The 288,358-nt window shown below is 35.4% G+C and overlaps 1 protein-coding gene across 7 annotated transcripts; it reads right to left on the reverse strand.

Moving 5' to 3' along the window:
• Positions 1-22,583: 22,583 nt before the first annotated feature.
• On the reverse strand, positions 22,584-231,164 carry TBC1D32 (TBC1 domain family member 32). Of its 7 annotated transcripts, none has more exons than XM_034990457.1 (34): positions 230,714-230,907; positions 221,299-221,460; positions 210,333-210,510; positions 199,276-199,344; positions 197,091-197,216; positions 195,471-195,549; positions 195,263-195,366; positions 195,110-195,171; positions 194,374-194,518; positions 191,833-191,892; positions 188,785-188,875; positions 185,690-185,830; positions 182,949-183,041; positions 180,624-180,766; positions 176,807-176,934; positions 168,686-168,887; positions 168,023-168,105; positions 159,855-159,993; positions 156,352-156,439; positions 154,023-154,141; positions 145,987-146,103; positions 134,596-134,684; positions 101,574-101,696; positions 100,430-100,538; positions 99,603-99,696; positions 84,060-84,185; positions 78,496-78,579; positions 64,400-64,469; positions 62,574-62,689; positions 61,669-61,823; positions 54,108-54,248; positions 44,875-45,063; positions 32,079-32,213; positions 22,584-23,129 (listed from the first exon to the last, which is right to left on the reverse strand). In XM_034990457.1, the coding sequence occupies exons 1-33, from the start codon at positions 230,866-230,868 to the stop codon at positions 32,094-32,096; spliced, it is 3,900 nt and encodes a 1,299-aa protein (XP_034846348.1). In that variant the 5' UTR covers positions 230,869-230,907; the 3' UTR covers positions 22,584-23,129; positions 32,079-32,093. The 7 variants fall into 7 exon arrangements, with proteins under 7 accessions (XP_034846348.1, XP_034846347.1, XP_034846346.1 ...); XM_034990456.1 differs by lacking the exon at positions 22,584-23,129 and adding an exon at positions 231,053-231,164 and having other exon boundaries at positions 30,442-32,213; positions 230,714-230,871; XM_034990455.1 differs by lacking the exon at positions 22,584-23,129 and adding an exon at positions 231,048-231,164 and having other exon boundaries at positions 30,442-32,213; positions 230,714-230,871.
• Between the last annotated feature and the right edge of the window lie 57,194 nt (positions 231,165-288,358).

Below are 288,358 nucleotides of genomic sequence, written 5' to 3' on the forward strand. Positions count from 1 at the left end.
TACATCAAAACGCTACATTAGTTATAGATCACATTCTTTGAACTGGAAAGTAAGCAAAAAGAGGACAGAAGGTTTTTTGAACTGGAAATTTTTTTTTTCTTTTTTTGAGAGAGAAAGAGAGAAAGTGGGGAGGAGCAGAGGAAGTCTTAAGCAGACTGTACTGAGCATGGAGCCCAATTGGGGCTCAATCTCCTGAACTGAGATCACGACCTGAGCCGAAACCAAGAGTCAGACAGATAACTGACTGTGCCACCCAGGTGCCCCTTGAACTGGAAATTTTTAAATATTAAATAATTGGCTGGAAGTAGACCTGGGATGAAGACAGCTTAGGTGGATTCAAACTGGGGGAAGGAAGGTATCACTGAAGTAGATATTACTGAGGTATACTATGAATTGAACTATATCCCCCAAATTTCATATGTTGAAGCCCTAACCACCCCCATGTGACTATATTTGAGATGGGGCCATTAAGGAGGTGACTAGGTTAAATGAGATCCTAAGAATGGAGCCCTGATGTAATAAAACTTGTGGCCTTATAACAAGAGGAAGAAACACCATAGTTCTCTCATCTATGAGCCAGGAAAAGGGCTCTCATTGGAACCTGACCATTATGGCAACCTGATCTAAGACTTCCAGCTTCCAGAACTGTGAGAAAATAAATTTCTTTTGTTCGAAGCCACCCAGTCTACGGCATTTTGTTATGGCAGACTGAGCTTACTAATACAGGTGACTTCATACGTTTTTTTAGGACTTAATTAGATTGAGTATCAAACCCTTAGTAAATGTGGAGAAAAATAAAAATATGTATATCATTTGTCTGATTCACACGTTAGTCTACAAGCAACCTCAAGGCAGGAGTTCTATTCACTTAGGTACATCCCAGCATCTAGATTACTCCTCTATCTGAGCTAGTAATAACTGCTGAAAGAAGGGAGAAAGGGAGGAAAGAGGAGTGAGGAAACCAAAATCTTTCACTGATATAGAAACTAATACCATCTAGTAGAATATCTAAAATAACCCAGAGAAAGAAACCTTTCAGAGAGAATAAGTGGAACATATCAATTAGTGGAATGGAACCTGCCAAAATGGAGAAAATGTCCAGAATCACTGGGTTAAACAGGGTCAGCAGTACACAAAAGGCTGGTTTGTTTTTTTGCCTATGCTTTAGCCCAATCATTCTCAAAACTTTCTTCCTACTCATTATTCCCTAATAATTATTCAGTGCTGGTAGAATCACCTGTTGTGACCAGTCTGCGGTGCATGGCCTCCTGCTAATCCCCACCTTGCTTTCCAACCTCCAACAGCTCTTTCCTCTCCTGACTTTTCAGTGTTACTCCACAGACTTCCCTGAACTCACTGTTCAATTCTTAAATGTTAATCCACATCTAGTTTTGGACACTTAAATGCAAAGAGTGTAAATAAATGTGTGTCTCACACAAATCATTTTAAAAGAGGCTAAAACTTTTAAAAGGCCAACTATATCATTAAGAAGAAAAAGGTCATTTATTGTGTATTTAAGAATTCAAAAGTGAGTGCAAAGCAGGAAGTGAAAGATAAGCAGAAAGAGAAATTCCAGTCCAAGATCTTTCAGTATAACATTTTACTTTGTCTTTGTGATTGTAAGCACTCATTTATAGTAAGTAGATTTTTTAGTGAACTTACTCTAGACCAAATTTTCACGTGGCCTTTTTACTGTAATCAAATATCAAGGTGGGAAGACAGACCAGGCCAACTCCTAACGCCCCTGCCTTCAGCTCCTTTGATTCTGTAACTCTGGGCCAGATTGCCTACAGGGTTTCACTGGGGGGAACAAATTGAACTAAAAGTTCAGCTTCCTTTACATTGAATATTACTTTGTAGTGATTTGCTATTTAATCTTAGGTATAACTTGATCAGTCATTACTCCAGTTTCCCCCAAAGAGAGTTACTTTTTATTGAGATGGGACTAGATTTCCAAATTTACTTTTAATATAGATATATATTTCCTATGGGATCTCTTCTTGGATCTATGTGGTAGTAAAACCTATTGGATTGTGGATTATGTATGAAAGATATATATTTATTTCTGAATATGACCCAATTCGAAATATGTGGTAAGAGTTGAGCCCTACATTGCAAAATAAACTAGAATTTTTCAGTGTCCTAACTATAAGCCACATAACAACTCTGTGATACAGATAAACCCTGAAAGAAAATAGGACTGAATTATGTATGATGAGCTGTGAAAACATTACTTTTCAGCTAAAAGGCAACCCTGAGTTTTGGGTTAAAATAGGTGACATCTATCTTATATCCTCTATGATTATCTGCAGACATGGGAGAGCAGAACTATTCTGACTACAACTTATCCTCAAAACCAACTTCAAATACAACTGGACAACAAAGGCCATAAATATTGATTGATTGGTCTGAATGAAAAGGTATGCAATTGGCTCAAAAGGAAAATAATTTCTCTTGAACAATTGTACTAGATAAAACTATAAAGTAATTTTTAATTTCCACAAAACACACACTGAAATAAATATCTTTACTTAGCAAGTTAAATGTTGCACCAATTCATATGTAACATTTAGAATTTTCTGAAGCTTACAGAGCATAAAACAATGTATAGTGTTACCTGATAGCCGGAATAATGATTATTTCAAAGTTTAGTCTCTGACAGAAATATCTTAACATGCAACCCACTCAAGTGCTGCTTCAGATTTATAATTATTTTTGTTTTTGAGAATTTTGAAAATAAGACTGTCATGAATTTGTGTTTACATCCCTAATGCAGCTAGATTTTAGCTAGAAAAAAAATTTCTGGGCTCTGATGACTCTATGAGAGTTTAGTCTGGCTCTGTAGCACTGTCATGTTAATTTTACAATGGATCCTTTGTAAATTTGTGATCCCAGACTTCATGTTTACCCTGGCTTCATTTGGACTTCTTACTGCACTCAGGTAGCTTTGGGGCACTCTAGCATTTCTCTGAAACTTACATGGCAATGCAAACTCATACCACATCCTCACTTCTCACCCTGTATTCCCTGACAACCTGTGAATAATGAGTGAGTCTTCACTGGGTGATTGCTTTGTGAAGAAAAATGAATAATTTACCTAATAATCATGGTCATCTATCAGACTGCATTTTTTCCTAATAAGTGATTTTGCTATGTTTGCTTAAAACTTATGCTGAATTTTTCATGAGTTGGATGAGTGCTTTTCCAGCATCTGTTTATAATGTCAACTAACATTTTTTTTTTTTTTTATGAAATGAAACCTTGGAAGATGAGAACAGAAAAAGGGGGTGTTTAAAAAGATATATTACCTTTCAGAATGGGGGCCCTCTGTGCCTGAATTATAAAGTCTCCAGAGATTTCAGAGTGATTTAACTATTTTCAAATCTTCGGTTCAAATGATCACATGCTGCTCAGCATATTACGTGTCATTTGCACACTTCTTAAAGACCAATTTGTACTTGATGTTTTGAAAGACGGGAATCATGGGAGGTGAGTACTTACATTCAAGTATTCTTGATGAGTAATATCTAAAGGTCTGAGCACTAAAATCTCCCATTTAAAAGCTAGCTTTAAACCTTACCAAAGCAGCTAGTATGTCTCTTTGAGAATATTAAAGGCATAGGGTTTCCTGGGTGGCTCAGTTGGTTAAGCATCTGCCTTTGACTCAGGTCATGATTCCGGGGCCCTGAGATCAAGCCCCGCTGCGTTGAGCCCCCACACTGAGTCCCCGAATTGAGCCCCCCAATTGAGCCCCTGCATTGAGCCCCCGCATCAGGCTCCGTGCTCAGTGGGGAGCCTGCTTCTCTCTCTCCTTCTGCCCTCCCCCCACCATGCTCTCTCTCACAATCTCTCTCTCTCAAGTAAATTTTTCCACCAACAATGGAACAGTGAAAATGATAATTTAAGGATAAGGCTGTGGCAAGGCTTAGTCCAAAATGAATTGGATTTCGAAAAGCTGTGGGTCAAACAGTACAAATAATAATGGTCACAACTTAAAATTAAACTCTTACTTCTAGTAAAAATTTTACAGTTTAGCTTAGAAGATGAAAATATATGAAATTTGTATAGTGTTTTATAATTTAATTTATATAATTTAGTAAACAATGATACATTATCTTATCTGCTCCTCCCTCCTGGGATTTGGATATTAATATTGTATTTTATTTATTCTACGTATTTGAAGGATAGCAAAGATACAGGAAAGTGCATAAAGAACTCTCACCCTAAGTGTACAGCATGATTTTTTTTTTACATGTATATGGACCTGAGTAATCACACCCAACTCAAGATATAAAACATTTCCAGAATCCCATAAGTTTTCCACTATTATTTATTATCACTGATTAGTTTTGTCTGTTCTCATACTTCATACAGATAGAACCATAAAATAAATACGTGTTTGTGCCTGACTACTTTCTGTCAATATAGTATCTATAAATTTCATCTATATTGTATCATATACCAGAGTTGGTTATTTTTTATTGCTGCATAGCATTTCATTGTATGAATATACCAATATTTATCCATTCTCCTATTGATATTGTTGCTATTATTAATAAAACCGTGAACATTTTGCATAATACTTTTGTTAACACGCACTCATTTGTCTTTTGTATGTAACCGGGAGTGGAATTGTTTGGCCATAGGTTCTATATATATGAAGAAGATGTTGAACAGTTTTCCAAAGTGGTAATACAACTTTATACTGCTATCAGCAACATATGTTCCATATGCTTGCCAACACTTCATATTATCAGTCTTTTTAATTTTAACCATCAGGTGGATATGTAGTAGTATTTCATTGTGGAGTACTCATTTTAAAAAATGAGAAAACTAAATTCAGAGCAATTACATCGCTTAACTATAATTACATATATAGTATTAGCTATGACCCCTAATCTTGGGTGTCCTGATTCTATATTCATTGTTTTGTTTTTTCTATTAAACAATGCTAGTGTTCTTCCTTCCTTCCTCCTTTTTCTTTGGTCTTAACTTTGTATTTTTGTTATGAAAAATTTCAAACAGAGAAAAGCAGAGAGAAGCATATAAAATTTAGATTTAACAATTGTTTACACTTTGCTATATTCATGTATTTTTTGCTAAAAACTTAAAAATAAATTACATACATCATGACATTTTACCCCTAAATATTTCATTATGTACTTCTAAAATATAAGGATATTTTCTTATATAAAAGGAGTTTTATCTCAACTCAATTAACAATAAGCCCCTGATATTATCTAACAACTAGTCCTCAAATTTATCCAATTAATATGTTTTTTTTTTAAAGATTTTATTTATTTATTTGAGAGAGAGAATGAGAGAGAGCACATGAGAGGGGGGAGGGTCAGAGGGAGAAGCAGACTCCCTGCCGAGCAGGGAGCCCGATGCGGGACTCGATCCCGGGACTCCAGGATCATGACCTGAGCCGAAGGCAGTCGCTTAACCAACTGAGCCACCCAGGCGCCCTCCAATTGATATGTTTTATAGCTGTTTTGTTCAAAATAAAAATCAATCACGACCATGCATTCACTTGCTATGATTCTGTGATATTTCTAAGAATTCAAGTGCAAGTTTCAATATTATTATTATTACTTGGCAAAGTGTAATATTAAGCCTATAAAAAGGTTTTTCTCTTCATACTGAAATCAAGTATTATAGAACATGGCATAGCTAAACATTGTCTTATGTATTTATTTAACATTTATTAAAACTCTACGATGTGTTCAGACACTGGGTACACTGTAAACGAGTGGATACTACACCAAGATATCAAATATTGTTTCTTAAAAACAAATACCCCAGTGGTGCTCAAATAAAAGAATATGAAAAATGCAATTGATATGGAGAAAAGAATTAATAAAGAAGAGATCTTGGTCTTTGTTCTTCAAAGAATTACTATTAACTATGCAGCTTTTTTCTCACATACAATTTCCATTCTCAGTAGGAATTGATTAACCTTTTATTGCTACTATTATTACTAATGGGTGGAATACCAGATGAAAGGAGTCTGTATTCATTCTGAATAAAAAATCAAATGAAGCACACACACCGTTCTCACTGCAAAACTGTATTAGATTTTTCTTGTTGCTCCAATTAAAATTTGAGTTTAAATATTCATGGCATATCTAAAGCAAGTATGTACAATAAAAGTTTATTGTATTTTTTGGTATCTATTTTCTATAAAAGCGTGAGCCACTAAATACACCAGAAAGAACCACCTTGATACTCATAAAATAGCAGAGGGCTGACCAGCTAATTTAAGACTGCTGCCACTTCTTACCCCCATTAGTCTTAAAACTATTGACTACCATGTAGTATTGCTCAGTTACTTCTAGATTATTTATATTTGCACAACTCTTACCTTAAAAAGGAAAAAAAAAAATCGGAGGGGGAGTTCCTACCTGCTGGATAGTTTTCTTCTGCATTTAGAAGAGAAAAATAAAAATTTCTTCTTAAGGAATTGATTATGGACCTCTTGACTTTCTCTTAATTACGTATCTGCAAGTTATCTCTGTAAAGTATTGCCAATTTTAGTTTCCTCAATATTTGCTCTTTTCTAGAGTTTGTTCCAGGAGCAGTACAAGGTCCACCTTGCCAACAGGAGGAAGTGAGTGCTCAGCTGAGGGTCGTGAGGAGAGCAGGCCTTGACTTTCCTACAGCTAGTTCAGTACTTGATATGAATACAGGGAATGCCAGTCAGACCCAGGCTGGAAGTTACTCCAAGAGCTGAAGAAAAATCCAAAGAGCAATTGTTTTGCTTCTAAGAGTCACTGATTCTTCACTGGTCTTCAACATGTTGGTGAGAATTTGTGATTTGTTTCTTAGTTTGGGGAGGTGGGGGAAGGTTGTCAGGATATAACCTTTAGTGGAAATAAAGTCTGTACAAAACCAAATGTTTCTTACTAAGACTTCTGCAGCATAACTTAAATCCAAACAGTTAAAAAAAAAAATCATTCAAAACACACTTCAGAAATCAATAGTTCTTTGAAGGCACAGTAACACTTAAATATGTTTGACTGAGACGCATAAATTTGGTTGGCTGGGAAGCTAATTACACTTTCAACTTGCTCTAACAGAATTTCAAAAAACAGCTAAAAAATACGTCCGCTGAAATCAACATTGGGACAACTGTTAGAATAGAATCTTCAGGTAACGAGGAATCCAGGCAAGTCTGCTATTTGTCCTTTTGCCCATTTTGAGGGGTGTGGAATTTTACCGGCAGCAGCAACTGTTGCCCAGATGACAGTCCCATTCTTCCTCTGCAGGAACCACAAAGTGAAACTGAGGATGAGGAGAACCTGCACAGAGAGCCTTTCCACCACCTTTCCGCCAAGCCCACTTCGCGGGGCGGTGAGGGACTCCAGGACGCCTGCGCGGTACCCAGCAGCCGTTGCGCCCACACTTCAGACACCGGTCGTCCCACACTTCCGGCGTCCCGCAGTGCGGCTTTCGGAGGGCTGTACACCCGCTCCGGATAGGAAGCACTTGGTCTTGGTTTTTGAGCCCTTCCCAGCCTATCGGTGTCATCTTTATTTCTTCTGGAACTCAAACAAGCAAGGCAAGCACTCATCGAACACCTGGGGAGATCCCACTGCCTTCTCCCTGGCTTTGTGACTCCCCTGCGCGGTCTTCTATCTTCCCTCTCCCTTTTACCGGAACTGTAAGTTATGTTGGGAGAAAAAGAAAGCGTACTCTCCCAAAAGGTTGTGAATAGCTGAACCAGAGGTTTGACGCATATAGAGGATCTATTTTTCCTTTCTCCAGAGTGGCAATATTTTTACTTACAAAGTTATTGTTAATGTTCTGGTTGAATTATGGAATGTGTGCCAAAGCAAGGCTTTCGGTTCCTGCCAGAATTTTAAAAATGAACACAATGCTGGATCCTTTCGGAAAATCAACTATAGAGGAAAACAGGTATCTAGAAATAGGGGTGGGGGTGAGGTGTGGAATCCATGAAAACTCTTGCGAGAGAAAGTGAATTCAACTATATAGAGTAGCCCGAAGTAGTTTGGCTGGTGGCACAGTAAGAAAATAGAGGGGCGCCTGGGGTGGCTCAGTTGGTTAAACGTGTGCCCTCAGCTCAGGTCATGATCCTAGGATCCTGGGATTGAGTCCCGCTTTGGGCGGGGCTGGTCCTTGCTCAGCGGGGAGCCTGCTTCTCCCTCTGCCTCTAGCTCCCCTGCTTGTGCTCTCTGTCGAATAAATAAATAAAATCTTAAGAAAAAAAAAAGGAAAATAGAGAAACATCTTTTAAACTTTAGTTTGTCTGTCCCTGCTCTCAGTTTGGAATCATGCCTACATTCTCACTATAGAAAGCAGGGAAAATGATCATATATTAATGAAGCTGTCCATGAGAATAATATGAAGGATGTGCAAAAATTCTACTTGCTTAAAATGTTGACTAAAATAACCGTTGGAATTGACAGTCTGAGCACTAAATCCTCTGCCCCTCCATCTGTGAACTCCTGGTGCTCTTAGATTACAAACTAGAAGGACAACCTCCCCCCAGTATTTAAAAAAAAAACCCTCATCTAATGAGAAGCTTATTGGAAAAATAAATGGCAAAGATTATGCATTGTCTTGGGGGACATAGTGCTTCTGTCCTAAGGTTTCTCACTTCCTTTATCCTTGATTTCACTAGGGGGGAAACACATTACAGTCTGGCCCTTGTAATTCCCCAATACATTTCATCATATACAGAAGCTAGTATCTCCAGATAGATAGGAGTACACGGGCCAAAATTGTACTGAGTACAATTATCTCAAATATTACAATCTGAAAAACATACACTATCTGAAATACAACTAGTAGAACAGATGGACTAAGTGTCTTATATCAACTTCCTCAGAAAGAGAACCTGAGATGAAGATTCTTGTGAACAGTTGGGGAAGTAACAAGGGCAAAGTACTATCGGTATTGTAGCTTCAGTCTGATCCTCTAAAAGTTACCACACCTGGGCATTCTCCTGACTCCAGCCAAAGTAGCAGGAACTTTTTTTTTTTAAGATTTATTTATTTTAGAGAGAGAGTGGGCGGAGGGGCAGAGGGAGAGGAAGAGAATCATAAGCAGACTCCCCACTGAGCCTGAGGTGGGGCTCCATCTCCAAACCTCAAGATCAGGACCCTGAGGTCACAACCTGAGCCAAAACCAAGAGTCTGATACTTAACTGATTGCGCCACCTAGGTGCCCCAGTAGCAGGAATTTTTATACTCCTATTGTTTATAGGGAAGGTGAGGGAAGAGGCAATTTGCAGGTCTTCTGGCTCTCCATAGGCAATGGACTTCAGTATTTAATAGCCATTCTCTATAAAAGAGCTGCTGGTGCTGGCTGTTGGGGAAAAAACCCCACCAAATACTAAGGGATCTGAGTGGAGCCCTGACATTAGCAACTTAAATCTACCTCTTGTGCCATTCAGATTCATTTGCATCTCACATTAAGTTTACTCCATCCTGTTATGGATTAAATTATTTTTCAGAGTCCAACCACATAGTAATTTGAATAGGGCAAGATAAAGAATTGTTAATTATAGGGGATTAGGATAACAAAGGATTGCTAATAGGAAGCAAAGTGAATTCTAAATAACCTAAATAACATTCTAAATAACATAGGAATGCCAAAAAATGCCAAGGCTGAAAAACAGCCCTAAAGAAAAAAACTACTTAATATAAAGTCATGAGCATTTGGGAGAGGATATGGAAAAAATAGGTATATTGAGAAAATGTTAAAGTTCTTATATAAAAGAAATATAAATATTAACATCCAAATAGGCAAGAAAGTAGAAAAACATAGGAAGAATGGGATAAATTAAAAAAAGATTTAAAATGTGCAAATATATAATCATTGTCAATTGACACTGATTTAAAATTAAAAAGCTCAGGCTGTCAGTCTGTAATTTTTAAAAATCTGGCTACATGCTCTCCACAAAGGATACCACAAAGGATACAAAGGTTGAAAGTTAAAGAATGGAAAGTATCTGGAACAAAGGAACCAAATGATGTCGCTCAACTAACATCACACAAAACAACTTTAAACCAAAACTTCGTAAGAGTCTCTACATAATACTTTTTAGAAGACTTAATTCACCAAGAAGCTACAAAACTGTTCTAAATATGCAGGCAGAAAATAAAATACCCTCAAAATATATAAAGCAAAAATTGAATTGTAGGAAGAAATTAACAAATCCACCATCATGGGAAGTTAAAATCACCATTTTAACATAGCTCTAAATGCTTTGTCATAAGATGACACATAAGAAAATTAAAAATACATTTGTAAACAAGTATAATTTTATATATACACAAGTGCAGATCACATTCTTGAATGACAGTTGAAGAAGTAACAAAAAGATGAGTTTTTAAAAATCTACATATCTGGAAGATTATAAAAACTTTTAAAGAACTCAGTAATCAGACTATCATAATGTAAATTTTAAAATCCATAGAAGTAAATAATGAAATACTAACATACCAAATCTTTAAAAATACAATGACAGATGACCAGCAAGGAAAAATTTTAGCTCTAAATGTACATTTTAAATAAATTCTTAAAATTGATAAGTAAAATCCTTCACTTAGAATTTAATAAAATAAAAATAGAATAAATCCAATAAAATAGAAGGAAATGATATAGTTAAGAGCATATTTAAAAAAAAAGCAACTGAGGGCGCCTGGGTGGCTCAGTTGGTTGAGCGACTGCCTTTGGCTCAGGTCATGATCCTGGAGTCCCAGGATCGAGTCCCGCATCAGGCTCCCTGCTCGGCAGGGAGTCTGCTTCTCCCTCTGACCCTCCCCTCTCTCATGCTCTCTCTCTCTCATTCTCTCTCTCAAATAAATAAATAAAATCTTTAAAATAAATAAATAGCAACTGAAAAGAAAACACAGTGGGGATGATCAACAAAATCAAAAGTTGGTTCTTTGAGAAGAGTAATACACTAGCCAAACATCCGTTAAAATCTCATGAAAAGAAAGAAGAGAGAGAAGGCACAGGTAAATAGCATTTTAATGTAAAATGGGACATGACTATGATTTTTTTTAAAGACTAACTAATATAGTTAAATAATTTTAAATGGATATATTTCTTAAAAATGTTACTTACAAACTTAAAAAAGACATAATAGAAAGTCGGGCTAGTTCTATAAACATTTTTTTAGTTAAAGGCAATCATTAAAAATTTTCCCACAAAGAAAATGCCTGAGTTTTAGAGGAAATTCCACCAAATTTTCAGGGAAAAACCATTTCAATTTTGTACACACTTAAAAAAAAAAAAAAACAGATAAAAATAGACACCGTTTCACTTAATTAATCCAGAAAAATCTTAATACAAAATTGAGAAAGCACATTATAAGAAAGAAAAAATCCCAGCCAATCTTTCACATAAACATAAATGCAAAATCACAAATAATATATTGGCGAACCAAGTTTAGATATTTATTGAAAGAATAATATGTTATATCCAAGTAGGATTTATTCCACAAATTCAAAAATGGTTTAATATTCAAAAATAAATCAATGTAATTCACCAGATTTACAGAATTAGGGAGGAAAAAAAATCACAGATTCATATCAGTTGGTGAAGAAGAACTTGATAAAATCAAAAATACATTTCTGATTTTTAAAAAATTACAAACTAGGGGAAAGATCACTATGAAAAAATATATCTATAAAATTCTATATTTTACTAAATAGTGAAAGGTTAAAAGATTTCCTTTTATGATTTGAGGCAAGACAAGGACCTCCACTGTTGGATGTTTTATTCAGCATTATACTAGATGCTTTAGCAAATTTTAGTAGATGTCCTAGCTAGAGAGTAAGAATAAATAAAAAGTGTGAAGATTGGAAAGTTAAAAGTGAAATTTCAGGGGCACCTGGGTGGCTCCATCGTTAAGTATCTGCCTTTGGCTCAGGTCATGATCCCAGGGTCCTGGGATCAAGCCCTGCATTGGGCTCCCTCTCACACTCCCCCTGCTTGTGTTCCCTCTCTCGCTGTCTCTCTCTGTCAAATAAATAAAATCTTTAAAAAGAAAAAAAAGCAAAATTTCAGTTCTAATCATATCAAAGGTGATTGTATATAAAGGAAATCCAAAAGAGTACACAAATAAATTATTAGAACAGACTGCTGGATAGGTGATTGCTTTGCACAAATAATTTGCATTTCTACATACCAGCAACAAACAGAAAATTAAATTAAAACATTTCAGGTAACATGAAAATATTAAATACCTACAAATATATTAAAAGTTGTGTGAAACCCTGATACAGAAAACAAAGCCACTGAGATTTATTTTTAAAAATAAATCTTAAAGAAATGGACTGATTGGAAGGCTCAATATTATAAGATGTCTGTTCTTTCCAAATTTATCCATTCAATGCATGCCAAACAGAGCTTTATCAATTTTCATTTTAGGCCTGGCACAGGAATTAATAAGCTGATCGTGGAATTTGTATCTAAATGCAAAGAACTAAAAATAGCCCAGAAAACCTTGAACAAAGTGAGCTAAAATGACTTGCTATATATCAAGCTTATTAAAATGTAATAATTACCTCCATATGATATCAATATAAGAATGAACAAATATACAAGAGGAATCAAATAGGGATCCCAGAAACAGACCTCAAACAGACATAGCACTTGATAATTGATAAAAATGTCACATTAGAGCACAATACTTTCTATATGTCAATAATAACATAAGCAACCCAACTGTAAACAAAAAGGGCAAGAGACTTTAACACATAACTTACAAACGATAATATCCAAACAGCCAGTAAATCTATGAAAAGGTTTCCAACCTTAATAGTAACCAGAGAAATACAAATTAAAACCACAATATACCATTTCTAGTTTGGGGATAAAATGAAATACATTCCACCCTATCTCCCTCAATGAATACAGCTATAAAACCTTGGCAGAATGCATGCAACAGCTGTTAGAAGACAGACAATTAAATATCAGAGGAGGATTGCAGAAGACCAAAATTAAAAGTGCCACGGAATTGTCATTGAGTTTGGCATTTTGTTCTTCCAGTATTCCCTGACTTGAACTCAAAGCTCTGATGACCCCAAAAATGGCCCAAAGTCAGAGAATCCCTCTAGTTCTGGCTCCAGGAGCTGGAAAGAGAACTTTTTTTTTTTTTTTTTTTAAGATTTTATTTATTTGAGAGAGAGAAAGCACAAGCAGGGGGAGTGGCAGAGGAAAGGGAGAAGCTCCCTACTGAGTGTGGAGCCCAAAGCTGGGCTTGGTCCTAGGACCCTGGGATCATGACCGGAGCTGAAGGCAGATGCTTAACCAACTGAGCCACCCAGGTGCCCCTGGAAAGGGAACTTCTAATGGTCACAGAGAGACCAGCACTTTGTTTATATCAGGTTTTTTTTTCCTCTTTTATCTGTCCATTATCTGTGATCCTAGCCCCCCAGCACTTCCATGGTGATAGTGGTGGTGGTGGCAATGACTGTTAAGGAGAACCCACAGGAAACAAAGTTTGATAGTGGGAAACTTCTTCTCCAGTTGGTGAAGCTAGGGTTTTAAGAAGGTGAGGCCAACCTGCATTGCTTTTTCTCTCTATCACTTGGCCCTAAATATGAGCACAGTTGTGAAATTATGCAGCAGAGGGGGTAATTAAACCCCAGACTCCTAGTGAAAGGACCATTTAAAAAGAGTACTTGACCACCTATAGGTAGGTGTAGTAGCAATGTAGTAGCAATGTAGTAAAATGAATGACAGAATTGCAAAAGGATGGGAGGAACTAGAAATAAACAGTTGTAAACTTATATTGTAAGCTTTTTATACTTAGGTGAAGCAGTGTGATATAATTGGAAGGTAGGTTGTGATTAAAGATAAAATGTATTATATATATATATATATAACTTGTTACTATATATAACATAACTATGTAACTATTGTCATGTTACATATAGTTACAGTAACTATAGTTACATAATCACATGTGCATATATAACTACGTATATATAGATATAGATAAATTGATATAATAATATGGCAATAGTGGAGATAAAGTGAAGCCTGAAAAATACTCAACCAAAAGTAAACAGAAAAACAGGTAAATTAAACAACAGAAGTAAGAAATAGAAAAAAATAGAACAATGGTAGGTTTCCATCTAATTATATCAATAATTACATTAAACATAAAAGATTTAAACACCAATTGGAAGGAAGATTTGATAAAAAGCAAACCTTGACTACATGCTGTCTACAAGAAACCTACTTTAAATACAAAAACATAGATAGGTTAAAAGGATAAAATAAGATATACCATGCAAACAGGTATCAAAAGAGAGCCGGTATATCTATATTAATAAAAGACAAGGTAGACTTGAGAACAAAGAATGTTACCAGGGATAAAGTTGGGATATTACATACACATTATTGGGCTGATTTACCCAGAAGACTTAAAAGTCTTAAATGTGTATGCATCTAACAACAGAGCTTCAAAATGCATGAAGCAAAACCTAATAGAATTAGAAGCAGAAATAAGCAATCTACAAATACAGTTGTATTTTATCACTCTATCTTAGTTACAGGACAAGTAGACAGAAAATCAGTTAGTATATTAATAAAATTAGTTTGACCTAAACAGGGCTGTGAATCAACTTAATTAATATTTATAGTATACTCCACTAGCATCAGAATATAGTCATAAAGTATATATGAAAAATCACCAAGTAGTCCATACACTAGGCCTTAAAAGGGCTTAACAGATTTTATTTTATTTATTTATTTAAAGATTTTATTTATTTATTTGACAGAGAGTGACACAGCGTGAGAGGGAACACAAGCAGGGGAGTGAGAGAGGGAAAGCAAGCTTCCCACAGAGCAGGGAGCCCAATGCGGGGCTCGATCCCAGGACCCTGGGATCATGACCTGAGCCGAAGGCAGACACTTAACGACTGAGCCATCCAGGCGCCCCAGGGCTTAACAGATTTTAAATGATTAATATCATATAAAAGGTATTCTCTGATCATATAGATTTAAACTAGAAATTAATAACCATAATATATCTGGAAAATCTCCAAATATTTGGAAATTAAATAACGCACTTCTAATTAACTCAAGGGTCAAAGAGGAAGTCAAAAGGAAATTAGAAAATACTAATTGTATTTCTTCAGCTGAGTGATGGTTACACAGAGTTTCACTTTGTGAAAATTCACAAGCTCTACATTTTAGTTTGTGTACCTGTCTGTATATATATTTCTTTCAACAAAATAAAATTTAAAATGGAATGGAAAAATTCCTAGAAAAGTATAATTTAGCACAACAGAGTCAAGAAGAAATTAAAAGGGAAGTTGGAGCAAGACTGCAGCTACAGTAGGCAGTAGGCAGCCTACTTGGGTAAATTCCCCAAACTCCTACAAAATCAAAGTAATTAGGATAGCAGAGAAAAAAATCCACAGACAAAAGCTACAATAAACTAAAAGACAAGTGATCTCCACAGACTCCAAAATTAAGTGGGTATGGACAAACAGCAACAGCAATAGGACATGTGGGGTATCTAAGTGCCCAACAAGAAGCAAAGGTAAAGCAAAAAGACCTGTAAGAATCCCAGAATCTGAAATGTCAGCAGGTATTCACCTCTAAAACAGAGCCCCTACTCAACATAGAAAGCTCAGTAGGCCAATCTGAGAAGAGTAGACAAATTTATGACAGAACTCATGGGTAAGAGTGAGGGGAAACATAAGATTCAGATGATGCTGGGGTGATAACAGGCCATAGGAACTTTTGAAACTAGCCAACACACTCTCTCTTCCAGGATAAAGCCCTAAAAGAGGAGAATTTACTCAGAGAATCTAAGTTGAGCCAGACAGGGACACACTGGCTAAGGAACAGGACAGATGATACAGATAAAAATGGGGAAGGAGAGTAGAGGGGACATAGAAAGGTCGTATTTTGTACACCTCGAAGTAACCTCAGGGAAGGGAACCCTCAAGCTGAAGCTAGCAGTGTCTCCTGGCCCACACTTCCCTCCTAAGAGTTTAGGAAAATCCACCTTACTTATTATATCTTACTTATACTTCACCAACAGAGAAGGGTAGTAGTCAAATCTGAACAGTTACGTAACAAGGTTATATAAACTCTCCCTTTTACGAAGACTAGAAAAATCTTTATTGCACCAAGACCTTTATTAAGTAGTGACAGTTTACTGTGTTACAAGGTCATATATGAGAGACTAAGATGATGTGTTATGTGGACCTCATTTGCATCAATTGTGTTCAAGTTTTGGCAAAAAAAAAATTGTACTAATACAACTACCATAATATACATAAAAGAGAGGTGGAATTTTTGCCTTGTAGTTAAAATGCATCACTGGGTCAGTAAAGTATCTTAAAACATTTAAGGAAACTTTTAGTAATAGCAAAGATGTTTGCACGGTGATGGATGACAACATAAACCTAGATCTATTAAGTTCAGGAGCTTGCATCATTAATGTCAGTAATTATTTCAAGCAGTGACTGCCCAGAGGAAAAGTGGTCTGTGCCACTACAGAAAACAACATAGCAATAGCTTTTGGCCATTGTACAGAATTACGGCGCTACAAAAACTCATTAGTTTGGGCTTTTCTATTCTTCTTTCAAACACCTATGGTGAGTATAATGAAATTGGACTAAATAGCCAAAAGAAAGAAGCACACACTTTTTGCAGGTAGAGGTAGGGTTTAGGCTCTGATCAAATATGAAGACTTGTGACTGTGCTTCCAGCTGGGCCCTAACTGAGTTTCCATATTTTCAGACCCAACTTCTGAAATTTTCAGCTGACGTTTTGCTTTCCTTTTAGATTTTGTTAGTTGGTGCATCTTTATTTTAAAAAATTGTATTTCTTTCTGTCAAATTGTATAAATGAGTCTATCTGGTATGTTTGCAGGCATTTGTGCAACTGCCAAAAAAAAAAAAAATCTGTCAAGGTAGAAGTCTGAGATAATTATATAAACTCAGATGTTAAAAATATTTTCAAAATATTTCATATGCTATTAAAAGTATAGCATCACCAGTAACATGTCAACTAAGAAGGACAGATGACTCTATTAAAAAAATATTAAATCCAATGCTAAAAATTCAGAAATAAAGACTCACTGTGAAGGTTTTGGTAAATTATTAAATTACTCTTTGTAACTGTTTTACTTCTTCCAATTCTAATTTTCCCTTGAGATACTAAAAGGAAAACTTCTTATTTTAAATAAAAAACATAAAAGCAACATCTTTTGTCTTGGACTATCAAAGTAGCCTAATCTAATTTCACCTACACTCATCCTGCCCCTACTCACTTGACTACTTGTCTGTTTTCAGTATATCTTTCTGTCAGATTATCATCCCACCTTCCAAAATCCCATTAAAATAACAGAAAATGGGTAAAAAGATATCGAATCCGTAACAGCTTTGAGGATTGAAATTGACAATATCAAAAAAATAATTTTTGCAAGATGGAAAGAAGGGACTGTATTGACAGATAAGCCAGGGTTGGAGGTAATTCTTGAACAGACACAAAGAGAGATGGATCCAAGGCAAAAGCTATTCCTGGTACAGTATCAGTTATGGAGGGTGAAGGAATTGGGACAGAGAATTGGGACAGAAATCGAAGCTGAGTACTTTCTGAAAACATGGAACATTATATTTAGGAAAAGCTAGGACTCCGGGATTGGGAGTTGTGAGGTAGAGGCATAGTCAGTCTACCTGTTTGGCTCATACATGCACAAAGTAGAATCTGCCAGTGGATGAATTTAAAACATGTTTGTTGAACAAATTAATAAATGAATGCAGAAAGATTACTCTTATTATTTACCAGCCATGAAGAAAATAAATCGACTGAACTGTAATCCTGGAAGCAATTAACTCCAGACCCACAGTTACAGAAATTTCAATTTCACCCACTCCTCAAATAAAACTAGACCGATCAGGAGAAAATCCCCAGCCACAATCTTTTTCAAGGGTTCACACTATCCCAACTCCAAATATCAATTCACTAGTGTTCCTAACCTTCTACTCTGCAGTCTCAGCCATTACTGCAATAGTAGTTTATGACTTCTCTCCTCAGTGTTGTTGCTACCATCCTTCTCCAACTCATCCCCTGGGAGCCATAGCTCCTTCCACCTCAACAGAGAAATTTCTGCCTATGTTAACACTGATTTCAGTCACCTTAGTTAATTGATTTCCCAATGATTAAATTTTGTTCCACCCAAAGTAGCTATATTCTTTTACTAAGTTATGTCACATTCCTCAAGGACCAGGCTGAGGAGGTGTTTGTGTGACATACCCCTTCCTCCCATGTTTAGATTCGCTCAATAAAAATTACCTTGTGTCCTGAGAGGCCACAGATCTTTGAGAGTCTACCGAAACTTGAGCCATGCAGAGCTGCCCTGGGCTTGGCCAAACTCTATTACTCAAGACCTTTAATCCTGATACAAGTATCCCCCACTTTTCAAAAGTTTGCATTTTGCCACTACTCTTCTACAAAAGACCTACATTAGTACCTATTTTCACTAACAGAAAGAAATCTGAAGAGGATTTTTGCCTTTACAAAAAAGGTAAAGAGTGACAATAGCACCCAGTGTTTTGCAGCAAGCAGTTACAGAGGCAGAGCACCCCAAGCAGTGAGAGCGGCACCTCCAAGCGCCTTCCCTGAGAACTGCACTCAGCATCTCAGCATCCAGCCACCAGAGTTTTAACTGTGTGAATATCTGTGCTTTATCTTGATTTTCTTTGGTGCATCTGTTAAGCATCTGTTAGCAAGATGTGTCCTAAGGTGTTAGAAAAGCCTGAGAGGTTATTTTTGGGGTCTGGGAACGTTCAAAATTTTTTCCACATAAATTAGTGGCAATTGCTTCTTTGATCTATGCCATTTTGGCTTTGAACGTTTTCATAGGAACACTCTACTTTTAGATAACAAGGGAAACCTGTATTTGCACATACGGTCGTAGTTTCAGTCGTTCCTTCACTGTCTTTTCAAAGGAAAAGGGAATCTGTTGCGCAAAATACTTCCCTGGCCTAAAAAAAAAAAAAAAAAGAAAAGAAATCCCTGGCCTACTAAAATGACCCAGATTTCCTGAAATGAATGATCCTCTAGAGTAAGTTAAGTAGTCATCATTACCATTGTCTACTCAAGGTGTTTAGTTTTCCAGTTGAGTAGCATAGTAACTACACTATTTTGTTGATCACTAGAACTATTTTAGCATCACAAGTTTTTGTTTTTAAATCTTGGAAAGTAACCATGAATAATATTATGAATATAATATTATTAGACTGGCTTATTCACATGAAGATACCAATCCCCTTTCTTTTTAGTCATACCATATTATTTTGACCTCAAACCCCTCATTGCCTTCCTTTGCCTCATGTATCTTAATTTTTTCATCTGTTCCAAAGGCTAAGATTTGTTGAGCCAAATTGATCTTCTGATAATTCTCAGTGGTTTAACATCGGTCAGTCAAAATAGGTATTTTTATGGTATAAAAACTTGCAAGAGTTTCTGTGATAAATTTGAACCACTTTGACATTTTTTAGCTCCACTGCTAAAGTCTTGCTTTTTTTTCCCATCTTTTTTTTTCCCATACCTCAGTATCCCTGCACCCTCCACAACATTCACACTAACAATCTAGTTTCTATTTCACTATATTTTTCTTGGGGCTCATATAACAATTTATACACACACACACAGGTTTTGTTTAACAAAACAATAGTGTCATACACATATTTTTGTGTATCTTGATTTTTACATTCAAAAATACTTCAAGAAGATCCTTCAGGTTAACTGAGAGAGCTCTAAGTCATGCGCTTTAATGGCACAGTGTGTGGAAGTACTGTGCTTTAATCACCCCTTTTCTTATTGACAGGCATCCACATTATTTCCGGTTTTTCACCATTAGAAACAACGCTACCATAAATATCCTCAAACCACTGTTTTTCATATGGGTGCCTTTATTTCTGTGGGAATCACCTCCAAGGAGACGGATTACTGGGTCGAAAGGTGTACGGACTTTTAATTTTAATAGATCTTGCGCCAGATTACTTTCAAACACTTTGTTTCTCTGCCAACTATACACAAAAGTGTTGCTTTAGAGGTTTTACTTCTTTTAAAATACAAAATTTTAAAATTCTATCCTAATTTCAGATACTGAATACTTTAAAAGGATGAATTATTGCTGATAATTAATATTGCTTTTTGTTAAACACTGTTCAATACAAATTTTATGAATCCAAGCACTATAGTTTCTAATTTCCCAACCTCATCTGCACTAGAAATGTTGCCATCAAATTAAAAACAACAAAGAAACCTAAACAGATGGCCTTTCTTACTATTTTCCTGGGCACTTAATATCCTTAAAACTCAATTTACTGCCAAGGTTACTGTAATGGTTTCAAATCTTGCCTTTGCAGCATTCAAGAAAAGAATTAGCTCTCTTCCCTGTCTGTGCTAAAAACAGTTTTACTGTTGATTAGGGATTTTGTTTAAACTGAAATGAAAGAGAATGGGAATAAGATGAAGCTACATAATATCTCAGTCATAATGGATTCTCAGTATAAGGAATTCTAATAGGCAGCAGTCTTTCACTGTTCATAATCAAAAAGGCAAACTGTTTTTTTTTTTTTAAGATTTTATTTATTTATTTGACAGAGAGAGAGATAGCGAGAGCAGGAAAACAAGCAGGGGGAGTGGGAGAGGGAGAAGCAGGCTTCCCGCCGAGCAGGGAGCCCGATGTGGGACTCGATCCCAGGACCCTGGGATCATGACCTGAGCTGAAGGCAGACGCTTAACGACTGAGCCACGAGGCACCCCAAAGGCAAACTGTTTTAAGACAGTCTTTCTCAATACCTGGATATCATTTTTGAAGTGTCGAATACCCATTAAATGCTGGCTAATTATAATTATAGACCAGATTCAAAAAGAGTTCAGACTTGTTTCAGTGATATATCTGTAGGAAAAAAGTAGGTCAACACTACTGTATTCTCATAAATTATCTTAAAATAATGTTTTCTTATTTACACTGAAAGGTATATGTGTGTTTATATAATACTTTGTTTCCACAGACTACACAATAAATATATCATCTCCATCAGTATTCCACATAACTTATAATTCTCATCAGGAGTCCTTTTAACTGGGGCACCTGGGTGGCTCAGTCGGTTAAGCTTCTGCCTTCAGCTCAGGTCATGATCCCAAGTGTCCTGGGATGGAGCCCCATGTCGGGTTCTTTGCTCATGGAGGAGCCTGCTTCTCCCTCTCCCTCTGCCTGCCACTCCCCCTGCTGTGCTCTCTTTTTTCTGTCAAATAAATAAATGAAATCTTAAAAAAAAAAAAAGTCATTTTAATGAGAAACACAAAGACAATTCATATTTTAGTGCCTAGTATGGCCACTGGTTTAAAATCACATTTAATAAGTTTATTTTGAAAATGCCAGTGGGATATGGGTAGGAGATCACCTGAATTAAGCTTCAGTAACATGGCACAAAATATTAGGAAAAAAGGTTAGACTAGGATGATCCCAAGAAGTTAGTTGGTTAGTGCATTTATTTTAAGCCAGAAGAAATGAGGCCCACAAACATTCAGGTGCTGAGATGACATGGTTTGCTGTTCATGGTATCAAGACTAAAATACACACTATTAACAATTCTGTCCCAGTGTTCTTCCCTGCACTATGTAATATGATTAAATTGGAAGGAGATTAAAGTTAGGTAAAGCTCTAGACTGGAATATAGAACAGGGGTACCTTGGAAGGAGATCAGAAAGGATCAAATCAGTTGATTCCCTAAGGGACTGTGGGCAAATGATGAAGAAGAGGTACATTTCCTAAGCAACAGCTTTGTCCAGGGCCAATGTCCATACAGCATTTAAAAACAGCATTAAACCTATTGTCAAGATCCCCTCACAAAGTAAAAACAGTGCAATTGAAATAAAAATTTAAAATAAAGTAAAAAACAAAAACAAGAAACAGTACGGATGGTGGCCTTTCAAGGTTACATCCTTTGATCTGCTCTCTATGGCTGTGTTTTAACAGTCAAGAGGATTCTGTACAGTGCTTTATTTTCGCTTTGCTCTCATTAAGGACTCATAAACTTAATTACTTAATATTCCTTAAGAAACACAGCTTGAGATAATTACTTCATTAGAAAAATTTAGCAGTATTCATTCTCTCTCGAATAGATTCTTGTTCTAGAATTGCTGAAGGTTTTATTTGTCCTTTTATTCTGAATGCAAACCTCTTCACCTTCATGTGTCTTATAGAATTGCATTTCAAATACTGTTTAAGGAGAAATTAAAAAATCTGCTTAAAGTCATTTTGAAGGATGCTCCTTATTAGCATAAATCACAGCTTAAAAAGTTCTAGAGATGTGCACTATTGGTAAATAACTATGAGGTATATGGTATATGATAAAAGAATAAAGAATAGAAAAATTTGATTTTAAATTGTTTTCAACATAGCATTTCAGTCATGATAGATTAATATATTTATTTCATAAAATTTGCCAAATAAAAAGTGATTACTTAAGGTAGAAATTCTTCAAAGAGAAGTTTTTAAAGAGAATTTGAAATAAATTAGATCTGTAGTTGCCAGAATATTCAAAGATGTTTAAGTTTTACAATTAATTACTATGTTATGTTCCTCTTCTGTTGAAAAATCTTCAGTATTACTCACAACCTACAGGAGAAAGTCTGAATTACCTGGCCAGTCAAGTTTATCTTCCAGTATTTTCCCTTTAACAAAACCTCCACACTAGCTAGAGGGTTTTACACAATCTCCCTCATTGCTTCTTGTACTCTCACTCTGCTCAGGCTATTCTCAATACGTCCTCTACTGCTCCTCCTGCTGCTTTGCCCTATTCCTATTGTTCTGGATGAAAATACTGCTACCCCATGGTCACTTAGCCTGAGGGAATACCTGCTTCCTCTGAATCTTCCTGTCACAATTGCTCTCAGTACTCTTCAGGATGCACTTGTATTCTCATCTTTTCTTGTACAAGTTTTATCACTCTCAGTCATAAGCTCCTTGAGGGTAGAGAGTCTCTTAATCTTAATTTCCTTAATTATTTAATTCAAGATTGATTTCTTCCTCAGGTCACAGTCCAACATGGGTTGACAGGGAAATTTTGCTTTTCACATATTCAAGTATCCAGGCTCCAGGGGCACTAGGAAAGAGAAAAGAAAGCTCAGAGAGAAGGGACACCTGCACTTTATGCCTTGGCTAGCTTACTTAACATCGGTGAAACTGATTAAATACACTGCAATATACTTAGCCCAGGAAGCAGAAACTGATTTTGGAACATTAACCAGTCCCTGCTGTACCCATCATCCATTCTAATAAATACTTTTCTTTTTTTAAAATTTTTTTAAAGATTTTATTTATTTATTTGACAGAGAGAGACACAGCGAGAGAGGGAACACAAGCAGGGGAAGTAGGAGAGGGAGAAGCAGGCTTCCTGCTGAGCAGGGAGCCCGACATGGGGCTCGATCCCAGGACCCTGGAATCATGACCTGAGCCGAAGGCAGATGCTTAACAACTGAGCCACCCAGGCGCCCCTAAATACTTTTCTTAAGCTAAAATAATTTCATGATTATAAGCAAAATATTAATTTGTGAAATTTGCTCTAAGGAAAATTAAAATGCAGGCAGTTATGTTTATATAATATGGAGATCATTTGACCAATAGAAGCATTTTGATTTCCATTATCTAATGATTTCCAATGAAACTGTAGTTAATTATATTTGAGGTTGTAAGAGAAAGGATTTTAGAGATGCTCTAAAAAAGATGAACTTCAGCATTTCAGGTAAAGACTAAATATAAATGTGTTATTCAGTAAAGAACTGACACTTATTCTGATAGCAGATCAAAGCCTAAATCCTGGATTAGATGATCAAATTTTAACAGCTAACATTTTAATAACTGTCTCCCCCAATGTATCTCAAATGCACTCTATTAGCAAACATGACAGTCCAATTATTTCCATGGTGCTTAGCATTTCATGGTGGCCTACTGCCAACAGTAGAATATGGAGTGGGAAACATGCCAAAGAAGTTAACTGATTTTAAAAGCTAAAATACTGCTAGTGGTGAAAACTCAGGGTTTATATTGAGGCTAACTGCCCTGACCCTGTTTAAACTCATCAGATAAGTAGGTGCCAACGTATTTACTTAAATAATAACTCTTGGGGCACCTGGGTGGCTCAGTTGTTAAGCGTCTGCCTTCGGCTTGGGTCATGATCCCAGGATCCTGGGATCGAGCCCCGCATCGGGCTCCCTGCTCGGCGGGAAGCCTGCTTCTCCCTCTCCCACTTCCCCTGCTTGTGTTCCTGCTCTCACTCTCTCTCTCTCTGTCAAATAAATAAATAATTAAAAAAATAATAATAACTCTTAATATTCTGAAAAAAAATGTAGGTAAGTCAATTTTGCTATAAAGAATATGTTAGTAAATTTTTGTCACATAAAACATTTTATTTAACACTGGAGAATATAAAACAATTCAAAAATACATTACTAATCCATTATACATTGATCTGTCTGTATCACAAAATCTAGAGTAAAAAAGAAAATCTAGAGTAAAAAAAAAAATTAACCTTTCAAAACAGGAAGGAAACATGGAGAAACTGAATAAAGTACAAAAATATGTTTAACCTTGGACTGTATAGGACTTTTCTGTCATTTTATAACCGGTAAGGAAAAGATAAAATAGGAAAATATGTTACTCCTGTAAAAGGCTGAATGAAGGAAAAGATTATAACCATACCTAAGAGTGTCTGATCCACAGTAGGAATTTAATAAAGACATACTGGGTGACTAAATGAATAAATAAATAATACAGTTAAAAGAGGTTTGAACTTAAAGTCAGAAGAATTAGGTTCCAGGCTATGCAATCACCAACTAGCCTTATGATAGCAAATACTAATGAAGGCTTGCTAAGGAATCATTAAAAACACATGCATTGCATCATAAGCCTATGAGGTAGGTACTACTACTATGCCCATTTTACCAACAAGTAAACTGAGGTACAGAGGAGTTAAATAACTTGATGACAGAGCCAGGATCTAAATTCAGGCAGTCTGCCTCCTGAGCTCTCAGTTTTATCTACTGCATTATATTTCTCCTCTATATAATCTTGGGACCCCCCTCTTTACTTTCTGAATCATAGCTTAATTTGTGAAATAAAGGTTTTGGATTAGATGTCCTCTAGCGTCTTCTGTATTTCTAAAAAGTTTATCCCAAAGTGTATTGGATTTATACATGTAATTAGTACTCTAAACCAGAGTACTTCCTGTAAAGGGCTAGATAATAAATATTTTACGTTTTGCGGGCCACACATACTGTCACAACTATTCAACTCTGCCATTGTAAAAGAGCAATAGACAATACATAAACAAGCAGTGTTCCAGTAAAACTTTATTTACAGAAAGAGGCTGTAGTTTGTTGGCCTATGTCTAAACCATCATATATAATATAGGAATAGTAAAGACAGGCTTAGCAAGAACAAATTTAGAAATATTCTAAATAGAAATTTAGAACAAATTGTCCTGGGAGAGATCTTGACACATGAGATGATCAAGTCTTCTGCCTTCAGAACTACATCATTTAACACATATGACTGTCTATCTGATTATACAGATTCAAACACCAAATTTATCTGTCCACTTATTATATATAAATAAAAGATAAGCACACATGGTGTATTTCAAAAAGGTATTTCCAAATAATGGTTAGATTCTCAGCTAGGTCACTCAAGCCTATCAGATGCAGGTTATAGCCAAAATAATACCAATATTCAATGAACCACTCACACATGCATACACACACACACACAGAAGGAAAACACACATACATTTTAGTTATAATCGCTGTTAAACAGAATTTAGTAAACTATTATTTTTATTAAAAATACATTCCACAACAAACAAGCAGAAAACGTATTTGTAACAAGAACGTAAGTTGTTTCCTCCCTGTACCTATTAAAGGAATGGAGGGGAAAGTGTGGTCTAAGGTTTCAAACTACGGTCCTTCTGTATTATTGTAATAATTCAAAACTTTGATATTTCATGCAGCAAATAATCTGATATTCTGCTCTGTGTCTGGCATGGGGCTAGAATTTCTGGGAGTTGGGAATTAATAACCTTTGCCTCTGTCCTTCTGAAATATATACTTAATTTTGGGGAGATGACATTCCCAAAGAAAAGTGTTTACTACTGATCCATATTTTGAATAATAATGCTGGCATTAAATAATGAGAGTGAAAAAAACAATTCAAAATAATATAAGAAATAGCATGTGAGACTATATAATTATTTACAAGAGGGTAGCTAAGAAACCTTTTATAATTTAAGAGAAATGAGAATACTTTGGATTAGAGTGACCCAGTAAAGTTTTGGAGTTTATTGGTTATAAGGTTCTTATACTAAAGACAAAGTGGTGTTATATTATTTGAAGGTAGACTGTGGATAACTAAAGATGTGTAACATAAACCTGAAAGTTGCACTAATATAAAGAAAGAAAAACATCTAATAAACCAGTGAAGGGGATAATATGCAATCAACTAAAACAATCCAAAAGAAGGCAGGAAAAAAAAAAGAGGGGGGGAATAAAAACAGTTGAAACAAACAGAAAACAAACAAGATGATAAATGCAAATATAAAATGTAAACCCAAACATATCAATAATTACATGAAATGTAAATGGTCTAAACATCCTAATTAGAAGGCATGATTTGCCAAGACTGGGGAAGGGGTAAAACTAGGCTCAATTTTATGCTGCCTACAATAAAATCACTTTAAACATAAAAATATATAAGGGTAGAGTAAAATAATGGAGAAAGATCACACAAATCCTCAACAACAAAATAAAACCTTGGAATAGCCATATCAATATTAAATTCAGAAGACTATTAAATATTAGATATTAAATTCAGACTTCAGAAGAAAAAATATTACTAGGGATAAACATAGTTATTTCACAAGGATAAAGCAGTTAATTCATCAAAGGTATATAACAATCATAAAATTTATACACCTAATAATTGAGCTTCAAAATGCATGAAGGAAAAACTGATTGAACTGAAAGGAGAAACAGAAAATCCACAATTACAGTTAATTTCAACATTACTCTCACAGTAGCTAAAACAAGTAGCCAGAAAGGCCTGTAAAAATACACAAGACAAACAATACCAAACAACTGATCTGAGATTCACAGACCACTCCACACAAAAACAGCAAAATATATATTTCTTTTACGTTACATGAAAAGCATTTATGGGTAGATAATCTGGGACATAAAACAATTTTTAATAAATTTAAAAGGATTAACATAAAGAATGTTCTAGCCACAATGAAATTAAACTAGAAATCAGTAACAGAAATACAGCTGACCCTTGGAACAACATGGTGTTTAGGGGAGCTGACATTCCCACTCCCCATAGTGGAAGATCCACGTATAACTTCTGACTTGCTCAAAAACGTGACTACCAATAGCCTACTGTTTACTGGAAGCCTTACTGATAACAGTCAATTAATACATATATTTTTGGATATTTTATGTATTATATATTCTTATAATAAACTAAGCTAGACGGAAAAATGTTAAGTCATAAGGAAGAGAAAATACATCTACAGGACTACACTGTAAAAAAAACTATAAATGAACCTGCGCAGTTCAAATCTGTTGTCCAACTGTATACCTGGAAAAATCCCACAATATTTGGAAACTAAATTACACATCTCTAAATAACCCATGTATCAAACAGAAAATCAGAAGGTAAAATATAAAGTATTCCCAACTATATAAAATGTATAAGCAACATATCAAGATTTGTGGATACAACTAAGGCAGTACTTACTGGGAATATCATAGCACTGAACACTCATACTAGACAAGAAGGGTCTTGAATAAATGACTTTAAGAAACTAGAAAAACACGAGCAAATGAAACTGAAACTAAGTAGAAGGAAATAAAATTCTGAGTGGAAATCAATGGAACAGAAAACTGAAAAAGAGAAATTGTTGAAACTAAAAGCTAGTTCTTTGAGAACATTCATAAACTTCTAGCCAGACAGATCAAGAAAAAACAGAAGATACAGATGAACAATACCAAAACTGAGAGCAATGACATCACCACAAATTCTACACATATTAAAAAGGTAACCAAGTAATATTATGAACAGCTCAATTACTATAAATTTGAAAATTTGATAAAATGGAGAAATTCCTTAAAAGAAATTACCAAAGTTCTCTTAAGAATAAATATGTTGAATAGCCATGTATCTATTAGTTAATTTTTTTTTTGTAAAAAATCTTATCACAAAGAAAATTCCAGGCTTCATTGGGAAATTCTACCAAATGTTGAAGGAAAAAATGTACCATTTTATACAAACTTCTAGAAAACAGATAAACACTTCTCATTTTATGAAGCCAGCATTACCATATCAAAATCAGAAAAAGAAAACTATAGATCAATGTCACTTATGAACATAGACATAAAAATCCCTAACAAAATTTTAACAAATCAAATATGACAATATGTAAAAATGATAAAATGTTATGACCAAGTAGAGTTAATCTTAGGAATGCAAGGTTGGTTTAGCATTAGAAATGTTGGGAAGTTACCATATCAACAGACCAAAAAAGGGGGGGAAGTCATGCAAATATTACTTTCACATAAAGTATTCAATAAAATCATTTCCAAACAGAAATTCTATTCCTGAAACTCTCACCAAAATAGGAATGGAAAGGATTTTCCTCAACTTGTTTAAGGCATCCACAAGTAACCTACAGCTAATATAATTGCTAGTGTTGAAGCACTTTCATTATAAGGGATTTGTCAATTTCTCTTTGCAGTATTTATCTTTTGATAATCAGCTTTATTGAGGTGAAACTTAAAATTCACCTATTCTAAGCATACATTTCACAGTACTTTTAAAAATGTAGTCATATAGCCATCACTACAATCATGACATAGATGTCCCCTCTGCCTCTATGCAGAAAATCCCTTTTCTTCACACCCACCCACAGCTTAGGCCCTGGAAACCAGTAACATTTTGTCACTATAGATATACCTTTTCTAGAACATTATGTAAATGGAATCTTCAATATGTATACTTTTGTGTGCATCAGTAGGTGGTACTTTTTAATGCTGAGTTGTATTCCATTTTATGGAATGAACTACATTTGTTTATCCATTCACCAGTTGAGGTTTGCGTTGTTTCCAGTTTTGAACTATGATGAATAAAGCTATATTATTCATGCATGCCTTTGTATGGACATATTTTTTATTTCTTTGGGGGAAATGCCTAAAAGGAATATTGATGAGTCACATAGTGAAGTGTGTGTTTAACCTAATCTGAAAAAGAAAAAAACAAAACAAAAACTAAACTTCCAAAATGGCTGTTGCCGTTTTCATTCCTACAATGAGTCTTATGACATTCACTCCAGCACTTTTCTCTTCAGCATGTTTTTCTTTCTCTACTGCATCATTTCCACTCACATATAAACATGCTTCCATTTTCCATTTTAAAAAAGTCTTTTGACTCCAGGCCTCCTCTAGCTACCACCCATACTCTCTTTCCCTATTCAGCAATGCTCCTAGAAGGATCAGTCTCCAGTCTTTCCTCTCAGCATCATTAACCCTGCTCCAAACAAACTTCACTACTCCATCAAAACTACTCTTATCAAAGCCACCAAATCCAGAGATCAATTCTTGTCATCTTTAAAACTACATTTTCACAGTTTAAAATTATTCATCTCTCATTGTGGATTCTCTGAGTGGCAGTGTTATTTCATTTATCCTATCCTGAATATCAAAAATATTTCATTATATGTGCAACCCTCAAAACATGTCTGTTTAATGAATAACCAAAGAAATTTCTTTAACGTCTTAGAATTGAAAAATCAAACTAGAGCATGCCATAATTTAATAATCATAAATTTGGGTAGAATTCTGTTAAGGTTAATTTCTGAGATTTATTTTACCTTCACAGATTCCTTAGATGCTTATGCATAACTACAGAGATGAAATTTTGAAAACAGATATTCAAAGATTTATATATGAGCACTTAAATTTTTCACAAATTTGTTTATATTGTTTTCATAAAATATAGTTTCTTATAATGAATCTTGTAAAATGTAGGAGGTACCCATTCACAAAGTAGAAATAAAGTCTATCCTAAGGACTTATACTTTATTATTTTTTTTCTTTTTTTTTTTTAAAGATTTTATTTATTTATTCATGAGAGACAGAGAGAGAGAGAGACAGAGGCAGAGGGAGAAGCAGGCTCCCCGCGGAGCAGGGAGCCCGATGCGGGACTCGATCCCAGGACCCTGGGATCATGACCTGAGCCGAAGGCAGACGCTTAACCGACTGAGCCACGCAGGCGAGGACTTATACTTTAAATAATTACAAACAAAACTGAAAGGCAAGGCAGGTTGTATTTATTTCTATTCTAAAGAGTATTCTTAAAATAATAGGGACAAAAATAATTTACAATGCTAGCTACATAAACTACCATATTTTACATTTTATTTCACCGAATTGCTAGCTTATTGTTCATAAGACATTTATTTAACAAATGAAAACAAACACCTTTTGGCTCTAGCTGAATTCACTTTTCCAAAATATAACTGTTATTATCTAGATCTTATTTTAGTTTCCAATCAAAATCATCAATGAATATTATAAAACTAAGTTAAAGTTCCTTCTCCATTTGTAGTTCCAATTACCATGTGAGAGCTTTTAAAAAGGAAATAAAGCTGCAATTTCTTAGTATCAATAACAGTAACTCAGGAACAGAATGGAAAGAAATGAAACCATAAACATGTATTACAGCTTTCCAAAATTAAGTTTGAAAGCAGACAAAGCTTGGTATTTTGAGTAACCTAGGACTCTCTTACTTAACTCCTATCAACCAGAGCTAAAGGGAGCAATATGTCAAATTAACTTGCTCAATTTTCTTTTCTCAAGTTTTTCAGTGCCCTTTATGAACACCATTACTGAGCAGCTACTGTTAGCATTTGCAGCATAAAACCTAATTTTGGAAGGTTGATATTACAATAGCCTAAATATCACAAAACTGAAAACTGTATGGTGCCAGTTGTCTCATGATACTGAAACAAAAAATGAGTTTGTGGATGAGCTGTGTTTTTGGTTTAAAAAAAAAAAGGCTTCAAAATGGTTTTAACGGTTGATTTATATTTAAATGTAAGTAATGCATACAAAATGACTACTACCTATAATTTAGAAAAACTTGTTAAAATTGTTAACTGAAAAATATTTTTGTGTATTATTTTTCATATATTAAATGTGACAGTTATAAGAAAATAGACCTTAGCATATTATATTAATCTCATTGGAGCAAAGCCTTCTATTTAAATAAAACACTGTGTTAGTCATTTAAAATAATTTAGAAATTATTCTCCTTAATGTTTTTAAGTTCAGTACAAATAAAATTTATTGCTAAGAAAAATGCATAATAAATGAAAATCAAATGCTTTTCAGTATGAAATAACCAATCTTTCTTTTAAATGAACCATGTAGAGCCTACATTTCACATGAAAAATTATAAGTTGATGTAGGTATCAAAAGCAATTCCTAGAAAAACAATTATGTCTGAGAACAATAGTTTTCTTAGCATTTGCCATGTTAAATATCATTTATTTCCTCCACATGTAAAATCAGTAAATGTGGCTTTGTCTATTTTCCTTTATATGTGCAGACAAAACATGAAGAAAACAAATGTCTTCCTTGTTTCTATGGACTCTACCTCTGGCTAGTCAAACGATTATTTATAATATTGATACTTCTTTCAAAACTCATTTGGAAAAATAATACTTTAATCTTCTGGTGAAGAAAGAGATGTCGGTTGGGACTAGCTCTTAAACATAAAGAAGTATAAGTAAATTAGATCTGATTCTAAAACAACCTCACAGAACAATGAACTTAACAAAAATGAATTTACTTCATGTCACAAATTGAGATAATTCCTACTTGAATATATATTATTATATTGAAAAAGTCCCAGTATTGATTCACAAAGCATATGTTGTTATAGACACAGAAAACAAACAAGTCCCTCTGTTTCCTTTACAAATAAATAAAACACGACATTTAACTGTGCACTCCACCATCTATGTGCTCTGCACTCTAATGTTCCGCATGTCTCTCAGCACCACTGGTCGGTAGTTTTGTTCCAAAATCTCCATGTATTCAAGGTAATCACTCACTCGAAAACCATGCAGTGCTTCTTCCTGTCAAAAAATACAAACAGAAGTTAATTCACTGGGGTAAAAAAACACAATTCTAAGTTAATGAATTTTAAATAGTTGACTTTTTTTTTCAGCTATAGATGGGGGCTGTAAATGTGTAATTGCTTTTTATCTAGTAGGCTATGTATGTATTTGATAGCAAGAAATCATGTACCTATGAAACAAGGTTGTCTGTTTTTATTTATTTTATTTTTTATTTTTTATTTTTTTAAAGATTTTATTTATTTATTTGAGAGAGAGAGAACGAGAGACCGAGAGCAGGAGAGGGAGGAGGGTCAGAGGGAGGAGAAGCAGACTCCCCGCCAAGCAGGGAGCCCAATGCGGGACTCGATCCTGGGACTCCAGGATCATGACCTGAGCCGAAGGCAGACGCTTAACCATCTGAGCCACCCAGGCGCCCCGGTTGTCTGTTTTTAAAACCAAATATGGTTTACAGCTTAAAAAAAAAAAAAAAAAAAAGACAAACTCTTAGATAATGAAATCTTCCTAATATTTTGGATGAAGTTTCAATTATAGAATGATTGTTCATATTTGTAATTAATAAAGACCCTAAAGCTTATCAAAGGATACTATAATGTTGCAAGAAATATCTGTTCTACAGCTCTGAAGGTTCATAAAACCTTCAATAGTCTGTAACTCATAATGTTGGTACAACACATGTCTATGCTAATTCTGAATTTAATGGTTAGTGTACTAAATGAGGCACTCAAGAATAAATTAAAACAGGAGGAATATTCACTTAAAATCTTGGAGACTTTAAGGGATTTGTACAGCTATTTCTTTTAGCATTTCCAAAGATTAGCTATGCAGTACCTACCCTCCAAAGTAAAACAAAAATTCTAAAGAAAAATCATATCTGATCCAATGTAGTATTATGTCCAGAGTTTTGGAAGCTATTTTAAAAATTGGACAATTCATGCCTTTCTAGAGATTACAGTTTAAAGGTAAAAGTTATTAACAAAAAACAAAAGCAGTTCAAAAAGAAAAGATAATATATTATCCTATACCAGATATTGTGTGAGAGACAGTCTATAGATGAGACACATGAATGTATAACAACTAGAAAAACATTACATGCAATTCTCACTAAGAATGAATGTTTGTAAAGGCCTCCCTCAGATGTCACTGCTCACTTATTTAAGTAATAGTTCACAGCTTGCAAATAAGTTGGGAGAACTTATACTTATTTTGCCATGTATCACCTAAAACATGGGTAACCTGGAGGAATAGTTGGTACATTAAAAAAAATTATTACTGACCTATAAGTCTGATGTTATAGCTAAAAGAACTAAATGATGTATGCATAATATTATAACATTGGCTAGAGCTAATTCCTTCCAACATAAATATTTGAACTTCACTCTTAATTTTAAAAATAATTGTAATGTTATCTATTCTTTTATTTCTTCATTAACTCATTCATTCTTGATTATAAACTGAAGACACAAAGATTAATTTGGCAAGTCCCTGTCCTAAAACATTAACAGCTGAGGTATACATTGTGTCTCCAGTTTTATGTATAAGCAACTCAATCAAAGGGAAGATGTTAATCTTATGAATAGCAGAAAAATACTGGGTCTTCATAAATTTCTCTCCTATCAAAAAATATTTCACTTTGCTTTTGGGGAAAAATAGGATTGAAGTAAGACCATTCTTACTGTTTAAGAATTCACTTTAAACAGTTACCGTCGTGGTCATGGAATATTTATGAATTTATCCATTCTTTTCATTCAAATTATGTATGATTTGGCACTGATCAACTCCTCATTAAAACTATATCTCAGTTGGAGAGAAATTATAGTAATGTGTTATTCTAACCAGATAAAAACCCAATGTCAGAAAAATTGCTTTAGTGCATGTTCATGATTTTTAAAAGAATGCTTATTGTTCATTAACTGAATCACAATAGGAGATTACACCATTTGAACAATAGCTCTAATAATTCTTTTCTGGGAAAAAATATGCAAAATCTATTGAACATCTTTTAATTACTGTCCCACTTAATTTATAAATAAAAACTACTTATGGAGAACGATTGTTATCACTTGTTTTACATATATTTATTCCTTGAGATGTTTTTTGAATTATTGCTTTAATTTTGGACATTAATTTTAAAATAAAGAGAAAATACCCTGATAACTATAATGAAGAGACACCCATAATGCAAACTGGTGCAACCACTCTGGAAAACAGTATGGAGTTCCCTCAAAAAGGTAAAAATAGAACTACCTCAGAACCCAGTAATTGTACTACGAGGTATTTATCCAAAGGATACAAATATAGTTATTTGAAGGGGCACATGAACCCCAATGTTTATAGCAGCACTAACCACAATAGCCAAAATATGAGAAGAGCCCAAATGTCCATCGGCTGATGAATGGATAACGAAGAGGTGGTAATATATACACAATGGAATATTATGCAGCCATCAAAAGAATGAAATCTTGCCATTTACAATGATGTGGATGGAGCTAGAGAGTATTATGCTAAGCAAAATAAGTCAGTCAAAGACAAATACCATATGATTTCACTCATCTGTGGAATTTAAGAAATAAAACAGATGAACATAGGGGGAAAAAAGGGAGGTGAACCATAAAACAGATTCTTAACTATAGAGAACAAACTGAGGGTTGCTGGAGGGAAGGAGTTTGGGGGATGGGTTAAATGGGTGATGGGGATTATGGAGGGCCCTTGTGATAAGCACTGGGTATTGTATGTTAGTAATGAATCACTGAATTCTACTCCTGAGACTAATATTACACTGAATGTTAACCAGAATTTAAATAAAAACTTGAAACAAAAAAAAAATGGCCAATTATGTGTATAAAGGTCATATTTCATAAGAGAAAAATATTCATTTCTAAAAGAATGTTTTTAAATGATGTAGTTCATTATTTAATTTTATAATTTATAACTCTTAATAAAATCTTCAGAATCTCCTATTCTATTTTTTGTCTTCAGAGTGGTATACTTTTCATTTTATCCTAAATGCTCTCTAATGACTTAGTGGATAACTTTACTTAGTAATTATAACCATTTAAACTGCCAGCTTATCATTCAATTTATAACAGACCATTTCCTCAGAATACCGCTTTATCATTTTGTTTATAGACCTCAGTATAAAAATATGAATTCCCTTATTCCTTTTTATTTAAAGTAATCTCTACCCTGAACATGGAGCTTGAATTTATGACCCCGAGATCAAGAATTGCATGCTCCACCGACTGAGCCAGCCAGGCACACCTGAATTCCCTTATCCTTTAAATAAGCAGACATATGTAATTATATAAGGCAACACTATCCCTTTTTTATATAAACAATGCACTATTTCAAGGTTTTTTTAATATGTTACTTATGAAGTGGTTTATATTTTGACTAGAAGTTCATTTTGAGCATATTGCATTTTCTTTTTTGTACCTAAGGGTTTTTCAACCAGTGTGCCTTCAATGATTGGCTCTCTTCATTAATTCTGGGTTTCAAATGTTGAATCATCAAAAAGCATTAAAAATTACTATTCTAGGGCACCTGGGTGGCTCAGTCGGTGAAGCATCTACCTTCAGCTCAGGTCATGATCCCAGGGTTCTGGGATCGAGTCGCTCAGGTTCCCTGCACAGCGGGGAGTCTGCTTCTTCCTCTCCCTCTGCCTCTCCCCTCTGCTCGTGCTCTCTCGCTCACTCTCTCAAATAAAATCTTTTAAAAAATTAAAATAAGAATTACTATTCTAAACCACAGTATTTCATGTGCATTCAATATTACATGATATGACATATACACAGCTTGCCTCTCTCCTTTATATACAGAACCCAGTTTCAAATATATATCCACTGATTTTCTTTTACTATTGAGAACATTTAATTAGAAGGTCCACTGAATTCAGGGTTTTTAAAAGGGTAACCAGACTAGTCAGTGAGAGACAACCTGATATACTAGGAAGGAGTACAAGATTTGGATTCATGCCAAAAATGGGTTCAAACTCCCCTGTATTAGTTACTAGGTGTATGAACCTGGGGAAGTTTACTGACACTCTAAGCCTCAATTTCTCATGTGCAAATGCAGACAATAATGGCATAAGGTTGTACCGTCTAAACTCCTTTTCATGGACTATAAAACCTTATATGATCTGGCTCCTGACTCCTCTCTTACTGTTCTATCTCACCTTGTTCTGACCACAGTGGTCATCTCAACACTTTCTAAGTGGGCTAACCTCATACTTACCTCTAAGATTCTGCTTTTGCCTTTCTTCCTATTTAGAATTTTGCCCTGAAGTCCTTGCATTGCTTTTTGCTTTGCTTCATTCAGATCTCTGCTTACTCTCTCAGAGTAGCCTTTGTTGGACTCTATCTAAATAGCATCTCTTAGTCTGACTCTCTTAAGATGTTTGATTTCCTTATAATAAGATCTATCAATACCCAAAGCATTATATATTTATTCAAGTATTTGTCTACCAGTAGAATGAAAGGTCAGTGTGGGTAGGGACATGGCCTGTCTTGTGACAGAGCTGTGCCTGGGACACAGCTGTTGTACAATAGTTGACTAAGTCAATGAGGGAATTAACAATACCCATAAATCCCTTTGCTCAGTGCCTGGCATTCAATAAGCGCTCCAGGTATTAATGGTTTCACAGTAAAAACATCTTTATTAACTGATGGCCTCTAAAGTGGCTAAGTTACATTTTCTTGATCACGCACAAATCTATAATGTTCAACATCGAAGATTATTGACTCCAGTCTGTTTTTCAACCTCTTGCTAAAAAGGTAAGGGAACAGTTCACTTAAAATATTATAGTCTTATCTTGCAACTTCTCAGGAATATGCCTCTTATAGAAATCAAGCTATACCTATACTTTCAAACATTACTTGTATCAGTTAAAGTTTCCAAAAATAATTTCTAGCAAAAATGTTTTTAGAGCTACTGCAAGCCCTGTAAATTTGGAATTTGAATCAAAGATAAGTCTTTTGGGTTGGTAAATAAATACAAAGTACAAAAAGTTTGAGTGTGCTCGCATTACATGCCTTAGTTTTATGACTTCAGGATCAAGTTTAGGTATTTTCTGCTATATTCTTTCCCAAATTTAATTATTAATGCATTTGAAAGGTGATTTCAAAAAGACATAATAGTTCTTTATAAAGTCTGAAAAAAAGTCACTTTGAGTGGGTTAAATAGGAACAATAATCACCTGGAGACATATAAAAGTTTACCACAAAAGGTGTAGAATTTAATACACACTGAGATAACTTAAAGGATTTACATGAATATCAAATCTCACATAAGAAGCATCAAATTATATAATAAGAGTCACATGAGAGAAGAAGTTTTGTGAACTTAGCTCTGCTCTTTACCTTTGCTAGAGATGATTTTTTGTGTGTTGTGTTTGACCTATCATGAAAAAGGACCTTCTTTCTTGGTCAAAGTGGTAGAAAAACAACCAATCTGTAAGTAATGTTTTTTCTAATATGTTTCTCCTGGGGTGCTTGGTATAATTAGAAATTTCTAAGCCCAATAGCCCCCAAACTTTTAAATCCCTGGTCTTGGCATTCTGGATTCAAGTTTCAAAGGTAACATTTTTACATATTCTAAAGGTTTCAAGCTATTTGAGATTTTATACTAAAACCTGGCAACTCAGGCCTGTCATGAAAATTGTTTTGGTAGGTCTGTGGAGGAGTCTAGATATGTCAGTTTTAATAAGCACACTAATGATCCTCAGTATTAGGGAAGTTTATATAGTGTGTGTAGTTCTGGATAGAGTATGAGGTTCAAAAATATTTAGGAAAGAGTATGTGAAAGATTTTAACACATACCACCTCACACTGATCAGAATGGCTAAAATTAACAACTCAGTAAACAAGAGATGTCAGTGAGGATGCAGAGAAGGGGGAACCCTCTCACACTGTTAGTGGGAATGCAAACTGGTGCAGCTACTCTGGAAAACAGTATGGAGATTCCTCAAAAAGTTAAAAATTCAACTATCCCATGACCCAGCAATTACACTACTAGGTATTTATCCAAAGGACACAAACGTAATGATATCGAAAGGGCACATACACCCCAGTGTTTATAGCAGCAATGTCCACAATAGCCAAAATATGGAAAGAGCCCAGATGTCCATCAATAGATGAATAGATATATAAGATGTAGTATATATATACAATGGAATATTAGCCATCAAACAGAAAGAAATCTTACCATTTGCAATGATGTGGATGGAACTAGAGGGTATTATGCTAAGTGAAGTAAGGCAGAGAAAGACAAATACCATATGATTTCACCCATATGTGGAATTTAAGAAATAAAACAGATGAATATAGGGGAAAGGAAGAAAAAATAAAATAAAATGAAAATAGAGGGAGGCAAACCATAAGAGACTCTTAACTACAGGAAACAAACTGAAGGATGCTGCAGGGGAGGGGGTTTGGGGATGGGGAAATTGGGTGATGGTTATTAAGGAGGGCACTTGATGTAATGAGCACTGGGTTGCACTTATATGCAACTGATGAATCACTAAATTCCATCCCTGAAACTAATAATACAGTATATGTTAACTAAACTGAATTTAAATAAAAAATTTAAAAATAATAATTTATAAAATTATAAAAATAACAAATAATAAATAAATAAATAAATAAATAAATAAATAAATAAATAAATAAAATAATTTATTTTAACTTAGCTGAGAGATACATGGGCATATGTGATGGCTAGGGAGATGATCCAATTCTGGCTGCATAAATGAGGGGATAAACCTTGATCAGATACAATGTAAGAGAATGATCCTGACCTATATCTGAAGTATATGCCAGGTATTACTATGATTTACTAAGATGTCTATGGGGCTAGAGAAGAAAAAATGGGAGCAAAAGTATATAGTCTAGTTATGGACTCGGAAAAAAAGGCCTATTTTGCTTGCTGTGTTCTCTACACATCTTTTTCTTCAATTAATAACAAGAGAAGGATGGGACAGGGATGTAGATATTCAAATAACTCCTAACTTTTTTTTTTTTTTAAAGCACTTGCTATGTGCCAGATAATGTTCTAGAAGTATTTTACAAAAAGATATCACTTAATTCCTCAACAATTCTATGTAATAGGTATTATTTCACAATGAATTATACAGATGAGAAAACTGAGGCACAGAGAGGTTAAGCAAGGTATCCAAGCTTACAGAGTGATAGAGCCAGAATCTGAATACAGGCAAACTCAAGCGATATAAGAACAACGAAAAACACTTATTGCAAACCACAGTTAACATAAAACTGAACGTGTTTTATCTATTCTCTCAGATGATGAATTATTGTTTGTATTATGTATACTTTTGTCTTTTAAAAGCTTAGCAATTCATGTGATGTTTCTCAGTCTGATCTCCATTCCTTACCCCATCAACATGTTCTGGTAACAGCTGCAGGAACAACAACAAAATTCCTCTTGACAATTTACTGATTGGATTGAAATTAATCTGATTTTTTCATAATTATAAATTGATTTTGCCATAACATGCACGATTTAGTTGAAGCATTTTAATTAAGTATTTTGAGCCTTCACAGCCTGATTTTCACTGGAAGGCATTCTTTTCCTAGCCTGGCATTTCAGTGAAGTTTTCCCCAAGTTGAACTCAATTGAATTCACAAACTAAAACCAAGATCACTGCCAACCTGTTATCATGCTAGAGAGAAATGTAATATAGCCAGTTGGCTAAAACAGTGGGTCTTCTGAAGTACTATTAAACTCTTTCTAAACTGGCTTGCTTTCATGAGTGAGTGAGAGTGAGAAACAGAGAGGAAGAGAAAGAGACACTCCACTTAAAACAAACTTTAGACTTTCAAGCTCACTGGTATATTTGAGAGTACTGTACTTATTTTTCTGGGTGATGTTTTTCTTTCTGGTAAGTGTGATGCCCATCATCTGTCACAGATTAAAACGTCCAGGACCCTAAATCCAAGGATTAAGCCCTTCAGCAAACCATCAAAAGTTGTCTTAGCTCAGGACTGATGTATCAATCACCACATGTGGGAATAAAGCACTTATTATACATAATATATAATAATGCTGCTCTATTATCAAACCCACTTATTTGTTGTGTCTACAAAGATATTGTGGAAAACTCAGAAAACACCTTGCTGATATCATCTTATATCCATGCCATTCATTTAATCATTTAGTGGTTTAGTCAAAAGAGGAAAAATAAAGTATTTGGGGTTTGGGAGTGATTTTGTTTTTCAAGTAAACCTGGTTTGACTATTCATGTTCACCACCTGGTCTAAGAAATTCCAAATCATCTTTTTAATATATTGATCATGAAGAATTGCTCAGTGGGCTACCAGAAACGTAGGCAATGAGTCTAGACTCCCAATTACCTAATTTAAAATCTTGAGCCTAAACCCAAATGAATACAAATGGGTTAATACTATCTCTATACTATATGCTTGAGACAGATTATTATTATTCCTAAAGCAATGCTTCTATCATGTCACTCTCTGTCAATAAATGAAGCTTAAACTAGGAAAATTTTAACTGCATATTTTCAATCTTCTGGAACCATCTCATTACCTGAAGTTTCTCAGGAGAATTGATAATAGTTGAAAACATGTTTGCGGTTTTTCTATATTTTGGAAAACTTTCAATTGGGCCTGAGTATTTGAACATATTTACCATAGTCAGATGCTTATTTTATCTATTTTTATATAACGATTCAATGCCCTCCTTTTAAAAAGTTTTGTTATGAAAGAAGTATGGACCCATTCTTCAAAATAAAAACAACAACAAATACACTAAAAAGTAAAAGTCCTCTGTTCTACTTCACCTCTTCAGAAGCAATCATATTTAAATATGTATAGTCAGAAAATAACATGTAATCTATGTAAGAATAATATTATGGTTGTGGTATATAGTTATATGGAGAATTACTAAGGTTTTTTTTTTTTCACCCTTTGTACAAGTCTGAGATTTCTGGATTAGAAAGTATAAAACATAATTTCCCAGGTTTAATCCTTATAACTACAGTTGAACGAGAAATTTTTAAATCCTATAACTATTTCTGACTTGGGTTGTGTTCAACGGAAGGAAAAATGAACATCACTTTATTAGCTAAAGTTTCATTATTGGTTAATATGTGAATAAGTGGAAAAGAGTCTATATATGTTTATATACATGGGAAACAACAGGTCATAACAGGGCTTTATAGAGTAAAGGGGCATGTAAATCCATATTTAAATAAACCACGCTGGAATTTATCTCACAAGAAAAATAACTGCCCACCAAAAGAGATCAGTGAACTTGAGACCTACCTGTTGAAAATAAAACAAAAAAATAAAATGAAGTCCAATATCAGAATGATATTTTTCCTAATCCCTGAGATGAATGCAAATAGAAGGAGTAAGAAGTAAGGTTAGTTCCAGGACAAGTGCTAAAATTAATTCTTTGCCAACATGTTCTTAGTTTGGATTTAAATCAATTCAATTAAAATTTTAGTAATTTAAATAGGACTTGAGTAGTAACCTTTTCCCCCTCATTTAAAAATTCTTTAGTTTTAAACTGATAGCATTATCAAGAAGTAATCAACAAAGAGAAGAAACTGCAATAATCATCAACATTAATTAGATTTAAAGAATTTAGTAATGTTTGTTACTAAATGTGAACAAAAAGGGGCGCCTGGGTGGCTCAGTCGTTAAGCGTCTGCCTTCGGCTCAGGTCATAATCCCAGGGTCCTGGGATCGAGCCCCGCATCGGGCTCTCTGCTCTGCCGGGAGCCTGCTTCTCCCTCTCCCACTCCCCCTGCTTGTGTTCCCTCTCTCTCTGTGTCTCTCTCTGTCAAATAAATAAATAAATTCTTTAAAATAAATAAATAAAAATAAATGTGAACAAAAATAAGTTCATCTTTCCCTTTATATGTATTATTTGTTTATTCTATCAACAAATATTTATTGGGCACCTATTATATGGCAGGTACTGTTCAAGGCATTGAAAATACATTAGTAAACGAGATGGACAAAATCACTATCCTTGTGGAACATAAACATTATACTGAGGAAGATTGACAAAAATATATATTAAAAAATTTCAGCTAGTGACAAACACTCTAAGAGAAACTGAAGTGGGTTAAAGGTTAGAGCATTACAGGTTAGAGGATATTATAAGCTCCTGGGAAAATTTCAGACTCTGAAATTCCTATAATTGACCATGGTAGTGATGAAAGTGTCACTTACTAAAAAGGAACCCACATTTTGTCCTCAACATAATCCCCATTTTTTTAACCATCCCTGTTCTCCAAATTACTTCTTGCAGATAATTGTTTTCTTTTTCTACCTAAGTTTTCCTCTTACATGTACAATCATTGTCTTGGTATATTTTTTTCATTAAAAATGTTCCTAAGGAGTGCCTGGGTGGCTCAGTCGGTTGAGCATCCAACTCTTGATTTCAGCTCAGGTTATGCTCTTGGGACAGTGAGATGGAGCCCTGCGTCAGGCTACCTGCTGGGCATGGAGCCTGCTTAAGATTCTCTCTCCCCCTGCCCCTCAACCCCACCCTGCTGATGCTCATTCTCACTCTCTCTTAAAAAAAAAAAAAAAAAAGTTCCTAAGATAACAATTCTAGTGATATATGTAGACAGTTTGAGACCTTTTGAATTCAGTATTAATGAAATAAAAATTCTTGATAGTTTGGCAATCTTGAATAATCAATGACATTTATAGAACATCATGATTAAAGGGGAAAGAGCTCTGACAAGTATCTAGTGGTAAAGAATAACGATAAAATTAAAACTACAATGAGATACCACCTCACACCAGTCAGAATGGCTGAAATTAATAAGTCAGGAAATGACAGATGTTCACGAAGATGTGGAGAAAGGGGAACCCTCCTACACTGTTGGTGGGAATGCAAGTTGGTGCAGCCACTCTGGAAAACAGAATGGAGGTTCTTCAAAAAGTTGAAAATAGAGCTACCCTATGACCTAGCAATTGCACTACTGGGTATTTACCCCAGAGATATAAATGTAATAATCCGTAGGGGCACCTGTACCCCAATGTTTATAGCAGCAGTGTCCACAATAGCCAAACTATGGAAAAAGCCCAGATGTCCATCACAGATGAATGAATAAAGAAATGTGGTGTATACACACACACACACACACACACACACACACACACACACTGGAATATTATGCATCCATCAAAAAATGAAACCTTGCCATTTGCAATGACGCAGATGGAACTAGAGGGTATGATGCTAAGTGAAATAAGTCAATCAGAGAAAGACAAGTATCATATGATCTCACTGATATGTGGAAATTGAGAAACAAGGCAGAGGATCATAGGGGAAAAGAGGAAAAAATGAAACAAGATGAAACCAGAGAGGGAGATAAACCGTAAGAGACTCTTAATCTCAGGAAATATACTGAAGGTTGCTGGAGTCAAGGTGGGGTGGGAGGCATGGGGTGGCTAGGAGATGGACACTGGGGAGGGTATGTGTTGTGGGGAGTGCTGTGTATTGTGTAAGACTGATGAATCACAGACCTATACCCCTGAAACAAATAATACATTATATGTTAATTTTAAAAAGTAAAAAAAATAATGATAAAATTAATTAACATAGAAATTATTTGCTGATCTAGAGAAAACCTAGCAAAGGACAAATGCTGGTTTTGGTGTATGCATGTGTATGTGTTTCTGTGGGATGGTGAGGGGAGCAGGGGGAGGGAAATATTTGAGGGAATCTCTCAAATTCAAGGAGAGATTTTAACTTAAGACAAATACAGTTGGATTTCCATCAAGAATTGCACATAGGGATGCATTTATATAACTGTATTTCCTAAAGCCCAGAGCTCCAAAACACACTACTGTGAAAGAGAAAGAAAGTTATATTTTGTTTTAAAATATTAACTTACATAATGTAGTGACTTTTTAAAAAGAATGTTATGATAGAATAATCTTTCATGGAAACATTCTATAGATATAGGTGAAAGTTTAAAAAAATATAGAATATGAAGGCACAGGAAATTGCATGAAATATTTTTAAAATGTTTCAAACCTCTGTCCTAACATAGTAGCTTGAGCTTTTAGTGACCAGATAAGATATAAAGAATATATATAGAGAGATACATAGATATAGATAGATAGATAGATAGATAGATAGATAGATAGATAGATAGATAGATATCTTAGATATAGATATAAAATACATCTTGTGGGATAGAACACTGGCTAACAGACATCTTAGCTTCTTCACACTGCAGTCCCACCACTCCCTAGTGTGCCATCTTGAGCAACTTAAGTTGGTGCCTCAGTTTCCTCATCTCTAAAATGAGAATAATAGGGGGCGCCTGGGTGGCTCAGTTGGTTAAGCGACTGCCTTCGGCTCAGGTCATGATCCTGGAGTCCCGGGATCGAGTCCCGCATCGGGCTCCCTGCTCAGCGGGGAACCTGCTTCTCTCTCTGACCATTCCCCTTCTCATGTACTCTCTCTCTCTCTCTCATTCTCGCTCTCAAGTGAATAAATAAATCTTAAAAAAATAAAATAAATAAAATGAGAATAATAGTACCTACCTCTTAAGGTTGTTTTCAGATGATTGTCAAGAAAAGTGTCTGACATATAAACATCCCATCAAAGTTAGCTATGAACTCTTAACCACCATTTTCCCCCTAAAGTTACTTACTTTTAGGAAAACCTGCAGATCTTGAGTCTGAGTGTGCTGCAGAATGTCTTGCTGCAGATGTTTGAATATAGCTATACAGAGATACACTTGATAATCAGGACCAAGGAAAACACAAGTAGCAATATAATGGCAGATTTCTATCCAGTCTAAATAATTCCAAAAACACTGAGTTATCCACTGTAGGCAAATCTAGAAAAAAAAGAAGTTACTTCATTAGAAAGCTTATAAAAACATACTTTAAAAAAAGCAGTAACCACTAACTCACACAAAACTAATGAAGAGCTTGGCATATGATCCAAACAGAAAGACATCCTAGGATGCTTCATCTATTTGCTTAATGCGTGAGAAAATTTTCATGGCCTAGGGACTCAAGACTTAGAGGTAACTGACGGTGTTCACACTGCTCATATACCTATTGCTAAATGCCTTCTTTATTCATACAGTCCTCCTCTTACCCACAACATCAGTCTGCTCTCTACAGATAACAAATGCTAACAGACCATTTTAATTCAGAGATGTTAGTTTCTTCTACCCTACCTATAATCACAGATGTATAATTATGCAGATGACAGATTGCTAAATGTTACATTAATGCAAATGGACTCTTGCTGAATCAGAAAATCATTTAAACCAAACAGGATTATATAACGTAAAAACTGGGAGCTAATGTAGAAAATAAAAGTGAGACTTTTACAAAAAATCATTTATGTTACTCTGAGTAACATTCAGATTGTTCAGATTATAAAAGGAATACATGCCCGTTGTGGGAAAAAAATAGAAAGGGTAAAAAAAAAAAAAAGCATAGTAACAGTGGCACAGTGATTAACACTGTTAACATTTTGGTACATCAATGCTATGGGTGGAATTGTGTCTCTCCACCAAAATATGTCCAAGTTCTAACCAACCCATAGTCCTTGTGCATGTGACAATATTTGGAAACAGGGTTTTTACAGAGGTAATCAAGATAAAATGAGATCACTAGGGTGAGTCCTAACCTAATACGACTGTTATCAAATAAAAAGGGAAAATGTGAACACAGAAACACACACAGAGGGAAGATGAAAAGACACACATGGGGAATGTCATGTGAAGACAGTGGATTGAAAGATGGCATTTACAAGTCAAAACCATCTAAGGCTATCAGAACCTAGGAAAGAGGCATCAAACATGTTCTTTCCCTAGCCTTCAGAGGGAACACAGTCTCGCTAACACTTTCATTCTGGACTGCTGGCCTCCAAAACTGTGAGTCAATAAATTTCTGTTGTTTTAAGCTACCCAGTTCATACTGTTTTGATACTGCAGTCCTAGGAAACTAAGATAATTACTTTCCAGTATTCTAGTTTCCATTTATGATTTACAAATTACCACTGAAGAAATATTTCCTTTGTTGAATCTCTTCTACTTTTATTTTTGGGGGTGGGGAGCAGGGAATGGGAACAGATATAATGGCTTATCTCAGTTTGTCATAGATCTAAAAAACAGATGCACAAATCTTCCTTTTTTGTTCTATGATTTTACCCTTTTAAAGATATATTCTTGAATACTTTCTAAAACTCATTTTTTTAGATCTGATTCAATTTGGGGGAATGCTGATTCTACCGTTAAGTGGCTTGAACATGGTGTATAATTCTGTTTAGGCTACCATAACAAAGTACCACAGACTAGGTGACTTAAATAACAGAAATGTATTTTCTCACAGTTCTGCAGAAGTCCAAGATCAAGGTGTTGGCAGGGTTGGACCTCTCTCCTTGGCTTGTAGATGCCAGTCTTCTATGTTTTCACCTAGTCTTCCTCTGGATATCTGTGCCCAAATTTCTTCTTTTAAGGACCGTAGACAAACTGGATTAGGGTCTACCCTAATGTATCTCATTTTAACTTACTTACCCCTTTAAAGACCCTGTCTCCAAATACAGTCATTCTGAGGGTAGTGGTGGTGAAGATTATATGAATTTTGGGCGTGGGGTGACACAATTCAGCCCATACCAAATGGTATTAATGAATTTTTGTTTTCCATATGTTATTACTTATGTCAACCAGTAACATTTTAATTTCAGCTATTATAGGCATATCTTTTTATCTCATTTTCCACTCATATTTCCTATTATTGATAATGCCAACGACATACCACTAATATTTTCTTCTGGTTTTTAACTGTAATTCCATTCTCAGGTACAAGATTTTGCTTTTATAAATATTATGAGCTCATTCTATAATGCTCAAAATCTAGTCATAGAGCCTATGAGTTAAGTCAGTATTGAATTTTATCTATGAATGCCCAGTGTTATCAACAGGTAGAATATATTTGATTCCCTTTTGTCCCAACTTTAGTCTTAGCACTAACAGGATTCTTCTCCCAGATCTTGACCTGCAGGGTAGCTTGGCATGCAGAGCTCATTACCAAACTTCCATTGCCCACATAATATGGCTCTACAGCACTGGGGAGAAAATATCTTCTACTCTTACTTTACTAGATAGGTTGAAAGCAGTCATTTTTTTAAAAAGTAATACTTTTAATTCCTTTAATGCACTGCTGCCTCTGTTCTTTGCTATAGCTATTAATGCCAAGCAACTTATGGCCATACTCTTTTAATAAAAATGAGTCTCTGGATGAATTAAGGAGAAACAAAAGAAGAGTAGAAATTAGTACAGATGATCCCCACAGCCAGAAAAGGCAGTTCCCATTCTGCTGTCAGTTTTAGGGGTGAGTGACATGTAGACAGAGATGAGGGGTCACAGCATTTGTCCATCTTCTTTTTCAGCAGCCTTACTGTTATAGAGGTTGGACGGTGTGAAACTGCTGATCCTCCACTCATTTTGATCTTGAAACCTCACAACTTTATATGGTTCAAGCAAAGATATCTGAAGTTAAAATATATGTAGGGAGATACTTATCTTTATTGGTTAAAAGAAAGCCACCCCAGGATCTGCAATTAGTTCTTTCTTATACATAGTTATTAATGCAGTTTTCTCGCATTTACATACATTCAAGCATTGTTTTCTATACATTGTCTATTTTTCTTCCATTAAACAGAAATAATGCCTGTCTTTTTCTACATATGGGAAATTTAGGAAAGGAAAATGAGATATAACTGAAAGCACTTTGAACATATATAAAGCACTATATAAATGTTACTCTATAACAAAGTACAGATGTTTATTATTCATTTAATATTTATCAAGCACCTAATAGACAAACAAGCATTATAATTTTTAAGTGAACAAAAGACATTTAGTCCCTGCTTTCATTGAGCTGACACTCAAAGGGGAGATGTACACTTTTTAAATATATGTCCCTCTTCATTTGGCAGAAATTATATCAGCTATTCTGTGTGCAAGATGATTTAGAATCATTAAACAGTAACAGAATTCTAAAATCACATTCCCCTAGAAAGGTTAGCAATGAGTCATAGTATTTAATCCTTAAGCAAATAACTTCTCTATGGAATGCAAAGGTTTGCAAATCAGCTAACAATCTAGATTTCTAAAAGGATAAAGGAAATAGTATGTGTCCAAGCAGAATGATAAACTCATAAAACATATTTTATTATGGAATTTTTCAAATATATATATAAAAGGAAAACAGTACAAGAACCAGACCCACCACAGATTCAAAATTTTGATTGGTAAGGTTCTTCAGCACATTTCCCTCTCTAGGTTCCCCTTCTTTAAACTTTTTAAAAGAAATACATCATAAGTTGCTATAAATTATCTCTGTGTTTGCTTTAAAACACACAGAAAAATCTCAGTTACCAATGGCATCAGTTTTTCTTTTTATCTATCACACAAGACAAAAATAATCTTAGAAAACCAGCACTACCACAAGTAATATGATTACTTAAAACAGTATTTTTGCTGTTCTTTGGCTTTCGACAACATATCACTTGACATAAATTACTGTGTTTTAAAGTGATTCTCATGAGTTTATACTATCAAATGTGTACTGTTAGGTTCATTTGATTCAGTTTGACTTTGTATTCTTAGGGACAGAATTTGTTTATTTTGTTGGTTACATGTATTTATATCACTATCTAAAAAAAATATTTAAATGATTCCAAAGTAAAAATACAAAAGTAAGGTATATTCCTTGACTCTTCAGCTCATTCCTTCCCTATCCCTATAAGCAATCGTTTAAAAAAATGTGGTATATTCTTTCATGTTTTTAATAAAACACATTTCTACATGCATTTGTATGTTCACTCTTTCTTGTATAAATGGTAACATACTAAACACTCTCTTCACCTTTTTATCATTTAACAAAGGATTCTGGATATCACTCCAACTCAATATACAGAGGTATTTTTCATTTTTACAACTGCATGGTATTCCACCACGGATAAACCATAATTTTTCAACGAAGCTCCTATTTATAGACATTTGCGGTTTTTGGTCTTTTGATACTATAATCAGTGTTGTAACAAACATTTGTAGGTATTTTCAAATTTTTGTGAGATAATCTCCTGGATAGATTTCTATACATGAGATTGCTGGGTTAAAGGGTAAATGCACGTAAGATTTTGCTAGACACTGCCAAATTCCCTCTTATAAGTCCAAAGATGCACTGCATCTTCAAAACTAAGAAGCTGAGTTCTTCTATTCATCAAAAAAAATATTAGTAATGAAATGGTTTACAAAGAAAGTGAAACAAACTAATTACATTTGTTCTGATAGTAAAACCAATGTTCTTTAAACCTAATTACTTTTTAAAACATTTACATGGTGTTTTAGGCTTATAAGGAAAGAAAATCACTTGTATGATATACATGAAAATGTACCACAACCTTCCTAGGAAATTCTGCTCTTCAACCACACTTAAGCTACTAAAGGACATTAAGATGCAACACTGAGATAAACGTAATTATTTTATCTGAAGTAAATTATTCTCACTTGTATCAAGATCTAAAAAACGATCTTCAAAAAATTCCATAAGAGTTAAGTAAAAAAAGTTTGGTTAAAACAATTTTTTATGGATATCTGATTAAGTCAGAATAAGTATGAATTAGATGAGCAAGTTTTATGACTCAAAGACAATGTTTTTAACAACTCTTCTGGCCTTACTTTATTTGCTCTCACCATAGAAAGAATATTAGCAAAGAAAGAAAGAAAACTCATTTCAAAATCAAAAGATGTGGATTCAAGTGAAGTCCTTGCTATCAAGGTAACCTCAGTAAGTCAATCACTGACTTCACTAATTCTGAATTTCTACTTCTGTCACATGAAGTAGTCAAAATTTTGAATGAGATAAGCTCTGGAAATACATCTTTACACTGCAAAGAGTTGCTATACATAAGAGTATTTCTGTTGTACTTCTAGGCAAGATACTCTATCACACACCCAAAGAACCTCAAGATAAATCAGGCACACATACCTTTAAGGAACTTTAACCATTAAAGAGATAAAGGACACAGATAACTATTCCACAGGCAAGATATAGATTTCTACTGGAAGTATAGAAACAATACACAAATTCAAATCTACTTGTACTTCATTGAAGAAAAATGTTCCATTTGGACAAACATAAAGGATAAGTAGCTGACACAAAGCTGTGGCACAGGGAGAAAGAAGTACTATTTCAAGTGATAACATCAGCAACATGAGAAGAGGGAAAGCCTGGGGAGATATATATATAGATAGATAGATAGATAGATAGATAGATATGTATAGATATATATAGATATACAGACATTTATGAAGAGGAGCATGAATAAGAAACATTCTGCTTTGCATTTATATAATTCCGCACTTTCAGAAAACACTATGTCACAAAATATGAAATGTAAGAATAGTTTTTTTTTTTTTTAAATCCAGTCTTCATGATGGGAGGAGGAGAAAAAAACACCAAAGGAGAAACAACCATGAGGTTTTTCTAAAGTATATTTAGAGGATTATCCATGTTAGCCCATTTGTGGACACAGTATAGTACAATAATGATATGCAGAATAATGACCCCAAGGAATTATAAGAGATAAATCATTAAAGATATGTGGTACTTCTTAAGCTAGGAAGTTAAATAAAGTACAGTAAGGAAAGTTTTACCAAAGGATAAAATTCATCAAAAAGTTAATTAGAATATGTGATTTTTCTGTTCATTTAAAAAGGAGAACTATATATTTGGAATTTATATTTTCCACTCTCAGTTACTCTTAAACTCTAATCAACATATATTTCTATTTTAATTTTTTTGTATTCTAGTTGAATATATATTTTTACTCTAGAGATATATGTATTTTATTTAGCAACCTACTCACAAATCCTTCATTAATCAACCAATCCCTTAGTGTCTGTAAATACACAACTTCAAAAAGCACTGCTCCTAATTAGATCAAAATGAATAAGCTTTGAAATACAAAATCTGTATCCAAACGATTACTTAAGCACCTACACCTATTCGTTACTTAAAAGTTGTTTCATATTTTATAATTAGCAGTAAAATGGCAAATAATATCAACAAAGCAATGATATATATTTAAGGAAGAAAATGATTAGCTCCCAACGAGAGCCATTAAAAAGGCATTTTTACATTAGATAATTTAAGAAACATAACAACATTACTGCTTGGAAATAAAGCAGTGGGTTTTATTAGATAAATCTGCTACATATATGCAATTTCAAATTGATAAATGCCAAAATAATAAAAAGGTACCAAATTGATACAGTGAGGCCAGAGGTACTACAAGTTTTCCCACAGTTCGTGGTAGTCTATTTTAAATTTAAAGGATATATGTTAGGAACTAATAAATGATTGAAGGCATTAGACAATATATATTATATTAGTCAAGACTAGAATGGCAAAAAGAGCTCTCAGGAACATTTTGTTCCCTAGCTTGGATTTTTAGAAGAGTAGAAAGAATAGATTATTCAGCTTAGTAAACATTTAGGTATCTACTTCCAACCAGAATTAAACATTTTATGATTCAAAATTTCCAAAAATGTTTTAGGCACATGCCAAGTAAGAGCTACAACTGGCCAGGAAAGAATATTTCTTTTCATCACATGCAATTCCTTGTTATTTTTAGACTTAATTAACTTCAGGAAATTTAGAACTCAACAGGCACAGTAACCAGATGCAAGTAAATGTAATTACATGACATAAGGGCTCTTCAAAATAAGTGTAAAGGCACATTACCAAGAACTATATGGCCTAGTTAAGAGGAAAAGATTACCAGGAGGACAAATCCAAGGAAATGCAACCATCGTTTACTATTAAGAAATCTATCAATGGTCACATAAACTAGTCACATAAACCCCAAGATCAAGATAACCTTAACCCTAAAGGAACTTGACAAAATTCAACATTCTTATTTGATTAAAAGAAAGGAAACAAAATTCAATATTTTACATAAAGTAGAAGGATTCTTCCATAGCATGACAGGGAATAATTCTCTTAATGGTGAAATACTAGATGATTTCTTAATAATTGTTCAAGGCTAAAACAAGCAAGCCACTACTTAGAATTATTCTGGAAAAATTACAGAATTTAATTAACAATGAAACAGAAATAAAATACATTACAAAACTGGAAAAAACACAAATCTAGAAAAAAGTGTACAACCTAATGATTACAGAAAATTTAATGCCTTCACGAATTATTAACAGTAACCACAAAGGAAATAAAATTGAAAAAGAGATTTCAAGCTACACTAATTAGAAATATCTGTAATAAGAAAGATATTACACCTATATGGAAAAAATATACAACTTTAGTAAAATATAATACAAAGAAAATAAATGGAAAAACTTACTACATTCCTAGATAGGAAGGCTGAGTCAGTAAGGACATAAACTGTAAATTACTTTGAGAAAAGTGAACATAATAGCATTTTATCCACATCCAAATGCCCAATTTGAAACAGGAAAAATCACTTTAGAGGGCACATAAAGGAATCAATAGAAATAGTTAAATTAGCTTTTTTGGGGGGGAGTTAGGAAGTGTATAATAGGTTGATTCTTACCAGCATTAAGACACAATATAAGGATGTAATAAGAAAAATGTAATAAATAATACAATAGTAAATACATAAAAACACTAACAGCAAATAAGTAAGTAATAAATTACAATAGTAAATAAAATACATAACAGGAATTGAAGAGATTTTGGTAGTAGGGTTCCTTTTAAAAACATACAAATCAATAAGAAACAAGCTAAGACAGGTAGGTAGGCAATTAAGAAGATTCAATTATTAACTAGGCTATGGATTATAGTCAACCTTGCTAATGTTTAAAAATTCACAAAATTTTAAAAAGAGAAAATGCCACCTATTAATTTAGCTATTAGTTTTGAAAAAGCCTAATACCCAGACCTGAAAAACAGATACTTTCTTCATTTCTGTTAGAAGAGTAAGATCAAAGCAACTTGATAATATGTGTCAACAGTCTTAAAAGTGTTCATATCTTTTAGTTAAGTATTTCTACCTTCTGGAACTCTGACCTAAAGATTTAATTCTAAAAACAGAAAAAGGTTTAAGCTCTAAAGTTTTAAGTTGTAGCCTGCTTATAACAGTAAAGAAACAATACACCCCTCCACCAATGAAGGACTGCCTATGCACAGGAGACACTCCTGCATGTGACAAGCACAACTCCAGGCCCTGGAAAAATCATTAATCCTTCCCAGATCCCGAGAGCAGAAATAGAGAGCTGGGCTTTCTTGTTAGGTATCTCAAATGCCAGATGTTCAGTGTTAAGAATTCTTACCCTCAGTTACCTCACTTAATCCTTACATTAGCCTTAGGAAGCAGATATTATCTCCATTAAAAAGCCTACATGTCATAGACTTCCAGAATATCTACGTCCTTGAATAGCTGAAGGTGAACTTGAAATCTGAATGCCAGGAACCTACTATAAAGAAATCTGTATATTGTAACAGACCTAGGGGAAAAAATTCAGTTAGAAAAGTATGAATACTGGGCGCCTGGGTGGCTCAGTTGGTTAAGCGACTGCCTTCGGCTCAGGTCATGATCCTGGAGTCCCGGGATCGAGTCCCACATCGGGCTCCCTGCTCAGCAGGGAGTCTGCCTCTCTCTCTGACCCTCCCCCCTCTCATGCTCTCTATCTCATTCTCTCTCTCAAATAAATAAATAAAATCTTTAAAAAAGAAAAAATAAAGAAAAAGAAAAGTATGAATACTTATAAAATGATCTTACTAATTTAAATGTATTTCCTATATTTGGTGACACTTTAACTTTCTTTAAAGACACTGAGATCTGGGAGTTGAAGAAACGCTATTTCTTCTGGATTACCTGGGATGGTGCAAAACCAGACATGTGAAAAGCTGAAAACACAAGGGGCACCTCCACCTTCAGGAGCATTTCAATGTAGTGAGTGCTGCAAAAATATACTGGATGGATGCCAGATTCTATAGTGTCAGTAGCTAGGTACCTCTGCATAAAAAGAGGAGAAACTGAGAATTAATGAACATGCAACTAATGTAAAATAATCAAACCAACTTTTGCTTTGAGCTGCTATTTCAAAATTAATGTGGTGGCATAACAAGTTACTGCAAACATTATAATTATGTAAGCTAAAAAGTCAGAATGTTATAAACACTGTAGAAAGAATAAATCTCACTTAAGGCAATATTTATACCTTCCAAGACAAAGGAATAAAGTTAATACTGTAATTCAGTGCTTTGTGGAATGAAGGGGATGGCTGTTGCATGAAAGAATAAAAGTATGAGTACACAAGTAATACAGCTTTACATTTCACTACTTGAGTGTATTTCTATATGCTGGCTATCCAGCTGGCTTTGGCCAATGATTCTATCACATTAAAAAGTTTTAGCTTGTCAACTCTTTGGGATATCTGCATAGTCCCCTTTTTCTAAGATAGTATTAACCTAAATCTGAACTTGAGATACTAATAACTGAAATTGGGAACTCCATTGGAAATTTATCACTAAAACTGGGAAAAAATGCATAGTGCATTCCCATCAAAGTTCTTAGACCAGCTATTTTCTATATATTTCTATAATAATTACATATTAATCTTATATAATTTACATATTTTATATTTTACATTTATTTATATATCCATTTATATATGTGTGGATATATATACACACATCTTCCAAACTGGCATTTTTCTGCAATTTCTTCATAAAGTTGGTTATATTTTCAGTTTGGCTCTTAGGTACAATTTATGTCATCATGATCACTCTCTAATACTTCAATGAGTGTCCAATATCTAACCACAACATTTTAAAACAAAGAATAAACTTGGGAGGTATCATTTTATGTCAAGAAAAACTGATAGACTATACCCGATAGACTTATACTAAAAATTTATATTCAAATTAATTCTGAAGATTGGATAATTAAGAAACTTCTTCCAGAAAGGCATTTTATGTTCTTTACTGGGTAACTGTAATAAAGAAAATTAATGCTTTTAAATTAAAACAAATCAACTTATATATAACAATTATATACGAGTTAAAATGAGGATTTCTTTCAAACTTTATTGCTAAAGTGCTTTTAAGGACTTAGGTTTGAGTTATATACTAAAATTTCTGAAACCAGTAAGATGATTTATCAGTGGTTTTTCTGTTTTATCATTTATCATCATAAAGGACAATTTACCATTTCACATTGCATAAATATATATTTATAGGAATATATATGTAGAAATATATATTTTATGACAGGTTCTCAGAGATACCTCAGAGTACACACAAAAAAATTAATTTATATACTGATGACTGGAGACATACTACAGCACATTAAGTGGACATCCTATAGCCAACCTCAGGTGAATATCTAGGACAAAAAATAAAAACTTTCCTTTGAATAGTTAAAAATAATATAAACTTAGGGGCACTGGGGTGGCTCAGTCAGTTAAGTGTCCGACTCTTGATTTCGGCTCAGGTCATGATCACAGGATCATGAGATTGAGCCCAGAATCGGGCTCGGCACTCTACAGGGAATTTGCCTGAGATTCTCTCCCTCCCTCTCCCTCTCCCTCTGCCCAAGTCCCACCTCCCCCCCAACCCACCCCCACACACATGCACACATGCTCGCTCTCTCTCAGGTAAATACATCTTTAAAATATAAATATACAGGGGCGCCTGGGTGGCTCAGTTGGTTAAGCGACTGCCTTCGGCTCAGGTCATGATCCTGGAGTCCCGGGATCGAGTCCCGCATCGGGCTCCCTGCTCGGCAGGGAGTCTGCTTCTCCCTCTGACCCTCCTCCCTCTCATGCTCTCTGTCTCTCCTTCTCTCTGTCTCAAATAAATAAATAAAATCTTTAAAATAAAATAAAATAAAAAATAAAAAAATAAAATATAAATATACACACGTACATAAGGTACATGTATAGATACATATACATTAACATATACCTATTAAAATATATGTATATATACATACATATAAATATATATGTATTCATATATACATATATAAACTGAAAATCTGGATCCTTTATCTTCTTTTACGAAATACACATTTCACTAATGACTATTTGTACAGAATTAATGAGTTTAAAAAACACACAAAAAATCAACTTATACATATATATTAATTTTCAGTGAAAGCCTAGGTAATAATTTTCTGAATATAAGCATAATAGTAGTGTAAGAAATGTATGTATAAGAAATAATTCTTATACACTGTCTTCTATGTTGTATTGAAAACAATATATTTGGAGTAGGTGTGTTTAGAGATGGAGACAAGAGACTAATTACACTCTCAGAAAAAACAAGCTATTATGTAATGGAGTCCCAAAGCTCAGGCAAGAGTTCTACTCTTATAGATTATCCTGTGTTGGAAGAAATTATGCCATACTTTTTTGTAACCAACATAGCTCCCAGCACCAAGCCTTGCATAGAATAGCTACACAACAAATTATTGACTGAATTACAAGAAAAGATGTTAATGATTGTACCTTGTAATCCCAGTACACTCACTTATAATAAAAATTTTATTAATTGGTCTATTAATTGCCACTACATAACTCTAATTTATAGTAAATGGTGTTCATAAAACCAGATCAATAATAACTCTGATCTACCTAAATACAACACAGTCTTCTGAATCATCAAATTATAAAGCCTGTTTGTTATACTTCTAGTGTTTTGATGTATTTTGCTTAGTCACAACTCTCTGAAAAGATGGCAACTTTTAATAACGGTAACTCTAAGTAAAATTCAGAATATAGGATTAAACACAAAACATGTAGGAAAACAGCATGTAATATATCATCTAAGTGACATAAAATAACATACAAACTATGCTAAAACTGTGAAAAAGAATATCGGTAAAACTTTTGGGTTGGGATATACTAGAAAGCATCATAACAGGAAGCAAGGACTTTATAAAATAATACTTTTTAGAGTATTTTACTTTAGAGATTAAAAATGAAAAGATATGCGCCTTAAAAGGCAGACCATAGTAAGCAGTCTTTTGTTTTTTCCCTTCCACTATAGGTAGTTCTGATGAGTCAACTCTATTCCTGACACTAGAAAAATCTAGTTCTATGGAAATTAAATAGAAAGACCCTATGAGAAAGACAAACTCTCCAAACCAATTTAAATGGGCCCAAACCAGTGCAGTCTAGTCCTCCACTCTGGGGATCTGTGTGCAGAGAATGAGCCATGCTGTATGGGCAAGGCTGCAATGAATCTGTGCAGCACTTGCATCCTACAGGAGGTGAACAGAAAACATTTTTTACCTCTGATTCTAAAATTCTAGAAAACCCATCTTTCTTCTCTCCAGGGGAAAAAAAGCACATGGGAAAATGCAATCTTTAAATATGGATTTAAGACTTAAAGTTATACAGAAAAGAAAGGGGTTTTGACACTAGTTCTGTCCTACAAGTGACTGGTCATATGATTTACTACTGCTAATGCCTTGCAAATGGTTATAAGTGTGCCAAGACACATTGACGGCTGTAAAATTTAAATCTAAATGTACATTTGAACAGTATTAAGAATTGTTAACTCTAAACTTCCTGCGTTAACTGTTTTTTATTTTATGAGGAGTAAGAGAGGGATATATCCACACATATTTTTATATATATAAAATATATATAACTCTCCCATGATCTTCCTGTTGAACTACACTAGTTCATTTGACTATGACTTTAGCTTGATTTATCATCAATGGAGTTTTACCTGTATGTGAATGTGAAATAGTTCAGTTTTTATTTAAATTTAATTTGTTCTCCTTTTGCATATGTTTTTAATAACAGAAGGCATATGTGGTTGTTACTTTTATTATAATTATTACTTGAGATTAGGTATTCCCACATGGAAATATTTGATTCTTTGATCTTTCATAATCCGTCATTTTATTAACAGCTTTTAGTTAAAATTAGCCAAACTCTGATTCTTGATGAAATTCCACAAAGAATTAGCATATTATCATTTAGAAAGTTTTTTTTTTAAGATTTTTTTAATTTATTTATTTGAGAGAGAGAGAGAATGAGAGAGAGCACATGAGAGGGGGGAGGGTCAGAGGGAGAAGCAGACCCCCTGCCGAGCAGGGAGCCCAATGCGGGACTCGATTCAGGGACTCCAGGATCATGACCTGAGCCGAAGGCAGTCGCTTAACCAACTGAGCCACCCAGGCGCCCCGAAAGTTTTTTTTTTTAAGAACAAATAATAATGAAAGATAATTTAATACAGTCAATACATTAAAGGATTCTTCTGGTCTCAATGGCTTCAAAGGAAAAATTTTTTCAAATTATTTTTATCTCATATGAGTAGATAGTCATAGTTTATAAAATTTTGAGAACTTCAAAGTAATATTTCATTATTTCCTATATTGCTTATCCAAGGCCAATTTTTTACACCTTTTTGAAGTGGGCATAATTTCTTCCAATACACGATAATTTGCTTACAACATTCTTAAGAATGCAGAGGATCTATTATCTTTTGAATATGTTTTTTAAAGTAATAAAAATTTACATATTTGTATTTAAATATTAATTCACACACTCAACATCTATTTGTTGAATTAATTACTACTGAAAATAGTTTGGGACACACTGATAAACAAAAGAGAAAACCCTGCCTTCCTAGAGCTTATACATTTAAGTGTTTAAATAGATATACAAATTAAGCAGCATATTAAGAATTGACATAGGCTGGGCGCCTGGGTGGCTCAGTTGGTTAAGCGACTGCCTTCGGCTCAGGTCATGATCCTGGAGTCCCTGGATCGAGTCCCGCATTGGGCTCCCTGCTCGGCAGGGAGTCTGCTTCTCCCTCTGACCCTCCCGACCCTCCCCCTTCTCATGTGCTCTCTCTCTCAAATAAATAAATAAAATCTTTAAAAAAAAAAAAAAAAAGAATTGACATAGGCTATGGAAGAAAAGGAACAGGGTAATAAGGTTGAAGAATGCTGGACTGGGGCATAGGTTGAAGCTTTTGTGAGGTTGATTATAATAACGAGATTGAGTTAAAGAAGGTGGACAAGTTTGTACTATTATTAGCTAAAGCCAGAGTATCTCACCATAATTGCAGATTAGCTTATTTTATCAACCTGCACACAAAGTGTCACTGCAATGTTTGAGACCAATGGAACAAACAAAATAGAAAAGGGACCAATTTTTTTAAATAATGTATTAATATTATTACTGAATGCACTAACAAGCGGCATAGAAAAAGCACCAATCCATTAAATGATTAAATCAAAAACATTTATGCCATGGAGTAGTGACTTAGCTAACAGCTCTAAGACAAAATCCCTGAAGAGGAATATTAGCAGAATGTTATTTTACAAAGAAGCACTAAAACAAACTCCTGGTAACAAAATATTCAACTTGGTATATTTGCAGTTGAAAAGAAAAAATGGTACTATGTAAGGCACTGCATAAGTGTTCATTGATGATACAGCTGCACCAACAGAAAGGTATCAAGGCTTTACATCAAGAGTTTGTCCTAAACACCCTGAGTAACACGTCACTCCATTCCATTCACAGATCTATATTCCATATTCAATGATGCTATCAAAATAAATCTAATAAAATCCAAGCTGCTAGAGTCCTGCCTGATTTCAGTTTTATGGAAAGAAAACCTATTAGAGCACAACATTACTGTTATGTTAAAAATAAAATGTGTTTTGAAAAGTTTATATTAGTCACCGTATAGTACATCATTAGTTTTTGATGTAGTGTTCCATGATTCATTGCGTATAACACCCAGTGCTCCATGCAGTATGTGTCCTCCTTAATACTCATCACCAGGCTATCCCACCCCCCCATGCCCCTCCCCTCTGAAGCCCTCAGTTTGTTTCCCATAGTCCACAGTCTCTCATGGTTAGTCTCCCCTTCTGATTTCCACCCCCTTCATTTTTCCCTTCCTTCTCCTAATGTCCTCCATGCTATTCCTTACATTCCACATATAAGTGAAATCATATGATAATTGTCTTTCTCTGCTTGACTAACCCTAACATAGTATAATAAAATAAAATAAAGAATAAAATAAAAAAATAAACATATGGACTGAAACACAGACTTTTCAGACGGGATGAAACAACATGGTCCACCTGTATGCTGTCTTGTATTAGCCTATCTTGTATAGTAGACAGTTTCCCCAAGTTGGAGATCTTAATGGCAGTAAGTAAAACAAAATACAGAAACGTTAGCAAATTGAGGGATGCTCTTACCTCTAAATTCTAAGATCTCATGAAGCTAGTAAAAACCCTTTAAAAAGTCAATTAGAGAAAGACATGTATCATATGATCTCACTGATATGAGGAATTCTTAATCTCAGGAAACAAACTGAGGGTTGCTGGAGTGGTGGGGGGTGGGAGGTATGGGGTGGCTGGGTGATAGACATTGGGGAGGGTATGTGCTATGGTGAGCACTGTGAATTGTGTAAGGCTGTTGAATCACAGACCTGTACCTCTGAAACAAATAATACATTATATGTTAAAAAAAAGAAGAAGATAGTAAGAAGGGAAAAATGAAGGGGGGGAATCGGAGGGGGAGACGAACCATGAGAGACGATGGACTCTGAGAAACTGAGGGTTCTAGAGGGGAGGGGGTGGGGGGATGGGTTAGCCTGGTGATGGGTATTAAAGAGGGCACGTATTGAATGGAGCACTGGGTGTTATAGGCAAACAATGAATTATGGAACACTACATCAAAAACTAATGATGTAATGTATGGTGATTGATATAACATAATAAAAAATTAATAAAATAAAATATACTATAATACTGTAATCAAAACTCATCATAGATTTCCAAACTCATCATAGATTTCCATATTCCATATAGAACATGTTGACAATTTTGACCTAATTCTTTTCTTTTTTTTTTTTAAAGATTTTATTTATTTATTTGAGAGAGAGAGAATGAGAGAGAGCACATGAGAGAGGGGAGGGTCAAAGGGAGAAGCAGACTCCCTGCCAAGCAGGAAGCCGGATGCGGGACTCGATCCAGGGACTCCAGGATCATGACCTGAGCCGAAGGCAGTCGCTTAACCAACTGATCCACCCAGGCGCCTGACCTAATTATTTTCTTACACTATAATTTAACTGATTCTTTCTAACAAAGCAACAATAAAAAAATTCAATAGCTCTTTTTACATATGTATTTTTTATAATTTACTAAATGACAAGTTTAAAATTTAATAATCCAACTATTATCACTAATCTTTCATTCAGTTACCATTAGGTAAGACACCAAGCATTTGGGAAAATGTCAAATCTGTGTCTTCAAAGAGAATCAGACAAAAAGTATTCAGGTAGAAAATGAACGTAATTTATTATGGAGCCCTCTACAAATAAGATCCCAATGAATTTAAATAGGATTTGCCTTAAAATTTAACACACTCATTTAAAGACAGAGTAAAAAGTCTTACAGAAACATGTAGTCTTGGCAACCAAAGGAAAGCAGAGGTCAGAAGCCTCGAGAACTGCTGAAGAAATCTGAGTGTTTTCTCTTTGTCCCCCAACATTATCATGAACAAAGAAGATACAAACCAGTCATGGCCAGCATAAGTCCCCTGCAGGCAGACTGAAAACCACAGTTAAGGAACTTTTGCAATATTTTATCTTAGAAGATGAAATATAAGAACTCCATTAATACTCATTTCCAGGATCCTGATCAGGAAAGAGATATTGATACCTAGTCCTCATTTTATCTTCAACCAATTTACAAGCTAATGTGCTGTTTACTTACATAAGTAAAGGAGGGCAATGGCACTAGTAAATGCAGAAAGAACTATCTGCTTTGTGGCAACATTTATTCAAGTCATTAAAATCATAGTACCACTTCTTTCTCTGGATTAGGTTACCTGCTAAATTACTAACATAATCAAATATTTAAAAATCCATACATTTTTAGAATTCAGTAATGCAAGTGGTTCATATGCTTTTTTCCCTTCAAGTCAAACCTATTTCTGAAAAATAACCAATTCAAGTAAAATAAATGTATGTTCTATTGTTATTCTAGATTTACTCACTCTAGAATACTCTTATTCTAGATATACTAAACCTATTTTTAAAAATTTCTTATATGTATCTGAAAATATAGCCTAATAACTTTACTCAGTTTAAGATTCAATAAGTAAGACTGAATTTAGTAATTACTACACAATTTAATAAAATTCATATTTAAAATACAGAATACTATAAAGGTACATCATAACGAATCAGCAATATAGGTTAAAGTATTATTTTATTAAAAATGTGTTAAGGTACCCTACCAAAGAACTATGAAAAACACATAATGTTCAATTACTGTGAATCCACTCAAAAAGGATACGAAGAGAAGATTTTACGGGAGCTTGCTGCTGTTTCAGGAATCTCTCACAGTGCTTTAAAACCAAGGTAAGATCATTTTCTGCACTGTCTTTTAAGAGGTTGAGAAACTTGCCATATCTACATTAAAAGCCCACAAAACATACAAAATGAAAAACATCAGGCTCTGCATTGCAAATTCACTTTTTAAAATCCATCAAGCATAGTCCTCTTGAGATCCCAAGGTTTTAAGTTTTCTTTTACTTCTAGAACAACTATGCTACACAGAACACTTACAGGGAGAGCTTAACACTCAATATATGTTCCTGATAATTATATTTGGATTAGCAGTAGTTATCTGGTAAATACTCACAACTTTAAAGGAAAATAAAACAGTAATGAGAGAACAAAATGTAGATACTGTAGATAAGAAGAATACAAGCATTTTTTCTTGAACTTAATCTAAAACATGCAATGTTGACAGGTTAGACTGACTGAATGTTAAGTCTAGAAGCAATTTTAGATTTCATCTAGTCCAAAGGTTTTGAAAGGGAGCACTTCCCCTGCTGGGGCCACTTGGGAAATTCATGGGGGCGTTTTTGATTGCATAGTGACTGGGGGCACTAACGGCAGTTGGTGAGTGATGGTCAGGAGGTTAGATGTGGGACAGTCCTGCACAAGCACTTGCAAATGGCTTGCCTGTTATTTGCATGGGTGAAGAAGCTATTCATAATAATTTGAAACCAATTCTGCTTTATATAAGATCATATTTTTTTCTCTATTTTTTATGATACACTGAATGCAACTATGTGTAAATCAGGGAAAGACAGTACTTTCATTGTTTGAAGCCTAAGACTTGTTCTCCATTCTGGAAAGTCACTTTGCCAGTGGCAAAACTCGAGCAGTATTTGAAGCTCCAAGACACCATCAGTCTCTATTGGTGGCTGCCAAAGTCACAATGATTCTATATGGTTGACAGCTATGTCATATACTGTAGTTGGGCACAAACATTTCATTACAAATCACTTTCCATTTACTTCTTACCAATAAGACATTATATTGAATTTTAAAAATATGTGACTAGCTTGCTCATGTTATCTATGGATTCCATTTCAGAATAGAAATTGGACATTACAAAATAAAAAGCAGATACAGCGTCACAAAACAATGAGTGACATGCTTTATGTGACACCGATGGATTAGCCAGAATTACTATCACACTTTTCATTATAATGCTATGAATTTATAAAAATAGTCATTTTAAAAGTTTCCATATGCATCTTTTTTATAATTGATTCTAAAGATTACCCATTGAAGTAGGATGGAACTGTTAAGATCCCCATTTAATAAGCAAGAGAGGAGACTCACTCCTTAATTCAGTCTGCTGTTTAGCTTATTTCTTTTGAAAATTACAATTTGAGACTAAAAATTCAAACTACTATAATTGGTTTATTCATTTTTAACTTCAGTGTCTATCCTTAAGGTACTTTTGTACTCATCACCATAGTTTGACAATTAAAATCTATTATATTTTAGAAAATGGCATGATTGTGCTACCAATGTGCTGATTTTTACAATGCATTTTTTTTTTTTTTTGGAAAAAACCTGTAGTCATAGAGGCTTAAATACACTGTAATTAGCCTCTGAAATGATAATGAACCATAACTGATTTACCAGCAGAGGTAATTTAATCATGTGCCAATATCCCCAAAACAAAATTATTATTTTCTGAATGATAAACTCTGTATTTAAAGTACACAAAATAGTCAGTTGTTAAATACTATTAAGCACATATCAGGAAGATAAACAAATTCTAGAAATGCGCAAGGGAGATATTTCCCTATAATATACCTGACAGTCATTTTAATGCCAAGCTGCTGCACAGATGAAAGACTTTCGTTCTTCACATTTGCATCAGTAGCTAAAAACAAGAGAAAACTGGGTTATAAAAATGTATAAAAGTCTGCATAATAATCACATTTTAATTGAAAATTGATGAAAGTAATATTTTTACATATTTTAATGTGAATTTTGAAAACACTGATGGATTTGTTCTTTTAAGAGCTGTCAGTTATATTTTCAAAGAAATTAACAGGAAACTTTTTATAATAACTTCTCTCCTATAAAAATCATTTAAAAGCATATTAAGTACAAAACAACTAATTGTAGTTTTAAAGCAATCTATTTTTACTTGGGTCCCAGAACACAAAAGCTATTAACCCCAAAATGATCTAGAACATTGTACTTTCATCAAGCAATGCATATATAAGACTTTGAATTACAAATACGTGTAAGTATGGCTGTTCACTTCTTAAAAATTTAAACATGAATGTCAAGAAGGTATAATCAGTGTACTGCTTATAATGTATAACAATATATGAGGGTGGAGTCAATAAGGTTCTTCCAGCAGGAGGATTTTCTTTGTGGAGTAGGAGTTGTGATCTACCAAAAATGAAGAGGCTATATGGTACAGAGGACAACAAGAGTGGTTGAAAATTTGGATTAGGTCTGGAGAACATGGATGATGCAGCTAACAGTGAATGCTCAATAGCATCATTAGATAGCACTGAGGGTTCTAGTTGTAATTTTCAGTTTTGGCTAAAGAAACTGTAGCATGCATGTGCATATACACACATACACACACACACACACACAATATTAAGGGAACTGTCCAAAATCACATATCTAGTGGTAACGAGGACTAAAAGCTGGGTTTCTCATACTCATGCCAGTAGTTTGTTGTTGTTGTTTTTTTTACCTTCTATTACACACTGGTGCATCTCATCCTATCAGTATGATCTACTTAACTTGTGGACTCATTCATTCCTTTTAATACACCCTTTCTGATAAAATAAGTGTGGAGCACCATGCTAGAAGCTATGGGGGATAAAAGATAAATCATACATCATGCCCTAAAAGAACTTTCCATGTAGTGCCAGAGATAAAATTCGTATATAGATAACTCTGATAAAGATGTTTTAAAGGACTAAGTGGAACAAGAATGGTACAGATAAAGTGTTATGTGAATTCAGAAAGAGAGAGAGATTATGAAGAAGTGGCGCTTAAACTGAACCTTAAAATATAGCTAGACTTAAGATCTACAGAGATAAGGAAGAACAACAAATTAAACATCACTGTTATCAAACATCTACTCATTGGACCAGCAATAATTCATCTTTTAGCACTCTTAGAGGTAACGTACCCTGTTTCTTCTAGTCTCATGCCCCAGGAAGCCCTCATAATTCCAGCCAAACCAGACCGGTCTTTTACCTACCTACACTGGTAATTTTCTTTAAAAATAAATAAATTAAGTAAAATAAAATGAAATAAACTTAAGTGCTCAGTTAATTTCTTGACAAGCTATATCTGAGTTTTACTTATTCAGATCAGAACACAAACTTAGCAGTATTGTTACATTTGGCCTATAATGACCAGTTATTTTTTATATATCTTAGAATTCCTCCCTATTTATAAATCTAACTGTACTAATAGATTTACATTCTAGATGTAGAAATTGCTAAGGACAGCTTTGCCCCATTTATATGAGCCAGTATCTTTCTCCTAGACAAAAAAAAAAAAAAAAAGACTTTCCATTACTTTATACCAAAAACATACATGTCACAAATTATTCTCTCATAAAATGGCCAATTTTTAAAACTACTAATCATAATTCATATGTTCATCATAATGTCAAGTTCTTAGTCTTATCAACAGCATTTTTAAAAAGTCAGCCATAATTTAAATAGCTTTACCAATGTCCACTACAACACAATCAGATTAAATTCATTTGGGTAGTGACCAGGAAGTTCTTTCTGTGTCAGTACCTGAACACAATTATGGTGATCCTATATTTTATTATTAATTGTATTTTAGTCTCCCAAGTTTAAATAATGTAAGACTTCAGTGCTGCAGTGTTGGTTACACTGGCTGAGTTTGCAAAATTTAAGTAGTTTCAATAAAATATTTTGGCTTTATATATTTCTAGAGCCATGAAATAGACCTACCTCCTAGCAACTATCATAACAGGGTATTATAAGATTGATTTTTTAATTAGTAATATCATATTTTATTGAGGTATACCTTATATTCAAAGAAATATAAAGATCTTAAATGTACAGCTTAATCAATTTTGACAAATGCATACAAGCTGTATAACCCAGACCCCTCTAAGATATGGAATATTTCCATCATCTAGAAGTTCCCTCATGCTCTCTTCTAGCCAATTCCTGCACATCCTTCTTCCCTAAGCCAGCCACTGTTCTGATCTCTTTCACTGTTAGTTTAGCTTTACCTAGAACATCATATAAATGGAATCACACAATATGTACCTTTTGTGTTTTTTATTTCACTTAACACAATGGTTTGAGATTCATTCCATATTGTAGCATGTATCAATCGTGCTTTTTTTAACGAGTAGTATTCCATTATGTAAATATGTTGAAATCTGTTTATTCAACATATATCCTGAAATTTATTTATTTGGGACATTTGTGTTTCTTTTTTTCAGACTTTGACTTTCATGAATAAAGAGCTCTGAACATTCCTGGGCAAATATCAAAGGCGAGCTATCACTTTACACCTATCAGAATGGCTAAAATAAAAAAGATAAGTAACAAGTGTTAGCGAAAATGTGGAGGAAAAGAAACCCTTGTACACTGTTGGTGGGAATGTAAACTGGTACATCTACTGTGGAAAACAGTACGGAGATTCCTAAAAAATTAAAAATAGAAATACCATATGATCCACTAATTCCACTATCAGGTATTTACCCAAAGAAAATGAAAACAAACACTAATTCAGAAAGATACATGCACCCCTACGTTTATTGTAGCATTATTTACAGTAGCCAAGATATGGAAGCAACGTAAGTGTCCATCCGCAGATGAATGGATAAGGAAGATGCGGTATATATATATATATATATATATATATATATATATACACACACACACACACACACACACACACACACATTGAGTATTATACAGCCATAAAAAAGGATGGGGTAATGCCATTTGTAACAATATGGATGGACCTAGAGGGTATTATGCTAAGTGAAATAGGTCAGACTGAGAAAGACAAATACCATATTATTCCACTCATATATGGGGAAAAAAAAGAACAAACAAAAAGCAGAATCAGACCTATAAATACAGAGAACAAACCAGTGATTGCCAAAGGAGAGTGGGGTGGAGGGTTAGGCAAAATGGGTGAAGGGGTTTCAGTTATGGAATGCATAAGTCATGGGGATAAAAGCCACGTATAAGGATTATAGTCATTGATATTGTAATAGCAACGCATGGGGACAGATGGCAGCTACACTTGTAGTGAACACAGCATAATGTATAAACTTATTGAATCACTATGTTGTACACCTGAAATTAAAGTAACACTGTGTGTCAACTACTCAAAAACAAAACAAAACAAAAAACAGTAAAGTTCTTCAGGCTGAAGAGAAATGATACCAGATGAATACACAGATACATACACACACAACACACATAACACATGTACAAGGGTATAAGAAATTGTAAATGTATGGGTAAATATAAAATAACTTTGCTCTTGTTTCTTAATTTACTTAAAATAATTGACTCAAAGGAAAAACAATGTAAAAATAAAATGCATAGAAAAAACAGCACACAGAAAGGACAAATGGAAATAAACTTTTGTAAGGTTCTTACGTGAAAGACATGGTAATTCATAGTAGACAAAAATATCAAAATCATAGATAAAATTTTAAAACATCAGTAATCATGTAAATGGACTAAAAACACCAATCGATGGCAGAAATTCTCAGACTGAATTAAAAACAAAGCAAGATGCAACCATATGCTATATATCTTTAGATGCCCCTTAAATTAAAAAACATGATATATTAAAGTTGGGAAGACATATTATACCAACACTACTTATAAGAAAGCTGAATGTCTATATTATTATCAGACAAAATACACTCCAGGGCAAGGAATATTATAGATAAATGACTTTTTTTTTTTTAAATGATAGCATGGTCAATTCATCAAGAAGAAAAAGCAATACTAAATATGTATTTACCAAATTGGAAAACTTCACAATATATGAAGCAAAAACTAAAGAATTAAAGGGACAAGTAGATGAATATAAAATAATAAAGGGAGCTCAACACTACTGTATCAGTATTTGGTACCAAAAGCAGACAAAAATTTAGAAATTATCTAGAAAATCTGAATCGCAGGATCAACTAAATTGTCCTTATTGGTTATTTATAGAACACTGCAACCATCAACTCTAAAATATATACCTTTTCACTTGTCAATGGAACATTTACTAAGACAGAACATTTACTAGGCCATAAAAAGTTTCAAAAAAATTGGAAGAAATTAAATTATACAGAGAATAATCTATAAACTCAATAGAATTAAAATAGAAACCAGTAACAAAAAGATATCTGGAAAATCTCCAAATACTTGAAAGTTAAGCAACACACTGCAAATTAATCAAGGTCAAAGTAAGCTAGCAAGCTAAATTAGAAAATATTTTTAATGAAATGATAATTAAGACATTTCTAAACATGCTTTGGGAGGCAACTAAAGCATTGCTTAGGGGAAACTTTATAGCTCTATATACTTTTATTAGAAAAGAATAAAGGTTTAAAGTCAATGATGTAAGCTTCCATCACAGAGGCTAGGAAAAGAAAAGGAAATTAAACCTAAAGTCAGCAGAAAAAAGAAATAAAATATAACAGAAACCAAAAAATACAAAATAAAGAAGCACAGAGGATATCAATAAAACCAAATGTTGGTTCTTTGAAAAGATCAATTATATTGACAAATCTCTACCTGGCTTATAAAGAAAAAAGAGAAAGAGAAAACAAATTATCAGTATCAAGAATAAAAGAGGAAATATCACCATAGATCCAAGAGACCCAAGAAGAAATAAAAATCTGAAGAGTCTTACATTTATTAATGAAGTTGAATTAATATTTAAAAAGCAGACCATGAAGAAAACTCAGACCCAAATGGTGTAACTAGTAAATTCTATCAAATAAGTAAAATAATAACAATCTTGCACACTTAAAAGGACAGCATAACCAGATCCCCAAACAATTCAAAGACATTAAAAGAAAACTAATGACCAATATTGCACATGAATATAAATAGAAAAAATATTTTTAAAATATTAGCCACTCAAATTCAGCAATATATTAAAAGGATGAAGGATCATGATTAAGAAGAATTCATCTCAGAAATGCAAAAATCAATGTAAAACTTTTCCCCTAAGGATAGGAACAAGTAAGTTGTATATTCCTGCTTATATACTCAATTAAGTTTTAACAAAATATAAAAGCAATTCAATGAGCTAAGAAAGCTTTTCAGGCAATTGTTCTGGAACAACTAGATATCAGAGAAAAAAATATGTAAACCCTTACCTCACACCATACACAAAACATAACTCAAAACTTATTATAGACCTTCAGGTAAAAGGCAAAGTATGAAGTATAGAAGACTATCTTTATGGACTCGATGTAGGCAAAGATTTTTCTAAGCAAAACCCTGAAAGTACTGACCATAAAAGAAAAAAAAAATTGACAAACTGGACTTCATCAAAATTGATCTTCTACTCATCAAGAGACACTATCACCCACCCCGTGGAAGAAGTTTTTTTACTTTTTTAAAATTTTATTGTATTATGTTACGTTAGTCACCATACAATACATCATTAGTTTTTGATGTAGTGATCCACGATTCATTGTTTTCATATAACACCCAGTGCTCCATGCAGTACGTGCCCTCCTTAATACCCATCACCGGGCTAACCCATCCCCCCACCTCCCTCCCCTCTAAAACCCTCAGTTTGTTTCTCAGAGTCCATAGTCCATCAAGAGACACTATTAAGAAAATGACTAGACAAGCCACACAACGGAAAAAAATATATGCAGTATAAATTAGACAAGAGATTGTATCCATAATCGTTATATAACCACCACCTATAACTCATAAACTGTCATGAAACCCATACAGAAATGATGGCGGTGAGTGAGAAGCAAAATACTTGCAAAGACATCTCAAAAGAAGTGTTCAACATAATTTGTCATCAGGAAAATGCAAATTAAAACCACATGGAGATACTACTGCACACCCACTAAAATGGCTAAAATTTAAGACTGAAAATACCAAGTGTTGGTAAGAATAAGGAGGAACTGGAACTGTCATACATTGCTGGTGAGAGTGTAAAATCATACAACTATTTTGGAAAATGGTTTGGCAATTTTTCATTAAGTTAAACACACTTCTACTCTCTGATCCATGAATTCCACTTCTCTGTATTTATATAAAGGATTGATTTTTATAAACGATTACCAGAACAATTTTAATTTAGATTAGATGGTAACACTTAAAATTCTAGTACAGATAAAACTGGATTATTAAACATGAGAAATATTTATCTTCATTAATATATAGATCTGTGTGCTTGTAATACTAATGTTCTTCTTCTGGAAAGTATAATACAGCTAAATATCTTAACAGTAGTAGGAGGAATGTGCAGTGGGCTAATGGTGCTAATAATGAGCCTTCCTGATGCCACTGTATTCTATAGATCAGGGTGATTTCTAGGAGAAGATGCTGACCTCTCTATCAATGAAGAATGGAATAGTTAAGGATCAAGGTGAGGGGAGTTTCCCAAAAGGACTATGACACTCATGTTACATGATTCAGGTTCTTAGTTCTTTCCCATGGAAGGAAAGATCGCTCCAGACTGATCTAGCTGTCTGTCTGAGGAGTCCTTTTAACTTTTCTGGGGTTGTACAAATAATTTCCCAGATCTATTCCTTCTCTAAAAGTTTATGTTTCTGTATATTCAGAGTAGAAACTTAATTCTGCACATTTCAACAGATAATAGTTCCCAATAACAGCTGTACATCAAAATTCTCTGAGTTTTTTTAAAAGTAAAGATAAAAAGACTCCACTCCAGACCACTGAATGATATTGCTGAGGGTAAATATCCAGTCATTTGTATTTTTAAAGACCTCTACAGCTTATTTCTTGTGCACGGAACTTCAGATCCACATTTAAAGGAATAAAAGTAAAGTTTATATATAGTTAAAATCAGATAGTAATACTCTACAAATTTCACTTAAAAGAATGTAGTAGTTAAATCTTTAAAAAGGCTTTTAAATGAGAATATATGGGGGTATTAGGAATACCATAACAAACATCAAATATCCACTCAAAAAAACCCCAATATTAAATAGATATAGGTGAGAGTAGTGTGAATAAAACCGCTTTGAAAAAAATAACATTTTCCAAGCAGGAATGCAGAAGTCAGAAAATAGTTTTCTATTTACTAAATATTTTATTAAAAGAGACACTTCAATTTTAAATTTGTTTGATATATGACAACTTGACAAACAAACAGATCTTGGACTACAAAAGTTCAGTGAAATAATCTTTTGTTATACAATCTGAACTAAATACAACTTACGAAGTAGGAACTAAAATCTTCATAAATAAAACAAAATTGATGGGATAAAATAAATAAAATTCAGTGATAAAAATGGATGTCTTCAAGGGACTCTGATGTATCACTGGTAACCAGTGACTTACTGAAATGTGCACATCTCTGTATGAGATACTTTAATATAGGTGCTTAACACTGAGTGAATGAATAGATAAATGAATAAATGAATGAACAAGAAACTGTACTTCATATCAAATGGAACAAGTTGGAGATGGAAATAGATAGGGACTTAAAAATATTTTCTATACATTGAAATTAAGTAACAAATGGACGATACAACTCCCACTCCCTGGAGTCACTGAAAAGTATAACAAGGGGCGCCTGGGTGGCTCAGTTGGTTAAGCGGCTGCCTTCAGTTCAGGTCATGATCCTGGGGTCCTGGGATTGAGCCCCACATCGGGCTCCCTGCTCGGCAGAGAGCCTGCTTCTCCCTCTCCCTCTGTCTGCCACTCTGCCTACTTATGTTCTCTATCTCTGTTAAATAAATAAATACAAAATCTTAAAAAAAAAATAAAAGTATAACAAGTTGGGGCACCTGGGTGGCTCAGTCGTTAAGCGCCTACCTTCAGCTCAGGTCATCATCCCAGGGTCCTGGGATCGAGCCCCGCATCGGGCTCCCTGCTCCGTGGGAAGCCTGCTTCTCCCTCTCCCACTCCCCCTGCTTATGTTCCCTCTCTCACTGTCTCTGTCAAAAAATAAATAAAATCTTAAAAAAAAAAAAAGTATAACAAGTTGCTGATAAAAAGTCAACCAAACAATGATACCTGTAGCATCATACTTACCCTACTTAATGTCTAATTTAATCAAAGCATTAACTATTTGAAGTAACGAATCCATGTAATTGTAAATATAATGGTCTCAGAACAAAATGAGTTGGAAAAATTGACTTAATATTGACTGAAATTGCTCACTCTGGTAATGCAGTCTATTCTATTTTTGGTTTGCAAAGCTAGCACATAGGGCAGTAGAAGAAATGAAATCTATTCTGCCTGGCACTTGGCTAATGGTGTGGAAAAAAAATTAATTTTCAGAAGAGTAAAGAATTTTTCCACTGGAATACACTTCCATGGTTAGAGAAGCAGTTACTGCTTGGCTGTTTACTGATTCTTCTGAAGCCCTGCTATAACTGTTATAAAGTCAAAGAACTCTCACCACCCAAAGAATTCAACCGGTCATATACTGTCTTCTACCTCCTTCCTTTCCCAGAGTCAGTCTGCAGATTCTGTTGCTTCTCTTTTAACATAGGGTTTAACTATCCATTTTATTCAATTCATACAGACATAAAATTCAATTTCTTGTGGCCACGTTACTGTAAGAGTATCAGCCTCCTAATTGGCATAGTCAGCATTATTTGGGAAAAAGGATTTCTTTCCATGTCTTTATGCTATTACCCTTTCCTGCAAGACTCCCCTTCTCCTATTTTTTCTTTTAGCCATACTAGAGCCACTCCTCTTGCTCCATTATCACTTTTTCCTCTTGTCTTTCCTGACAGCACTAGTCAACACTGATCACTCTTTCCATCAAACACCTATGGCACTTAAAACAAAAACCCTCATTTGACAATAACCCAATTCAAATACCATACTTAAAGGCACACTGCTTGAAATAAAGCAGCCAGCTGGAAAATGTCAGTTTTCTTTCTTTATTTTCTCTTACTAATTGTTGCAATTTATTTAATTCATCATTTTAGGTGTGTGCATTATTTCCCCTACTTGGGGATAGGCTAAGTAATTCAGATTATATACTTCCTTGCAATTATTAAGCATACTCACAAACATGCACCATAAATGGAAGGTGGAAAAGAGTGTATTTGCTGAATATCCAAAGAAAGTATAAAAGGTGTTTAACAATATATATTAAGTTTAAAAGTATTTCAATAGTCAAAAGGTGAAACAATGCAAAATTTTCTGATTTCTTTCCAACCTTTCGATTAGCAACATAAAGAGTAAAGGTATAAAATTAAAAATATTTCCTACCTTTAAAGGAGTACTTAATTCATCATTTAAAAAAGGAATTACATTAGGAAAAAAAAAAAAATCCCCAACTCATTCCAGGGAATTGAACCAACAAAAAATTAACATCAGTTAAGATTTGGAAAGATACCTATATAGACTTACAAACTGCAAATGTGCAGAACTTTGTTCATTCCTCTTTCTTTAAGGGGATAAACAGCTAAACTAATTTGATTTTTCCAGATCTGCAAATTTTATAATAGATTGGAATCCTGAGGGAACTAACAACAGATGGATGATTGTGTTATTCTAATCTCAGCTACCTTAGGGTTTAAGCAAGATGTCATTTTTAAAAAGACAATCAATTTCTCATTTTAAGAAACATGAAAAAACATTGAATACATCTATCCAGCATTTTCTTTTTTATATCAAAGCATGGTTTTTATTTATTTAAAGTAAATAGAGTGAAATTTTATAATAGGAAATCATTGTTCCACCCGCCAAAAAAAAAAATAAATGATGAAGGGTGAGGATGTCTTTAGCCATGGGAAGAAAATGATATTAGCAACAAGCTTACCATATCATAACAACATATATTATACAATCAAGAAACAGGAAGCCACCTTATTTTTGGCTGTACTCTGAAACTCCAGTGGATAGCTATTCATTTGGAACCTTTAAAGAATTTAAATTCACATTTGGGGTTTATCTGCCTAGATAATACATTCCAAAGAGCCAACATCTGAGAACTCCCTCATCATAATTTAGAAATTCAACAGAGGGCAGTGAATGTGTACACACTGAGCAATTAGTCTTGTTGAGTATTTAGACGATGTATGTAACATAATGTTAATTTTAGATTATTTACAGAAAATATGATCCAACAGAACAATGTGCCAAGCTGCAGAAATTGAGAGATTATAATGAAACTAGGGAGATACCCACTCTGGCCATGCAAATCTCCATAATTATCACTTTTTATTTCCTCTCATACTCATAGACTTGACCATTAATTCCTGTATCTTTTCACACATATTTTCAGGTTTACTCATAGTGTTACAATTTTCTTCACAAATGCTTTTCTTCAAAACTCTCTTCACAATTCCTGTTGCTTCCTCTGTACCTCAGTTTCCTCATTTTAAAAGTGATGATTATACCTACTGCAAACAGTAGTTTTAGGGTTGAATAATATAACACACATCAAGTTCTTCAGCACACTATTTGGCTCACAAGAGGTGCTCAGTAGGTATCAATTCCCTTCACCTACCTTAATCTCTGTTTAATGCTACCTTATGTTTTCCTCTCATTTCTTTGTTCTCATTTTCTTATGTTCTCTTTTATCCCTTTGCCAAATTTGCATTAAAGGTTGCTGTGTAAATAATTAGGTATATGTTCATATGTGTATTTGTAAATATCAATATATTTAGAATTGTTACACTAATGAATACAGATGCTAATGAAACAGTATATATTTTTAATTCAATAAAGATATATCAAATACTATATTAAAGATACAAAGGAGTTTGAGACCTAATGGAATAATTTAAACTAGCCACATACAATATAATAAATATCAAAATGGTAGTTTAAAGTGAATACAACGAGTGCAGAAGAGGAACATCTACTTAGGAGTAAGAGGGAAGGGAACATTTTAGCTGCAACATTATAGTTAAGTTTTACATTATCATATGGGGAAAGAAAAGCTCATCTAGAAGGAATAGTAGGAACAAAGGTTCAGTGACATGAATGCATAGGAGGCCTTTGATCAGTGGTGGCCAGAAGGATAGGCTGGGTCAGACTGGAAGCATATATTTTTCTTTTTAAGGAAATAGGACATTTAGTGTCTAAATTGAATAAATAATTAAATGATGATTTCTTCAGCAAACAAAGAAGTCATGTTACCCTTTCAAGGAAGAGGAGCAGTATCCCTTGATTTTTTATTTTCATGAGTCTCTGCTACTTCTCTGCTTTCTTCATGATTTCTTTACCAACTCTCATGTCCTGGGGATTCACCTTTGGCAGATTTCAGTTCTGCACTCTAGTTCATCCTTTACACAGTCACTTAAATAATCTTCCTAAAGTACTGATGAGTCAAGTAAAGCTTTTGCTCAGAAATCTTAAAGGGTTTAATCTACTGCCTATTAAAATTAAGACAAACTGGGTGCCTGGGTGGCTCAGATGGTTAAGCGTCTGCCTTCGGCTCAGGTCATGATCCCAGGGTCCTGGGATCGAGTCCCGCATCAGGCTCTCTGCTCCTTGGGAGCCTGCTTCTCCCTCTGCCTCTCTCTCTCTCTCTCTCTCTGTCTCTCATGAATAAATAAATAAAATCTTAAAAAAAAAATAAGACAAACTGATTGATACAGTTTATAAAGCCCTCCTCCTCATTCTTTTAGCTATTCTTTCTTTTATTTGTCAAATATTTCTTAACACTGTCATTCTAGTTGCAGAGGATATGACAGATAAGACGTGAAAACTACCCTACAGGAGTTTACTGTCACATTAAGACATTAAGTTGGAATATGAGAAAGACATGACAGATGCATATTGGCTTTATATTCTAAGCTGATGATTTAGCAATATATAATTCCAACCCACACCTTTCCCCTAAATTCCAGATTCAAATATCCAATGTATAAAAAATATGTCTATTTAAATGTATAACAAGTATTCAAAACCTAACATAAAAGCAAGCTCTTCATCTCCTCTCTCAAACCTATTTCTCCCTCATTCTTCCCCATCTCACTGTATAATAATCTAATCCTTCCCGTGGCTTGGATCAATGACTTGGAGTCTTCTTTGATTCCTTCCTTTCTCTCACATTCCACTGTCGATCTGTTACTCAATTCTGTTGGCTCTATCATCAAAATATACCCAGAATCCAAATACTTCTCACGATCTCCCACTGACATCCTCATCCAAACCACTGCCATTTTTCATCTGGATCTTCTCAACAGCTTCCTACTTCATCTCCCTGTCTTAGCCCTCTGTCCTCCCTTCAGTCTTTGCTCAACACAGGCGCCACAGCAATCTTTCGTAAAAATATAAATCAGAGCCTGTGTTCCTATGTTCAAGACGCTGCAGTGACTTTCAGAAACCCTCTATCATCCTTCCTTCTCTGACTTCAATACCAACAGTGCTTCTCCCATACTCCTGGTCAGCCATACTCGTCTCTTTCCTGGTCACTAGCTGGAATTCTCCTCTCCTGAAAGTACCTACATCTCTTACTCCCCACTTTGCTAGTCCAAACATGATTAATAATGTAACTCCCATCCCCACCTAGCACTCTCCAGCCCTCTTCCCTGCTGTGTAGTTCTCATTTGCTGCCATACTATTTGATATACTAAAGTATTTGTTTATTGTCTGTCTTCCCACCAGAAGGCAAGATTCTTTCCCTCTTTTGTTTACTGCTGTGTCTATATGCTTATAAAAATTCTATTAAATAGTAGAAAACTGTAAGTATGCGTTTAATAAATGAATGTGTCTTTGGGTGGGGGAAGGGAGAAGCTGGCAATGCTGCTAATAGTTTAATGTTCCTGAAAAATAAACAGAAGGCATGGAGAAAAAGACACGATGCCAGAGAGGAAGAAAAGGGAAGGGAAATGTAAGGCTTTGGGTATCAAGGTAAGAAGCTTAGACTTTATGTAATGGTCAATGTTGATCCTTCCAAGGAAGGATCTTCCTTGTACTTCAAGGAATGAGTAGGTCAGATTTGCACTTCAAAGGTCACTCTGAGAGCAGCATAAAGGATACCTTTGAAAAGAAATCAGATTCTAATCAGCGACAACTGGAAAAGATGCTGTTGTAATACCCTAGGCAAGAAGTAATGGGGGCCTGAACAAAGAAGTGATCAATTAAGTAGATAAATTTGAGATCTATTAAGAACATAGAATTAACATAGCTTGGTAATTGAGAAGAAAATATGGACTTAGATCATTATTCAGTTTCTGGTTTAGATGGACAGTAGATGATTGTATTGCCCAGCAAAACACAATGTAGAAAAGGGTATATGTTAATAAGGTATGATGAGGTGAGGGCCTTGCTGGACATTTAGAGTTTGAGGGTTTCTGTAGCACATCCAGGTGATGTTTACCTTTTAACTGCTGGGAATACCACAATGTAGTAGATCTCTGAATAGAAGATGTGAATTTTGAAGTTATCAACATATGAGGTAGGTAAAATAGTACAAACAAATAAGATCCTAGAGGATAGTGGATAGAATCAAAAGAGAGGAAGACACTGCCTTAATGAAAAACAACTTTTGATGGGTAGACTGGAAAAAAAAAGCTCAAAAAAGAGTTAGAAAGTTACAAGAAAACCCAGACACTTGCACAGAAGAGACTGAAAGATATCTATACTGTATATGGCACCAAGTGAGAGATTTTTAAGATGAGAAACCTTGTGCATATTTTTAATCTAATTAGACAGCTCTATGAAATATTATCTATTTTTTAGATAATTAGGTGCTTTTCAAAATTCAAGATGCTTAAAACATACCTGTATATTCCACTGAGGGGAAGTAGCATTCAGATGGGCTTTCGGAGAGATGAAGCACAAATTTTTCAAGCAATTCTAGTAAAGCTGTAATAAACAAGAGAATAATTAGGATATTAAAAAGTCAAGAATAATACGTGATAATGCATCTCTAAAGTCACAGACTAGTAGATAAAAGTCATCTGAACTTCTTCACAGTTACACTCTTAAGGGGGTCCAATTCAAAACACAAAGCACTTTAATAATGTGTTTTGTTAACATAACAATGTTTTTGATGTAAATTAAATTTTAATTGCTTCACTGAGAACCTATTCAATGTAAAACTGGAAAAGAATCATCTGTTATCTTTAGATTCTCTAAGGATTACTTCAGAATTCGCTAAATGATTTCGATACAGAAATAAAATCATCACTCATTAGGCTATAATATCTTATCATCATTATTCACACATGCAGAAAAAAAAATTATCTAAACTCCAAGACCACAATCAAGGCATAACTCCCTTCCCTTTCAAGACCAGGACATATTATGTGTTTTATACACTTTGCAACTTTATATCTGTTTAAGGCAACTGGATCAAAAGTAAGCTTGCCAGCAGTTGCGTGGAGGGAAAGATGCATAGGTAGAACACAGGATTTTTAGGGCGGTGATACTCTTCTCTATGACACAACAATGGTGGGTGAATTTCCCCATTATACATTTGTTAAAATTCACAGAATGTGCAAACACCAAGAGTGAACGCTAATGTAAACTATGGACTTTGGATGATAATGACGTGCCAGTGTAGGTTCGTTGATTGTAACAAGTGTTATCACTCTGATGTGAGGTGTTTATAGTGGGGGAGGTTGTGCATGTGTAAGGCATAGCATGTATATGGGGACTCTCCATACTTTCTGCTCAATTTTGCTGTAAATCTACAATTACTCTAAAAAAGTTTATTAATCAAAAAAAAGTTGGAAAAGATGCCTATCTTTCAGTGAAACAGTAAAGAACTGTATCAAAAAAACAAAAAAGTAAGCTTTTCTCTCTCTGGTTTAGAAGGAACAAATGATTCCTGGACTGGACTGATAATGCCACTGTGTTTGCATTTACCACTGTCAAAATGTATATAATCAGATGAATTATACTTAATATAGAATCCAGAATTGTTTTTTTGGAAATATATCTATAAAGTAAATGATATGCATACACCATATATATATATATAAATATATATATATATATATATATAAATATATATATATAAAACAAGCAAGCTTAAGTCACCTTTTAAAACTGCGTTACATTCAGGATATTGACTCTGACCTGTATTAACTAAATGGACCCTTTTTTCATATCCAAGTGCATTTTAAGCACATAAGTCATAAAGGAAATTAGTGTTCAACATGTGAAAAATGTACAATCAAACAGGAATAACATGTGCTTTCCAACAACTGTAGCTCTGACAAGCTACATATCACAGTTCTTTAATGGCTTAAGATAAAAACAAAACTATTCATATTCTGATTTCAAATTAAAATAAGTATTAAAAAGTATGAGAATATAGTAGTGGAGAGTCGGAAAGGGCAACAGTATTGTCAATTATTTAAACTTATAGTTGTTTAATGGTTCTATCTTTACATGCATAGGGATAAATTCTCTCACTCACAGAAAAATCTTTCAAAGTTTTTACCTATGAATCTATACATAAATAGCCCTTAGGTGAGAGCTTTCAACCTCCATGTGTTTGTTTATGTTAGTTAATATAGAGAGGAAAAAATGAAACAAGACAAAACCAGAGAGGGAGACAAAACATAAGAGACTCTAAATCTTAGGAAACAAACTGAGGGTTGCTGGAGGGAAGGGGGGTGGGAGGGATGGGGTAACTGGGTGATGGACATTGGGGGAGGGTATGTGTTGTAGTGAGCACTGGGTATTATAAAAGACTGATGAATCACAGACCTGTACCCTTGAAACAAGTAATACATTATATGTTAATTAACTGAATTTAAATTAAAAAATTATAGTCTTGAGATTCTTGAGATTACAATTTTTTAAGAATATCTTAACGAATTTTAGAAAATCATTCTGAATCAAATGATAAGAATAAAATGTGAGATACACATTAGTAACAAAGACTATATAAAAAGAATTTTAAGTGGAAATATCCATTTAACATTATAATTATTCTCATTTTAGCACAACCGAATGTTTGCTATGTGCTATGCATTGAAGTAAAGTGCATGAGTTAATGGGAAAGGTCAAAGCATACTGCTAAGCAATTCTTTGAATCCTATGCCCAGAATCAGGTTTAGCCATCAGAGAGATACCTAAACACACTTCAGTGAAATAAAAAAATTCTTTATCACATCTGTGGAGCTAAACACAATATAATTTGAAACTTAAGAGTTACCAGACTAACTGCAGACTTTGCAAAGCACACTATTTTATGGCAAGTACTGATCTTGAAATGCAAAACTATGCCATTAGATCCATACACTGGAGGCTTTTAGATTAACTATTTTTATACTTTGTATGCAAAAATTACATCGCCAAACTATCTGGAGAAGGTTCTGGATTTCTACTGATTCCAATAGACTCATTTTGCCCAGCAACCCTTATAAACAGCACTATGCACTTCCAAATATTTTGAGGGATAGGCTATAATCATGGAATAATACTAAAAACTGATCTACATACGGTAGTTGAACCCATGGCTAAAATCTCATTGGCACATCTAACTAACCAAACAAGTGTAGCTGAACTTGCATAATTACTAGAGTGGCTACTTATCTCAGTATGACCAACCACTTCACTCGTTGTCAATTCACCGAAAATTCCACCATCTATAACTCAAGGAAATTAGTTCATATCATGAAATGCTTAGCTTTAAACACAAATTAACTCTAGAATACTACTGTCCAGAGAGTAAACCATAAAATATTCTTTTCATCTTAAGTGGATCTTTTTATTTCAAATGATAGACCTGGAATTTCTAGAAAGGATTTTAGATTATAAGCCACCTCCTTTTAAACATATTTATTCCATGGGGCTGGACTATGACACAGACTATAAAAACAAAATGTATAAGATATATGTGTATGTGTGTGTGTGTGTGTGTGTGTGTACATACAAAGTACAAAGGGACACGGGTTTATCTCATGAGGAAACACTGAGGACAGACTGTTCAGGGATACTTGGGTATTGACTAATTTCTCCCTTGGCACGGCTATCACAACAGAAGCTGGTTCCAAAACTAAGGCAGCTCAGTGTTTGTAAACATGCAAAATTTCTCCCGGATTCATTCTTTTTTAATTCTTTTTTATCTTGTATCACTGCTAGCATATCATCAGATCATAAGATAATTGCAATAGAGACCCAATTTTTTCCCAATCAATCCATCTTGCGTGGAACCACCAGAGGCTTGTTCCTTGAACACTTGCTTATTCAAGAACTAAATCATGGCTCCCATCTCCCTACCCCATGAAGTTAACACTATACTCATGGGTTTCAGGCACTTTACAATCTTACTGCATCCAACCATATCCATTTTTTATACAAATTATAAGCACAGTCAGACTATTTTTCTCAATCTTCTCAAGTAGTTTATATTCACTTTCCTCTATATTTTTTAAGAAAACTTATTTTGTATAATTATAGAGTCTCAGGAAGTTGCGAGGATAGTACAAAGGTAGAGGACTTCTTTTATCCCTTCATTTAGGATAGGTCTGCTGTTGACAAATTCTTCATCTGAGAATATCTTGATTTTCTATTCCTGGAGACTATTTTCAATGCATAGAGAATTCAGATTAACAGTTCTTTCAGTGCTTGAATGTCATGCCACTTCCTCTGTCCTCTATCTTTTCTGGTGAGAGGTCCATGGTCAACGGTATTGATTTTCCTCTGTAGGTATGATGTTGTTTTTCCTTCTCTGCTTTCAAGATATTTTTGTCTTTAGTTTTTAGAAGTTTGACTATATTGTGTCTTGGTGTGGAATTCTTTGGGTTTCCCTGTTTGTGGTTCTTGAATCCATACTTTTAGATTTGGGTTTCTTGATAAATTTGGAAAGTTTTTAGCTATGTTTCTTCAAATACATTTATAGTCCTAACCTCTTCCCAGGTCTCCAATGACACAAATGTTAGACCTTTTGTTATGGTTCCACAGGTCTCTCGGTCTCTGTTAATTTTTTGTTTTGTTTTGTTTTTCAGTCTATTTCCTCTCTGTTGATACCTTCAAGTCACCAATTCTTCCCTCTGTCCATTTTATTGTTGAACCAATCCATTTAGCTTTTTATTTTGGTTATAGTATTTTGACTCCTAAAATTTCCTTTTGGATTTTATTTCTTTGCTGATACTTTCTAACTTTAAATTTGTTGCATGCGTGAGACAAACACATGTGTATAGGGGAAGAAGGAGGTCTGGCCCTGTTACCACTGAGTGATAGTGAAAATCCTTAACTCTCTAAGTCCCCTCTGATACAATCCTAGCAAGGAGTGGCAAGGGTGTCCCATTACTGCCAGGTTAAGGATGGAAGTCCAGACTGTGCCCAAGTCTTGCTAGCAGGATTTTCTGTGGTGTTTGGCTGGATTAAAGTGGTCACTTTCTATAAAAATGCGTCCTGATAGACTACCCCTTTCCTGGTCCTTTTCGCTAGAGAGTATGTGTTTATTGACCCCACCTTTTTATCCTGCATCTGATAGTGTTCTTAATCATTCATTCTAGGATATATGAGGCAAAAAGAAAATCTAGGGAATTCATCTCTGAGTGGCCAATAGATTATGTCACTATTCTCAGAAAATATACTTTCTCCAACAACAAAATATAAACATTTTTATTTCCCACTTTTAATTTTATAACAGTTAATATGAAAACCATAAAGTATGGCTAATAACGTGGACAATTTTAAATTACAGCTTTCAAAAAAATCTACCATATATTTCCATTAGAACCTTTTTCTTAGACCTTTATTCAAAATAATGCTAATTTAAAAATGATGATTTTTAGAAAACATACACACATATAAATATTTGAATATAGAACAATTTATTTGCTAGTTTAGGAAACAGCTATTCCCTCACAATAAAATTTCAATTTCCTTAAGAGTGACTAAATTTACTTGGCTAGATGTGGCACAGTTTCAAAATATGTGTCAATAAAAAAGTCAATAAGGTTTCCAAAAATATAGCAGTATGGTATAGTGAAAGCTGGTGAAACTGAGCAAAAGGTTACCTGGGTAAAGGCAGATCAGTGTTCCAAACTGCTTACCAAGACCTCTTAGTTTAAAAAAAGTTTAGTAGTTTCTCAGATTTTAATATTTTTTGGCAGTTTTTGTGCTGCCTACAATTTTACTGTCATTAGGAGGCGAGGGTCGGTGGGCCTCTTCCTCCACCTTCTCTCTGGCCCCCAGCTTCCCTGCATTTCAGATTATAATTTTTGTTTTCCAGGATCATAAGTTTCTCAGAAGTCAGTGGACTTCTGGGGTCAGTATTATGTATTCTAGACATGCCAACACTGGTCTTTAGGACACACAGCTTTCATTAATATGATATTCATACCAAAAACACCACAAAAATTAAACAACATACTCACCACTTCCACTGAGTATATCAGGTTTGGCCTTCATCATTTTACAAAATTGTCTTCGGCAGTTTTCTATCCACTCAGTTTGTTTATCAGACATTTTGAAGCATAATAGAAGTTTGCCAAGATCACTGTCTAATAAGAAACACAACATGTTATATTATTATAATGAGATGCTAGAAACACTGAAAAATAAGTATTAATGTTAAATATATAAACAGTTACAAATTCCAGAAATAGTATATAGCTTACAAAAGAAAACATTTTTCCGTAATTACATCTTATGCCATCAATTATACTTATTAAAATCCTATAAAATGAATTTATTAAAAGCTCACAAAATGGATTGATTTATAACCATAATTCTTGAATGTTTTTCTTATATGAACATGATTCATTACTGAGTATTTCAAGCAACAGACATCAAATAACAGATGTGATAGATGTAAGATTTCACTACATAGATTGACATGAACATTGTACTCCTTTCTCATGCAATTCAGACACAATTTGATTCATTTCTTTAAAAGCAAAAAGAGAACATAAGCATAGAAAATTTCTAGTCAATTATTTATTTCTACTTCTTGCAAAAAATTATACCAAAAATGAGTGGTGCTGAAAGAGTATCTATGGCTAAAACATAACTTCTTTCTAAGCAATTTCATGAATACATGGCAACTTCCATCTAATTTTATTTTTCCATTTTACTTTTATTCCCAAGAGACCTTTCCATCTTCCATTTTAATATCATTCCCATGAGATTTTGTATTAGAAAACATCTATAAATAATATATTAAAAAGGATGTAGGTATCCTTAAAAAAAGGATATACAAGTACTTATCCAAACAAACATATATACTATCTTCCCACACACATATAAAGATTCAAGGGGGAGAAAAGAGAAGCAATAATGTTTTCTTATTTTCCAGAAGATCATGGTGAAATAAGTAGTCACATAGACTCATACCTTTTAACACTTTCCTTGAAAGACATTTGGGGATCAAAAAGGAACAAGAGCCTTTTGAAAAATAAAGGGTCAAAGTCCTGACTGCCCCTGCCCAAAGATGTGTCTGGGAACACTAACACTACAAAATATATCTGCCAAAGTTCTCTTTGGGCTGATAAATCCCACCAGGAAGATAACAGTGGTCAATCTAATACTAGAGAGAGTCTCAACCAACTCTTACCTTCTTAAAAAAAATAATATTATTTTTATAATAATAAAGCAAGTCCTTACTCTTACATATTTAAAAAATTAATCTTTCTACCATACCAACTATTTTCATTTTTCCATCCAATCTTTGTAAAAATACATTTAAAAAAATATGTATGGAGTTCCTCCTACTTGGCTATAATAATCAAGCCAAAGTCCCTTGCCCTCATGAAACGCACATGTCATAAAACATATGCTTATATATATATATATATTATTCAGTCAAAGGAGAAAATGATTCTTTTTAATAAAAACTCTCAAAACCTTTAACCTAAACTCAAGAAATACCACAGCTGATAATTTTGTTTAATTATATTACTAATAACAAAGTTATAATGTTAAATGTATCTTAATATGAATTAGGCAAAATACTTGATTCAACAGCATTAAAATAATTTTTATAGTTTCCATTTAGAATATCTACATTACTTCTTTCCCAAGAACAAACTATCTAAAGCCTAATAAGAATCACTAGTGGCATATGATTGCAAAGACAAATGTAGCTTTTCATCTCTGTTTTTCCTCTATATCATCTTTTCTATCCATGTATAACCTGTGTTTTATAACTACTATTATCTCCTTCAAGTAGAAGATGCCCATGTAGCTCTTTTGTAAATTACCTGCTCTTGAAAAGTCCTATATTATCCATTCCCTCTTCCCTCCTGCCCTACACCCTCCTCTTGCCCTCCTATCCTTTCACATTAGCTATTCTGTTTTGCTTTTTATCATCTCATTCTAAGAAAAAGAGCACAAGGTACCACAATTGTAAACAGTGCTGAAGCAGCAGATGTGGTGTGCATGTGAATCTACCAGTTGGTGGAAGGGTTAAAGGGTCCAGTTTACCTGGAAATTGGAATTTAGGCTGAGCTAGAGACAGAGTGACTACAAAGACTCCTAGAGACAACTTGGTAGCCTTTATATATATCTGGTTACATTTTCTCAATCAATGAGAGTGTGAGCTTTTCAATTTGCATTCCTCACAGTTAAAAGTATTTAGTGATTTGATATAATGTTAACTGAAAAATACGTGTATCTGTGATATTTAGGTTTGAGGGGAACAATGATTCTTTTATTTCCCCCTCCAAATCTGGGACTAACAGAGTAGTAGATAGGAGTAGATAAATGGAGTCCAAGAAATCTATGTTAGTACTGAAACAGCTAAAGTAGACACCGTTACTTAGATCTGCTGCCATATGAACTCCCAAATGTCTTCCCTGAATTAAACTAACCTATTCAATCACAGACAATGATAGACAACCAAAGGCCTCTGCGAACTAAAATGTACCAATATAACCTAAAGATAGGCTAACATGAAAGTACACCTTACACAAGTAGGCTAATCCAAGATTTTCTAACCTTCTCCCAAGTTCCCCTACCAAACATTCTTCCTACCTTTGTGCAGAATAAGTGGGCAAAGCCAGAGAAAGGCCAATGGTGTTAGACCAGCAAAGGCCCTTGGACATAGAAAATGAGGCAAGAGGAAATGGAATCACAGGAATGGTACTACAAGAATATAATAACTCTATATTAGTAACTATGCGAGTAGAGCAAATATGAATCTGATGTTTTCCCAAAATTTCTATGTTCATAGTAACACAAAAGAATTAAAACCCAGAGTTTTGCTTCTGGCCATGATGGAGGTACTAGGAATAGACTTGCTGTCCTGCTGTAAACAACCTGAAAACTGAATAAAATATAACAAACAATGGTTTCCAAACATTGGGCAACAGGCAGTACAGGACTGTTTTCCCTGAGAAAAGGGAAACTAACGTGGTGAGCTTTACAACTGGCGTTTTATCTTGAAGGAAATTTCAAGATCACTATGCAGGATGGGGATGCTATGGAGGTCTTGTAGAGTTGAAGAGACAGAAGTCAAATTGCAGAGACTGAGGAGGCTAAAAAAATTTGGGATCATAGTACTAAAGAGGAAGAGCAGAGCAAAGAACTACAGCAATCTGTGTAAGCCTTCGTCAAGCTGATTGCAAAATAATCAGCAATGCAAATGAAGAATGAGACTCTACAAGGTTGGGCAAAAAAACAGTTGGGAGCTTGTTAAATGAACAATTCCCAGAATATACTTAGCGCTGGCTGATGTCCAAGTTCCAGAGTGAAGAGTCCTGTAACTAACCAGGATAGTCCATAAAGGTGCCAGAAAAGTAACACCTTAGTAATAGAGTTAAATTTGCAATAAAGGCAACTCTACACCCAACATAACCAAAAAATGAGAGCCTTGAAGGATCAAACTGATCCATGAATAACTTGACAGCACTCTAAAAAATGTCCATTACTATTTAAAGAAAAACAAAATGAATGAATGTGTGTGAATGAATGATGTGAACGAATGATGTCTGATATTCAATAAAGAAATCACTGACATGAGAAAGGGGAAAAATGTGGCTCACAACCAGTAGATAAATCAACTAATAGATCCAGAAAGGACTAGAGTGATATGATTAGGAAAGATTTTAAAGCAGCTATTTTTAAGTATTTAAAGAAAATGTGAACAAAACCAAATGTTTTGGTACAATTTAACCAAATTATACTTTATCCATACTAGAACCCCATTCAGTAAAAAGAGATAGCAAATGGTACACGTAACAAACTGGATGCATCTCAAAACCATTATGCTGAGAGAAAGAAACCAGGCACAAAGTATCCTATATGATTCTATTTGTATGAACCGCTAGTATAGGAAAAACTAATCTTTGGTAGCTATTCTCAAGCAGACTTTGTTTTGCTCTCCAGAAGTTACTTCAGCAGTCTTTACAGACATTTCTGATTGTCATACCTAGGAGTGGGGAGTACAGAAAGAGTTCTACTGGCATCTAGTGGGTGGAGACCAGGGATGCTGCTAAAAATCCTACAAGGCACAGGACCAGACCCTCTGGCAACAAGCAATTACCCAGCCCAAAATACTAAGTGCTGAGGTTGAGAAATCCTAATCTATAGTGGGGGGGTGGGGGGATCAGTAATTGCCTGAGGCTGGGAATAGAGAGCAGTCGACTGCAAGGGACAAATGGAACTTTTGTGGGGTCATAAAAATGTTATATATTTGATTATGGTGGTGCTTATGTGTGTGCAGACATGCCAAAATTCAAACTCTTCTTAAACTGGATGTATTCTGTTGATATAAAAAATTGATTATACATACATATGTGTGTGTAAATGTGGGGCATAATTGAAAGTGACAGTGAATAAAAGCTTCTAAGCATATTAGTGCCTCTAAAATATGAGCAATTATAGTTCCTAATTTGGTATAAAGTCTATATAAGAACTCAATAAACTTTAATTAAAAGTATGGGCATGTATAAAATGATTCACATGAAAAGAACCCTAGTCACAATTTTATAATAAAGTGTTTTAAAGTATAAATTTTTAAAATCCTCATTGTTATATCTTCTTATGAGGTTCTGGCTCCTTTCTCTGTACAATCCAGTCTCCTGTAATGAAATGAATATTCACTTCTTAGGGTTAAATGAGAAAACAGTTGATCTATTTCACCAGGAAGGATCCAGGTTTATATTCTACACACTGAACACAATTTCTTTCTTAAGTCACATTTTTTATTCATTGTTTTTATATACTTCTTACCCTACAGTATTATTTTTAGAGAAAGTACCATATCATAGTTTAGTTTCAGTGTATTAATTATACATCCAGTTATGAAGTTACCATGTTCATCTACTGTTTTGTTTTCCCAAGAGCGGTTTGGTGTGTCTAGTAAGTATATGCTCTTCTTCTCTTTGCTCCTTCAGACCACTATGATTTACAGACAATGCAAAGTTGGAAGAGAAAGTAAAAAATCTTTTTTAAACTCATTCCTTAATTGAGGAAAATGGAAAAAAAAAGGGGGGGGCATCAAGTTTCATGTTCACCAATTATAGTACATATCTAAACTGAAATTCTTTGTTATGGTGAGCACTATAATCTTTTCATACTTGAGGATACTGTATAATTTTTTTCTCAAAAGATTATTACATAGAAATGCTATATTGATTATAAGATTACTATGGACAATATAAAAGGAACCTCAGTTTCAAAGGGAGGAAAAAATATAAGCTCAATATAAGTGCAGAGAAAACCTGCTATTTACATGGAAAACTTTTAGTACTTCTTTCTTAAATGCAATTGTGAATGCCCACTTTACACAGAATATCGTTAACAGATTCTGCAAAAGAAACAAAATAAATGGAAGATTTCATAAACTAACTAGCAACAGATTTCTAGGTTTAATTTAGATAGTCACCTTTGTCTTATCCTGAACCTTATTTGTGTAATATTTCCTTTCCATTTGTATTTCTGCTTGTCCTCTTCCATGTAGTTTAACACAGTCACTTCAGTTTACTTTTATTATAATAAACAAGGGAAGACTCTGGAGCAGTCTCTGAGAAGCAACTGAAAATATGCCCAAATTCTGTATATTAGTTCTCTGTACATCTCTAAATTTGGGAGTATCTAAATTCAATACACATTTTCATTTTATTTGAACTGCATGGGCTCTTAACACATGACATCTATATTTTACAGTTATTCCTCACTGTGGAATTATATCACTTTTCCTTTTTTAAAATATGTGACAATCGGGGTGCCTGGGTGGCTCAGTCGTTAAGTGCCTGCCTTCGGCTTGGGTCATGATCCTGGGGTCCTGGGATCGAGCCCCGCATCGGGCTCCCTGCTCGGCGGGAAGCCTGTTTCTCCCTCTCCCACTCCCCCTGCTTGTGTCCCCTCTCTTGCTGTGTCTCTTTCTGTCAAATAAATAAAATTTTTAAAAATAATAAAATAAAATAAAATATGTGATAATCATTTACTATAAAAGAAATGAGTCACATTTCAAGAAACGAGGAATTCGTTTTCCCTTATCATCTGCACTTAAACTAACAGGTGATCTGTTTTCCCTGGTTGCTATAGATATGTATGTTTCCAGCATGAAGTAGTAAGTACATGAAAATAAGAAGTTTTATTATTCAAAAGTAAATACTTACTCTGATTTATAAGCTAAGTATCTCAACAGCTGCATCTCAAGATTTACTACATTGAAAAGAAACCATAATCTCATACTTCCAGTCCCCTCAGTTACCAGAATGATGTCAAATAAAAGTCATTTACCTTTACCTGCAGAAAATAAATCTTAATTGCAAGGTTAGAAACAATAAGAAAAAAGAATAAAATGTCTGATTTGAAATAAAGGCCTAAATAAGTAGTTGATAAAAGAGAGAATTCATCACTAAAAATATTTATAGACTGACTATAGGTACAAGACATAGTTCAAAAGCTTTTAAAATCAGAACAAACAATATCCATCATTATGTTGTACTATATTTTATGTAATGCCTTACTATTTTCAAAGTACTCTTACATAGTTTTCCTATGGCATTCTGTTCTTAGTTGACTGGAGAAGGAATGGTTATCCTAAATCTTACATAATCAATCAGACTAGCAATGAAATAATCTGGTCTACTCAACTTGTTAGTTGGATACTTTCCTTCTTTTATTAAAATGTAGTTGCTGTTACAGTTCATCTCATTCTCCCTTTTTTTCCTCTTGAAAAGTTTACTTCTACATATTACGTAGGTAGTATTCCAATTTTGATCTATACTATTAGGATTACATAATGGATTGCTATCCCATTTGTAAATTTAAAAAGACAAAAATAATTCATCAAGGACATGGGCATAGACTTAATGTCTGAAAAGGCAGAAATTATCAAAGTGTCAGCAAGAAGTAGCATCAGTGAATAAAGAATTAAACCCAGTAGGGACACAAAATTTATTAAACAAAATCAATATAGATTAATGAGAATGGTCTTGTTAAAATAAGAACATTGTTCCAATGACAAAATTACAATATTTGTAGTTGAAAAGGCTAAACTGTAATATCTTTTAATGCAAACAATTTAAAATACCAGCATGTCTTGAGAGCTAGGATAAAATATGCAGGCATTAAGAATGTAACTACAAAACCCATCAACTTTATTTCTCATTCACTGCACAATGCCTAACTCCAGAGACAGAGACTATAGTACTCTTGTTCTTCAGTTCCAGCTCTAATTTAGAAACTTTCTATTAATATTTGTTTCTTTCTATTGAACAAAATACATTGCAAAGATTATTTTATAAATATTAGTCTGCAATTACAAAATGTTCAAAATAAATTTATATGATACCTATCAAAAAGCCTTTTCTACCCCCAAACATATTATTAAACATTGCCAATGGTTTGCATTTTTGTTTATGCTTTTATAAAGAACCAAATCTATGCAAATAATATAGATTTAATACAGTGGCTTAGATTCAAGTTTCTCACCTAAGAATGGTCCTAACAGACATTTGATCAGTAAGTGGAACCTAATTTCAACACATATTTTATACTGAATTCATTCAGAGCTGAAAATGTACAAACTAAAAAGTAAATTTTAATTGGAATTCACTTCAATTTTATATGATGTCCTCCCTCCTTTTCTTATTAATTTGAAGAGAGAAAAACTACTTCATGTTGGGGGGGGGATACTACAGTGAGATAGTTATATCTCACATATTATGAACTTTAAAAATGACCTGTTTTCTCATATAGGAATAATGTCATCTAAGAATATCCAATTAAAAATATCTGACTATAAAGAGAAATGACTATAAAGAGAAATCAGACTATAAAGATTTTAACATTATGTGGTACACTCCATTAAAGGGAATGATTATCACCAAGGAACTTACTCTTTTATATAGTATTTGAAAGAGAATGTTTTGCCAGGCAGAAAATCAATTTCCTATCAGATAAGTAAAAATGTAGCAGAGGAAGCAGTAAAGTTAAGATACTGAAACTACAAAAGATTAAATTTGAAGTAATCACAGAATAAAGGCTGTACATTTTTTTGGTTATTTTTTTCAATTGTGGAAAAAATGAGATGTAATGCTAACAGTGTATACCTTTTATTTGCTATAAAAACATAAGGTACCACTTTGTAAATTATAAAATAACTATAATAAAGGTGTCTACTTCATGAATGATATATACAGAAGTCTAGCTCAAGGGGCTTTCTAACTGCAAAGCTATTGATGCTCTAAAAAAATGAGTGAGATAGGGGCGCCTGGGTGGCTCAGTCATTAAGCGTCTGCCTTCGGCTCAGGTCATGATCCCAGGGTCCTGGGACTGAGCCCCGCATTGGGCTCCCTGCTCAGCGGGAAGCTTGCTTCTCCCTGTCCCATTCCCCTTGCTTGTGTTCCCTCTCTCGCTGTGTCTCTCTCTGTCAAATAAATAAAATCTTAAAAAAAAAAAAAAATGAGTGAGATAAGAGATCATTCTAGGTTTGAGTAAAAACTTCTCAATTTACATATTAACCTGAAAGGAATTCCCAACGTCCACTGACAAAGATTTGGAAGATAGTGTTTGATGACAGGAAAAATAGAAAAGAAATTCAATGTTAATTCATCCATTCATTCAATAGACATTTATTGTTGTCTACTACCTAAGGCAGGCAGCATTTTTGTCTCATGGAAGTTACACTCTAGGGCAGCTGATAGTGAACAAATACATAAACTCATAGTAAGGTACAGTGCTAATAGTGGAATCCACAGATAGCAAGCCAGAAGGGAAGAAGTATGTATTAGATAAGGTGGAGATAACTTCTCTGAAGAAGTAACATTCAGATTCAGCATAAAAGGTTAAGAAGGAACTACCTGTGTAAAGAGGAGGAGGTAGTACTCCAGGAAAAGGAAACATCAAGAACAAAGGCCCAGAGGTGTAAACTTAATGTATGTATGTATGTATGAAGTTCCCCAATCATATATCCCATAAGGAATTTATATCTAGAATATATAAAGAACTCTTACAACTCAATAATAAAAAGACAAATAATTTAAAAAATAGGCAAAGGATGTGAATAGTCATTTCTCTAAGAAAGATATATAACATGAAGAGATGCTCAACATTATTAGTCATCAGGGACATGCAAATCAAAACCACAATGAAACTGCACTTCACACCCACTAGGACAGCCAGATCACAACACATGATGATGATGATGATGATGATGTGGAGAAATGAGAATCTCATAATACTGTTAGTGAAAAGGTAAAATGGTGCAGCTGCTTTAGAAAATAGTGAGCCAGTTCCTCAAACTATTAAACATCAAATTACCATATAACTCAGCAATTCTACTTCTAGGTATATATTCTAGAGAAATAAAAACATATATTCACGCAGAAATTTGCACATGAATGTTTACCGCAGCATTATTTCTAATAGCCAAAAGGTGGAAACAATCCAAGTGTCCATCAGCAGATATAAATATACAAACAAACTGTGGTATTTGCACGTAATGGAATGTTATTTAATTATAAAAAGGAATGAAGTACTAATCCATACTACAACGTGAACAAACCTTTGAGATGAACCTTGAAAACATTATGCTAAGGAAAAACGTCAGTCATGAAATACCACATACTACACTATTCCATTCATATGAAAAGTCCAAACTAGAGAAATCTCCAGAGACAGAAAGTAGATTAGTGGTTGCTTAGGGCTGGGTGAGAGAAGTGGGGGAAGAGGGAATACTGGTGGTGAAAACGAGGTGGTGAGATGTTCTAAAGTTGTTTGTGGTGATGGTTGTACATATCTATTAATATACTAAAAAATCACTGAATTGCATGCTTTAAATGGGTGAATTATATAGTACATTAATTACATTTCAATAAAGCTGTTTTTAACAAAACAAAAGAACAAGACCCACAGGGTTATGCAGAGTATGTAGGTCAATCACTATAGAGAGAAAGGCCATGAGATGAAGTCAGGGCAAGGGAGAGAAAAGAATGGGAAAGTGACACATTTGTTTATACAGCTGGCTCCCATTAGCTCTTTACTTATTAGAAAGCCCAAAGGAGGTAAACTCTTTCTTGTTTTGTTTCGTTTTTTGTTTTTTAAGGAAGGGCCTTTGGAAGGATATATGGGTAAAGAGTGACATGGTGGACTTGCAAGGAACATGCAGAAGTTCACTTGCATTAGGAGTCACTAATATATTTGAGGTTTTCAATGAGTAGCCATCCGAATTTCTAAGATCCAAGAAAAACAATGCCACGTGGCCCTGCTGCCAGTGGCCCTGGGAGTCAGTGCTGTGCTTTTACTGCTCAGATGGCCCTGTCAGGAGTATGAGAAACATACAAGCCATGACACAAAAAACTCACTCTCTACTTTGAAGATACCAGACCCAGCTGAGTGAATACAGATCCAAATGGTCTCCTGATAAAGACAGGCATTCCACCGTAATAAGGTATATAGAGTACAGGTGTAATCTAGATTGCTGATTATTTTATAATTCAGCCTGAATAAACATTATAAAAGTAATTTAAAAATAAATTGAATATAGGATGCTAGAAAGGAAGGAACAGCAAATTTCTCACCTTCAGATATCTCTCTAATGCTTCCAATAACCAGAGCATGCTATTTAATCCCTCGCGCCATTTTTATTTCAGTATGAAAGTACTGGATTTCTGTTCCTCTTTAGGGAAGGAAGTCCCATCCTGGACACACCAAAATGGAATGGAGTAGAGCAGACTGGCCGATCAGGGGTATAACAATAACTCCTGGGAGATCTAAGTTTAGCTTAGGAAGACAAAGCAATCTGTTTTGTTTTGTTTATCCCATGATCTGTTTCATACAGAAAAGACATTATGAGTCAATCTCCGGTAGTTCACTTTAACAGCTCCTGAACACACTAACCCGTACTGGCTTTTAACCACAGCACAACTCTCCTTTCTCTCACTCCCCTTTCCTTTTTCTCTGCTGCACAGGTAATAGTAAGTTACTGCACTCACAATCTTCTTCCAATTTATCTAAACTCTAGGATAACAGAAAGGTAATATTCCAAGTTATTTCTACCACATGGAAGAGAATTTTTTCATGTGTGTAAGATTATTTATATATCACACACCTGTGATACATACACACGTGCACATGTGTACATATATACCTGTACATGCTTATATATGTATACACATAATGTACATATATATGTACACAAATAGATAATATTAATCACTAGCTTTTAAAGGGCTTTTACATTTTAGTATGGTGACCCTAAAATGGTGCACAAAGAAAAATAACTGAACCAGATGATGTCTCAAGATTCTTATTTACAGATGAAGATAAATTATTTAATAGCTAACACTAATGCCAATGAGCTAACAAGAGGCAATTTAACAGATGAGGAGATGCTAACTGTAGCAAGGAGGATAAATGTAGAAGCTGGGAGACAAATGAGAGGATGTCACCATGTGCACACAACCAAAGTTGATTTTTTCCCCCCACAACAATGAAATTATATCCCAAAATTTTGCAGCACAAATGACAACTAACATAACACCTATCAGAATCAATGAATCATTATTTTCAAGTAAAAAAAGCAAAATGAAAAGTATAAGAACTCCTACCTTCAAAATAGCTATGTTTTAAAGTATTATAAGCTCAAAGACCGTATATTTAAAATTGTACAATGTTTAGTTTATTGAACTGTATTTAACCAGAAACATACTTTCAATTTAGCTTTATAGGTGTTAGAAATTCATTGGCTCCATTTTTCTCATTGAGTTCACAGAGATATCTCTGTGATGTACATTCTGGATTATCCACTGGTGCCTAGACCATTCTCTCCTGCTTAACAAAACTAGAACCACTATTATTAGGAGGAAGTATTAGGTACTGCTATTAAATTGAGAATAATGTCTTAGTCAAACACTTGTGTTTTAGGGACAAAGAGAAAGACAATAGAAGTTGTTGTCCAATATGGTGGGGAAATGTGGAATTAAAGAGGTTTGAAATGGTACTAAAGTAAAACAGCATTGACAGGAATGAAGCCACAAATGTATTGGGCCTTGTTAGCGATGGGAAGCCATTGGAGGGTTTCAATTAAGGAGTAACGGGATGCAATGAACATTTCAACAGCATTACTCTGGTTGCTGTGTTGAGAACACACTGACTACTTGGCAGATTACTGCAATAATACAGGTGAGACAGGAGGGCTGTCATGCAAGAAAGGGATTTCAGATAAGCAGAGTCAAGAGCATTTGCTGACAGATTAGATGTGGGTATGAAGACAAAGAGAAGTCAAAGAATGCCTTCAAGTTTATTGCCTAAAGAACTGGAAGCAAAAGTTGCCATTTCTGAAATGAGTAACAAAACCAAAGGGACAGATTTTGAGGAAGTATGAGAAGTTTATGTCAGACTTGTTAGATGTGGTGTGCTTATTAACCCTCCTAGCAAAGGTGTCAAGTAGGCAGTTAGATATGAATGCAGAGTTGAGGGGAGAGACAGAGGTTAGAGATATAAATCTGACAGCCATCAGCATACTGGACAGGATTTTAGTCATGAGATGAGATGTTCCCCATGACTAAGTACAGCTAGAAAAACAGGCGACTTAAGAACTGAGCCCCGGGGCACTCCAAAGCTTGGAGGTTAGAGGGAAGTGAAAGATCAAAGGAGACAAAAGAACTTGCCAGAAACACAGGATGAAAATCCCATCATGCATTTTCTAGAAGCCAAGTGAAGAAAGTGTTTCAAAAGAAAGGGAGGGAGTGAACATGTTAAATAACAATGTTAAATCTAGTAGGATGAGGACTGATCTACACAGTAGATCTAATCGCAGTGTAATGGTAAGGGTGAAAGCCTCTTTAGCTTTGTGGGTTCAGGAGAAAATGGAAGGAGTTACTGGAATACCAAGATTAGACAACTCCTTCAAAGAATTTTGCAAGAAAAAGGACAGAAATTTAAAAGTGGGTTCAAAAGAAGATATTTTAAATATGGAAGAATTAACAGCATGTTTGTCGGTTCACAAAGAGCCACAATGGAGACCCATCCACAACACCCCCCAAAAACAGCAATAAAGGAAAAAGGGAGAACTGTTAGAAGCATTAGCTTTGAGAAGAAGATGGAATGTAGCAGCCAGCCTTTCTCAGTAACATTGGCAGTTTATTCATAGTAACAAAAATCCGAAATTAGAATAGATTCAGCTAAGTGAGTTGGTGTTTATCAGGAGCACATGGAAGATTTTTTTCTGTTTCTATTTCCTCAGTAACCTAGAAAACAAAATTACATCATCAGATAGGATGGACTGGGATGGAGTGAAGGTTTGATGAGAGAAGATTTTAAAATGATCATCTAGGAGAATACGGACCTGGGGACACCATGTATGACTGCCCGGCAGTATGATGGGCCCACTTACAGTTAATAACCATTCTGCAGTTATCTTCTGGGCTAGAGAGAGACGCTATTATTATTCCCTTTTCTAAATCACTCACAAGAGTAGAGCAGGAATAAAATTATATTCCTCCGTAAACCAATTCCTAGGAATTGATGTTGTAGCTTTTCTTTTCAGGAAGTGTCCATTTAACCTTATTTTTCTTACTTGTCTGCCTTGTTCTGTTTAAAAAATAAGGGACATTTTTTTAATCAAACTATTTTGAAGAACCAAATAATCAAATATGACAGTCACATAATAAAACTGATAATGAATGAATTTGTTGTTCAAAAAATTAATATTAATTTCCAAGTGAAACTCAGCAAAGACAACAATGCTTTATTACAACAAGGAAAGGATCAGGAAAAGGGTTGGGGTACCAAGAATGGATCATGTCTTAATATATCATTTTATCTCCAATGCCTAGTGAAGCACCTGATAATTAGCACTTGAGAAAAATGTTAAATAAAGGAATGAGGGGGCAAATAAATGATGAAACCTACAACAATAATGACAAAATATAAAGGCATTAAGAAGAATGAAAGTAGGAATAGGAAAGCATGAGAGTAACAGACTGAGAAAGGCTTGGGTTCACTGAAAGATTTGAGTCAGTGGGGTAAAGTGTTCAAAATGGTATTCTCTCAAGAGTTTTTTCTTAAAAAATACTTCCTATCACTCACACATCTCTGAAAGCAATAGATTAGGTTGCACAAGAGGAAAACAAAGGCAAAATTTTTAGTGCATTATAAAGACAAATATTAACTTTAGGGGCACCTGGGTGGCTCAGTCGGTTAAGTGTCTACCTTTGGTTCAGGTCATGATCCTGGGGTCCTGGGATTGAGCCCCACATTGGGAATCCCTGCTCAGCAGGGGGTCTACTTCTCCCTCTCCTTCTGCCCCTTCCCCTGCTCATGCTCTCTCTCTTGCGCTCTCACTTAAACAAATAAAATCTTAAAAATCTTAAAAAAAAAACTTAAAAAGCTCCCTTTCTCTTTCCCTAACCCCTAAGTAGATCGAAATAAAAAACAAAGTACAATTTTTGTTTCTATGCAACTGTGAGAAATATAATGTATATCTCAAACACTGGATAGAAATAAAAACAATATATATCAATTGATGGCTTCTTATAATTGTTTCAAAGCAAGTAAATGTAGGAAAAAGTGAAAGATACATGAAGTCTCACACACAAACATTTTTTCAACAATCACTCCATAATATCTTAACCTATGTTAAATGAATCTTATACCTATTTTTTCCAGCACAACTTCAATAGTATTAAAGAAGATCACACTGATAAAAGATTTAACTTCTCAAATTAGTGAGTAGTTTGATCATATATCTTCATATTTCATCTTAGAATTCTCTAATCTAAGAACGGTTTGAATTTTCATTGCTTTCACAATAAAGTCTTGAGCTACACTGGTCTTACAGCTGACCTTGGCATACCAGTTGTCTTACTTCTGGTCTCTCTTGCCCTCACATACCAAATCTCAGACATCCTGAACTACTCACAGTTCTCTGAATATAATTTGCTCCTTTCAAGCCTCTCTGCTGTTTTCCTTTGTCAAAAATGTTCTTATATTACCCAAAAACACGTATTTCGTGCCTTGCTTTAAACTTTGATTTTCTTTGGAAGGGTGTCCTGCATATATGCCATGCTAGCAGGCTACACATTTGACTAGTTCCTATCACACTGCACTACCATACAATTATCTAATTACTTGTATATAGTCTCCAAAAGTTCATGAACTCGTCTGAACTTTTATTATATTTATATAATTTACATTATATTTATATTTCAAATCTCGAGGACCCAGAACTTATGTATGGCATGCAGATACTAAAAAATATTACTCTGCTGAATAACGTCCTATGTATCTAGAATTCATCAAAAATCATAACTCCTTTTTTTAAAACAAAAAGGTTCTGATAAGAATTATTCAATATCATACAAATAATTTAGTAAGAAATTTACAAAGAAATAGGCATAAATGTAACTATATACACAAGCTGAATAAAAAATAGTATTAATCTCCCATAATACTACTTTATCTTTTTTCAAATTATAACCACAAAAGCACTAAAATAACATGGCAGTTGATGGTAAATATCTTACCTTGTTTTAGATCAGCATTTCTTGTAACTTCTGAAAGATAGCAGTTAGGTAAAGGATATGATGAAAACATTGGCCAAGGATATGGATCATCACCCTAATAAAGAAGACAAATGACTTCAGGAAGTAATATAAAATATTGAATTTTAAGGCTTTCTGAAATACTAATTTAAACTGGCTTTTGTTTCATAGATATTAGAGTTGTAACCTAACTAACCAAAACCTATTTAACAATTACAATTCAATACTCCAAAGGATAATAACTAAAATGAAATGTAATAGAAATGACATTACACAAGCCCTGAAGACAAATATATGGTAACTTGTTCTAGCAACTAGGACTGATAATGGTAGCCTTACTATTTTTTTTTCCATGAAAGAGAAATTATAGTCTTCAAAAGAAACCTGTATTTCCTATATTGAAATAGGAAACAAATTCAAAAAACCAAACTGTTTATCTTGTATTGTCAATCATTTCTATCTCATCTTTCCCAGACTGACAAAGCAAAAATGTACTTAAAAAAAAAAAAAAAGCCCTTCAAGGAAAAGCCAATGTCTATGAATATTGATGAAAGTACTCAATATTGCTAATTAAATACAAAAAAAATCTTCATCTAATAAAAATTAGGTATCATGAAAAACAAAGACATTGAAAGTAAACATCATAGACAGAGAAAAATGACAACTTTTTAATGAAACTATAGCCTACTCTGCAACACAAACTAGCACTTATGACCCCTCTGTCACAAAGAATGCTATTTTCATTTTAAAGTGTTTATTTGTATCCTACAGCTTTTCTATTGACAAATATTCCTCTTTACCCTACTCACCTTCTCCAATACCCTTGGGGGCAAAATACGTTCCATGGGACCACCAATAAAATTTATTCTAACAAGAACATGATTTCTCTCTACCGATAAGCCATCGATTATGAAATCCCTGAAAAATAAACATATCAATTTTGTTATCTTAATTGAATATGATTTAATTCCAGAACCGACAGTGGAATGTAAAGAAAAAAGAAAATTTTCTATAAAAAAGTCTGGAAAATGATTAACAATGTATCACTAAAAAAGGGCTAAATTCACATTATCTTACAGCTTTTTTGTCAGAAAGCAAAGAACTGATGGAGATATAATTGATATAATCAGATAAATATTATGAAATAATATTTTCTTGTCAAATGTTACTGCATTTAAAGAAATGGAATTAAGACCTACATTATTTCCACAATGACTTTTTCACATTTTTAGTAAAGGTTCCCTTAGGTTCTAGACTCAGCACCTTAAATTCAAAATCTAAATGTTGCTTTTGAGCAGGTTCCACACTTCCTGCAGCTGTTAATACCACCCTTCTATATCAAATCTAGAGAACCCAGTAATGTGCCTGGTCTTCTATATTCTTCTAAATCCCAGCTAGAATGGAAGCACAATTTTTTTTTTTTAATTACTGAGATGAAAACAATACCAGATATTGAATATGTATTCAATAAATGTCAGCCAAATTGAAGTAATGACAAGTGTGGTAGAAAAAAATCATCAAGATATTACCATAACCTCATTTTGCAATAAACAGAGCTTATGAATATGAATTAACATAATTAAGAGAATGGAGTAAAGAGTTACTACAAGGGACACGAAATCAAACATTTTGTTTAATGACTCATCTTACACATGCAGCCTGAATTTAAAGGTGATACAACTTCATGGAACTATCAATAAAATCAGGTCAAAAAAAAAAAGCTAAATTAAACAAAAAACTCAGAAAGCAAGCCTTCCCCATGAACATCTATCACAATCTTTCTAATGGTGACATTTATATTTTAATTGCTTTTTATTCTGTTATTCAAATCTGCTGAATTCAGATAGGGGAAAAACATGAAACTATACACACAAAATTACTGTCTTAACAGAGCATCTGTAAAGAAAACTATTGTTAATAATATTGTCTTAACAGTTTTGCCTTTGTTTTTACCTGTGGCTTTCAGAGGTCTCTAAGATATTTTCTTCTTGAGCATTTAGCAACGTTTCAGATACTTGATACTGAGCCTCTAGTAGGAGAAGAGTGTCTAGATCACAGCATACCACACTTAATAACCTATATAAACAGGAACAATAAAAATAGATTTTATAAAATATATTCTAAAAGTTTAGAAACTTTCTTGGTGTCTCAAAGTAATACCTACACATGGAAATACAAATTTTATGAGAAAGATCACAGTTACTTCAAATACATTTGTAATAATTTTGATTAGTAATAGACTTCAAAAGTTTTTCTCTTTGGAATATTATTTAAAGACCATGGGCAATTTCTAATCCAGTTTTTCTAAAAAAATTATCTAAATCTAGGACTAGTAAGTTCTCACAACTAATTTAAAAATTATATAGGGAACATTAGCACATCCATAAAAACTGCAAATTGTCACCACTTTCTATCAACAATTAATTACATAAGGAATGACAGAATCATTTTGCTACCAATCCAGGAAATATTCACTAGGTGAAATGTCAATGGCTGACTTTATAATAGTCAAATAAAGCTGAGAATACCAAAACACACTGATCTCTCTCTAAACATGCATGATTTCCACCTGTCTCTCAACATTGCTAAAAGAAAGATAAGTGGAAATCATGTGGATCTCATTGTGATACAAGAGGACGTACACTGCACAATCTATGAAATATTCTTGCCAAGAAAACTGAACCTGAAACTAACCAACAATTACTATACATTACACTATCAGTTTACAGGAAATACAAAAATCAGAGAAATATATTAAAAAATGACACAAGGAGGAAAGAGTCAACCAAATTAAGAATTTAGAAAATCCCACACATCATTATATATTATTTCTTCTGGGGAAAAAATATGAAAACCAGATAAGGTAACTTACAAATTAAAAGCAAATGTGAAGATTTTGTTCTGACTGTGATTCAAGCAAAAACTGTAAAGTGCATTTTTGAGTCACACAGGAAAATATGGGATAGGTACTAGAGGAGATCAAGAAAATGGTGTTAAGTTAGCTATAACAATGACAAGTGGTAATGCTTTTTTTTTTTTTTTAATAAACAGGTCTTATATGTTAGAGATACATACTGAACTGTTCATAGGTAAAATGGCATATCTGGAATTTGCTTTAAGGTACTTAAGAAAAAATATGTATGGGAGTGAGAGAGAGCTAAAACAAGATTGGAAAATACTGATAATTGATAAAAACAAGGTACATGAACTTTCATTATATTATTGCTCTATTTTTTATATGTTTAAAAATTCTATGATAAAAAAGTATATAAAAAAGATAATGTGAAGGTAACAGCAGGGGCTATGGTAGATTGAGTGGTTAGGGACAATTTCTCTGAAAGGCAGCATTTGAGGAATCAGGAGATCCAAGAAGAAACTAACCTTCTAATCACTCATTTCCTGATTTATCTTAGAGTTATAGTCAAATATGAGCTTAAAGTCATACTTATAAGAACATTTATTGCTGAGTGGTCATAAGAGTAAATAAAAAATTTTAAGTGTCCACTCATAGAATGAAGTTCAAATGTTTGGAGTAGATTTTATAGTGGTATACTATGCAGAAATTAGAACAAAGCAGCTATATATGTTTAGATAAAGAATTATCTCCAAAGTATGTTAAGTGAAAAAGGAGAGGCACAAAGCATTGTATATAGCAGTAGCATTTGAACAAAAATGGAAAAACATTTGAATATACATAAATATATATTTGAGTCTTTTTTGTTTTGTTTTTGGGGTTATTGAAAAAAGATTTATTTATTTTGAGAGAGAGAAAGAGAGCATGTGCACACAAGCAGGAGGAAGGGCAAGGGGAGAGGGAGAAAGAGAGAATCTTAAGTGTGGAGCCTGATGTAGGGCTCGATCCCATGACCCTGAGATGGACCTGAGCCAAAATCAAGAGTCAGACGCTTAACTGACTGAGTCACCTAGGTGCCCCTAAATACATATATGTTTTTACACAGAATCTCTCTCCAAGGACAAAACAACTGGTAAGAATTGTTAGCTTTGGGGATGGGGAGGAGATCTGAGTGACTGGAGAGGAACATACTCCTCACTGAATATCTTATAGTTTTTGAATTTTGGTGCAATTGCATGCTTTACCTATTCAATAGCATCCACAGAGAGAAAAAATGTTTGGCAGATGCCTTTAAGAGTCAAAAATGGCAAGAGGAGTTAAAATCGTGGAGTTGTAGGAAGACGTTATGTTTCCCTCATCCCTTGAACACAGCTAGATAATTATCAAATCATTCTGAACACCCAGGAAATTGACCTGAGGACTGAAAGAACAGACTGCACAACTAGAAGGAGAAAAGAGGCCACATCATGGAAGGTAGGAGGTGTGGTGATGTGATTTGGGGAAGAAAAGAATTGTGGTTGCTGCAGAGAGGAGGGAGCCCTGATCATGGAGAGATGAGAGAGAGAAAAAAAGAGAGAGGCTGAGAGAAAGCACACAGGGGATTACACAAAAACACTTCCTCAAAAACACTGAGTGCAAAAATAAGAGGGGCTGATTATCCCAAGTTTTTATAAACAGTGCAGCTTCTGAAGTCTTAGAAGTCCACACCACTGCCAGGATAAACCTGGGGGGCATAGCAGTGCTCTTGTAGAGAAGGAGGGCAGAGGTCCCGGAGCTGATGGCATGCTCTGAGGATCCCCTGGGTCATGATGGAAGAGTTCCCCTTCTTAGAGTGCATTTGGGAGAGGTGGCACTGTCTATCAGGAGACAAAACAGCCGCAGGTGATATTGAGCTGCCCTGTTCATTACCATATGAGCAGAGATGTCTGCTGAGGGCAGCTCATCTGGATGTGGGCTTTTTGCCACACTTTACCATAAACTCCAAACTCCTGCACTATCATGCAACTGCTTTTCTGGGACAAACTGGTACTAGCCACAGCTCGGTAAGACCCTCCCCCAGAGGATCAGTGCCAGGTCCCGAAAATTTGGAGTTTTAAAACCCAGCCACAAGCCTGTGATAAAACACAAGAGCACTAACTAGGCCACCGGTGGGCAGATGGCTTGGACACAGACAGGGTGAAGGCAGGAATCTCACGGAAGCCAGGGACACCAGAGGGGAGATTGTTTGTTCTTCTGTGAGGGCTTCCTGAACAGTGATGGGTGTGAACTCCTCTGTCCATGAACAAGAGCAGCTTACACCACACCCTGCCCCTGTGCTCTGCAAGTGCCTTTTTAATAAGGCAAGTGTGATAGAGAGCCAGAGCAGCAGCAGGGCCCTCCCCCAGAAGACCAGCACAAACCCTTGCATGCACCAGGTCTACTGATCATAGAGCGCTGCAAAGCTTCAGCTCTAGTGAAATTAGGACCAGGAACAGCTTTCCTAACACACAAAAGACAGACATAGACAAAATGCCAAGATGGAGGAATTCATCCCAAAAGAAAGAACAAGAAGAGGTCATGGGCAGGGAGCCAATCAAAACAGATACAAGCAATATGCCTGAACCAGAATTTAAAACAACAATCATAAGGATACTAGCTGGACTTGAGGAAAAAGCACAGAAGAAACCAGAGAGACCCTTACCACAAAGATAAAAGACCTAAAAACTAGTCAGGCTGAAATAAAAAATGCTATAACCAAGATGCAACAGACTGTATGTAATGAACACAAGGATGGAAGAAGCAGAAGAATGAATAAGTGATATAGAAGATAGAATTATGGAAAATAATGAACCTGAAAAGAAGAGGTAAAGAAAAATATTGGCTCACAAATACAGACTTAGGGAACTCAGTGGCTCCATAAAGCATAATAACATACATCATAGGAGCCCCAGAAGAACAAGAGAAGGAAAAAGGGGCAGAAGGTTTATTTGAGCAAATTATAGCTGAAAACTACCCTATCTGGGGAAAGAAACAGACATCCAAATCAAGGAGGCATAAACAACTCCAACCAAAATCAACAAAAGCCTGCCAACACCAAGATATATCGTAGCAAAATTGCAAAATACATAGATAAGGAAAGAATCCTGAAAGCAGCAAGGGAAAAGAAATCCCTAATCTACAAGGGAAGACAAAGCAGATTAGCAGCAGATCACTCCAGAGAAACCTGGCAAGCCAGAAAAAAGTGGCATGATATATTCAGTTTGCTGAATGGGAAAAATCTGCAGCAAAGAATATTTTATCCAGCAAGGCTGTCATTCAGAATTAAAGGAGAGACAGTTTCCCAGACAAGCAAAAACTAAAGGAGCTCATGAACACAAAACCAGCCCTGCAAGAAATATTGAAGGGAATTCTTTCAGAGGGAAAGAAAAACCGAAAGCAACAAAGGCCAGAAAGGAACAGAGAAAATCTCCAGAAACAATGACTTTACAGGCAATATAATGACACTAAATGCATATCTATCAATAATTACTCTGAATGTAAATGTAATAAATGCTCCCATCAAAAGACACAGCATATCAGAATGGGTTAAAAAAAAAAAATCCATCTGCATGCTGCCTACAAGAGACTCATTTTAGAGCTAAAGACCCCTCCAAATTGAAAGTGAGGGGATGAAGAACTATCCATCACACTAATGGACATCAAAAGAAAGTCAGAGTAGCCATAATTATATCAGACAAACTAGATTTTTAAACCAAAGACTGTAACAAGAGATGAAGAAGGGCACTATATCATAATAAAGGGGTCTATCAAACAAGAAGATCTAACAACTGTAACTATTTACAGCTCCCAACTTGGGAGCACCCAAATATATAAATCAATTAATAACAAACATAAAGAAACTCACAGATAATAATACAGTAATAGTAGGGGACTTTAACACCCCACTTGCAGTAATGGATAGATCATCTAAGCAAAAAATCAACAAGCAAACAACGGCTTTGAATGATACACTGGACCAGATGGACTTAATAGACATATTCAGAACATTTCATCCTCAAGCAACAGAATACACATTTTTTTCCAGTGCACATGGAACATTCTCTAAAATAGATCACATACAGAGTCACAAATTAGGCCTTAACTAGAAAAAAAGATTGAGATCATATAATGCATCTTTTCTGAACACAAGGCTATAAAACTTGAAGTCAACCACAAGAAAAAATTTGGAAAAACCACAAATACATGGAGTTAAAGAACATCCTACCAAAGAATGAATGGATTAACCAGGAAATTAAAGAAGAAATAAAAAATACATGAAAATGAAAACACGATAGTCCAGAACCTTTGGGATACAGCAAAGGCAGACCTAAGAGGGAAGTATATATCAATATAGTTCTACCTCAAGAAGCAAGAAAGTCTCAAATACACAACCTAACATTACACCTAAAGGAGCTAGAAAAGGAACAGCAAATAAAGCCTAAAGCCATCATAAGAAGGGAAATAATGAAGATTAGAACAGGAATAAACAATATAGAAACAAACAAAAAACAGAAGAGAACAATGAAATTAAGAGGTGGTTCTTCAAAAGAAATAATAAAATTGATAAACCTCTAGCCAAACTTATCAAAAAGAAAAGAAAAAAAAAACAAATAGATAAAATCACAAATGAAAGAGGAGAAATCACAACACCAAAGAAATACAATTATTAAGAGAATATTATGAAAAATTACATGTCAAGAAATTGGGCAATCTGGAAGAAATGGACAAATTCCTATAAACATACAAGTTACCAAAACTGAAACAGGAAGAGATAGAAAATTTGAACAGACCCATAACGAGCAAAGAAATTGAATCAGTAATAAAAAATCTACCAACAAACAAAAGTCCATGACCAGGTGGTGCCCCAGGGTAATTTTACCAGACATTTAAATAAGAGTTAACAATGGGGTAACTGGGTGGCTCAGTCAGTTGAGTGTCTGACTCTTGGTTTCAGCTCAGATCATGATCTCAGGGTCGTGAGATCGAGCCCCATGTCGGGCTTTACACTCAGTGGGGAGTCTGCTTGAAATTCTTTCTCTCCCTCTCCCTTTGCCCCTCCTGACTGTGGGTGCACACTCTCTCTAAAATAAATAAATCTTAAAAAAAAAAAAAGAAAGAAAGAAGAGTTAATATCTATTCTTCTCAAACTGTTCCAAAGAGTAGAAATGGAAGGAAAACTTCAAAACTCATTCTATGAGAACAGCATTACCTTGATTCCAAAATCAGATAAAGACCCCACTAAAAAGAATTATAGGCCAATATTCCTGATGAACATGGATGCCAAAATTCTCAACAAGATACTAGCAAATAGAATCTAACAGTACATTAAAAGGATTATTCACCACAACCAAGTGGGATTTATTCCTGGGCTGCAGTGGTGATTCAATATTTGCAAATCAATCAACATGATACACCACAGTAATAAAAGAACCATATGATCCTCTCAACAGATGCAGAAAAATCATCTCACAAGATACACAATTCATTCTTGGTAAAACACTCAACAAAGTCGGTTTAGAGGGAAAATACCTCAACATCATAAAAGCCACATATGAAAGACCCACAGCTATTATCATCCTCAATGGGGAAAAACGGAGAGCTTTTCTTCTACTGTCAGGAAAAAGACAGGGATGTCCATTCTTACCACTGTTATTTAACATACTAGTGGAAGTCTTAGCCTCAGCAATCAGACAAAAAAAGAAATAAAAGGCATCCAAATCAGCAAGGAAGAAGTCAAACTTTCATTAATCACAACATGATACTCTATGTAGAAAACCAAAAAGACTCCACCAAAAAATTGCTAGAACAGATACATGAATTTAACGAAGTTGTAGGATATAAAATCAATGTACAGAAATCTGTTGCATTTCTATCCACCAATAATGAAGCAGAAAGAGAAATCAAGGAATTGATCCCATTTACAATTGCACCAAAACCATAAGATACTTAGGCATGCACCTAACCAAAAAGGTAAAAGATCCGTACTCTGAAAACCATAGAACACTTATGAAAGAAATTGAAGAGGACACAAAGAAATAGAAAAACATTCTATGCTCATGGATTGGAAAAACAAATAGTTAAAATGTCTATACTACCCCCAATCAATCTACACATTTAATGCAATCTCTATCAAAATACAAAGAGCATTTTTCAGAGCTAGAACAATCCTAAAATTTGTATGGAACCACAAAAGATCCCAAATGGCTAAAGCAATCCTGAAAAAGAAAAACAAAGCTGAAGGCATCATAATTCCAGACTTCAAGCTATATTACAAAACTGTGGTCATCAATGGGCGCCTGGGTGGCTCAGTCGTTAAGCGTCTGCCTTGGGCTCAGGTCATGATCCCGGGGTCCTGGGATTGAGCCCCACATCGGGCTCCCTGCTCAGCGGGAAGCCTGCTTCTCCCTTTCCCACTCCCCCTGCTTCTCCTTTTCCCACTCCCCCTGCTTGTGTTCCCTCTCTCGCTGTGTCTCTCTCTGTCAAATAAATAAAACCTTTAAAAAAAAAAAAAGTAAATATACTTAAAAAAAAAAAACTGGTCATCAAGACAGTATGTTACTGCACAAAATCAGACACATAGATCATTGGAACAGAATAGAGAACCCAGAAATGGACCCACAACTATATGATCAACTAATCTTCAACAAAGCAGGAAAGAATATCCAATGGAAAAGAGACAGTCTCTTCAACAAATGGTGTTGGGAAAACTGACTAGCCATATGTCTTACACCATAAACAAAAATAAATTCAAAATGGATGAAAGACCTAAATGTGAAACAGGAAACCATCAAAATTCTAGAGGAGAATAGAGGAAGCAACTCTTTGACCTCAGCCATACCAACTTCTTTCTAAACATGTCTCCAGAGGCAAGGTAAACAAAAGCACAAATGAACTATTGGGGCTTCAGCAAGATAAAAAGCTTCTGCACAGCAAAGGAAACAATGAACAAAACTAAAAGGCAGCCTACAGAATGGTACAAAATATTTGTAAATGATGTATCTGATAAAGGGTTAGTATCCAAAATCTATAAAAACTTACTAAACTCAACACCCCAAAACCAAATAATCCAATTAAGAAATGGGCAGAGGGGCGCCTGGGTGGCTCAGTCATTGGGCATCTGCCTTCGGCTCAGGTCATGATCTCGGGGTCCTGGGATCGAGCCCCGCGTCGGGCTCCCTGCCAGGCAGGAGGCCTGCTTCTCCCTCTCCCACTCCCCCTGCTTGTGTTCCCTCTCTTGCTGTCTCTCTCTCTCTGTCAAATAAATAAATAAAATCTAAAAAAAAAAAAGAAATGGGCAGAAGACTTGAATAGACATTTTTCCAAAAAAGACATATAGATGGCCAACATGAAAAGATGATCAACATCACTCATTGTCAGGGAAATACAAATCAAAACCACCATGAGCTACCACCTCACATGTGTCAGAATGGCTAAAATTGGCAACACAGAAAACAAAAGCTGGTGAAGATGTGGAGAAAGGGGAACCCTCTCACACTATTGGTGGGAATGCAAACTGGTGCAGCCACTCTGGAAAACAGTATGGAGGTTCCTCAAAAAGTTAAAAATAGAACTACCCTACAACCCAGCAATTGCACTACTAGGTATTTACTCAAAGGATACAAAAATACTGATTTGAAGGGGCACAGGCACCCTGATGTTTATAGCATTGTTATCAATAATAGTCAAATTATGGAAAGAGCCCAAATGTCCATCGACTGATGAATGGATAAAGTAGATGTGGTATACATACATAATGGAATATTACTCAGCCATCAAAAAGAATGAAATTTTGCCACTTGCAACAACGTGCATGGAGCTAGAGTGTATTATGTGCTGAGTGAACTACATCAGTCAGAGAAAGACAAATACTATATGATCTCACCCATATGTAGAATATAAGAAACAAAACAGATGAACATAGAGTAAGGAGAAAAAAAAGAGGGAAGCAAATCACAGACTCTTAACTACAGAGAACAAACTGAGGGTTGATGAGGGAAGGTGGGCAGGGGATGGGCCAAACTGATGATGGGTATTAAGGAGCACACTGGTTATGTTGAGTTATATGGGTGTTATATTTAAGTGACGAATCACTAAATTCTACTCCTGGAACCAATAATATACTATATGTTAACAAACTAGGTTTTAAATAAAAATTTGATTAAAAAAGAATCAAAACTCATCTGGCAAAATAACCAAATGCATATAAAACTAAGGGAAAATCTGTCATCAATTTAGAGAAATGGTCCATACTTAGTTTATAAAAATAAAAAGTTTTTGTTAGGTAAAATGCAATGAATCCAAAAGACTCAGAGTTCTACTTTGAAGATTATAGTGTTAATTTGGCATTTCCCCTTTCTCATCCTAGAAATAACTTCAAGGATTGACAGGAGAAGAAAATAGTATAACATAAAAATTTTTAGCCACAAAGTGAGTTGAAGGCAGTCAAGGGCAGCAAAAATAGAACAAATACTGCTATGGGAGGGATAGAAATTGAGAAAAAAATGCCATGGCTGCCCATTACAGGCAAAACATAGCAAAATAACTCCTCCCCCCCCCCCCCCCCGCCAAGAATAAATTCCTGAGTAAAAACAACAAATTTCTCAAAATTTAGGGATATGACATACATGGAAAACTTTATCCTCTGTTTCCAACAGTGGAAAAAGAATACGTAAGAGAGCAGCAGGAGTATCCCTGGTCCTACTATGTTTCTTAGTAGAAGGAGGAAGGTGGAACAAGGAGTCAGAAAAATCAATTATTAACTATTAGTTATAGAGATAATAATTAATAACAAAACCGACTACCTCCATAGTAAGATAGGTGGGGACAGCACAAAAAAGGGACACTCACACACCCAAAACTTAGGCCTATAGAAAAATTCCAGCTAACTGGAAATATGACCCTGCTTTTTCTTCAACATGAGCCTTCTACAAACAGCTAATAATGAAAAAATTCATCTCTCTCCAAAAAGAAATACCATGAGATACATACAAAGGTGCTCCAAGAAAAAGGAGGATAGATATTGCTAGAAAAATAGGAAGGATCAACTAAATAATAAGGCTTTCAGTTATGAAGGTATAGGGAAACCTAGTGACCTTTCTGCTTTCTCTAGGCTACTAATTAGTCAACAGGAAATGAAACTGACCCCCAATGTTCTCTGGTTTATGTTGGAAAGAAGGGGTCTATAGGATATAATTGTACCATGAGATGGTCCAAGGTGAACTGGAGCAACTCTGAGAGCAAATACACGGTAGATCGAATTCTCCTCATTAGAGAATGAGTAAATAGAAACTTTAACAAATGATGTAGAACTTTTAAGATCTTACAAGTACTAGGAATAATGTAAAGCTTAGAAAATTTGGCCCAGCAATAAAGTAAAAGAATAGCAGACTGTGACCAAGTACAGTTAATTCCAGGAAGAAAAGAATAGTTTAATATTAAAACATCTCCTGATGTAATTCATAACATCAATATGTAATAGAAAAGAACCATATAATCATCTGACCAGATGCTTAAAAGCTACTCAAGATTCAACATCCACGCTCTATTCCCTGTCCTCCAAGAAATTTTAAGTAAATTAAAGAAAGGTTACTTCTTTAATTTGATTTAAAAAACAAATTTATCTCAGTGCAAGAGCTAAAAGCATAAATAGGAAATGCATTCCCATTAAGGTCATGAGGAAAGCATAATTGCCTATTATTATTTAACATTTTCTAGAAGTTTAAGCCAAATGCAAAGACAGATGAAAAAAAAAAATCTGAAAGGAAGTAAGGTTCATTATTAGAAGACAATAAAACTGTTTATTTGGAAACCACTCCTCCACGACATAAAATTCAATTTACTTAATTCTAAGAAATACTGGTTGAATATCTACTAAGTCCCAATCACTGTTGGAAGCGCCCAGGATACATCACTGAACACAAAGGCACAAAAATCCCAGTCATTATGGAATGCAAAATACTAGAGGAAGGGAAGACAAAAGAAAGAGTTAAACAAAACACAGCATGGATACAACTAAAGCAGGAAAGTGAATAGAGTTTTAACAAGGGGGTGATAGGGATGGATAACTGTAATTTTAAATAAGGTGGTTAGGAAAGACCTTACGGAGAAGGTGACACACTTCAGTAAAGACCTGTAAGAAATGAAGAAGCAAGCCATGGACCTATCAGAGTGAAAAGTGTTCCTGGCAGAACAAACAGTTTGAACAAAGGACCTAAGGTGAGAGCATTTCTGGCATGTTTGAAGAGTGAGGTGCCCAGTATAACTGAAGAGGAATAAACAAGGGAAAAGTATTAGGAGATGAGGTCAAAGTAATATTAGGGGTCCAGAACACACGGGACTCTCTAAGGCCATTGTAATAACTCCAGATTTTTCTCTGATGACATGAGAAACCACTGGAGTATGGTTTTATCCTGAAAAGAGAAACCTTGTGAGTACAGAATTGACATGATCTGATTTGTTTTTAAATGGGATCACTCTGGCTGCTGTTTACAAAATAGGCTGAAATTAGGCAGGAACCGAAAGAGATACACCAATTTTAAAAAAGCTATAGCAATAAGCTTATAGCAATAAGATCAGATAGTGGCTTAAAAAGGGTTTTGTTAGTAAAGAATCTATTAATCAGAAGAATAGCTCTGTGGTGAACAGACTCTTGGTGGTCCCTACCCTCCTGGTACTCATGATTCCCTTAAGTGTAGGCAGGGGACCTTTGCCTTGCCTCTAATCAGAGAATGTTAAAGGTGAGAGAACAGATATGATTATATGATTATATTACATAAGAGTTTGTGTCCTTCTTTCTGGAATCTCTCTCCTTTGATGGCTTTGAAGAAGTATGCAGCCATGTTGGGGAAAAACACGTAGCAAGGAGTTGCAATTGGTCTCTAGGAGTTGAGGGCAGCCTTCAACAGACAACCTGCAGAGGCCTCTAGCATCTAGGCAGCAAGAAAACAAGACCCTTGGTCCTAAGACCGTGAGGAACTAAATTCCACCAACAATCTGTGTCAGTTTGAAAAGAGAACCTTCCCTAATTGAGCTTCACATGAGACCACAGCCCCAGTTGACACCTTGATTGTAGCCTTACGAGACTATAGACAGAGGACCCAGCTAAAGGTGTACCTCGACAGAAACTGGGATAATAAATGTGTGTTGTTTCTGGGGCGCCTGGGTGTTCTCAGTCGTTAAGTGTCTGCCCTGATCCCAGGGTCCTGGAATAGAGCTCCATGTTGGGCTTTCTGCTCTCAGAAGCCTGCTTCTGCCTCTCCCACCCCCCCTGCTTGTGCTCCCTCTCTCGCTGTCTCTCTTCTCTGTCAAAATAAATAAAATCTTAAAAAAATAAAAATAAAAATAAATAAATAAATAAATGTGTGTTGTTTCAAGCCACAAAGTTTCTGGTAATACATTATAGACAAATAGAAAAAAACTCCAAGACTTATATCTTAGCAACTAAAAGTATGGTGTGCCATTTGGTTGATATGGAGAAAGTAACTAGAAACAAGAGGAAAAAAATTATGTGTGTGTGTGTGTGTGTATGAGATATATGAATATGAGAATTATGAGGGTAACCAGTAACAAAATACAAAAAATAATCTACATATAACATACTAGTAGTAACATACCAGTAAGAACCAATTAAAACATTACCATGGAAAAAGAAATTGTGTTAACAATAGCAAAAATAATAACATAGAAGATACTAATAAGAAATGCATAGGTCCTATATGTAGAGAGCTAAAATACATCACTAAATAATGTAAAAAATGTCACTAGACATAGCACCTATCTGGATTAGAATATTAAATATTATAAAGATGTATATTCGATTCAGTTATGAAGTTAATTTAAATGTACATTATGCAATAATTTAAAATTTAAGCTTTTTATAAGAGTTCAACAAAATACCTCCACTAATAATCTAAAAGAAACATTTTTAAAAGAGAATGATGAAATGAATGAATAATTTGTATATACATTAAATCTCATAGACTATCAGATGTTTACTATGTTCTACATTTGGGAGAGGCACAACATATTTAGTCTCACAACTCTGTGAGAAATTTTGTCACTCTCTCCATTTCCAGATGAGGAAATAGAAGCATAAAGAGGTTAAAAATTTTATCTAAGATTACTCTGGCAATGTGATTCAAGAGTCCATGTTCTTAACCACAACTGATACTGCCACATACTGTAGGACATACAGAGGAATATAACATTAGTCTACAAATATTAAATTCACAAAAGATACAGAAGACCTCTTTGGAAAAAAACATTTTAATGAGAGTAACTAAAGAACACTTAAACGAAACAGATATATATACCATGTTAACAGATTGGAAAACTCAGTATTAAAATGTGACAGTTAACTCAATATTGATCTATAGGTTCATTCCAATGATAATTAAAATCCCAGTGGGCTGGTTTATGTGACAAACTGAATGTAAAACTTATATGAAGGGGTGCCTGGGTGGCTCAGTCAGTTAAGTGTCCAACTCTTGGTTTCAGTTCAGGTCATGATCTCAGGGTTGTAAGATCGAGCCCTGCACTCTGTGCTCAGGGCAGAGTCTGCTTAAGATTCTTTCCCTCCATCCCTGCCCCTCCCCCCACTCGCTCTTGCGCTCTCTCTCTCTCTAAAATAAATAAATAGAATCTTAAAAAAAATTATATGGAAAGAAAAAAAGTAAAAGTAGCCAAGATATTTTTTGAAAAAGAATAAATGGAAAGAATTCCTCTATCAGTTATTGTAATTTATTACAAAGCTATACTAATTAAAACAATGTGATATTTGTACAAGAATGAAAAAAACCCAATTGCCCACAATAGGAAATTCAGAAACAGATACCTGTTTTGCAACACAATGAAAAATTATGCATGTATGTATACAAATAAATATGTAGCTGACATTTCACATGTAATAGAGTTGTTTATAATAGCCCATAGTGAAAAGCAAAAGTGTCCACCACCAGGATAATATATAAACAAAACACAATATATTCATACAATGGATTATGCAGCAATGAAAATAAATTAACTGAAATACATGCAACATTAATCTTAGAAACAATGTTACACAGAAAAGGTCAGACATAATAGAATATACAATCTATGCTACCATTAATATACAGCTCCAAAAAGCAGCAAAATTAAAATATATTGTTTAGGAATACTTGCCTATGTAGAAAAAATATAAGGTAAACCAAAGAAGTAAATTTAGCCATGAAAGTCAGAATAGTGGTTACCATTAGGGGGAATGAAAGGACTCATGATCAAACAAAATGCATAGTGCTAGTAAGTTCTCTTAAACATGTTTACTCGATGGGGATTACGTGGACATTTATTTTACAACAATTTGTTAAGTTATAGGTTTATATTTTATGTAATATTTATATTTTTAAAATTTCCGAAAAAACTTAAGTATTATGCTGGGTGAGTAATGGAAAAAGTCATTACATCCATAAGAAGTATAAACATGAATGTAACAAACAAATACAGAACACTAATAAAAAATGCATATTCTAATAATTATGCAAAAAGATTCTTGTAAGACTCAATAACAACTAATACCATTCACTACTCAATTATGTAATCATCTAATGAACATATCTTAATGGCTCATTAATTATAAGCTAGCAGTCAGACTAAACATGGAAGGAAAGCCTGAGTAAGACAATTTTTTTAGCCTAATGATAATATTAAAGCTAAGTTTACAAAGTGAATAGTGTACATATTATTTTATACCCACTAACCTAGAAAAATGATCAGAAAATCTCAAAATGTAAATATGAGGTGTATAAGCAACAAACTGTTAAGTTTAATTTTTGTTGGTCCCAATCCCAATTTCCAGAAGTTATGAAAAAAATCTCTTCATTTCACATATAAAACAAGATGGTTATATCCAGAAGCATTCCAAAGAAAGTCAGCAATTAGCCAAGGTAAATCCAAATTCACAGGTAAACTGGATAAAAGCTTTAGTGGTATATTTCCAGTTTTTTTTATGAACAGAGAAAAAGTATTAAAAATAATTTAAAGTAATAAGTTTATGTAAAAATATCAACAGTAAGTGCCATGGGCAAATTTCACAACAGTATGTGTATTTATATACATGTCTATCTCTCTCAGGATATGGTTAGAAGAAACAAACCTTCTTAAGTTAGGTATCATTAGGTTACTTTTATTGAAATAAGTTTCTGTACATCAAAAGACAGACAATAGTCAAAGACCTGAGATGTTCTTTATTCCCAATTTCATGTAATTCTAAGCACTATTATCCATGCTACTATAGTCTTATGGCTCCCATAAGCCCAAACAGTCTAGCACCCCAGGGGCTATGAGGTTGCTGTCTGAAGGCAGTGAAGATATAAAAGAGTTTATCCATAGTCAAGCTTTTGGAAGCATGACAAATGACTAAGGTGGGGAGAGATTGAGTGACGCCCCTTTAGTAATTCTGTGAAAGCATCTGGATACCTGTGGTGATATTTAGCCAACTCTATTACCTCATTTGAGCCAAGTTTATTGATGACATCTAATAACCTGACATCCAATAATCCAGGTTTCTCACCTCATCTCAGCCACTGAAGGCTAAATCCCTATCTCTATTAGACATTTAATGCTGCACATAAGCATTATCTCTAGACAAATAATCCACAGAAATCTTATTGCCACAGGGAAGAGAAGATCTAATAAGTGAATTAAATTTTCTGTGAAGAAAAACAGACATCCCTAAAATACATTACTCAAATAAAATAGCCAAAATTTACAAACTCCATTTGGAAAAAAAAAATCAATATAAAATATTCATGGAGAGTCTAGGGATTTTCCCAGTCTTCTCATAACTGTGGAAAATCAACCATGTTTTTATTGTTGATATCAAAATACTCTGAGATACTAAGTACTGACTATGAACCTCAGTGAAGAAACTTTCTGTATACATCAGAAATTGGAAGCACTGTTCAATTTGCCCAATGTCTTGTGTTTCCCTAAGCCTTAGTGTGTGTTCATTATATGTAACAAAAGACGTCAAGATAAAGTTTCTTTACAAGAATGAATTAACAAAACTTCTACAAATGATAAGATAATGCCGATTTGTCCAATGTGAACACCAGAAGCAGTCTGCTTTCACTGACATGGACAGTAGTAATGTAACTGTATCATTTTATCAAAATTTAGTCCAAGACTGCCTTGATTGTCCTACCATCCCTCAGGTCATCATGAAAAATTACTGATATAATGTTAACTGGACTTCCCTCAGTGGGAAGGAAGTAGCTGCTACTCTAGATGTTTTATTAAAACATGGGTGTGCCAGACAGTAAAGATCCATACAAATTGAGAGGTTTGTAAAACAGATGAACATACGGGTGGGGGAGGAAAAAGAGAGAGAGAGAGAGGAAAACAAACCATAAGAGACTCTTTTTTCTTTCTTTTAGGATTTCATTTATTTATTTATTTATTTATTTATTTATTTATTTATTTATTTATTTATTTATGGGGGGGCATGCGTGAGTGGGGAAAGGTGCAGAGGGGTAGGGGGAAAGAGGGAATCTCAAGCAGACTCCATGTTGAGCGCGGGCTCGGGGCCCACCCCGGATTTGACCTGGGTCCTGACCCTGCCACCCTGAGATCATGACCTGAGCTGAAACTAGGAGTCGGATGCTTAACCGACTAAGCCACCTAGGTGCCCCAACCATAAGAGACTCTTAAAGAGAACAAACTGAGGGTTGATGGAGGAAGGTGAGTGGGGGATGGGCTGGATGGGTGATGGGTGTTAAGGAGGGCACTTTATATGATGAGCACTGGGTGTTGCATGTAAGTGATGAATCAATGAATTCTACTCCTGAAACCAATATTGCACTGTATGTTAACTAAATAGAATTTAAATAAAAATTAGAAAAATAAATAAAAAGCTATTAAAAATACAAAACAAATTGAGAGGTTTGCCATCTCCATGAAGTTTAAGTTCTAGTGGCCTAGATCACACAAAATGTGCATAGTGTATTACTAAATCTTATACTATTTACCACCAAGAAAGTAACATAATGCATGATTTTAGCCTCTTTGAATTTGGGAAGCAATATCTACCATATTTGAGTGTGCTGCTCTGAACTACTTATCAAGTAACCCTTACCTATCAACTTTATGTGACCCAAAGGCTAAAATAAGATCTAAAACTCAGGCAGGCTCCAAGTCAGGAAAATCTATCACTTGAGCCTTTAGTCCAACAGATTCAATGTTGGTCAAAGTCTTAGTGGCTGATAAGATACTACATGAAGCTTCTGGCAACGAGCAATACAAGATTTACACAAGGTCTCCTATGATTTCAGGGTAAATCCATGTTCTCTTTGTTAAATAAATATTCTTGTCTGATGAACGTAATCTCCAGCTCCAGCCATCAGGGCTACTTGGTTCATAAGCCCATGTGAGTAAGCCACTAGGGTAGCTATGGAAAGAGGCTGACCCAACAACAAAAGAGATTACTTTACCTCCTTTATAGAAGGAGAGATCCCCTTCAAGGACACTGACATGAGTCAAAAATATCTTAGTCTGGGTATATTCTCAGAGGACCATCTATATACCTCTTCTACCAATCTTCTTAAACCAGTCTTCCAATCTTTTTTTACTCTGAGCCCCTGACCATCCAGGACAGCATTTGGGCATGTTCTATAAGTTTATAAATCAATATCTGAAGTCCTATCTCCTAGACAAAATAAGTAAGTAGACATGCTACTTCAAAATTTTCCCTCTGAAAAGCTATTAAGCTATAGTAGCCCAATTCTAGCAGGTAGTAACATATCATGCAGAAACAGATTTAGTTTTTTCTTCTTCCCTGGTCACCCAGTTAGAGAAACTTCCCAGGAGCCATAGGTAGTCTTGTGAATGTGTGCACCACATGTTCATACAATTTACTTATATTCTCAGGGCCAGTTTAATATTCTTATAAATACTACTTGTACTTGGTGATGGAGTTATATGCATATAAAACTTTGTTTTGGAAAATAACATAATGTCCAATACCTAAAAAAAATACCATATATTGCCTGATGATTCAGAGTATCTTGTAAGATAGCACTTCAATATTGCAAGGTATTGTGTCCCACATGATGCCATACTGAGTTTTCAACATGCCATTCCACCACTATCTAAGATTAGCTATTTCAGGGGTGCCTGGGTGGCTCAGTCGTTAAGCGTCTGCCTTCGGCTCAGGTCATGATCCTGGGGTCCTGGATCGAGCCCTCCATCAGGCTCCCTGCTCCGTGGGAAGCCTGCTTCTCCCTCCCCCACTCCCCCTGCTTGTGATCCCTCTCTCACTGTGTCTCTCTCTGTCAAATAAATAGATAAAATCTTTAAAAATTAAAAAAAAATAAGATTAGCTACTTCAGGGAGGGAAGGTTACATTATAAAACTAGTGAATATTGTGGATGTTAGCTCAATGCTTTTTTTGTTGTTAAATTAGTTCCTTGGTCAGAAGTAGTGTTTATGGATACCATGACCTTCAGTAAGTACAGAGTTGGTGAGATCATCTTTGGTAGAGAATCATGGGGGCCATGGATGTCAAATTTCATATGAGGTGTAAGAAGACATTTAATGTAATTAGTCTGCCACTAGATAGATAGCTGGTTGGTCTCTCCAGATTATGTGCTATATTTTGAGTCCTCTTTTGCAATTTGGGCACTCAGTGGTACCTAGCTAGATCATCTGTGATGAGAGAATTCATGTCGTTCAAATCATGGATAATTCCCTATGTAAGTTTAGCTATTGTGCTAAATTAAGTCATGGCATCTATAAAACAACACTTTTGAACAAGAAACTAACAACAAAAGAAGCATTGAGCAAACATCCACAATATCCACTAGTTTTATAATGTACCCTTCTCTCCCTGAAGTAGCCAATCTTAGATAGTGGTATAATGGCATGTTGAAAACTCAGTATGGCCTCATGTAGGACATAATACCTTGCAATACTGAAGTGCTGTCCTACAAGATACTCTGAACTACCACCAACCAATATATGGTGCTGTTTCAGAACTGTAATATGGGTCTAGGAGCTAAAGGGTAGAAGTAGAGATGATCATTTTCTATGGTTTTCTCACCCTTCAACTCTGTAGGATGCAGCATGGGGGTGGAAGACCATAGTTTTGAGATATTATTCTAAAAAAGAATACTTCTATACTTCTACCACAACATTCCTCTAACCTTTTGAGGCTCCTCAAAACCCTGGAACAATAAGCAAAATAAAGTAACTCTGTAGGCTAGAGGGATTGACCATGATCATAAAAACAAACTAACAAACAAAAAAAAAACCCTACTATTGTGCAATAGAGACACAGGAAAGTCAAGTGTAGTGTCCAGGGAATACTCTGCAGTATCTCCTAATATTGCCATATCTAGCAATAAAAGTTAAGGAAGACTAATGCAGCTTAATACAGATAAGACCACTAAGGACTCAAGAACCACAAGGAAGCTCTGGGTTGCCCTACTAGATTAAAAAACCCTAACCAGCTCAGGCTGCTTAGGTATCAAGGGAAAACAGAATGAAGTAATTGGGTAAAGAAGGTATAAATATCAACTAGAGCCTCATATCCACTTGTAGAAATGAGGACTACAGTAGCTAACCATATTTTCAACCTTGCTCTGGTTTAAGCAAAACTTAGGTATTAACCAACTTCCTTTTCTTGATGTCTTTTACCACCTATTTTACATAGGATGTTGATTTGTAATTTAGTCTATAGGCTAAAGGATATGAGTAAGTGACTGTAAATGAACTAACAAAGAATGAAAATCACCTAGAGATTTATGCTAACATTGAAGAGACTCTAGATCTCCCTGTCAGGGAAGAGAGTAAGGGCACTTTTGTTTGTGAGAGGGAAATTATTTTGTGCTAGTGAAAGAACGTTTATTGCTATCACTGTTGTTTGGAGCTTTAATGCTCTGAGGTTTAAATGACTCAAAATATTTAAAGTGCTTAGCCTCATACCTGGCACACAGTAAGCAATGCTGTAAATATCTGACATTGCTATATTTTATAGGAACATCTTGAGATATATTACTGCTAGATAAACAGGGAAAAGCAAGCAAATGGAAAAAAAGATGTCTTATTAATACTAAGAAAAATAAATTTGGGGAGGAAAGGAATAATAAAGTAAAGGAGAGATAATAAGAATAGGAAAGGAATAATAGAATAATAGCTCTTGAATTGGCAGAGAGTAACAGTTAACCCTTTTCAGCACAATACCCTTTTCTCTCAGCTGCACTAACTGCCTCTGACTCATGATTTCCAGAAGGTAAACCTCCAATGTTCTACCAAAAGAGGGAAAGAATGGGGTAGAAGTAGAAAGAATGTGAGGCATACCTGAATCTTTTAATTTCAACCCTATTATTGAAAGTCTTAGACTTTCTGGGGCGCCTGGGTGGCTCAGTCGTTAAGCGTCTGCCTTTGGCTCAGGTCATGGTCCCGGGGTCCTGGGATCGAGCCCCGCATCGGGCTCCCTGCTCCGCGGGAAGCCTGCTTCTCCCTCTCCCGCTCCCCCTGCTTGTGTTCCCTCTCTGGCTGTCTTTCTGTCAAATAAATAAAATCTTTAAAAAAAAAAAAAAAAGAAAGTCTTAGACTTTCACCTAGTCCTCTACTTCCATCTATATCCACGTCGGTGCCTCTGGTTCCTAGTACTTCTAAAATGTTGTGACACAAAAAGTTGCTTCTGCGCCTCCCCTTGTTACCTTGGGTTTTAGCTTTCCCGGCCTACTCAATCATTTACAACTATCAATTTGTTTTGTAACTCCTCTAGTTATATTATGGAAGGTTCCATCCCTTACCACTCTTGAAAAACTTCCACACCATCCTTTTTTAGTAAGAAAATGTCTCCATCAAAACAAGGAGTAAGTAAACCAAGAAACAGGCAATTGGATCCTAGGTAAAAGAGGATCTAGCTCAGAAGAGAAATAAAAAGCAGTTCCCTGAATGATGAAGGGAAATCCCAGAGGGCTGACACACAGGGCCAAAAGATCCTCCAGTACAAAATGAAACAAAGGGATGTGATACAAGGAAAAAAGCTACTATGTTACCTGATGTCCTTTAGCTTATTGTATGTTTCCACAAACATGAATAGGACATGGTCCCTGCCCTCAAGAATGTAAAAACCTTGAGACTATAAAAACATAATTGGAAAGAATGACTGTAGGGCACCTGGGTGGCTCAGTTGGTTAAGTGACTGCCTTCGGCTCAGGTCATGATCCTGGAGTCCTGGGATCGAGTCCTGCATCAGGCTCCCTGCTCAGCAGAGAGTCTGCTTCTCCCTCTGACCTTCCTCCTTCTCATGCTCTATCTCATTCTCTCTCTCAAATAAAAAAATAAAATCTTTAAAAAAAAAAAAAAAGAATGACTGTAAGGCATCTTGACATTTATGTTGTAAAGCACTACAATCTATGGGTCAGGTATTACATTCTCTGGAACCAGACTATCTGGGTTCAGTACCAGTTTCATTAATTACTAGCTGTGTCACCACAAGCAAATGGCTTAACTTTTCTATGGTCATTTGTAAAAATGGGAGATAAGAGTACCTATTTTAAAGTGCTGTTCTGAAATTAAGTGTTTAAATGTAAAACCAGTATCAGTACCTAGGACATAGTGAGAACTACGTAAGGACTAGGCTATGCCGTAACAGAGGCAGCAGTGTATTTTTTAATGATAGTCGAGGCAAACATTAGTAGATACATAAAAAATGAAGCAAGTGTAAAATCATTTAATTATTAACTTCAGGGAAAAAAAGTACTAGGAAAAATGAAATATAGTTATAGTACACTACTTGGCCCATAAAGAAATAATATTTATATAGACATAAAAATATAAGCTTTTTTTTATTATGTTATGTTAATCACCATACATCATTAATTTTTGATGTAATGTTCCATGATTCATTGTTTGCGTATAACACCCAGTGCTCCATGCAGAACGTGCCCTCTTTAATACCCATCACCAGGCTAATCCATCACCCCACACCCCTCCCCTCTAGAGCCCTCAGTTTGTTTTTCGGAGTCCATAGTCTCTCATGGTTCGTCTCTCCCTCCGATTCCCCCCCCCCCTTCATTCTTCCCCTCCTGCTATCTTCTTCTTTTTTTTTTTAACATATAATGTATTATTTGTTTCCGAGGTACAATATAAGCTTTTAATAGTGACTTCATCAGATTTGTGATAAAACTATAAAGCAGGGAAGGAGGGAAAGCAGAGGACATCTAAATCCTAAGCTTCTAAATCTCTAATGACAAGATAAAATCTAAAGTTTAAAAATCAAAACATAGTATAAACATGTTACTCAAAAATCTGGAGATGAATGCCAGAAAAAAACAATTCAAGGAGTTGAAAGTGACAGCCTCTGAGGACTGGGACTTGGGAGTAGAGAAGGATGGGGAGAGGACTACTCTTCATTCTCAAATGCTTTTCCCATACTATTTGGCTTTTTAAACTATATACCTTTATTACTTTAAAATATTTTATTTAAAGATTCTATTTATCCACTAGAGAGAGAGAGTATGAGCAGTGTGGAGGAGCAGGGAGCCTAATGCGGGACTTGATCCCAAGACCCCAGGATCATGACCTGAGCTGAAGGCAGATGCTTAACCGACTGAGTCACCCAGGCACTCTATACCTTTATTACTTTAATAAAAGTAAATAAAAAATAGTGTTTGGTAGATGTGACATAGACCATGAACTAGTATCTTTTCTAGCTGCTCTGCCAAAAAAGATAAATATAGATTCTGTGCTGGAAGTGGAAAGTAAATTTAAGCCACACAGAATCTGGACCCTTACTCAGTCCTTTACTTTTGCTCAAGTAGATAAAACAAAAACAAATATATTTGTTTTTGAAGCTCTAAACTGTCTTTTTTAAAACGTTCTTTTTACCTTATTAAATTTTATCTCTAATGTAATGAAACTCAATATGATTTAATTTTCCATCATACAGAAAAATGTTTTGGGTAAAGAAGTTATAAAAAAAAAAAAGATCTAAATGCCATTTTGGCATCCCAAATGAGCTTATCTTGCTTATATAAGAAACCTGAAACAAAATTCCTCCTGGGCAAAGGATTTAGGCTTAATAATAGGAAACTTGCATTACTGACCTACAAAAATGGAACTATTCTTAGGGGAGGGAGGAAAAAAAGATCAAAGTATACTCAGAACTTCAAGGCAAAGACTGTTAACCAGGGTCACCAGACTCCTAAGACATGCAAGATTTTGTGCTAAACATTAAGAATCAATTGGTCACCATTCTTAATAGATAACAATGTATTGTGAGGGGCCTGGGTGGCTCAGTCACTTAAGCATCTGACTCTTGATTTCATCTCAGGTCATCATCTCAGGGTTGTGAGACTATTCCTTTCACTTTTTTTTTAATTTTTATTAAATAATTAATTAATTATGTTAATGTTAATCACCATACATTACATCATTAGTTTTTGATGTAGTGATCCATGATTCATTGTTTGTGTATAACACCCAGTGCTCCATTCAGTACGTGCCCTCTTTAATACTTTCACTTGTTTTGGAATGTATCTTGAATATTACAGATTCCCCCAGGAGTCTGCTAATAACCCAAATCAAATCTCACCACACAAATAATTCTCTGTTCTTAATTACTAACATACTTTGTATGTCACTTTCAAATATTACAACATTAATATGTAGGTAATATCCAGGTACCCTGGATGGTTCTGTGAAGTTCAGTCTTAGCTAGGGTACCTAGAATGGTTCTGTGAAGTTCAGTCTTAGCTACCATCTCCACTTGAAGAAATTTGAACCATGTTTTTTGTTTACCTCATGCCTGAAGTCACAAGCCCTTTCTCTTTATCCTGCCCCTTTTTTCTAGAATTTCTTCCTTAAATACATTGAATTAACACATTTCATTTCTACTAACATTCTGAATATTTCCATGTATGCATTATGATAAATTCTGTAAGTTATTCATTAACTCTGTAATCAAATGTATTGGTTAAGATATACACAAACAATACAAAATCCAACACAAAAGATTTCTTTCTGATCACCACATACAAACTAGCTAGCAGAGATGCAATGCCCAATTCCCTGTCGTGATCAAATCCAAGAATGGGACATGGATTACACACATAATAACTGTACCTCCAAATCTGGAGATTAAAGTTTCTGATGCACATACAACCATATCTGGAGAGGAGAAGAGGGGAGTAGAGTCAGTTTGCCAATGAACCTATGTGAGCAGAGGCTGTACAGAGCCTACTCACTTGCTCTAGATACCAAATTCATATCTATTTCAGAAAGTGCTCTGGGATCTCCTGAAGCTAGAGGTTAGTTTGGACTCCTGTAAATACAGAGTATAATTTCTGGATATACTGAGTTTGCTGACCTTGCATGTTATGCACAGCCTAATGTTCAATATATCTGGACATATGATCAAGGGAAAGCTTAAGGATTGATACATAGATACAGGAGTATAGTCAGTAAAGAGGGATAACTGAAGCCACTGCAGAGGAAAAGAGGTAAATGTACTGAAGACATACACTAGAAGAGAATTCTATTGAAAGGGTAAATAGAGGAAGAGGAAAAAGAATCAGCAAAAACAAAGGAGAAAAGAGAATCCAGAAATAAAAAGAACAAAGTCACAGAATCTCCAAGAAAGACCATAGATAGGGGCACCTCAGTGGCTCAGTCCATTAAGCGTCTGACTCGATTTGGGCTTGTGATTTTGGCTTGCTTCAGGATCTCAGGATTGTGGGATCAAGCCCCGTTGTCAGGCTTTGCACTCAGCATTTAGTCTGCTGGAGATTATCCCTCCCCCTCTGCACCTCCCTGCCCACGGGCACTCTCTCTCTCTAAAATAAATAAATAAAATCTTAAAAAGACAGTAGACAGCAGTGCAGCACTTAATAGGAACTCAATAAATACTTTCTGAATGAACAAGTTAATGAAAGGAAAAGGTGTCAATAGTGGGTGGAATATAAAATGGTACAGAGAGGTAAAGTAAAAGGAGTCATGAAAAGAGGGAAGATAGAAATATATTTGAAATGTGCCTAACTTTTTAACATAGCAAGTCCATTTCTAATGATTTGTTGTAAAGATAATTATGGGCATAGAGATATTTATAAAAATGTACAATAATTTTTAAAAAATAACCTACACATCTAAACACAGAAAACTGGGACTCATCCATATACTAGAATATTATTCAATCCTTTAAAATTATGGTATACATTAACATTTATAGGTATGACAGGATGATTTAAAATTAAACTAAAAAGGCAGTGTTAAAACAATAAAACCATTTAAAAAATATATATATCCAGCTAAAACATGAAAAATTTTGGCATGAAGAGGTTAATGGTAAATATCTCTAAGAAGAAGACTAACAACTATTGTTTTGTTTTCATTATTTTCTAATTATTCTATAAAAATGGGAATTCTTTGATTAAATAAGAATTTTGAATACATTACTGATGTCAATTAGTAATAGATCATCTGTTTTCTTCAAATTAAATTAAATACTGTATATGTATTTATGTGCTCAAGTACATGTGTATACAAAATCCAAAATGTGGATGGTTTTGTAGTCAGATTATATCTAATTTCTGATATTGAAAAAGACTGCAAGAGATAATTTTAAAATTGCTTATTACTAATGTTAATCAAATTTAAGTCTAGTTAGCATCTGGGTCACTGGGAATATACAATTTCATGATTTGTTCTGATGGAATATTAACACTTATCTATGTTTGCTAAAATAACTACACTGGTTCTAAACTGAAAATTACTTTTTACTTTTCATCTTAAAGTCATCTTATAGGTCAGACTTTTTACAAAGAAGGTAGTCATAGATAAAACTGTTATACTGTGGGGCACCTAGGTGGCTCAGTCAGTTGAGCGTCTGCCTTCGGCTCAGGTCATGATCCCAGGGTCCTGGGATCAAGCCCTGCATCAGGCTCCCTGATGAAGCGGGGAGCCTACTTCTCCCTCTCACTCTGCCCCTCTCCCGCTACTCCTGTTCTCCCTTGCTCTGCTTTCTCTCTCTCAAATAAATCAATAATCTAAAAAAAAAAAAAAAAAACCTGTTATACTGTGTATATAATTTACTGTTATGGGTGTTCTATGGGTGTTTAAAGGGTGTTCTATAAATAAAGATTTCAGAGTATTTTTTGTTTTTTAAGAAAACTAACAACAGGCCACATGAGAGTTTCAAATAAAGAAGGAGTAAGTTTTAGGAGAACTATACTAACATTTCTTTAACTGTATTAAATTTAATGTGTATATTTAATGAAAAATTACTATATAAGATTTAAGTTGCTAAAAATGTGCAATTCTAGACTCTGTAATTAAAACTTAATTTGTAGTTTCATATAAAGAAAACTATTAATACTGAATGACATAATTCTTTCTCCATGAGATAGTTTTTATATTGAAATAATTTAGGCATGAGCATAACATTCCTCTAACTTAAAGATGGTTAATAATATCTTACTACTAAGCCATGATGAGCAGGATCAAAAGTTTCCAGGAGATGTGACATTAAAAGCAAAGGCAACAAAAGCAAAAATAAACAAGTGGGAGTACATCAAACTCAAAAACTTGCAAAGGAGGGCGCCTGGGTGGCTCAGTTGGTTAAGCGACTGCCTTCGGCTCAGGTCATGATCCTGGGGTCCCGGGATCGAGTCCCGCATCAGGCTCCCTGCTCGGCGGGGAGTCTGCTTCTCCCTCTGACCCTCCTCCCTCTCATGCTCTCTGTCTCTCATTCTCTCTGTCTCAAATAAATAAATAAAATCTTTAAAAAAAAAAAAACTCGCAAAGGAAATCATCAACAAAATGAAAAAACAACCTACTGAATGAGAGAAAATATTTGCAAATTTTATCTCATAAGGGGTTAATAATATTCAAAATATTTAAAGAACTTACACAACTCAACACCAAAAAAATTTTAGAAATCCAATTCAAAAATGGGCAGGGGATCTGAATAGACATTTTTCCAAAGACAACATGCAGATGGCCAATAGCTACATGAATAGATGCTATCAGGGAAATGCAAATCAGAACCACAGTAATATCACCTCACACCTATCAGAATGGCAGTGCTGTTGGTGGGAATGTAAACTGGTGCAGTCACTAGAGAAAACAGTATGGAGGTTCCTCAAAAAATTAAAAATAGAACTGCCACATGATCCAGCAATTCCACTTCTGGGTATTCATCAGAAAACAAAAACACAAAATTTGGAAAGATTTATGCACCCCATGTTCACTGCAGCATTATGTACAATAGCCAAGATATGCAAACAACCTAAATGTCCACCAATGGATGAATGGCTAAAGAAAATGTAGTATATATACTATGGAATACTATTTAGCCATTAAAAAAATGAGGTCTTGCCATTTGCAACAACATGGATGGGCCCCGAGGACATTATACTAAGTGAAATAAGTCAGGCAGAGAAAGAAGTACTGTATGTTCTTACTAACATGTGGAATTCCAAAACAACCAAACTCATAAATACAGAGAATAGACTGGTAATTGCCAGAGGCGGGGAGTGGAGAGTGGGGGAAACGTGTGAAGAGAGTCAAAAACAAAATTCCAGTTAAAAAATAAATCAGTCATGGGGATGTAATGTATAGCATGGTGACCGTAGTTAATACTGCATTGCATATTTGCAAGTTGCTAAGAGAGTAAATCTTAAAAGTTCTCATCACAAGAAAAATAATTCTTAACTATGTGTATGGTGACAGATATAAACTAGACTTCTGTGGTGTCCATTTCACAATATATACAAATATTGAATCATGTTGTAACCTGAAACTGATATATGTCAATTATATATCTTAACTAAGCCTCAACTTTGGAAAAAAAGAAATTATAGAGGATAAGAACCCCAAGGTTCCTTAACTGTTGTCTGTAAAAGGCAATGTTCAAGAAAATAATTTGCACCCAAACTTTTCAATAAATGTACAGCTTTCTTAAATTAAAAAAACCAACAGATTTAGCAAATAAATGTTAACCAGGGGCGCCTGGGTGGCTCAGTTGGTTAAGTGACTGCCTTCGGCTCAGGTCATGATCCCAGGGTCCTGGGATCGAGTCCCACATCAGGCTCCCGGCTCAGCGGCGAGCCTGCTTCTCCCTCTGACCCTCTCCTCTCTCATGCTGTTTCTCTCTCGCTCGCTCTCTAATAAATAAATAAATAAATAAAATCTTTAAATAAATAAATAAATAAATAAAAAATAAATGTTAACCAAATAATCAAAAAGTACCTAGCAATATGGTGAACATGAAAGTCAAAGAAAATGATATCCCCTTAGGAAGTTTAAGTTTTAGTCAGGGTGAGAAATAAATATCAAATTTGTGGGAACGACTATAAAGGCAAAGGACATGCAGGGAAAAGACAAGATCAAAGTGTGCTGTTGTAAGTCACAGAAGAAGTAATTCATAAAGCCAGCTTTGCCTTGAAGGATGAGTCAAATTTTTATAAGATGACAAAAGTGAAAGCAATATTCAAGACAAAAAAAATAGGTATACAGGCAATAATAAACACTGCGCTTCAGAAGAAGTCTAACCTATTCAGCATTAGTTCAGGCTGAGGAAAGGTGGAAAATAATGTATATAGGAAAGGTGTAGGTATATTATGGAGCTGAAAGCCACATAAGGAAGTCTGGAACTGCCAGTTATTTAAAATGCAAAGGTGGGGAGCTTTATAAGGATGTGTTTTTTTCTGCATTAATTACCTCACTTTTTTATTACCTTAGTATCTGATTCCTCATTAGGTAGTAAGGTTAAAGAGAATGAGCACCACATCTTATTTACTCATCATTACATCCCCTACATCTAACACAGAGCATAACAAGCGCTCAATAAATATTGACAGAGTAAATGAAGTAGAGAAGAGTAAACTAACAATTATAAATATTAATCTGCAGTCATATTAAAGAAGTGCTGCATATCTCATGTCACTACACTAAGAAACCTGGATTAGTTTAATCTCCCTCCTGGGTAGAGAAGAAAATAAGATCGAGGACTTAGGTAGGCAGGTTAGGAAATGGCAGAACATCCTTCTAACACAGGTGGACACAGGGAAGGTGGGAGGCCAATGAGAGCAATAACGTCCTCATCTCTCATAGTAGAGAGTCAATCAACATTGTCTAAAAGTGAAATATAATGTTCAAAGCACTTGAAATGTTTTACATAATCTTTTTTTTCTTAAACTTAGAGGAATCTCTGGGGAAATACTAACACCTGGAGTGAAAAAACAGTTATTTGAAATTCAGCCATTTCTTCTGTCTCACTAGTTTTTCTTTTCCATAAAATCCAGTTGGAATTTAAAATTTAAATTAAAATGGTAAATTTAAATATTATGATTCCATTTTTATAAAATAATCTCCATATATCTATTCTTCTGTATGTACATGCACAGAAAGATGTCCAGAATAATTTTCCTCAATGTTAATGTTACTTTCAGATAGGTGCAGGGGATTAAGAGTATATTTACTTGATGAGCACTAAATAAAGAACTGTCGAATCACTGTATCATACACCCGAAACTAATATATAACACGGTATGTTAACTACACTGGAATTAAAAAATTTTTTTTTAAAGATTTGATTTATTTATTTGACAGAGAGAGACAGTGATAGAGGGAACACAAGCAGGGGGAGTGTGAGAGGGAGAAGCAGGCTTCCCGCTGAGCAGAGAGCCCGATGCGGGGCTCGATCCCAGGACCCTGGGATCATGACCTGAGCTGAAGGCAGACACTTAACAACTGAGCCACTCAGGTGCCCCTGGAATTAAAATTTTTAAAAATAATGTTACTTTCAGAGTTAGGAAGAATGTCCCTTATGTATTATAATTAGTCTCCTGTGTTGGTTAATTTCTTTATAATAAAGATAAATCACTGTTTGAAAAACAAAGAAAAAAAGTTAAGATGACTTTCAAGACTGAGCAACTGAATAGTTGGTTGGGCCAGTTAATGAGATGGAAATAGAAGATTGATTTTGTTTTGTTTGTTTTTATGGGAGAAGATCCAAAAGTTCAGTTTTAGACATGTTAAGTTTGTGATGTCCCAGAAAGGTACGAATTGAGATGTCAAGAGAGAGTTGTATATTTGAACCTGGTAACTCCGAATAATGATTTAGGTTAGGGATATAAATTGTGGGGCACCCACGGACATACAGGATACTTAAAAGTAAAGGTGTAGGTGGATGAACTTGGGGTAGAACAAAGAGGAAAAAGTGCAACTGGGACAAAGTCCTTAGTATTCCAAATTCTAAAAATTGCTTAGAAAATGCAAAAGAGAAAAAATAGCAGCTGTGGAAGTGTCACAGAAGCAAAGAGAACTTTCACACAGAAAGAAATGGTCCACTCCATCAAATGCTGATAGTTATAATAAGAAGAGAATTAAAAAGAGAAGAATCTATTACATTCATCAGCAAAGAAGCTACAAGCGACTTGAACAGGATGTGCAATTCTGACAGAGTTAATAGAGTCAATGTCAAATCTAAGTGGGCTGAGAAGTAAAGAGAGGTGAGCAAGTGGGGAGAGTTTGTACAGACTACTTGCTATGGTGAGAGGAAGAGAAACAGGACAGTGACTTCAGAGACAGGAGGTCAAGAGAAATTTCTTTTTGAGTGTGTTTCATTGTAAGATGAAACATGTGAGGGCATGTCTGCACCCAGATACCAAAATTAGAAAAGGATGGGCTAGAAGTGGAAACAAAGAGGATAGGAGGGCTAATCAAAGGAGCAACCTTCTCATATATTAGTCATTTACAAGATTTCTAGGATCTGAACAAATAAAAATTCAGAAATTTACAGAGAATGTGATTCTATTAAAAAGTGAAAATCCATGGGGCGCCTGGGTGGCTCAGTCGGTTAAGCCTCTGCCTTCGGCTCAAGTCATGATCCCGGAGTCCTGGGATCGAGTCCCGGATTGAGCCCAGCATCAGGCTCCCTGCTTAGTGGGAAGCCTGCCTCTCCCTCTCCCACTCCCCCTGCTTGTGTTCCCTCTCTCGCTGTCTCTCTCCTTGTCAAATAAATAAACAAAACCTTTAAAAAAAAAAAAAGTGAAAATCCACATTTCACTAAGCCCTGAATTAGCCTCATCTAAGTGCTGTGGCAAACCTACAGAAACTGTATTAAATTTACCCTTATTCAGAGGGGGAAAAAGTGAATGGAACAAGCAGTGCTAAGTATAGAAAGCAAATACACTCATGAGATGATCTACTGAAGGGAACAGTATAATAAAGGTACAATTAGAAACAAAACCAATGTAGAAAGTAAAGAAAATGATGTAGGTAAGAATCCAAAACACAGAGAACCACAAGATTTATAGAATACAAAGCTACAATATAAATTATCACTATTGGGCCCCAAAGATCAACACTAGACTGAAATTATTAGAAGAAAGTAAAGTATCTAACCTCAAATGTATGACTTAAAAATATAACTGAATATTATGAACATAAACTTTGAAATACAATGAAATAAACATATTGTCAAAGAAAAACTTGTTAAAAAAGCACAAAAAATAAAATGCAAACTTTTCCTCAGAAAATGATTTGGTCTTTTTCTTTCTCTTATTCCTGATGCTGTAAACATAGCAAATTACTTGGCAGCATGTAGAAGACTACTGGGGTACTGAGAGAATGAAGATAAAATTTACTTCCTAGTCAAACACAAAAATCATATAAAGCAAGCAGATATAAACACTTGAAGTACTACTGCTACTACATCTATTATGAATATTTTTATAGTGCTTGCTACATGCCAGGCACTGTTAAGTCATTTTGATTTTTCTTATGTAATTCTCGTAATAGTTCTATGAGGAAAATAATATAATTTTCCTCTGTCTTACAGATGGTACCTGAGATCCCAACTCACACAGCTAGTAAGAGCAAGCAGTCTTGACTCGAAAGTCCATGTTGCTAATCTAACCACCATACCACCATACTACACAACTCTATTACATGTATCATTCATACATATTACATGTATGCATTCCATTTGAAAAAAGCACATGCTATGCAAATTAATGTATTTTATTCCCTGGGGCATTTTACTTCTTGGATGGCTTTTTACATGAATTAAAATCCTATTATTATTTTTTTAACAAGAATACTAGGGGAAAATACTACTATTCTTTATATAAAGAAAAAGACATTCACTCACTGTATCAGTAAAAAGAGGCTAGAATCTATATTCTATAACTACAAAACTCAGAAATATACTTGCTATGCAGAGGCAAGTTCTACTGAATAGATTTTTCCCAGTATTCTTCATCATTGCTTGCTATATGAGGTACCTGATGCTATACATGAGAAGTTAAAATGTAAGGTGAAAATACATTTTGAGATAAAGGACACACCACTCAAAGAACTATAATAGCTACAATTTTTCTACCTTCTTTGAACTAAAAGTCCAAAAATGAAACTCAGCTATTAATGGTAAAAAAACAGTTTGAGTATAAGATCTATAATATATACTACCATCAGAGATTCTAATTTTAGAAAAGTGATTGATTTATTTCTTAGGTAGAGCATTCTCACTGACCCCCTCCCTGTTGGCTGAAAAAGTTACTTTGCTAGTAGAAAGGGGAAAAAAAAAGAATCACAAACCTATTCAGCTGTTTTTAAAAGTGGTAATTTATAGGTAGGAAAACAAATTATAGGTCTATATATGACCAAAAAGGTTTAAACCTTGGGAAAACTGAGATTAAGGAATAATGGTTAACATCGAGGAGCAAAATCTGAGCCTCAAGATAAATCATGCTTTTTCAGGCCTCTTTCAAGTCTCTATTATGGAAGGAGTCCCATCAAATACCAACCCAGGGAAACCCCAGTTGACTCCCAAGTAAACTGAAGAGTATGCAAAATGCCTCTTTTTAAAGAGGCATTTGTAATGTAAATCAAACAAAAGTGGAAGACATTGTACTAATACAGAACCTAAATGTAGACAAAAGCCATTATATAAAAACCTAATAGCTATATTTATTTTGTCTAAAGTTACAACTTACCTTTAAACATGCTTTAAAAATTTGCTCATTTTCAATACTTTTTGAAAGTATATAGAACATATGCTTAATTGTTTCTGCAAGATAGAAAATGTACCTCAGGTAAAATTTAGCACCTTACCTTAGACCAAAGATGTGTGATTGTTCATAGTTGAATAAAGAACGAATCTTAGCTTCTGAATTCAAAATTGTAAGTCTATCTATAATATCCTGAAAAAGAAAGAGTTGGAATGAGACCATTTAAAGAAAAATCAACTCAACAAAGATTTATTTAGATTTATGGTTCTCAAACTTGGCTTTACATTTGATCATCTAGAGAGAGGTTAAAAAAAAAAAAAAAAGATGCTCAAGTCTGACCCTTAGAGATTCTGAATTAATTGGTCTAGGTGTGTCTGGGTATTAAGATTTGTCAAAGTTCCTGATATGAGTCATCTCATGTTTAGCCAAAGTGGAGAATCACTAATTTCTACCCCATTCTGGTACTGCATGAGCAACTTATCTACAAACGTAAAGCATGAACAGTGGATTTAAATAGTTTTATCTAGTAGCTGAGATTTTGTTGATAGTCTCTGCTCATGTAAATCAGTGGTTTCCAACCCTGGTTGAAAATTGGAATTACCTAGAGCTTTAAAAAAAATTATATATACATATAAATATATGAATAATGCCCAGGCTCTACCTCAGACCAATTAAGTCACTATCCTTGGGGGTCAGATTCTGACATTAATACCCTTTTAAAAGACTTCCAAGCTGTTGCAATGTGTAGCCAGACTTAAAAGTCATGATGCAAGTGTAGAGAGAACCTGATGACCCAGGTGCCACCAGCCATCCCAAGCCCTGACCATGTAAGCCAACTATGCGATTTTGAGCACTCTCTAAAAGTATTTTTTTATAATGCCCTGCTTTGTGTATTTCTTTGGGTTTAGGCCTAAGAAATTTATACACAGATGAATACTTGTCTCACTCACTGTTCATTTTCCTAACCAAGAAACTTGCTACCCTCCAGTGAGTTCAAATTGAAGACTTCTGTGACCTATGATAGGTCAAAATGAAGGTTTTGCTAGGGAGTAAAGTCATGTAATATTTACAGAGGTCTATGTGGATGATAGTACAAATGTCATATGATCAAATAAATAAGAAGCATGGAAATGACTTTGCAAGGTTGAAGAAATAATGAATCTTTTAAAATTTGAAAAACACAAATCGAAACATAGTAAAAGCTGGATTTTGTGTCAACTTGTATAGTAAAAGTTTATACCTAACACCTAGGAATGCATTTATTATCATTCTACAGATATCTTGTAAAAATGTGTAAGTACTAACACAAAAGTTTATAATCAGCAAATATTAAATAAACTGCCTAACATGAATAAAACGATTGCTATCTTAAAATCTGTCATTTTGTCTGCTTCTTAGCTGGGCACTCCTTGTTTCAAACATTATGATAGAACATGAACTAAGTAATTCATTCTATTGCCAGCTTCACATTCAGATTCTCAATAATTTACCCACTCTCTTCTTTTTCCTAATTTCTCCTCTGACAGTCCTGATTAAAAACAGTGACAGAGCCGTGGAGCTCTGCTTGACTTGTCCAGCACGTGGATACTATTCAGTAGTCTTTGCAGTTTATATATGGAGAAACTTGTTTGCCAAGTGTTGCTTCAAAGAGGTATTTTTACTGCTTAAAATAATTTAAGAAATGATCACTGTTTTATCATAATCTTCACAGATTCATCTAGAATTATGTATCCCTGGCCTTCTCTTATCTGAGAGAAGAGAATCTGCCAATCAGTTCTATGCATAGTAGCTTCTGGAAGGATTACTACAGATTTCTCTTCATTAGTAGGATACTAGTATAGTGGACTGAAATTTGTCCATCTATCTGAATACTAAGCTCAGACCTTGACAGCCAGTGACACTTTGGGACTCTATAAAGTTCTAGTTCCATACCTAAGTCCTGGATATATTAAGAATAAAAGAGAGAATGTATTACCAGCAAGCTAATGGAAGAGGAGATTGCAGTGATCTATCAATGATAATGCATTTTCAGAGAACAAATGTTACGGTAAATAATTTGTTCTTTAAAGAGGATTACACTGATGGATCACCACGTAGGGAAGAAAACGAAACTCCTGGGAAGCCTGCCTTACGGAGAACTTCAGTTTCTAAGCACTGCAACATGTGTCAATAAGGCAATCACTTTTCTAAATGAAGCAGCATCTTCCTTACAATGAGCTAGTGGCAAGTAAGGGACTCAAACAAACAAAAACAAAAACAAGTCTGAAATTCTTTCAAAGGATACTGTCCAGCTGGAAAATACATTCAATGATCTAGTAGGCCAGAATGAGACCAAAACTCGGAAAACAAAGGAATATCCATTCACATAAATACATACATGCCTGAGGGCCGGCTGTGAAAGGAGAGGGAGAGATCAGTTATAATGCCAATACTCCTGCACCTGCACCACTAGGAGTGGCTTGTGACTGGTTAGCCCATGAGCATCCCCAAACAAAAGTCAACCTTCAACGTTCTTCCTTGGGATTTTTCAAGCGGGAGGGGTCTTAATCCATTCTGGCTGCTGTAACAAGAGTACCATAGACTGGGTGACTTATAAACAACAGAAATTCTATTTCTTACAGTTCTGGATGTTGAGAAGTCCAAAATCAAGGCACCAAGATTTTGTGTCTGGCAAGGACCCACTTTCTAGTTTATAGATAGTCATCTTTTCACTATGCCTTCACATGACAGAAGGGGTCAGGGATTTCTCTAGAGTCTATTTTTTTTTCAATCAGCCATAATTGCAGCACCTCGGATAAACCTCATTGGCTATGATACTGCCACTGTGCAAAACCGGAGGGTTTTTGTTTTTTTTTTTAAAGATACTACTCCCTGAAGGCCCACCTCCAAATATCACATTGGGGATTAGGTTTCAACATATGAATTTGAGGGGTACACGTTCAGTCTACAGGAGGGAAGTAGAGGGAAAGGCCACTGTCCTATTTGGAGGCATAGTGAGTTAAATTGTGACCCCCCAACAAAAGATACGTCCACATTCTAATCTCCAGAACCTATGATTGTTACCCTATTTGGAAAAAGAGTGTTTGAAGAGGTAATTAAGAATTCTGAGATAAGATCATTCTGGATTAACCCAAGTAGGCCCTAAGACTGTGACAAGTGTCCTTAGAAGAGAAAGACAAGGGGAGATTTAAGACAGATGAGGGAGAGAGCCTTGTGAAGATGGAGGGCAGAAACCGGAGTTATGTAGCAACAAGACATGAAATGCCTGGAACAACCAGAAGCTGGAGGAGGCAAGGAAGAATTCTCCCCTGGAGTCTTTGGACAGAATGTGGCCCTATTAACACCTTTATTTTATTTTATTTATTTATTTTTTAATTTATTTGTTTGACATAGAGAGAGACAGCAAGAGAGAGAACACAAGCAGGGGGAGTGGGAGGGGGGGAAGCAGGCTTCCCGCCGAGCAGGGAGCCCGATGCGGGGCTCAATCCCAGGACCCCGGGATCATGACCTGAGCCAAAGGCAGACACTTAACGACTGAGCCACCCAGGCGCCCCAACACCTTGATTTTAGACATCTGTCCTCCAGAACTGTAAGAGAATAAATTTCTGTTGTTGTCAGCTACCCAGTTTGTGGTCATTTGTTATGGTAGCCATAGGAAACAAAGACAAGGGGAAATGGTGAAGATGTCAGTATAGAGTAACAGGTAGTCCTATGTACTCTCCTATAGAGAACACCATCTCAAGAAGAAAACACTAATGATAATTATACCAGACAATTCTATAACATTTATTACCTGCCAAGCAGTGACTTAAACTTTTATATTTCACTTAATTCTCACAACAACCCTGGGATAGGAACGTTATTGCTCTTTTTTAACAGAAAATTAAAGTTTACCTTTTCTGAGGTCATATAGTTTGTAAAAGGCAGAACTGAGAATCTAATCCAGGCAGTCTGGCTTCAGAATACAAACTCTTAACCACTACACTATGTATAGCTTTCAATAAAGCCAAGATAGAGAGTAGTAACAGGACAAGATGACACAGAGAGACAGACAGATGTGAACCTGACTACATTTGAAGTTCTATTTCTACTTGTCCTTGTTTTTTGTTTTGTTCTTTGCTCTTGTGGCATAACGAAGTCCACAAATATTTTATTTAGCATATATTACACATCTACTGTGTGCCAGGCGTTATGCTAAATACTGCAAACATATTCTCAGGGTTGACAAAGAGCTTAAAGATTATGTACTACAACCATCCAATAGGTTCTTGGATATGATCTACAGTATCTCCACCAAAAAGAACTCAGGATAAGGAACTCACAGAATCCCAAGGCAGCCTATCCCACTTTTAGTCAGCTCTGACAATTAGCAAGTTCACCCTTAGGTTAAATAATTGTTTATACTCCTTGGTTATGCAAAGAGAACTATAATCAGCTATCACCTCTTGTTAAGAACATGGAATACTCCTGTCACTGGTATTGGCATCCAAGTTTCTCAGTTATCTCCCACACCGTTACTCCACACAAGCTGCAGATGTTTATTAGAGCCAACAAATTTTTTTTAAGATTTTATTTATTTATTTAAATTTTATTTTACTTTATTATGTTATGTTAGTCACCATACAGTACATCATTAGTTTTTGATGTGGTGTTCCATGATTCATTGTTTTCGTATAACACCCAGTGCTCCAAGCAGTACGTGCCCTCCTTAATACCCATCACCAAGCTAACCCATCCCCCTACCCCATCCCCTCTAGAACCCTCAGTTTGTTTCTTGGAGCCCATAGTCTCTCATGGTCATCCACCCCTCTGATTTCCCCCCCTTCATTTTCCCTTTCTCCTAATGTCCTCCATGCTATTCCTTACATTCCACAAATAGGTGAAACCATATGATAATTGACTTTCTCTGCTTGACTTATTTCACTTAGCATAATCTCCTCCAGTCCCATCCACGTTGATGTAAAAGTTGGGTATTCATCCTTTCTGATGGCTGAGTAATATTCCATTGTATATATGGACCACATCTTCTTTAACCATTCATCTGTTGAAGGGCATCTCGGCTCTTTTCACAGTTTGGCTATTAGGGACACTGCTGCTATGAACATTGGGGTGCATATGGCCCTTCTTTTCACTACATCTGTGTCTTTGGGGTAAATACTCAGGAGTGCAATTGCTGGGTCATAGGGTAGCTCTATTTTTAATTTTTTGAGGCACCTCCACACTGTTTTCCAAAGTGGCTGTACCAACTTGCATTCCCACCAACAGTGTAAGAGGGTTCCCCTTTCTCCACAATCTCTCCAACATTTGTTGTTTCTTGCCTTGTCAATTTTTGCCATTCTAACTGGTATAAGGTGATATCTCAATGTGGTTTTGATTTGAATTTCCCGGATGGCTAATGATGATGAATATTTTTTCATGCGTCTGTTAGCCATTTGTATGTCTTCTTTGGAGAAGTGTCTATTCATGTCTTCTGCCCATTTTTTGACTTGATTATTTGTTTTTTGGGTGTTGAGTTTGAGAAGTTCTTTATAGATCTTGGATATCAGCCTTTTGTCTGTAGTGTATCTTCTCCCATCCTGTGGGTTGCCTCTTTGTTTTGTTGACTGTTTCCTTTGCTGTGCAGAAGCTTTTTATCTTGATGAAGTCCCAAAAGTTCATTTTTGCTTTTGTTTCACTTGCCTTTGGAGATGTATCTTGAAACAAGTTGTTGTGGCTGATGCCGAAGTGGTTACTGCCTAAGTTCTCCTCTAGGATTTTGATGGATTCCTGTCTCACATTGAGGTCTTTCATCCATTTTGAGTTTATCTTTGTGTATGATATTAGAGAATGGTTGAGTTTCATTCTTCTGTGTATAGCTGTCCAATTTTCCCAGCACCATTTATTGAAGAGAATGTCTTTTTTCCATTGCATGCCAATAAATTTTCTTATGCAGGTCAATAAATTTCCTCTTCCACTGAAACTAATTCAAACGGAGTTTTTCCAATAACCAAAGGGGTCCTACCTAATACTTCACTTATATAGCTGGAAATTAAGTGATAGGAACTAAAAACAATCAAAGATTATATGTGTTAAAGGGACAGAATATTTTGTTGTTGACCTTTAACTTATTAAAGTATAACTTGAGAGTTGTTTGCAGGATCTAGAGTTTTGGTAGATACCTGTTATGAAATCATGAGAAGTTAAGGTCTAACATCCCTAAAATATAAACAATTCCTCAAAAGTAAGAAAAAGAAAACAAAGAGAAAATTAATAAAAATAAATTGAAACACCATTGAGAAGTCACCAATGGCCATTAAGCATATGAAAAAATGTGTTCACAAGAAAAACATACATTAATACTTTTCTCCTGTCAGACAGGTATCTAAACCTGTGATCACATAAACTTCTTAATGAAACTGCTAGAAAACAGTCACTATTATATCTCATTCATGGGAAAGCAAAAAGATTATTCCCTGTGGATAAAAAAACTAGCAATATATACTAAAATTATGTATGAATTTACCTTTCAACCCAGTGACTCCACTTCTAGAAATCTAGCCCAAAGATTCTATAGTGGGCAGAATTTAAGAGCTCCCAAGATTCTGAGGCCTTAAACACTAATGCATGTATTGCTGTGAAGAGATTTTTGCGGAAGTCCTTAATTGATTTTAAATTAGGAGATTATGCGAGTGGCTCTGATATCATCACAAGAGCCATTCAAAAGAAAAGAATTTTCTCGGGTCTGTTCACAGAAGAGGAAGTCAGAGAGATTCAAAGCATGAAAGGGATTTGACAGGAGGGATATTGTTCACTGTTGAAATGGAGAGGGCCACTGAACAAAGCCCCAGGAGCAACTCCTGCCTGACAGCCAGCAGAAAGCCAGGCACTTTAGTCCTACAACCTAAGAAATTGAATTCTGCTTGGTATTAATTTGGAATTGCAGTTTTCCCCAGGGCCTCCAGATGAGCACTTAGCCTGGCCAACATCTTGATTTTGGCTTATAATACTCTGAGCAGAAAACCCAGAAACACCATGCGAGACTTCTGATGTACAAAATTGTGAGCTCCTAACTGTGTGGTTTTAATTTGTTAAGTTTGTAGCAAGTTGTTATGCAACAGTAGAAAAAATATATAGGCACACTGGTAAATACAAAAAATATAAACCAAGCTATTAATTTTGGCATAACTTTAAATAGCAAAAATCTTAAAGAATCCAGCGTCTACCAATAGATGATTGCATGAATAAACTCTAGCACAACAGTATACCATGCATTTGTAGAAAAGGATAAAGGCAGAGCTCTATATACTGGTATGCAGTAATCTCAAAGGTAAAGAATTAAAAGAAAAATGCAGAGACAGGACCGTGTTTAGAGCATACTATCTTTTACTTAAGTCTGGAGGGAAAGAATATATATTATTTTTTAAAGTAACAGTTGTAAAGTAACAGTTGAAGTGTAAGCCAAAAACTAATAAAAAGTGTTACTTATAAGGGTGCTATAAAAAAGAACTTTTTGCAATGATGGAAATATTCTGTCTGTGCTATCTAATGCGGTAGTCATTGGCCACCTATGGCTAGTGGGTACTTGAAAACTTGAAATGTGGATAGAACTTAAAGGAGAGAAATTTTGAATTTTATTTAGTTGTCATTAATTTAAATTTAAATAGCTACATGGAGCTAGCTGCTATTATAATGAAGATCAATACATACATATGGTGAGAAAGGACAAAAGGGATTAATATGTAAGCACATTCTGTGACTATACCTCGTTACATATTGGAGTCACATATTTTAAAAGAACATTAAATCATGTAAGAATCGAAAAGACAAAATTAATACAAAAGGTAAAACAACCTCTCAATTTAGAACATTCTAAAACAAGTCTATTAAGTTAGTGGCATAATGAGGCAGAACAGAGATTTACTTACTTCAAGTAACTTTAAAACACAACATTTTGATTGCAAATCCCTGGTGGCATAAATTCTAATAACAAAACTAACTGAAATGAAATGTCAATATGCATGCACTAATCTTATTTTATTCTGAAACTATTATATGTACACTGTACAATAAAAGCAAATAAGTAGTTTCATTCATGTCATTAGTAACCAAGCTTTTCAGTGAAAGAGAAAAAATCTAAGAAAAAAAATCAATACAGGCTCATGATGAATTTCTCTTTAAAAAAACACTTATACTCTTCAGCTGTCCACTGAAAAGACTAGAAATAATGACAACCCTAAACAATGAACATTTCTAGTGTCCAGGTTATAGTTTCTAAATAGCAAGTCCTAGTAAAAGGAACAACTCTTTGAAGATGGCCGATTCCAGGACTGAGACAGAAAATGTATACAATGAGCCCAGAACATCTTACATGAGAAATATACCAAACAGGAATAACAACATGTCAAAAGGACTCTGTAGCCAAGGAATATCTTGATTATCAAAAGCAAGAATGATTAACTGTACTGGATTGAAACATATACATATAAAAACTAGAAGCTCATAATGATACTAATAAAAAACATCCCTTTTGGAGATTACTAGACCAATTCACTACTTTGAGAATTTATAAATAGTCAAGCATTTATTCTGCCATTCCTGAAAAAAAACTGTTTCAGGGTTTCCTTTATTATTTAAATAATTCCAGTGAAATATAAAAAGAATGACAGAACTAGAATCACCACTTCACATCTCCTGGTGAAACAATGAATCAATGCAACCCAGGACAAATAACCCAGTTTTTCCAATAAATCAATGACATGGAAACAAAGAAAAAACTGTTTTAGAAAAAAGATGTAAAAGACATAATGACTGAATGCAATGTATGGACCTTGTTTGGATCATGACTTGACCAACTATTAAAAAAAAAAAAAGACATCTTAAGAAAAAGGAAACTTCTATATAGACCACATATTAGATAATATTAAGGGCTTATAGCTAACATTTTAGATATGATTAAAGCCATGATGGTTTACAAGGTGGTAATTCAAACAAAACGCAACAAAACCCAGAGGTCCTTATTACTTAAAGATACGTAATAAATTATTTACAGATAAATTGGCATTATGCCTAAAATATGCTTTATAATTCTCCAGGAAAAAAAAATGTAGGACTAAAGGAGAGGAAACTGGTTAAGAATAGGGGAATAGATGGCAGAACACTGACAGAATGTTGATAAAAGCTAAAGTTTAGTGTTGAGTATATGGGAGTTCATTATACCACTTTTTTAAATGCAAGTTTGAAAGCATCCACAAAAGAAAGCCCACCCATGAATGTGTGCAGTTAAATACACATACACACACACGTGGACATGCACACACAAACACACACACGGTTCCTCAGTTTAACTTCCTAGGGTTCCTGTCACAGGACTCCCAAAGAAAACAGAAAGATACTAAATTTAAATTCTTTTGAATAAAGCCTAAGAAGGGCCAAGATCATTAAGACCCTATCATATATTTAATAAAACAGTGAAGTTACTGAGAACCTACCATGCTCACAGTAGCAAAAGAAAAACAAAACAACAACTTGCTAGACTTTTTGGGCAAAAGATAAAATCCAGTTCCTCCCCTCATGGATTTTATAGTCCATTAGGAGAGACAAATGCAAAAGTAATTATACAATACTGTGACATATGAGACGACTTCTTTTGAGTAAGGCATGAAAAATGAGGAGATACTATATAGCCAAAAAGCAAGGTTTAGAAAGCTTCCAGATCCCAGAGAAAGGAAGAAACTTGTTCGAAGACCCTGGAAATCAGAGAGTGGAAGGTGACAAGAGAAAAAAAAGGGCTTTGAGAAACAAGGAGAAGCTGTATGTCAGGCAAAAGAACATGGCTACGCATGGAGGCGAAAGGAAGTCAGCAAAGATTTTAAATAGAATTACTACATCTGGTTTTCATTTCTAAAGGACCACTTTGAGAATAAATCAGCAGAAGGATAAATTACAGGTTGAGACTGGGGGAAAAAAAAGCAGTTAGGATCTCACTGAAGTAATCTAGACAACAAATGAGAGTCTGAGCTAAGGTGGCCTTAATAGAAATAAAAAAAGTAAACAAGATGTAATTATTAGGGAAGCAAAAATCTATACATGGTGATTAATTGCATATATAGAAAGAGAAGTCAGTGATGACTTCCAGGTTTCTAGCGCATTCAGTTATGTGGATGATGGTGCCATATGCTGAGATAGGAAAACAAGAAATGGAATTGATTTAAAATAGAAAAAAAACCCAAACATTATATTCAGTTCTAGAAGGGGTAAGACTAAGATGCCCATCAGTGTTCCAGATGTCCATTATCTGGTAGAAATCTGAGTATAGATTTGACAGGTGAGCAATATAGGTCAGAACTGTCCATATACAACTAAAGTTACAGTACTGGATGAGATCAATCTGGATAACAGACAGCTGAGGTAGAGAAGTCCACAAAGGAGACTATATAGGAGAGACCAGAGAAGCTGGAAGAGAACCAGAAGTAGAACCACAGACGTAGAAGAGAGTGACAAGACTCCCATAACTGATTTCAACAAAGGCAATAATTTTAGGAATATCTTCAAAAACCATTCGCTGGACATCTACTATGTGCTAAATGCTAAGGATGACTAAGATATCCTACTTGCTCTCAGGCACTCACAGGGTAGCAGGGAAGACAGACACATAAATGGCTGATTATAAAACTACTTAAGAAATGCCAAGATACAAGTAGCACAAGGTAAAATTGAAACACTTCAAGGAAAAGAGAATAGAAATTAAAAATCCAACATTAGAAGTATCTATCTTTATATTTCATTCATAAAATTATCAAAAATTTCCAGAGTAGAGAATTTTTTAAAAATTAGAATGTTTAGGATTAACAAGAATTAAAAATATTCAAATGGGCAAAACTACAGAAAAAACAATAACACACAGGTCAAAGGGACCAGAAAATAGGAATGATTAATAGAATTTCAGTGTTAATTAAATAATTCTTTATGAATGCATAAGTACATATTTTATGTGCTTAATTCATAAAGTTACCCAAAGATGAGGAACTAAATATCTCTAAATGATTAAAACAAGTTACCCATTTGGGAGTATGAATATGAAAAAAGTCTCAAATAAATATGTATATACTGCCCTCATGGGGCAGTAATAGGTAGTTCATTAAAATATAAGCAGAAAATATATTGGACTCCTTGGATCTAGTTTAATCCTAATTATTCTAGCCAATGAAGAAGCAACATTGGTGTGACTAGTAACATAAACCATCTAAAAATCATTCACGTATATATTTCTGTTTATGCCATGTTTCTTTCCTGATTGGGGAGCATTAACCTTGTATTCCAAGAGGTGTTGTAACTTTTAGGTGACCTGGATTAAAAATTCCAGGCACAGATAATTCGGAGCATATTCCATGGGTAAATAAATCAAATCAGCCTTTAAACACCATTAAATAATGTTCCTTTTTTCTGTCAAACTGCACTGTACTACAAATCTCAAATATCACTTATATAAGGTAAAGATTAAAAGAAAATGACTTACAATAACACATGTTGGGACTTCACGAAGAGAATACTCCGCTTTATTAGGAAGATCTTGATTGCCTACCAGCTCATAAACAGCAGGATACGGTAACAAGTTCACCAGTGCTAGAAAAGACTAGGCAGGGAAGAAAGAAAACACTGTCATTTAAATGGTGCATGTTTTTCAACCACATCCATGATACAGTTTTATAGGAGTATGACTATGAGGGTTAATTTTTTAAAATAAGCCTAATTAATCTACATAAATGTGAAATACATACATGTTAAGTGCCAAATAGCTAACCTCAACAATAATCTATGTGCTGATAATGCATAACAATTGTAACAGAATATATAGGAGTTGGAAAATGTTTTAAAATGTCTTGTATCTCTTGAAAAGTTTGGTTTTGAGAAAAAAAATGAAATGATTGTATTGCTGGAAAAAGCTGAATAAAATAATATTAAATGTTAAAAAAAAGAAATGATCCATCTTTCTCATTATTTGCATTGTTTTAACTGATGTGTAAGAAATACAAGAGAGTAACACTGTGGGGCTCTGAAGCAAGATAATAAATTCTATATATTCTCGTATTCAGGTCACAAGGTTTTCTTTATCCTTTAACTACATTCACTGGAAATCCAACTAACCTAATTATTATAGTTAATTTAAAAAGCCATGCCTTTACCTATCAAAACCAGCTCATTTTCTGGTGCAATCTTAACAAGTTAATCTCTCCATGAAGTTTTTAAGCTCTCACATTTCATCTTACTAAAAGCAACCTGAAGATTTTTCTCAGGCACAGTTCATTCTTTGGATCACCTGAACAAAAGCATGCAGTGGTTGCCCATCACTATCAAGCCTAAACTCCTTAGCAAGACTTTCAAGGCACTTAACTAATTGACACCTTTCTTCTCTTCACAGTGTCAAAAGCCTTGTTTTCCATTATTCCTCAGCAGGAAATCACTACTTCAGTCAATTGAATCTGCCTGTGGTCTCCTTCAAATAAATGACTGCCACATATGCAAACCTTTTGATCCTACCAACATATTCCTCCTACCCTCCCACTTACTCATTATCCCACTTCATAAACTTGCCACATTTTTTTTCTAGAAGGCTTTCTAATGAATTCTATTCACCTCTAGAAACCCTGTGTTTTGCCAATACCTGTATGTTTCATTCATATTGTATTAGTTGTATTTATTTGTAACTATTAAGTTTTCTGCTTATCGTTTTAAAAAAATTTTCACTGGATTCAGAAAACTTGAGAATCAAATTAAGAATTTTCACTGTAATCAGAACACGAGAAAATTTAGAAGAACAGTTAATTCAATCTCTCACATACTAGATGAAAAAACTTAAGGACCAGAGAAGTTAAGTGACTCAGCCAAAGACACGCAATCAGAAAGTTGGCAGCAGAACTAATCGGCATTTTCTTATTTTCAGGCTAGGTTACTCATTACAACTCCCAGTATAATCTTCAGACACTATTTAACAATGTCACTGTGCTACACAGTCCTTGTTTGAGGACTTGGAAGGTACAGTCCATTTTATCTCCACCTCCACCCTTACTATGCCAAATGCAATATTCCTTAACAAATAACAGTGGTTATAGTCAATATATTTAACACAGTGGATTTTAACAAAATGTTGCTGTAGAATGAAAAATGAATTCTTTAAAAGTTTCCTTTTCTTCCCATGAATATTCCATAAAATGAAGATGGAATTTTTAACTACTTCTAAGAAAATAATCTATATACTCCTGATTTAAACCTAGTATCATTTGGATAGCAATAAAGTTATCATAAAGTAGAATGACTAAATTTAATAACCTAGTTGCCATTTACTGAATGCTTATCTAAAGAACACTATGCAAGAAGTGTTCACTATAGAGAAAACAAAACAAAACAAAAAAACTGGTATCAAGGAAAGGATGTTTAAGGAATGTGTCAATTAATTATACATAAAATGAACTGCAGGGAAACTAGAGAATTCATGGCCACCTACGAAACCACCTAGGAAAAATTCACTAATCATCCAGGTGTTGACTACAAAGATGATTAACATAGATTTCATATTTGTATTATTCATCCAGTTTATGAAAAAAATAAGATGTTAAAAAAAACGGAAAATGCTTTATAATTTAAATACGTAAATATTTTATAAATGTTCTGAATATTTACCCAGTATTTAGAGTTATAAATGAGTCTTATTTAAAATATCCTTCCTATCTATTATTACAAGAAACTTTTTAATAAATGTTCATCTTAACATCTGACACTGTCCATAAAGGCACATGGTCTTTACAAATCACATATCAATACTATCCTGAGAGTTTTCGTATTATTTGCACATGAGGAATTCCATGGGTAAACATGAAACTTCCTCCTTTCACCTAAGAAATAAAACAACCTAGACCACATAGAATCATGGTAACTTCTGATATGGTACTCTAATTATGTAAAACATAAGGTAAAAATTCAGTAATTATAGTTGAACAAAACGAACTAAACAATTTTAAAGAAACTTGAGAAAATTTCAGCAGCTTGTTTCTAGGAGAAAAAATGCATTTTTCATACAGTGAGCATTTTTTTAAAAGAACATTAGCATACTATAAAATTGTGAGGTCTTATTTATAATATAACCATGAGTTCCCAAGAAAACATCATAAGATGTGCTAATATCAAACATTAATTATCCTAAAATTTATATTAGCACAAAACATTTTACTTCCATGTCTTGAAGAAAATAAGGTTTTGTAAAGTAATAGTAAGGAAACTAATTAAAGGCCAAATATTTGATGTATCTTGAGACTAAAGCATTTTAAAATTACCCAAGAACAAATACTTTTTATGAATTAAAACTCCTTCAGGTTGATAATGATTATCCATTCACTTATTAATTCAAAATATTTTAACACCAGCTGCTTATCAGCAATTATGCCAGATGCTAAGAATAAAAATATGAATGAAGGAATGGTCCCTGCCCTCAAGAACTCACACTGTAATAGAGGACAAATACACTATTAGATCATTTAAAATGGTTCTCCAAGTGATCTGATGGTACCATACTACAGAGAGGGTTGGAAGGACATTGGGAGGATCACACTATACAGCAAAGCAAGAGGAGATGAGAGCTATGACTGCAAAGTAGCAGGCAGGTAGGCAGGAGGAGATGTACTATGTTAATGATCACTACCTTTATCCTCTAGGAAAAAGAACTAAGTTTTTCCAGAAAAGTAATGGGAATTTCATTTTACCTTATAGATAGAAAGCTGTGAAGGAAAATGATTTTGAGGGTAGACAGTACCGGGGGAAAATAAATTAAAATTTGGGGTTCTATCAATTATACTTATTACACCAAAAATGTATTTTTAAGTTTCTAACACAGAAATCAGAAAGTGATTTAAAAAGGCGAATTTAAGATAAGAGAATCAAACCATTTTAAATAGTTTTACATCTTTCTAATCTGTATGCCTTCCTGTTTTTTTTTTTTTACTTATCGCACTAAGATCTAATACAATGTTAAATTGATAAGTGAACAGATTTTAGGTCCAATATTTCACCATTAAATATGAGATTCATGTTTTTGATAGATAGTATTTATCAGATCGAATTAAATCTGCCAAGTTTTTATCATAAATGGGCATTAAGTTTTGTCAAATGATGTGTCCATGTCTACTGAAATCATCGTATGAGTCTTCTGTATTCTGTTAATATTATAGTCCCATTTTAGAATGAGAAACCAACTTTCAGTTGCTTGGGATAAACCCCACTTGATCATAAAAAATGATGGATCCTTTATATATTACTATATACAATTTGATATTTTGTTAAATATTTAAGTCTATGCTCAGATATACTTGTCTATTTTTTTTCAATAACAGTGTTATCTCATCCACATCAATATTATGATGGTCTCCTCACATAAGTTAGAACTTAATTCTTCAACCTCTGTTTTGCGAAAAAACTTGTGGAAGAGTGTTGTTCTCTCTAAGAGTTTCATAGAATTCACCAGTGAAACCACGTGGCTCTCTATGGAATTTGATAATGAATTCGATTTCTTTAACAGAACATAGCTATTCAGATTTTCTATTTTATACTGGGTCAGTTTTGGTAAGCATATTTAAGGAGTTTGCCAATTTTATCTTAGTTGTTTAACTTACAGCATAAAGCTGATTATAATACTCATTTATTATTCCTTAATAACTACAGGATCTTCAGTGAAACTCTTCTTTCATTCTTGATTAACTTTGGGCCCCTCATTTTCTTGATGAGTCTAGCCAGGGGTTTATTATTTTTAATAATCATTTGCAAGTACCAACTTTTGGCTTTGTTACTTTTCTCATTTGTCTTTACTCTGTTTCATTAATTTCTGCTCTAAAGTTTATTATTTCCTTTCTTCCATTTGCTTTGGGTATAATTTGTTCTTTTTCTAGTTTCTTAGAGTGAAAACTTGACTCATTAATTTTAGATATTTCTAATATAAATATTACAGTTAAATATCCCTCTTAGCACTACTTCAGAAACATTTGCAAATTTTCTATTTTACTTTTTATTTTCTGCTTTAAAATATTTCCTAATCTCCCTTATGACTTCTTTGAGCTGTGTGAATTTAGAGGTGTATTTCCAAATATTTGGGCTTTTACAGTTTCTAGCTTGTGATACTTAGGTTCACTGTGGTCTCAGAACATACTTTGTATTATTCCAATCATTTTACGTTTATGCAGACTTAACACTCCAGCCCAGCAAGTCTCTTGGTAAGCACGCTAAGTACTCTTGAAAATGTGTGTTCTGCAGTCACTGAATATAGTAATCCATAAAGAACAATTAGATCAAGTGATAACTAGTGATATTCATATCATGTACCTGAGAACAGACTGAAAGATCTGTCACATCAATTGCTAAAAGAGGAATGTTAAAATCTGCAACTATTACTGTAGATTTGCCTATATCTTCCTTAAGTTATTTTAATGCTTCATATATTTTGAATCTCATTTCTAGGATCATAACTTATGATTGTTATGTCCTCCTGATATATTGACCAATGTTTCTTAATCCAACATTACTTCATTTTCTCTGTCTCTGACATTAAATATGGCTACTGCAGTCTTCTAATGTATATTTTTTCCTCTTTTTCTATTCATTGACTTTCAACTTATCAGTGTCTTTTTCTTTAAAGTGAATTTCTTAGAGACAGCACATATTTGGGTCTTATTCTGAAAATCTCTGCATTTTAAATATTTAGTCTCTTACATGTAATGCAGTTATTGATTAGGGCTCCCTTTTTCCTATTTGTTTTCTTTTTTCCCATCCCCTTTCTGTCCCTCTCTGCATGGGGTTATTTTTAGAATTTTATTTTAGCTCTACCTTTTGCATTTTATTTGTGGTTTTTCTAGGTCAGCTGTCCAATAGACCTCTCTGTGGTGTTGGAAATGTTATATTATTTGAACTATGCAACAACTGCTAGCTACATATAGCTACTGAACACAAGATTAAATGTACTTGAGGGACCGAATTTTTAACTTTGGTTTTAAGTAGGTTTATATAGCCACATGGTACTATTGTCTATCATATTCCAAAACACAGGTACAGAGAGGTAAGAGGAGGCTGGACTGGAAATGAGTTTAGTGTACCTCATTATATATGGAGTCCACATTACTGTTTTCTATAATTTAAAAGACAGTAAAATTAAATCCAAATTCCCTAAGGAATAATATTTAGAACTACAAGCTGGGCACTAAGAATGTTTGCTATGAGTTATTTCTAGATAATTCAGTTCACAGTTTAGAGGAATATACGTTTTTTTAACAGAAATTAACCATTAGTTTATGCTGACATTTCTAATTCAAAGTCAAAGGAGTTAAAGAAAATCCCAACCTTATAATAGAAATAGAAATATTTTCTAGGGATTAAAAATTAATGTTGTTCCACTTCATGTAAAATTTAAGAATCTTGAAACCACATAGATTTGTGTACCATTACACCATTTGCTTACCCTGTGTAGTAGAGCTGTCATATATATTACCTCTAAGTATAAAATAAACCCCACTATATGTCATAGTTTTCTTTTAAAGAGTCCTATGAATTAAGAGAAAAACAGGGTTGTTGTTGTTTTTTAAAGATTTTATTTATTTATTTGAGAGAGAGAGAGCACATGAGCACAAGTGAGCAAGGGGTAGTGGCAAAGGGAGAGGGAGAGAGAATCCCAAGCAGGCACCATACTGAGTGCGAGCCTGACAGAAGGCTCAGATTTCATGTTCCTGAGAGCATGACCTGAGCCGAAATCAAGACTCAGAGGCTTAACGGACTGAGTCACCCAGGCACCCCAACAGGCTTTTTTATACTCACTCACCTACCTGCAATTTCTTTTCAGTCTGAAAATCCAAATATCCATCGGGTATCATTGTCCTTCAACCTGAAGAAATTCCTTTTGTGTTAAATAAAATGCAAGTCTGCTAAAAAATATTTTCTTAACCTTTAAAGTTTATTTTACTTTTATCCTTGAGTACTTTTGCTGGATACAGAATTCTAGGTTGACTGGGCTTCCCCCTTCCAGCACATTAAAGATGCTCTATTATCTTCTGGCCTCCACAGTTTCTAATGAGACATCAGCACACTTTTCTGCCGTTCCCCTCTATGTATGATTTTCTATGGCTTCTTTCAAGATTTTCTCTTTATCTTTAGTTTTCAGCAGTTTGTACGGCTATAATGAGCCTTGCTGTGGTTGCCTTTGCATTTTCATTCTTTGCGTATTCTTCCTTGCGATTCACTGTTTCTTGGTCTATAAATTTACATTTTTCAAGATATTTGGAAATTCAGCTTTTGTTCAATATCTTTCTGTCCCATTCATTCCCTTTCTTCTTCTATTTCTATATATCAATCAAAGGTATTAAAACTTTTGATAAGGTCTCACAAATCACAGAAGCATTCCCTAGTTTTTCTCTCTGTTCTTCAGATTATATAATTTCTATTTATCTATCTCAAGTTCACGGACTAGTTCTTCTGTCGTATTTAAATATTCTATTAAGCCCATCTAGAAAATTATTTCAGATAAGGTAGTTTAGTTCTAGAGTTTCTATCTGGTTCTTTTATATGGTTTCTATTTCTTTACTATAATTTCCAGTTTGTTTATTCATTACAAGAATATTTTCCTTTGCATGCTACTTATAACAATTCCCTCAAAATTCTTATATATAATTCCAATTTCTTCATCATTTCAATCTCTATTAGTTGCCTTTTTCTGGGTTTGAATCGCATTTCTCTTATTCTTCATATTTCTATTAATTATGGACTATATCTAATACATTGTGAATGATCTAATCCCCAATGCTGATTTTAATAGTTAACATGGCAAATTCAAAAAAAAATTGGGGAAACATATCAAATACATAAAAGCCATTGAATTAGAACATTGTATAGGTACTTTAGAATTTCTTTTTTTGGCACATTACACTAAATGATAGCATCTTCTCTTTGCCCAGTCATCCTTCAAATAATCCTGACAATTTTCTATTAGATTTAAACCCAAGGGCTTTTTTTTTTTTTTTTTTTTGCTTTGGTTGATTGGTTTTTGTTTTAGGGTTTTGGTGGGGGGAGGGAGGTTGTTTTTTCATAGCATGTCTAGTGTGTATTACTCTTTATTAAGAGAAAAATTACCAAAAACATTTTGAAAGGAAAACATCCTTGCAAAATGCAATTCTCTTTGAACACTGGTAGTTCTAGCCACTTATTTTGAAAACAAAAAAATTAGAAATGAAATAAAGGAGAGAAGAGAAAGTTTGGAAAAGCTGCTGGTTGTAACTGAATATATATATATAAAGCCTGGATGAAGTAATTTTTTTTTTTTTTTAAGATTTTATTTATTTATTCATGAGAGACAGAGAGAGAGAGAAGCAGAGGGAGAAGCGCTCCCAAGGAGCAGGGAGCCCGATGTGGGACTTGATCCCAGGACCCTGGGATCATGACCTGAGCCGAAGGCAGACGCTTAACCATCTGAGCCACCCAGGAGCCCTGGATGAAGTAATTTTTGAGAGAGATACTCAGATCATTCCCTACCTTTTGACAGCTCCGGTCAATAGGATCCACTGGCGTAGATCTGGGGTGGGTTACTCTAACGTCATCTCTTCCACATTCCAGATTGGCCCATAATTCAGTTATAAGTGCATTAATAAACCCTAAGAAGAATTATGTTACATCATATTTACAGTATATTATTTCTTGGGATTATGGAAAAAGACATAATTATCCCTCTGATAAGATTGGTCCACAGTGATAAAAGACACATACTTACATCTTGTGTAAGAAATAACCTCTAACCTTGGTAGAAATTATATCTCCTACTGTTCATTATACCTTCATGATACCTCATTGTCATAAAACTGCATAATGACTAAATTCTGAGACACTATTTCCCTAGAGAACTGAATTTTGAGTCTTAGTATTTATCCCTTAGCCAATAACTTCTGAGCATGTTTTTCTGAAAAGTAAGATTTACACTTTACTCTGCAAATGAGCCAACAATGAAAGGCAGCTGAAAGATGGTATGTATGTGCATGTGTGCGTGCGTGCATATAGCAGGTATCAAGAGGCAGGGTAGGCACTTAAAGAGTGTGTGTTCCTTATTCTAATATAACTTTTTTTTTTCTTTATAATTCTTATGCTTAAAACAATTCATTTCATACAACTTCTGGCTCAATACAGTTTAAATTCTCATGAGTCAGACACTATATATCTAAATGAAAGTGATTTTTTTTTAGAGATTTTATTTATTTATTTGACAGAGAGAGAGAGCGTGAGAGGGAACATAAGCAGGGGGAGTGGGAGAGGGAGAAGCAGGCCTCCTGTGGAGCAGGGATCCCGATGTGGGGCTCGACCCCAGGACCCTGGAAACATGACCTGAGCCAAAGGCAGATGCTCAACGACTGAGCCACCCAGGTGCCCCTAGAAAGCCCATCTAGTGAAAGTGATTATTAAGGTTGATTATTAAATTCTTTTATGAAGAATCAAATTACATAAAAAAGTGTAAAACAGAACATCTAATCATAAAATCGGTAAGTTCGTGATAACATTACAGCAGAAAGGCTCCTGTGGTATAAGAGAAAAAAATATGGGCTCTGAAATCAAGAATATCAGGGTTGAAATTATAAACCTGCCAGCTCAGTAGTTGTGTGTCCTTATACAAATCCCTTGACTTCTTAGAACATCAGTTCCCCCTTTTGAAAACTGAAATAATGCTATATTTCAGGGTTGCCATGAAGAATAAATTAGAGTTACTAATATAGTACCCTAAGTTCATAGGAACACAAGCAGTGTTAGTCTCCCTTCCATTGTCCTGTAAAATAACTGCATTTAACCCTCTGATGAAAAGCTTGATACCATGAGGCTTAGAAGCTTAATGACTTGACCAACAGGGAAATCGGAGATTAAATCTAGTCTCCAAATGCTTCCATTAATGTGCCTCTAGTACGGCAGTATATTAGATTTTATATTGAGTAGAAGAAAAAATAAGTTGTTCAGTTTAGGACAACTTTTACCAAGAAACATGTTTCATAATACAAATAGTCCAAATTAGTTTAGTCAAATGGTTTTTAAGATATATTATAGTAAAATATTTTCATTTAAGGAGAGAATCAGTTGTGGTCAGTGATGTTGTAATTCATCAACCCTAAGCTTTGAAAAATATAACCACAGCATCTCTGTTAGAGGTATGGCTTGTCTCTGGTTCAGGGTTCAGATAACCTTAAGATATATTAAGTCAGTGATGTTTAAACTTCTTAAAAATCCAATCCATAGTAGTTAATACATGCTGACTGCAAAGACAGTGGTGAAAGCTAAGTGGTAAGAGGGAAGCTTTCAAGAAGCAAAAAAGGAAGAAGGAGAATAAGGAAATGGGATGTATGTATGTATGCTAACTATTGTGGTTGTAAATTCTGAAGCATATACAGGCCACTAAAACTGAGCATTAAGAAATCCTAGAAGATTCAAAAAGAAAAAGAGAGAAAGAAAGAAATCCTGTAAGATTCAGTTGTACTGAAAGGATGATATCCTTTTGATTTATAAGATGAAGACAATTTCCTAAAGATCAAGTACTTCTCAGTTTAATTTATGTTCCATTGTTCTCAGAAAAGAGAACAAGGATGTGTGTATATATATCTTTCAAGGGAAAAAAAAAATCCATTGCAATTTCATGGAAGAAAAAAAATAAAAGGAAACCCCATAACTTTCCCTTACCTAAGGCCTAACTTTTCCTAACTTGGGAAAAGCTAGGCCTTACTAACTTTTCTAAAATAAACATCCTGAGAGCTGATCATGCCAGTTAAATTTTCTATTGGCTCGTTCATTTTATTTAAAATAATGAGAATTTTAATTAAAAGGAAAAACTCACCTGAACTTTGTAGTGCTATTGCACCTGCTGCTGTTGACGCCACTTGTGCTACCAAAACTCCACAGCCAAACTTTTTATGCCTGCTGATCTAACAACGTAAGTAAGGAACAATGAAAAGCAGGAAAACATAAAAAGATAACATTTTATTTACACGTTACATGCAGAGTTACTGATTCTTCTTCTTAGAATACTAGACATTCTTTCAGGTAAAGATAATGAGCAGCAAAACAAACTCAGACACCCTAACAATGAGTTAATATTTTTGACAATCTTATTTCAGATATAGGTTCTGGCCCCAGCCTTAAAATTAAGTAGCTTTTCGCCTTGAACAAGTCACTTCTCTCTCTAGTTCTAAGTCTCTTCATACATAAAATAAGGGACTTTAACCAGATGAAGATTAGCATGCCTTCCAACTTTAACTTTTATTATTTTATTCCTTAGGTTAGTTCTTCAATAATAAATTTCCTCATTAATAAATCTGTATTGACTACCAGTTGAAATATACTTGTAAATAATCAAAAAACTTTAAAAAATAGTATCTTCTCAATGGTAATTATTTTTAGAGGAAATGTGATTTTTTTCCCTAAGGTAATTATATTACATATATTTTATATATATGTAATATATATATATATATATAACACACACAAAGAATCCTCATTAACACACAGGTTTCTAATCAGTGTTGTAGAAGACCCTGGATAATTTGTTATGTCACAAAGAGAGTATTATACATATATTCATGGTAAGTAAGTACAAAAGTATCACTCTTGGCAGAAAACAGAATAAGGAAATAATAGACATTAAAAAAATATTCCTCTTCAGATCTTAGTTATGGCCAGGTTGGCTAATAATGGTTGATTTCTAAACAAAGCTAACCATTTACAATTTATATTTTTTTGACATTTCACTAAAAGGATCTGTTTTAATCAAATTTTAAAAATACAACTGTACATTCAGTTTTGAGGGCAAAAAAAAAGTAGAAAGGAACTAAAAGACCATGGGAATTAGATTTCTTCAATTTTCTGCTATTCATGTCTTCATAAGTTTGCCTTCCTTTTCTAATTTTATTACTCGTATTTTCCACTTTCCTTAATTTATCATACATTAGTTCTGTAGTTAGATGACACAGAGGTACAGAAATATGAATGTCTTTTTCCTGGCTTGCCCTCTTCCATAACTGAAAAAACACCTTACTCATCAGTCATCCCCATTGACCCTGCTGATTTTGATACTAGCAGCCACAGGAGCCTCCCAAATTCACATTAAGTACTGAAAAGGAAGAGGCAAAGAAAAACTTCAGAGAAGTCAGAGATCCTTTATTAAACTAAGAGTTAGCTTTCAGGAACACTGTTAAAGACAAATTTGAGCTCTAGTCTTACTGCTTTCAGTAACTAGGTGTGTGAGCATTCACAGATCATTTAACAAGCCTGGGTCTCTACTTTCTCTTCAGCAAAATTAAGGAAATGGCCTAGTGGCTTTCTTACAAGACACCAGAGAATCTAAATTTTCCAAAAAAGTCCTCAATAACATAAAGCACCATTAAAGTATTGTATCATATTATAAGGTTGTGAGTTACTGAGAACAGGGAACAGTATCTTCTATTATAACCACCAGTGTGGTACAAAGAAAGACTAGATTTTTTTCATATTCATAAATGTTAAAACAATGACATCTAGTCCTAGATATATTATCACAGTAGCAAAAGTTATGTATGCATAGTCTCAAGCATCTGATGAGAAAGAAAAATGTCTTTGAATTGCTTGAATATTTTCAAAAATGTAAAAAAAAATAAAAACCCAAATGGTTAATTAAGTACACAAGGAGATTCAAACTCAGCAGCAGAGAAATCCATATTAAAATGACAAATTCATTTATGTAAACTTAAAACTCCCAAGAAACTTTATTTACTATAGTCTGAATGTTTGTGTCCCTTCACAATTCATATGTTGAAATCCTAATCCCCAAAGGTGATGCAGTAAGTGGGACCTTGATTAGATCATGAGGTGGAGAGTACCCAAGAATGGGATTAGTACTCTTACAAAAAAGATCCCAGAGAGCTCCCTAGCCCTTATCCATGTGAGAACATAATGAGACATCTATGACCAGAAGAGGGCCCTCCCCTGACCACACTAGCACCCTGATCATGGACTTCCAGCCTCCAGAACTGTGAGCAATAAATTTCTGCTGTTTATAAACCACCCCATCTATGGTATTTTAATAGCCTAAATGGACTAAGACAATATTCAACACGAAGTATACACATCCCAGGATATTACACATATTAAACACATTAGTATGGAAGCCTGGGGTAGAGGGATGCATGCCAGGTGAAATGGAACTGTGAATCAAAAATGAAAGGGGAATAAAATTAATCAAGACAGACATCTTACAGTATGCCATAAACTGAGGCGTGTAAATAACTAAGTTCTCTATACTTGAGATCCATTTAAATAAGAACAATAAAAACATATCTGCACATACAAACCTAATATCATAAACCCATGAACTAATGTTCATATGTTTTATTTGTTGGTCATGGCCCTCCCTCATAAACTACTTACTCTTCAAAGGCAAAAACTAAAAAAAAAAAAAAAAGTTTTTGTGTTTCTACAGGCTTAGGCAAAAGCAGGAAGTTAGAACTGAAGAACAAATAAAAAGGTATTTACAACCTGGTAACCTAGTAACATCAATATACAACAGATGCCAGAAACAAAGAAGACACTTTTAAGCATACATATGGGGGCGCCTGGGTGGCTCAGTTGGTTAAGCGACTGCCTTCGGCTCAGGTCACGATCCTGGAGTCCCTGGATCGAGTCCCGCATTGGGCTCCCTGCTCAGCAAGGAGCCTGCTTCTCCCTCTAACCCTCCCCCCTCTCATGTACTCTCTCTCTCTCTCTCATTCTCGCTCTCTCAAATAAATAAATAAATCCTAAAAAAAAAAAAAAATTTTTTTAAAAAGCATACATATGATCCTAAAAAGCCAAGAAGTTCAGAGATGTTTATACTATCACACCAAAAAGCTGAATATACCTCATTGAACATATCTCATTGAACATATCTCACTGAACATCTGAGAAAGGACTAAATTATACTCTATATTTTATTTAACAGTATCAGTAAAATCCCTCTACAAATATTTTTTACTGTGAGGACTAAATTCGTATTAACATGTACATTTAGACCCAATGAGGTTTCTCCCCCTCCTGAAATTCCACCCAGTTTTAGTGTAACCAGATGTTTATTATATTTATAACACATCTGGATGGTTAACTATATTTTTCAATTCCATCTGGTTGCTTCCCATCCTGTAAACATATGCATAGATAGAAACATCAACTCTAATGCTTTCCTGAAAAAATATCAAGTTAAATATTACAATGCTATATGGCTTTTTAATTGAGGTTTAATAACCTCTTCACGCAGAGAAGACAGAATGATGTTCTTAATGGCTTTTACAGCAACAAAAATTCTTTTTGCCTGCAGCAGATGGTAATTCATACCTGTAATTTTTTTGCATATCGATTGAACATAAACATCACACATTCGTTGATGGCACCTGTTCTTTGAAGAAACAGTAGTCCTTTGGGAGTGGCAGCAAAATTTAGTAAATCATCTAACAAATTCTCTTCCCAAGCCATACTGAAACAGGTAAAAAGAAAGGTATGCATTTCTTTATTACATTCAAAACTGAAAAGAAAATATTTCAGCTTAATACTGCTAGTAAACTTATAGAGTACATATTGATGGCTATGTATTCAGTTTAAAAAATAAGATAAAAAGTATGGTTTCTTTGATATTGAGTTTTTATTATTATATTTTCTAACCCAATAATTTTAACTTTAATCAAATATTAACTATAGGTGTCAGCATTTTTATTACATCTAGGTTCTCTCATCTTTGCTTTAATTTCATTCTCTTCTACCATAATTCTGCTGGGCCTGGAGTCCCCAAGTCCCAAATCTCCATTATTTCTATACTTTCTTTTCATTACAGAGTATCTGTCTTCCAACTTTCTAAAGCATATCAGGTACAGTATCTTTATTTTCATAGGTTTTTAATTTTACTTTTGGAGAATGATATTTTTTTCCTCAAAACACTTTTAAAAGGAAGGCCACTAACATTCTTCAGAGAAAAAGTCTGAAACATTCAGAAGACACAATTAATAGGAGAGTCAGAGCTGGACACATGGAAATGTAGGAGGGGATATGAGCACTTCATTCGGAAGTACCAAAAGGAGAAAATGTACTACCTACTGGATAGTCCTAGTTGTCTGGAAAGAAACTGGATATAAAAGTAGGCCAAAAACCAGTATCTACATGTATAGTGAAACTGTGAGTATGGAGATGTGTGCCATTCCCCTCCCCAATTAGGAAGTGTCAGAGTCTGTTTTGAAAAGAACTGTAAAGAAATTTGAAATCCAGGACTTTTCTAATCAAAACAAGAATCATTAGTACATATTTTGACACATATCCTCTGTGCCAATCACAAAGCAATGGCCAAAGATATAACCATGTTTAAATAACAAATTCCACCATGGACAGAGAACAGAAATACAAAAAAATGGAACTCTACTTTTAAGGTAAACGGAGACAATGGAAACCAAATTTAGTTCCAGTAGGATATAAATGACTAACGGAATTACATATGAGACACAAGACCAGTGTTAGGCTCACTGCTTTAGACCTAGGACTGGGTAAGACTAAAAAAAATAATATATATTTAACTGAATTAAAATAAAATTTATATATTTAAAGAAATATCACATATAACAAAATACTTACATATGTATAACACAGGCTCTAAAAGTGGGACTTTGACAAGCCATAAGCCTAGGGCAACAGGAAGACACAGACAGATACTCATTTCTAGAAATGAGCATATGATCAATTTATTTTCTAGTTCTTCAGTTGTATCTGTGATATCTGCATCATCACTGACAGAAGCCTCAAAATGCCAATACAATATCTATTTAAAACATGACCATAAAGAGAAAAACCATAAAACTGGACATGAAGAAATGAACATAAAAACGTAAGTAGGGAGAAACAGTAAGGGAAGAGGGAGAAGAGTAGGGAAGGAAACAAACAAAAAAATCTCTCAAAAATGAACTCCCAAACTTTAAATGATATCTAAAGCGAAGAGATAGCAGAATCAAACTTATCAAATGAATCCATTCCAGCTGTAATAATTTTCAGAAATCATGACTAAAATAAATTTATGATACTGAAAGGAAGTTTTTAAAATTTTTCTATTAAAACTGAAGCAAAAAGCAAAGGGTAAATAAAAACAGGTAACATTTTTTAAAAAGAACCACTGGAAATTTTGGAAATAAAAAAACATAGCCACTTAAACACATACAAAGATTGATTGGATAGCAGATAAGAAATGTTTAACAGATGAGACACAGAACACATACTGAAAGGTCTCAACATACATCAAATAAAAGCAGTAAAAGAGAAGGAAAGGAATATTTAAAAAGATAATAAAATTTTTCTAGATTGGAGGAAAGACACCAGTCCAAAAAAAAAAACAACAACAACAAAAACCCAACACAACTAAATCATAAGCTATGAGAGACAAAATATATGACCTATAAGAGAAAGGTGATTATATTAACAGATTCATCAGTTACTACTTATTCCAGAAGAAAATGGAGTAATAGCTTGAAATACTGATGAGAAATAATTACCTATCAAAACTTTTATACCCAGAGAAACTATCAAGTACCCTTAACAGTGAGGGTGAGGGGCGCCTGGATGGCTCAATCAGTTAAGCGTCGGACTCTTGATTTCAGCTCAGGTCATGAACTCAGGATCATGGGATTGAGCCCTGTGTCCAGCTCCAAGCTCAACATGGAGTCAGCCTGGGATCACTCTCTCCCTTTCCCTCTGCCCCTTTTCTCTCTCTCCCTCTCTTTCTCTCTCTCTCTCTCGCTCAATAAAATCTTAAAAAAAAAAAGTGAGGGTGAGACGGGGGTGGGGAGGGGATGGAGAGAACAGATACATTGAGGGGTGGGTTTTGGGTTGGAGGGAAAACAGTCATTTTCAGATAGAAAGAGAGTATCCATTAACTACTCTCAAATCCTTAAACAATAATTAAAGGAAAACTATTTGGAAACTTAAACATATACTTCATTAGTGGGGGAAAAGGTGAGCCTATGAGAAAGAATAGGCTACAAGTTTCAATGAATGGCAAAAATAATAAATGTCTACAAATTGAATAACTGACTGAAAAGAAAAATTAGGAGCTTCCAATAAAGAACACAAAGTAAGGTTTTTCAAGCAAAGGCAGATTATGGGTTTAACTGACCCTGTACTACATCACAAAATCTCAACCAACATAAAAGGATACATACCATTCTATCCAGGTTCTCTGAAAATATAAATTAATTATCAGTCAACAGTTTAAAAAAAGATAGTAGTAAAAATAACTGTTTGAAAACAAGTGTACTGCAAATATTTCATGGATTAAAGAGTAAAATCAAAATAGAAAGTTCTTAAAATATTTAAAAGAGCTTAATATGAAAGTGCTACATATAAAAATGTATTAAAATTAGTATGGCTGATGTAGATTGCTTCTCTCACCATCCATTCTCATTTCCCTTTTCATTTACTTTCCTGTACTACAGAATGAGGAAAGGAGAGACAATGAAAAGGAGAGAGAGAGAGATGAAAAGAGCATTAGCAAAACCAAAACCTGGTCTTTGCATAAACTAATGCAATAAAGTAGTTAACGGGGGGACAACGGCCAAAAAATACTAAGACTCTAAAAATAATTACAGCTAAAGAATTTCTTTAATCATACAAGAATACCTTGAACAAGTCAACAAAAATGTGTATGTTTAGATTAAAAAATGTAGTATTTTTAAAAAACATAATCAAATATCTGAAACACAAATAAAAAACCTGAATAACCATTAGCCATTAAAGAAAGAGCATTTTAAAGTTTACCTTGACTCCCACCCCTGAAATAAAACAACACAGGCAAAAAAACTAGGTTGCATCCCATTCTCAAAAATTACAGAGAATTGACATAATTTATTTTTTTCTGCCATGATCTTAGCATTTAATTCTCTTTCCATTATAGAGAAGATACTATTTCAAAATGGAAAATCCAAGCCTTTGAATTGTTTACTGGTGCTGGGATAAGGGCAATGGCAAAGAATACATGGTTTTGTCAGCTTATGAGAACTCCATTCTTTGAATGGTTAGATATTATGGAGGGTTAGACACTTTCATGGAAATTGAGTTTTAGGTGTTTATTTCTTTGAGATCATAGGCTGAGTTTTACAGATTAAAGACTCCCCCCACCCCCAACTTTACTTCACCCTCTAGTTTTCTAAAGGCCCCTTGATTGGTTGGGGCGGATTGGGCACCTTGTTGTCCCTTTGATTATATTCTTCTCTATGGTCACCCTAATGATGATCCCACATAGCTTGTCATCACAATTAATCAACCAAACCAGCATGGTAGAAATTTGAGTTGAGATTGCAATTCAAAGTCTAGATTTAAAAGACACCAATCCCCGGGCGCCTGGGTGGCTCAGATGGTTAAGCGTCTGCCTTCAGCTCAGGTCATGATCTCAGGGTCCTGGGATCGAGTCCCGCATCGGGCTTCCTGCTCCTTGGGAGCCTGCTTCTCCCTCTGCCTCTCTCTCTCTCTCTCTCTGTCTCTCATGAATAAATAAATAAAATCTTTAAAAAAAAAAATGGTTAAAAGACACCAATCCCCTATGATGACTACATAAATACTTCTATCTTCTCTGTAGTAAACATCAATAAATGGAAGGATGGAGGGGAAATCTCTAACATATGTTATCGGAAAATATAAGATCAAAATACCTAACATTAGTCTGTCAGAGGCTCAAAAATAAGACTTTTAGCAACTTACTTTTAATTTTACCTTTATCATATCAGTCTTACTGTTGGTGTCATTACTTAGAGACTAGTGTCTAGAGGTAGGAGAAGTGTTATTAATTTATTCACTGATTCAAGAAAGGTATCAGGAAAGGGAGAAGATATTTGCAAATGGTATATCTGATAAAGGGTTAGTATCCAAAATACATAAAGAACTTATACAACTCGGGGCGCCTGGGTGGCTCAGATGGTTAAGCGTCTGCCTTCGGCTCGGGTCATGATCCCAGAGTCCTGGGATCGAGTCCCGCATCGGGCTCTCTGCTCCTTGGGAGACTGCTTCTCCCTCTGCCTCTCTCTCTCTCTCTGTCTCTCATGAATAAATAAATAAAATCTTAAAAAAAAAAAAAGAATTTATACAACTCAATACCCTCCAAAAAAATATTCCAATTAAAAAATGGGCAGAAGATAACGAGAATAGACATTTCATAAAAGAAGACATACAGAGGGCTAACAGACACATGAAGAGATGTTCAACATCAATCATCAGGGAAATGCGAATCAAAACCACAATGAGATATCACCTCACACCTTTATAATGGCTCAAATGAAAAACACAAAAAAATAGCAAGTGTTGGCAAGGATGTGGAGAAAAAAAAGGAACCCTTGTTCACTGTTGGTGGGAACACGAACTGGTGCAGCCACTAAGGAAAACACTTTGGAGGTTCCTCAAAAACTTAAGAATAGATCTACCATATGATCCAGTAATTCCACTACTGGGTATTTACCCAAAAAACGCGAAAACACTAATTTAAAAAGATATGTACCCCTATGTTTATTGCAGCATTATTTACAATAGCCAAACATGGAAGCAGCCAAAGTGTCCATCATTAAATGAATGAACAAGAGGTGGTATGTATATATGTGTGCATATATATATACATGCGCGCATACACACACACACACACACACACGATGGAATAGTACTTAGCCATAAAAGAGAATGAAATCATGCTATTGGCAATAACATGGATGGAGCTACAAAGTATAATGCTAAGTGAAATACGTCAGCTGGAAACAGACAAATACCATGTAATTTCACTCATATGTGGAATTTAAGAAACAAAACAAATGAACCAAAAAAAAAAAAAAAAGGACAAACCAAAAAACAGACTCAACTATAGAGAACAAACAGATGGTTACCAGAGGGGAGGCAGATGGGGGGATGGGTGAAAACAGGTGAAGGGGTTTAAGAGTACGCTTATCATGATGAGCACTGAGTAATGTATGGAATTGTTAAATCACTATACTGTACACCTGAAACTAATATAACACTCACTGTATGTTAATTATACTGGAATTTAAAAAAAAAAAAAAAAAGGAAAAGAAACATATTAGGAATCTGCTATGTACTGCCATTAGGATATGTTTAGTTAACTGACCCTGATGGTTTTACACTCAAGTTTTACCAAATTATGAAGCAACAAATAATGTCTATCTCACACCAACTTCTCAATTAACACAAAAGAACAAAAGACATTCAACTCTAAGTGCTAATTTAATTTTGATGATGAAAATGAAATCAACAGTTCTGACTCTATATTATCAAAAACTCTATTAAATCTTTTGTTTCTAAGACATTAATGTCATGTTGAGGGAACCTCCTTCTCCCCCAGAAACAAGTTTCCACATGGAGCACATTCCCCAGTTTAACACTGCTTGCCCCTCCCCACCTAATCACTTACTCCTCCCATGGAAGAAGGGACTCTGGCGATTTGGAGAATGACCTAAGCATGCCTAGCTAGCAATGCCTCTCTCTCAGCCTACTTGTTTGTGATCCACCTACCTGTAGGAAGCACACATTCTGCTTCCTCTACACATTAGAGGGAAGCCTAAGGCTGTCCACTGCCAATTGTGATAGAAGGGTAAATCTAATTCTTGAGATCTTAGGAAGCCTGTGTTATTCAGTGTTTTAATTTGTTTGACTTCTTTATCACTATTACTTGGTTCACAATTCAGGAGGGAAGGAATGGCATATAATTTATTAGCTCCTTCACACTCTAATTTTAGAATCTAAAAATATTACTCAAAGTAAAATGTATTAACTACATTAATCATGTTCCCTCTTCTAGCCTATTGACCATTTCTTCCATCTGAAATAATGTTTAGTTTTTAGTCAATTAACATATATTATCTTTAACTTAGCTTAACAACTTCTTATGGAAAGATTCCCCCATAAGTTGCCTCCCAATGGACCCCACATGGCCCCATCATATAATTTAGCATACTATGCTGCCACATTGTATTTATTTGTATTCTACAGGACACAATAAGCTCCTTTAAGGCATACAGGTATCCTAAGAAGTCAAAGCACTTGGTCCAATATATAGCTGAATGAATTAGAAAATGAATGCATGAATGAAATGAAAAATGACAAATCACAAAGATCTCAAAGAAAACAGATCTAGGGGTGCCTGGGTGGCTCAGTCGGTTAAGCGGCTGCCTTAGGCTCAGATCATGGTCTCAGGGTCTTGTGATGGAGCCCACATCAGGCTCCCTGCTTAGCAGGGAGTCTGCTTCTCCCTCTGCCGCCCCCGTCCCACCCACCCCTGCTCTGTGCTCCCCCTCTCTCTCAAATAAATAAATAAAATCTTTAAAAGAAAAGAAAACAGATCTATGGGCGCCTGGGTGGCTCAGTTGGTTAAGCGACTGCCTTCAGCTCAGGTCATGATCCTGGAGTCCCGGGATTGAGTCCCAAATCGGGCTCCCTGCTCAGCAGGGGGGTCTGCTTCCCCCTCTGCCCTCTTCCCTCTCGTGCTCTCTGTCTCTCATTCTCTCTCTCTCAAATAAATAAATAAAATCTTTAAAAAAAAAAAAGAAAAGAAAACAGATCTAAAAATTACCTCAAAAATTGCATAAATGTTCTCCCCTCCTCTCTCATACACACACGTACACACACACACAATGGCAATGGATTTAAGTTTATGACAACTATCAGAAAAAAAATTTAGCTGATTTTTAGAGAAGAATTAACTATGTTTTGAACCATTACACTGTTAAGGAAATGAAAAAGGCTTTTTGTTTGACTTCTTTAAACTATGTCTACCTGAAATGTTGATTTTTAAGTTTTTCTTAAGAATATCCCATGAAGTTCTATTATCTATTTAGAGTATGCCAACAAATAAGAAGAGAATTCCAGTACATAAGTCACCAGAACTTAATTTTTAAAAAATGTTTTTTTCTCATTAATCTGACTCCATGTCCTATTGGTATTTGTGAAAAAACATGGAGACGTCTAAATTAAAAACCAGTGTAAATACTGATTTTAATTATTTTCCAATGCCAAAATCTAATTAAAATGCATTCCCACACATTTTGAAAAATCATAATTTAAATATAAATAGACTTCATTGGCATTTGAAAACACTTTATTCCTACAGGAAATCCCTAGTTAGCTTTCCAAATCTAGTATTTGATAATTCTCCACATTTTCGGGAAACATTACAACAGATGCAATTTCTTAACCCCAAATGTAAACACAGGATAAAGCAAGTATAATAAATAATGTTAGATTTAAGGTAAAAGTATGACATGATCTCTAAAGCTCCCCCTAGATGTAATTTTCCCTAATCCTATATGTATACAGTTTCCTTCCTGTATTTTCTTTTTTAAAAGTTTTTATTTCAATCCCAGTGAATTAACATACGGTGTAATATTAGTTTCAGGTGTATTTTTGCTACACCATTCAATTACATTCTCATTTAAATTATTTCAGCAAATGTAGAGAAACAGATAAGTTTAGTCAATTGTGCTTACATGTTTTGGGATTCCTGGCTTACTGAAGAAACAGAATCCGAACCCTTTACTGGAGTAGGAATTCTTTCTGATAGCAAACTTGTCTAAAATACAACAGATTACAATATTTTTTATAGATAGCATTATTCATAAGATCTCATGATACATTTTTACAGTTGATCCTTAATATAATTAAAATTAAATTACCTTCAAATTTTAAGTTATTTGGTTTTTCATTAAATATCATGTAAAATTATTTTATAAAGGAAGTATATAAATGTGGGGGAAAAAGGCTTAGTTCACTGATACATACTACATTTGACTATTGCTACATTATAATCTCCAGTGTCCATAACAAAGCCCCAGCTGTCTGTAAAAATTGCTCAGAAATAGCTTCCAAAGAAGAATGTCAATTTATGCAAAGATAATTTATCTAAAGGCTCTCCTACCAGAAGAAAAGACTTTGAAGTGCCCAGTTTGGTCCTAGAACTTTGCCCTGGTAGGAAATGAGATGAAGTCATCCTGTACCAAATTAAAAAGCATTATGTTCCCCAGAGCACTGTCTTAGCAAAATATGCTAAGAAAGTCATATTTGCCCCAGTAAAAGATTTTAACTGCATTATAATGGTGACTATATTTGAAATAAAGATTTACAGGAAGGGAAAAAAGCTTGAAAATTCTTACCTTCTTCCACGCCTTTGCTATAGACTCATGCAAACTATAAGGAATTAACACCTGTAAGCCTTCACATGTACCATATATTTGACGACACACAGAAATAAAAGCTCCTTTAACCACGGGCAACATTTCCGATCCAGAAAAAATAGAAATATCTTCATCAAGAAGTTTTTTCGAAAACTGGGCAATTATATGAGCACCTGTAGGACTAAAACATGATAGACTAAAAGTGATTCCAATGTTATAAATCATGACCTCTTAAAGTACTACCAAAAAGTCTAGCCATATCACAAACTTTGCATTTACTTGGCTTCCCTTCGGTTCTCTACCTATTCTCTAACATATCAATATTCCTGTTTCCACACATGTACAGACAAATGTCTAATAAGGAGAACAGTTTCAGGAGACTAGAGGAAAGAATATGCAGATAGAAAAAAGCAAAACTATATGCTTAAAAGGTTATAGACACCATGGGCCCACAGCCATATGTAACTTCACCTGATTGTAGTAAAAACATAATCCTGAGTTCCCAAGCCATTAATAGGATGTAGCTCCTCTATTTCAGAGGCTGGGCACTTTCATAGTAATAATAAATAAGGAAATCATAGTGAATACTTAATATGCCAGGCATTGTTCTAAGTATTTTAGATGTATTAACTCATTTAATTCTTACACTAACCGTATGAAGTAGATATATTCTTCACTTTTTAAAAAGATAAGGAAATACAGTTAAAGCTTACAGGAGTTAAGTAACTTAAACAATATCACATAGCTAGTAAGAAGTGGAGCCAGGACTCAAACCCAGGGTATCTAGCTCCAGGGCAGCACACTTTTAGTTTTTCTGGCTTTATAAACAAACACAGTAAGCTGTGGAGAGGATAGGGTACTGACTCCATGTACCCCTCCACCCATCTTCAACAGTTATTAACATTTTGCCAGTCTTGTTTTATCTATTCCCTGACCTTCCCCTCTGCCCACCTCTACTAGAATATTGTATGCTAAATGCCAGACATCATTTTACCTAGTGTACATCTCTGATTAAGGTTTCTATGTTACATGCCAATACCCCAACTAACAAAACATAATTTTTTAATATAATCTGATAATCCACCCATATCAAGATTCTTCTGATTGTCTTAAGGTGTTTCTTATAATAGATTTGTATAAATCAAAATTCAAACAAGTTTCACAGAGTGCATTAAGTTATTGTGATCATTTAGGCCCCCTCTTTTCTTTTTTACCCATGCCATTAATTTGGAGAAATGACATATTTTCCCTATCCATTCTTTATATGGATAATTGCTTCACCATGCTGTCATTTAATGTGTTCCTCTACTTTCCATATTTCTTATAAATTGATAATTATATCTAGAGGCTTAAAGTTCAACTTCTTTTTTCTGGGCCAAATAACTTCATAGGTGGTTGCTGTTGTGTACCTTCTACTGCATCGTATCATTAGATACATATCTGGTTATTCCAATTGTAATGATGCTAAAAATCAACTGGTCAGATGGTATGGGCCTGAACTCTCCAGTGGGAAGTCCTCCCCACATCAAGCCTTTCACCTAATGGTTTTAGCATCAATTCATGATAATTTCCTAAATCAACTATTTCATTAGGAGTTACCAAATGATGATTTTCTAGTTATTCTGCATTTATTAACTAAAATTTTTCTATGAAGAACTTTATCCACAGTAACTTAATAGTTACATTAAAATACAGTTTGTACAGGGGTGCCTGGGTGGCACAGTCAGTTAAGTGTCCAATTCTTGGTTTCAGCTCAGGTCATGATCTCAGGGTCAGGAGACTGAGCCCGGCATTGGGCTCCATGCTCAGCACAGACTCTGCTTGAGATTCTCTCTCTCTCTCTCCCTCTGCCCCTTCTACTCGTACTCATGCTTGCACACTCTCCCCCTAATCAACAAATGAATCTTTAAAAAAAAAAATACAGTTTGTACAGGAAATAGAAAAAAAGATTTTGAACATTTTTAATCAACTTGCAAAATAATGAGTTGGTGTCCTCAAAACCTCAAATGGTAATTGACAAGGCTTTTTTTTTTTTTTTAATTTTAGTGTGTTTTTAAAACCATTTTTGCAGGCTTTATGTATGTCAATCATTCAAGTCATTTTTTTAATCCTCAAATTATCTACCTTAAACCAGTAGGAGGCCCCTTCTGGTGGCTTGGGGTACTTCTGACACTATGTCTTTAGTCTTAGATAATTTCCTTACTTTCTAGAATGGTAAGATATCTCAGGATCACCTTGCATATTTCCTAGCCCAATGCAGAAACAACTACCTTCAAGGATCCCCTCCCCCCTTTGTAGGAAAAAACAACAATAACAAAAACTTAGATATTTAGAGACCACAATCTGGGTGCCAACTCATTGTTAAGGGATTGTTATTACTTCTAGGCCTCTTCAGTGGTAGTTCTGAGAAAAGCATAAGAAAAATAAATTAATACTTATATTTCCATTATGAATTTAAAATTCAAGTTTAACTTCTTTAATTCTATATTCTAATTCCTTATGATGCTAATTACTTATTTGCTTTATTTTAGAATATGTTCATAATAGTTTCAAAATATATTGATTGCAGTTTAAGATTATTTTGAGAATTTTTTCTTCCAACCTTATGATATATCCCACTAGAAATGTTCAAATCAGGTCATCACTTGAGGTAATTCTTTCCTCTGTATGGGTAGGTCACTAACTTGCTTGGTAGTTAAATTCACTTATTCCCATTTGTTTGAATTTCTTTGAAATGTGAATTTTTCTTTTTGATTTAACTTTTACATTCAGCATGTAAAACAGCGACATGATTCCAAAGTCAAATCTAGGTACAATGAAGGTATAAACCCATATATCTTCAATCTCTACCTCCCTATCCACATGTTTTCTCTCTTCCTCTAAAACTATTACTTTTCAGTTTACCCTTTTATCACTCCTTTAGAAAAATAACAATAGGATTTGGTTTATTCATATTCCCTTCCATTATATAAAAGGTAGCATTCTAAAACATTCTTCTGAGTTTTGTTTGTTCACAGATATCCTGAAGATAACTCCACAGCAATACGTAAAAAAATTCCATGTTCCCATTGCACAGCTGCTAAGTGCTCCTTTGTACAAACACAATTTAATCAATTAGCCTCTTGTTATTGGACATTTGAGGTGATTCCAGTCTTTTTCCAATATAAATAATATAATCAGAAACAACCACAGCATGATGGTGATTCAAAAGAAACTGACATTTAATGTCTTATCTGTTTAACTTCAACATAAGGGAAACTAATTAACCATTGAACACTACATCAAAAACTAATGATGTACTATAAGTTGGCTAACTGAACATAATAAAAAATTTTTAAAAATTAAAAACTTAGAAATACTAATGATTGGGGAAAAATTGACTACATAATTAAATGTCTATAAGCAAAAAAAAAAAAAACAATGAAATAGGGAAGTAATGAAGAATAAAAAGAAACCTTAGAACTCATGACAAAAGGTTAGTCTTCTTCATTTTACAAAAGATTATTATCTATATAGAAAAAGACTTCCAGTTGAATATGGCAGGTTGAACACATACATTCACATCTGCACCCTCTTAAAATACTAAAATGCAAAAGTGAAGGAAATTTTCAGAAGGCCTTTATAGCTGTCAAGGAGAAAAGAAAGGATGTGACAGTAACAATGTTTTGGAATCTAGAAAGTTGAAAAAAACAAAAAGTAACTCAGGACCTGGAAAAACTGAATGATCAGCCACAATATAGAAAACAGAACACAATTTATCTCATAGAACCCCTCAAAAAACTCAAATTGGTTCTACTAGGGGTAGAAGTGGGACTGAAAACAGAAGAGCTGCCTGAAAGTCAACTTAAAAAGAAGTCTGACCAGCTTCCCTTCCACATTCCATATAGCCACCCCCACGTATCTTTTGGAAAGCAGGCAAAGATCAAGAACAGTAGAGAGTACCACAGGGTTAAATCAAAGCTTATAGAGTAAAACTTGAAAACCACTTTCTCCACCCAGTAATCTTCTCCCGCTAAGCTTATACTCTCTGCAGGCGGCTAGCTATAGGATCCTTCTCTATGGAATCTGACCAGAACAAAGACTAAAGAGGCTGGTATTAGAGGTTCCCAAAACAAATCCATGGCAAGATTCCCCCATAGCAAAGACCACAAGTAAAAAGGTCCCATGTTCCTGCATAGTTCTCAAACAGCTATTTACTGACTTTTAAGTATCTGAAGAAATCTCTAATTTAAAATTGGAAACCAAGACAACAAATAGAAAAATCAATGTGGAAGGAAAAAAGAAAATGAGAAATGAAAACTTTGTATCTTCACGGATATAAGAGAACTTAAAACTCATGAAACAAGAATAGGATAGTAGAATAAGAATGTTCTTTTATAGAAAAAATATAACTTAAGAAATGCAAACCACAATCTGAATCTAAGGGCTAGAAAATAAAGCTGAGGACATTTCTTAGACAGTAAAAAACTTAAAAAGCAAGCTCCTGGAGGAGAGGTCCAAGATAGTGGTAGGAAAATCCTCCTCCCATGGACACACCCAAGCTACATATGATCATTTCCCTGTGAAAAAGATCTGAAAACTAAATGAACTGCTTCCCACAACAAAGGATAAAAGGACCATATCAAAACAGGTAGGAGAAGTAGAGACACAGTCTCCCAAAAAACACCCCACTCACGGCATGGCAACACATAACAAGAAGGGATCTCACCAGACAGATGCTTCTCCCAGAGGAGTAAAAGGTTGGTACCCCACATCAGGGACGCCACTCCTGGGATCTACACCAGAGAAATAAGCCCACAGAACACCTGGCTTGGAAAACCAAAAGGGCTAACATCCAGGGGGTCTAAAAGAGCTATAAGGAAACAGATTCCCCTCTTGAAGGGATTGTTTGTGGTCTTGCCCCAAGACCCAGCAAAGAAACAGTAGTCTGGACAGGCCCCTAGACTGTATGTATGTAAAGGAGACTCATTTGCTAATGTGGGGGCATTGGCTGGAAGGGCAGGGGACAGTTGAGATGCTCTTCAGAGACAGATGAGGATGGGAGATGCCACAGATGCACTCTCCACATGGCCTGCTAGCAGGGCTACCACCACCTTGCTGGTACAGCAGGGGTGAGCTTTTGTGGCACTTGCTGAGGCCAGGTGGAGAGTTGCAGTACTCCCCAACTCCCCAGCTGGAACATGGGAGTGTGAGCTGTCGGGGAAGTCTCCTATTCCCAACCTAAAGCCAGTATACAGACAAGGCACTCTCCACCTCTATTACAGAAGCCCATGGAAACATACACTCAAGACATTTTCCTGTTGTCTTTCTAAAGCTAGTGAATGTGCCCTGTTCTCTACACCCTCTAGCTGCCTTGCTCAAGCCAGCAGATGGACACAAACCACACCCCTTGATCACCTGGCCCTGAGCTCCACCAGCGTATAACAACTGTAAAGACCATTCTTGACAGGCCATCAATCCCAGGGCCCTGCATCAACAGCAGACTGAAACAATCCCAGTCTTCCTATAAAAAAGGCCTATTTACTTAGCCTACAGCTTTAGCCTCAGGAACAGGCTTCATGTTTCCCACACATCAAGAGGCTAAGGAAGCACTCCAAGGAACAAAAGCAGGAAAACATCATCCTTGCACACCCCCTTGGCCTCACTACAGCTGGATTAGACTGCCCAGGGAAGATCTTATACACTCATCTGGAACTCAGATTTTTGCAACTCACACCCAGGAGAAACCTCCAGATCTGGTCTAGAGACCAGCAGTGATTACAAATGTGACCCCACAGGACTAAATATATTTGCACACTTTCAAAGCTGTGGCCTGAAGGTCTGGCTTCTAATCAGACTGAAACTAGGTGCTAAATGAGTTTCCTCCCCTTGAATCATGGATAGGCCTTGGCAAGCCCTCAAAAAAGGCAGCATATCAATAATAAATCAGACAGTTGAGATAATCACAAAGGTTTGAAAGACAACCAAGAGCTAGGACAAGGCTGAACTAGAGATTCATCACCTATTCAAGGCCACTCTTTGAAGACTGAGAAAAGTACCTGCATTTCACCTAATACATAGAAAAAACAGAGCCAAGACAAATTAGGAAACAGAAGAAACAAAACAAACAAACAAAAAGACAAAACCTCAGAAAATGACATGGAGATAAGAACCTAATTTAAAAAATTCAAATTAATGGTCATAAAGATGCTCACTGAACTCAGGAGAAGAATGGATAAACACAGAACCTCAATAAAGAGATATAACACATAACAAAGTATGTTATTGACAGATCCAGCATGAATATTTTAAGGACAAAGCTGAACTGAATATCATTAACCAACTAAATATGACTGACATCTATAGAATGCTTCAACAACAGCAGAATATACAAGTTCACACAAAACATTCACCAAGATAGACCACATTCTGAGCCGTAAGATACCTTAAATTAAAAAGAATGCACTCTCAGACTCATAAATACATAGGTCAAAGTCTTTCGGGAAGTTCAAAAATATTTTGAAGTGAAAATTAAAACACAAATTATCAAAATTTATAGGATGCACCAAATGCAGTGCTTAGAGGAAAATTTACAGCACTGAATGTATATATTAGAAGATAGATCTAAAAATCAATAATCAAGGCTTCCACCATAGGAAATTAGGAAAAGAACTAAAACCAAAGGAAGTAAAAAATTAAAATTAAAACAGAAATCAATGAAGTTAAAAACAAAACCAAAATCAGCAGAGGAAAATAAAGTTGGTCTTTTTAAAATATCAATAAAATTGATAAGCCTCTGGCTAGGTTAAAAAAAAAAAAAACGACAAATTACTATTATCAGAATGGAAAGAAGACCATCAATTCTGATCGCATGGACATTAAAGAGGTAATAAAGGAATATTATAAACAATCTATATCCACAAATTTAATCACCTAGAAAAGTGGCCCAATTCCTTGAAAGACACAATCTGCCAAAACTCACACAAGAAGAAATAAACAATCTGAATAAGCCCATATCTAATATAAAAATTGAATCAATTAATAATCTTCCAAAACAGAGAACACCAGGACCAAATAGGTTCACTAGTGAATTCTATCAGATATATAAGGAAGAAATTATACCAATTCTCCACAATCTCTTCCAGAAAACAGAAATCATTTCTTCTGACTCATTATGAGGCTTTCATTAGAATAAATCAAGACCAGATGATGCTATTACAAAAAATACAGACTGATATCTCTCATGAACATAGACACAAAAATCCTCAACAAAGACTAGCAAATCAAACCTAACAGTGTATAAAAAGAATTATATACCACAACAAAATGGGATTTATTTTAGGTATGCAATGCTGAGTTCAATATTCAAAGATTAATATTATCCATCACAATCAATAAGATTAAAAAAACAAAACACTTATTGTGATATTATTTATGGAGGCAAAAATCCTAGATACAACCTGATATCCATTAATAGGGGAAAAGTTTGAAAATATTATGGTAAAGCCATATCAAAGTACTATGGAGCTATTAAAAACAGTGTTTCATTTTGTACTCATTTTGGAAGATGCTTATGGTTACACATAAGAAAACTGAATATTGTATATGATATTATTTTTATGAAAAGGAAACAAAAATTCTGTGATTATGAATATATGTTTGATAGATCATTATAAGTTCAGAGAAAGTCTAAAAGCATAACCAAAATGTTACCACTGGTAACAGCCAGGAGATAGAACTAAGCGAGGGTAGAGAAGGAAGACGGAAAAGTTAGCTTTTCCTTTGTGCACTTTGTGTGGTTTGACTTGAATCAATCGCGGGTGGCTTTAGAAGACTGAAAGAGTCCAAGAAGCAAAAACATCCCATCTAGAGTGAACCCTCCTATTCTCACTTTGAAGTTGCTCACATCAAGGCCTAATCTGCCTGCATTGCCCATAATTCTGGTTACTACTTCAACCTGAAATCATCTAATACATTGTTAGTGGCTGATCAGGAACCTAACTATCTAGAATAGTTATCCTGATTTTCATTATTAACATATTGCATGACATTTTGGAAACTTTTGAATCAGATCAAGAAAATGTGCTAAAAATTCCACAAACTTAAACTATAGACATATACCTTTTTTCTTCAGAAGAGTTCATATTTTCTCCATAAAGTAGTAAGGTAAGTCCTTCTTCTACAGATGCAATTCTTGCCAAAATATCAGCTACGTGAATTAAAGCTGTTTCAGAGCAATTTGGAGCAGTCTGTACATTAAAAAGATAACAAATCATATAATTTTATGACATGCTAACATTTCACAGACTAAAATTTAAGGGTGGTAGTGTAGTCTAACAAAGTTATATTACCACAATAAAAAGAAAGTTAATGACTGTTTGGCTATGAAGTACGTCTGAATTAAATGTGCCACTATATTACATTCACTTACCAGCACAGCTGATGAGGCAGATACATACAGACTTTTTATCCAAACCAGTTATTGTTTATTAAGACAGTTGAGAGCACTGCTGTTCTCATTACAGTTTTACATATAATTCTGTTTGACAAATGCAGTAGCTCCTCTAGATCCATTTTGCCCTTTACTCCCACTCACCAGTTCCTGAATATCCACCCTAATTTTATTATACACGATTTCTAACACACTGCCATCATTTCTAAGGAACACCATTCCTTTGTGCAATTGGCTGGGTCATGAATTATAGGTCTGAGTAAGGACAACCAATTCACGTGCTGACCAATAACCAATGATGTCATCTAATGGGGGGGTGAAACAATCATATTTCTTTACTTTTAATTTTAAGTGGGAATACTAAAAATATCCTTGCCAGCATATAGCAAATTAGTACAAGGCAATTACTAAAAACTAGAGTCATATTAATGCTGGAGCCCACCTAGAAGCCTAAGTCTTCTAAAGTTCCTGTTCTTTCTGGGGGCCTACTTATTTGTCTATACCTGCATAGCTGCCAATACACATATTCTCTATAAGAAATCTGAGTATCTATACTTTGAAATCAATACGGCCTAATAAATTCAGTGAGTTAGCTTTATAACTATGAGTCAGGCATATTCACCTGAATATTTCCTTATTATATTAGGCATTATGATACAGTCTATTACTTTCATATTAAATACCTTTCTTAAAACAACTTCTCTGCCTGGAATACTTTCCTTCTCTCATATATTTGCTTTTTTTAAACCTTTCTATTCCTCATCCAGTATTTTAATAGTCTGCCTTTCCTATTAGAATAGGTTCCTTCAGAAGAAAGTACAAGTCTTAATCTCTTCTATATTTCAAATACCTAGCGAAGCACCAATGATGCAGTAGTGGTTCAATGGGTGAGGCTTTAAGATTAAATACAGAATGTCTATTATGTGCCAGAAGGCTGTTTCTTACACTCAAGAATAATGCCAGCATAATTACAGAAATAGATAACATGGGAATATGGAGAAATAAACACCTAACTTTCCCAGGAAGAACTAGGACAAATTTTCAGAGAAAAAAAAAAACAAACAAACTATAGTCTGAAGAAAGGAATTTTTCACTTAGACCAAGACTTCCCAGGGTGAGGGAAAAGTATGCAAACATAGGGAAATATTATAACCTTGTCAAAAAATGCAAATAATCTGTTATAACTGAAATACATGGGAAAAAATAGGTAGGATACAACATGAAAGTTGATAAATTTCAGACTTTTTAACTAGACATTTATCTAGCAAGCAACAAGTAGGAAAGTATTGTGATGGCTTTAGTGACAATACAGAGGACAGGCCAGAAAGGTGAAAGACTGGGAAAAATAAGAAAATCATTTCAATATTCCAAGCAAGGAATTATCAGAGCTTAAATAAAATCAGAAGCAGTAGGGATTAAAAGACATACATGGATTTTAGAGACACATAAGAGAACAAGTCTATAGGGCTTAATTACAAATGGAATGAAGAAAATGAGGAAGAAGTCTAGATATACAGCAGTCCTACTCAGCACACGAGCAAGCTTGAAGAAGTGGAGCAAGAGAAAAAAAAAAAGGAAAGAAAAGAAAAGAAAGAAAGGGGGCGCCTGGGTGGCTCAGACGGTTAAGTGTAGCCTTCGGCTCGGGTCATGATCCCAGGGTCCTGGGATCAAGCCCCACATGGGGCTCCTTGCTGAGCAGGGAGCCTGCTTCTCCCTCTCCCTCTCCCTGCCGCTCCCCCTGCTTGTACTCTCTCTCTCTCTCTCTCTGTGTCAAATAAAAAATAAAAAAATCTTTAAAAAAAAGAAAAGAAAAGAAAGAAAATGAAAAAGAAAAAACTGACAAACCAAAAACTACTGTTTTGAAAATTGCATTTGATTTGCTCATGGAGTAACTCAAAAAGGTGTTTAGCAGGCATCTAAAGACAACTCTAGAGCTGAAGAGATCTAAACTTAGATGTTAACTATACATCTAATCTTCATGACTGGAGGGAATCACCTAGGAAAAACTCTCTTCTGAGAGAAAAGAGTGAACCAGGTCGTGACTCACTGAAGACAGCAGGGACCTGGTAGGGGAGCCCTCATAGGTGACAGGGAAAGAATGGTTAGAAAGGGAAGGCAAAGAATATATAGGAACTTAGGAAAGCCAGATAAACAATTTTAGAAGTTGTCTACTGTGTTAATAATCAGGTAGATAATAGTCTGAAAGTGGTCACTAGTTATAGGTGTAGGAAGTTACAAGCAACAGCAATCAATGATGTGATGGAGGTAAGATCAAAATGCAGTGTTTTGAAACATGACAGAATAGAGGGAGCCAGGAAACAATGGCAGTCTTCCATAATTAATTGTTAAGATCAGATATTAGGTGGTAGCTAAAGATGTGCATTGGATGATCAAGGGCTTCTCTCATCCCAACTATGAGACAGATTCAGGCATATTTACAGATAAAGGAAAGAAGCCACAAGAAGATAAAAAGTTAAAGATATATGAAAGCAAAGACAAACAACAGTTCTGAAACAAAATCCAAGAGCACATTTCTCAACTCTGGTATGAGGTTCATATTTCATACCACCATTGACATTATGGCATTTTATTACATTAAACTATATTAGGAATTCTATTGGTCCTTCTCTGCTTATCTTCCTAAGGCTAACCATAAAATCAAAATTACAGCCCCTTAATTTCCTAGAATTCCATACTTTGTACCACATTCACATAAATGCTTAATGTTTTCTGAATGAGCAACGAATAATGACTATATCATGGGATGAACAGTTGCCCAGCCCATTGAGGAGTGGGCACAGGAGATGAAAACAGTAAAAACACTACAAAACACAGACATGGAAAGGCAAAACCTTTAGCCTATTAAGATTTAAGTCATTCCCCCGAAGCTTAAGTCATAGAAATGGACAGATAGCAGTGTTAGTAGTGGTACCAACTCTGCCACCTGTTAAATGTCGGACCTCGAGCAATCCACTTCTTTCAGCCACAGTTGTAAGGATTCAATTACAAAATGCAAAGGAAGGGGCCATACAAACTGTAAAGACATATGAGCATCCCAGTTCTGAACATATGTGTAAGTTTTTTTTTTTTTTCTAAAAAACTAGTTCTTCACATAAAACAGAGCTGACTCTTCAGCAAAACAATGTAAAGGCTATAAAATTACTGTTAAAACAAATAATAAAATTCACAAGATTAGATTTGCCAAGACAAATACCTTAATAACCTCCCTCAATCCTTATACCTAAGCCTGACTAGAAAAGAAAATTATGTTATATGTATTTTCCCCCTACACTGTCAATAACAAATAAATCAACTGACTACATAAACTATGATTTAACATTAAATAAAAATCTAGGGTCAGCATAAAATACATTCATATGTGGAAAGATATTCTAATAAATATTTCAAATACGTCAAATTTAAAAATAAAGTCCCACTGAATATTCCCAATACCCAATTAAAAGACTCTCTTTAGTAAATACCAACCTTAGCTCCTTTCATTAAATTATGAATAGGCTGAAGAAGTGCCTCAATCACAGTGTTATTATATAAGCATTCGATTGCACATTCTTTTTGATCACAGAGTATCCGAAGAACTTCAGTCACCATACTTGCAGGAGAGTAATTATCTGATAAACAAGTACTTTTAGATATTAAAATTTTAAACATTAAGAACTTAATATATCTTATTTATGACTTAGCCATTGCTGTTCTAAAAAGATCAACATCAAAGTTAAATAGTTTAAAAAAAAAAAAAATCACACAACGCAATGCCCAAAGGATGAGGTACTGTCAAGTCATAACCTGAAACCTAAGGGGTGATCAATTAAGCTCAATATATCAAGTTAATTTTTCAAAAGTAAATGACAAATCTGAATGCTGAGAAACAACAGAAGATCATTCACTGTTTGACATTAAGTCACTGCTAACAGTGCAGATGTGATTTGAAGCAAATGTACAACTCTTCTCCTCCCAGCAAACACTTGTATTCACTTTTTCTTTTTTCTTAAAATATGTTTCTGGGGCACCTAGGTGGCTCAGTCAATTAGGCATCTGACTCTTGATTTCAGCTCAGGTCATGATCTCGGGATCACGAGACAGAGCCCCACTTCGGGCTCCAAGCTCAATGGTGAGTCTGCTTGAGATTCTCTCTCTCCCTCTCCCTGTGCCCCTCACCCCCCAGTCGCACAGGCACTCTCTCTCTCAAATAAATAAATAAATCTTTAAAAAGAAAAAAAATATATGTATTCAAGTGTCCAGCCTAGTAGAAAATGAAAGTAAAACAAAATGATGGCTAAAAGGGCAGAAAAGGTAAAACCTCCTTTAAGACTAACACACCACTACTCGTATCACCATAAAACTGGTGAAATGAATGAGGATTGTAAAAACTTTCTTTTAAAATATACACAGGAAAACACAAATACAAATAAATGTAACACAGGGAATAGTCACTAAAGTAAGTGTGATATTTTTGGTTTCATAAATCAATATATTTTCAGGTTATATTACCTAATATACTCACAAAATAGTGTTCTACAAGAATGTAAGGAACCAAAAGTTAGCAGCTTAGGTTGCAATACTAAATAATACTAAAGGTAACACCAAAATTCTTAATTTAGGTTACAATATTCTATACTCCATGAACACACTAAGACTTCAAGTCAATACTTGACAAAAAGAAAATGGAGAAGAAAAGTTTAGTGATTTTTTTCCAACCAGTTCCAGAACCTGTTTGCAATGAGAGATTCTACTGATGAGCATATGGCCATTCATTCATTCATCCATTCTTTTATCTATTTTTGAGTGCCTACTATGTGCCAGACACTGTGCTAGGCACTGTAACTAAGACACAAAAAAAATCAAAAAACAGGCCACTAGATGGTAAACCAAGACACTGGCAAATAATTATAAGAAGGAACATTTTTAACAAAGGAAGCACCGTATGTTATAGGAACATATCACAGGAGGACATAAGCTACATGTTTATACATAGAAATGCTGTAAAGGCAGAAAGAAATTTGAGAGCCATTGTTAAGACTAATAAGCTGTTATAATTACATAAATAAAACATACTGATTGATAGGTGCATATAGCATTAATATATGTGGCCCAAACTATCTTTTTTTCTTTGATTCACTTGAATTCTTCTCAGAATTTTGCCAGCATCTCTACAGTAATTTCCAGGTTTAGAACACTGTGAGCCTATAGATTATGGGAGTGTTTTGTTATTAAAGTGTTTTACTTTGTAAACTTTCATTGATAGTCAAAGGAAAAAGTGTAAGTTATCTTTTAAATGTAAATATTGTAAACCACTTTTTTATAAGCCAGTCAACATTTAGCCAGACTAAAAGTTATTATATTCAAAAACATGAAGTTTTTGCTTTTGCTTTATTCTTTCATAAGAGAAGATCTGAAGTTTTAGATGTGAGCTAAAACAAGCAGGCTGATCAAAACATCAGGCAAGTATAAAGCATAGAAAACAGCAAGAAAGAACACATTAGTACCTATCAATCAAATTTCCCTTAGTAGCATTTCTTAAGAACATCCTGATCTTAAGAACAACATTAAAATTCTCAGAAAAATCAATTCTACATAAAAAGGTAGAAAATTAGGAACATCTTAAAACATCAATGAATAAAATTAAATTTCATGGTTTACTTCCAGGACCAATGTAATTTGTTATGAATAATACTGCATCTTAGGAAACCTCTTTACCAAAACTAGGTCAGTCACTCAAAAAGTCTACACAATGGAATATTAAGTATTTTTAGATGTTTTCTATTACACTATTTAAAATAGAAGCAGAATTACCTAAATGTGCAGCTGATGTCATCTTTGGACAAGTCGGTGAGTAATAGATAAGTTGGGTAAACAGAACCAGAAGATCTGTAAGGGATACTAAATCTTTGAAAAGGAAAAAAGAAAAAGATTATTTTCTAGTATACACTTACAACTTAGAAAAATTTAACTGAGCTTCCCATCCTCCTAAGTTTTCAGAGACTGTGGTAAAATTAGGAGAAGGGAGCTGGAACCCCGGACAGAAGGCCCCAGGAAAACAAATTAGACATGGGAAGTTAAAAGGTGGCAAGGACAGTAACACAGCAGGTCCTATGTGCAGGTGCAGTTTTACCACTTATGGTGGACCCGTCACTTCATATAAACCTACAGCAGGAAGATCTTGGAATCTCATTAGAACCATGAGTTTTTTAGGAACGATAAAATTCAGCTTCATATGTTGTTCCAGCCAACTTATCTATATAGAACTGTAGAAAAGGTATCAAACTTTTTCGAGGAAATATTTTGGGCTCAGTGGCCAAACTGTTTCTGTTACAAATACTCAATTATGATGTTGTAAAGTAGCCATAGACAATTTGCAAATGGACAAGTACAGTGGTCTTCCAATAAGATTTTACATACACCAAAATTTTAATTTTATTCCACATGTCACAAAATAGTCATAATTTTTTCTAGTAATCAGCTCACAAGCCATACAAAACAGTACCAGATTTGGCCCATGGGCTGTAATTTACCAACCCCTGCTGCAGACTATTTTCATCAAGATTCTGGTGAAAATGCAGGTAATACTTAGAGGTAACTGTTGACTTACGCTAATATCGTAGAACAAAGCTCTCAAAACTGAGTTTTGAGATGACCTATGACATTCGTCAGGCCAAAAGGTCGATGTTAAAAGTCAACATAAAGTGCTAAATTACAGATGATAGACATATAAAATTCAGTTCAATACTTGCAGTAACATTACAAGCATTTATTAATCTTTCTATTTCTGTAAAGTTCAACAATATCCTATAAAATGGCAGCTCTTTTCTTGAAAGTCCATTCTCTAAGTGCTCATTATGCCTAGAATTACATGACCACAGGATATATCAGTACATAATACAGTTTTTGTTGAGGAGCTCACAACCAGCGTAACTGAGGAGAAAACCTTAAGTAAAACAACTAGGGAACGGTACAAAAGTATTCAAAATGAAGATACTCCATAATAGGATTGGCAAACTATAGCAATTATGGCCTAATTTTGTAAGGCTCGTAAGCTAAAAATGTTTTGTTTTGTTTTACACTTTTAAAGGTGTACATGGGGCACCTGGGTGGCTCAGTCAGTTAAGCATCTGCCTTCGGCTCAGGCCATGATCCAGGGATCCTGGGATCTAGCCCCGCATCGGGCTTCTTGCTCAGTGGGGAGCCTGCTTCTCTCTCTGCCTGTTGCTCCCCCTGCTTGTGTCCCTCTCTCCCCCTCTCTCTCTCTCTGACAAATAAATACATAAATAAATCTTTAAAAATAAATAAATAAATAAAGGTGTGTAAACTGTGTCAAGGGTCTCCCAAACCATACCCAGATTCAATGGTTCAGTAGGAGGACTCAACATACAGTTGTGCTCCCAGCTATGGTATTTCACAACAAAAGATACAAAGCAAAAGTGTATGAGGTGAAGTCCAGGTGCAAACGTCCAAGGGTCCTCTTCCAGTGGAGTCACACAAAATATACTTAATTCTTCCAGCAACAAGCTGTGACAACACACGTAAAATGTTGGCTACCAAGAAGCTCCTTAGAGATTCAGTGCCCAAGCTTTTTACTGGGGGCTGATGATGTAAGCACACTCTACTTAGCACATACCAGGATTCCAGACTCCCAGAAGGAAAGCAAGTATTCAGTATAAACTACATTGTGCGTACAGACAGTTTAGGTAGGCACAGTGAACCACTCTTATCGGTTCTGGGAAGAGTGAGAAATCCAAGTTCCCAGACGCCAGCTAGTGCAACCTTGCAAGCAGGCTTTCCTAAGGATAGCAGTCTCAGGCCTGCTGTGATAACTCTTTTGCACACATGAGCACATGAATACACAAATACACAGGATATGCAACAGAGACAGTATGTAGCCCACAAAACCAAAAATATTTACTATCAGACACATTACAGAAAAAGTTTGCTGGTCGCTAGACTATAGTCCTATATAGACTTAAAGTTTTAAAGGAGGCAAAAAAGTAATAGCATGTGCTGAAGTTTGATGGGGAGAACTTTAAAAATAGGACTTAGGGTAACATAGTAATGTATCAAATGGTACAGGGCTTTGCAGTTTATAAAACAGCGTTCTGAAACCACATCTCTAATCATCACAAAAACTGTGTGAGCTCAGTATCACTGATATTATTCCATCTTTGTAGATTAAAAAAACAAGCAATGGTTAAGTGAGTTGCCCAAAGGTCATAACCAGTTTATAAGGGAACTAGAATTTAAACAAGGTCTTATAGTTCTGAATCCAGATCTGGATCGTTCAGTATGTCTAGGATTTTGAAAGACAGGGAGAAATAAGGAAAGCATTAAAGGCTGGATGAATAGAAAAAACTAGAATGTAGGGGAAAAGCACATACTGATAAGAGCAAATGTAATACTTCAAGGTATACAAGCCATCAGTAGATTAAAAGGTATATCACTAAGTATCCTAGAAGAGACCATGCAAAATCTCCAAAGTTTAGTAATTCATAGCACATTAACCTTACCAAGCTGACATATTCATTTCTCCTAATTGTACTTACCTTTTCTATTCTTCAGCTTTATGGGAAATAGCCGTCTGCCTTGTGTATAGATCAATAACCTTCCTAAAAGGCACAGTGAGTGAATGAAATAAATATATTGTAATTCTTGTCCTGAGTAGTAGAAGGTTTTCTGTTTGTTCCCTTAAAAGAGAAGCAAACAAATATTTATTTTAATGCTATTATATTTTAGATAGTACCTATCTTCATTCCCTTCCAAACATTAAATAAGGTTGCAGTCTATAATGAAGACTCTGTTGGTGTTAAAAAAAAAAAAAAAAGTTAATTATCTTTCTTAAGATTCTATAACACCTAAATCTCTGAGGAAAAGCATTCATCACAAAATTTAAGCTCAGGGAAGTGTAAGATGCATACAGTATTCCTTCTAAATCAGCATAAGATTGTCAGAATTATCATTTGTTATCAAGAGGAACTTCAAGAATAAGTTAAGGGAGGAAGTCAATAGAAAATATTACTGTTTAATTCTACGAATTAAAAGTCAATACTATAAAAGATTGTATTTATAACCATGTTAGCAAATGAAATTAGAATCTGTAAAATATATACACCTAATACATATCATTCATCCATATATTCAAGATCTACTGAGTACCTGTTTGATATAAGACCATGAATTATTTGCTGGTGTCAAAAACCAGTAAGAAGCATGAAACTGGGCTTCCAATTTCATGGCAGTCTGGCATGACCAGAATTTGAGGGTCAGGGGCAGATAACAGAGGACTAAGCTACAAAAGGAATATGGATTTTATTATAGAGGTGATTGAAATGATATTAAAGTGTTATGAGCATGAAAGTAATCAAATATGCATGTAAAAAACTAACCCTGATGGTAGCATAAAAGGTAGATGGAAGAAGGTAAAGGTATGAAATCAGACTAAAAAAAAATCATGAGCAAAAGCATCAGCAACAAGAATGGAGAAGAGAAGACAGATAAATCTTGAAGAAAATTAAGTCAATAGGCCTTAGACATGGGGACTGTGAAAGAATAAGAAAATTCTCGAGTTCCTACCTCAACATCTGTATACATAGTGAATTTAAGTAATTCTAAAGGAGAAAGGAGGGAGAAACCACTCTAGATACAGAATAAAGTGATTTCAGTCTTTGATATTTTAATATTAAAGTGCCCATGGAGCACCCGGATAGATATTCTAAGTATGATAAGGGTATATGGATCTGGAATTCAGTAAAGTGGCAGACTTAAATATTTCAGAGTCACCATACCCATATATAGTTTTTGAAACCATGAAAGTAAATGGGCTCCCGCAGAGAGAACAGGTAGACTAAGGTGAGAAAAAAGGGCAACACCCTTGTGAATACACACATACAAAGAAAAGAGCCTTTCCAGTGAAATGAGGATTCCTCATGAGAATGAGGAATTCCAAGAAAGAATGGTACCAAGAAGAAGAAAGGGTCAACAGAGGCAAAGGCTATAAAATTAGGACAAGAAAGAGGGAAAATGGATAAAGGGAAGATATGGAGCACTAGAAATTGCCTCATTTCCATTGTTGAAAAGTGAACAGGAGGTAAAGAAATGGGCTCTGGGCGTATTTAGGATACTTAAAAGAGTATTCTCTGCAGGGAAGCTTCTCTGCAGGAGGTTTGGATAATGCAGGGCAAGTACCAACAGAAAGAGAGACACAGTAAGAAGTGAAGCAATGTCCCAGTTCTAAAACATGGAAACAAAACCCAAAGAACACCAGAGGGGAACAGAATCAAGAACAAAAAATCAATCTGGAAAAGAATACCTATTCAGTGCAGTCCAAAGAAAAGGGATATTGATAAGGGCTTATAAACATGCATTTGTATGCTCAGAAGCAGGACGTTTGGGGAATTCATATCTGCCAAGTTCTACTTTTCTTAGTGTAGCAGGATGCAAAGTCTCCTCTTGAAAGAAAAGTGAGCCAGGGTAAAGCAGGGCCCTTGATAAGACTGGTAAAAGCTTGCAATAGCTATTGTGGACACTGAAGAAAAAATACCTAAGAGGATGCAACACAGTTGCTATGGTTAGAAAAGCAGTATGCCCACTGAATGCATAACAAATGCTCTCTGCTCAATTTCCTGAAGACCAGAGAGGATGGAAGACTGAGTTGATCTAAAGACAAGAAACTGCAGACAGGAAACTCTGAAATGAAAGAGAAAGAGCAAGGATTTTGAAAGAAATGGCTAAAAAAAAAAAGCATGAAGCACCCCAGGTCTTCACTAGATAGGGAAGAGAGCAAAGCCATGATGTCCTAGTAGAATGGTAGGGGGAGGAAAAAAATCACTAGATACAACATTTTAATATCAAGAAATTTTAAAAATCCATAAATTTATAAATGAGGTAAGTTTATATAAACTTATCCTTTTCCTCCTCTTGAATAAATTCTGGCTTCTATACTTCCCCCTTTACTACAAAACACTAGCTTTTGAAACCCACTAATTACTGGTCTTTGACCATTTTTCTTCCTTGAATTAGATAAAGAATTTACCCAAGGATAAAAAAAAAATAAGATCTTCATATTCTCAGAGAACGTACTATTTGCTTAGAGAAGTGACAAAAGAGAAGGAAAAAAGATTAACAAAAGTGTATAGACATTGGTACGTAGCAGAATCTGACTATAAGAGAAGATCCACTTTACTTATTCCTGAGATTCAATAGAGTAATTAAGGCCAGATTATGAAACATCTAGGGTATTTTAGCTCAGAAAGAGGATAAGCAGACAGGAATCAAAGGGTGGGGTATCCAGTAATAAAACAGTATTTTACAGAAATGTTCTCCTCCTAAAACGCATAAAGGTCAATTAAATGACTAATATACCAGAGGAAAGAATGAACAGTATCTTATCTCAATATAACAGACTAGGACATATACTCTAGTATAAATTGAAGAACTGCATATGTAACAATCCATATGATAATGCATTAATTTCAAATGTACAGCTGTTATTAAAGTCATCATCATGCTGTGTCTTTTAAATTTGTGAAAATATTTTACATTAGCAGAAGTGATCTAATTTACCATGCTACTGACCATTAAAAACTAAGTTACTAAAAGGTATCATCTTTAAAAGTATGTAACAGAGGAAAACAATACTTACCACAATGCTTTGAATGACCCAAAATCTCATCGGCTTTCATGGCTTCACACAACTCAAAGTACTGAACACACTGCTGAACTGCTGTAGTTATCTAATAAAATAATAACTTATTAATTCTAGAAATTTACAGCCCCCAAGTTCAAGCAGTAAAAAAAAAAAAAAAAAGTTAATTAAGGTTCTAAAAATATGCTGGAAAAATTATTTAAGAAAAATATTTAAAATAATATTTTTCCAGGCCACTGAAGCTCAGCCTCCCCAATTATATTTTAACAATGGCATCATTCATACTTGTGGACCAACAATATTGCTATAATGTCAGTGTCAATGGACAAAAATAGATACATACTTCACACTTTACAGTGAAAGATGCAAAAATTCTGTGACCATGACTTTAAGAACTCTCTTGCCAATATCCCCAGTTCCCTTGCCTTAGAGTCTTTTCTTCCTATCTAGCCAGCAGAATATGAACTAGATCAGCTTTCTATTCCCTATGGAGAACTCCTTTATATATTCAGTAGATGCAAATATCAAAAGATGTGTGTGTGTGTATGTGTGTGTGTGTGTAAATTTTAAAGTATACGTGGCCCAACTTTTGAAAAGAAACATTGGGAAAAATGAATATAAACTCTATTCCTACTTTTCAGAATTGAAGATCAGATTTTGTGCATGTACAGTGGGAACTTTAAGACCATTCCATGCATTTGTCTTTTGCTTTGTTAGAGCTCCTTACATAAAGGCTTTAATCATGGCAGTGGGTTTGGCACGATGACCTGCTAAAGCATTTCTTCTAGCTTCTTTCTCCATAGTCTCATAGCATTTTCTGCAACTGAGGAATGTCTGCATTGTCCAGCAGAGTGGCCACTAGTTATATGTGGCTACTGAAAACTTGAAATGTAATTAGGGAAACTGAGGGAACTGGGTATTTTTAATTTTCCTTAATTATAATTTAAAACTAATACATGGTTAGTGGCTACTCTGTGCAATTCTATTACATTTATGACATTTATGAAATTTTAAGTAGGTAGCATTAGGCAACACAATTTATGTGCTTGCTGTCAATTTTTTTAAGATTTTATTTATTTATTTTATTTATTTATTTGAGAGAAAGAAAGCGTGTATACAAGCATGGGGAGGAGGGGCAGAGGGAGAAGCAAACTCCCTGCTGAGCAGGGAACCTAATATAGGGCTCCATTCCCAGGATCCTAGGATCATGACCTGAGCGGAAGGCAGATGCTAACTGAGTGAGCTACCCAGGCACCCCCGTGCTGTCTATTTTTAAGAACTGAGAAAGCTGAGAGCTTTATTTCCATAGCATTGTAAAGTCATGAACTAGTTGAAAAGCATTTTGGCTATCAGCATAAATATTTAACTTTTTATTTAAACAACTTCATTCTTTGCCCAATCTACCCTTAAGGGAATGACTTCTGAAATGGCTTTATGTAGTGTATTTCCTTTTTTTGCCCTCGCAAAGTCATTTAAAAAAAATATTGACAGCTAAAATTTAAGTTTTCTCTTGGTTTTTCACATACCCTGTTTTTTTAACTTCCCTCCCCTGCCCTTCCTCCATGTTAGGAGTTAGCAAGTAAGTGTACCTGAGTTGCCATCCATCCTCTATTATTATGAACTCACTCATATTTTGTAAGTTTAGGAAAGCTTTTTAAGAGAAAATAAGGTTTAAGTTGAAATCTCATGCAAGTTTGACCCATTATGTACAGGATGTATTTGATATAAAGTTCTTTATAATAAAGTAACTATTTTCAGACTAAAAACTGATTATAGTATAATTAACTCTTAAAAATTTGTTCCTTATTTAAAAAGTTAATCTATCAGAAACATTTGCAAAACTTCCACCCAGGCTCCTGTGATAGCAACAGTAAATTATTTGTATGACAGACCATGGGGAGGGCGAATCACTGGGGTTTCTCCCCCCTTCCTCTATTCTGACAGGATCAGTCTATATTCATATGGCAAAAATCTTCATTTAAAATAGGAATGGGAGGGAAATGAGATGTGGAAAGACTATTTCAATTCATTAAAAATTCTTAAACACTACTTTTTTAGGATTTATCTGAGAGAGAGAGAGAGATAAAAGGAAAGAGAGCAGCCCCGCAAGTAGGGGGAGGGGCAGAGGGAGAGAGTGAGAATCTCCAGCAGACTCCCGGCTGAGCCTGGAGCCTCCCTCTGTTGGAGAGCACGACCTGAGCCAAAATCAAGAGTCAGTCACTTAATGGACTGAGCCACTCAGGCACCCAAACACTTACTACTTCTACTAATAAATCCTCACTCTATTCTTCAACATTCCTCTCTTCTCCTTTCTGAAACTCAATGTTCTTGATTCTCAAACACAGAAAAATTATTGTTCTTTCATTTATGCTCTACTGCACTCAGAGAGTTCACAACTCTAGGAATATTTCACTTGCCCTTTTAAACTCAAGATTCTAACTACAGAAATAATACTTATTTCAAAGTCATATGAGAACTTTTAAAAATATTTTAATAAAGTTCACATTTTATGTTTGTCAATTGTTATTAGATTTGATTGCTTTTCAATTCCTTTCAATGCCTGTACATACTATTCTACCAATAGCAATAAATGTAGAAAATTTTGCTAATGTATTTTACAGTATTAGTTTATATTTGGTGTAACTTGAATTAATTTTGTAAATACAAAAGCATTTAACATTCTGCGTTTTTCATACAACCTTCAGTCAAAAGCTTGGGTATATTTTACAGAACTAACTCCCCTACAAATACCCAACCTGAATTAAGTTATAATACTTAAAAATAGGGCTTATCTCAAACTAGCTTGTTAAGCATCTCAATTTACTCTGTAATTATGGATTTCCTAATTGTTATCCTGACTATAATTTAAGTCTCTACTTATATCCTTTTATATTTCACAGAACGGTAGTTTTAAAAAGATCACATAAAAGGGGGATTGTTTCATCAACCAAGATTAATTATCACTCAACTTTGCACATTCAACTTATTACACTGTATATGTTTTTGTGATATTATTTCTCAAAATAAGGACAGAAATAGACTTACCAGAGATTTATATTTCTTTTCTAGAAGTCTTAGTACTGCAGTTCTGCTATAATATGCATGCTAAAATTAGGAGAAAATGATATTTAATATTCAAGCTATACCAAAGCCTATTTTTCCTGCATCATTTCCAATAACATAAATTACCAACAAGTTTTAAATTATTGTAATCAGTACAAAACAGGTTTTTCTATGTACGATGGATTATGAGCATAGCAATCACAAGAATGCAAATGATAAGAAAAAACTACGGATCATTTATTAACAGACCAGTAGAAAAAATATTCGATCCCTCAAATGCAACCAGTTTCTGTGCTAAGTTATTTTAAAACCATTATCAACACACATATCTGAAGGAAAGATACAAAAGTGGGGGAGGAGAAGATCACAACCCTCACAATGAAGAGGATATTCTACTGTCTACATATGCAGAAGTTTGCCAAGCATGAAATGTTCTAAAAGAACAGTATCTTAATCATTTTCTGCCAATCACATATTTTAAGTGATTTGAAGTGCCAAAAAATAATTCTCTCCTTAGAGCTAAATATAGTAGGATTAAAACGTGCTTTTTATGCATTGCACAAAGGGGAGACTATACATCAATATTACTAAATTATATTAGATATGTATTTTCAACATAGCTTCTTCATTTTACTTAATAAAAACTATTAAACAGTATTATACTTGGAAAAAACTATCACAATTCTAGGAAATAGAGTTTAATTAAATGGGGTATTGGTTAATTGAGGTTTAATAGAAACCCTGTGTGTTTTAACCCTAGTGGTTTAAAATGTTTTCAAAAACCATTAATCCTTTTTTCAGTTTTAAAAGAGAAATGGTAACCAACAATTCAACTTCTGATCATGTTCTGAAAAGAAATCCTCATTGGGCATGCCTTAGACCAGTCACTATACTATATCCCTCACACCAAGTTCAGCTGCTACCTGATTTGGTACATAAAGTTTTATATATTATCTATGGATGCTTTTGGGTTACAACAGAATTGAGTAGGTGCAGAGACAGTACAGCCCACAAAACCAAAAATTTACTGCTGGCCCTTTAGAAAGTCTGCCAACCTCTGACTTAGATGAGTATAGGGTAATGTGATGAATTTTCATTAATATTAGAACACACTCAGGAGCTGATTTTTTTTTAAAGAATTTTCTGTTGGTTAGTTTTCCTGTGATCCGCTGCATACTCTTGAGAATCAAGTACCAACAATAAAAAATGTTAAGTGAAAAAATTATAAACAGAATAGGATTTGTTTTTCTTTTAAAGATTTTATTTATTTGTCAGAGAGAGAGAGAGAACGAGCACAAGCAGGGGGAGCAGCAGACAGATGGAGAAGCAGGCTCCCCACTGAGCAAAGAGCCCGATGCGGGGCTAGATCCCAGGACCCTGGGATCATGACCTGAGCAGAAGGCAGACACTTAATGACTAAGCCACCCAGGAGTCCCAACAGAATAGGATTTGTTAAAGACCTAAACCGATAAATTTACAATTGTATATAATGTAACTACATAACCAAAATCTTAATAGTTATACCTGTGTTATAGAAATTTAATTTGTGGTTTTACATATTTCGCATGTTTTCTACAATAAAGGTATAATTTGATAATTAAAAATTAAGGAGAAAGTGTCGGATGTAAGAAACAAAGGGTTCAAGTTAATTAAATTGAGCAAACACTTATCAAACATAAACAGTATAGGCCAGGTAAGGGCTAAACCCTGGACAGAACTGGGTTTTGGTTAATTAGGCATTACTATCCAGTTTAGATAACAAAAATAAAAATAAAAATAAGCCAAACTAGGTAATGTCCAAACTGTGCCAAGCAGTAAATAAACATGTTGCTGCTTTGCATGGCAAGTCACGGCCCCACCCTTCTCCCTTCCCCACAGCAGCAAATACATAATGCCTGGCAGACCAGTTTTAGAGGGACAAAGATGTAAGAATAAAAGCCAGCACTGCTGCAGCTACTACCACACAGACCACTCTTATTCCTCAGCAGATGAGGGAGGAACAGCATAAGGATCTCTTTTACTCTTCAATTAGTTTCAGTTCCAGAACAGTAATGAGCTCCCCTGGAAATCACCGGCATTCAGGCATTAAACATTTTCCAAACTACAGGTTCAGGAGGAAGTAAATGAAAGGACATTTTCAGACATACTTCCTAAGTCAGAGAAAAATGAACATTGAACTCACATTCTACCATACCTACTTAAAAAATCTGAAGCTTTTAAACTAAAAAAGACTAGATTTTGGATAGATCATTCAGTTTACTAGATTATCATTTAAAATCCCATTCTGGCTCTGTCACTTACTAGGTAAACAATCTTAAGTTACTTCTCCATGGCTCAGATCCCACATCAGTAAAATGAGGTAATAATACCATCTATCTCATAGACTGCTGTAAGATTTAAATGAGTTTAACATGTAAAAGTGATTAGAACTCTTAGCACACAGTAAAAACTGGAATGTTAGCTATTCTTTGAAACAATACAGCAATGCACTGAAAAGTATAAAAACATTCCATTTTTCCTTACCATCCACTTTTTGAACCACACAGCCTTGGTATCAACCAATGCAAAAAAGTAAATTGGATCCAAAATCTTTTGTGAGACAAGATGGCTCTGATCATGTTTAACTGATAATAAGGACAAAGTATTCTCCACAATTTCTTCCATATACCTTAAAGTTTGGGAACAAAACAGTTTTAGAAAAAAACAAATGCTATTACACATACACACACCCACTGTACCAGTGATATATTTTATATTTATAGAATAATGAAGTGAAAATTTTTAGAAACAACTTTTTTTTTTATGTTTCAGCAAATGGTAGAGGTGGGATTCACATCCAATTTCTTCCTGCTTTTTATAAAACATATGTTCTTTCTACTTCAACACTGGCTCTCCAAACTTAACTTTCCTTTTTAGATTTACAGTTGCTCTTACAACCTTATTAAAAAATTTTAGAACTGAAAGAAAAAAGGTTAAAGAACACTTAAGGATCCTGTCCAAGCTAGCAAAGACAAATTATAAAAGAACTGGAGGCTACAGCAACTTCATTTTGCTTTGTTGTGATAAATAAATAATATAAAATGATATTTGCATAGAGCCATTCATGTAGGAAAGCACAAAACATGAAAAGCTAAATAAACCTATGAACCCCTTCCCAAAAACGTAAGTCAATTAAGACTGTCTCTATTCTTTCTCCTTGTAATGTACATGGGACAGTAACACTCCTATATTTTATATTAGCATAAATTAGAGGACTTACTTTTCTGGGTGACGAATCCAGAAAGATGGAGCCTCTTTCTGATATTCATTTAGAAGACGAACCTGAAAAGCAGTGCGTAACAGTTCTCAAAAATCAGAATTCTTAAATACAGAACTATTTAAATTTTTAAAAAAGCATATAGCAAGTGAATACCTTTTTAAGTAAGCAGATCACATTAGGATTACTTATATCTATACCAGCTGAAAGAGTAGGAATATAATTTTCTCTAGAAAGAAAGTATAACTTCAAATATTTAGCTGAAAAGAAAAATTTAAAAATATGATATCATTCATTTACAGTGTTTTCTGAAAAGTTATTTCCTATCCATTTTCTTAAGCACAAAAAAATTTAATAAACATACCTAAGCTTGTATAAATCTCCTTGGTCATATGTAATGGTGAAAGAGTAAACGTCTGTGCATAGAATTTTAAAATCCGGTCCTGTGGAAATGAAAAGATTTGCATCAGAGATTCTTACAAAAATAGAACAGAGATGAAAAACCTATTTTTCACATAGTGAAAAACTTAGAAAATAAACAAAATAATCCATTCAAAACTTAAGTAGGAATGTACTTATAAATAAGAGCACAATCTTATGTTGGTCAGTAAAAAGTAAAATTGACTAAAACTACATGGGAGGGGAGAGAGTGAGGTTTGATAGACAGAAGAAGGTACAATGTGAAGGTATCAAGGGAAAAGTAGGAGTACTAAATGGTTAACACAAACAAACAAAAAATACTCCACTCTTCCAAATCCAACATTTGTTGTTTTTTAAAATTGTTTACATGCGTAGTTTCAGTAATTTGACATTAGGACTCTAATATTTTGCCCATTCCCAAGAAAAGAATTATTTAACACATCTTCCAAATTTACATTATTAAAACCTAAAGTAGAAACTATCACAAGGTAAATGAATTAACTGTTAATAGATGTAGCTAGAAAAGTATTTGGCACTAGTAAGTACTTACAAACGACAGCTATCATTTTAATTTTACCAACTTTAATATTGTGATGAAATTAATCCTAATCGTGAAATTCAATATCCCATTAAAGAAAAACATAACATCTCCTCAAGTGTTCTACTCTGGGGCGGGGGTAAATAACTTGCCTATATCAAATGTAGCATAATTAAAAAAAAATGGTTACCCAAATGACTAAAAATTTCTAATAACCCGAAGGAATTCTTACTGAATACAGGATATTAAATACTTTGGAAAGTTTATTTTTATAGTTACAGCAATTGGTAAGTATCTGTCACACTCTTCAAACACTATAGGCTTCACTCAGTTACATGCAAGAGTCTTTTAGAATAGGAAATGAAGAAACAGAATCCAACTCAAGAATCTGGATCAAGCATAAATTCAAAAAAGAATGCCACATCTTGTTTTCCAGTCCAAAATGATTGGTTCTATTACCATTTCCCCTCTGTAACAACTTCTTCCCATTTTATTAAACAATGACAATATTCTTGCTGAATAATCTATAATGGCTAAACAAAGCCACTTATATTGACCCATTAGGATATTTACTGTTTATAAAGTTGTTAAATAACTTTTTAAAAGGAAACCTCTCTGACCACTTTTCTTTGTTAAGAAAAAAAATACAGAGAAATTTACAACTGTACTTGCTTTTAGAAAGCCTTGAAATGTTAAAAGTGACCCTGAAATATCTTTTTCCCTTTTGAAGTTCCTGGATCATTGAGTTTTTACAGAAGTCTGCATCATCATCTGGTGTCAGGTTGAACTGCATCCAGATATTAGGTAATTGAACACATTTCCCCCCCTTATAAAAACAACAAACCACTTGTTTCCAAACCACTTCTGTTTATCAGTATAATTATATCTTCATTGATGGAAGAATGCGATTTTCAACAGATAAACGTATTGAGATTTTTTTTCTTTAATAATTGTTCACTGACTCCTCTACTAGAATGTAAGTTCTATGAAGCAAAGACTTCTGTCTTGCTCAGTGTGTTTCCTTACACTAAACACAGGATCAGGATCTGAAAGAGACACTGTCAGTTTTTCACAGAGAGTCGTCCAATTTTCACAGTTCAAAACATCAGACGGCGGAGCTGAACATAACGTTTGCAAGGCTTCATATCTCACCTATAATTTAAAACATGTTTTATTAATACCCAGCCACTAGAATACCACCAATACTTCAAATATTAAACATTGAAAAGCAGTCTAGATAATTGTTTCAAAGAGCCAATTGATGAAAATCAGAAGTCCTTTTATAAAACAATTTTTGAGAACTCATTTTTTGAAACTAAGTGTTAAATAGAAAAAAATAGGTTGTTATTTTACATAAAGCAAAAATTAAAACCTAACTGTTGGAGATTCTAGGTCACATGTCTAAGTGAAAGAGGAAGAAGAATGGTGGCCAAATCTGAATCACCAGGGCAAGGTTTTCCAATGGATTTGTCTCACACATTTTCCCTACTTAAGTAGGCACCTATAGGTGGTCCTATAGTTTGAGGGCCTTAATTTTAAAAATAGCATAATATGCCCCCGGTGAAGCATTCCCATTCCAGAATATAGGAACAATTCTCACAAAATAATTTGGACTAGTTTTTGTTGCTACACCGTATTTTCTGACCTTCTAACCACTGAGGTAGGATGCAAAATTGAATGTCTGTATTTTCATGGAAAGCTTACTTCTTAATCATTATTTGCAAAATCGAATCAGAATTCACCCAAAACAGTATGACCCAAACAACAGCAGTGAAAAATAGCTCTACTCCAATCATGAATGGAGCAAGGCTTCTCCCCCACCACTCTCCAACTAGTGAGTAATAACACACTGATTCCAACCCATTTCTCAAAATCTGGTTGTTTCTCCAGCTGAAATAACTGAAACCTAGTGGTCTAAAAAGGGCAAGAGGTGGGGGGGGGGGTGGGAAGGGCAGGAGAAGCTAAGACCTTAGGAAACCAGACACTCTAAATCAAATTTTAGGTGAAAAAGAATACACATGCACTTAAAAGTGTCTATATATTCTTATGAAAGAAGAACTCCTAAACACAACTATATTTGTGATAGGGACTGGAGGACTTTGGAGAGATTTTAGAAACATTAAATATTTTCTCCTTTTCAGTTAATTTTTAGGACAAAATCCCATTAAGAATTTATTACTTGCAGAAGCACAATAAAAGTTTCCGAACAAGTACAGATTTCCAAGAAATCCACTTAAACTGAAGACAATAAGATTGTTAACATATAGGGCGCCTGGATGATTCAGTCAGTTAAGTGTCTGCCTTCGAGCCCCAAGTTGGGCTCCCTGCTCAGTGGAGAGCCTGCTTCTCCCTCTCCCTCTGTCCCTCCCCTGACTTGTGCTCACGCGTGCTCTATCTCAAATAAATAAAATCTTTAAAAAATAAAGTAAAATAAAATGAAAACTTGAAAAACATTTCAAAAACTGAAACCAATTGGCAAGATATGCACAAAAGTCTTAGGTACTTAAAATCCTATTTTCTATTTCAGACTGATTTAATGAAATAAGATGATAAACAGCAATGTATATAATCTTAAAATATAAACAGGCACAATTCAATAGAACTCCTTCTTTAAAGATTTTATTTATTTATTTTAGAGACAGAGCACAAGAGGGGGGAGGGTCAGAGGGAGAAGCAGACTCCCTGCTGAGCAGGGAGCCTGATGCAGGACTCAATCCCGGTACTCCAGGATCATGACCTGAGCCAAAGGCAGTTGCTTAACCAACTGAGCCACCCAGGCGCCCCTAGAACTCCTTCTTTAAAATCCTTTTTCTAATAAATGAATACATGTGTCAAAGTTGCTCACATTTTCCAGAAGTAGAAAGAACATTAAATGAAGATTGTTTTTCTTCAAGGAAATCACTAAAATATCACATACAAAGCAACAGTGAAAGAACAGTCTGGGAGACAACTGCTTATAACTTTATCCCTTCAAAACTGAAACTAGACATAAAAATTTCCTCCTACAAACGGTGACAATTCTCTGACAGCCTCCCTTATTCTGTGACCTTTCATTTCAAGACTGGAAAGTCTAGCAGCGACATCAGTCTAGGAGCACCATGATAATAAAAGCCTATCTTTAAGAGAAACAGTCCACCTGCTACTGATTATAATCTAATATATTATAAATATATATACCTGATTGAACTTGACAGCTATCCTTTAAACTTACCTCTTTAGGTTGCCCAGGATCCAACTGGTCTAAAATCAGTTGTAATTTTCCTTGACAAAATTTGTAACTCTGTAAAACAATTGACAGAACATTCATTTAGTAGACTTTTTAGAAGTACTGCTATAAATTATTTTTTAATATAATTCCAAGCACAAAATGCATTCTGAGCAAGAAAAGAGAGTGATCTATTCTGATTTGGCAGAAAACGTGGAATTTGTTTCCCAAGGCATTTAAATGGGAACCGCAGTCTCAGGAGAACAGTGTACTTCATGTATATGAAAATTATTATTATTTGCTGAGCTACTGCAATATGTAGTACATTACAAGATTCAAAAGATGTAAAGCCAAGATGTTTTGTACCCAGAAATGTGAGATGAATGAAACAGAAAGCTAAAACAAGAAGGCACTAATGGTACCCTAGGCAGAGCTATGATGCTGCTTAAACATTTTTGTCTCTTTATCTTTCTTGTACTTTTCCTTAGCCCTCCATGCCGCCTCTTTGGTGAAAAATTCCAGAGATAAAAGCCTCTATCTAAAGAAAAGTTTATAGTAGACCATAAGTTATTTTGAAAAAGGAAAGGGTCTTTTTCTTGCTGAAGGCAGTTTAAATATGACTAATACCTAAAATTACCATCTAAAAATAAAACTGCCATTAAAATAATAGCTGTCATTTATTACCTTTTATGTAACAAGCCCTATATGATCTCAATTCACAATGACTGAAATATGAGAAATATGAAAACTAAGGTTAAATAACTTTCCAAGGCACCCAGTTATCAGAACTCAGATTCCCATCCACATTTTTACTATGTACACTCTTCCCTTAGGTGTTCTCATCCAGTTCTTTAGGTACATCATGATGACTCAAATCTCCATCAGTCACTGCTTCTCCAAAGTTATATATAATTATCCTTTCAACATTTCCATTTGGATGTCTAATAGGCATCTCAAACTTAACATGTCCAAGACAGAATTCTTGATTTTATTCCAAACCTGCGCCTCCCCAAACTTCTCCAGCCTCCTAAATGACACTACCCACCCATCCAGATTTTTTACTTATATCAAAAATAGAAGTCAATCTTGGATCTTCACTTTCTCTTATTTCCTATACCCAATATCATTAAGTCCCATAAGATAACCCCCAAGTTCCACATATCTTAACTCCAACTACCCTATACTTCCCTGCTAAAAGCTTAAATCAAGGCACCATCAACTCTAGCCTAGCCTCCTTCAATTCATCTTAGTCTCCTTGCTTCTATTTTTTTATATTAAAAAAATGTTTTATTTTATTTATTTTTTTATTGACATATATTATTTGTTTCAGGGGTACAGGTCTGTGATTCATCAATCTTACACAATTCACAGCACTCACCATAGTATATACCCTCCCCAATGTCCATCACCCAGCCATCCCATCCCTCCCACCCCCCTCCACTCCAGCAACCCTCAGTCCTTGCTTCTATTCTTAAATCCCATCCTACTCCACCCTACCATCCACTCATTCTCCAGCAACAGTCAGATGAAGCTTCTCAAAGTTACAAATCAAATCTCTTCATCTCCCTTATTTCAATCCCACAAAGGATACTTCCCACAATACTTAGAATATAGATTTACTTACATGATCTGGGCCCCTGCTTCTCTAACACACTCTCCTACAATTTTTCCCTCTGCCATCCAGACTTCAGTCACACTGGCCTTTTTTCCCCATTCCTGGAAGATGCCATGCACACTCTAGCCTAAGAACCTTTGCCATCTCCATCCTCCCACCTGGCAATGCTCTTCCTCCAGAGTTTTGCATGGCTGCCCTATTATTGCTTAGAATTTGGTCTTTTTTCACTGTGGTATCCCCAATACCTGAATTAGTTCCTCATACAGAGTAGTCACTCAATACACATTAGTTTAATATATAAATGATTACAAAGTGAGTCTTCCCACAATGTTACATTGTCCTTAGCAACACAGAGTACATACAACCATTCTATAAAAAACCCAAACAGCCTGATATTCCATTTCTTAAAGCGCCTTAAATTTTACTTTTACTCCTTTCTGAAAGTATATAGTTGAACTGCTAAAGACTCTGTATATGCTACTTTTCAAAATTAAAAGCAATATATATTAAATAGACCTTCAATTTTGAATTTTTATATTATAGTTAAAATATTAAAATCTAGGAATACTAACAATAAATATAAGTATATGAATGCAGCAGTCTTGCCAAATGAAAAAAAACATAAATAATATAGAATATCTTAAATAGTATATATAAGCATATGTACTTATATGCATTTGTGATACATATATAATGCATATATGTACATTCAGAAGTATATACATATACATGCATATAAATGTACTCAAATACATGTAAAGTATATATGTATATACTTACTCATTCTGTTCTACTGCTAGACAAGCTTTTTTTTACCCCCTTTAGCCTGGCCCTTTTGCCCCTCTTATAAACTTGATTTCTTCTGATCCTTCCACACTCCCATCATGACTTTTACCAGATCATTATCAAGGTCTAAAATGTCTTGCCATCCAACTTACTAAAAAATAAGTATGATGTCAAGGACATGAATCTTATTTGGACAGATGAAGTTTCAAATCCTGGCTCAATCTTCAACTAGTTATGTGACCCTGGAGTCTTGAATCCCATCCTCAGTTTTCACATCTACCTCCCAGTGTCACTGGGAAGAATTAAATGGGAAAACTGCAAAGTCTTTTGCTTTATTGTTATAAAATTCTAAAGTTTGAAGTAAATTTCCTGTTTCTCAGGAAATTTTCTATGAGAAAATATAAAATAACTGACTCTACCTACCAACTACCTATTCAAGATCAAGAAATCTAAATATATAATTCATTCATTTCCATAGATTCCCATTCTAATCCAGCCTCTTTCCCAGTATAGAGGCATGTTCTACAACAGCCCTGATAAATGGGGGGAGCCAGACATTGTTCAAACATTCCCAACTACAGCCAGTTCATACTTGGTGAAGCAACCAATATTATGTCAAAGCAGCAGTCAAAAAATGTAATACATAAATCTTAACAAAATTCATTTATTTAAATGCTCCCCTTGACAAAGGCTGTTTTCTAATCTTATGTGCAATACTCTAGGCAAGCAACCCTTACTCTCTGAAAATGGTTTTGCCTTTTATTTCACAAAAATGATTAAGGCTAATCAACATGATGATCCTTCAACCTACCTCCTCTTCCCCCCCTCCCCAGTATTATTCTGTGGTGAATTATTCACCAAATTCAAAGATCTTTTCTTAGTCCTCAGCAGTGACTTCTCTTTAGCCTTCATTACAGCTAGTTAACCATTACCTCCACCTTGAAATTCATACCCCCTTAAGTTCCTACCCAGTGCATTGTGGTTTGGTACCTTCTTTTCTGACGCACCCATTAGTCTCTCCTGGCCCTCTGAAAATGTGTTTCCTAAGGTCTCACCTAATTAGGTGGGCCCAACCTTTCTACCAAGTGAATCCTGCATTTTCAACCACTTGCTACACCACTGGAATACCTTACTGGTATTTGCCATTTAAAATCTTGAAAAAAAAAAAAAAAGAATTCCCTATATTCTTCTCCATACCTAACCTTCCTCCCTAATCCCAGGCATGCTTTATGACACCATGGTCTTCCTACCACCTCAGCTTGAAACCATAGCTAGACTTTTGACTATTCCCACTCTGCACTACTCCCCACAAAACACTTCAAGAATCAAGTTTAATGATCATACCTCTGTAATAATTCTCACATCAGTCCCTATTTATTTCTACAAAGCCTCCTCAGTTTAGGCCTTCTTACTTCAACTATCATGATAGCCTTCTAACTTCTCTCTCTACATCTGCTTTCTCACCTGCTCATGCCCTTCTGCACACAATTATCACGTAAATCTCCCCAACATACTTTTCTGTTCAGAAACCTAAAATGATATCCCTTTACTTACAAAATAATCCAATTTAGCTTTTGAATGCATTCATTTATTCCTCATATATTTATTTGACATCTACTATGTTTCGGATACCTATTAACGTAATGTACCAGGCACTAGAATTTTATAGCTAGGAACAATAATTAAGATCTAAACCTTGCCCTGTAATTTGGCCTTACTCTACCCTTCCAATTTACTCCCACAAACTCTTTGCTCTAACCCTTCATATAAACAAACTACTCAGGTTGCCCAATAGGCCATATTCTTTGTTGATTTAGAGCCTTTGTCCATTCCCTTGTTTGAAATACTTTCCTCCATAGCTTTTTGATAGTCTTAGTTATAAAGACTCTTCTTTAGATTCCCAGGATGCACTATTTCTACCTTACAACTCTGTTATTTATGTACATAACCTCTTCACAATCTCAAGTAAGCTCACTGAAGACATAATGTATACCTGATTAATCTTTTCAGTTTAGCAGGTTCACAAAATATTTCACATAGTATATGCACATAATATATTGCACATAGCATATGTTGGTGAACAGACAACCAAAGAGGTGAAATCCTTCAATTCTACTATATTTGCCTTTTCTCCCAGATTATAATACATAGAAAAGCATAGCTTGGGGGTGTCCAACTCTGGGTTTCAGCTCAGGTCATGATCTCAGGTTCGGGAGATTGAGCCCCACGATGGGTTCTGTGCTCAGCATGGAGTCTACTTGAGATTCTCTCTCCTTCTCCCTCTGCCCCTCCCACTCATGCTTGTGCACGTGTGCTCGCTCTAAAATAAATAAATCTTAAAAAAAAAAAAAAGCATAGCCTCTAATAGTTATCTGATTGAAGAAGCCTCATTAATCTACTTCCTTTTAATTATTTATTATTTAATTACTAATTCTGTTCATTATCCAACCTAATACCTACCTGCCTTAAAGGTTACCTATTTTTTTTTAAGGTCTGTTATTGTGTATCAGTGGACTGACATAAATTTCCATAGCAACTAACCAGTAACTTCTTTAACTAGAGCAAGTAGATAGTGTGTCCCATGTAATACAGATTTGTTAAGATTTTTCAACAGTGCTAGATATTTCTTAGATTGAAAATTCCTGAGGGGAGTAGTATATGCCAACTTGATTTGTAAAGCAACACAAGACAGATCTGTTGGTGATATCAATATAAGTTGATACTTCCAAAAGGAAGATTTTTAAAACATATTTATATACGTTAAAGCATAAGCTGGCAAATAATTTCTGAGCACATTCTAAGGAGAAAGAGCCAGAAACAGAACTGAAGGATAATCTAAAATGTATCTGGTCCTCTATAGGATAATATAGATCCTAATTAAAGGTATTGATATGCTGAAATATGATTGGGATATATTTCTGTCAAATGCAGTTTACTAAGGATTACAAATATAAAACATTCTGTAATTTTTTGGTAACAGATATCACACTCAATTACTTTATTACAACATGTACTGAAGAATATTCACATTATTCAATGACTACACTTAAACAAAATCAAACTACCCTCAAAATTAATTTACCCTAGAAAACTCCGAATATTTGGTTTGTAAACTGTATAAGCCATTAAAATACAAGCAAAGATACACAACTATTATTGTTTTTTGAACTATAGAAAATAAGAAATATATAAATATTGAACCTAATGATACTTCAGGCTTTAATGTCTAAATGCACAAGTTCCTTCCTATTCTTAAAAAAAAAGAAAAGAAAAGAAACATCGCTCTGAGATTAAGAATTCCTCATTAGGAATTCCTCAAGATAGCAGGAGGGGAAGAATGAAGGGGGGGAATCGGAGGGGGAGACGAACCATGAGAGACTATGGACTCTGAAAAGCAAACTGAGGGTTCTAGAGGGGAGGGGGGTGGGAGGATGGGTTAGTCTGGTGATGGGTATTAAAGAGGGCACGTTCTGCATGGAGCACTCACAAACAATGAATCATGGAACACTACATCAAAAACTAATGATGTAATGTATGGTGATTAACATAATAAAAAATTTAAAAAAAAAGAAACATCACTCAGCGATGATGAACAGAACAAGAGCAAACACTTATGCTTACTATGTGCCAGGTAGTGTTCAAAATGCTTTACACACATTAAATCATAAAATCCACAAAACAACCCTATAAGGTAGGTTCTATTATCATCTCCACTGTAACAGATAAGAAAACTGAGGCATTGAGAGAAAAAACCAAGGTGCACAACTCATCAATGGGAGAGCCAGACTTTATTTCAGACTGGTTTGTTTCTAAGATTCAGAATGAATTAGCTTCCTGTAGAATAGCTTTTTCAAATTTTAGTGCATCTAAAACTTTTAAATTATGCACCCCCCTTTCAAAATGTCTTAAATACAGAACAGTTACTAATTCAAAACAAAAACAATGTTTTAAAAACATTTTCAAATGATAAATTGTTTCTTGGGGTGCCTGGGTGGCTCAGTCGGTTGGGCGTCTGCCTTTGGCTCAGGTCATAATCCCAGGGTCCTGTGATCAAGCCCTGCATTGGGCTCCGTGCTCAGCAAGGAGCCTGTTTCTCCCTCTGCCTGCCTGTCTGCCTACTTGTGATCTCTCTCTCTCTAATAAATAAATAAAATCTTTTTAAAAAATGATAAATTGTTTAATTTCCTATGTTTTAATTATGTTTTAACAAAAACAGCTTTCATTTTAAAATTGCTACCATTAAGAGGTAATAACAAAAATCTATCAATATTTTAAAGTATAAAGAAACTTTAGGTATTCATAAAGAAGAAATTTAGCACTGTTAATCAATCAGTTTTTCTGGTGTCAAACTGTCTCAAGAGAGAACTATTAAGCAAGCAAACAAAAAAGCTCACACCTGCACCTACCTAATTCTTCTCCCCAGCAATCCACCTGCCTCCAGCCTCATATGAGCAAGCTGCATTATCAATGCTATAATCTTCATTTTCTCTAGTCTCAGCTACCTTTCCCTCTCACTTCTACATTTAAGGCTTTAGGCTCCTATCTTTTTCTGCTTATACGACAAGAATAATCAAAATCTGATGAACTGAGGGTAGCTAGAGATGGAAGAGCTTCTGAAATGTGGTTTGGGCTGTGGCTATCCTACCGTTATCTGGCTGATATTGCTAAAAAAGAGGAGAATCATAATCCATCAGCTATAGTGTGATATCCTCAAAAGCAGAATTCCTCACCAAAAAGAGCACTGTAAAAGCTTTGAAGATTTTAGGGAGGCCAGAAAATGGGTTGAACTCAAAATACTCTAAGGTTTGAGGAGTTAGGATAAAACATACACTAGTGGTTGAAAGTCAATACTCTGAAAGATAGGGGAAAGACCATGCACCCAATAAAGGAAAAAAATCTACTCAAGAAAAATCTTACTGGAAGAATTCAAAGCCTAGCAAAAGACAGGGTTCAGATTGTTCCCAGGATACAGTTCAAACACAAAGTCAAAGGAATTGTATCTTCTTTTCTATGAATTAAGATACAGGAAAGATCATCCCTGAGCTTTGTGGAGAAGACCAGTGAACTAGCAAGGACGGTGGCACTAGATTAGTTTCCTATTGCTACTATAACAAATTACCATAAATTTAGTGACTTAAAACAACATAAATTTATTATCTTACAGTTCTGGAGGTCAGAAATCTAAAACATATCAGCAGGGTTGTGTTCCTTCTGGAGGCTCTGGGGCAGAATCCATTTCCTTACCTTTTCCAGCTTCTAAAGACTGCCTACAGTCTCTTTAGTTCATTGGCCTCCTTCCATCTTCAAGGTCAACAATCCCCTCACTCCGACCTCTACTTCAGCCTACCTACACAGTACCTACTCTGACTCTGACCCTCCTGAGTCGCTCTTATACAGATGCTTGTGATTACATTTGACTCTTCTAGGTGAGGATAGCCTCCCCATCCAAAAATCCTTAATCACATTAACAAAGACCCCTGCACCATGTAAGCTAACAGGTTCATAGGTTTGGGGGATTCAGATATGGATATCTTCAAGGGGTCCATTATTCTGCCAACCATAGATACCAAAAGATGGGTTTCAAGGAGAGGCTGTCTTGAAAGCAAAGAAACAGTAAACACCTTAAATAAGTTAACATTATACAAGAGTAACAGGTTACTGCTATCCTAAACTCACTTCCTCCATATAAAATAGTGTGCACCTTGGCATTCCTTTGGAACATAATGAAATAGTTTGCACACTATAACACAGCCTAGTGCCTGCGCTGTACTACACCAAATACTGTCAAAGAAGAGGAAGACAGAAAAACTGCAGTAGGAAAGCTTATGAATTTTAAAAGCTTAAGGTATATTAGAGGTAATCCTCTTACTTCCCAGCTGTAGAAAACAACCCAGAGAAGCTCAGTTAAAAACCATACAGGACCATAGCTGAGAAGTATGTCTCTGAATGGCACCCATTCCACCACATCCTTTAAGAGATGAAAGCTAACATGTATAGAGTAGCAGCAACAGATCTCAGGACTTGCTATACATTAACTCAGTTAATATTCTCAAAAACAATATGACGTAAGTGGTAGTATCATTCCCATTTTACAAATGAGAAAGACCATGGCACAGGGAAGTTTAGACATTTGTCCAGGGTCACATGGCTAGTAAGTGGTAGAACCGAGATCTGAACCCAAGCAGTCTCCAGGCAGTGTAGTATGGAACAAAGACTTTGGAAGGAGAGGGACCAGGCTTAAATTCACAGTTCATGCCTAACTAGCAATACGAGTTTGGGCAAATTACTTACCTATTATTGTAAGCCTCACTTTTTTTCTATAGAGTGGCCTAGTAACACCTATACTGAATATAAAGTCAAGTACAGTCTATAAGTACCAATGTATGGCAGAAATCTCAATAACATACAGCTAATATTATTATTTCTATCTTTCCAGCATTATTTTGCAATGACTTTTTTCAAGGTTTAATCACAATACCAAATCCTTTCAGTGCTCTGCTCACAATTATAGTAAAAACCAATCTCTCTTCTTTATTCTTTAATATCCTCAAATGTACAACAATAGTGTCCAAGGCCAACCATGTCCACAGTTTTTCAATAATGGGTCAGAAATCCATATATAATCAGCCTGCAATTGTTACAATTAACAACAATGAAATAAAGCCTATTCTATTCACAAAATACAAGTTTCCTACCAATATCAAAACAGTAGCATCAGAATTGTTTACTCAAGGTTATTCATACAACAATTCAGACAGATTTTTCTAAGCCCAGAGCAAATAACTTATCTATGTTGAAAGCATTATTAACATCAGTATTTAATGGAATGAATGACTGACATATCTTCAGAGACCCTTTCAACTTCTGAATATAGTAATTCATGCTCTCTTTGGTCATGTAAAAGGGTCTCTTTTCACTAAGCAAAGGTATACCCAAACATCTCCTGGAGTTTGGTCACACTGAAAGAGTTTTGGGGGTACTTCTGGCATTCATATGCTTTTTTCTCAAAGTCCAGGGGTCCCATGCCTTGTGGGTGGACACAGTTCATTTTCAACTCAATTAGAGCTTTCTGAAACAGTCATATCCAAAGGACAGATACTTGAAAATGCAGATATACCCTGTGGGCATCCCAAAGAAGCCATATAAACTTAAAGTCTGATTCCTTCTCAAGAATAAAACCAAAACAAAATAAAAAACAAGAACATCTTCTGAAAGTACGACCCCATTTCTACCAAAGCTTTGAATTTCTTAAAAAACCTATGATTCTAGGACTGGAAATAATTTAACATTTCAGATTAACACCTTTTGACTGCTAGCTACTCGATCAACCCTATGCGGTCTGAACACCTGGACTTCTTAGAACAAATAACAATGCTTCACTTTTTTCCTTTTATTGTTCAATTTCAGTGTAAACAGATGGTTCATCAAGTAAGAAAGTATAATTCTGTGAGCACCCACAGTCCTAAAAGTTGGGTCTTGCTGTGCCTTCATTGATCTGAAGAAGCAGTTCCATAACCTACTGAATAAAACTAAACTAAAATCTCTATAATCCAGCTTCTTCCAAAGAGTCAATCAACAAAGAAATATTAAGGGCTACAACGTGAAGAAAATTCACAGTCTTTGCCATTTCCTCCATCACATCAGAAAATAAACCTGACTTGTAAAATTCAAAACTTAGCACAATCCTCCTGAGCAGAGCAACTTTTAAGTTCTGCTTTAATGACTTCCAAACACTTTTCCTTGATAAATGCAGTCTCAACTGTGAACAATATGTGTGACTGTTTCACATTTCACCCAAACTCCCCAAATCCCTTTTGGTATATGGCTAGGATCTGTTATAGCTATGTCCCCAAGTTAGCACTAATTAGGTGAAAATGTTTCATTAGAAATATCAGGTAGGATTCACACAAAGGTCAGACTCCATTGGCCTGGAAGTTTCTGTGAGGAAGTTGATGGTACAAGCATATAAGGTTCTAGTCTAACTAGTCTCCTTTGTCTTCTATTAGGACTAATCTAACCTGTGGCCTTTCTGCTAGCTCTGCTCTAGCCAAATGACAAGGATTCCAATAACCTGGAAAAAGAAAATGTAAAACCTCAAATCTCTTGATGTCAAAAAGAAGAAGCTTAATGTTTTTTGTTGTTGTTTTTGTTTTGTTTTGGGTTTTTTTTTAATTTAAATTCAATTAGCAAACATATAGTACATCATTATAGTGTTAGTTGAGTTAGTTGAGATGACACTATTGGTGTCATCATGTTTCAAAACAATCCACAGTGACCTTCATCTCAGAAGATAAAGGAAATGTTTTATCTCCATATCTCATTTATAATGTAAACTTTGATTAATAAAAATCAATTGGGAATAAGATGTTTTATTTAACTAAAGCTTAAGCAGATGTTTCAAGTGTTATTTTTTTTTAAATCCAAAATCAATTAGTTTATTTCCATACCTCATTAAGATTTCTCAGATATAATGTAATGATTCACTGAACATATAATTCTAGAAGATGTTATTTCATGTACTCAATCTTTAAGATTGGGTAATTTTATTATCTTTCTTCTGAATCTTAGAAAGCAGAAAAAAATCTGGCTAACAAAGAATGTATTGAAGTTACTGATTATTAAATACCATTTCAAGACATAAATGCGAAATGAAACAACACACCTGATTGAATGATGAATCACTATCAGAGCAATTATCTGTGCAGTAACTGTTGCTTTTCTCCTTCTGGATTTTTTTCTGCCTCTCTTGACTTCGCATCTCATCTTCTTCAAACTTGTTAATCATAGATTCCACCACTACCATCATGATATTCTTCAGGGAATGCATCATTTCTTTGTATCTTTAAATTCAAAGCAGTCTTGGTAAGAGAAAGACTACTAGCACAAATTAAAACACTCAGCTAAATTAAACTATCTTATGGTTTTTTTCTGTAAAGTCCCTTTAAGAGCACAGTTCTAAAAAGAAAAAAAAATGTATCAGTTTTTCCTAAAGAACAAGTAGCACAATGGAATTCACACAACAGGAATAAAAATTAACAAGAATTTCAAAACATATGTTATTTCACAGGTTTCTTCATCTGATTACATGGACCAAGGTAGTAAAATTAATACAGTTTAAAGCCAGATGTTCCAATGGCATGGATACCTGTACTCCACAACAGTCAACTGCTAATATCATGCTACCAGAACAGTCTATCTTACGTGTCCCTTTTATTCCATTTATTTCTATCTCTTTCTCTATCCTGCTCCCTTCCTCTATTTTCTTTCCTTCCCTTCTTCCCTGCCTATTGTTATAGGCACCTACAGCCACCATTAAGACCTAAATAAGAGTTAAGCTACCAGTAAGTCCTTTGAAACAGAGGCTAAAGAACCCACTGTCAGAGATGTTAAGAAAGGGATTCCTGCTTCTCTCTCCCACTCCCCCTGCTTGTGTTCCCTCTCTCGCTGTGTCTCTCTCTGTTAAATAAAAATAAATAAATAAAAAATAAAAAAATCTTTAAGAAAAAAAAGAAAAGCAAGGGATTCCTGAAATTGGTAAGAGTTTGAACCAGATAGCTTCTAATCCCTTTTAGCTCCAGTCTTAGAAAGATGGGGTCCCTGGGTGGCTCAGTTGGTTATGCATCCAACTCTTGATTTCGGCTCAGGTCATGATCTCAGAGTCATGAGATCAAGCCCCACAAGCCCGCTTAAGATTCTCTCTCTCTCTGTCCCTCCTGCAATTCACGCATGTGCTCTCTCTCTCTCTCTCTCTAAAATAAATAAAATCTAAATAAATAAATAAAGTCTCAAAAAGAACTTATAAAGTTCTCCACTTATTATGTGCAAACTCTCAAGCATCCATATTAATATTAGATTGAGATCCCAGGGCGCCTGGGTGGCTCAGTCGGTTAAATGTATGCCTTCAGCTCAGGTCATGATCCCAGAGTCCTGGGATCGAGTCGAGGCATGCATCGGGCTCCCTGCTCCATGGGGAACCTGCTTCTCCCTCTGCCTCTCTCTCTCTCTCTCATAAATAAATAAATAAAATCTTTAAAAAAAAAAGACTGAGAGTCCCAAAATCCTAGAAACTGAATTTTAGAGCTACATGAAACTACTAAAAAAAATTCAATCTAGCCTTTTATTTTTTCCTAAAGAACCTGTAATATGTGACCAGGACCACTGAAATTTCTATATTTAAAACAAAAAGGCATAATGATTTAAATAAACATAAGGAATAAAATATTATTTTGGAATCAGAAACCCTGGATTACAATCCTGACTACTTTACCTACCAGCTTTGTCATCATAAATCAGTTTCATTTTCCTCAATTCTAAAATGAGATAAAAAGAATACAATTTAACTGACCTATTTCATATAGCTGTAGCAAGACATAAGAGTATGTATCTGAAAGTTCTTTGTAAATATAAAGCATGAAACATATATTTATTATCATTTTGTAATAAAAATATATTAGGAGAATAAGCACAGAAACTTCCCTTTCTTTATATTTCCGATAAATGGGTCATTGTAACTCCATAAATCTGAGGAAGGATAGGTAAGTTACTCTCATATAAACAATAACACCATGCTGGGGTTTTGGATAGAAATAGGAGGCTGAGATTTTAAAGTTTAAAGGAATTTTAAAATACATCTTAAATTACATGATACACATTACATATTACTAAATATATGTAATTCTATATACAACTTAAAATATATTCTCATATATTTAATATGATTCAGCAACATATAATTTATATAATATATAACTAGAAGCTAATTCAACACAAAGTTAATTTATGTATGTATTTTTAAAGCACCAGAAATTGTGAGAAAACACAAAAATATTGAAAGAAGATGAGAATATTTAGGAACAATGCAGGAGGAAAACACATACAGAAGAGAACTGCTATAGAGGTGAGGAAAAAGTCCAGGGAAGATCCAAGTTTAAGGTAAGGGGATATAAACAGCAAGAAGGACTCCTAGGACACCCATCAGACTAAATGGCAAAGTACGTATAGGATAACTGAAAAAGCCTCCTCCTTTCTCCTCTACATTCTCAGCAGCAAGCAACAGGGAAGCATAACAATGCCTTGGTAGCAATCAAGAACTATCCATCAAATGTTACTCTCTCCTTCCACAGTATTTGTATTATAGCTAGACACAGGTCTAAACTACAGTACCCATACTCCTTTCCAGTTAGGCAGAGCCATGTAAACAACACAAAGTCCTTTCCCCTTATAATTTATGATATAGTAATTTAATAAATGAATATAAAGGTAAGAATCTCAATGATGTATATAGGTTAGGATCAAGGGTCATTAAAATCCACAGAAAATATGTAAGTTTCATCTTAGACATGTTTCCTCCAGACCTTTTTGAAAACACCAACATGAATTCTTCTGCAAGAAGTATCAGCAAACTGACCACAGAAAGAGATAAGAATAAAAAATTTTTTTTTTATCTTTTTTAAAGATTTTATTTTTAAGTAATCTCTCCATCCAACAAGGGGCTTGAACTCAGAATCCCAAGATCAAGAGTCGCATGCTCCACTGACTGAGCCAGCCAGACACCCCAAGAATAATAATTTTTAAAATTTAAAAAAACAAAAAGCTAGAGAGCCAGAGCCTCAATATCAAGAGTCAAATGAACTAGTCTTCAATAGTAGTCACTGCAGTTTTGAAAAAGCCAAAGTAAAACAAATATAAAATGGACTATAAACACCATTAAGACTCATTCAATACTCCAAGAAGTCAAAATAAGAAAAAATTCTAAGAGGTAATGAATAAAAACCACATCAATTAATAATGAAAATCTACATGGTTAGTAGTTGCACTTATATATATGAGGAATAGATGATAGACCCTACAAATAAATTCTTCTATCTGTAAACCTCTATTTAAAAAATATCAAAATGTTTAATTAAGAAAATAATTTCTAATTATTACAGAAAAATGCTGTTAATAGAGATACTATTGCCTAATCATTAGTCCTAAATAATTTCTCAATTTCACACACACACACAAGAAAAAAATAATACTCTGCACAACTTAAAATCTATCATCTACGACTCACAAAGCAGAATACACTCATTAAGACATTGAACAGCTTTGTGAGGTAATTATCATTGTTTTAATTTTTACACGTGGATGAACTAAAACATAAGAAAATTAAATGGCTTATGCAGATATAAAAAAATTTCCTAATATTCCCATATAAAACTCTGCTCTTAGCATGAAAATGCTTTCATTTTCTGACTAACAAAATATTTTAATACTCCTTTTAGAATAAATTTAATAGTACCACCAGAAATAGATTACTAGAAATTATATTATCCAAAGATGAACATGACTCTAGTTTGTGTTTTTTCTTCAAATCAAGAAATAAGAAATCCTGGGGCACCTAGGTGGCTCAGTCTGTTAAGCGTCTGCCCTTGGCTCAGGTCATGATCCCAGGATGGAGTCCCACATTGGGCTCCCCACTGGGCGGGGAACCTGCTTCTCCCTCTGCATGCTACTCCCCCTGCTTGTGTGCTCACTCTCACTATCTCTCTCTCTCTCTCTGACAAATAAATAAATCTTTAAAAATAAATAAATAAAATAGAAAACACATGGAGGTTGGGGGGGAATGGCGAGCTCCCCTGGAGAGCATAGGAGCTCCACACCCCACACCTTGACCCACAACGCCTCCACCTAGCTGCTGGTGACTTGTGTCTTTTTCTAGCAGGCTGGTGATCAAGGAGAAGCAAGATGGCAGAGGAGTAGGAGACCTAAATTTTGTCTGGTCCCAGGAATTCAGCTAGATAGTTATCAAACCATTTAGAACACCTACGAACTCAACAGGAGATCGAAGAAAAGAATAGCAGCAACTCTCTGAACAGAATAGCGACCACTTTCTAGAAGGTAGGACGTGTGGAGAAGTGAATGAGAGGCAATACTCGGGAAGACAGACGGAGGGGGAGGGTACCTCCGTCAGCCAGTACTGCTAAGTGATAGAGCAGCGGAGCCCAAAATCAGAACTTTTAGAAGTCTGCTCTGCTGAGGGACGTCGCTCCAGTGGCTAACGGGGGGTGGAACCCTCACTGAGACAGTACGGTCTCAGGATGCTCGGGGTCACAGAAAGACTGGGGGTGCCTGAGTGCGGCAGAGCTCCCAGGTATTGGAGCGGGGAAGCTGGCTGCAGAGACAGAGCTGAGGAGTGGGCTCTCAGCTCAGGGTTGCCATAAACCGTGATCTGCGGCACAGTCGGGCCACTGCTCTTCCAGCAGGGACCCAACAAGTGGCAGATCCAGGGAGACTCCCTTCCTCCCCCAGGAGGAGCGGCATGGGAGCACACCACAGGGACCTGCTGGGTTTGGAGACTCCACATGGGGTCGTGTGCCAGAGATAGAAACACAGGCTGAGTGAGCATGGAGTGCGGCAGAGACTGGGGAGACAGGAGTGATTGACTGCTTTTCTCTGAGGGCTCACTGAGGAGTGGGGCCCCAAGTTCTCGGCTCCTCTGGGCAGAGATTGGGAGGCCACCATTTTCACTCTCGTCCTCCAAAGCTATACAGAAAGCTTTCAGGGAATAAAAGCTACCAAGAGCAAACCCCGAGCAGATTACCTAGCCGGGCCCCTGGCAAGGGCAGTGCAATTCCATTTCAGGCAAAGACATTTGAGAATCTCTGCAATAGGCCCCTCCCCCAGAAGATCAGCAAGAACATCCAGCCAAGACAAGTTTATTCATCAATGAAAACGGCAAAACCCCAGTGATAGGGGAATACAGCACATAGAATTCATGGCTTTTTTCCCATGCTGCTTTAGTTTTTCAAAGTTAATTTTTTAATCTTTCTTTACTTTTTTCTTTTTCTATTTTTGGGTTGAATTTTTCTTCCTTTTTCAACCAACATCTTATCAATTTCTTTTTTAAAATCTTTTATGAACTTTCATTTTTACAGTCATATTCTATCCTTTCATTGTATTTAACATTATTTTTTTTGTATATATGTAAGTTTTTCATTCTTTAAAATTTTGGGATACAGTTCCTTCTAACAAACCAAAATATACCCTAAATCTAGTGTATGACATTGTCCTACTCTCCCGCCTAATCACATTCTCTCTTTTTTTTTTAAATTCTTTTTCATTCTTTTTCAACCAACTTATCAATCCTTTTTTAAAATCTTTTTAAATTTTCATCTTTATACTCATATTCTATCCCTTCACTGTATTTACCCTTATTTTTTATATATATATAAGTTTTTATTTCCTTAAAATTTTGGGAGGCAATTTCTTCTAACAGGCAAAAATACACTCAAAATCTAGTGTGTGGGTCTGCTCTATTCACCAGCCTGATCATATTCCTTTTTTTCCCCCCTTTCTTTTACCCCTCTTTCAGGTCTCTTCTGACTTCTTTAGTGTATATTTTTCTGGGGTCATTGTTACCCTTTTAGCATTTTGTTCTCTCATTCAACTATTCTCTGGACAAAATGACAAGATGGAAAAACTCACCTCAGAAAAAAGAACAAGAGGAAGTACCTACAGCCAGTGACCTAAACAATACGGCTATTAGTAAGATGTCAGAACTAGAGTTTAGAATGATGATTATAAAGCTGGGCTTGAAAAAAGCATAGAACATAAACTAGAGAATCCCTTTCTGGAGAAATAAAAGAACTAAAATCTAACAAGTTGAAAACAAAAAGGCTATTAATGAGGTGCAATAAAAAATGGAGGCTCTAACTGCTAGGATAAATGAGGCAGAAGAGAGAATCAGTGATATAGAAGACCAAATGATGGAGAATAAAGAAGCTGAGAAAAAGAGAGATAAACAACTACTGGATCACGAGGGGAGAATTCAAAAGATAAGTGATCCCATAGAGCGAAACAACATTAGAATAATTGGGATCCCAGAAGAAGAAGAAAGAGAGATGGGGCAGAAGGCATATTGGAGCAAATTACAGCAGAGAACTTCCCCAACCTGGGGAAGGAAACAGGAACCAGAATCCAGGACACATAGAGAACCCCCTTCAAAATTAATAAAAATAGGTCAACACCCCGATATCTAATAGGAAAACTCACAAGTCTCAGAGACAAAGAGAAAAATCCTGAAAGCAGCTTGGGACAAGATGTCTATAACCTACAACGGTAGAAACATTAAATTGTCAGCAGACCTATCCACAGAGACCTGGCAGGCCAGAAAGGACTGGCATGATATATTCAGAGCACTAAATGAGAAAAATATGCAGCCAAGAATACGATATCCAACTAGGCTGTCATTGAAAATAGAAGGAGAGCTAAAAAGCTTCCAGGACAAACAAAAACTAAAAGAATTTGCAAACACGAAACCAGCCCTACAAGAAATATTGAAAGGGGTCCTCTAAGCAAAGAGAGAGCCTAAAACTAACATAGACCAGAAAGAAACAGAGACAATATACAGTAATAATTACCTTACAGGCAATATAATGGCACTAAATTCATATCTTTCAATAGTTACCCTGAATGTAAATGTTCTAAATGCCCAAACAAAAGACACAGAGTATCAGATTGGATAAAAAAAACAAGACCCATTGATATGCTGCCTGCAAGAGACTCATTTTAGACCCAAAGACACCCCCAGATTGAAAGTGAGGGGGTATGGAAAACCATTTACCATGCTAATGCACATCAAAAGAAAGCTGGGGTGGCAATTCTTATATCAGACAAATTAGATTTTAAACCAAAGACTGTAATAAGAGATGAGGAAGGACACTATATCATACTTAAAGGGTCTATCCAACAAGAAGGTCTAACAATTGTAAATATGTATGCCCCTAACATAGAAGCAGCCAATTATATGAGCCAATAAATAACAAAATCAAAGAAACACATAAATAATAATACAATAATAGTAGGGGACTTTAACACACCGCTCACTGAAATGGACAGATCATCCAAGCAAAACATCAACAAAGAAATAAAGGCTTTAAATGACACACTGGACCAAATGGACTTCACAGATATATTCAGAACATTCCATCCCAAAGAACAGAATACACATTATTTTCTAGTGCACATGAAACATCCTCCAGAATAGATCACATCCTAGGTCACAAATCAGGTATATTCAGAATATGCCATCCCAAAGCAACAGAATACACATTCTTCTCTTGTGCCCATGGAACATTCTCCAGAATAGAACACATCCTAGGTCACAAATCAGATCTCAACCGGTACCAAAAGATTGGGATCATTCCCTGCATATTTTCGGACCACAATGCTTTGAAACGAGAACTCAGTCACAAGAGCAAAGTCAGAAAGAACTCAGATACATGGAGGCTAAAGAGCATCCTACTAAAGAATGAATGGGTCAACCAGGAAATTAAAGAAGAATTTAAAAAATTCATGGAAACAAATGAAAATGAAAACACAACTGTTCAAAATCTTTGGGAAGCAGTAAAGACGGTCCTAAGAGGAAAGTATACAGCAATATAAGCCTTTCTCAAGAAACAAGAAAGGTTTCAAATACACAACCTAACGCTACACCTAAAGGAGCTGTAAAAAGAACAGCAAATAAAGCCTAAACCCAGCAGGAGAAGAGAAATAATAAAGATCAGAGCAGAAATCAATGAAATAGAAACCAAAAGAACAGTAACAGATCAACAAAACTAGGAGTTGGTTCTTTGAAAGAATTAATAAGATTGATAAACCCCTGGCCAGACTTACCAAAAAGAAAAGAGAAATGACCCAAATCAACAAAGTCATGAATGAAAGAGGAGAGATCACAACCAATACCAAAAAAATACAAACAATAATAAGAACATTTTATGAGCAACTATATGCCAGCAAATTAGACAATCTGGAAGAAATGGATGGATTCCTAGAGACCTATAAACTACCAAAACTGAACCAGGAAGAAATAGAAAACCTGAACAGACCCATAGCCAGTAAGGAAATTGAAGCAGTAATCAAAAATCTCCCAACAAACAAGAGCCCAGGGCCAGATAGCTTCCCAGGGGAATTCTACCAAACATTTAGAGAAGAATTAATACCTATTCTTCTGAAACAGTTCCAAAAAATAGGAATGCAAGGAAAACTTCCAAACTCAGTTTATGAGGCTAGCATTACCTTGATCCCAAAACCAGACAAAGACCCCATCAAAAAGGAGAACTACAGACCAATAACCCTGATGAACATGGATGCAAAAATTCTCACCAAAATACTAGCCAATAGGATCCAACAGTACATTAAAAGATTATTCACCACGACCAAGTGGGATTTATCCCTGGGGCTGCAAGGTTGGTTCAACATCCTCAAATCAATCAATGTGATACAATACATTAATAAAAAAAAAACAAGAACCTTATGATCCTCTCAATAGATGCAGAAAAAGCATTTGACAAAGTACAGCATCCTTTCTTGATTAAAACTCTTCACAGTGTAGGGATAGAGGGTACATACTTCAATATCATAAAAGCCATCTATGGAAAACCCACAGCGAGTAAGGTCAGGAACATGGCAGGGATGTCCACTATCACCACTGCTATTCCACATAGTACTAGAAGTCCTAGCCTCAGCAATCAGACAACAAAAAGAAATAAAAGGCATCTGAATCGACAAAGAAGAAGTGAAACTCTCACTCTTTGCTGATGACATGATACTTTATATGGAAAACCCAAAAGATTCCACCCCAAAACTGCTAGAACTCATACAGGAATTCAGTAAAGTGGCAGGATATAAAATCAATGCACAGAAATCAGTTGCATTTCTATACACCACCAACAAGACAGAAGAAAGAGAAATTAAGGAGTCAATCCCATTTCCAATTATACCCAAAACCATAAGATACCTAGGAATAAATCTAACAAAAGAGGCAAAGAATCTGTACTCAGAAAACTATAGAATACTCATGAAAGAAATTGAGGAAGACACAAAGAAATAGAAAAACTTTCCATGCTCATGGATTGGAAGAACAAATATTGTGAAAATGTCTATGCTACCTAGAGTAATCTACACATTTAATGCAATCCCTATCAAAATACCATCCACTTTTTTCAAAGAAATGGAACAAATAATCCTAAAATTTGTATGGAACCAGAAAAGACCCCAAATAGCCAGAGGAATGTTGAAAAAGAAAAGCAAAGCTGGTGGCATCTCAATTCCAGACTTCAAGCTCTATTACAAAGCTGTTATCATCAAGACAGTATGGGACTGGCACAAAAACAGACACATAGATCAATGGAACAGAATAGAGAGCACAGAATTGGACCCTCAATTCTGTGGTCAACTAATCTTCGACAAAGCAGGAAAGAATTTCCAATGGCAAAAAGACAGTCTCTTCAACCAGTGGTGTTGGAAAATTGGACAGCCACATGCAGAAAAATGAAACTGGACCATTTCTTTACACCACACACAAAAATAGACTCAAAATGGATGAAAGACCTCAATGTGAGACAGGAATCTATCAAAGTCCTTGAGGAGTACACAGGCCGCAACCTCTTTGACCTCAGTAGCAACTTCTTCCTAGAAACATCGCCAAAGGCAAGGGAAGCGAGGGCAAAAATGAACTACTGGGACTTCATCAAGATAAAAAGCTTTTGCACAGCAAAGGAAACAGTCAACAAAACCAAAAGACAACCGACAGAGTGGGAGAAGATATTTGCAAATGACATGTCAGATAAAGGGCTAGTACCCAAAATCTATAAAGAACTTATCAAACTCAACACCCAAAGAACAACTAATCCAATCAGGAAATGGGCAGAAGACATGAACAGACATTTCTGGAAAAGAAGATATCCAAATGGCCAACAGACACATGAAAAAGTGCTCAACATCGCTTGGCATTAGGGAAATCCAAATCAAAACCTCAATGAGATACCACCTCACACCATTCAGAATGGCTAAAATTAAGTCAGGAAACAACAGATGTTGGCGAGGATGTGGAGAAAGGGGAACCCTCCTACACTGTTGGTGGGAATGCAAGCTGGTGCAGCCACTCTGGAAAACAATACGGAGGGTCCTCAAAAAGTTGAAAATAGAGCTACCCTACGACCCAGCAATTGCACTACTGGGTATTTACCCCAAAGATACAAATGTAGTGATCCGAAGGGGCACCTGAACCCCAATATTTATAGCAGCAATGTCCACAATAGCCAAACTATGGAAAGAGCCTAGATGTCCATCAACAGATGAATGGATAAAGAAGATGTGGTATATATATACAATGGAATATTACACAGCCATCAAAAAAATGAAATCTTGCCATTTGCATCCACGTGGATGGAACTAGAGGGTATTATGCTAAGCGAAATAAGTCAATCAGAAAAAGATAAGTATCATATGATCTCACTGATATGAAGAATTTGAGAAAGAAAACAGAGGATCATAGGGGAAGGGAGGGAAAAATGAAACAAGAGGAAACCAGAGAGGGAGACAAACCATAAGAGACTCTTAATCTCAGGAAACAAACTGAGGGTTGCCGGAGTGGAGGGGGGTGGAAGTGATGGGGTGGCTTGGTGATGGACTTTGGGGAGGGTATGTACAATGGTGAGCACTGTGAATTGTGTAAGACTGATGAATCACACAGTTGTACCCCCCAAACAAGTACTACATTATATGTTAATAAAAAAAATTTTTTTAAATAAAATTAAATAAATAAATAAAATAAAACAAAACATTATTGTGGGCATACTCACTCTTTAGATTGCTGAGTCCTTTTAGTAACATGCTGTACAACTGTGTCATAGCCAGATTCCTCATCCTGATTCTGATCAGATGTCCATTTTTCCATTTCTTCTTCAATCATAGACCCCAAAGTGTTACATATATGCTGCCGAAGATATTTCACAAATTCATAGCTAAAACAAATATTTAAAAAATAAATCAGTAAATATCATGACCTCACTTATTAAACATATCCAGGAAAAAAATGTTAGCACAGAATGTTTTATACAATACTCAGATTTCTTACCTTACACTAGGATTAAATTTTTCATCCCAAATCACCAAGCTAATCTAGAATTTTTTTTTTTTTTTCTGGGACATTGGCATTTTCTGCTTGCATCCCATGCCCACTCACTCCATCAATCCACCCAGTCATCAACATTTGTTAATATTGCCTACACATCCTTTGGCTTCATCACTTCTCCTTTTTTCCCACTTCTATTGGTCAGTGAAAATCCACATCACCTCACACAGAGATTACTACTGCAGCCTTCTTGCTCATCTTCTTTCACCTCCCCTTCCCTCTCATATTTATCCTGAACACTAGTTATCTTGGTCCTCAAAACTCACAGACTTCATTATTTCTGAGTTAGAGCCATTTTATTCATATCAATACCTCATACCACATCACATACATAATGTCTCAATAAATATTTGTTGTATTTAAAACTAATCATTGGCTGTCTATTATCCTTCAAATGCAATTTCCTTGGCTTAGCATTTAAATACCTAATCAATCAAGCCTCTTAATTACTGCATCTCCACTTACATGAGGCCACACTTAATTTTCTCCACAAACACCAAACATTTTGATTTGCATATAAGCAAGGAGGGATTTTTAAGTGATTATCATGTATTAGACACTGCCCTAAGTATTTTATTAATATTGTTTTATTTACCACATGAAATAGGTAAAATAGATGAGGACACAAATTGAAAAGTTAAAAAGCCTTGTCAAATGCACAAGCTACAGGGGCATCTGTGGCTCAATTGGTTAAGCGGCCAGCTCTTGATTTCTGCTCAGGTCATGATTTCACGGTCCTGGGATCAAGCCAAGCATCAGGCTCCATGCTCAGCGGGGAGTCTGCTGGAGGATTCTTTCTCTCTCTCCCTCTGCCCCTCCCCAGCTTCTATGCACACACACACACTCTCTCTCTCTCAAATAAACCTTTAAAAAAAAATTCACAAGCTACTAATTCAGTTCCACCTTAATCCGAAACTCCTGTCATTCCCACAATCCCACACTCTTCCAAAAATGGAAAAATTTCAAAAATGTTTAAGAAATAAAATAAGATGTTCTGTAGTGCTCAATGGAGATTGGAAAGGGAAATAGATAAATGTAACACTCATGTTTTTACCAACTGTATATTATTTAAATTTCTTGCATTTAGGGAGATAAATCTATTACATTTTATTTTCTCAAAATTATAATTCACATATTAAATTTAAAATTATAATTTACTTAAAAATTTATTTTAAGTTATTTATTGAATTTACTTTTAAATGTTTAATATTTAGATTCAATGTTTAGCTAGTAACTTCTAAGCTTTAAGAAAATAGGTATCTATTAATGGCAGAAGAAGAAAACAACATTATTTTGTAAACATCAAAATGATGAATACTAATTTTCAGAAATACTCCAAGAAAAACAAAACCCAAAACTTACTGAATCATATATCATAGAAAATAGCCTCTAATCATCGTTTAAGCAGTTTTACAGTTTTTGCTTCTTCTGGTGATTCATCATTGCCTTATATTACCTTGAAGATCTTCCCTTATACAAGCATAACTTACCATCCCTTTTAAATGTTAAACTTACTTTTTAGTTTGTATATTTGTAATTATAAACCAAATTTTTGCATATTCTATACAAAATGGCGAAAACTTCCAAAAAGGCAAGAAGAATTCAGAGATTAAGGTTTCAAGAGAATCTTTTAAAGATGCTAATTTTGTTTACAGTAAGTCTTTTTTTTAATTTAATTTTTTTATGTTAATCACCATACATTACATCATTAGTTTTTGATGTAGTGTTCCATGATTCATTGTTTGCGTATAACACCCAGTGCTCCATTCAATACATGCCCTCTAAAGATGCTAATTTTTTAACATTTGACAGTCCCTATAATGCCTCCACAGAGGGACAGCTTGCTCTGAGATTAGAGTTGGCAGCTGTGTGTGATGAGATCTGAAGAGCCCAAAAAATATGTGTTCACCACAACCATCCCACCACAACCAGAAACCCTCTGAAGAAACAGAGTATCTGAAATTCCAAGACCAAAAATGTATCATTGCTTTCTTTAAAATGTCCTTGTAAATAAAAAAGGATCCAGGAATAGATAATCCTTTCAGCCTAATCAGTATGACCTCACAGCCAGACTATTAGTGCTGGGAAAAGGAAAAGTGTAATTGGAAGAAAGTGCAAAGAGATGAAAGGTCCCTAAAAACAATCTCGATCTTCCTCACAATCTTGCTCTAGGCTAGTCAAACAGACACAGGAGTTTTCCTTCACATCTTTGAGATACTCAGTTGGAAACAATACATGGGGAAGCCTGAGTTAATTCTCTGAAACTAAAGGAAGGGCCACTTTGAAGATGAATTCTACATCTCATCATCAACGTCTACTATGGAAAGGCAAATGATTCCTTAGTTTGATCAGCCCCATTTCTGTGCCACAAATCAAGCAATCACAAGAAATGAATATTTAACTGAGAAATATAACTTTTGTGTTTGCTCTGTTTAAAGCCCAAACTATAAGCAACAGAAATGACATTTTCCTAACTAAGGCAGTGAAGAAATATAAAACAAGCCCATTAACAAAATGTATTCAAAAAGTTGAGAGAAGGGGCACCTGGGTGTGGCTCAGTCAGTTAAGTGTCTGCCTTTGGCTCAGGTCATGATCTCAGGGTCCTGGGATCTGCCCCATGTTGGGCTCCCTGCTTAGCCAGGAGTCTGCTTCTCCCTCTGCCTCTCCTTCTCCCCCTCCCCCCTGCTCATGCTCTGTCTCTGTCTCTCTCTATCTCAAATAAATAAATAAAAATCTTAAAAAAAAAAAAAAAGTTAAGAGAATACCATTCTAAAATAAAAGACACATCAAAAAAAAACAAAAAACCTCCCCACTATTTAGCATCATCTATAAATAGCAAATAGCAAATATGCTGAGAAAAAGTTTAAACCTCCTCTTTGGGAACTTGAATAACCACATACTTTTTTCTAGTGACATCATTTTTATCTATGACCATAGTACTATGTCCCAGAAGACACCATTCAAAATACTTCAAGGTTCTGGTTCATCTTCCAAATTAAATGATCCCAAGAACCCCAAAATTGAATATTGCCTAATGGGTCACTGCTCTTTTAAGAAAAAAGATCTCCAGGGAGGATAAGGCCCTCTGTCATGTGAGGACTACCAGGCTGCCTACGGCCCTTTGGATGCTCTACTGACTCATTGATCATTGGAAGATTCAAATTAGTAAACAGTCATTTCTGCAATTGGACCCTTCTCCTCTTTGGGTAAGAAAAATCCAAGGCTTCAAATTCTCATCTGACAATTCATTTTGTGTTGGTATTTTTACCATATGAATTCACGGCAATGTCCCATAAAATCCTGCAAGGAACGCTGTTTTCTATAGTGGTGCCCAGGATAGAAAGTTATTGTTACTATGGGCTGGGAGAAACACTTCTATAAAATTAAGTACTGTGTTGCCTTCATTGTAATCCTCACAGTATTGGTGCCATCGAGTTGCTCTTATGAAATCTACAACTAATCCAAAAGATTAATGATAACCACAGCTCTTTAAACCAATCCATTGCATCATTTTTAAGAAATTATTCTGGAGGTGTTGCAATATGCTTATTTTTTATAAAAGCAAAAGCCCTGGATGCACAAAAGAGACTTTCAAAAGGTCCCATACTTATTCCGGAATTGCAAACTCAGATGTTACCAGGGGTAGACAGTAAAGTCGGCCATGTGTAAGAGAGAAAAGAGGCAGGGGTGAAATAAAAGGACATGTCTCAGCTAAAAGGAAGAGCTTCTACATGGCTTTAGCCACTTGTTGCCATTTAGGAATATTAGCCTAATGTTGATTTTTCAATGTTCTAAGAAAAGCCAGAAAACTATTTTATGTGCCACCTCCCAATTCTTAAATGTTGCCTTTTTTTTTTTTAAAACAAAGCCAAAGAAACACATCCACAGACCAAGTATGGCCTGCAGAATTCCAGTTTGACCATTAACATCCCCTCACTCGAAGCATTATAAAACCCTGACCACTAAAGATACTGGTGAATCACCTCTATGTTTAAAATTTCTATTTAAGAAATGTAAAACTTCCTTAAAAAAAATGTACATTCTTAATAACTTATTTTAGAAGATCCTTATGAGGCTTAATTTAAGTCAACTCTGCTACAATTTAGGTCCTTTCCTTTCAGATTTATTTTTAGCAGACTCCTCTGTGTTAACATTTTCAGATTAACATACTCTAATTGCACTGGAAATATAAGGAATAATACAGCTTTGCCATGGACTACAATAAATAAAACTTCCATTTATTTGTAAGTCTATTAAGTTCATCTTAAAATTTTCTAATAATGAAGTTTATTTTTTAAAGAACATGATATATACAATGAATAAATGTTAAAGCTTTAGAAATCTATGAATCCCTTTGCTTCAGGTTTAAGTTCTAAATTTTACACTGGTCAATCTTGTAACCTTAGACAAAACACCAGACCTTGCCAAATTTCAGGTTCCTGCTACATAACAATAATGGTAATCCTAATGCAAAAACTGCTGTTTATTACACATAGCTATACTTTGACACTTTTCAAACCAAATATACTATACATATATTTGACTAACCTTATTTGTTACCTTAAAAGTAATTTAATGAGAAAAAAATAAAAATTTGGTTTCAAAGACACTACTACCAAATGAATGCAAAATATCTTTTTCCAAATATTTCTCAAAAAGGGACATTAAAAGCTAAAAGTACAGGGCGCCTGGGTGGCTCAGTTGGTTAAGCGACTGCCTTCGGCTCAGGTCATGATCCTGGAGTCCCTGGATCGAGTCCCGCATCGGGCTCCCTGCTCGGCAGGGAGTCTGCTTCTCCCTCTGACCCTCCCCCCTCTCATGTACTCCCTCTCATTCTCTCTCTCTCAAATAAAAATAAATAAAATCTTTAAAAATAAATAAATAAATAAATAAATAAATAAAAGCTAAAAGTACAGTTGTTTGCTACTAAGGAAAAACATGTTCACCTCACATTTCAGAAGCAGCTCAACTGAAATACACAGCAATGTGCTTCATCATTTTGCTTTACTACTGATGAATATGAAATTTTTCACATTTACACAGAAAAACTTTACAAAGTTGGCTAAAAGAACATTCCCCACTTTTTCCAATTTTTTTCTCCAGTTTTATTACCTAGATTTTTCCAAGAAAATTCAATTATTTCTTTCATGATGAAATTCTGAATTGTTCAAAATATACCAAAATATGCACTGATACAGAGTACTATTACAACAGAAAAACAAAAAAAAAATCTAGTACAATTTTGTTTCAAGAAATCATTCTCTTAGTTATTTAAATAAGCAAAAAAATTTTCAATCATATATAGAAAAAATTATCAGCAATGACATGTTTTAAAAAGAGACTTTATTAGAGTCAGTTATGAATTATAATGCTGATATTTGGAATTCTTACTTCAGAATCAAAAGATTTATTATACGACCAACCAAACTTTATATATCATATTAGTATATAAAAGGATATGTAATAGAAGGAACGAGTATTTTGCATCACCTACAACCTTTTAGGTCAAAGAATAGGCTTCTGAGTCATGATAAACAATTACTAGAAATGCATTCATTAATTATGGAAGCACACATATAATTCTTAGTAATTTCACTATACATGGATATCACTTTACACAATGGATGCTTTCTTGAAGTTACCACTTAAACACCCTAGAGTTCACTAATTTAAAAAATCACTGGTAGATTCTTCTATAAAACAAAAAATAAACCCAAATCAATAAATACTATTGTGTTCCATCTGTATCAGACCCGAAGTATATTGGATGTGAGGGCTACAAAGATGAGCATCTGCATTAGAGACTTTTATAATCATCAGGGTTGATAACTACTAAAATAAACACACACACACACACACACACACAATTCTTGCATAAATGCAAATAAATATGCTCTAACTCTGTGGTTGTCAACTCTCAACCTGGGCTGCATGTTAGAATCACCTAGAGAGCTTTTTCAAAAACAAGGCCCAGCCCCTACCATTCCCCCACTGCCAGGTTCTTCCCCCCACCCCAAAATTCTGATTTGTTTATGAAGAGGCCCAAGCATCAGTATTTTTTTTACATGGGACCCAACTGATTCTGGTGTAGCCAAGACTGAAAACCAGGGCCAGTTTGTTTCCTGGGGGCCAGTTTAAGTGTCAAAATCTACACAACACATACACACATAATGAAAGCAATGTCCTCATCCCTACCTCTCTCCCCTCCCACAGGCCTCAAATCCTTGCTGCCACTTTCAGAGACAAAGGGGAAAGCTTGGATCTTTTAGAAAATATGTATAGTTTAAGGCAGAAAAATAGAAGAGGTTCTGGAAAGCACAGATACTTTAGGAAAACTGCCCATTAGGGCAAACCCCCCAGAAAGGGCTACTATTGTCTACACTATGGTTTCTCCCCAAATGACTGTATTTTCCCCCACTTTAGTTTATCATACTACCTGAAATCCATCATGTATGGACTCAATTGTCCTAACCATCTTCCTACAAAAATACAATACTCTAAAGACACCAGTTTCCCCTATACATCTGTTTAATAAAATTGTTCTTGCCAAGACCAGGACAACATTGGGTGGATTTAAGAAACCAATGTTCTGATAGTGGAGATGGGAAGATAGATAATTCTGAAGTAGGAACCATTTCAGGAAGCAATATATACCTAAGTGACTCAAGAACATATCATGTTCAAGGAGAGTTAGGTCAGTGAAAACAAAGACAAAATATGAGCAGCTGGACTAACTGACCTTTACTATCACATCCAACTCTGAATTGTAAGATTCTATGAAAACACCAAAGACAAGCATCTCCTCTTCTTCTCCTCTCCTACCCAGAGTTCCTTCCTCCTAAGACACAGGTCTCAGGTTAGTGAATTAACACGTAAATTTTACCATCTATGCTTTTAAGACTACAAACTAATTAAAATACTTTAAGGATTATAAATCTTAAAGACTACAAACTGTTATAATTTGAGAGTGTCTGGATTTTTTTAGGTAGACCAAAAGTAAATCTCCTCAGTAAACAGTGAAAATTAACTATGAAAGTTAATCAGCATGCATTTAATCTAATGCACTGTTGAAGAGTAAGTTACTTTATTACAAGAGTCATTTGACTGCTGAGAGGAACATCAATGACCTAACTTTAATCTGAAAAGCATTTTAAAATTGGAGCAGCTGAAACAATACAGGCAAATATGTAGCCTTAAACATTTATGCTAAACAGAAGAAAAGCTGCAAATTAATGAGCTAACCACTGATCACAAAAGTTTTAAAATTTTTCCAAGAAGAAAGAAAATAAAGAACAGAATGTAAAAACCATAAAATGTACACGTAATAGAAAGGAAAAACTAAGCCAATAGCTGATTCTTTTAAAAGACTAACAAAATAAACCCCTAGCAGAAGAGGGAAGGCACACAAAAAATAAATAAAATAAAAAGGGGAACATATAACTACAGATACTAAAAATATTAAAAAGTTAACAGGATATTAATGAAAAACTTTATAGTGATAAATTTGAAAAGCTAGATGAAATGTACAAATGCCCAGAATATGATCCTAGGAAAAACTGACAGTAATTTACAATTTAAACTGCTTGCATGTGAAATAAAACCCCAAACTTAATGTTTAAGAGGATCTGTGTGAGGTAAATTTGTATTACATGAGTTTACAAAACACTATTTAATTAAACTTTAATTTGAGAAAGTTGCAATTATTCTACAATCTACTTAGCTATTAGCAGTGGATTTAATGAAGAAATAAACAAGAAAATCACGGAAATACAAAAAAACTATATGTATAACCAGAAATATTAATGAAATTAGTAATTTTATATTAACAAGAATTCCACACTTTTGAAAACTCCCTTGAGAATCTGGTGAAAACTGTAAATACTCCTATAAAACTGCAAGTAAAAACAAACTTTTACATTAAAGGGTTCTGGGATCCCTTTATGCCCATGTAAGAAATGGGTGGAGTTCCAGATAAATACAACTTCAGGGCACCCAAAAGTCAGTTTAAAGGTAACATAAGGGGGCACCTGGGTGGCTCAGTTGGTTAAGCGACTGCCTTCGGCTCAGGTCATGATCCTGGAGTCCCTGGATCGAGTCCCGCATCGGGCTCCCTGCTCGGCAGGGAGTCTGCTTCTCCCTCTGACCCTCCTCCCTCTCATGCTCTCTGTATCTCATTCTCTCTGTCTCAAATAAATAAATAAAATCTTAAAAAAAAAAAATTTAAATTAAATTTAAAAAAATAATAAAATAAAATCTTAAAAAAATAAAAAATAAGAAAATAAAGGTAACATAAGATAAATTTTCAGTATCATCTCTGTGAGATCAAAATGAAATACAAACACTGAAATTAAAATACTGTTACCAATAACAGCTAATTGAGATACCTGCAAGAAGACTTTTCAATGGAGAGGATTAATTTAAATTAAACGAACCAAAACAAACAAACAAAAAAGTCTCTAAAGAAACATAACCTTCCAGAATAATCTCAAATGGTACCTCTCTCATTAACAACTCCTCTGCCTACTGCTCCCAAGCCCAGAGTACTCTAGCCCTGCTACAGCACTTATATTTCTGCTATGTATCACAGGCATTGGAGTATGTGGCTTATCCCTTCATAAGAACTTAAGCTAGTCCATAGGACATTAATAATCCCACTTCAGTATTCCTGCAGTGCTCAGAACGAGCAACTGGTGCACCCACTGAAATACCACATAGCAAAGAACAGAGATCTTGGAAACTCACTGCTTTCAGGCATTGTGACAGGAATCCCCTGAAATAACAGAACTGCTCTTAGAAGAACATGACAATTTACAATTATTGTTACTGTGCTGCCCATGAGGAAAAATGAAGAATTAGGATTATGTTGGTTGTGGCAGTAGAAACACAGAAAAGACAGCAGCTTTGGAAAGTAAAGAATAAATAATACATAAATTCGGCATTTGTGTAAATAAGCCCCCCAAAAATGAACCTCCAACTTGGGTGCTATTTTAACAATAATCAAACGAACATTCTCTCTCTAACTACACTTGGACCTTTTCTGGATCGGCTGGTTTGTTTGCTTAAGACATCAAAAGCTATTTTACTTGTGAAAATTTTCATCAGTTTCCTCCAGATGTAAGAGGATTTCCTCGGCGCACTCCAGAGAGGGAGCACCTGTGATCTTCTCCTTCACGCTCTGGAACAACTGCCTCAGCATCGCCTGCAGCATCACCTCGTCCTCGCCTGAGAAATGGGCCATCCTCTGCAAGAATCAAACGCCCATGCCCATTACTCCAGGTCGGCGCAAACGCCGCGCATTGCGCACGCGCGCCCCCGCCCAGCCCTGGCCTGCGCGCTACGCCGTTCCCCGGGAGACCGCGGCAAGCGCTTGGGGGTGGGTCCTTGGCTGCCCGCGCGTTTTTCTGGGAAACAAGTCACCTTACTCTGGGGAAGCAGGGGTCCGTAAGGACCCGCCTTTGGTGCTCGTCGTTGCCGGCCTTCCGTACGAACAGAGTTCAAGTTGTCCCCGCTAACCGCAAAAATAGAGATCCCGGAAGGTTTTGACGGGTGGGCCCGACGGCGGGACGCCTGCGGTGCGCGTGACGTCAGCGCGTTGACGGGCTTCCTAGGTGAGAGGGAGTGGCACTGGGGACCTGCCGGGCTCCTAAAGGAAGTTTCGGGTTCGCTCGCAGTGTTTAGCCTTGGACTTGTGGATGGGACGGAGCCGAGTACGAAGAGAAAGAGTTGAGTAAAAGTGAAACTGAAAATAGATTGAAACGTTTTAATTACGTGAATGGTATTGAAATGTTACAGCGCGGTTTTTCTTTAGCAGCCAACATTTATTGATGCCTTCCCCTTACCAAGCGCCTTGCTAGGAACTGTGAAGAAGACGGCCCTCATAATCAGACACAAAAAGAAATCAACGTTTACACCACAGTGCAATTAAGTGTTATGTTAGAGAAACCCACCAGGTAGGTGTTGTGGAAATCCAGAATCCCCTTTTCACCCGATAGAAGGGTCAAGAAAAGAAGCGGAGAGAGAGGTGTAACCTACGCCGGTACTCGAGTTAGTAGAGTTAGAAGGAGGAGGTGGGGAGGCTAGAGAAGCAAATAGGCCACAACTGAAAGGGTCATATTTGGCATGTTTACGGGTTAGAGATTAATCTTGGAAGCAACAGGACACAACTGGATTCCATAGTGACACCATGAGATACCATATATGAGGAACCTGTGCAGGAAACTGCAGTGCATAATCATAGACCTTCATCCAGTTTCCAATCTAGATAAATCCCCAGACCATGGTCATGTCCAAGGTAAGGAGCCAACCCATCAGAGTATTAGCATCAGATCCTGGTGTCTATGGAATAGTCCCAAGCCACTGATGAGTGGTTTAATGTCAATAAATTCTCCCTTATCCAGCTTAAATTTTACACTTCTGGTCCAATAACATCTGATACACTTCACATGTTAGCTAGAATCCGTGATTTCCTTGATGTTTACGCTGTTACTTCCAAGAGTAAAAGTATAATATGTCCTTGCCAACTGTGACAGCATGTTTCTTGGTAAAATGTATGCTTAATCTACCAGAGTAGGCACACTTGTAACTTTATTTGTGGGTGAACCTATAAAACCCATTATGTATATATGCATGTGTGTGTGTGCACATGCACAGAATCACCAGCAATGTGATAGCTACATATTTAGATTAACACAGATGAGTTGTATGAGCACCTCAAACATCAAGATTAACAGAGCTAGTAGTGGTGTGATTTTTCTGTAATAGTAAGCTATTATTGTTAAAATTCAGAACAAAATAAAATAATACCCTTTCCTTGATTACACAGTTTTTGCATTCTGGGAAAATTTGGTGTTAAAACTGCCAAATATTTTTATATAAAATGGAATTCATTCCTATACTCAAATAGTTATCAAGAGCTTTTTCATCTACCTGAATGTCCGGCAGGATCATTGAGAGTCATATAGGAACCAGAACAATTCTTTTGTGTGGGAAGTTTTCTGTGTGTAATTCAAGATGTTTCATATCTCTAGCTCACACTACAGATGCCAGTAACTGCTATCTAATCATTGTGATAACAAACATGTCCCCATGTATTTATAAAATGCTTTCTTGGGAAGCAGGAGTGATTTGAACTGCACAGATTGAGAACCACTGTTCTAAAGGATATAACTTAGGAAAAAGAAAAACAACCGTAATAGCATACCTGAGATAAAAGAATAGAAGATAGCCAAACAGCAAGTGAGGGTGGTAATGCATTTAAGTAAATCTCAATAAATATTGTCTGTATAAAATAATAATAACCTATAATATTCTAATTTGTGAAGGTAAAAATGCATAGCACTAAAATACTGTAAACAATCATGTATGAGTAGGAAGTCATGATAGGTTGAAGTATTCTGCAATTCTTGTATTTTTCTACATGGAGTTTAAGATATTGAACTTGATTAGGTAGGCATAGTAAAATTTCAAATGTAACCATTACAAAATTAGAAACAAATAAATTCAAAAAACAGAAGGAAAAATGAAATAAGAGAAAAGCAAAAATCCCATTCAATTAAAAAAAAAGTCAAGAAAGAAAATAGAAGCGTAAGAAAAATAGGAAAAATTAAAATATACAAAGATACATGATAGAAAAAGTCCAAAATACTGATTAATTTAAATAAACTCAGCCCTCTTGTAGGAACTGTCAGACTGACTATTAAAATAACCAACTATAGGGGTGCCTGGGTGGCTCAGTCAAGTGTCCAACTCTTGGTTTAGGCTTAGGTCACGATCTCAGGGTTGTGGGATTGAGCAGCAGTCTCCCTGCTCAATAGGGAGTCTGCTTGAGTTTCTCTCGCTCTGCCCCTTCTCCTACTTGTACTCTCTCCCTCTCAAATAAGTAAATCTGAAAAAATAATAAAATAAGCAGCTATATTCTATTTATCAAAGCCCTAAAAACAGAAAAATTAGGATTAAAAAGGTGGGGAAAGATAAACCAGATGAATATTATCCAAAAGAAACCTGTTGAGGCTATATTTGTGTCAGCAAAAATAAAACTTAAGGAAAAAATACATTAGGCACATAGCATGGCACTTCATAATTCAACAGGAAGATAAAATTTTTAACTTAAAGTAAGTAAGCAAAATTCTTAATCTCTCCAGAAGTCTTAATATTTTCCAGAGAAGGTTTCTGCACATAAGATACACTTCAAAGTTGAATACCTAAGATCTATTTTTTAAGTTTGCTTTCTCAGATTGTAAGAAACAGGGAAAAAATTTTCTCAGCAAAGTTAGTGTTTATGAAGAACTGAAATATCATTTATCATTGTTAAAGATACAAAAACCTCTCAAGATATCCCAAAACTGTTGTAGAAACCTAATTACCTTGTTGTCCATATTATAATAACCCTATCATTTTCATGATTCACTTTGTCTCTTTCTTTATAATCTCTGCTTCTACTGCTTCTGACCATCTTTTCTTTTTTTTAATTTGTATTTCTTTTATTATGAGCAAAGTTGGTTATCTTTTCATATTTTAAGAGCCATTTAAAATCCTTATGAAAAGAATTCACATAAAGTGAACCTTTGCCAATTTTTCTTTTAGTTGTTAATCTTTTTATTTTTTTTTAATTTTATTATGTTATGTTAATCACCATACATTACATCATTAGTTTTTGATGTAGTGTTCCATGATTCATTGTTTGCATATAACACCCAGTGCTCCATTCAATACGTGCCTTCTTTAATACCCATCACCAGGCTAACCCAGCCCCCACCCTCCTCCCCTCTAGAACCCTCAGTTTGTTTCTCAGAGTCCATAGTCTCTCATGGTTCGTCTCCCCCTCCGATTTCCCCCCCTTCATTTTTCCCTTCCTACCATCTTCTTCTTTTTTTTAACATATAATGTATTATTTGTTTCAGAGGTACAGGTCTGTGATTCAACAGTCTTACACAATTCACAGTGCTCACCATAGCACATACCTTCCCCAATGTCTATCACCCAGCCACCCCATCCCTCCCACACCCCACCACTCCAGCAACCCTCAGTTTGTTTCCTGAGATTAAGAATTCCTCATATCAGTGAGATCATATGATACATGTCTTTCTCTGATTGACTTATTTCGCTCAGCATAATACCCTCCAGTTCCATCCACGTCGTTGCAAATGGCAAGATTTCATTCCTTTTGATGGCTGCATAATATTCCATTGTATATATGTACCACATCTTCTTTATCCATTCATCTGTCGATGGACATCTTGACTCTTTCCATAGTTTGGCTATTGTGGACATTGCTGCTATAAACATCGGGGTGCATGTACCCCTTTGGATCCCTACATTTGTATCTTTGGGGTAAATACCCAGTAGTGCAATTGCTGGGTCGTAGGGTAGCTCTATTTTCAACTTTTTGAGGAACCTCCATACTGTTTTCCAGAGTGGCTGCACCAGCTTGCATTCCCACCAACAGTGTAAGAGGGTTCTCCTTTCTCCACATCCCCACCAACATCTGTCGTTTCCTGGCTTGATAATTTTAGCCATTCTGAATGGTGTGAGGTGGTATCTCATTGAGGTTTTGATTTGGATTTCCCTGATGCCAAGTGATGTTGAGCACTTTTTCATGTGTCTGTTGGCCATTTGGATGTCTTCTTTAGAAAAATGTCTGTTCATGACCATCTTTTCTTAATGCCACCTGCATTTAAAACTCCCTAAGGCAAACCATAAGAGAACCTTAAATATAAAGAACAAACTGAGGGTTGCTGGAGGGGAGGTAGGTGCGGGGATGGGCTAAATAGGTGATGGGCATTAAGGAGGGCACTTGTTAGAATGAGCACTGGCTATTATATGTGCGTGATGAATACTGGATTCTGCTCCTGAAGCCAGTATGCACTGTATATTAACTAACTTGAATTTAAAATAAATAAACATACAAACAAACTCCGTAAGACTCTATAGAGGATGCCTTGATGCATAGCCCATATCCCTTCAGGACAAAGCACTTATTCCCTCATCTCCTTGAAGTGTTGGCTACTGATATTTTATAGCTGAATCCCTCTTCAGGAATTGCCCTGGAAGAAGGAAGTGGTCATGCTCCCTCCCTGCGAAAGGCTCATGTCTGATGACTGGTCAGTGTGATATCTAATCAGCCATTCTTTTTTTTTTTTTAAAGATTTTATTTATTTATTTATGAGAGACAGAGAGAGAGAGGCAGAGGGAGAAGCAGGCTCCCCGGGACTCATGACCTGAGCCGAAGGCAGACGCTTAACCATCTTCTAATCAGCCATTCTTTTTGTCTCAGTTGGAACAACTCTGAAGCATCCCAGTTTCAGAACTCCTCGTGATTTCCTGAAGCCTCTGTTGCAAGGGCATTACAGTTGAACTTCTTTTTTGTTTTGTTTTGTTTTTAACATTTTATTTATTTATTTGACAGAGAGAGACACAGCGAGAGAGGAGACACAAGCAGGGGCAGAAGGAGAGGGAGAACCAGACTCCCCATTGAGCAAGGAGCCCAATGTGGGACTCAATCCCAGGACCCTGGGATCATGACCTGAGCTGAAAGCAGATGCTTAATGACTGAGCCACCCAGGCGCCCTACAGTTGAACTTCTTATTCCTAATTTTACTTCCCAAAGTTCTACCAGATACTGTCTCCAAGAACACACACTAATAAGTCTGCATACAAATCTCGGATTCCTGGAGTCTGTTTCCAGAGAAATGCTATCTGCTACAAAATCTGACTGGGTCAATTAGATAGTATCCCACTATCTGATACATATTGTTCCTAATAGGATGAGTTTCTGATGATGGCATAAACTGCTGGTCTTCCTTCTGTCCATGGACTTTTGCCAAGGCACTGAGTTTTATTCCAAACATACATGGCCACAGGAGCAAGGTCAATTACCTAAAACATGGTTTTTACATGTTTGCTTTAACTAAAAGCGAAAATTAGACTGTGGACATAAAAGGTGCTTGGGACTCATGGACTTGCAATGAGATAACACATGTAAAAGACTAACAAAGGCCTTAAATTTGGGGGAAGTGTTGTTGCCCATTTCTACAGCTTTGAATTGAATATTTTCATAGAACTTGGTCAGATCCAACTTACATAATCTAATAAAAGAGTAAATCATTTCAAATTTTCAAAGTTTTGAAATTGGCTCTTTTTTTTCCCTAGACAATAAATCAGAGTGAAATGAGGATATAAACCTCTAACATTGCTATTAAAGCCTTCTTTATATCTGGGATTTCCCATTTCCGAGTGGACTTTGCTTTTTCCCAGAGGGATATTGTCATTTGATAAGAAAACCAAAGTCTTACTGATGAAAAATTCTTCCAAAGTTCTCACATGGCCTTTGGCCATTTACCCAAAATATAAGTATTTAGCATTGAGGGTATGCTCCAATGTCTGGATAAAGAATTTGAATTAGTATAGATACCTATTTGTCCTTATATACAGGGTTCATGTACTGATCCCACCTAGCTTGACCTAAAGAATATTCTGAATTAATCTCTGAGCTATGGTCCTATCCTGTCTGTCAATTCTTCTTTCAACAGTATGCGAGTGAGACAAGAAGCCCACTCTTTGAAAGCAGGGTTATAATGCACTCTCAAGTATAACTGAACTTTGCTTTTGAAGATTTGATTTAACACAGTTTTTATTTTTTTTAAAGATTTTTATTTATTTCAGAGAGAGAGAGCATGAGCAGGGGAGGGTCAGAGGGAGAAGCAGCCTCCCCGCTGAGCAGGGAGCCCAATGCGGGACTCGATCCCAGGGCCCCAGGATCATGACCTGAGCCAAAGGCAGATACTTAACCAACTGAGCCGTCCAGGCGCCCCTAACACAGTTTTTAAATACTTTACCCAACTCTGTGTTTTGAAAGCATATTACCAGCCCACAGCCAAAGGTCTTTTTACATAAAAATTGTAGATGAGCTACTCTAAGTCATTCCTATAAATATATGGAATATGTTTATAGGAATACCTGTTAATAGAGTAACATTCAGTCATTTTAAGACTTGACCTCAAACTTCAGAGTCCATATATATCTTGTATTCATTTAGGTTACAATATAAACCACTGTAAAAGAAAGGGGGGTGGGCGGAGCAAAAATATAGTAATTTAAGCAACAAAGAGGCTTATTTATCTCTTGTGTTGCCATCCAAATGTAGTAAATCTGAGGCTGGTAGAGCAGCTTTGCCATCATCAACAAGAATTGTTCATCTTTGGGTCCAAGGTGGCTTCTCCACCTTCCGTGACCACATCTGTTTTCCAGCCAATACAGAAGAGAAACGGGCAAGAGCATCACCAGGAAGTGACATACATCACTTCTGTTTACATCCCATTAGCTAAGATGTAGTTATATGAACACTGGTAGCTGCCACAGAGGTAAAAAGTAGAGTCTTTGCCTGGCTAAGAAAAACTAGGATCTTTAATTACTAAAAGAAGACAGAATGGATATTGGTGGATAGCTAGCAGTCTCTGCCACATATCCCTGTGGCAAGTTGTTCTGACTTTCCAAGTTGTACACATTTTTAGTAAAGGGCTAAATCAGTCACAATTCAGGTCAGGAAACAGAAACCACTCTAGGTATTTTAAGAAGTACAGGTATTTAGGAGTTTACAAAATTACTAGGAAGGCAAGAGAAGAAGGCTTTAATCTGAGACTCCAGAAATTATTCTTAGAGCACTACAGAACTGACCCTGCAGTAGAAATACTCCTTCTGAGCTACCATGGAACTATTGAATTTGTGAACACAGAGCAATAGCCAAATTCAGGGATAGGAGACCTGAGTCTGGAAGCCACTATGATCAGCACAAATGCCCATTAAATCCCACAGAGCCATTTACTGGGCACTGAAATATGGCCACAATCTCCACTGAAATTGTTTCCAACACCATAGGAAGCTGGAGATAAGATTATGAAATGCTACTACAGAAAATGTCACATTTCCATGACCATGTTTACCAGCATATACACAACCAAGAAAAGACATAAAACATTTGGGTTACCTTCCAAATTGTGCAAGTGCACTTAATTTGCAGAAAGTAATGCACATCCAGAACAAGCTGCAAAGGTGTCTAAAAGCATCATTGATAGTATAACAACTTTTATAGAATTGGAAGGCATAGTAGGAATACAGATTTGAAGATGAGCAAGTCAAAAACCCATCACTGTGGCAAGTAACACCATATATTCTGGAAAAGAAATTGATCGTGAATACTGCTCGGCAAGAACCCAATTTAAACTCCCACAACTGACTGACGGACTAAATATTTTTGTACTTATTCAACTAGTCAAATTCTACCTATTAGTCCTAAGCTTTCACCTTTGACATGATCTCTCATCTTCTCACATACCTGTAACTATTTTTAAAAATTATTTTAGAGTATGCTAAACAAGTAGTGAATTATATCATTCATAATATAATATTCATAATATTCCTTTGCTTTTATTGGCTTTAGTGCTCAGCATATAATTTAATATTCCTAGACATGTTCAAAACCAAGAAATATTAAGCTAATGGAATGAAAATAAGGTCAGCCAGTGGTGACTGATACCATTCTGTCAATAAAAGCATTTCTTTCAAATAAACGCATAACCCTAAAAGAATGATACTCAAAACCAAATGAAATGTAACTTATTACTACATAGTACTATTTATGGTTTTATATAATAATGAATAATAATGAAGGGCTATTACATATTCCTAAGGTGCTTTTTGTTTTACCAAACACTATTTTAAATAATTCAAACAATATTTAATTAGTGTGTTTATATAATGTAACTGAAAACTTAGAATACTTATAAAATGATATTGGTTGGTCCAGGATTCCCTCCAACCCACTGGGAAAAAATGTTATTAATTGACTTGAGCTAGTAATTAATTTCAAGGTTCATGCATTCCCTGATTAGCCCAAGTATACTAGTGCTCAGTTGCGAAACAAGTTTGAGGAATCTTTGTGTAGTTAATTCTCAAAAACATACAGTCATCTAGATTATTAGAGACCAAGATTGTATAGTATATCACAAGAATAAAACTTTATCCAGCAGACAATGGCTCCATTGAAAATTCTTTAGTAAAAATAAGGTAATTGCTATTGGTTTTTTTCACTGTCTAGGATCCTCTACCCTGTCATAAATTTGGGGGAAATAGCCTCTCGTTTTTAAAAAATTTTTTCCTCTTTTTAAATTGATGTATAATTGACATACAACACTGTGTTCGTTTTATGTGTCTCTCATTTCTGATTCCACATGAGGAAGACGCTCCCTCTCTCAACCCCAGACAAACAGACATAGGCAGTTGACACAGCCTGAGCTAATCAGTTGCTACCATGTGAATTTTGTTGGTAATACAGTGGAAAGGATTGCTATCTTCTCTGCTTACCTCTCCTAAGCATAAGTTACTACAGGGATTCTTTTTCAAATTACACAAATACATCACACACCACAGCACACCACTCAAATGACAAAAAGTAAATGGAAAACCATGGGAAAGATCAAGATTAAAACAATGATCATAAAGCATCAAATACATAAAGTACAATAAACATTGGCAGAGGCCTTCTGACTTATAAAAACGATTTCACCTGAAGATGGCAATAATATGCAATGACTATTACACAAATTTCAATAACAAAAAGTTTAATTGAAATTCTATGACCCACAGTATATAATGAAAAACAAAATAAATATAACTATGCAGCTAAATTTTGTATCACTGTAAACTTTTAATAAGATTGTTAATCCTTAACATTGCTTTCCTGTGGGATTTTTTTTAAGTGTAAAGAATAGCCAATAATGTTAAAACCAAGAAGTAATTTATAAAGTACTTCTTTGAATATTAAAAAATTCAATTTAGTGACATAGTGAAATACTAAACTGAAGAAATTAAAATGTAATAATAATAGGACACAAGAAGTAATCTTCAGGCACACTGGCAATCAAAAAAAAAAAGCAAACTAAAACAAGGTAACCATTTTAAATTTACAAAATTAGCATAGTTTTAGAGCGTACACATATTTAGCATTGAATAGTATGCAACAAAATGAATACTCTTATAATATTCCTTTATAGTAATCTCTTTTATTAGGAGTACAAATAGGCAAAATCTTCTTGGAAAGGAAACTGGCAATATGTATCAAGAACTTTTGATTCAGTAATTCCATTTCTAGGAATCTACTCCAAGGATCAGATATACAGTTGATGGATTTATTATAAGGATGTTTATAGACAGGTTATTTGTATCTTTAAGAAATTGGAAAACCTCCTAAATATTTCATGATATGCTGAAGTTTAAATAAATTATGGTGCAGCCATATGTTATTAATGTCAGCCATTTAAAAAAATGTTTTCTGGGGTGCCTGAGTGGCTCAATCAGTTGAGCAACTGACTCTTGGTTTTCAGCTTAGGTAGTGATCTCAGGGTCGTGGGATTGGATCATGGGATCAGGTCGAGGGATGGGGCCCTGCATCAAGTTCTGCACTCAACATGGAGTCGGCTCGTCCCTCTCTCTCTGCTTCTCCCCTTGCTCTCTCTCTCTCTCTAATAAATAAATAAATAAAATCTAAAAAATAAAAAAATGCTTCTTATGAATATTTAATAATGGGAAATATTCATATTTTAAATGGAAAAATTTCAACCTAAAATGTATATATTCACTCAATATTTATTGTCTATAATCTGAAATGCGTGATTATGTCCTTGGCAATACATACACACATACATTTCACAATTATGCATGAAAATTTCTTCTACCATAATTGTGATATTAGTATATATAATGCTAGGTCTAACAAGATCTTCATACAGGAATGGTATAAGTGCACTAAATCCTTAGGCACCATAGAAGAAAGAAGCCAATGGACGATCTCTAAAGTTGATAAGTTGGTAAATAATGATATGGTGGTATTATATTGAATTAATGAGAAAACTATCAAGACAAAAACAAACATTTGAATATGGTTGCCTCTAAGAAGTTGAAAGTACAATGGAGTTGGGGCAGCAATAAGGCAGAAGGGCTTGCTTTCTGTTATAAGCCCTACTATACTATTTGATTTTTATTAATATATATACTTTCATTTTATTTATTTTTTCAGTTTGTTTTGAGAGAGAGAGAGAGCACATGAGAGCAAGTGGTGGGGGGGGTGCAGAAGGAGAGGGAGAGAGAGAAGCTTTAGCAGGCTCCATGCCCAGTGCGGAGCCCAGTGTGGGGCTCAATCTCACAATCCTGAGATCATGACCTGAGCGGAAATCAAGAGTCACATGCTCCACCAACTGAGCCACCCAGGCTCCCCTATACTTTCATTTTATAAACAGAATGCCCTTTAAAACTTGGTAGTACATGGGGCCCAATAAATAGCACCCCCCCTTTCCCACCCAAGATCAGAACTGAAAGGTAAACAGAGGAGTCAGATAGCTAGGGATAAAATATCAACTTCATTAAAAGGTTCATTGAAAGAAGCACATAGCTGGCTCAGTTGGTGGAGCACGTGAACTCTGGGTTATGAGTTCAAACCCATGTTAGGTGTAGAGATTACTTAAAAATAAAATCTTTAGGGGAAAAAAATGTTAGTTGAAGATGTAACATATATGTGTCATAACAGGCTTGCTAATATTTCATCACTAAATTTGCCTTTACCTACCCAGTCACTTGCATAGCTATAAAATAGCAGGCCACCCCCACAGAGGAAAGCAGAGAGAAAAGTGCATGCATCCTATGCATAGGCTAAGACTAAAAATCAGAAGGAGAAGGGAGTTGAGCAAATGCACTTGGTTTCTTCTTTCAGAGTCACTGATCATTTCCGTAAAATCACTCACTAGCCATCTACTAATCAAGCGTATCTATCTGCCATGTGTGAGGTACTTTGCTAAATGCTATGCTAAGACCAGTGAACCATAAAATTGGTAAGACAAGACTACTATCTTTGGCTCATAATCCAGTGAGAGAGACATGTAACATGTAAGGGAGACATGTATGCAAATAATTAGACAAGATGCTACATATCATCTTGAATGATTCCATACAGTTCTAAAAATCTGTTTCTGGGGGGCGCCCGGGTGGCTCAAGTCACGATCCTGGAGTTCCAGGATCAAGTCCCGGGATGGAGTCCTGGGATGGAGCCCAGCATCGGGCTCCCTGCTTAGTGGGAGTCTGCTTCTCCCTCTGTCCCTCACCCCGCTCGTGCTCTCTCTCACTCTCTCATTCTCTCTAAAACAAATAAAATCTTAAAAAAAAAAAAAAAGAGTATGTGTTTGGGGAGATCTTTCAGTTCATCAATTATTTATCCATATAAAGATAGTAGTTTTGTTGATTTTCCTCTAATCTTAGCATATAATATTTGCATTATGTAAGTAAAGTTGTAATAGTCTAAATTCTTCAGATGCCTGTATTTATCCCTTTATTACTATTTTTAATCCCTTTATTACTTTTGAAATCTGTTTTCCAGGCCAGTTTCTTTGTACATAGATTTCAATAGCCTCTGTGTTCTATAATTTTTAATATTTTAGTGGCAGTTTTCAAATTTATTGATATAAGTCTCTCAACAATAAAATTGATCATATTCTTTCATTCCCCAGGTATTTTCCTGTTGATACAGAATATAAAGATTAAGATCATGGGTTTTAAAGATATCAAGGCCCTAAAATAACATTTGAATTGAAAGAGGTAATCTACTTTTTTTTTAAGATTTTTTTATTTACTTGAGAGAGAGAGACAGAGAGCATGAGAGAGAGAGAGCACAAGCAGGGTGGAGGGACAGAGGGAGAGGGAGAAGCAGGCTCCCCGCTGAGCAGGGAGCCTGACTCGGAGCTTGATTCCAGGAACCCCGGGTCATGACCTGAGCCAAAGGCAGACACTTAACCAACTGAGCCACCCAGACGTCCCAAGAGGTAATCTATTTAATAGAATTTGGTGACTTGAGGTTTTCTGAAAATTTAGTAATCTTTTTTCTAATACAGATATAAAAAATTGCCAATATAACCCAATAATACAATATTCTAGTGAATTACAAAACTATAGTAAAATGTCAAGGTACTGTTAGACTACTAACAATAAGCACTGAGTAATTTTAAAAGCCTTTTTTCATCACTTCAAGAAACTTATTTTGCTTTAAGCAAGATCACCTGGACAATGTATATTTGCTATAACTAGAAACATCCTATAATATAGAAAAAATTTATGAATTTTTATTATGTAAAATTATTTGGCCTGTTAAATATGGCAACTTGAACACATGCATTTATTTCTACCCTATCCGGAAACCCTACTAAAATGATGATGAGGAAATACAAGAGCCATAAACTCACAAAGACAAAGAGAATGTTGAGAGGAAATAACAGAGAATTTGCTTTGTTCGAATGTGGAGACTGTAGGTGAGGGTGTACCTCTCAGTCTAACAGTTCTGGGAAGAATTGTTACCAGTTGTGGGTGCAGATTTAGCTTGAAATCTTACTTTATCCTATACAAGAAAGCATAATTTAGGAAGAATACTCTGGTTCATGTAGATAAGAATTTTCCAGAAGTCAAGCTATATCATAAAAGAAGACAAGAGTTGGGTGGAGGCCTTATTTGTGTTCTGAGTGAGTATACTGATACGGATTTATTGATAAGTCAAGCTTTATTATAAACCAAGAGACAGGAGGAAAGTTTTTGTGTCCTCTGAGTGTAAGTGAGGATTTATCCTGAAATCAGACCTCATCAGACATAAGCTGATATATTCAGAGGAAAAGTCTTTGGTGTGCAAGGAACATAGGCAAGAGTTTACTGAGATGTCAAGGGCAAGCTAACTTGAGAGAGAGAAACCCTATTTGTTTTAGAAGAGTGAAATGAGTCAGAAGATAGAGCTCACCAAACTCAGGCAGGGATACCCTACAAAGACTTAATGATCCATGATTTTAAAATGCCAGGTGTACTGTGATGACTCTCTAGCTTTTATCTCCAACCCTAACATTTCACTTGTACTGTAGATTCTTATATACAACTGCCTGTTGAACATTTCCATTCAGATAGATAATAGGACTCTCACAGTTTAACATTTCCAAAGCCAACTTTTGAACATACTCTGCTTCCTCTTACTTCCTGAATCTCTCTCCCATCTGAGTAAAGGACCTACCCTCATTTCCAATTGCTCAGCCTAAAATTTTGAAACCATCCTTGACTCCTTTCTTACGTTATATTCCATACCCACCCAGGCTATCAGGAAATTGTGCCAGCTCCACTATCAAGCATGTCCAGAATCTCTCCAGTTCTTACCACATCCAGTGACACCACCCCAGGTCAGGACACCATCAATTCCCTCTCCAATTTCATCTCCATCTAGTCTTCCTCCACCCTCCCCTAGTCACTCTGATACTTACAGTCTTCCTTGCTATTCTTAAAACACAGTAAGCATTCTCTTATCTTCAGGCCATTGTGTTTTGGTTCCTCCTTTCAGATATACATGTAGCTGATTCTTTCACTTCCTTTAGCTTCTGCCCAAATATCAATAAAACAAATAGAGATCAGTAAAGAAGGATCTTTTACTGACTACCTTATATTAAAAAAATAATACCCTTTCATTATCATTTTTCACAAAGTTCTCTCCAGTCTTTACACAGCCTGATTACTTCCTGAGCAGTGAAGGATCATGCAAAAACTTTTCAATTCTTGGGGTGCCTGGGTGGCTCAGTTGGTTGAGCATCTGCCTTCAGCTCAGGTCATGACCGTGGGGTCCTGGGATTGAGCCCCACGTGGGGCTCCCTGCTCAGTGGGGAGCCTGCTTCTCCCTCTTCCTCTTCCCTTCCCCCCAACCCTGTTCCTGCTCTCTCTTGTGCACTCTCTCTCTCAAATACATTAATTAAAAAAAAACTTCTCAACTCTCTAAAAACTTTAAAATTGATTTTTTTACTTCACTTTGGAATATCATATCTATTATACATAGATGTCTCAATAGAAACTTTTAGTTTCACATCCTACTACATTTTTTTTTATGCTATGTTTCTCTCACTAGAACTTTAGCTCTATAGAGGCAGAGACTTTCTCTCCTTTTCATCAATAGAACTACAGTATCCCTAATACTGCCTGACACATAGCTCTCTAGAATATTTGTTCAATGGATGAATAAATGAATGAACACAGAAGAGAGGTGAGGGAATAATCTGAATAATGATCAAGAGAAATATCAGAATGGCAGAATTGATAGACTGGAGTGAGACACCAGCCTCCATCCTTCAAGAGATTAACAATTAGATATCAACAAACAAAAACAGCTGTGAGAGAGCTCTGACACCCACTTTAGCAACATAGTGGAATGGGGAAAAAAAAAAATCTGAGAATAACTACAGTAAAAGAGAAAGAAGACAGCCTCATTTTTCCAGCATCATCCCAAGAATCCCCCAAGCTAGCATTGTTCAGTGCTAAGAGGCAATTTCCCAGCTCTTAAGAGTTCCCCTTACCATGAAAGGAAAAGCCGGGTAAGCATCTAGCTTCCCCAGCCTCTTGGAGCACCAAAGTCCTGTTTAGGCTTCACCTCTCTCAGACCCACAAAATCGAGACATATTGAACCTATAGACACAGCTAGGGACAAGGAAGAAAAGCAGGGGTTACCAATAGCCGCCACATACTGGGAGAGACTGTGGTTTACAGTGACCTGCTCTGCAGACTAACACAGCAGATTTCACTACTGAAGAAACTAATAGCCAGCACTGCTGCCATGGAGAACCCTCTGTAGTTTCCATTAGCTTTTGTCCCACCGGCATTTGTATTCCCTGATGCCAGCCCCCCACTAGAGCCTGGGAAACACACTGACAGCCAGCCCAGGCCTCTACAGCTGCCCTCCTGCAAGATGACAGCCTGGACTCCTGCAGCTGACTCCTACAACCATAAGCACTTTTGAGGCTAGCCCATCCAGCCATGCACTTGCACATCACCAACCTGACACCTGTCATTAGCATACACTATAACGCACATGCTCGGAAGAGACTGTGTGGACATGAGGAGCCCTCCAACAGCCAGGGTCTCCACAGCTGCTTGTGGGCCAGTATCAGGCCCTGTCTTCTGTCACTGGCCTACACCACTATGCTTCAATGCCTACTCTCACCACTCCTGTTCAACATACTACTGGAAATTCTAACTGGAGCAACCAGACAAGAAAAAGAAATAGAAGGCATCCAAGTTGGAAAGAAAGGAGTAAAATTGTCTTTTTTGCTGATGATATGATCTTTTATATATAGAAAATCCTAAAGACTCCACCAAAAAAACTGTTAGAACTAATGAAGAAATTCAGTAAAGTTGCAAGGTACAAAATCAATATGTAGAAGTCAGCTGTGTTTCTATATACTTACAATAAAACATCTGAAAAAGAAATAAAGAAAAAATCTCATTCACAATATCATCAAAAACAATTAAATAGTTAGGGATAAATTTTTAGCAAAGACATAAAAGATCTGTACACTGAAAACTGTAAGACTTTGATGGAAAAAAAAATTGAAGAAGACACAAGCAAATGGAAAGATAGTCCATGTTCATGGATCAGATGAATAGCCAAAGCAGTCATAAAAGAAGAACAAAGCTGAAGGCATAAAACTTCCTGATTTCAAATTATATTACAAAGATATAGTAATCAAAACAATATGGTACTGGCATAAAAATAGGCAACATAGACCAGAGAAACTGCATCAAGAGCCTGTAAATAAGCCCTTACAATACAGTCAACTAATATTTGGCAAGGGAGCCAAGAATACTCAATGGGGAAAAAATAGTCTCTTCAAAAATGGTGTTGGGAAAAATTAGAGTAATTTTTTTAGGATCTAAACGAAACTGACAGATTTCCTGATTTTTTTAAACTATGTCAAAACTTTCTTTTAGCTTTTTTGGGATTTTTGTTATAGAGTTTGGGGAAAAATTAATGACAAGTCCATAAAAATCTAAACCTCCCCAAAATTAGGCAGTTACTAACTCTAAAAGGAAATGTAACTGTTGTACAATTCATATCTCAGCAGTGAGCAATATGTAACAGTAATAATACACAACTATAGTCATAATAATGTAAAAATTAAAAGTTGATTTCACCAAAAATAATGATGTAAATATACTAGATGAATGGATGGCAATTGGTAAAAGGCAGCTAAATCCTCTGCTTTCATAGTAGGAAATCAATTTATAACGCTAAAATTTATAGAATGAGAAATAGGAATTTGAACAAAAGTTTTAGAAATATAGAAGTAAATTCTAAAAGAAACTAAGAGTTGAAAGTGGTTTGTTCAGGAGAGAAGTTATTTGGGAGGGAGGAGGAAATGAAGCATTGGACTACTTGCTACTTTTCATTAGAAACACTGTATTACTATTTGGCTTTTAAATTATGTATATGTTTCACTTTGAAACATAAAAAAATACTGGTGTGTGTGTGTGTTTTTGTGTGTGTGTGTGTGTATGCCATATTCACTACAAGTACAGAAATTCACCTAAGGTAGATCAAATGAAAACACTACACATAGGCAACAAGGAAATTTGAAGCAAACAAATTTAGGACCCAAAGCCAGGCTTCAAAGTCAGGCCATTACTCTGTAAATCTTTTTCTCTGTAGGACCACAAAGATCCTTGTGTCTACTTAGATTTATGTATTTGCTTCATTTTTCTCCTTGCAGATTGATCGTAACATCTTCTCTTCTTCCCTTACAACTTCTGCTTGCTGGCTGTTCAGGCTCTCCAAGGAGCCAGGTCTGGCACTGACTTCGCAAGAAGAATCCAGTAGGCACATTTTCCAAAACAGTGTTTGTGTCTGTGTCCCTTGGTTCAAATTCTAAACATTGAGACTGAATGATTAGATCTATGTACAGATTGTCTGCCCATTCATGGTATCACATGATACAAACATGACCACCCAAGCCCATCACCTCAACAAGAGCTCTGAAAGGGATAAAATTTCAAAGAAGGGGCTACTATTGGAAAGTTGTATAGACATACCTATTCACCCAATCGTATTCCATGCTTACCAAACTAACTTTAAATAATTTGATTTACCTGAAGTTTGCCTACTGGGGAAACCAAGGCACTGGACTTTGGGACTTAAATTTCCTCTTTGTAAATTAATAAGTTCAACAATATATACAAAAGGAGAGAAGATAAACAGAATAGGTCTACAAAGAGGAAAATTTTAAAAATGCACAGTGGGAAGTATGGACAAAGAAAAAAAACTAGAAAATTCCTTGACTTTCCATTCCTGAGGTTTGGCCCCTCATCATGAAATTCTTTCCATGAGATTCCCCTGTAGCCTGCAGGACTGATCCACTTCGAGTCAATTCTGGTTTTTCAACTGTGGCACATTGACAAAAATATTAAAAATTTTAAAAGCCTGAAACACTGTGTCAGACCCTAATCAGACTGCAGTAAATTGTTCAAGGTAGTGCTGTCTTATGAGGTTTCTTGGCAGTCAGCCAACTTTAACTAACCTTCCTTGAGTCAATAATATTTATGGCTTTGCTTATCCAGACAAAATATATTTAATAAAAAGCCTACAGTAATATTTTTACTTGTGCAAAGAAAACTATATAAACCCTGAATATCTTAATCAGCAGTAAATATGAAATGTCACTGAGTCTTTTTTCCTCAACCATTTTTTTTTTTTAGTACAAGAAGTAATGGTAGGAAGAGCATGGAAGTATTTTGAGTAAAATTATGATAAACCTAGCACTTTTAGATTTTACAGACCACAAAGATAGTTATAGAATCCAAAATCTCAGTACCTTTAATATGTCATGGATGTCATAATGGCTTCCTATGTAGTTTTCTCTGAATCGTGTTTAGACTTTACTTCAAATGTCAAGACGTAGAATACAATAATGATATTCATTGATTCTCACCATAACTTCAACTGACTGCAGTGCACATAGAGAAAGAATGATAGCATGGTATTGTAAGTGCTTACATTAAAGAAAGCTACAAGGCATGGCATGTGGATAGAAAGAAAGGGTTTTTAAGAGACAAAACACAATGTTATCCACTTACTAAGTGAAAAATCAAGACCCCCATAAAAGCACTTAAAAAAATAGCTGAACTCACTAGTTTTAAATGGTTTTTTAAAAAAATTAAGAAAAAAAAGCAAAAAGTGAAATAAAATCTGTTCCCGCAAATTGTCCTACCTAATGTTACATAATTACTTCATTAGTTTTTCTTAGCTAGAGAGGTTGGGGAAGAATGTTAATAATTCATAATATCTTCAGGATGCCTGGGTGGCTCAGTTGGTTAAGTATCTGCCTTCGGCTCAGGTCATGAGCGCACAGTCCTGGGATCGAGTCTTGCATCTGGCTCCCTGTTCAGTGGGGAGCCTGCTTCTCCCTCTGTCCGCTGCTCCCCCTGCTTGTGCTCTCTCTCTGACAAATAAATAAATAAAATCTGAAAAAAAAAAAACTCATAATATCTTCGATAAGGCCTTTAAGATTCTCTATCTTGTCCAATAGCCAGTCATGTGGAAATATTTCACTTTCCAAGTTAGCAAACCAGTGAAAAAAACATATTTTATAGTTCTTCTGTTGCTTCTTAGTTAGCCTATGTCTACCAAAAGTGTGGTCCTGCTCTTTGATATCAAGGTCGTGCTTTTTTAAGGCTAGTGATTTCTTCTTCAGCAGCATTAGATAGACCTAAAGGAAGGATTAGAATCCCAGTGAAGGACATAGCCTGCAGATCCCCTACTTCACTACACAGTTCAAAACAGGGCAGACAATCTCAGGGACCTGTGGGTAAACAGTAAATGGTAACCAGGATCCTGCCCCCTCTTACATCATATTTTTCTGTTTAATTTTCTACAGAAACAACATAATTAATCTTGGCAGTGGAGAACTTACAATTGCTTCTCTCCACCTTATGTTGAACTCTTTGTTTCCCTTTGCCTTAAATATTACTGAAGCATAATTTCACATGGGGGCAAAAAACAGCCTATAGAAGAGTTTTTACTTGTATCCTGTGTACACTTTTATGGTAAGGACCATACTATGGAAATATTTATATGCTGCACATCTTCAGAAGTTGCTAAATGTCACTAACCAGGGTTAACAATAGCCCTGTGGAATGTGTCTTAATATTATCTTACAACCAGGCTAAGGGCAACGGAATTTTCTCTAAATCACTTAGATTTTATAATAGTGCTTAAATGAGAACTTATCTTCCCACTTAACAACATTAATTTTTTTTTCTGGGCCAACTTCTCACAGTTAAACATAAAACACTATACTCACTATGAAAAATTAACAGGTGCGCCTCGGTGGCTCAGTGAGTTAGGCGACTGACTCTTGATTCCGGCTCAGGTCATGATCTCAGGGTTGTGAGGTCGAGCCCCACGTTGGGCTCCGCACTGAACATGGAGTCTGCTTAGGATTCTCTCTCCTTCTCCCTCTCCCTCTGTCCCCTCCCCACTCTCTCCCTCTCTAAAAACAAAAACAAACAAACAACAACAAAAAGTTAATATGCAGTCGTTATGGAAATAATAAGTTATGCAGTGAATAATTAAATGATTACTATTTTCCTAAAGGCTAATCCTTACATCTACTTTAAACTACAGCAAAAAGCCAAGACTAGTAGCACTTGGGTGGTGCAGTTGATTAAGCATCTTGACTCTTGGCTTCAGCTCAGATTGTGGCCTCAGGGTCCTGAGAGTGAGATCCGCATGGGGTTACACCCTCAGTGTAGAGTCTGCTTAAGATTCTCTCTTTCTCTGCCCCTTACACTCATGCCCTCTCTCTCTCTCTCTTTCAAATAAATAAATAAATCTTAAAAAAAAAAGCCAAGACATATCATTCTTTTTGATGCCTAGCTGTTAAGACTTTGAATAAAGTATGATAATCTATAGCAAAAAGTCAAATATGAGGCTGAGGTTCAAAAACTCTTGCTATTGACTGTATAATGTTTTATTATTTTTTTAAGTTGTTTTTTTTTTTAAGATTTTATTTATTTGACAGAGAGAGCACAAGCAGAGGGAGAGAGAGGGAGAAGCAGGCTCCCTGCTGAGCGAGGAGCCCGATGCAGGACTCGATCCCAGGGCCCTGGGACCATGACCCGGGCCGAAGGCAGCCGCTTAACTGACTGAGCCACCCAGGCGTCCCTTAAGTTTTTATTTTAATTCTAGTTAAACATACAGCATTAGTTTCAGGTGTACAAGATGGTGATTCAACACTTCCATACATCACCTGGGGCTCATCACAAATGCCCTTCTTAATCCCCATCACCTATTTAACCCATCCTCCCGCCCTCCTCTCCTCTGGTAACCATCAGTTTGTTCTCTATAATTAAGAGTCTGTTTCTTGATTTATCTCTCTCTCTTAATTTTTCCCTTTTGTTTTGTTTCTTAAATTCCACATATGAGTGAAATCATATGGTATTTGTGTTTCTCTGGCTTATTTCTCTCTCTAGCTCCATCCATGTCATTGCAAATGGAAAAATTTCATTTTTTTAATGGCTGGGTAATATTCCATTTTAGATATATATATAATATTCCATTTTAGATATATATATATATATATATATATATATATCCCATCTACTTTATCCATTCATCAATTGACAGACACTTGGGCTGCTTCCATATCTTGGCAGTTGTAAATAATGCTGCTATAAATATAGGGGTGCATGTATCCCTCTGAATTAGTGTTTTTGTATTCTTTGGGTAAATATCCAGTAGTGTGATTGCTGGATCACAGGGTAGTTCTATTTTTAACTTTCTGAGGAACCTCCACACTGTTTTCCACAATGGCTGCACCAGTTTGCATTCCTACCAGTAGTGCAAGAGGGTTCTCCTTTCTCCACATCCTCATCAAAACCTGTTGTTTCTTATGTTGTTGATTTTAGCCATTCTGACAGGTGTGAGGTCATATCTCATCATAGTTTTGATTTGCATTTCCCTGATAAGTCATGTGTCTGTTGGTGATTGTGTACTGTTTTGTTTCAGAAGATCAATGTATTTCAGGAAAATGCCTGCCTGTGGTAGAGAAGAACAACATAGCTCATAACTTTCTTCTAAATATCCAAATGAATGCTCAGAGAGACCTATACTTGATTCTTCAATAAATTCTTTGTAAATGTGAACCAAACGATGTGTCAGTTTCATCCTTAGGATGAAATCCCTAGGTCTTTTTACATGAAGCATATTTTCAACTATTGATTTATCTTCATTTGAACTTCAAACATTTTTCAAATTGCTTACACCATCTGTAACATAATATTTCAAAAATTATTCCTAATCTAAAAACTGATTTTGAGGGGTGCCTGGGTGGCTCAGTCAGTTAAGCATCTGAATTCAGCTCAGGTCATGATCTCAGGGTCCTGGGATAAAGCCCTACATCAGGCTTCCTGCTCAGGAGGGAGTCTGCTTCTCCCTCTCCCTCTCCATCTGCCCCTCTCCTTGCTTGTGTTCTCTCTGTCTCTCTCCAATAAATAAATAGAATCTTAAAAATAAAAAATAAAAATAAAAACTGATTTTGGGGAATATTTAGGCAGTAAATAGTATAAAGCAATCAAACATTTTATCACTTGGTAATAACTTAATGTTGTAACTTCTGATTATACTTCGTCATGATTAAAGGACATGTCAACAATAAGCTATACAGAGAAACTGGAAAATAAGATTTACTGAACTGAGTACTATTTAGTGTTGCTATTCTGACCCTCCTTTTCTCTTCCATGTTCCAATAGAATGTGTCAAATTTGCAGAAATTCTTCCTTTCTGAATTTAAAAAACCATTTGATAAGGCATTAAGTTCCCCATTCTCTTACTTTTGTTTAAACAAAATGAGATATAAAATGATCAGAAATTCAAAAAGTGATTCAAAGATTCAAAAAGGGTAACTCAACTGAATATTCTGATGAAACAGAATTTTATTATTCTTTTTGTTAACTTTTGGAAACAAAGGACACTATCCAAAACACATGTGTAATAACACCACCACTAATATATAACTACTTGAAGGTGTAATGAATTATTACTTTTTAATTAAAATCAATTGATCTTCTTTTTTTCTAAAAATAGACTTAAGTCTTACAAAGCTTCCCATATATCTAAAGAAGCATGATTTGCACTTACAGCAATTTTTTAAATATTTATTTTGCCAGGTAGATAGTAAACAGAAGCAAAGGTTGAAAAATAAATTCTGAAGATTTATATCAGTGTATGTCTGTATTAATTATCATATATTCTAATAATTTTCCTGTTTTACAACTCCTTTTGGTGCAGGAAAAAATATTAAAATATTTTCATGTCCTCTTTCTTTCCTAGCCCACTATGAATAATTCTCTTTTGCCTCTTAAATTCCTGGGTTTTGTTGTATAGATCAGGGTGCCAGAATTGAAAGAAGTTTGCGCTAATTAGATGGCTTTAAATTGGAAATGACAGAGTTGCTTAAGGAAGAAAAATATGGCAAGAAAGAAAAAATAAAGAAAAGAAGGGCAAAAAAAGTTAAAGATAATCCATCTGGCTTTAGGGGATATTTGGGGGAGTTCTGAGGATCACAGTTTAGGGTGATCTGCTCTACCATGTGGTGCAAGACTCTAAGAAGGTAAGTGGGAGAAAGGATTTAAAGAAATTCTGTGGTGTATTATTGCTGAAACTTTTCTTTGGTGTTTTTTGGGGAGACAATTAAGTTGCTTTCCAAGTTTTTAGAGATATTGTATTACGTTTTTTATTTGTGTGTTTGTTTTCTAATTATATACCATGTTCAGGTTGATTTCAGAGTGAGAGTAATCAGGTCCAGCTTTATATGAATTATAATATAGATTACGTATTACTGTTCCACTAGTGGTGGATATTTAATCTGTAATTTCAAGGAAATTAGTCTTATTTTTAAATTTCTCCCAAGTTTTGCTATGAGCTATAACAAATTAAACCAGATGATTAAGAAGCTGAGATATATTCTGTAGCTCCTATTTGGCTACAAGTACCAAATAGTTTATGAGTAAATATTTAAAACCAAACAAGTTAAAATAGATTGTGTCATAAGTCCAAATAATGCATAACTAACATTTATTAAATGCTTACTCTGTGCCAGGCTTGGTTCTAAGCAGCTGACATGCATTAATTAATTTGATATACTACAACTCAATGATGTAGAACTAGGTTTTCCCCTATTTTTCCAAAGAGGAAACTGAGGCAGGAAAAAGATAAATAACATGCTAAAAGTCACACAATACCAGCTGGTGTATAGTAGGGCTGGATTCAAAACCAGTCTGGTTCCAGAACCTGCCTTCTTAACCTCTGTATTACACTATCTCTTTAATCAAGGCTTATATTTAATCTATAAACTGTAAAACATTGTATTACTGGTAATCACCCAGGTAGGAAAAAAATGGAATATAAAGGCATTTCATAATTAATAACAAAGATATATAAGGAAATCAATTTTTACACTCTGAATTTCAAAACAGTTTTATTCTCAATAATACAAATAATATGCTTTGCACTGTATTTTGCTAATGTTCTACCCTAAACCATGTGCTTACCTGGCTTTCTGGCTAGAACTGTCATTGTTACCGCTACTGACTAATGCACACATAAATCTTGCTGTGACTTACTTAAGAATAAAAAAAAGCAAGTCACTTTTTTTAATCATTTTTTTTTTATTTGACAAAGAGAGACACAGTGAGAGAGGGAACACAAGCAGGGGGAGTGGGAGAGAGAGAAGCAGGCTCCTCCCTGAGCAGGGAGCCCGATGCGGGGCTCGATCCCAGGACCTTGGGATCATGACCTGAGCCGAAGGCAGACGCTTAACGACTGAGCCACCCAGGTGCCCCAAAGCAAGTCACTTTTGTCTGCATGTTTTTCTTAAGTGAGGGAAAAAAATAGTGTGTCGGGTTTTATAAAGGGATTTATAAATGGAAAATTTGACTAAGCGCTTCTAGGAACACCTAGTGTCTGCCCATGTATAGTACAAAAGGATGAAATCTGTCTACAAAGAGAGATGATAGATAAATTATGTATTATATATTATAAATTATAATTCACTTAACACATAACATATATATTTGACAAAACTGATAAATACAAATCTTATTGCTGAATCTGGATTGCTTCCTGAGAAAGTCATATCAGACTTCTTCATTGTTGCTCTAGGGGCATAATAGGGTGATGGATGTAAACCCTAGAGGTACAGATTATCAGTTAAAATTCATGGTCATCTTGAAGAGAAATGCATGTCACGGAAATGTAGAAATGGTCCCAGTAGGGCACTATTAGGGTCAGTCTGTGGACAGATATATCCAATGATCACCATGGTAACAACCCTGACAGGTCATACATGGAGTAATCTTTCCTTCATCATCTGAAGAGATAATTCTCCTGGAGATGACCTATACTGAGGCTTTACCAGGATTATCTCTGTAGGTGTTGAAATAAAATTACCACTTCCATAGGGAATTGCCTAGAAAATGACCTTCTCATGGAATAATTTAAGTCACTTCAAAATATGGTACTTACAGGATTATTTTGAGACCGATGAGAGCATTAGTAACCATTCTAAGAGAGTGTTCCCAGAATCACCTAGATAGGCTAGACTGATTTCCAAACCATCCTATTGTGCAGTTCCACAGGACTCCCTAAATGTGGAATCTAAAACCCAGGAACTTTTCAACATGTGGATGAGTTCATCCACAAAGCTGTTTGTGACTCTGACAATATTTTGTGGGGTTTTTCGGTGTGGAAAGATGAATGCGTTATGGGAGACCTTCAGAAAAATCTCATTTGGGGAACTCAAAATATCTCCCACTACCATGTAATGATTTTTTTTCCCTCCATATGAGAAGTAGGTGAGATTAATGGACTATGATTTTTGTCTGTTGTTCTTACTCAAAGAATTGTCAAGATCCACTGCTCCTTCCTGGAAAATAAGGTACTAACTCTGCTGGGGAAGAGTTTCTTGCAATGTGTAAGTCCTCAGCCCAAAGCACCTTTCTTTAGGCATCAGTCCAGTTTTGCTTTTTTTTTTTTTTTTCTGTTTTTATGAAGGATAAAGAGAAGCTTGACCTCAGTGACCCAAATGAGGCATGAGGATTATGAGTAGGTCTCACCATGGGCCCATGCCTTCTTCCCTGGGGAAGGTAATAAAAGAGATTGGAACACCTTTATCCCTTCTGAAATTAACCCAGTGCTGCTGGTGGAGACTCTGCGATAGGTGTTGAACAAGTCTTTTGTCATTCACTCCCATCTCTGGAACTCCAAACCATGGAAAATTAAAGAATCCAACCTTCAAGCAGAGGGCAGAAACAGTGCAGGTAATATCTTGATACTGCTTGTCACTATGTTTGAGATAGAAAAAAGGAACAATGAAACTTTTTGGATGATGCCTGTATTTTGAAGACTTCTTATTATTTTTCTCTTTGTGATATAACAGTTTCAACAAGCAGACCAACCCCCAAATGGGAAGTATCTCTATTTTTGACAAGCCCTAGAACTGTACAGAAACTACCCAACTTGTGGCTGAAATTCTCCAAACATTGACCCCATGCAAGTGTAGATCTAAAGTAATATGATAAACAAACAAACAAAAATTAACAAACTGAAAAACAAGTGTAGAGGATGAGGTGAAAATGTGCTGACCTAATAACTCTAGAACTATCTGGAGTGTATTAGATTAAAGGCAAGAGAAACTGTACGTAAGCACAATATTCTAGTTGAAAATTTTTTTTTCTCCACAGAAGTGTAAGTTAGCAATTCTAATACTGCTATCCATGTGCGCTGGACTTAAAATAAGATGGCAGATAGTAGGAGCCAGGTGTCTCACTGTTAAGAGTGCTGTTTACAAATAAACAAGTAGAGGAGGCTAGAAGGATCATGTGGTAGAGGATTAAAGTTGGAGACATCAGTATGAACTCATGTTTAGTCTAATAATATGGATTTAGATGGTTATATATAGAAATATTTATAGATATGTGTATATACACAGGTTAGTATATACATAGTATTTCCTTGCTCTATCAGCTGAGAAGACCTAGAAGCAATGACATTTTAAAAGCAAAGAGCATATCTAGCATGTAGATCTGGTTTCTAAGATCATTCTCCAGTTTAAAAAAAAAAAAAAAGGATGCTTGGATAAATAGCTGATTCTAGGACTGGTGCAGGCAAAAAACATGAACTGGATCATCTTGTAGTGTCAAAAAGTAAGGAAGGGCTCAAAATAAAACAACAACTCATGATGATGGGGATATGTCAAGGAAACATGGACGCCAAATGAAAGAGCTCCCAATGAGCAAAACTGGCACAATTCAAACAAAAAAAACAAAGTAGCATTGGATTAAAACTCAGCATAAAATAAATGCCCATAAGTCCTACTAATATAAAGTAATGATTGAATAAGTAAATAGGAGAGAAGAGACAAATCTCTTAATCTCTCATACAGAAGAATTAAAAATAATTTATGTTGATACTCTGTCTTCAAGGAGATGGAGTATAACTCCCACTCCCTAAGTGTAGGCTGTGCATAGCTAGTGACTTCCTTTCACAAATTACAGTATGGAAAGAGAGAAGAAAAAGACTAACTTTACAGTGAAGAAACCTGACAAAAATACCTCAGCCAGGCAATCAAGGTCAACATCAATAGTTTAAGTCATGTTGACAATATGTACCCTTGATATGAGGCAATGAAAACATTTTGCCTCTGTCGTCTTCCTCTCAAAACCCATAATGCCAGTCTAAATAGTGAGAAAAATATCAGAAAAACCACAGCTGAGAGACATCCTACACAATACTTAACCAATACTGTTCAAAACTGTCACAGCTAAATGTAAGGGGGTATTCTGAATGAGACCTTGGACCAGTTAAAGGACACTTGGTAAAAACTAAGAAAATCTGAATGAAGACTTTATATATTTGTATAGACTTTGGTTAATAGTAATGCATCAATATTGGTTCATTAATTGTAATAAATGTACCATACTAATTTAAGATGTTGATAATAGGGGAAACTGGGTGAAAAGTATGGTAATTCTCTGCACTAACTGTGATTTTTCTGTAAATCTAAAACTCTCCTAAAAAAATGAAGTTTATGGGGCACCTGGGTGGCTCAGTTGGTTAAGCGACTGCCTTCGGCTCAGGTCATGATCCTGGAGTCCCGGGATCGAGTCCCGCATCAGGCTCCCTGCTTGGCGGGGAGTCTGCTTCTCCCTCTGACCCTCCTCCCTCTCATGCTCTCTGTCTCTCATTGTCTCTCTCGCAAATAAATAAATAAAATCTTAAAAAAAAAATGAAGTTTATTAGGAAAAAAAGTACACATCTCACTGTGTGTGTCTAGTTGAATTAATTTTGCAAGCATTGACAGCCTTCTCTGATTTAACATATTTTTAAGTGTTTTTACCAAAATAGAAATTTAACAATTTTTAATATAATATGTGAACATGTAATGACAAAAGAATTGCATGCCAATTGTGATTGGTAAACTAAGAAAGAGATAAAGATAGCGTTAATTATCACACTGCTCCTCTGTCCCCCGGGTAACTATTATTAACAGTAAGGTGTGTATTCTTCATACTATCCTTCATGTCATAAAAACATATATACACATATTTAGGAGGTTTTTTTAAATAATGTTATGTTAATCACCATACATTACATCATTAGTTTTTGATGTAGTGTTCCATGATTCATTGTTTGCGTATAACACCCAGTGCTCCATGCAGAACATGCCCTCCTTAATACCCATCACCAGGCTAACTCATATTACATACATTACTCTAGAATTTGAATTTATCACTTCCTTGCACATTACACATGAACATCCTTCCAGATAAATATATCGTGTCAGCTCTTCTTATAATGTCACAAAATTCCATATTATGAAAACAGAGTTTATTCAACCGTAACTCTATGGATCCTATTTAGGTTGTTTCCAGTTTTTACCCTCTCTGTAGTAAGTATCTCTTACAGGTAGCCTGCTATACTCATGTCTTTATTTCTATATAGTATATTCCCTGTGGTGTATGGATGTTTCTAATTTAAATAGATATTCCAGGTTTACTTTCCAAAAAGTAGGAAATTAGCATTCTTACTAATGATTGAATGTATGACAATAACTCAATGATTGTATGTATGAATATAACACTTTCCTTATATCCTCACCAAGCTAAATGTCTCTCTTTTAGAGTTTTACCAATTTGATAAATGAAAAATGCTATCTCATTCTTGCTTTAATTTCCATTTCCTTGACTAATAGTGAGATTCAGCATTCTTTCATGTATTTATTGATCATTTGGGTTTCCTCTTAGTTGTTTTCCCATTCATAGATGGTACCCATTTTTTTTTTTTTCTTATTGGATGGTCTGTATTTTTTTCTTAACAAATTTAGAGATCTTTTTATGTTAGGAGGATTATTTCTCTAAATCATATATAGCATAGAGTTAAATGACATGCCTACTGCAAAGAGTAATTGTGAGAATTAAATGATTTAATATATGTAAAGCAGTAGAACAGTGCCTGGTCCATGGAGAGTGCTAATTAAATGTTAGTTGCTATTATAATTATTACTACTAATATTTTCCTTAATTTTATCTTTTGGAATTTATTGGAATATAATTTGCTCTAAGATGTGCTTTTAATTTTGAGTAGACAAATATGTCCACTTTTACTTTGTGTCTTACTTAGAGAGAGCCTCCTGGCCACTTTATATATAAATTTTCTTCTATAATGTCATCTAATATTTTTAACATTTATATTTGTTTTAACATTTAGACCTTAATTAATATTTGATTTAGGTTTACATGTGGGATGAAAGAGAGGTCTTATTCTGTTGTTGTTGTTGTTTTTTCAGATGGATAACCCATTAACACCACTTATTAACTAAATAATCCTTTACTCATTTAATTAATACATCACTATTACATTAATTTTCTATATATACTTAAATCTGTTTCTGAATGCTTTATTCTGTTATACTTCCTAGTTATTTCTTCTCATGCCAATACCTTACTGATTTGGGTACAGTGACTTTATAGCCAAGCTTAATATCTAGTAGAGCAATTTCTCCATCATTGTTCTTTTTCATATTTTTATTATTTACTCCTGGTTTTTTATTCTGCCACTTGAATTTTAAATAAAACTATTTATGTTGAGAACTGCAGGGGAGGGAAGGGTGAATGTCTTTCAGGAGGCCAGTGAGCCCCATTTCTGACAGCAGCAACCATAATCACATACCTTATTTATATCTATCCTCTCCTCCTCTTTCCTCGTCTTGCTCTCCATGCCACCACACTCCTACTTTCTGCCAAATAAACTCTTTGCCCCCAAGACCTTGCCTTATGCTCTGCTTTTGGGTGAACACAAATTAAGACACTCTTCTCTTTTTTTAAATAAAAATAAAAATATTTATCTCATGAAAGCAGTTTTAGCTAATCCCCACACTATAATCTTTTTCAATAATTTCTATGTAGTCAATGATAATTTGATTTCCTTTTTTATCAAATGGATATTTTGGAGAGTTTTTATTGATTTAAAAGTAGCTAAACTTTTTATAATTATAATTTTAAAAATGTGGTCTATAAAAATCTCTATTTAAAAAATACATTGTTTTCTTTATCAACAAAGTATATGATCAATTTTACAAATGTTGCCAATATAATGTGTAGTCCTATTGAGTATAAGTTTCTACATATAAATCTACTGAAGAGAGGAGCTTCTTATATTATTTAGTTTATATACACCCAGTTCTGTCAAATAACTCAATTTAAAAAATTATTCTTATTTCTAGTTTTTGCTTTGTATATTTCATTGATAATATTTTTTAGTGCATATAGTTTTGTTTGCTTTATCATTATGTAGTTTAATGCATTTGCCTAGAATTTTCACTTGGTCTTGTTTCAATTTTGCCACATTTGCTTTCTTTTGGTTTTTCATTTGCCTGGTATAATTTGCCTGGACCCTTGTTTTCAACATTTTCCCAACTTTGTTTGAAATAAGTTTAGCTAATTTTTTTTTCACCCAAGCTGACAAGTCTCTATTTTTAATTGTGAAAGTCAGTAGTTCACATAAGTTTCACAGGTCATTTTTTTATTACTTTGCCTTATTTTAGGTTCACTATTTAACTATTTTTCCCCTAATTTCCTTTCCTTTCCTCTAACTGACACGAGCAGTTATCTTTTCATGAACTTTTTTCTTCTTTCTTAACAAATAAGATCTACTATACCTACCAGATCTACTGCTTTTTACCTTCCTGTTCCTAACAAGCATAATTAAACTACATATCTCTATTATTATATTAAAATAAAATATCAGTTATCCCTTTCACCTTACTTGGCAACTTCCTCCGTAATAAGATGAAAATTTAGGGGCACCTGGGTGGCTCAGTCAGTTAAGCGTCTGCCTTTGGCTCAGGTCATGATCCCAGGGTCCTGGGATCGAGCCCTGAATCCTGCTCAGCAGGGAGTCTGCCTCTCACTCTCTCTCTCTCCCTCTGCCGTCCACTGCTCATTCTCTCTCTGTCTTTCTCATTCTCTCTCAAATAAATAAAAAATCTTTAAAAAAACAAGTTGAAATTTTAAAATTTATGTTATATTCACTCAGTTTAGCCATTGCTCTAAATAAAACCTTTAGCGGGGCACCTGGGTGGCTCAGTCATTAAGCGTCTGCCTTCGGCTCAGGTCATGATCCCAGGGTCCTGGGATCGAGCCCCGCATCGGGCTCCCTGCTCGGCGGGAAGCCTGCTTCTCTCTCTCCCACTCCCCCTGCTTGTGTTCCCTCTCTCACTGTGTCTCTCTGTCAAATAAATAAATAAAATCTTTTAAATAAATAAATAAATAAATAAATAAATAAAACCTTTAGCATATTTTACTCCTCCACTCATCCTACTCTATTCACAACTTTGTTTTGCTCTAATTTAACCTTCTGGGTTGCAGGTTATGACTGGAGTTTCTTTCACAATTTATCTCCTCTGTTTCAAAAATTCTTACTTCATAATTCTATTACAAATTCCTAAGCAATATTACTAATTCCTTAAGATTTGTAACCTATGTAAGATTCATCACTCCCCACTTTTTTTTTTTCTTTGTCTTTCCCTACTTTGAAAGCTCTCTTGTAATTTAATTATCACTTGCTAGAATACTTCCTAAAGTATTTTTGTTAGGGTATATAACTGTTATGCTTTCTGAATCCTTACCAGCTAAAAATGCCCTTCATTTTCTCTCAAAGGTGAATGGCTAAACTGGAGAATTGATGGCTTCTTTGCCCCTCTCAGTAGACTGTTGTCATTATTGTTCTGTATGCTAATTTCTAATATTACAGATGAGAAGTCTGATACTAGTTGTTAATTTGTTGTTAATTTGTTTTTTCTTTCTGGAAAGAGCTTCCTTTATCCTTAAAATGCAGAAATATCATCATGCCATGGTCCTTTTAATGAATCATATTTGAGACACAGTGAGCCTAATATAGTCTTTCATCAGCAAAGAAAATTTTATTTAATTTTCTGTTTATTACTTCTGCGTTTATTCTTTTTTTCTCTTTCTGAAATTCCAATTTTATTATGTTTTCACTTCTGGAACTATCCTCCAAGCCTTTTCTCTTTTCCTCATGATTTCTATCTCTTTGTGTTTTTGCTTTTGGTTTTTCCATGCTACAGTTTTTTGTTTTGTTTTGTTTTGTTTTGTTTTACTTAATGTCCCAAACTACTAATTTATTTATCAGCAGGTACCATTATTTTTTTCAGTTAGTCTAGTGAGACTTTTTTTTTAAGATTTTATTTATTTGTCAGAGAGAGAGAAGAGAGAGAGAGCACAAGCAGGGGAAGTGGCAGGCAGAGGGATAATGCAGGTTCCCCGCTGAGCAAGGAGCCTGAAGCGGGACTTGATCCCAGGACCCTGAGATCATGACCTGAGCCGAAGGCAGATGCTTAACCGACTGAGCCACCCAGGCATCCCTAGTGAGACATTTTTAAAAAAATCATGATTCATAATTCTAGAAAGTTTTGTGTGTCCTATCACTTTGTCCCTGGAAGCCTTTGTTTTTAAAGGTTAATTCTGGTTTGTCTCCCTCTCTGTTTTGATCTTGTTTTATTTTTTTCCCTCCCTTCCCCTATGATCCTCTGTTTTGTTTCTTAAACCAAAGATACTTTTAATCATAGGAAACAAACTGAGGGTCGCTAGAGGGGAGGGTGGGTAGAGGGATGGGGTAGCCGGGTAATGGACATTAAGGAGGGCACTTGATGTAATGAACATTGGGTGTTATATAAGACTGATGAATCACTGAACTCTACCTCTGAAATTAATAATACCCTATATGTTAATTAATTGAATTTAAACTTTAAAAATACATAAAAAAATAAATTAAAAAAAATAAAGGTTAATTCTCTCTCTTCCATTACTTTTAGTCCAATGAGAGCCATCAGGTTTTAGCTTGGTCTTCACCTTTGTGGTGACTGAATCTATTTAAGTGATTAGCACTTCCCCTTTGGTCATGTTTGATCTTCCTTGGCTGTTCAGCAATCTGTTAGGCTCCCTCAAATAGGAAAAAACTAGTAATTGATAAAGGTACAGCAGTTTGTTGGTTTCTTCATCTTTTCTGATAAGCCAGGTTTTTTGTTTGTTTTAATGTTTCCTCTCTTTTGAGGTAGAAGAAAGGGCATCTTTGCTCTCTGGTCTCTTTCAACCACAGGGACAGTGAAAAAATCAGCCCAGTGGTTTGCTTCTGGCCTGGGTTCAGCTTGTTTCCTTCTAGGCCATAGGCCATTGGAAACATAGCCCTCCTCAACAGAACTCACAAATTTGCTTGAAATTACTGGATTTCACACCAAGCCTTGAAGAGACATGGGCCATCTCCTCTGCCATTGCTTCCTTACTCTGCTCTTGCCTAACACTAAGAAAATGAATTCTTAACCTATATTCTCATGCTCTGGACACTCCTGCACCTATGAGGACATAGGTGTGCCTGAAGAAGGAATGGACAAGTGATCCTATTAAGACCCCCCCCCCAACCCACCAACAATCACAACCTTACCAATGTAATTTATCTGAGAGACTCTTTGGACCAATCTAACATTCTTGTGTCCTACAGCCCTGATCCATCTTCCTGGAACTCTCTTTCCCCACTTCTCTTACTTTCTTCAGCTTTCTGCTCGAATGTGACCTCCCAGAGGGGCCATCCCTGTTCATGCTGTGTAAAACAGCAAAAACCCATTCCCCTGTCCTCTTAACCTGATTTATTTTTCTTTGTAGCAATCAGCTCATTTTTCTTATTATCTGTCTCTGCTTACTAGAATATAAAATATACAAGAGCAAGATTTTTCCTGTTTTTCCTGATTGTTATTGTTGTATTTTCATTACCTAAAACAGTGCCTGAAAGATTATAGTTTCTTAAAATATACATGTTGAATAAAGAAATAAATGAGATTCTGTTACAAACAGTGACCTCAGATATATTTTCTTAAATTGGTCAACTCATAGATCTGGTTGTTTTATTATTCCATAGGCAGAGTAGGTGGTGAGAAAAAAAATCCAGAATATGTGGTCAAGCTTTCACTTTCTATCTGAATACTCCCACCATGGACCATATGAATTTTTTAATCCAATCACTTTTACTTCCAAATAGATAAAATAAATTTTTGTGAATTCCTAGTCAAAGATGATACACTGAACACATGATTTTATTTCTGTTCCTTTTTTAAACCATACTAAAGTGATAATGAAGAATTTTTAAGAGTATAAACTCACAAAAGGGAGAATAGATGCAAAAATAACAGCTATATAATTTTATAAGCTAGAAAGCAAATAGATAAGCAGGAAATGACTCAGCAGACCTGAGAAAAAGTAATCTTAAGCTAGAAGAGGAGGAAGCTAAGAGCCAAGAAGAGAACCTGGTTTAAGTGACAGAATTGCCCCAAAGTTCCCAAATCAGCAATCACAGATGCCGCTAAAAATGGAGATGATCCCAGCTACGATTTGGGGATATATTCTCTGAAGAAATAAACAGAGGACTCTAGACTTGGAAACCAATGTTGGGGCAGGAAAAACATACTCAAAACAAAGATGTTACATAAATACTTGCACACTCAAGCCTAATCCATTACTTTAGCTTCCTCCTCCCTTAGCAGCCAGACACAGACACCTAGGAAGTCACCCTTTCTGCCAGAAATGGATAGAGTCTTCTCTAGGAACTGGACCAGCCCTAAAAGAGAGATCAAACTTCTCAGACGCATCCTATAATTAAATTCACAGTCCTTATGCTATGTTGTTCTCTTGCCAGCTTGGCTAAGTTGGGAGTTACATTTCCCCTTCTCTGTATGGTTCTCAGTTAGAACTGGCCAGGAGAAAACTTGCATGAAATTTGAGGACAAAAGTTAAGCAGTGGTCATTCCTCTCTAAATAATCAGAGCTAAATATCATGCCAGAAAGTGAAAAGTTCCCAGTAGGTTCTGTGGGGTGCTCTGATCAGATGGGGGGAGGCCACCCAAGGAGGGCATTGCAACTGGGGGGAGGGGGCTGGCAGCATGGGCTGTGAAAGAATTCACCCAAGGCAGAACAGAAGAGATTGAAGTTTATTGAATATATCACAAGGAAGCAGCTGGCAGGACAGCAAAGGAGGGACTGACTGTCAGGAGGCAGTGGTGAGGAGCCACAGTTATAGGACAGAATGAGGAAGAATGGGGACATACGGAATTTTCCTTTTTTTGGTAGTTCCTAAGATTACCTGTGGCTGGTTGTAATTGGTCAGTTAGGGCCTATGGCTATTTCCAGGTGGGTTGCTTAATGAGCTTGTTTGCATTAAGCTTGGTGATCACTGTGGGCTTTTTGCCCTGCTCAAGTTTCCATTGCTCAAGCCTATTGCCTAAAAGCAGCCTCTATAGGTTCCATCTTGTCTCCCCCTCTCCTTAACTCCATGTCTAGCACTTCTTCTCAACTGTAGGCCCTGGTAACAAATAGCATTCCCAGGCTTACTACCAGACACCTGGCAACAAACCTACAGAAACAGTCCAGAGATAATAGTTTCCCACAGACCTCTTCTTGAGCTCCTGTTTGTAGTCGTATTCTGATGGCTGGACATACTTGGTTTCCTAGGTTCCCCTACAAATCCCAACTTGTCTGTGTTTCGCAGTGCTTGAAGAAGAACTTGCTAGAGACTTCACTGATCTGCCAATCCTTCACTTCCAGGACCCCTTAGAGTCTGTAGCTCCTCCCACACTTATTTAAGTCTAATCCCTACAACTAATCTCTCAACATTTATAGACTTACATAGTTCATAGGCCCAACCATGTGCCGTTTCCAGCCAGCTTTCTAATCCCCTACTCTTATTTGCCTGACCAAGGATCTGGGAAACGCCTCTAATAGGAAAGGCTTCTAATAGGAGACCTAAAACAAACAAAAAAAACCCAGTTTATAGCAAACAGAGAAAAAAACCCTTCCTCCCCCCAAATACTCTCATAAATCTCCTTTGAGAGAAAAGAGATAATATTGCAGACACAAAACAAGACAGGATTCTATTATAAACAAATATTCAGACAGCAGAAAGAGCTCTGGGAATTAGAAATATGACAGTAAATTAAAAAAAAAAAAAAAAACCTCATCAGAACCAAAAAATAATATTGAAGCCATTCTTAGAAGGTAGAACAAAAAAATAAATTGATGAAAAAAATATAAAAAAAAAGAAGTCTAATCCAGAGAATCCATTATCTGAAAACAAGAAGTTTGAAAAGGTGAGAAAAGAAGCAGAAAGGAAAAAATCAAAAACAAATAATTCAAGAAAAAAAACCCCAGAACTGAAGAGTTTCTAGATTAAAAGGGTTCATACACTGGCTGATGGAATGGTTGAAGGCATTATGTCAAGGTACATCCCTTCAAATTCCACACCACTGGAGAAAGGAGAAGATCCTAAGATCTTCTTAAGAATAAAATATGTTCACATACAAAGTACGAAAAATTAAAAATGGATTTAGACTTCTAAACATTAAGAATGGAGCAATGTCTAAATTTTGAAGGAATATCCTTTCTCATATACAATTCTATACCATCATCACTTTATTTTTTTGTTCTCATGATTTGAAATATATATTCGATATTCCTCTAACACAGAGCTTCTAAAACCCTTGGAATTTCCTGGATAGAAAACCCAAGGTGTCCTTTTTTCTGTCAATGAGCTGACTTTTATAAAGCTTCTAAGTATGACCCTGGTTGCCAGTGGAGCCAATCATGTGATTAGAGGGTTGGAACTTTCAGCGTCCCCCTCCCCCAAGCGCCCATGCCTCCCACTTCCCACACCCCCCATAAGGGGAGAGGATCTGAAGGTTGAATCAATTATCAATGGCCAATTATTTGATCAATCATGCCTAGATAGTGAAGCCTTCATAAAGCACAAAAGGACAGGGTTTAAAGAGCTTCCAGGTTGAAGACATGAGGACATATAAATGCAAGGAGAGTGCACTCCCAGAGAGATCATGGAAGATCTGCGCCTTTCCCCATACCTTGTATTATACATCTCTTCCATCTAGCTATTTCTGAATTATATCGTTTTTAGATAAAACTGGTAATCTAGTAAGAAAAAATGTTTCTCTGAGTTCTCTGAACTGCTCTAGCAAATTAATCAAACCCAAGAAGGGGGTCTTGGAACCTCCATTCTATAGCCCAGATCCTTGGTCAGAAGCACAGATGATAACCAGGACTTGTGATTGGCATCTGAAGTGGGGGTGGGTAGGCCTGAGGGAGGATGAGGACTGAGCCCTTAACTTGTGGGATCTGATGCTATTTCCAGGCAGATAGTGTTAGAATTGAGTTAAATTGTAGAAAACCCAGCTGCTTTCAAAGAATTGTTGGTGATCTGGGGAAAGAAACCCACATACTGGAATTGTCAAAACTTTTACTTAACCATCTTTCTAGAAGCTGCCTGAAAGGGTGAGTGAGTTAAATTCTTTCTTGGCCATGTATAAAAGTCTCTCCACAGTGAATAGATAACATTTTAGAAAATAATGGAACCATTGCTTTTTTGATAAGATCTACAATACTTATAATGTGTGACAGAGACTGAATGATATGTCAATGAATAAATGACCTAGGTTAACATGAATCATTATATTAAAGCTCAGTGCCTCACTTTTAACCAGTATCTTAGTAAAAGATGTCTGATTCCTGCAGAGTGCAATGCCTAAAACACATACTCACACAATCTGTGCAAATGAGAGGATTTATGTTGATAAACTGATATGTAAATATACATGTAAAGAGAATATCTTCAGGAGTTGGATATTATAAGAAGCTGGTAATAGTGCTTACAACTCTGAGGGTAGGAAACCAGTTGACTTGGGGAAAGGAATGTGAGAAAGACTTACTTTTTGTAACCAGGGCACATGGATGCAGGAGACCTGGCTCTGGGGTTCCCAAACAGACAAGGCAGAGAGACTTGCCACTGACAAAATCCAAAGGCAGAGAGACAAGTGGTGGTGAAACAAGAAAGGAATTAATTTCAGTGAAGCCAACACCAGGAAGATAGCAGACTAATATCTCAAAAACTGTCTCCAAAGTGCTGAAAATACTTCTAGGTTTATAAAGTAAGGAAAATTTGAGACAAATGTCGTTTGGTACATGCAGGTAGGCAGTAAAGATCAGGTGGATCATTGTCTTGGAATCAATCATGTAGTATCTTTTTTTTAAAAAAAGATTTTATTTTTTCTTTATCAGAGAGAGAGCAAGCGCAGGTGGAGCGACAGGCAGAGGGAGAAGCAGGGTTCCCGCTGAGCAGGGAGCCCGATGCGGGGCTCGATCCCAGGACACTGGGATCATGACCTGAGCTGAAGGCAGACACTTAACTGACTGAGCCACCCAGGCATCCCAGTCCTGCAGGGTCTTGATGGCTCCAGAAAGTCCTTATTGCTTGAAGGGGTAGTTTTGGTTCCATCAGGGGATGCTTTGCCTGCTGCGTCTTTTGCCTGAGTTAAGAGATAAGCTGGAACGAAGGAACTTAATCAATTAGAAAGTACAGACTGAGGTCAAAATGGAGGTAGCTAAAGTCATCTTTCATTTTCTGTTAGCATTTTGTTGCCTCTGAATTTTGGACCATGCACGTATTACCTATTACAGCAATCAAAATCACACACACACCCGAGAAAAAGAATGGCTTTAGCCTTCTCAATAGCCAGTGGAAGATAAAAGGCAATGGAATAATGCGTTCAAAATTCTAATGGAAAATTGGCACATATTGTGGTATGTATGGAATTATTACCTAGAATTCCATACATAGTCAAACTATCAATCAAACATGAGAATAGAATAAAAATATTTAGATATTTTCCAGCATAAAAGATCTCAAAATGTGCTTCCTGGGTACCATTTCTCAGAAAGCTACTAGAAAATATATTTGAACAATTGAAGAGATAAACCTAGAAAGACAAACATGGGGTTATAGAAAATAGAAAATCCAGCTCCGGACAGAGACAAAGGGAATCCTCAGGTGAAGGGTGATTCCAGGATTCACCACTGGAGCCAAGCCTCATAGATATCCAATCCAGTTAGAGCTGGTAAAAGACTTCAGAAACCCCCAGGAGAAACCGCTTCCCAAAGATGAAATGACTAGAGCCCCTAGTGCATCAGAAAATGCTGAGAGGAATTTTAGAAAACTGGTTTGGGCCATTCCTGGTCCTGCTTGCTCTCTGATGCATTCTTTGCCTTTCCCCTCCTCTACTCTGTGTTTCAAGAGGGACGGCCCCTGAAGATCGACCTCCCCAGGCCTCTATGTTACCATGTGTCTTAGTCTATTCAAGCTGCTATAGCAAGAAAACACAGACTGGGTGGCTTATAAACAACAGAAATTTATTTCTCATAGTTCTGGAGGCTAGAACTTCAAGATAGGGCGTCAGCATGGTTGGGTGAGGGCCCTCTTTGGGGTCACAGATTTCTCGCTCTATCCTTACATGGTGGAAGGGACAAGGGCTTTCTCTTGGACTTCTTTTATAAGGACATTAACTTCATTCTTGAGGGCTCCAGCCCCATGGCTTAATCAATTCCCAAAGGTCCCCCTTCTCCCCCAGTGCTATCAGAGATCACTAGGATTTTAACGTATGAGTGGTGCAGGGACACAAACATTCAGACCATTGCAACAAGTGAATGACTGAAGCCACTGGAAACAGTTGAAAGAGAGGAAAGGAAGAAAAATCAGATGATTTATTTTCTTCTTTCTCTATCTTGGGCAGCTTCTTCAGCAATATTGGTGTTTCCGTTTTGGTTCCAGCTCTTTTTGGATGTGGAAGCCATGGCTTCAGACCCTGGAGTACAGCAACACCACCCTCTTTTTTCTCTTTAGCATAAAGGTGCTGGTAACTTTCTGCTGTTGCTAAATTTTTCAGTTACTCCACTGCACTCTCTTAGCTTCTCAGCTTCTGCCTGCATTCCAATTCCATGCATTAAATTCCCTTTATTGTAAATACTGAAAGTGATTTCTTTTTTCCTGATGAAACTTAGATTGACAACACGGTTGAATTACAAAGAAGTACCTAGAACTCTAAGAAAAACAATAAAGCAAAATAATTAATAGCAGATTAAAAAAAACTTCTGTGGAGGGAGAAGGTGTTCATATTTTACTTTTTGGCTCAGCTCATTTTTATTTAAATGGTCTAAATAATGCAAATAATGAATAGTAATCTAACAAATATTAGTTGCATATTTAATAACCCAAATCCTCCAATCTGATAGACCAGATCATAGGATTTCTCCCACAGAGTAGAAAAAAAGAATTCCTTCTATTTATAATAGCTAGGATGTCTTGCAGTCCTATTGTAGAAGGAAAATATGATATAGAGGAAGTAAAAGGAAGCCCTTCGCTTTGGGCATGGTTGGGGGTGGGGAGAAAGAAGAGAGAGAAAGGAAGTGTGAGAAGTAATCTGATCCACCTTCTCTAATCTCCTTTCCAGAGAAGACAAGTTAGGGTAAATTTCAAATGCAGGAGACCTGTTTCTTCTCTATCTTTGGAACTCTGAAAGGAGACCCATCTCTCAGAACCAGAGGCAGACCATGCCAAGTAAACTTGGCAGCAATTCTTGAATTATAGCTGGGAGCTTGTAAGGAGTAGCTGCTGTGTAAGGATGAGGGTTCTCGAAGCTGGAGATTGAAGAACAGAGCACTCTGACTGGAGTTTAGAAATTTAGGCAGCATTAATGAGTGCCAAGCTGAGACCAAGTCAATATGGAAAGAACGCCAGGTCCTCACTGAGTTGAGGATCAAGAGAGAACGAGCTCATTGCCATAATTGTCAGCACTGGATTTCAGCAGTGGGCACAGCCCAGAAATGAAATAAACCAGCCAGCACACTCCTAAAGACCAGGCTGAAGCCAAGGAGATCCTGTTTCCCTCTATTTGTTGCATGTCCTAAGGTCCAATAACCCCTTTCCCCAAAAAGCTACCACTTGGGAGGAACCCAAAAATGAAGCAGAATCCTGAAAGATCATGAATAATGCAAGATAAACTGGGTTTTTACCTAAAGAGAAAAATTAAATCATAGGACCCTACTGCTTCAAGTTGATGTGTGTTAAATTTGGTTTATAGAGATTTGTGGTTTTTTTTTTTCCCCTCACTACCTAGGAGGCTTAAAGCTCTTTTACTTTGCACATTTGAGTTGTAGTGGAGTCCATTTACCACCTCACAATACAGAAGTTGAGCTGCAGAAGATGTCATCCATGAAGAGACTGAAGCACAGACAGCTTAAATGTCCTTGCCAAAGCTGAAGCTGAAAAAAGAAGGGCAATTTTAACTACACTTGACCTTAGTACAAAGCTGGCCCTCTTTGCCAAATACAAGTGTCTTGATTCCTCGGCAAGGGCTCTTCTCCCTACATTTGACTTTCCTCTCCCAGCCCCAACTTCTAGTTAGTATGCAGCTCTTTATTCTGCTCGGGCCCATGTGTCTGATGCTTATTACAGGTATAGTTTGCTTTAAAAAATTACAGTTACACAGGGTGTCTGGTTGGCTCAGCCCATTAAGTGTTTGTCTTCAGCTCAGGTCATGGGCCTGGGTTCCTGAGATCGAGCGCTGTATCGGGGCTCCTTGAGCAAGGAGTCTGCTTCCCCCTCTCCCTCTGCCCCTGCCCACCCCCACCTCTACTCATGCTTTCTCTCTCTCAAATAAATAAAAAAATAATCTTTTTAAAAAATAATTAAAAATTACAGACAGCTAAAAGGTCATTTTATAGCAGGCCACCTATGAAAACAAGTCAAGGAGGAACCCAAAGTCACTGACAGATTCTCATCAGATGTCTTTGGCAAGAATGGAATGCAGGAAAGAGAAAATTCCAAGCCACAATCCCACTTGGAGAGTTCTATTAATAGTGATACAACTTTCCCAGTTTAAGGTTTATAATGACAGTACAACTCTGGTGAAAATATAAGTGGAGAATTTATCAGCTGACAAGAGAATATTTTCACCAAGAGTGATTCCTCAGACTTTTGACAACTGCTTCAGTGTATGGATGGTCAAAACAGAATAGTTATTAGATACATGAGGATTCTGAACATAAGGCATTCCCCTCCCCCTCCACCACTTACTTCCTCTTACATTGGAGGTGCTCCTGGGCATCAAAGACCTAATTACTTTAACTGTTACTCTTTCTGTGTTTAAAAATAATTTGATTCCTACTCAGTACAGACCTTCAATAAAACTGTGGGGTCTTGAGATAATACTTAGTAATTTATAGCGTTCTGTTAGATAGATTCTTTCCTGTTATTCTCATGATACTCTCTGTGATAGAAGATACAGATGAGAAACTGTGGTTCAGAGAATTAAAGTGATTTCTCCAAGGTCACGTAACTGGAACATGAGGAGCTGGGATTCAAAACAGAGTCTTCCAACTGCAAATCCTTTTCCACATGGATTCATTCCTGAATTTATGTGATATACAACAAGGTAATGACTCCCTAACCTTGACTCTGCCCTAGCAAATTATTCATACTTTTCTTTATCATCAAAAAGGAGTTTGTCAAGAATCACTGTCAAAAATTCTTAATCTGATGAACTGTATTGCCCTTCCAAATTTAACTCTATACCAAATTATGCAGACAGAGATTCCTTGGCCTGCAGGCTTGAGATTTTGAAATTTTCTGAAGTGCCTAACAGACCTTTTTGATCCATCACATTTAGTCATATCAATCATATCACCTCGAAGAACACATGGTAAAGAAAATAATGTAATGTGATTGATGTGAACAGATGTGACATGGGACAATTAAGTTTCAGTTTAAGGACCCAAGGAGAAAAACACCTGATGCTCTATAAGGTTCACTAAACAAAGACTCCATTGCTAACAGTATAAATACAATTTATAGGCTTTGTTTTCCCAAGTGGGAGAGAGAAGAAATACAATATATGTAAACAGTATAATGTGTGTTTATCCACCATGCATGGGCAGAAAATTTCCTCTGAGTGTCTGAAATCTAATATTTCCTATTGCATTCCAGAGCCAAGTCTAACTTCAATGCTAATCCACAGGGAAAAAAACTAATGTTTTAAGAAATAAATTGTCATTATTATACATATGGATGAGAGCATATCAAAATGATTCAATATATTCTTTTAAGAAAAATAAAGGATTTTAATAGATTTGAAATGTAAATGATATTTTGTTGGGAATATTTTTAAAGCATTTTAGATGGTGAAGTTTTAAAAAGCATTTACGTTATTACCAAAGGTTGTGATCGTTACTTTCAAGGTCTTCTTTTTGTTGAGCTTTACTTCATAATTTAAGCCTATGTATAACAACCATCAAAACAGGTATACACATATATGTACATCGATATTTTAAACTACCAAATGTTTTCCTGGGATTTTTTCCCCTATTATATATTGAAAGATGTGATGCATTTGTATATTTAATATCTTGGTAGAGAGAATATTTATAATCAACCCAATGTTTTTAAAGCGTATCTTTATTGTCCCTTTTTCTTTCTCCCTTTCCTATCTCTACGACTCTTTCTGTCTTGCCTTCCTCTTTTCCTCTTTCAGTTTCTCAATTATTTCTCTTACAAAAGGACACACCCAGGATTCCAGCAGCTGGCTCTCAGATGCTGTACTTCCGGCCACTCATATGCACCCTTAGTGCTTCCTGGGAAGCTTGTGGCACAGACAGAACAATCCAGACAGAGCATTCCACATCAAGGTAGTTTGTGACCTTGGCCATGTGACTGCATGCTTGTGCCTGAGGTTTCTTATCTTTATACTTGAGGTAATTACAGCTATAGATCTGATGCAGTAATTTGTGGGAATTAAATTAGGCAATTCTAAAGTGCTTAACAAATTTAGTAGTTGTCCTAGATGGCTCAATATGTTAGTTTCTTTTCTTGATTAGTTAAGAGATTGACAGTTTAATCTTTTTGTTGAAGCTACTGTTTTATCTCCCAATTGTATATCTTATTTCTCTTCATTAATGCCCAAGAAAAGGGATGAAGATGAAAGCTGCAGGCCACTTCTCCTCTCTGCTTTCTCTAACTTAATGTAAGTGCATACCAGGAAGTATTCATCATGGTGCCATACCCCATAAGAACTAAAGAAAAATAAAACAATGTATGGAGGTGAAAATTGGGGGAAGGAATGGAGAGGCATTATAATTAAAAGACAGAACATTGTATATGGCATCCCAGACTCTTCACAGTAATTCCATTCACACAGTCAAACTCTTAGCCTCTCTTCCCAAGAAGTACCTACTTCAGCCACACAGGAAGGCTTTCCAGAGCCCAAACTTTCCTATCTGTGCTGTTGCACATTCCACTGTTTTTATCTATAATGCCCTTTTCTCTTCTCTACCTATCAAAATTCTACTCACTCTTCACAAACCATCTCAAATATTACCTCCTCTGGGAGGCTTTCCCTTCTTCTGTCAGATGAGATTAATTACTGCCTCTCTGGCTCCACAGCTTGCTTGTAACACTAGTGTAGCCCCCGTGTTCTTTTGACAGTCTCCCCTACAAAACTTCTTGAAATGAAATCTTGTCTTACTAACTTACTTAACCCTAGCGAGAAAATTCAGTAAATTTTTATAGAGGTTTAGAACTATAAATATCTAGGTAGTAATCATCCTACAGTCACATTGTTCTTAACATTTATTTAAGATAATATTTCAAGGATGTTGAGAATTTAAGGCATTTCTTCCAACTTGCCTGCATAGCACCCAACTTAAAAGATTCCCTCCTGTGAGCACAGTAACTAACAAGAAGAGATGTTCGGAGAAAACACTTAAATGGGAGATTGGAAATCTGATTCTGTCCCAGCTTTGCTACTCACTAACTGTATCACCTTCAGAAAATCATGTCTTTGGGCTACAATGAACTCATTTGTAAAATAAGAACTTAAGCTAGCTGATTTCTTTTTCAGCTGTAAAACTCTACCATTCTGTAAATACCAATCCTAAGATCTTACCATTACAGTACTTTCATCCAAGGACTTACACTGAGAACACTGAGCTCAAATGAAAGTTTAAAGTAAGATGAGGGTGGTGACTTCAAAACAACTAGAGAAGAATTATATGCAAACAGGATGCTCTGCCATCCTTTTATTTTCTGAAAAGTTTGGGAAAGACAGAAATGTTGACATGTGGTCTTGGTATGCCATCAGTGAATGCCTTAGCACAGGGTCCATAGAAGAAGAGCCTGAGATGGAAATTCCTATTCAAATGATTTATTGGGGGAGTGTCCTCAGGAGAAGCAAAGTGAAGGCAAAAGAATAAGGCAGGGAAAAATGAAGCTCAGCAGTGATACTGAACAATAGTTTCAGTCTGATCCCATGGAGAAGCTCTGGAATGTGAATTACACCACAAATTTGACTCACCTTGAGGCAAGGGGGCTGACCTTTGGATTCCTTTGTCATTGGCCAAGGTTGGGAGGGGATAGTCTCCAAGATAGGTGAGGTGGGTCCTGGCTACCACTTGACCTAAGGCAATTCTCTGGAAAGAGAAAGGGGAAGGTTTGAGTTGTTAGTAGTTAACAGAGTCCTTGTAGGATGGCTGCTTATAGGCTAATAAAACGAATCTAGGCAGGTACCAACACCATTCTCTGATTAAAATCCTTTTGCTTTCCAGAGCAGAAGCAAGCACTAAAAAATAAAAGCATTTCCATGTTTGAGGAAAAATTTAAATAGTAGGATATTCTAAGTTGTGAGTGTAGCCATTCATTTCTTCATTCATTTCTTCATATATTCAATTAATAAACATTTCTTGAGTCCTGCTTACTATGACCCACTCCAGCAAACAATGTGACTGTGTTTGAGTCAGATGCCCTTGAATATAACAGTCTAATGGTTTTTATTGATTTAGTATAAGAAACCATACTTTTCAACAGAAGAGTTCATCACTAGGTGGGATGGATCCACGTATCATCCTTTTGGCAAAAGACCTCCGAAGGAGTGAATGGATAGCTTAGACTAAGCTACCTGTACCAGAAGGTAGATCTGAAACTACCAGAACCCTCAACCAGTGACCTGTTGGTATCAAGATCTAGGAGCCATGGATATTACTTTTGTAAAAACAGAGCTCTTGGCAGTATAAGGGGCTCGCTATGGCATTACAGAACACACAGCTCTTTGAATTCTTGTACTCTGTAAGTTGTATATTAGGAGTTTGGTTCTTTCCTCTTGATAAAATTTCTTTTGGGTTGTGTGTGGTCACCATATTTGCAAGTAAGGAAGTTGTTGCCTGCCTACTGGAATGCAGAGTGTTCACTACAACACTCAATGTAACCAAGGTCTTATGGGTCCCAGATGTGTCTAACAGAGAGAAAAATTCATATTTAAATCAAAGAATAACTCCAAGGTTTCTGGTATGATTGAATAAGGGATTTGAGTACCAGTAAGTCAGAAAGAAAATACTCAAAGAGGAGGTTTGGAAGACAAGCATTTGAATTGGCTCTAAGAACTTAACAGCTCTTCCCCATTCATGCAGATATCACATACGAGGTCTCCTCTTATGGAAGGCTTTGTTTCTTGAGCATGAAGACATGCTTTTAACAAAAGGGTGTTAACCTTTTTTTTTTTTTTTTTAACATATAATATATTATTTGTTTCAGGGGTACAGGTCTGTGATTCATCAGTCTTACATAATTCACAATGCTCACCATAGCACATACCCTCCCCAGTGTCCATCACCCAGTCACCTCATCCCTCCCACCCCCCTCCACTGCAGCAACCCTCAGTTTGTTTCCTGAGATTAAGACTCTCTTATGGTTTGTCTCCCTCTCTGGTTTCCTGTTTCATTTTTCCCTCCCTTCCCCTATGATCCTGTCTTCTTTAACAAATTCTTCATATCGGTGAAATCATATGATACTTATCTTTCTCTGATTGACTTATTTCACTTAGCATAATACTCTCTAGTTCCATCCACATCGTTGCAAATGGCAAGATTTTATTTTTTGATGACTGCATAATATTCCATTGTAAATATATACCACTTCTTCTTTATCCATTCATATGTTGATGGACATCTAGGCTCATTTCATAGTTTGGCTATTGTGAACCAGGAAGAAATAGAAAACCTGAACAGACCCATAATCAGTAAGGAAATTGAAGCAGTAATCAAAAATCTCCCAACAAACAAGAGCCCAGGGCTAGATGGCTTCCCAGGGGAATTCTATCAAACATTTAAAGAAGAATTAATACCTATTCTTCTGAAACTGTTCCAAAAAATAGAAATGCAAGGAAAACTTCCAAACTCATTTTATGAGGACAGCATTACCTTGATCCCCAAACCAGATAAAGACCCCATCAAAAAGGAGAACTGCAGACCAATATCCCTGATGAACATGGATGCAAAAATTCTCACCAAAATACTAGCCAGTAGGATCCAACAGTACATTAAAAAGATTATTCACCACGACCAAGTGGGATTTATCCCTGGGGCTGCAAGGTTGGTTCAACATCCTCAAATCAATCAATGTGATACAATACATTAATAAAAGAAAAAACAAGAACCTTATGATCCTCTCAATAGATGCAGAAAAAGCATTTGACAAAGTACAGCATCCTTTCTTGATTAAAACTCTTCACAGTGTAGGGATAGAGGGTACATACCTCAATATCATAAAAGCCATCTACGAAAAACCCACAGCAAATATCACTCTCAATGGGGAAAAACTGAGAGCGTTCCCCCTAAGGTCAGGAACATGGCAGGGATGTCTACTATCACCACTGCTGTTCAACATAGCACTAGAATTCCTAGCCTCAGCAATCAGACAACAAAAAGAAATAAAAGGCATCTGAATCAGCAAAGAAATGAAACTCTAATCTTTTGCAGATGATATGATACTTTATATGGAAAACCCAAAGGACTCCACCGCAAAACTGCCAGGACTCATACAGGAATTCAGTAAAGTGGCAGGATTTAAAATCAATGCACAGAAATCAGTAGCATTTCTATACACCAACAACAAGACAGAAGAAAGAGAAATTAAGGAGCCAATCCCATTTACAATTGCACCCAAAACCATAAGATATCTAGGAATAAATCTAACCAAAGAGGCAAAGAACCTGTACTCAGAAAGCTATAAAATACTCATGAAAGAAATTGAGGAAGACACAAACAAATGGAAAAATGTTCCATGCTCATGGATTGGAAGAACAAATATTGTGAAAATGTCTATGCTACCTAGAGCAACCTACACATTTAATGCAATCCCTATCAAAATACCATCCACTTTTTTCAAAGAAATGGAACAAATAATCCTAAAATTTGTGTGGAACCAGAAAAGACCCCAAATAGTCAGAGGAATGTTGAAAAAGAAAAGCAAAGCTGGTAGCATCTCAATTCTGGACTTCAAGCTCTATTACAAAGCTGTAATCACCAAGACAGTATGGTACTGGCACAAAAACAGACACATAGATCAATGGAACAGAATAGAGAGCACAGAAATGGACCCTCAACTCTATGGTCAACTAATCTTTGACAAAGCAGGAAAGAATGTCCAATGGCAAAAAGACAGTCTCTTCAACAAATGGTGTTGGAAAATTGGACAGCCACATGCAGAAGAATGAAACTGGACCATTTCTTTACACCACACACAAAAATAGACTCAAAATGGATGAAAGACCTCAATGTGAGACAGGAATCCATCAAAGTCCTCCAAAGGCCACAACCTCTTCGACCTCAGCCACAGCAGCTTCTTCCTAGAAACATTGCCAAAGGCAAGGGAAGCGAGGGCAAAAATGAACTACTGGGACTTCATCAAGATAAAAAGCTTTTGCACAGCAAAAGAAACAGTCAACAAAACCAAAAGACAACCGACAGAGTGGGAGAAGATATTTGCAAATGACATATCAGATAAAGGGCTAGTATCCAAAATCTATAAAGAACTTATCAAACTCAACACCCAAAGAACAAATGATCCAATCAAGAAATGGGCAGAAGACATGAACAGACATTTTTGCAAAGAAGACATCCAAATGGCCAACAGACACATGAAAAAGTGCTCAAAAAATCACTTGGCATCAGGGAAATCCAAATCAAAACCTCAATGAGATACCACCTCACACCAATCAGAATGGCTAAAATTAACAAGTCAGGAAACAACAGATGTTGGCGAGGATGTGGAGAAAGGGGAACCCTCCTACACTGTTGGTGGGAATGCAAGCTGGTGCAGCCACTCTAGAAAACAGTATGGAGGTTCCTCAAAAAGTTGAAAATAGAGCTATCCTATGACCCAGCAATTGCACTACTGGGTATTTACCCCAAAGATACAAATGTAGTGATCCAAAGGGGCACCTGCACCCCAATGTTTGTAGCTGCAATGATAACTCCTAACATCATCTCTAGTTCATTCCTTTGTTTCATTTCTTACTCTTTTCTCCCTATAATTATGAAGTTTCAAGCTGTTTCTTGTGTCTTTAGCCACTTTGCCTGGCATTGTGATGTTATTCTTTGTGATGTTATCCTTCTTTTATGAACTAGGACTAGCCTTAACCTTAACTAATTCATAGCCTTGAATAGTGAAACCCAGACCAAGAAGAGCCCCAGATTCCCCACTCACCAGGAAGGGAGGATTTTATTTGAGCCCTCAAGTCTTCAGGACATTTGGATTACTCTAAAATAGTGGTTCTCAGTCAGGGGCAGTTTTGCCCCTGGGGACATCTGGCAATTTCTGGAGACATTTTTGATTGTCACAGTTTGGGGGGAAGAGTGCTACTGGTTTCTAGAGTACTACTAGGGATCCTCAAATCAAGGATACTAAGCATGTTAGCCTTTCTCACTTTGAGGCTCCACGAGTTGACTCTTCTCTTACCGGGGTTGTGAAATCATCTCTTCCAGATAATAAGAAGACGTCTATTTTTATTAACAAATGCCTCTCCAATTTCATGCTCATTCTACTTCCAGCTGCCAATGAAGATCAAGTGGCCAAGGTGGTCCTTAGGGGACTCGCTGCTACTCTCCATGGTCTGATTCCTCCCTCTAGTGGTAAACATTGCAAACGCAGCTGCAAAGGACAGAATTCCCCATTCTGCAATAGGAGGGTGGTAATGGGAATTGGTGTGCAGTGTTTAACTGATTATATATCTCCTGTCCCCTCAACTTCCAAAATCAAACGTATTTTGGAAACATAATAGAACTTTAAGAAAATACATGAAGTCACCTTGAAAGAAATTTTATTTATTCAGTTACAGTGTAAAAGTTATGCACTTTTTGTGAAGATGGAAATGAAAACCTACCTCTATCAAGTGTAGTTCATCTGTGTTCCTTCAGCATTTTAGGAACCATCCCTGAGAATCTAAGCATGAATTTGAGCTCAGACATTTACTAACTGTGTGATCTTGTACAAGTAAATTTTCAAAGCCTTAGTTCCTTTATTTGTTTAAAAAAAAGTTCCTTCATCTGTTTAATAGTACCTATCCTACGGGGTTTAGTGTGGAGTGAACTATTGTGTGTAAATCACTAAGAATGGTGTTTGACATTCAATAAATGGCAGATATAATGACTATTAAGTTATCTGGACACACTAAGTTCTGGGTTTAGACAGGTAGCCATCCGTCACCTTCTTGATTTGCATTAGGTGGCCAAAGTAAGAAGTGGGCAGTGCCTCTCCTCTGGCCTGTTCAGAAACTACCCCAGGCCTTTGCAGCACAAATCTGTCTGCTTTGTGACCCGTTATAGACAGTCTTCCATGGTTATCATAGACAACTGAATCAGAGGCCAGGTTCGCCTATTTAGTTCTGACTCCTAACCAAGAGATTGAATGGACTGACTAGCTCTTGATCTCAAGTCTAGGAAGAGTCCATTACATAAATCAGTGACCTGGAAGGAACTATGAATCTCCCGGCAGCTCTGGATGGATTTGACTTCACTGGGACCATATTCAACACCATCTACCAGTTACTGCTCCTCCTCCCCCATTGTCACTCAAGGGGACACCCAGGTACTTGAGATCTAATTCAGAAACCATTGTAATACAGAAAGGTTGGGGGCAGTGTGGGGTGGGTGGGGGGTGGGAGCTTCAGATGCAAATACAGTTGGTAAAACTGCAAGAAAAGCAAGGAAATGATTATCATTAAAACTGATTGTAGTTCCTGTGAGGAGTAGGAGAGAGTGCATGCTGGGCTTCTTGGGTGCGCATAACATTCTTTTGACATAGGGGGTCATTTTCTAATTATTTGTTGAACTGTACTGTTAAATGTTACATATTCTTCTCTATATATGTTACATTTCACAATTAAAAAGTTAAATATGCTAATTCACAAACACCCTAATGGTGCAAAGAGTGATATTGTAAGGAAAAACTGGGTATTAGTGACTCTGAATCTCTCAAAAGAACTGGACACTGAATGTGAGGAGGTTTTAATAATATTTTAATCAGCATAGTTTGCTTATATTTCCTTTGGGTACATGTCTAGAAGTGATATATGATAAAAATATGTATCTAATTCCAAAATAATTATTCCAATACTTATAAAATCAACATTCCAAGTTAATAATTAATAAAATAAGTACTAATAAAAAAGGAGTTACAATAAAAATGAGAGAAAATTTCTCTTGTATCCGTTGAATCTCTTTACCATCACCCAGCACCCTTACATACTAACCCAGTCAGCCTTATATAATCAAGATTACTGCCTCCAGCTGGCCTTCAAGGCCATTCTGCATTTCCTCCCAGCAGAATTTGCTCTGGAAACCTCTGCCTACTTTTTTTTTCTCATGAAAGTTGGCCACAGCAATCTCCTCTGAACCTTGGAAGCATTACCTCCCCCAATAATGTTCTCTCATGAGCTGAAGTTTCAGGGGGTGGCAGCCACATATTCTTGCCAGAAAATCCTTTGGCCAGAAAACTTCGTAACCGTTTATTCCACCTGAGCCAGCAGAATGAATAAAAATTATTCATAAATGAATGTGCTGAAAATAAATGAGCTCTGAATATATGTAATGCATCTATAGTATATTTAAACACCAATACTATATTTAAATATTCATAATAAGATACAGTAATTCCAAAATCGTGCAGAAAGACGATTTACAGAAATGATTTTTATGATTGCAATTGAATGCTACTGTATATGAGCATAACCTCTTCACACACAATGGCTTTGACAGAATTGCTGACATTCATTTAGCTCTTCATTTACTTAAAGCAAAGTATAATTAACATATAGTAATCATTGGAAAAACCTGTTCACTGACCCATGATAATTTAAAAGCTTTCTTACCTACCCAACTTTAGGAAATTCCTTTAGGGGTTATTTTTTAATCCCACCAACAATTCATAGGTGGTTGGATGAATGAACAAATGAATCACTCTGTCAATCAACAAATTTTATTTATGGCTTCTGCAGAAGAACAATACTCACACGGAGCAAATAGAACTGACAACTGATTTCATAAGAGGTACACTGAATGAAACAGTGTACCTGAAACCACCATACAACGATGTTTGGAACATTATAAGGATTTAAGTGGGGTTATTAGAATTTCAATTTAAATGCAGTACACCTCTCAGTTGCTTACTGTAACATATGTAAAAATATGAAAATTATAGAGAAAATAATATTCAGAATAAAAATTCCTGGAATCAAATAAGAATTTCAAAAATATTTGTTTTATGAATACATGAATTCCAACAGTTTTTTGGGGGCTAATTGTTATTTTAATAGATTTTCCTAAGTTTTTTTCCTGTGTACTTTTTACAAAGTGGGATCATCTTGTATGTATTATCTTATATTCTGCCTTTATGGCTTTATATTATAAAATGTCCTTTCCCCATAGGCACTAAAAACCATTTGAAAATATAATTTTATGACTCCCTAAAACATTTTATATTTCTTAACTTACAATTCCCCTATTGTTGGGCAATAGGATTGCTCAAGGGTTTTTTGTTGTTGTTGTTTTCTTTTTTTTCTTTTTTTTGCTAAAGCTTTATAACTAAAGCTGTAATAAATGTAAATCTGGAGATGCCTGGGTGGCTCAGTTGGTTAAGCATCTGCCTTCAGCTCAGGTTATGATTCCAGGGTCCTGGGATACAGTCCCGAATTCGGCTCCCTGTTCAGCAGGGGGCCTGCCTCTCCCTCTGACTGCCGCTCCCCCTGCTTGTGCTCTCTCTCTCTCTGTCAAATGAATGGATAAACTCTTTTTTTTTAAGATTTTTTATTTATTTATTTGAGAGAGAGAGGATGAGAGAGAGCATGAGAGGGGGGAGGGTCAGAGGGAGAAGCAGACCCCCCGCCGAGCAGGGAGCCCGATGCGGGACTCGATCCCGGGACTCCAGGATCATGACCTGAGCTGAAGGCAGTCGCTTAACCAACCGAGCCACCCAGGCGCAATGAATGGATAAAATCTTTAAAAAAAATTAAAAAAAATAAGTGTAAATCTTCATCTATTATTTCGTAGCATTGATTCACAGAGTATTATTAAAGGGTAAAACTGTACTAGAGTAACTTTTTCCCTTTTTTTAAGATTTAATTTATTTATTTGAAAGAGAGAGCACAAGCAGGGGGAGGGGCAGAAGAAGAGGGAGAAGCAGACTCCCTGCTGAGCAGAGAGCCCGACGTGGGGCTCTATCCCAGGACCCCTGGATTATGCCCCAAGCTAAAGGCAGACGCTGAACCAACTGAGCCACCCAGGCATCCCTAGAATAACTATTTGTTTTTCCTGACTGGCCTTAATATCCCCTCCTTTTGGTGACAGTACCTCCCTTTGGAGAATCACCCCGTATTCCAAGAGGTTTGGGTTAAAGCCAACTTCATTCCTAGCTCCAAAGGTACATGCAGGACCCACACCTGGGAATTAGGGCATCTATCTCCTGGCTGCAATGACTGGCTCAGGACTGAATGTGAGACCCAACCCAGACAAGGAGATTCAGTCTTGGGTTCCTCCAGGAACTACTGTGGAAAAGTCATTCCCTTTCATTAGGGATTTTGCTAAACAGGTGTGATATAAGCCCAATTTTCTAGTGACCACTAGAGAGAGCTTGCCTTGGTATGAAGCTAACACGGAGGAAAGAGAAAAGCCAGAAATTAGTTTTAAGAGATTAGAGATTCTTAATAACATAATTTTAGTAGCAGATTCCATTCTCAAACTAGGATATGATTTCCTTTTTGACCTAAACAGGTGTAGTATGGTTTCTGTAGCTTGCAAACCTCAGAGACCAGACTAATTAAAAAATGTAACATGTTCAAGACTGATGTTTTGTTGCTAAATTACTTTTTTTAAAAAAAAGCTTTATTTATTTGAGAGTGAGACAGACAGAGATTGCACGCCTGAGTTGGGGGAGGGGCAGAAGGAAAGAATCTCGGGGAGACTCCCTGCTGAGCTCAGACTCCATGCTGAGCCTGTAGCCCAATGCAGAGATCGATCTCAGGACTCTGAGATCACTACTTGAGCCAAAATCAAGAGTCAGTCACTCAACGACTGAGCCACCCAGATGCCCCTAAATGATTTTTAAAAAATTTTAAGTTATACACACAGTAGCATTGAATAGTAGTGTCATCACACCCTGTTACCAGTGTTTCATATTGCTATTTTATAATCTCTACTAATTCTGTAGAGAAAATGCTATTTTATTTTAATCTATATTTCTTAAATCACTAGTGGTGGTAATTTTTTTAATGTGTTAATCATTTCGATTTCTTGGTTAATATACTTTGCCTATTTATCTATTACTACCATTGATGTTGTTTTATGTAATCCAAATTAGTCTTTTGCTAGGTTTTTCTTTTATTTTCTACGTGTATTACAATATTTTTTTTAATCTATTGCTTCACTTTATGTATTAAGAACTATTTTTTTTTCCCCATAGGGAAATTTCTCTAATTCAAACTTGAGGAAGAGACATCTGATAGGAAAAGCAAGCATGTTCACTCTATAGTCTCATTTAACTTACCTTGTAGAAAACATAAGTTTTAGTTTATAAGACAATAAGCATGGTGTCTCTTGACTAGCTCTTTCTCAATATTCCTAGTGTTATTTCTGATAAAGTAAACTTTGATATTGTGTATGTTCACGATCATCTAAACATTTCTTATCCTCCTTCTCAGTTCCCCATACTCTTACAAGGCATTTATCAGAAGCAATTATGGAATTCTCAAGGGAAGGCAGTTTAAATGATGAAAAGGCTATTAACAACAATTTTATTAAGTCTTTAAAATTATAGCAACAAGGGGGCGCCTGGGTGGCTCAGTTGGTTGGGCAACTGCCTTCGGCTCAGGTCATGATCCTGGAGTCCCGGGATTGAGTTCCGCATCGGGCTCCTTGCTCAGCAGGGAGTCTGCTTCTCCCTCTGACCCTTCCCCCTCTTGTGCTCTCTCTCAAATAAATAAATCAATAAAATATTTAAAAAATAAATAAAATAAATAAAATTATAGCAACAAGGATTATAAAACCTCTTTTAGATGTCAAAGACATTGAGTGCCATCAGACTGAGGGGAGCTTAACTGAACGCTCTTAGCTCATTTTATCTAAACTACTCTCATAGCAACAAGTTCTCCAAAAATACAAACTTGTTTAATATGTATATACCACACTACTCAAGAAGAGAGATAAAACTACCTAATGGAAATTATTATCATCTTTGTGAAAGTAGATGAAATGACTTTTTACCAAGTGTTTAGGCTTTTTTTTTTTTTTTTTTTTAGTAAAAGCAGCAGCTTGTTGCTTGACTACTATGTCTTTTGACAAGGTAGATAAAAATTCTATGATAATGCCAAAATTATACTTTTGAAATTGTTGAAAACAGCCATTATATCTCTCCCTTGTTGAGTATTTGAGCATGAGCAATGCATTGTGTGTTTCATTAGGGAAGAACAGGATCCTAGGGCTGCCCCATAGTATCGTCAGTTTATTTTCTCAGTGAAGTGAGTGTACTTCAAAGGGAAAACTATAGGAATATTGAATTGGTTTTTTGGTCTTTATCTTCCACTGGGATATAAGTGTCTTGAGGTCAGAGACTCCATAATATTCAACACTGTATCAGTGCAGGGGAGTGCAGTGCCTGGATCCTGGCAGGCCACAGTGATTATTTGTTGTAATAAATGATGAATAAATGAGCAAATGAACAAGGCTAGCTCTTTTGTGGTTTTGTAGGCGTTAAATAGTATGTCTATTTAAAAAAAATTTTTTTTTTAATTTTTTTAAAGATTTTATTTATTTATTTGACATAGAGAGAGAGCACAAGCAGGAAGAGCAGCAGAGGGAGAAGCAGGCTCCCTGCTGAGCAGGGAGCCCAATGCAGGTGGGGCTCGATCCCAGGACCCTGGGATCATGACCTGAGCTGAAGGCAGACGCTTAACTGACTGAGCCACCCAGGCATCCCAATAGTATGTCTAGTATATTGAATTATAGTTCTAAGTCATTTTGGCAACAGCACTAATAATGATCATAGTAAGTCTAATGAATTAACTTTTACTGGGTTCTTACTATGTGCCAGGTACTATATGCAGAGCTCAATCTCAGTATCCTGGGATCACTACTTGAGCCAAAATCAAGTATCTGCATGATCTTAATTCTCATAAGAATTGCAAGGTGGATAGTAGCACCATCCCGGTTTCACAGATGAGAAAACTAAAGAAATTGAACAACTCTGGAGAAAGGCAAGAACTTTCAAAAGCAGCCCTTTCGCCCTGTTTATTTGCTACCTGAGTGACTTGTCCAAGGCCACATTATAACTTAACAGGATAGTCAGGATTAGAACTCAGTTTTCTAGACTGTCAGATGAAAACAGTCTCCTCATTACCAGAGGGACTTTGCTGTGATTCAGAGTCACATGCAAATCTTTTTTGTGTGTGCAAAATGGTTGTTTTATTAAAGCACGGGGACAGGACCCATGGGCAAAAAGAGCTGTGGCACTGGGTCATGAGGAGTGGCTGATTGTATATACTTGGAGTTGGGGGAAGTATGGAAAAGGGAGGTTTTAAAAGGATTAAAAAAGACCTACAAGATACCAGAGGCCATGCCATTGTCCAGTTAAGGTTGTTTTCCCCTCTAGCAAGGTATTAACATTAAGATAGTTGGGAGATTCCTGGAAGAATGTCACATGTCCCACCCAGTAGTAGGGGGTGAGGGGAGGTTGCAGGTGTCAGCTTATGCTTTGTCTTCAGTTAGCCTTCTTCTCTCTCATCATTTCCCCCCTGAACAGTTTTGACCCTTAAATCTTTAAGGTACATGCAACTGTTCCCACCCCAAGATTCAGAGTCACTATACCTCTGGTGGATCCCAATCATCTACATTTAAGAAAGTTCACCAATTAAATATCATATTCTGCAAATGTTGCACCCACTACTACAGAGCCCATTTAAAGTCAGAGGGGTTCCAATGTTATAAGTAAAAGCCTTTGTGAATAACTATTCTAGAGCCTACTTAAAGTAAGTAAGTAAAAGCCTTTGTGAATAATGTTTAGATAATATTTTAATGATAAA

The sequence above is a fragment of the Mirounga leonina genome, unplaced genomic scaffold (genome assembly GCF_011800145.1).
Source record: "Mirounga leonina isolate KUSES-001 unplaced genomic scaffold, KU_Mleo_1.0 Mir_53, whole genome shotgun sequence".
Lineage (NCBI taxonomy): Eukaryota > Metazoa > Chordata > Mammalia > Carnivora > Phocidae > Mirounga > Mirounga leonina.

Coding starts and splice junctions, on each gene's coding strand:
- TBC1D32 (XM_034990457.1), bottom strand. CDS start 230,868: ATGGCCCATTTCTCAGGCGAGGACGAGGTGATGCTGCAGGCGATGCTG. Junction 221,461..230,713: donor ACTGATGAAAATTTTCACAA/GTAAAATAGCTT, acceptor TATTTGTTTTAG/CTATGAATTTGTGAAATATC. Junction 194,519..195,109: donor TGGATTCGTCACCCAGAAAA/GTAAGTCCTCTA, acceptor CCAAACTTTAAG/GTATATGGAAGAAATTGTGG.